Source organism: Chironomus tepperi, unplaced genomic scaffold, assembly GCF_022539635.2.
Source record: "Chironomus tepperi strain 1889 unplaced genomic scaffold, CSIRO-AGI_Ctep_v1 contig_359, whole genome shotgun sequence".
In the NCBI taxonomy this organism is placed as follows: Eukaryota; Metazoa; Arthropoda; class Insecta; order Diptera; family Chironomidae; genus Chironomus; species Chironomus tepperi.
Window position 1 is genome coordinate 1,687,426 of NW_027226481.1, and position 288,358 is coordinate 1,975,783.

Here is a 288,358-nt window from a genome sequence, read left to right on the forward strand (position 1 = left end):
GCCTCCAGAGTTTGATGCTGACACCAATTTTATATAGAATCGACTCCAATTTTCTGGTCAAAATCCAAGTCGACATCGAGAGATGCTTAGTAATCATTTAAAAGTCCATTGGAAGTCACTGTCAAGAGGACATTACTTGGTGTTGGCAATAATTCATGTTTCGCCGCTTTGTAGACAGCATATCAACTTGTCTCGATCAACGTGTCGAATTATAGCAATCATCAGACATTTGTATTAACCATAAAACCCCAGAACTCCCACAATGTCACATAACATCTAAATAACCCCACTCAAAATCACTGTAACGAAAATTGTTTTTATTTCCATCAATTTTGCTACTCAACAAGTTAGAAGTTGAAACAATAATGGAGACATTTTTTATCCCAGTGAATGGAATTAAACTTTTTTTTTTGGTAAAAAGTTTCAATCTTTTTTTCCATCCAATTTTGAGATGAAAGACACAGCGATAAGTTAAGAAAACAACGCATTTATTTTTCATGGTTTTATATTTGAACTACTTTACACTCAAATTGGTCTTTATTTGAAATAAATAGAACACATTAGGAATGATTCAAGCTGTTACACTTGATTCGTGTTTGAGATTGCTGTTGAAAATGTGAGTTGAATGAGACTAATTGAATCGTTTTATTGAACTTTTTTTTGAGAAGTTTCATGAATGTAAGCGATTTTCTGGAGAAATTGAATGGTAAATTGTAATATTATTGCTGCAAATATTTGTGACTTTGTACTTTGGGTGAGGATCAAGTTCGTGATTTTTATTTACTTTAGAAATGACTGTGGAGCATTTCTTTTGACAAAAACGTGTTTGATGAAGAGTTTTTGAGGTTAGAAACTATAATTTTGTGGCAGATGGGCTGATTTTAGATGTCTGTGATAGATTTTGGTCTAAATTGAAGGATGATCCTTTCTCATATGGAATAAAATGTCAAAAATACTACCACGCGTGCTAGGGATGGCATCTTCCCGACTTGATGTCAGATATAGGTTTAATCCGACTTTGTACGGGTTTGGAGCAAGCCTATTGTTATTGAAGTCTATGTTATCCTATATTAAGTATCAAACTTGCAATAATTGAGATTCTATGCTTCCAATCATCCCGAAATTCCAAATATTTCATCATAATTGACTCATTAAAATTAATTGAACTTTCAAATTTCGACAAGAAACTTTTGACATGATAACAACGGAAGGTATAACTAATAAATTTTAAAGCAACATGTTCCAGTTAAAACGAAGAACATTAGTCAATATTTTTGTATGCATAACAATATTTCCCTCATTCAAAGTTCACTGCCATCAACAAAAGTTTCCTTCATTCTTATTCCAAATGACAATTAATTCTCAAGCAACCAGTCTCAACATCATCATCACAAAAAACAATTAAAAAGACAAATTGTTATCGTTAAATCACAAAAATCACGCTAAGTTTTATGTAAGGGGTGGTCGGAAGAACTGGAAAGGAAAAAATTTTTTTTTGTTTAACGTGTCACAAGCAGAGAAATTTTTGCTACAATGAAATGGAGATTTCCTGCTTTACTTTAATTGAATGAAGGAAATTTATTTGCTCTTCCACTCAACGAGAAATTCACTCAAAAGAAAACACAATTTTTATATTTCGAGGAAAATTAAATGTTTGTTCTATGCTGGAACTTTCAGTAATGTTGGAGTCAGGGTTGAAATGTTTATAAAATATGAGTTTGTTCTGGTAAAATAAATAGACAAAGTTTATTGTTTGTGTCGTGGACTAATCATAAGGCATATAATTTTAACAAAGTACTAATTTATTGGATATACTAAAGCCATACTAGATATACTCTCATACTAAGCACTATGAACGTGCAAATTGATCCATTAAAATTGTTGCAAAATCAAAATTAGGCCATAATGCAATATTATTCCGTAACTGAGAGTTAGCACACACATGAACATTCGTCTTGTCTGTTCGTGATTAAAACAATTAAACCGTTACAATAAATTTTTGAAAAACTACTCTACAAAACTAAAGTTCAAAAATTGAACTTCAAAAAATGTAAACAAAAGTTGAAACATTGAATTAAGTGATTAATAGTGAATTTTTAGTTTAATTAGTAAGTGAGGCTGTTTCAAACTAATTTATATCTGATAAACCGACCTTAAGCAGCTACTAGTAAGTATTTACTTCAAATTCACAATAAAATTCAGATTTACATATATTTCTACACCATTTTGGCTATTTAAATTCAGATAACATCAAATTCGAGTAGATTAACATTATTTAGGACTTTAAAGTCCTTAACCGCTAAGCTACCTTGTCAACAACTCTGCGCCAGATTATTTACTTCCATTTTTATCTCCATTCTCGTGTCGATAGACAAGTATTTCTATTCTCGGAAAATGAGATATAAAAATCAACAACACGTTAAACACAGTCAAACCTCTTAGATTCTCCAATGCTCTGTGCTTATATGAAATGAAAGTAAAATGGGATTGTTTGAAGGGATGATGAGGAAAAAACAACACAGAGAAAAAAAGTAAAAAGTTTTTCAAGGACTTCCATCCATGAGATGCCCCTTGATAATGACTGATGAATGTACATAATACATGTACGCAAGTAGACATATACACTCATCCCCAAAAGTGATGTTCTTGATGTCAAAACCGACAACGTAGTCATCAACCCTCGTACAATCGACATCATCCACAGCTATAATGCCTCGTGAAAAAGGAAAAAGAAATTCTTTCTCTATTTTCACTCGCCAAATATTTGCACAGCGGAATGGAAACGAAAGAAAAAGGAACATTTTACCGTCTTTTATATTCTCTTTTCATGTTTATTGTAAATGAAATATATTGGATTTGACGGGATGAAGTTGAATGTTGATAAATAATGTCTCATGTATGATTTACATTAAGAAGGGAAGAATATGCCTTTTATATCGATATTAAAGACGAGTATTTGACAGAAAATTACACAAGATGAGCATGATCTGTTTTCTTTTTATTTTGCTGTAATTTTGTGGAAAATATTGAGTACATTTTAGTGATTTGTCTGTCGATTTGGATGAGATGTGGTTCAATGGCATGAGATTAGATGTTTTGAGGGATGTTTAGGGTGGAATTGATATTATGGATTGGAATCTTTACATTCTCTTGGGTTAGTTTGCAAGATTATGTCATGGATATTATCTAGAAGAGACAGAAGCCGGCTCATATTTAGAAATCTATATTGAAAAATAGACAGTTTATAAGGACAGTATTGATATCGGACAAGGGATGGGGAGCTTTTGAGCAGGTTACAGGCTTTGTCTAATGCAGATTATGGATCAAAAGTAATTTGTGAAGTCAGTGATGTACTCTAAATTCAGCAATTTCTTAATGATATTGTCATAAAATCAGCCATAAGCATCAAACTAACTCCAAGCAATGACCGCCTTAAGCAACACAACAATCAACCTAACATTTTGTCAATAACCTCCTGCTGCAACTCAATTGCATTGAGATACCGACAAATCTGTCAAAATTGAGGTACACTTGAAGGTAAAAATGCGTCATTTCAACCTCATCAACTTAAATTACTTCAAACTTCCTGCCATCTTCTTACAATAATCTCAGTAATATTGCAACAAAACGAACCACAAATTTATTTGCAAATATATCCAATCACGACTCAAGGAAGATTTGATATTTGTGCAAAAATAGTTAATTGATTTCATGTATACTTCCCAAATTCCGAGGGATGAGATTATTGAATATTTTATGAGTACGCAGTTCATCAATTGATACACGTGTCATATCCAAAATGTGCCTAATCATTACCTAAATAAATTTTTTTATTGAATATTTTATCCATGTCTGTACAGGAAAAAAAAGAATTCTTCAAGACGTCAATTAGCTTCACTTAAGATTCAATAATAAATAAATAAGAAAATGACTGAATGAAAATAATGGAAAATAAATAAATGCAATTAAATTCATCGTCGTTGATGAAGAATACCTTCCAAAAAAAATAAAGAAACATTCACGAAATGAGAATAAAAGTCATAAAATTTTTTGATGATTTTCATCTTCCAGTCATTTCATTGTACGTCAATTTTCATAAAGTGAAAAGAAAGAGAAATGAAATGAAATTGAGATTCGACAGTCAAAAAATAAATTTAGAACATCCCATGTACTTAGCCGTCCAGTGTTCAAATAATCTCTTTTTACTGAAAACGTTTTTTTTTTAATGTTAAAGAAAACGAAAATATTTGAATGAAGTTAAGATGAGCATGGGAAGTGAAAATGCAGTTATGATGAGGTATGGAGCGCATATTTTGTTCAAAATGCTAGTTATGCTGTTAGATTAGTGCTGTTCAAAGAATTCTTTGCGACATCTTAGCTATTTTATGTCATGCCACACCTTGATGGTAAGCCAAGACTGAAACCGGACACGAAATACGGTTCATGGTATTTTACAAACACTAGAGTACCGCGGCACACAGTTTGGACAATATTGTATAAGAGGTACCTGATCTTACATTTGTAGGCGAATCTGTCATTGTAAATGTCAGCATTCAGTGGTCAAATAGCTTAGTATCAATCATAAATCTGTATTTCTATCTCATTTAGAGATAGTGAGTTCGATTCCTATCAGACACTAATCACTCTACTTTTGCTTGTCCGGATGGAATAATGACTAATAATACTAACATGCCGCACAGCCATTTGACAATAAATCGGTTTATATGAAGGATTATTTGCATTATCAGAACAATGTGCTTTACAGGATTAGTTACTGTCAATATAATAAGATTTGTATGACGTATGAACACATTGTTAAAGTCTTCCTACAAACAAAATTATCCAAAAATGTACTAATGTCTCTAACTACCTAAAGAGAGAACATTAATCAACCCATAATGTCCATAACGCCATCAAAATAATATCCAAAAATTATTGCTAATAAATTTCTCTCTCAACGTACATCAACCGAATCAGTTATCTTTCTATCGACATAACGAACTTATGTTTGTGTCTACAAAAAATCATTCTCTTTTCTGTCTTTTCTATTCGATTGAAATAAAAAAGCTCATTTTAAACCATAAAAGATCTTTACGATTTTTCCCATCACATTGCCAATAATGTTTACCGCCTCTCCAAAAAAAGAAGAAACCACGAGTACGTTCAAAATATTAAAAAAATTGTATGTATTTATGAATGGCTAATTTTCGCTGAAAGATTTTTTTTTTTCATAAACTTGTCTTACTAACCCAAAAAAAAACTCTGCTGCTTTTTATTCTTTAAAGCACACACGATGTCGGTGCTTATTTTCTCATACAACATTTTTTTTATACTTCTTCTTTCCTTTCTTTCATCATCGGTAGAGATTATTTGATTGTACATAAGATTTGAAGCATATGCTATGTACTTTATGTGGTCTTAGATGAGAAAAGGTTTGTTTGTTACGATAATGCTTAGAAAAGTGAGCGTTTTTTGCTCCTTTCTATTTCAAAATATTCATCAGTTCTTACTCATGTTCATACTGTTAATCTCACCCGTCATAATATTTGACACATGAGTGATAACTCATGGTTAGATTCAAGCATTTGATTTATTTTCTGGAATAAAATTTAATATTCACGATTTTAATGCGAGCAAGTCAAATAATGTTAGTGAAATTCTGGATAATGTATGTTGAAATGAGCAATTCTTATGGTAGCTATAGTGGATGTGAGATCAGCAATTAGTTAGCTCTAGATAGATTGAGATGTCAGTTTAAGAGATATTTTGGGAATTTTCAGTTTAATGCTTACTTACTGATGTCGAGATGCGCTGGGTTTTTGCATGATATTTAGAGTATTCTTCAGGAAGTTCCAGCTGTGCTGATATGACAGAAATTATAAGTTTGAGTATGACTTATTTTTTATAAGTAGACAGTGAAATATGTAAGGTGCAGTTAAGTTTCTGGAATTTTGGTGTAAACATCTTAAATGAATAGTTACATTTCAGTCTGATGTCTAGTTCTGAGGACAATTTATGTCATCTAGATGCGATTTGTCGTCCCTAGAACTAGATATACAATCTGTGTCCTTTTCAAAAATGAAATGTCTTTTTCATTAATGCATGAGTTTAGGAATAATAATTTCTGGAAATTTTTAATATGGATTGCAAATACATTCATATTGTGAGTAGCTTCTATGCTGCTGTCTATTTCGATACCTTCGAAAGGCAGCGTTTGGTATATATGCAATCAAATTGAAGGCGCAAAATATGTGGCTTTTGACACATCTAGTTTAGCTCTATCAAGTACAAACTTCACCTCTTCGTGCTAGAGACCGTCAATCAAAGTCAAATATTGATGCGGAGTTCAACGTGGATCTGGTTATCACAGGTAACGTTGACCTTTTATAGCATGTCACTATAATTGAATTATAACTTTAAGCTAACAAAGCTAATGAAAGAGCCGGACTGGAAATATTTGATTGTCTTCATCAAAAGAGTTAGATCTTTGAGAATTTAAGCTCTGCCAGTTTACATTCTGGTGACATTCTCCTTCAGACTACATTCTCTGAGTATCCTGACATTCTCAACAATCTATCATTTATTCCCACAAAACTCATCACACAGGACAAATAGAATATCATCTTCAAACATTCAGCACAAACTTTGAGGTTAGAATTTTCAATATTGTAAGCATTCCAGTCATTTACTAAAGTATTCATTATCAGTACTCACCTCAAAACCTCATTACCATTCCCAACAATTCTCAAACATTTTTCCACCATCTCAGTACATTTTCAATAAAAATTCCAAATCAAGCTTGAATATAGAAAAGAAATATAAAAAAAAAATTGAGACTTCTGTGTGCACATAAAAGAAGAGATGAAGTCAAGAAGAGTAGAAAAAAAATGTAAAGTTTAAGATACTTACGAGATATGAATGTACGAACACTTATAAGCATTTAAGATCATTGTTACCAAGATGCTTCATAGCTCAATAGCATTTTTAAGTTTAACAAACAGCATTGGTAATAGCATTTTTAAGATATAAAGAGACGAAAAGAAGCTATGGAAGTAAGTAAGTAGAAGTAAAAAAAAGTGCAATAGAAGAGATAAAAAAAAACTCTTTTTTTTTCATGAATGAAACGATAATTGCTGAAACCCAATTTTCGAACAATATCAATTCAATTACGAAATGTGCGCGAATGAGGAACAGAACTAAAAATATTAAAAAAGAAGAAGAAAGGCCAAAAAGCAATAGATGAAGAATAAAAACATGTTCATAGTCAATTCCAATGGATTTTTATTCAACATTGAAGGAAGTGTATGAGAATGACAGCAGTGGAACACACAGCTAAAGTAGATTTAATCAATATCCGGAGAGATAATCGCTTGCAATGATTGTTAACATAACAATTGATTCATTCACAATCAGTTTTTTTTGTTGATTTCTGACTGTTTACTGCCACTGCTGCTTTATTCAATCACTTAAATTAAACATGATAGACATTACATATATTGAAATATGTAGGAAGAATGTCAAGCTGCAGTCGAAATAAGCTTAGAGAAAAAGATCGTAAAATTAATTACAGCACCAAACATAATGGACATATTCATTGAAAAAAAATTAATGAATGAACCGGTTCGAATTTGAATGGATTTAGAAGCGATGAAAAGAACTCTCACTTAAATAATCTCATACAGCTACTGATTATGGCCAAAGTCAATTGTATGTCGGACTTATTGGACGATTGTTTAAAGTCTTGTGGAACGAGATGAGGTTGAGGAAGAGATTACAGCGAATGGGGCGTGACAGTAATAAGAATAGAATCAGAAATTTTTTTTAGATTTAATTCTTTTCTCTTTTTTGGATATTTTTTACTGGAGGCGATGACGGTCACTTTGTCTTTATTTTTTTTTGTTCCTTTCTTTTGATATCGAATTTTTCTATTTGAATCTTAAATAGAATATTGTCGGCTATGGTCTTGTAAAATGGAAATCATTCATCTTTTGTAAATAGGAATTATTTTATATGAAAGGCTTGCGGGGTTAAGGCTAGTTTGCTGAACAGAATGAGCAGTTTATTGACTATGATTGGGAATGTTGAGAATTTTTGTAAGCATTTGGGATATGAATGGCTGGAAATGGCAGTAAGAGTTCTGGATTTGATTGGAATAAGGTCTAAACCGAGTGGTACAATAGAAACTAGTCATCACGATGTTATCAAGAGGTATTATGAAAATCAGGTGGAATTGGGGTATTTCCGGTTGCGATCCAGCTCAGTGGCGGGATATATACTTAAAGCAAAAGAATAGAAATAGACTGAACTACCAATAGCCCTAGCAAAATAATGTCCTTAACTACCATTCTATCTTACCAGACTCATCAACAGGTTCCACAGGACATTGATGATTTAGGGACGACACACTTCAATCCATGGTCCTGGATAAAATGCGCTCAATATCCATCCAATTCGCAAATACTCTCATAATTTCCCATTTCTATTCTCTCTTTTATTTTTCATTAGGCAACATCCGACTTAAAAAAATAAAGCTTTTAGGCATTCCTCCCGGTTCTCGACTGATATGCGACTTGATAATTATTTTTTTCGCGTATTAGTACTTTCATCATTTCACATCTAACGGTTTCTAATCACCTCGAAATAGAGAATAGTATATAATAATATTTTGCTTCACATTTTCATTATAATTTTCGTATGTAACATTAATTTACGGTCATCGGTCGGTCGCTTGAACATAAAAAGTCATTAATAATATTTTGCTCTCGCATGTTGGCAACTTGTCGCTCATTTTAAATAGCATATAGGATAGAAAAGAAAGAAACAAAAAAAAAATATTCTATGGTACGTAAGTAATGAACGTCAACAGTACAAATACATGATTTACTGCTCACTATAGTCTATGATGATGATGATGATGATGATGATATAAGAATGGATCGTTTTGAATCTTGGGAAATAAAATATCGTCATGTGAAAGCCAACATACAAATAAAAATTAAAAAATATTACGGATGCTGATGCGATCAATGCCAATGTGATAGAGCCTTCATTTTACCATTTGCTACACGTTCTCATATTAAGTATCGACTTAAAATAAAAACAACATATAAATACTTAAATTTAATACTTGTTGGAAGAAGAAATTGTATTGCAATAAGGTAGTTGGAAGTTTAAAGTGAATTTCCGGATGGAAATATGATATTAATGGCGCATTTTGAGGTTAGTTTTGGCAGTGAAACTGAAGATGATTGATATGGAATGCAGTTAACATCCTCTGCATATCTACCGCCCATCCAAGCTCTATATTTAACAGTTTCAATCCATAAACAAAGTTCCATAACCTCAAAAATCTAGATCAACCGAGCTATTTCGATTAATCCATTTCTATCGTCCACATTCTCATCAATCTCTCCAGTGACCGACAAAATGACAATATCACTTCATTACCCAAAGCCACAAAATGCACAAAAAAAGCAAAGCAAACACAAAGCAGTCATCAATGTGGATTAAATGAATCACAATCATTAGATCTAGATGCGAGACTCTCTCTTACCTCATCAAGCGATCAAATCGGTCAACCAGCCATCTAACCAATTGATGTTCAATCTTCAAAATGTGCGAATAGAATCATTTGGGGGTTGTGTATGAATGATGTGGATTGATGATGTTTTGTTGGGTTTTAGTGCATCTGTGAGAAGCATTGGATCTTGGCAAATGGCAGTCAGCGATAGAACCAGCTGCTGGTGCCATCTAGAGGAGGCTATGGATCTGAACTGATCTGTATGGCTCACTATTGATCCAATACTAATGTGGAACTGCATAAGAAACTCATCATCAAATTTAGAAGTCCCGTGACATTAACAACACTAAACAACACAAGACAGTAACATCACTTCCAAATCAATCCTTCATTTGAGCTTTTCACCTATTTTCCATCTCTATTCATTCATTTATTTATTTACGTTGAGTCTTAACGAGTCTCGAGTGCTAAAACAAATTACAAAGAGCAACAAAACTGCGAAAATGAGCGTCGCCATAAAGTCAATTGTTAAGCTAGCCTGAAGTATGTAAGATATAGATTGGAATTGTAGAAGAAACATAGAATCAGGAAAGGAAAGAAATGATCATATTTTTGTGATTAATAGGTGTCCCACATTTGCTTCTCTCTCACTCGCTTTTCATTTTTTTTTACTGGTTCTTTTTTTTCTCCTTCAATATATAGCAGCCCATGAATGTATATCCATTCGACCATTATTATTTTATTTTACATCGCCACGATGCTTGTGCCTTTTTTTACTTCTTCTTGTAGTTTTCTATATAGTAAAACATCAAGCTAGGGTCGTCATTTCGCAAAAAAGCATAAAGTAAAAGAACATTAATTGGACATAAAAAAGTGTGAAAAATTTGCCCGCAAATATTCTTATGCCTGAACATTACGATGATGCTGGCTGACTGGAATGACTAGCATCGCTGGCCAACTCAATGAATGTAAAGAACATAGAGTAAAATATTTTTTTGTGCCTTACTTTCTTATTCCCTTCTCATTCTAATGGACCAGAAAAATGTGGCATACTATGTGTGGTATTTTATGGAATGTGATTTTTATTATGACATTTCTTTTACTATCCATGCAGAGAGAAATTTTTTTGTTTTTTTATAAATTATGATAGTTATTCTTGGGGGGCTTTTGGAACTGCATTTTTTTTTCGGTGGTGAGATTATGTTGGTTAGCCAATGAATTTTTATATTTTGGGCTTCTCGTCTGGTATTTGATATTATATTTTTTGTGATATACGAGACTTAGCTTATGTTGAATGGACGATGTAATGTGCAAGTCTATGGGATGCAATAATTCTTATAGAGTGACAGATCGGCTAGAGAAATATGTTTGCTTTGCTTTATGATGTTATCATTCTTGATTTTGTAGACTTTTGGGTGTGAAATTTGAACTATTTTGTGTGGATTTCACAATGAAGATAGAAACATTCTTCATGTGGTAAACAAAAGAGAGAACAAAAGCAGATGATTCGAGTAAGCAACAAGCAAGAATATGCATCTACAGAGTACTTAGTCTAAAGACTCTCAAGTGGTTATTCGTCCTTAAAAATCGTATTAAATTTTGTGTTCAAATGAGCCACTGCACCTGGTAAGTCGCTCCGAAAAAATACGTTAGAACTACACATCAACAGAATATTAACTAGTCATTGACTAGTTATGACTCATTTTTTCCGAACGGGAAGTCCCTTAAATCACAAGATTTGAAGCTATTACTCACTTACTTATAGAGAAATCTACCATCCAAACTACAAACTCCATAGATACCCCACAAAGATTGCAGTTGAATCCATTAAAATAGAGTACCGAGACTAAGTATAACAGCAAACAGCGAATATTTTTAATACTGTTGTCAAACATCCAATAAGCCATGTCAAAATTCGTGCAAATACTCATTTAAAAATATTAAAATCATTAAATATCTCCCCGTCATCATTCGCAAAAAAGTCCAGCAATTCATCAATATTAAAATTACATTTATGTTATAATCATAGGATCAACAACCCATCAATTAAACAGTTTGACTCATGAGTAATTAAGTAGTTGAATGATGGAGCATAAATCCTATAAGAAATGACTCAATTTGAATACAAGAATTACCGTTAAAATTTCAAACTAAGTTCTAAAAAGCCTCTATTATCGATTAATCGATCTCGTCGAAATGTGTGTCAGTAATTTCCTCCTACAATAGATGCTATTTTTCATTTTATTTTCATAACAACCTCGAAATTCTAACAACATTTACTAACTGTGTATCATTCATTTCCTCTCCACATCTTGTTAGGATAGTTTATAATTGCTAAACAGCATGAATGAACCGCAATTTATTTTCATTTTGTAAGAAGATTTTCAATCTTTTCTTTATTTTTTTTTTTGATAAAAAGGATTGATAATCGGTAAGATATCAAAAATACATTAGAGATTATTATGCTGGAAGATAAATTCAGTAACATCATCGACAATATCGCCGAAAAACTCTCTCACAATCATTTCTTTCTTCTAGGAATAGAAATAAAAAAAACTAAAAGTGTTCCCATTCAGCAATAACATTTATTTCTTCTTTCTTTTCAATAAACTTTTTTTTAGCGAATCTTAGGGATTTTATTTGATAGAAGGTAGTATGGTTGTTATGTCTGGCTGTATGATTGAGTTATCTTGCAACTCATATTGTATGGAAGGTCTTTCTAACATTATTAAAGCAAAGTGATTTGGATCTTATCTAATCTCAACGACGATCGACTACAAATACGATGCCAAGTGACTGAGAGTTCCAATTGGAAATTGAGTTAATTTCGAGTAACTAAAAGCTTCATTTAGAATTGACATAAAGGAACAACATCTTTATGCCCATAAATTCAATAATGCGCTTTAGTAACACATCCACAAAAATTGACATCTCCAACTAGTAGTTTATTTTTGGCGGTTGTTGAAGAATAAAAATACATAAAAATATAATTTTATTTTGCAAAGTCATGAATGAAATGAAAAGAAAAAGAGTTTTGATACACGTACGGGTAATGAGAGGGAAGAGGAGAAGGAAGGTAAAAGAAAGTACGCATTTATCCCATTTATTACTTTCGGCATCGACAAAAATTCTATTTATAAACATTAAGAAAAAAAAATGATTGCGAAACATTACAATTAATTTTCTTTCATATTGTGATTTGAGGTCGCGAAGACCTCAAAATATTTTTAATTTTATTATTTTCGTTGCTCATGTTTTGCGCAACGTGCGGATCATCAGTTGAATGGTTGAATGGAACTATCGCATTAAAGAAATTTTCGCACTACTGATTGCTTTTTTTTATGAGCATATAAGTATGTGCCTCTTGCCTTTTTCAATAAACTAGATTCACTATGAATGCTATTTCTATTGTTATGGACGTATGATAGTTTTTGTTCAAAATTTTGCGTTGTTGATGCTCTGGGGATGTGGAGCAAAACATAATGAAACACTATAAAAAATTATCAATTGATGATGAATAAGAGAAACGACGGGGAGAATAAGAGGAATCATTTATTGGACTGAATTTGGTGTTGACTGCAAACTTTTTTTTTCATATTGAATATGCTTTGTATAGACTTTCAGTGTAACCATTGATTATTTCACCTTTGTGCATGTCATTTTTTTGAAAAAAATTTCATGGGAACATGGTGAAAATAAATTTGAACTTTACTTACTGACTGTTGTGCTAGTTTTAATGAGGTTTCATGGGTTGAGATTTGGATGTCAAATTCAAGGAGAGCTTTTTTTGGTTTCAAGTGCATGTGCTATTATCTGAGTTTGATTGTAATCAGGAGTGGGTATTGAAGTCTATTTTATTGTGATTTGACTAGATACTATAGTGTGAAATGTAATTAAGTCGTTTTGTTCTTAAATTGCATATTATTTCAAGGTGACACTCAAATTATCAGTTCTGATGCAGTAACGTGGTGATTTGGCTGGGTGTTGATGTGCTGTTGAGTCACTTGTAATCACAGGGGTTATCTACTACCTTTAAATGATTTATGTCGTTGTCATCATTGCCAAATTCCAAACAATGAGTATACTCACCTTAACGACTGTGTTCATGACTCATCTGAATGAGCGGGATTCTCATGATTCGGGATTTTTCATGATTGATTGGAATTTCAAGAGATAGAAGCAGTTGAAGGTTATAGAAGCTATGGAGAGTTGGAATAGTCTGTGGTGAAATACGATACTTTGGTGTCTAGCAAGCGTCTTGACAGTGGACTCGGTCATCATTCTCTGACCACAAAAGCTATTAAAAAATTGCGTATATTGAATTTCGAACTGTATGTAGAGGAAACGCGACTTACAGCTTCTTTTTGTACAGTTGTCTCCCTTTTTTGATGCAACTAGCTTTTTAACAAGAAGCTTAAATGAAGCTCCTATAGGGGCATCATTCGATACTTTTTCGACTTCCTCGACAAAATTGCAATATAGATTCATTACTTCCTTATACAAAAATAACTCAATTCCATCCAAAAATTCTCAAAGCATCTTCAACTTCCTCAAAAGTCTAAACTTTCTACCTAATAATAATAAATCCAAAATTAAATCAATCATCACATTTTGTATCATTTAAATAACATTTCTCATGTTGCGCCGATCATTTTATGTACAGAAAGAAATAGTCAGCATCTTAGAATAGAAATCACTGCTCTTCCCATTTCGCCACAAACTATTTTCCATCATCATCATCACCATAAATTTTTTTTTGGGTTTGGCAAATTAACATGAACAAGCAGCACTGAACGAGAAATAAAATTTATGATATTTGGACCTAAAAAAAAAGTCGGAATACAATTGTAATTTGGGGTCGATGACGATCAAATGGACTCGATAACGAGGAATGGAATTGAAAGACATTTCTAAGAAAAATATAAAAATGATCACATAATGAGATGCCATTTGTCGTTTGTTTGTTCTTCATTTTTGTGAACCGTATGATTCGTTATCGATATCGAGAATCAAATGAGAATTCCGAGGGGCACAAGTGAAGAAGTGGCCGCCATGGAACTGAAGAAGGCTCAGCAAAATTTCCTTTATTAACACCAAATGGAAGCCGACTCTTGTTTGGTGTCCATAAGACTGCCGCTTCCGTTTGGCGTCCATTTGACTGCTGCCTCCGTTTGGCGTCCATGTGACTGCCGCCTCCATATGACGTCAATACGGTTGCTACCTCGGTTTGGCGTTCATATGGTTGCCAAGAATCGCTGGCCGTACAGATCAAGTGCGATCCATGGGCTTCTTCAGTTGGCGCATGAAGCTGGCTCTATCGCTGACTATTGATGGCCAATAAGCAATACTAAGTGTGGTCCTACCTCTATCGACAGTTTCTTTCCTAGAACTGTTCCTATTTGTAAATAAGGCTTAGCGGAGTCTTCTTCATTTGTGTCACTCGGGCACTAGAATGTCTTGAGCCATAAGTGATTCAGAATAGAACAAGAAAGAAGAAGAATGAATATCGAGATAACAAAGTCAAGTTGTAATAAATTTACTTGCGATTGAGATGGACAGTGAAAGAAAAATAATAAAAAAAAAAATTAATAATATATGCCATCACATGGACACACTACTAGTAGAGACCGAACTCTAACGGCTCTTTTTTTCTCTTTTCTTTATACAAATTGTGTGTCACTCGTAACACGACTCATATATATGAGAACAAGCATGCATATATGCTATTTTATTTTTGTGCAATGAAGAAGAATGGTGCATTACTGCTATTGTGCCAAACATGCAGTTACACTAGCTACACAAAAAAATGTGAACATTCTCTTTTTGTGAGTGCCTTTTTTTCTATTCTATGGGATCTGCTGTAATTGTACTCACTTATTTACAATGGAATGTTTAAATGCATTTAAATAGCGCGCACATTACTCACTTCCTCATTGAATGGTCAAATTGATGTAGATATTCTTACTATTTCGTGTGATGCTGATGCCTTAAGAGATATCCATCAAAGTCATTGACTACCCCTCAGTGTCTGTAATTATTGAAGATTCACGATCATTTAAATAATAGAATGCGAAAAAAAAACAAAAGAGCAATATTGAATGTGTGTAGGAAAGGCACAGAAAGTAGGTGAATGAGGCGCATAGATACAGATAGAAATTGAAGGCGTGAAATTTTGTTGTAAGAAAAAATTCAGCTAGTCATTTGGAATTTTGTTAGTTAGAAGAAAGCAAAAATCATCGTTTAAAATCATCATGCTGCTCAATACATCACGTGTACTTCATGACGGAATTTTACTGGAATTTCCGATCGATTTTTTTCCTCACAAAATTGCATGAGATCAGATTGATTTTTGATGCTTAAAATTGCATGTTTCGAGTTGAATTTAAGATGTTTCCAAAGATTCTTTGACGCAGGGCTGTATTAAGGGCAGAGTAACTGGATCAGCATCTTTGAATGATGAGTGCTGCGTTACATACAAAGGAATCAGTCTGAAATTCGAGAACTCACTTAAACCCTACATCACCAAATTGAGCAAACATGATTTGCCACACTAAAAACAATCAAGCATACGCAGCAGCAGAACCCATTCGACAACACACAACGCACATTATCGTCTCATATTATGTGAATATCGTCTCTCATTAGAGATGATGTTGTACAATAATTATTATCGAATCACTCAACTCTCTTTCTACGTGTAGCTGTAAACATTTTTCTTTCAACCTCACGGGCACATTTGCGATTTTGATACACATTCCATCCGCATGGATGGATTCACTCGACACGTAATTTTTTTTATTTTGTTTTTTTCTTCTTATTTTTTTCGATTAAAGTAAAATTGATAGATGGAATGTGTAACAAAATGTCTTTACTGCCCATTGGCAATAATTTCTTTACTCATTCTCCCTTTTTTTTCCCAACTTGTCATCCGTCCATCCATCTACTTCATTCAATTTCGGATTATACTGGGGTCGTAACTTGAACACACTGCTGATATAAAAATTGAAACATGAGACATCGACATGAATGGGGATTTTTGTGCCTTTTTTTTACTACACTTTTTGTCTTATGCTCTGGCTTTTCTTGAGCCTTAAAAAAAAGCATCTGAGACAAGCATTTGACACACTTTTCTATATCCTCTTGATTTGAGTGAAAAAGTGAATGATGAGGGAGGTTAATCGATTGATTGTTCTGTGGATGTTTGTTAAGTACCGTAAAAAAAAGTGTCAAGAAGTTACTGATTTTCCCCCTTTTTTCACCGGTGCTTGATAGCTGAGGCATTTATCAAGTTTTTATTAAGAAAAGGACCTTTATGGTTTTGGTCTGAGTACTTTTTGTGTGGGTAGGGGATAGAGTGATGATGAAGACGTGTTGATTTGATATTTTTAAGCAGTTTTGAAGGATATTGGAAGCTTTTTTTAGAGATGAGAGGTAATAACTAAGCTTCAAATCATTAATGGATCAGTTGAAAAGATGATGAAGCATGATTTGAAATTTAGAGCTCTAAATTGAATCAAGTCGACTCAGAATTGAAGCAACTGTCACTACCACGTTGCTGTGAATTAAGCGAGACATGGTAATAACTTAGCATAGACATAATAAAAGTCTTGGTCTTAAGATCCTGAACCACATAATGCGGTAAAATTCATTTTTCACCATAAAAAGTGACCGAAATCTGCCGGCACGTAGCCATCACGACACCCTCACGTCTTACTGTCAACACGTCGACGTGCCGCTATCCTCCTGACTACATTGTATTGCTCCAGTAGCTCAATAGATGCAATAAGAACCAAAGAGACACAAACACAATAGAAAATACCAAAATGTAAATTTCAGTCCTCAATAGCACTACATAGTTTCAAGCATGCATCCACAAAAACATATTTTTAATTAACAACAAGTAAGTCATCCTCTAATTCCATCATTGTTTTGAACATAAATGTTACAATGCGCGTCCCATTTAGACATACATTGTAACCTTTTCAATTCCTAAATTGACTGATTGAATGAACTGTAAAGATTAAAATCTAAATTTACGTCAATACAGTATCGAGGAAATACTAATAGTTTGTACAATATGATCATTTTTCTACAGTAGGGCAAACATAGAACGTGTTTGAGTGCAAAAAAACAAAATCAGTTACAGAATCTCATGATGATGAATGAAGTGTGTGTATGTCGGAACGTAAAAAGAAGTCTGAAGAAGTAATAAAATGAAAGATTTTGTGCAACAATTTGGCAATAAAATAAAATAAAAAAATATTCAAAGTTTCACATACTTGAGTAATGAATAAGTAATCAGTTATTTCCCTTGACTACTGGCTGTAAAGTGCATGACGATATTGAATCACTCAAGGCATAAAGAGTGCCATTTGTCCATCATATAATATGAGAAATTGGGAAACGTGATAAGTTGGCTGTATTATCAAAAGATATTAATCATATAATTTAATACATACTATCTGTGAATGATTGTTGAGCTTGGCCTTGACTGCCACATCATACCATATATCTTCGTATGCCTCTGATGATTTCTTAATACAAAAAAATAAAATTCATCTCTTCTCCTTCATAAAAAAATTAAACTATAAAGTAAACGAGACTTGCTCATCTCTTTTTACAATCCATACGAAGCGATTATTGTGAGGCAATTGTATTTGATGATGATTCTGTCATAAAAAAAGGCTTTATGTATCATTAAAGTGAATAAACTTCTCGTTAAGACTTTGGATATGATTTGCAGCAGCTTTATTATTTGAAGGGAAATTGATGCTAGAATTTATGAGTATTTAGGTGATAAATGTTGTAAATGGATTTAATTTTTTTTAGTACTATGCTTTGTATCACACAGGTCGATGGATGGAAGATAAATAGAAGTTTTGTGTATATTGTGTACCATTTTTCAATTCATTTTGATGTAAAGCTTTTTAAAGGCAAACATTTTAGATAGGATTTGTCTTTCGCAGTGTTTAATTCTTCAGACTATTGGGCAGATGTTCTCAATCTGTTTTTTATGAAGCACTAGACCGGTGTTGTCCAAACTTGCTTGTTCTATCGTGTGTTACACTAGTTGCCGTGACGCACAGATTGGGTTAAACTGTAATAGACTCCCGACCAGACAAAAAGCATAATCATGATTATGCTCGTAAAATGGAGCATGTACAGTTGTATCGTTTGAATACATAAACTGCTTGAGTACGCTCATATACGTGAGTATGCTCATTGTCTGTTAGGGAAGGTAACATAATTATGTATCATATACTATAGATACTGTGGCAACTCCTTAAATTTTTGGGCATCAAGTAAACACAACTGGTAAAATCCAGTTAAAAGCTAGTTGTAGGGCATTCTTTATTAGTAGGATGGGTTCTTCAGATGGAGCTCGGATTGCTCATATTGGTTATATCAAATGCCATAAAACTGAGTAATTGCTTGAAAAAAGATTAAAATAGCGTTGGTAATCGGCAGCCCATTGATCTTCTGTCCTCTGTTTTCGGCTCTACAGCAACCATAACTCTAGGTCTGAGTACTAATGCTTGTAACTAATGACATGTAAACCTATAAAGCCAATAAAATTCCACATCCAAAAATGCGCTAAAAATCCAAAGCCATTCCTCCATTACTGATACCTCTTGAACTCACAATTCATCTTTTTCTATCCATCTTAAAAGAAACTGGATTTCGTGATTCTTAAAAACAGCAAACAAAACAAAGAATGGAAGAAAAAAAAAAATTGTTTCGTTCTGAGATGCTTTTTGAAGGAAGAGAGACACAATAGTAAAGAATTGTCTTTTTTTTAATACATTCGGTCGATGTTTCATTTCGTTTTCTTCGCTTTTAAGTCGCAAAAATACTAATCATTTTATTTCATTCTTGTATATACTTTTTTCCCTCATTTTCTTACATTTCGTAGCTAAATAGAAATAAGACCACAATTGCTGAAGACGATAGACACAAAAAAAAAATACTACACATATTAAAATAGAGAAGAAGGCACAAATAAAGCAGAAATAGCATCATGAATGTTTAATGTCTACAGACAAGATGAGTTCATTTATTGTTTGTCATTAAGCCAATTCATGAGACTATAAGGAGGGGTCGTAGAAGGTTAAAAATATTTATTTTAAAACTTACCTTTATATTTGCATAAAGATAAGCATTAAAATTGTATGCTGTTTGGCTTACCGAGATCAGGCTTGCGGAAAAATCGACATTTCCGAAAAGGATAAAATTTGCATTCCATGGGAAAGTTCTTTTTTGGAACCATTATTGTTAAGATGTCGCAAAATATATTTTTTGATAAAAATTTCATGCTACTCGAATTTAATAATTAAGGTATGGTAAATATTGTGTAATTAAACTTTTAATGGAAAGATTATCAATTTATCCAGAACAGTTAATTGAATAAACTCACGGTTTTTTAACGTTATGTTGCGGTTTGGTCCATAACAACGATAAGTGTTGGACCATGAGGATACATAGTATAGAGAAATGGATTTAAATGAGGATTGTGCCTTGCTCCCTAACAACCCAACTACCTTTGGTAGCTCAGAGGTTCCTCATAGGGTAAGAAGATATTTACATGTAATCTAAAAGATCTGGGTTCGAATCTCACTGGAGTTATTATTGTGAAGGAGTGTACTTTTCTCGTTTAGTGCCTTAGTCACAGCAGAGCTCGAATTCGATTCAGATTTGGTACGGAAAAGTCGACTTCGAGCTCTGGTACATAGGTTTGAGTCACTGACTAGTCACTGTCTTAAAGTCAGTCTACATTTCATATTAGAACCAAGGTTTGTGGCTCTTTAGAATTCCTCGATTCTGTTTTGACCACAGAACTCATGCTACAAGTTTAAAGCCAATTCCCAAACTTCATCTGATGTAAAACTTCACATATTAAAGCTATTCCTCAACATTCCTCCATACTATCCTCCGTCTAATCCATAGATTCAATTGATTAATATATCTCCATTTACAACAACAAAGCAGCCCTTTAATCAGAGAACTTAATAAATTGCTCTAAATATAAACCCACATCCGAAAACCATATAGACTTAGCTGCAAGCCATTTCCATCAAGTCTACATCTCTCATCATTCTTTCAATGTATTTTTAGTGTGGCTGAAGTACGTCGGCATGATATCGCAAATCGAAATAAAAAGTAGTCTATAATTTAGTCATAATATCGTCAAATTTCGTCAAGCCATTCCCGAATTTCGTCAAGGCTTCCTTGCCGAGTTACAGCATGTCCAATTTTGGACAAAAATACCGACGTACTTCAGCTTGCATATTTTTCAAAACGAATATTATGTAGCATGTTATACATCAAAACGCATCTACTAATTTCGTCAAATTTCGTCAACTAAAAATTTTAGGAATCGGAAGTGATCTACAGGACCTACAGCCTGTTTATGCTGTACCTGAAGGTACAGTCAAGTCAAAAAGTTTTTTTTATGACAATTTATATGTCAAATCATATCTAAATTTCATCAGGATTTCAAAAAAACTAAAAGTTTTTGAATTGGACCGTCCACAAGTAGCTTATGTCCATTAAAGTGTTGTAGACAGGCCTCAATTTAAAAAATTTCGTCTTTGACATGTTATATGTCTAAACACATCTAATTTCATCAAGAATTACGAATTTGATAAAATATTTTACTTTTAATCATTATAGAAATCACTTATGTCAGTTAAAAGCAATAAACAGGTCAATTAAAGTTTAATATACTTAATAGTTTAATATAATGAAATTTCAAATCATAAAAAACCACAAAACTTTGGAACTGATTCTAATATGAACTTAATTTTGTCATAAATAATTAGGTTGCAAATTTGTGTCAATAGAGTAATTAGATAAAAAAACTGCGGCATGTATTTTGGAGGTGCGAGTTCAACTCTTCACTTATGCACTATTTTTTTTCTCGGACGTTGACTTGGTTAACTTAATTAATTTTCCTTTTTTGAAATTGCAGTCTTATTAATGACGTTGAATTGAAAATTTTTTTATTAATTATACTATGGACAGTCAGACAAATTTTAGCTTTTGATTAATTTCCGAATGTTTTTGTCACATTAGCTTCATTTAAGGATGCTTCAGGAAAACATTCTCTAGATATCCGCATATCTTTATACTATTTATTGGAAAACAGATTGCGCTTTTAATGTAAGAGACAAATGCTACTCTTACTGTCGAAAAATTTGTTTATGTGGATCTCGAAGTGTATTTTTTAATTATTGTGATATTGCTATAGCTAACGCTTTTATTTTAGCGATTCTGTTTTAAAATTTAACGATTGTATATTAACTCTTGAATTGTGTATTGTAAAATTAATTATTATGTCGAGAAAAGTCGGAAGACCAGAATCTCTGTATACAAATTATTTAGTGGAGGTTGTAATAGATAACTTCAAGGATCAGTTCATTGAAAATGGAAACTTTAAACTAATTAATGATCGTCATGACTCGGTTTATCTTAATATGAAAAATATTTTGGAAAGTAAAGGTTATAAAGTGTCGTCAGTTGAATCAGTATATATGGCTATTAAACGTCACAAAATCAAAATATGTAATCGATGGTATGAACAAGTAAAATCTAGGTAAGTGAGAATCATACATGTGTATTATGAGTTTTTGCGAAACTGAGTTTTATTTGTTTGTCTAACTGAATTTAAAAATCTTTTTAAATCTATTATGCCATGCTAATAATTCATAATTTTATTTATGTTTGATTAAATTTTTAAATTTTTAGTGGTATTAAAATACTAGTTATGCCTTGTTTTTCATTTTTATCGGAATTTTTACGTTTATTATAAATAAAGAAAAATTAGATAAGCTTAAACTTTTCGTATATTAAATAATTGAATTTTTTTTTTGTACACTCTTCTTTCTTATTTTTCCAGTCAAAAAGAATCATGCGATAGAGAATCAAGTGTATGTACACTTAATAGCTCTTCAACAACATCTTCATCGAGATCATCCAGTGTCGCAAAGCAGAATGTGGATTATTTGAATATCGACAATAATTTATGGGATACAATAAAGCCCATAAAAGGTAAAAAAATGGTGGATGATATTTAAAATTTAGAAACTGTAGATTCATTTTTATGAAAGTAAGAAAAAGTAATAAATGCATAACTAATTAAATTATTTTATTTTAATTGTTTAGCAAACGGATGTCGATGGAAAATGAGGAATGATAACTGGACTAATGTTATTAATGATTTAGTTGATTCCCAATTAAAGATTGAGTGCTGCCTGCGATATGCATTTAAAAATAAGACCATCTTTGCTACTGCTAAATGCAGAGAATGCGACGGAACATTAAATTTTGAAATCCCAAACGAAAGCAACATAATTAAAGTAACTACAATAAATCCTATCGATAAATCACAACATAGACATAATTTCAAACGAAAAGTTGCGAACAAAAGAAGACTTGAAAAAAAATTGAACTAACTGGAACTACGCCATTACTTTCATATGAAAAATCTATTTTAACTAAAGGGTACAAAAGTTCAGAAGTGTCTAGTTTAAATACCTTACAGAAAATTAGGTCAGAGCTACGTTTAAGTAACAGAATAGATTTTGATGAACTAACAGCTCTTAGGAAATTAAATCACACAAAAAAATTTAATGGTGTGATTAAACATCTTTCAATATACCCAGATTTCATAATTATATTCCAAAGTCCAAATCAATCTTCTATTTTAGAAAATGCAAAAAATTATTCGATTACAATAGATGCGACAGGATCAATTTTTAAGGATCCGTTCAAAAATGAAAAGATACAATATGAAGTTGCAATTACAAATAAGAAGCCAATTTTTCTATATCTTTTAATGTTAACAGACCCTTTACACAATAAATCAATTCCAATTGGACAAAAAATTAGTCAAAATCATGGAAGCGAAGGCACAATTTTATGGCTGAAATGCCTTTTCAAAAAAGTGAAAAACAAGCCTTTAGAAATGCGATGTGATGCATCGTCGATGTTTATTCTTGCCAGCAATTTAGTATTTAACATGATCAACACACAACAATATTTGAAATTATGCATTCAGTCATTAGCAAAGAACAAGAAACTCATGAATACTGTAATACGAATTGATAAGTCTCATACAGTCAAAATTTTTACGAGAATGAAGGAACTAAATGACGGAAAAGTAGGAGGAACAGTAAAATATTTTTACATTAACGTTCTTAAAAAAATGATAGAAGAAAAAAGTTTTAAAAAATAAAGGAAATTGTTCGTTCGTTGTTCATCATAATGCATTCCGAATATGAAGGAAAACTTCAATCAGATAACATTTCCAAAATCTACCGTTACATTGGGAAAATGGAGGATATCGAAGAAGAAGTCAATGGAAACATCAAAATTGAAAAGGAGGATGATGTGATTTTTGAGGATGATATTGAATTACCATCGACGACATGGTTTTTTGAGATATTCAATGAGGTTTCGACTATTTTGAACAAAGAGAATAAACTGGAAGAGAAAAGGAATTGTTATTATTTGCCAAAATTTAAGGACAACTTGAATAGGATGTTAAAATTAGTTCCTTTATGGACTGCAATTATGGTCAATATAGATAAAAATTTAAATATTGTGTGCTCCACATCATGTGTCGAGAGTGAATTTAAAACTATCAAACATAACATTTTATACAATCAGAAGCCTCCATTGAGCATCCATATATTTATCCAACTTTACACTGATCATGTGAATGCACAGTCTGTTTTGTACAATGCAACTGCTAAAGATCCAGGTAATTGTTGTTATGAATCTAAATTTTGCATACCAAATAATATTTGGTTAAACAATGGTTTTTTAAAAATTTTTGAACTTTACCTTTAATCATTTTTTCAACATATGTATTAATCTTAAAATTTATGGTTTTTAGTTTGTGAAGAAGTCGTAATTATCGATGATAACAAAGAGTCATCAGAAGTTGGCACAAACATTAAGTGTAAGTATTAAATTTATGGAAATTTGAATATCACATGACATTATTATACGAATTTTTTTGCAGCATTAAGGAAAAGTACAATATTTTCATCTGATATAATCACACAAGAAAATTGGAAAGGCAAAAACAAAATATCTTTTGAAATTAATCATCATAGTGTCGATATTCCCATACGTCCAAATACTTTTATAGTTGAGCATCAAGGATCATTCTATGAAATGATAAACACATGTCCAATTAATTCAATTATGCATGGAGTACTGAAACTAAACAATGAAACAAGATTCTTTGATAATAATTTAATGAACATTTTTTCAAAATCCTTTACCAGTCTAGCAAAGATTATCTTGGAAGGTAATATTCATCAAACAAATATTGCATACTTAGTATTTGTGATCAACGAATTGAAACAAGTTGTCAACCAAAGAGGAATGATAATTGACTGTGAAACGTCAATTTATAGTATTGCCAACAAGATAATAGATCCGAATATTTCATTAAAATGTATCTCACATGGTGAAAAGAATTTGAAGTAACTATTGAAAAAATGTTTTATAACGCCAGCATATATTAATTTTATTTTTCATGACAGCATTATACCGGTGGATATTAAAAGCGAGTTAATTCAAAATTTAAATGTATTGATAATCCAAAGCATCCATTGGAAATGTTGCGGTAAAAAACAATGTTTGAAAAAAGTGATTACATTCAAAGATTTACTGGCTGTTGACATTTCTCATGATAAAAATAATGCAGAGCACAAAATCAATGAATTTCCTGATCTAAACATGTTTGATTCAAAATTCAAATTCTTGTTTGTTATTGCCTATAAGGAAGGACATTTCACAGTTATTTACAAGGACAAAAATGGAGAATACTTTGAGTATAACGATGTACCAAAATCCATGACGAAATGCCGAAAAACTGCCATGATTTCTCCTCAGTTAATTATATATCAAAAAATTTAAGATTTTCGTTAATCATGTTAATATTTTTAAAAGTCTAGTAAATACCTATTCAACATCAATCAACTGTATATCTTTTTATGATTTGAAATTTCATTATATTAAACTATTAAGTATATTAAACTTTAATTGACCTGTTTATTGCTTTTAACTGACATAAGTGATTTCTATAATGATTAAAAGTAAGATATTTTATAAAATTCTTAATTCTTGATAAAATTAGATGTGAATAGACATATAACATGTCATACCCGAAATTTTTCAAATTTAGGTCTTTTTACAGCACTTTAATGGACATAAGCTACTTGAGGACGGTCCAATCCAAAAACTTTTAGTTTATTTGAAATCCTTATGAAATTTAGATATGATTTGACATATAAATTGTCATAAAAAAAACTTTTTGACTTGACTGTACCTTCAGGTACAGCATAAACAGGCTGTAGGTCCTGTAGATCACTTCCGATTCCTAAAATTTTTAGTTGACGAAATTTGACGAAATTAGTAGATGCGTTTTGATGTATAACATGCTACATAATATTCGTTTTGAAAAATATGCAAGCTGAAGTACGTCGGTATTTTTGTCCAAAATTGGACATGCTGTAACTCGGCAAGGAAGCCTTGACGAAATTCGGGAATGGGTTGACGAAATTTGACGATATTATGACTAAATTATAGACTACTTTTTATTTCGATTTGCGATATCATGCCGACGTACTTCAGCCACACGTATTTTTATCATAAAGCTCAAAGTTCAAAAAATAAAATCAACCCTTTTTTTTATCTCACATCCATTCTCAGAAGAACATAATAAATCTAAACTAATCCACTATATATGTGTGTATGTAGGAAAAAGTAGAGAATGAAAAGGATATGCCTTACCCTAATAATAATGTTAACCATGTGTCCAATTTTCCACATTTATTCTCAATGAGGAAAAATTTAAACTTACATTATGACATTAATCCCCAGACATCTATATTCAAAAGTACAAATAAAAGTAGAAAAAGTAAAGTTGCTATTGCCTGTTTGCCTACACATTCCAGATACATAAATATTCACGTCCCTGTTGTATAGTTCGTAAGAGCAAACGAGAGCTATTCATGATTACTTTGCCATAAAATAGGACAAATGTCAAGTTATTTATCACAATTTCCTGACGATAACAGACAATAAAAATTCATGTATGGTATGTGTATAGATCAGTGGTGGGCAACCTGTGTGTTGCGGCATACTAGTTACCCTCCAAATATTCTTGGATATAACATGAACCATATGATGGTTGATATTTCGATCGAGGCTTACTAATTGGTGTACCGCGGCACATAGGTTGTCCACCACTGATATACACTGTGAACAGAATGAGGTACCGAAAAATATAAAATTTGTGGCATTTTATAAACAGAGAACTGATGCAGAATAGCACGAAATACCATAAAATATGTCAAGCGAATATAATGTTCCTCTCATGTGAGCGTGCAACATCATGATTGTGGCTTTTAATTAGTAAAAAAAAGAGAGAATATAGAAATAATTTTATAAAGATGTTGTGAATGTTGCGATAACTTCAGAACAATGATCTTGTTAAAGCGACTGCCATTGTGGGTGGATATATAAAGTGTATTTTGACATTATATAAAGTCTAGGAATTAATTCTGAAGTGTTGTGCAATTAATTTCATTTCTAAGACAACCCGACTGAACGTGAGCTGACGTCAAATTATCGATGCAATTGCTAGGAAGGTGTTTTGAATATAGTTTTGAGAATTTATGATTTTTACCACTATTATGCAAAGGAATAAGATGTTGTTGACAGTAGTTTGTGGATTATGACATCTGAGTTTGAGTTCTACCGTAAGCTACAGTGGCTATGGTAATGGCTTCCAATTCAAGTGATCGAAATTAAATTTTAAGGAAGAGAAATAGAATTTTAGTCCAGGGACAGGCAAGCCCTAGTTGTAAATCTTACTATCCGGATGCATGCAGACTGATTGTGGAGCTGCCATCATTCAGACGATCCTTTAACGTACTTATCCAAGTCCATAGAATGGACGCAGGCGGTGTGTTTAGCAAAATCACAGAATACCTCGACAAGGTATACACTTGACATTTGATCAGTCAGTCGGTATGCTTTGGATGGATTCGGTACCAGAGTCACGCCTGTCTGGTATCCAATTTTGGATTGATTAACCGACTTGCGCTACTCGGAACTCCAATTAAGCTCAAAATTACATCCCAACAATATTTCACTAATGATGCGCTAACGCATAATCACATCCAATACCTCACCACAGTCATTATGCCATATTGAATTCTGAATTACATGGTTTTTCAGTAATTTTTTATACGATCCACATAATGATATGTGAATCAGACAATTAGGCTTCAATTCGACAATAAATCCTGTAAAATATGGATGTAATTATGCATAATGCACATAAATTATTATCAATTAAAACTTTAAAGCTCTGCTGGATTTTTTATTTATTTTATTTTATTTCAATATTCTCCACAGTTCCATAAGCTGAAATAATAAACTCAAATTATATTGCATTTAATTTTAATTAATTGAAGAAATTTATTGATTTTTTATACACACAGATATATTTTTGTGGTTTTATGCTACAGCCAGATTAAGCCATCAGAATATTTTTTTCATGTTGTTTTGCGATAATTGCCATTGTTATTATCAATAAAAAAGAAGGAATCACAGCATAAATTTTTGTGTGGAAATGATTTTTTACGATTAAATTGTCATTTGGATCAAAAATTCATTGGATGTGATGAAATTTTATTCATTTTGGCAGATTGCTATGCACAGTAAATAAGATTCAGTAAGATTGTTGCATAATCATGTTAAATATGGATGTATCTTCAATATATATTTTTGCGAAATTCAATCTAGATAGCTCATCAACTCTTACATTCAATTTTCGTTCCATTTTTTTCGATCAGAAACAAAACAGCTCTAATGAACCATTTAATGCTACATTCTGACTGATACCACACACATGAGCAGATACGTGCAATTTGACATGTAAGAACATGCTTCAATCAGAATATTTTTTGTTTTCTTATTTTTTGACAGAAAATTGAATCAATTTTGGAAATAAATTGTCGTCATTAAGTACTCAAATGAGGTATCAACATCAGTTATTGGATATTTTGCGTAAAAATTAATAATTTTGATGAAAAAATCAGAAAATTATTGAAAATTTAATTTATTTGGAAGGATTCGTTTGAAAATGATGCACAAGCATCTCGAGTGGATAAAAATACGTTAGAACAAGTCATTAGCTCGACATTAACTTGCCATCAACTAGATATAGCGTATTTTGTTCACTCGGGAATAGAAATTGTAAGCTATGATGGGTTATTAGTGCAGTGGTTTGATGCATTGGTACCTGGAAATTGGAAGATGAACTCAGCAATTCTGTGTTCGAATCTCAAAAAGAAAATGCTGAAAATACAAACGTCAGCTTTATGTACGTTAATATGAAATTTAATGCAATATGGTGACAGATTCAAGTCCGCATATCCGAGCAATATGTTTGAAGATGGTGGCAAGAGATCTCGAAGAAGACCGAAAAATTAGATTGGATGGATGTGTTGAAAAGGAATGCTAGAGTCCTTAATATTCTGAAGTGGCAGAAGGTTTCGAAGGATAGAGCTGTCTTCTGATATTTTCAACGCGTGGCAATGGGACATCGTGCACCCCAGCCAAGGAAGTATGCTGTAAATATTCTTTGAACTGGGTCTAGCCTCAAGAGCCTTTTGAACTATAGTTTATAAAGTAGGATCTGATCCAATTTCAAGCTTCTGCACTCGCAAGACTCAAGCTTGAAAGTGAACTAAGCATACAACTGCAGAACACCAGAACTCAAACGATCCCAAATTTTAATGAATTCTTTTTGATAGCTCATCAAACTTAATAGCTTATAACTTTACAAATTAATTTAATTTACCATCAATTTTTTAAAATTATATTCATTAAATCCACCAAAAAAATGCGCTATTTTCGTTAACTGCATCAAATCATTTTCGATGTGTTTTTTATCCTTTCATTCGCACTGATTAAATTTTTTTTCGCTCATTCTCGACAGATTCGCTTAATATTCCCAACACATGAGACAGAATCGAATGAATTTATTTACTCAAAAAAAGATGGAAAAATTATGTTACTATTCAGCATGTTGAGCTATGCATCAGATTTTCATTTTCTGTGTAAGTTTGATGAACTTTCAATGTCGATGTCAAAGCTTTTTTTTTTGTGGATGATTAGTCATGGGAAACAAATCTGAAGCTGTGTGATAAGACTGATAAAATTTTGTCACATCCCTTTTTCGTCTGCGTGTTGAAAAATCAATTTGTTATCGATTTCTAAACCAAAATAAAAAAATAACATAAATTTGCATAAGCTGATTCTCTACAGCTTTTCGACATACATCCTCCAACCCTCGCAATTTTCATTTCCGAAAACCGAAATATATGACAATAAAAAAAAAATGTTTAATGCAAACATCTCTCGAGAGTCATGTTTGCTTGTTATTTAAAATTCATGTCATTTGATGAGCATTCTAATAACATTGCCAATAGGAATAACATTTATTTCCAACTCTTTTTTATCGCTATTATACATTGTATGATGATGTTGCTAGGTTTTATCGGATTTTTCTGGTTTTTGATATTTTGCTAGAATTTTTGTATGGCTAGTGCTGAAATCACATAAAAATTCATAAATTTGTTGATATTTTGAGGCTTAAGATGCGATTTTGCGATACACTGGTAACTATGCTGTGCTGATTTGAATTATTTTCACATAGCTCTCGGCTACTTACTTCCTGCTCTGACCATTCAGATCAATTGTGATTCTTGAACTCCGATAGATATCGCCTGAAGCTAGCTCTATTGCTTGTTATGATTGTGACAAGGATTGGATTGTCTTGTTTGAAGCTATGCACTTTTGCATGCAACTTTCGATTCTGGGGCTGAAAGCTTAGTTTACCCTTATATATGTTGGATTTGTGATGTGGTATAATGAAAATATAAAAGCTGTCTAATGGATGTCTCAACTGGATAGACAAGAAGGTTTAAGTGTGTTTCTTGCCAAGCTCGTTAATAATCTCAAGTAGCTTAGTACGTACACGACACTCGAGACTAGTCCGACTTGGGCTATGTTCTTGATACAAGTAGTTTTTCTCTAAAACATTAAAAGTAGTAAGGTTTCAGTACCAGTAGACTGTGCTATTTAATCAATGCTTTACAAGATACTTTTTCTCAATTTTTTGTATCATTGATATGTCTTGATGCGATCTAAGGGGCAGACCTAACAGATTTTCTGCTGATACCTGACTCAGTCATTGACTCTTTAATTCATTTTTCACTACAATTCTCAAAAAACGCTTCCAAACCTTTAATATAACAAAAATTCCTTAACTTCCATATGTACACATATGATGTATTTTTTACCAATCCATTCATGTATCACATCTTAAAATGTATTTCTACCAATAGTACCGGAAAAGTAGAAAATTATTTAAATTCAAATGTCACAGCAATTGACAGCCTTTATTTCTCTAAGAGATGTTTCCATGCAAAACAAAATCAAAATTTGCATTTCTGAGTATCAGGCTTAATGGCAAGGTAGAAATATTTGCTATGTCAATTGCCATTATCAGTGACTGGTGTCAACAGCAGGAAACACACATGATGTTGTATTTTTCTGTACAATTGAGATGTCAATATGCTGGAGATGGAATTTTTTGGTGCTCATACTTGCTTCTGCAGCTGAACCTGATTTTTAATGCTCAATAACAATATTTTCTTTAATTTTTTTAACGTTGATTTAAGAATTTTTTGTGATAATATATAAAATTTTATAAGCACTTAAAATGCTTCATGTTAAAGCTCTCGCACGAGATTTTAAGTCCTCTTTGTAAAAACCACAAACTTATCGTAAATTTTATGTAGCTTCATTTTATGTAATGTTGAAATAAAATTTATGGTTTCAAAAGTTTCTGTAAATTTTTAAGTTTTTCTTGCTTTTGAGCAGCAGTTTGAGTTTTTTAAAGTAGTAAAAAAGTTGAGTTTGAATATGATTAGGAAGGAGAAAGAGTTAAAGCTGGAATTGAAGGTGGTTTGAGAAAAATATTAAAAATAACTGGGTCAGAGGAAGTCTGGGTTGAGTCGATGCTGAGATCAAGACTTCCTGGTCTCGATAGACTTCGGGAACTCATAGAGGAAGCGGATAGGACTTTTTTGGGTTCGACTAATGCACTATGGTTTGTTTATGGACTGTGAATCTTATATAAGTCAGAGAGACACTGAAATTTTGTAACAAATCATACAAAAGATGGCAAGGAATCATGAAGATGGAGAGAGAACTCATACAATGCATGGACGTTTGAATGGCAATCCGTAGTCAACGATAGAGTTAACTTCAGGTCCCATTTGAACGAAAGAGCATATTCATAGTTATGCTTCCTAAATTGAGCATTTTCCATAAAAAAATTGCGAAAAAAGTTTAAAAGTTGAGAAAAATTGTAAAGAAAAGTTGACTCGACTCCATATGTGATACATTATGACAAAGTTACAATCACATTTCCAAATAGTATTTTTAAAACCATTCCCAAAAATCTCTAAAATACCCCAAGACTATTTATCACGTACTTTCTGATACAGATAACGTATCCATGTATTTTATTCCACAGCATCCTCACCATCCTGTTTGATATCTTCACCAAAATTCCCAACATCCTCCCAAGACACCTAAAAAAAGTTGTACTCCATTATATTTCAATAAAGCCACACTTTATGCTTCAATTGCTCGATATTTTCACTCCCTAACAGCGTCTATCAACGGAAAATATTGCTGAAAAACCTCATCAAGGTTATCTCTGTCTCTAAATCAGCATGAAAAGCGATTTCTCTTCTCGCACATTCAATTCTAAACTTTAGAATGGATTTACTTAACAATAATAAAAAAAAAATCATGAATGTCAACATCGACATGAGGTTGAAAGATTTAGAGACATTCATTCTCAGCACATTGAGTGCTTCTTCTAACCTATTTTCCATTATTATCATGTTAAAAACGCTCCAAATGATAATATACAGCTGTAGAAGAGGAAGCTGAAGTGAAAAGTTTATCTCAATTTTATTTGCAAAGGATTTCGCAAACATTTAAGAATGTAACGAGAGTATTTTAATAATTCTGATGGGAATTCGGAATGAAGGAAGGGAGTAAACATTAAAATGAATGAGTTTTCCACAAAGTTTAGTGAACAATTTGTTCAGAGTTAAATTTTCGTTCACGCTCAAATGCTTTTGAATAGTCTACAGTGATTTAAATTGGAGCTTCAGGCAGTGGAACAATGAGTGCAACTTTTGTCAATTAAGAAGTTGATGTGCTCGATTTAATTATTCATTTGAAAAGTTTTTGTTCGAGTTTTCAGTTTGTTCGGAGGTAAATACTCGATTTTCAGGGGAATTGAAAGGTATAAGCAATAAACTCATCGTTTTGGTACTTGAATCGTGATACTAGGTAGGCTAAGATCTAGGAATAAGTAAGTAAAATCCAGGTATCGTTAAAAAAGCTTGGAACAATCTTGTTGCTGTGGTGTATGAGCTCAGTGAAATCTTGGGTATCGAGTCAATCATTATAAGCGAATCTTCCAGTACAGTTGCATATTAATGAGTAAGGCATCTGTATCCGAGTTTTGGCTAGGCAATAGACTCGATCAAAGCATTCAGTATTCATTCCCTGTAATTGTGAGAACGTGAATTCGATTCCCACTAGAGTTAGATTTTTCGATCTTACACGTATGATTTTTACGTAACGAAGATATTTTCAAAAGGATTCCGTAAAATATGCTCACAACATTACAGTTGCATATTAATGATGAAATAGATGTTAGCATCCATAAGGACGTAGCCTGGAGTTTTGGCTTCTGGATTCAACTCAAGCCACAATGTTGCATTGCAGAAATGGGTGTCAAAGCATTACAAAGCCTAATTCTAAGTAATCTACACGTTGCTTGTAATTGAAGCATATCACATTCAAGGACGACATTTCCTTTCAACAATAACACAAAATATACAGCACAAGACTATTACATTCCATCTTCACCCTTACACTTACATCTCCATAATTCTCAATTTAAGGTAAAAAAACATCATCCATAATGACACAAGCCTGATGCAATCGAGATGTCTTTTTAAACAATAATTTATGCCTCAGCTGTTTTTCCAGTTTTTTTCCATCCTTTTTTGTGCTTATGCATTCATTTGTAAACTTTTTATTACATTTTCCTTCTGCTTTCATTCCATTCCATTCCTGTATTATGTATGTTGAGTGTCCTAAAAACATTTCATTTATTGCTCTTTCCTTTTTTTATTCATCCTCATTCATGAGTATTTTTTTTTGCGACTGCTTTTTACAATAACAACAAAAGTTTACTTTCTCTCTGTAATTTGTTCATTTCTCATTCTATTTTCCATTGTCCTCATCACAAAAGGATGTATACTTATATGTTTAGTAAACATGCCAAAAGGGATGTCAAATGGTTGTACCGAGGATGTATGAAAGAAGAGTGAATTTTCATCACCGCCAACGCTGAAAAACTTTTTTTTTCTCTCTCTTCCTTCTTTTACATCTCCTTCGTCTTTGTGTCAATATAACAAACAGAAAGAAAGCTTCGAGTGCTTTATCTAGAATGTAATATTACAAGCGAAAGTACAAGGTTACAATTGAGGGTTGTCATGTCAATTTCAACTTTTTTTTTACTTACTTACTTTCAATGATGAATCTTGTAATTTGGCGAGTTTCCTTGTTTTACAATTGCTGGGTTATTGCTCTGTTTTTAATGACTGTATTATGAGGATGAAAAGGTGTAAGAGAAACAGTTTTCATGTATGTATGATGTTAATTGCTATTCTGATTGTTCATTGATAATAATAAAGAGAAAGGAACTCTAAAATATGATTTACCGGCTAATATAATATTTGAATTTTCCGGTCTACAAGAACCGTTACTTTTTGAAATCTACAATATTTTAAAGTTCAAATTTTGAACTTCGTGAAAAGTAAACAATGAAATAAATTGAAAAGTGCTTAAAGTGATTAATTAATAAAAGTGAGATAATAATCAGGAATCAACTAGCCACGCTGCAATTTACTGATGCGGAATAGACATTTTAACTTGATTTTTATGATCCTAAACTGGTGAGTTGCATTATACTTGAAATCTGAAAAAATATCACATCTGAATTGTTTGTTCAAACATTAAAATCATAACAATCATGTACGTATTCATACAAATTCACATCTCTTGAACACATTTCCATTACAATTTCCAACTAAAAGCTTAAATCCGTAAATGCTATAAATGTCTACATACAACCTTAAATCCCAGAAAAAGCTAACGACAGAGAAACTTGCGAGAAACATTTCTAAACCAGATAAGGAATAAAACAAACAATAAATTACATTTCACGCTTGATCAGCCCAAACTTTCAATGTTGCTAATAGCAATTCACATGTGGGTGTATCTATGGCTTACACTCTAATAAAATTGCTATAACGAAGTAACGTGGAAAAGCATCCAATTTCATATAAAGGAATTCAGATAATTTAAAAATTTTACACCCTTTAAATTGTGGCAACCCTCATTATCATCATTGTTATTCGTGAATCCTTTAGATTACAATCACCCGAGTAATTATTTGTGTTGTTCAAGTTGAACTTGAAACTTTCTTTAAATTTATTTGGAAAAGGAACAATGTTAGTTTGAAAGTCTTTATCTTGTTGAACAAGTTTGAAGAATTAACGATTTTTGAAAATATTTACTCGAATAACAAGAAAATTCCTTTAATTCCAAATGATACAAATCGTATCTTAATACGGATTATGCCAGATTATGTTATAAAGTTTGTCTGAGTTGGTAGATATTTGAGTTTGAGTGTTGGTCTGCTTCGTTAACGAATTTAGTTTGAGTCCTGGATATGTCTAGTTGGATTCAATGTCTATTTCACTATTCCCAATGGACATAATGCTCTGTTTGATGTCCAATTAGAATCAAAAAATTGTAGAATAAGTCAAAAATCCGGCTTCAGGCTGATGTGAATTTTGCGTGACTCTAGCCTGACTGACGTGACTTTAACTTGAATGGCATGACTCTAGACTGAATGGCGTGACTCAAGCGTGACTGGCGTGACTTAGAAACGATTTTCATTGAATCCAGCCTACGTCCGTAGTGCCTAGGCTGTGTTGAATCTAGGCTTTCGAGCCATATGTAGTGGAATCTGCCTGTGGAATAGTAAAACCTCTGTTGCCGAGTGATTCTTAAGTGAGTATATGGATCCGACTCCCACCAGAGAACCCAACCTCTCAATCATTATATAAAGTGCTGTAGAAATGCCAAGGATTTACTCACAATGCTCACAACATTACACTCGTAAGACAAGATTTACGAGAAAATCTATTTTTGCTGCCAAACAAGTTATCCATTTACTGTAAGAAGTCCTCAAATCCGAGTACTCAGTTTCCAAGCTACAAGATTTACACACCAATAACAAAAAAAAGAAGTTTTTCCTTGAAAAGTAAAATGCCAAAGAAGTTTATTCTGAAAAATAAGATGAAAAATCCACTCTAGCTGAGAAAATCTCTCACTTGAAATTTTTTTCAAGCATTATCCATGTTTACCTAGTGATACCTAAATGTCTATTGAAGAAAAAATGTACAAAAAATTTGGTTTAAGTGCTTCCAAGTGACAGAGGCATGTTGAACCTTTTTTACAAGACGTAAATAAAAACAGCATAAAAATCGAATGATTATTCAACCGATATATCTGTCAAAAATGCTTATTGGGTTATCATCATCATCAATATATCTTTCGTGTTGTCATATTTTATGACATATCAGCATGAAATCTAATCCCAATCTTATTTTCCAAACTTTTGCACATTACACATAAAACAGTTGATTTTTGACATTTTTCGAGACTTAAAACGAAGTAAAAAACTTTTCTTAAAAGTTCTCAGTGCGATGAATTTGCATGTCAGGCATCAGAGAGAAACGAGGCTGCAGAGTGGAAAATATATAGCATTTCCTTCTTATTATTACTACTTTTTTATGCAAATAAGCCAAAAGGCGAGAAAATTTCTTTCACTCGAATTTTAGAGCCAATTTTGAGAATGAGAAATACTGCTTATGTCTGAGTTTTGTCTGTCTGTCAAATTTTTTGGAACGAATTTTAAATTTTTTGAATATTTTGAATTGGAAATTTTTGGATTTCAAATATTTTTTGACCGTTATTTTCAAAAATTTTTTGACCGTTATTTTTCAAATATTTCATGGTCGTTATTTTTTGAAAAAATTGTATTCTTAAATTTCAAATAATTCTTGGCCGTTATTTTTTGAAAATGCACTTCTGACCCTCAATCCCGTATCCATCTCTACTGATTCTTCATTCTTTTTAAATAAAAAAGAATCACATCGCGAAAATAAAGAAGAAGAAGAAGTAAGAAGGAAAACAGAAGAAAAAGATTTTCTGATTGGAAATGTTTACTGTAGCTGTATGAGTGGAAAAATAATATTCATATAAATTGAATTTAATGAGATGAAAGATTGCCGAAGGGCAATAAAGATAAGATTTCGTACCAGAAAAAAATATTTTTCCTTTTTTTTTCTCCTTCGAGGGGTTGAAGAACCAAAAAAAAAAATTTTATTTTTATTGGAAAGACTTTACGGAAGCTTTTTTCGGTGACAGAACAAAATTTTTGTTTGTATAAAAAATATTTTTATTTTTTTGGGGTTTAGTCTGACAAAATTTACATAATAAATTCGATTACATATTCACTTTGGCTGATTTTCTGGGCAGATGAGTCACATCCGGAAGGATAAATTCATTTTGGGTCATAAAATGCTTTGAAGCATGAAATCCTAATTTTCTTAAATTTAGCTACATTTTGATCGGTTTGAGACTGTTTTAATCACTTTATTGGAACCAGATTAGCATGGAAAATTGAAATTATGAAGCCAGTGTTTGGGAACCTTTGATTTTCGCAGAACAACTTGGGGATAAGCTTCGACTGAAACCGCACACGATATACGATTCATGACACTAGTGTGCCGCGTCACACATGTTGTCCACCACTGTCGTACGCCATTCCCAAAAGAAATTTCAATTAATTTTCATGTCATAAGACGAGGAATTTTTCAATCACATATGAACACATTCTATTGCTAAGTGATTTTAGTTTCAAAACTGCGGAACATGCAGTTGTCATACAAACTTTTGCATTAATTTAATTTTTAGATGAGAAAAGTTTCGTTCTACACATGTAGAACTATGAATATGGATTTTACATCTGTTGTCATGTGAATCTCTGACAAATATTAATTTTGAACATAGTTTCAGTTCATACAGTCTCAATTTGTTGGAATTTTACTGTAAAACTTTGTTACAAATGCATTATTTTATGCATACTTTATGTCCATCTGCTTGTTTTTACAACAATTGTAACTTTTATTGAATGTCCATCTGGAACGACAGTAGTATTTGTCCATTTGCTAACTTTATCTTGTAAATTTAACAAGTTTAATGATCTGAGTCTGGTAAATGTCAACGAAACGGAGTATTTAGCTTATTAAATATTTAATAAGGATGGACAGGATGATATTTTGTTGTATTACTGAGAATAAATAAGATGACTCTGGTTGGTTGTAATTTTAGAGAGTTTCAGCTAAAGGTTGATGTGGATTAGAGTCTGGATAATGAGAATTGATCGACCAAATGCGGGGATGACTCGATTTTAACCTTCAAAAGGTGAATCCAGCTAAAATTTACAATTTTTGTAATGAAAATCTCAAAATTAACTTAAGTAGCACAATACAATCGTTAAGATATCGCTAAGTAACCACAGTTGAGGCTAAGACATAGAAATGCATTGATGGCAGATTATGAATATGAAGTTGCACGTCCTGCGATCAGGACAACCATTAAAACACTTTATTGTACTACAAGGTACATTATTCAAAGTTAAATACTGCATATTTCATAACCACAAAAGGGTAATTTGACGCAAAAACTTATTATGTTAAGTCATTTCCATCCAGGATGATGAAAAGCTCACATAACATTCAACGAAAAGTTATTCCCCCTCGGTGTGCTACATAAGTATGTGAAAAGCTCATCAAAACTTTTCAGAACACAAAAAAGCGCTTTTAAAAAATCCATTAAACTTTCCATAATTTTCCATCTCCATCGAAAGGGAAACGACAACACAAAGTGAAAAGAAGAGTGAAATTGGTAAATTCAGAAACTACATGTTTGGCATTGAAAAATAAATCCGTAAAATATGTAGACATAGATCTATATCAGCATGAAGATATTTTAGGCTATATGCAAATATTTTCATACCCAAACCCTTCAACAGATTATCCCTCAGATCGATATCATATGTCTAAAACTATGAACCAAAAATTTTTACTTTTGTATGCTGTTTTTATTTCACAATGAAATAATCAGTCGTGTGCTGAGAACGGAAGAGGCAATTTTCACATTTATTTCTAGATTTATTTTCAAGGATATGGAAATTTCACACTCGAATTGTATTTTGATAGCTATTTTTTTGGGTCATCAATTCGATAAAACTTTCCAATCTTTTTCTTTTTCTGTATCAATATTCTAAATTGCACAAGTTAAGGAAAAATGATATTCAACCCTCATTTGGTTGTTTTGACTTTAAATTATACGAAAATATGGGCTAGAAGAATCCTGAGCAGCACAATGTATTCCATAGGATGTATCTAAATTATTGATTTAACGGCAAGCTATTAGGGTGGCTTGGAACTTGCGTGGCAACTGAATTTGGCACCTTCACAGCATCTTGCTGTTCGGATACCTTTTATTGATGCTTTCAGACATTACATGTAATCAATATTGGAACTGAGAAGCTATCAAATTTATTTAATTTTGTGTGGCTTCTAGACAAGATTGGTAAAGAGTGTGGAACTGCTAGACAATTCAATAACTCACTTGATTGTGTTGATGAATACCTTGCGGTATGTAATAAGATCATCTCTAGACACTTGCCATCTCCTCTGCTTGTTAAATGGAAATTTGATATTCTTTGTTGTGTGACAGAAAGTTTTCACCTTTGGCTTTTTGTATTGAAAATTTGAGATATTTGAGGTAATTTTGGATGTAATAAAATTAGTCATTTGAAAATTATGATAAGTCAGAATTGTAGAAGGTTGATGTTTGGGACGGACTAATTCCGCAGGTCATATAAGAATTAATTTCTTATTATCAGCAGATGTTGGAAAATTAAGCATCGGGATCTTAATTTTATCAGATTACTTGACTAACTCGTATGCCTGGGATTCGAACACACGTCCTACGAGTTGCAGTCGAACTGAAGCTCTCAACACTGAGCTATCGGAGGTTATTCGACTATATTGCAAAGTGCCAAATATATATTATACATCATCTGTATCTTCCATACTTCCATTTGTAAACCTTGAACAGAAATTCCATTCCAACTTAAGACACACTCAATATCCTCCATCATACAACTTAAGAACCCGTCTACGGTACTCCAATGTCTTTAAAACTCTTCCTAAGAGTAAAATCGATAAAATTTAATGCTCGCCCTTAAGAAAAATACCCAAGACAAAAATTGTAAGTGCTGTTTTATTTTCATCCATGTAAGGACTCCACAGTCTACTTACCAGTAAGAAAAAAAAATATGTCAATAAATTTTATTTATTGTCACGAGTAAAATTTTCCTTCATGCCATTAAATTCTGTTTTTTTTTCGTCTGTTCTTCCTACACAAATGAAGGAAATTTAAAATAAACAACATTGAAGTGAGAACTAAGCGAGAATGTATTGTGATGCCTTTAAAGATCCTATCCATAGCAAGTGCGAAAAAAAAATCATCACCACACTTTATGTCTCGTTGCGAAGTACACACAATTGCAGACATGCTGCAGACAATAAAATTCCGTTTTTCAAAACTGCATTGTATTTGAAATCCTTATAAAAATGAACTAAAAGAAGTGAGTAATTTTGCTATATGCTCTAGCACAACATGAACATGATGAAGAGAAAAAGAAGACATAAAATCATAATAAATCCACAGATGTGTGAAGAAAGTACGAATTGTTTGGCGAAGGTTATAAAAAAAAGTATTAAAAGCATATCAATAGAACCCTATTTTTATCACGTTAAGTAACAAAGAGCCTGTCTACATGTAAAGGATATGCTATTGACTCTTTTATTGTATGTAAGGAAGTCTATAAAAGAACTGCAAATGAAGTGTGCTTGTTGAAAATAAAAATCGATTTTCTCTCGTTCTTTTCTTTAGTTTCATTTTGCTTTTTTGCTATTGTTTTTCCGGTGGGATGTAAGGATGTTGGGAGATTAGCGGTTTGTCCGAGGTTTTGTAGATTTGTTTAAGGGGATGCATTATATTTGAGGAACATTTGTGGGATAAATTGGGGAAATTTGAGGGAATATAGCAATGAGCTTTGTAAACTTCAATTTATCGTCTATATATGGATGCAAACTCACTTAATTTGATAGTCTATTAGTTCAATTGTAGTTTAAGACCCTTTAAGACTTGCTTTATATGTTACTTAAAGCTATTTCAACATAGAAAGCTATTTTAACCATCTAATTTGGTTTCTATCGTGATTTGTTGAAATCTAAAAAGTACCTGCCCATTTCCACGCGGAAGTTAGATTTACAATCTTTATTTAGCGGAGCTAATACAGGCCTTTCGTCCTGAATGTTAATCCTTGCTAAATATAACATTGTACAAATTCAAAAGAATTCTCTATAAAGTGAGCACAATCCAACTCCTTTTCACCTTCCTCTCGTCCTTTACCGTCAAGCTTGAGTACTGTATTTATCCACCAACTCAAAAGATATTCATAATATCCTAAAAATTGCAATACCCACAAAAGCAATTAGCTTCCATTCTATCAAATTCATTCTCAGTAATTTCACCTTCATCCTAAATATACCAGACGGAAAAAGTATCCATGTACCACAAAATGCGCTTCCAGCAAATCATATCCCACGACATCTTTTGTTTCCGATTCAGTTCTTTCGTTTATAGCAACGCACATTTGTAGTTGTATACATAATTTCTGTCTTCACTTGATTCCACTTTTTTGTTCATCATGACGTTAGTTGGTTGTAACATGTAGGTGTATTACAGTTGTTAAAACAAGAAGATGAAGAGAAAGATGAAAGTGAAAATGAAATATTAATCGCATGGGAATTGCAAGGACATAACAATTCTTTTATGTTGTGTATTACATTATAATAATGTTTAATATGAAAATATAGATAAGAAATCAAAATTAATGTATTTATTAGTAGGACAGGAAGTGGTTCACTAGGAGGTAATGAGTGTGCTCTCAAGAGGGTACAAGCGTAGATTAAGTTGCAAGCAACGCTCAAGAGCATGCTCATCTAGTCCAAGTGGACGAAAATACGTCATAAATAGTTGATGGCAAGTTAATGTCCAGTTGATGTCTAGTTATAACATATTTTCGTCGAGTCAGGGAGTCACAACTCTTATTTAAGTCGAGCAGGCTCTCAAGAGTATGCTCTTTGCCTCTTAAGGCTTGATTCTTGCTGGATTTATTAATAGCCTAGAATATGAAGAAAAAAGCATTTCATTAAAACGAGATGCGGAAATTTGTCCAATTAAGTGCGACCTGAAAATTCATAAAAGCACCATTCAATTTACATTCAGAAGCCGTAACGCATAATTTTATGATTCTTTCGCGTTCCTGGAAGAGTCGAATATTTTATTTTTCATCAAAATGTATGAGAAAAATTTTTTCATTCACCGGAAAATCGCTTTTCTCATTTTCATCTTCGGCTTTTTCATCTCATGAGAGAAATTCTCACAAAATGTTAAGGAGCGAGAGAGGAAAAATTGAGAGAAAAAACATCCTTAAACTAAAACATTAACAGCATCCTTACGTGACATTCAGCTACGAATGTGACATTAAACATTGGGGATGGAACAAGGCGGATATAAAATTCAGGAAAAAGGAAATTGCATTAAAAATATGACTTTGTTATGCTTATTATTGACCTTAAGCGGTGATCGTGAATGATGGAAGAACCTCCTTCCATTCTATTCGAATCCTCCATAGTCATATTTATTATTATATTCTCATTTATCGTTTTGAATAATTGCCGGAAAGGCGAAACAATCAACACACTTTTTGCAGCATAAAATAATGTGCAGCTATTCTTTATGCATACATTTGCCTTTTAAATTTTTAAACAATTAATCACAAATACGTACATACATAAAAATTAAAATACAACCTTTTTCATTGCCTTTATTCTCTTTCACTCGCGCGCGTTTATAATCAATTTTTATTTGCCCATCGGACACTAAAGACAACAAGTAAAATGTATGGATTCATTATTATCATTTGACTATTAAATACACAATCATGCATGCTTAAAAGTCGATGAAGAATGCATTACTAGGAGGATGTAACGTTTAGTATGGCAGAATATATACATAACTTACGTAAGTGGCTCGGGGTGAATATTCAGATCATGCTGGGGCAAATAGTAAGCTGCATATCATAGATTCCAGAGCAACATGTTCACTAATGTTTGAAGTAGCCATGATGGCACAGTTGATTTTGACCAAATTTTACAGCGAAAAGTGCGATTCAGCATATTTTGCTGCTCTGGTTTAGGGTTCATGCAGTTTGCTGCGTAAGAAATCAAACCATTTGAATCTATTGTTCCTTCGTGGTAAATGATGTATGTTATTATACTCGATCATTGCTTATGGTCAGTAAGAATCATGATACTATCTGCCAATATGTATTTTGGTCTAATCTGTTTCCAAATATCGTCCCGGACACAATTTCAGTAAATATCTAGTGCCATTTGAGTAGTTTTTCGCCGTTTTAGCTTTTAAAATTCATTTTGTGACAATTTGGACATTTAGTTCAAATTGTGACTTGGTACATGGACTGCCATCAAAAATAGCTATACTTTACCCTAGATTCAACTTCATTACAATACCACATCTAAAGAAGTCATCATTTGATCAAATACAATTATCAACACCTGTATACAGCACCACAAGACTCAACAAACTTTCCTCAAGGTAGAATATCTCACAAAGTAGATCAAACACCTCAAATCTAATCAAAAAATCGTTTGATTATTCATTAAAAACGAAAAAAAATTACTCAATCGATGCAAATTCAACACTCCAGACAGAACAGATTAAAGGCAAAAATTATGTTATTAAGAACAATCATAGAAAATCAATTGCTTTACAAAAGCTTTGTTGCAACTCTATAATTGAATTTAACACACAAAAGCTACGAGGGAATCTTTTTTTTATTGTAATTCGATGCGGAATGGATACAAACTTGTAAAATTGAATATGAACATACATAAATTATTGCTAATCATCGCGTATACATCTATAGAAACTCCTTTTGAAAACAATTTTTTTTTCGTTGAATAATTATGAGCAATTATGAGATATGCATCTTTTAAATGAGACATGACAAAAAAAAATTGCAATTGACATTCATTGCCTTTTGCTATCATCGATACTTTTATGTAAAAGAAGATTCCTTTTTGAAGGCTAGACCTTCAACTCTAATGCACTTTCTAAATGTCAGGCTTTGTTTTTTTGTTTTAAAGCGTAACTGAGAACAATTTGAATTAATCAGGTCTGAGGCATTTTAGAGATGATAAAAAATAAGCTTTGTGTTGTTTGAGCTTTAATTGGTGGCTGATGGAGGTGGATTTGGGAGGCAGAATGTCTGTTGACTAGACATTGATATGGCAATAGAACTTATAACAGAAACATTGTAACAAACTACTGAAGATGAAGTCATATTTCAATTTTAGTAAGACGTAATTTGTGAATGGCCCTTAGACCCTACTTTTATTTTTAAGAATTGTGTCTTCTGATGAAAGGTTTGAGAACCACTGGCTATAATCATTAAAAAGAACAGGACTATATTAGGTTTTAAGAATTCGTGAGCATTAACTAGCGAAAAACCGATATGCAGGAACCAATAAAGGCAGAATTGGTATGAATTTGGGGAGTCCAGACTCTTGGAGATGCGCTTCTACATTAGAGGCCTGCTAACTTTGATTAAAGATAGACCATGAATCATAATTTATCTCGTAGTCAGGTAATCAACTGTATAATAGTAGGGTTGAGTAAGTACACTATAGGTATAGATTCAGGAGATTCTTTTGTTTAGGACAATCTTAAGTCTTGTTGTCAACGTGGTGTCGTAGCGATACTCAAGCGATATGATTGTGTCACCCGAGTTAGAATACAAAAGGAATACTGATTTGTTTTACTTCCTGAAGACTAGCTCTTGAACTTACTAGAAAAGCGCCTTTGACCTCACCCTTATCCTAACAATAACAAAAAGGTCTCAAACTTCCAACAGCTACAAACTCCACAGGCATATAAAATCGGCATTTTAGTTGCGCTCGTAAAAACATAGTTGCAGTTCTCAAAGTGGCAAACTATTATTGTTTTTCTCTCGCGCATATATATTCGCTACTCACTCATATCATTAAATTTATTAGCGGTAAAAAAAAAGTTGAATATAAAAATAGTATATGGATATGACCGTGAGGTAATAATTAAAACATATTAAAGAAGCATAATTGACATGATCTTAATATTTTTTTTATAGTCAATAAGTCGGCATCTTTAAGAGGAAATAATAATAATAATAAAGTATTGTCCCAAAAAGCAACTAATTCATTTAAGTCAATGAAAATGAAAATTTCTTTCACTTCCATGCCCAACAGGAATAGTTTTTTGTTGATCATCAATGCAAATGCAAAGAATTTGTTTTGTTCCAAATGAGTTTCTAACGGTTTATCAATGCACCTTTAAGCTTCACAAAATGAAATGTATAGAAATAAAATAAACCTGAGCATTTAAATTAAAATGAATCTTAAAGTATAATTTTACAGAAAGTAATATTCATATGCTGACAACGAAACGTGAAATGGCGCTAGAATGAAGTTCTTATGGTGAGAAAGATATTTCTAGTTCCCTAATAAAAAAAGAAGAAAATGAAATTCCTAAGAAGAAAAGTCTTTCTTGGAAGTAAGAAAGTCTTACAATGGTCATAAGGCGCATTCTTTGTATGGTTACGAGCCACAATTTCATAATAAGAACTTAGTTTGTAATTAAAGTATTTTTACAGTCAAAATAGTCGGAATTCTTATATCACTGACTTCCACTTGTCAATCCAACACTATCTCAATCACCAGCTTCCTTCCAAGTGTTCGTAGGCCGCTCACGAGATCTCGTGTCATCTAAAAAGTCAGATTTCAATACAGATTAATTGTGATTCATGACCCTCGATGGATGTCGGATAAAACTGGCTCTATCGCTGACTACCGCTTGCTAAATCCCGATTCCAAGTGCAACATATCGATCGAACTGACATATTTCATAAATACCAGGTTTCGAATCCTGTTATGCATCATTAGTAATGTTTACAACTGCAAAATATTAGACTAATATGCCATTGAAATGATTCTACCAAATCAAGTCAAACAGCTTCCACTAGACTCTAAAACATCAAATTCCAAAGCAACAGTCCCAAACCAAATGCACCAATAAATTAGAAATGTTAATGACCAGTGCATAAAATAGTTTACTGGTGCGAAGCATTCCAACTTGATGATTTTATTGCACAGTGAAAAGAAATGTTAATTCTAATTCAATTTCAGTAGCATTTTAAAAAGTAGAATTCATTAATATCGAAGATTGTATGTAATTTTATAATGGCAAAAAGAGCCTTAATATTGTTCTTAAGATGTTATTATCTGTGACTTTTAAAGACGATAAGAATGTGAAAATTTTATATTACACTATACTAATAAATGCCGAGCATACAATCATAACGGTGATGACTATTTTTTTGTATAAATTGAAGATTCTGATAGAGAATTAAAATATTTTATTGGAGTCTCACGTTTCAACTATCGGTCGGGTACTCAAAGCTGATAAGTATCTGAAGATTTTATGTTCCGATAACACTTTACGTATATATTTTTTGTCGTAAAATTGTGAAAATCATTAAATGAGAGAAATTCTAAGCATAGGAAAGGAACATAAAGTTCTGGCATAAATGATGCTATTTAGGGAAATAAAAACTGTCATAATAGATATATTTTCCGTTAGAATATTTTGCCTGAAAAGGTTTTATTAAAATCTTTTAATAGCCTTTCAATTTTCACAAAATACAACTTTAATAATCGTAAATTTAACGCTTTATTAGTGAGCATAAATGTTGGAAATTAATGGTAGCAAAATTATGGAATTTAGCTTCAGCTTTAATTGATATTTAATTTACATAAATTTTATGAACATTGAGTATTGAATGAGGTAATTGTTTGCTCTAGTTTGCAGTGATCCTATTCCAAATGGCATTATTGAGAGCATAGACAGACGTCATTTGAGGTGAAGTTTAACAATTTTTGTATGAGCCACCAAATTTATTGGAATTTTAGTCTCAACAAATCCTTGCAAATGAAGAATTTCGTCTGAAAATGCGGGAGGGTAAGGAAGGGTGGTTGGGAGCTCTTGGCACCAAGACGTGTAAGTTCCCTGAAGACATCATGACGGATGATGACCGACGATAAATATAATAGGCTGCTCAGTACACAGGGGTTTATTCAAGAAGGGGGAGATGGGGAGGGGGATCAGGGAATCAAAAACCAACCGGGACATACCTAGTCGTCAAGGCACTAGCACGTCCTGCAGTCAACGCAGCGACATATCGGTTCTTAGTGACGATAGTCTCAAAGCCTTTGTCATACGCAATCTTTTCTGCAACAATCAGTCGTATAGCCTTCAAATCTTACCCAAAAAATTCCAAACACAATGACTCTCTTATCTCCCATCCAATTCAACCAAAACAGAACATTCTTTCAAGCATGTCGACAAAAAGTCTCTCTGTGCATAAAAAAATAAAATTCTAAAGAAAATATTCATGTGAATGTAATTTGATCGCTTCTGTATGTAAAATGAATTTATGATTTCAACTTGGCCATAAAAATTCATTTTAAATCCAATAAATCAGATATGAAAGTTTAATGAAAAAGTTCTCTCTCTCTTTTTTTTCGTTTAATTTCAAAAGATTCTCACACAGAGTTTTTATTTGAAACGGAAGAACACACGCAATGACTTTGTGGATGGTGGAGGAGATTGAACCTTTTTTTTGGTGCCCGAGTAGTGCATTGGATTGAGGAGGTTTGGAGTTTATTGAGGTTTGGTTGATATGACATATGCAGGGGTGTCGCCTCAATTAAATTGCATTGGTCGGGAGTTCTTGAGAGTTTTTGAGGTTATGTCTCGAAAAATCTAGCAAATTGAAGAATTTGATGGATATGGAACCAGAGCTTTCAATTTACCAGAACTCGAAATTGGTTCGAATTTTATATGAAGTCAATTCGACTTTTTCGTGCAGAATCTGGGTCGAATGTGACCACTTAATTGCATCTAACATGGATTTATCTCCAGAATACAACTAGATCCAGTCTTAAGCATCATATTATCTAATGAAATTCGATGATTATACTCAAATACTTCTCAAACTTTCTTAAATAAATAATTTTAGAACTCTCATCTTTAACCTTCAATCTAAAAGGATCTAAAAATGGTTACATTGATATTTTCATTAAAATATCCTATTTCAACCCATAAAATTCACTCAAAGCTATTTCATACATTTTGAATTTGATCCCTTAACCCAAATTAAAGCAATCTTCTTTTGAAAGCAGAGTGTATTTTGTAAAATAAAAAATTAATGAAAGTTCAAGCTCAGGTGTAGGGTTTCCAAAAACGGGAATTTTCCCGGGAATTCCCGGGAACGGGAACAGGAATTCCCGTTCCCGATTCCCGAAATCTGACGGGAATATTCCCGAATTCCCGTTTCATATAAAAAACATTTTAACCAAACTTTTTTTGACTTAAAATTTTCAATTTTTAGAATTTTTTTCTGAAAAAATGTCTTTTAATTAATAATTTAAAACTAATGTGTTTATATACATTATTCATTGTATATTTATTCAAGTTTTATCAATTTTTCTCAAAAAAAATTTCAAAAATTTGGAGTAAAAATTACCCGGGAATATTCCCGTTCCCGAAGGCCATTCCCGTTCCCGAAGGCCATTCCCGTTCCCGTTCCCGATTCCCGAAATTTCACGGGAACGGGAATTCTGGAAACCCTAGCTCAGGTGCACAAGTCGCAACTCTAATAAAAATTTTAAACATACAACTTTGGTTCCCTCATGTTTAATAAAATCTCTGTCGAATTTCATAACAAAATGTTGAAGCAAGTTAGTCGCTGTGTGTTTTTGTGTACACAAGCTTATGCATAACAGGAATCATCATTTGATAGTGCAAGTTGTCACATAATTAAAAACTACATTTGAAAATATTATTTTTCACTTTTAATTAACTCGAAAAAAGAACAGTTTTGAATCGCCTGAGGTGCATAGCATAAAGTTCATATGAAGGGGTTAAGAAGTTCACATTAATTAACAAAACTTCCTGCTAGTAATCGTCAAAAAAATTAGTATAAATTCTAGAAATTTGTTCTTATAAAAATGAAGAAAGCAAGACTTTAACATAAACAATTCTCAGAACTTTTTCATTCCTGTGTATGTATGTTCTTCTTCTTTTATGTTCTGCACATCTTTCAGTTATAGATCAACAGTCGTAAAGAAGAATCATATTTAGTCAGTACAAGAGTAGGTAAGAAAAAGCAAAAAAATAAAAGCAACAGAGAGGAAAAAAAAAGAAGGAAAGAAAAGAATGAGATTTCATTCACCTTTTACAAAAAGCGCAGATAGCATAAACTAAAGCAACATAAAGTTAAGTTTGAAAAGCTGAGCGATGTGAGTGGGTTCGGTGCGTTCTTTGCTGATGATTCTTGTGTGGGTTATATAAATAATGGTAAATAAATAAATCCGGAAGTTATGAATATTGAATATTGGGAGGTTGAATCGTCTTTAGAACTAATGACTATCTATTGATGATTTTTGTAGTAAATTATGGATTTGAATGGATTGAGTTTTCAATCTTGGGCTTTATTTTATTCAATGGGGGCTACATATCATTCAATCCCGGGATTGTTAACCCTATAGCCAGATACCTCGTGACAATTCGTCATGGCTCATGAGTGGGAATCGAACATGCGTTTTAGCCGTTTTGGTTGCGTATTCTAGAATATTATGGTATTGTTGGCTTTTAGCTAGCTTTTTTTTAAGCTAATTTGGCTTCATTTATTTGATATTGGTAAATGGCAAAGGACAACCAGATAGAGTGTTAGCATCTGATGCCAACCAAGAGAGGCCATGGATCACAGTTGATCCGCACGGCCAACGAAGTAAGAAGGCTTTTAGGAAGTAGTGAAAAATGCCAAATTTAAGCTCAGTCAGTTCCAAAAACTTGGTTACAAGTGTCCGACCATGGACAAACCCCACCTAATCTTAGAACTCAGTACACCAGACATTCTGAAGTTACAGATGATTCAATGTAGAAGCTTTCCCAACTTGGAAGCCTAATGGCTACTAAACAAGGGTCAGACACTATTTTTAAAATTGTAGAAATTGCAATTTCTTAAAATTTGTATGAAGAAATTGTAAAAAATTTTATTTCTACAATTTTTACAATTTCTCTTAGAAAAAAAATTGTGAAATTGGATTTTTACAATTTCTACAATTTTTACAATTTTTTGTATGGAAAAAATTGTGAAAAATTGTAAAAATTGTAATTCTTTTTGATTTTAACTGAAAATTTTTTCAAGTCTTTAAAAAGTGAAAAATATTTTTTCAGATTGCTTTCTATAATTTTTGATGATATTAATGACTATAATGACAAAATATAATATTTTTCATTTAATTTATATATTTTTAATTATTCACACTTAGAAAGTGCTGTTAAAAACACTGAAATTCATAGTTATTCGTTTTGATTTTGGATCGATTTCCTTAAAACAAAGCGAGAACTCTGAAAAATTCTATTTTCTATTTATTTTTCTCTAAAAATTTGTTGCAAAGCAATGAAAAATGAATTGATTTTCTTATGGGATTAAAAACCACATCGGAAAAGCAAATTTTGGCCTCAGGTTTCTTATTAGAGGCGAAAAATCTCGCAGAAAAGCCGAATTTCGCCTCGGGTTTCTTGTTAAGATCGAAAAACCTCTTGCAGAATTTTAACATTCTTGTTAAGACCGAAAAACCTCTCAAAAAAGCAGAATTTTGCCTCGGGTTTCTTGTTAAGATCGAAAAACCTCTCAAAAAAGCAGAATTTTGCCTCGGGTTTCTTGTTAAGACCGAAAAACCTCTCAAAAAAGCCGAATTTTGCATCGGGTTTTTTAATAAGGGCGAAAAATTCCTCAAAAAAGCCAAATTTTACCTCGGGTTTCTCATTAAGGACGAAGAACTTCTCAGAGAAGCCAAATTTCGCCTCGGGTTTCTTACTCGAAGTGAAAAACCCATCGGAAAAATCAAATTTAGACTCAATTTTCTTTTACTAAGGTGAAAACCTCTAAAAAAAATGAATTTATACGCTTTAATCTCTATTAATTATAGAAAACACGTGTAGCATAATAATTCCATAAAAATTGTAAAAATAAAATTTTTCTCAATTATTGTATGAAAAGAAATCGTGAAATTTGATTTTTACAATTTTTACAATTTTTATATGGAGAAAAATTGTAAATTGCAATTTCTACAATTTTTACAATTTCTATATGGAAGAAATTGTAAAAATTGGATTTATAAAATTTTTCAATAGTGTCTGACCCTTGCTACTAAATGGACCATTTTCGTCTCCCGATTGCGTATAAAATCCACCAAGGCAGATTCTCATTCTGTTTGCAGTCATAAAATTCACCGGTCTGCATTCATTTAGCCACATTACTCATATAATTTAAGATTGTGCCGTCTCAAGCCAAAGTAAGCTTTGTTATACATCCGAAAAGCATTTCACCTCCACAATGCATCTCAAAAAGCCAAACCGACCAGCCTCATTCTTCACAAAACTTTTTTATTGCACATAAAATACATACACAAGAAAATTCTTCTACAAAAAAAAATCTATATAGACTTTTTGCGCTCAAGAGATAACGATAAAAGCAGAGTACAAAAAAAAAGCAGAGTATCCGAGAAGATGAACAACTTGGAAAGTCGTATAAAATGTAAAATAGTCAGGCTCAATGATGACGGACTTGTGTAACATAAAAGAAGCATAGATTGTAAATCTATGTACGACAATATAAACCAATCTAGAATATAGTGTATATGGCATTTTATGAGGGAACTACAATAAAAGGAGCAAAAGAACCAAGCAAGCAAGCAAGAATAAAGAAAAAAAAATTGCACCGAGACGATGCTATTAAGTTACACATTGGATCATTGCAGGAAATTTAATTATGATTTTTGTACTTGCGGGGAAGTTCGTCTACTGTCATTACCTGGAACATGTTCTGTTCTCGAGTTCTGTTTCTTATTCTTTATTATTCTTACTCTTTTTTTTCCTTCCCTCACTCACCTCCATTCTGTACCTTATATTCAATTCAATTTCAATCCAATCGGCCAATTCGACCGATCCATTTGCAACGGAAGGAAAGGAAAAAGATGAAATTAACAAATTAATGAGGGATGTGTTGGCATCGGACGAACTGAATGTATGCAAACTACAAATTGCACACAATTTCCATCCTTATAACTTGTGATTTTAAAATTGTACCTTCTTTCTTTTTTTTTATGCATTTTATATTTTTGTAGCATTCATTTACTGTATTGATTGGGTGATCTCATGCAGTTTGGACGAAAGTCGAATGTATTGACGTAGCTGTTGGGGCATTTCGATGGTGAATCATTGTAAAGAATTGTTGATATGACTGTTGGATTGAAATAATATTGATGGAGTAAGTTTATTAAGAATTTTATTCATTTGGGGATTGAGATCTAGCAGCTTAATTGACATAGTTTGCATGTCTTGATTTGGTTTTTCCATATTTTGAGCTGAAATTGCCTTGGCATTGAAATTGCGTCTAGTTTTGAAGACAATGATTTTGTTTTGATGAAGAAGAAGTTTTGCGTCTTTGAAGCTAAAAGTCTGCATCTTGAAGCAGAAGCTCTGTTCAGATGATTTGCGTCTTAGAAGCTTCGCATCTTTCAAGTTTTGTTTTAAATGTTCTGCGTCTTTAATACTGACAATTTTACATTTTTCGATGCGAAAGTTTTGATCTTAGAAGCAAAAATTTTGCATCACAGAAGCAGAAAACTTGGAATTTCATGCACAAATGCTTCAAAATCTTTAAACGACACAACCTCCCATCAAGTGCACTTAATCTACCGACCATTCACAAACATCCTTACTTATTTCACTTCTGTTGCATTTTGCTTTCAATTTCAACTTTATTTGTGCCTTCGAGTCGACAAGTCCCCATAGTATCGCATTTGCATTATCTATGCAAAACAGCAGTGAAGAGTATAGGCAGAAAGTATAGTACTTGTACTTGATCTTACCATTATTATTGTTATAAAAGTGCACAGAAAGGGAGTCATCAAAATGTCTATGTGGAATTTCTATTCTATATTCTTATATGTTCAGCATGCGAGACAGTTGATCAGTTTGTATTGAAACTTCAATAATTTTTTTTTGCGTTTTTGTTTTTGAAAAAACAAAACAAAATTATCCGCGTGTGTAATAAGAATGCTGCATTGAATTTTTTTTTTCTATTTCAATATATGTATGAGAACCTACCTGCTGCTTCTTATTATTACAATTTTTATATTTCACCTCATCTCAATGCGAAACTCGCATCTTAAATGTATGGTATGATTCTTATTCAATTTTATATTATAACATGCTATATACCTTAAAAAACAAAGAACATAAAGAAGTTAAATAAAAAGTCAAACATCTCTAAGAATCATCTCAAGAGAAATAAAGAAATGCTTCTATTTGCTGTTTGCTTATTGCTGATTCTCCAATGTTTTATGTCTTCAATGTTTTCTACATGTCCAGCTAAATTGAATGTTTTATTACTTTCAATTCCCCTCAATTTTTTTTAGCTCTATGCTTGCATCGCCCCACCATCATCATCATCATATGATCATAGCTTCAATACCGGCTTTTCTCTTTGCTTCTTACTATTGCATTTTGCTGTTCGTTTTAAGTGATGTTGATGAGATTATGAAGATTTTCGAATGTTTATTCTTTTTATTTCATTTTTTTTTTTATTTTCGTGAAGTTCAAGGGAAAGTTGGATAATATTTATGGGATCAATGTGATTTTATGAATGCATGCATGCCTTAGTTTTATAGACAAGTGCATTCTTTGCGGAAAATATTGATGTTTTTGATATGATTTCACTATGATAAAATATTTTAGCTGTCTAAATTCGATAGCTTGTCTTTGGATGGATGTTATTGGATCGGAAGCTTCTATTTGATTTGATGCATCTTATTGTATAAGTTCACTAGCCTCTTGGAGATCGGCTTGGTTGGAAAATATGCAGAAAAAACATTCTGATTTTAATCTATTGCATGAAGGTGGAGAATATGTAGCAATATGCTGTTTATATTGGATGTAGACTGTCTTTAGAGTTAGGGATGTCAACTTAAATTATGCTTAAAAATTACCCAAAATTCCTTAATGCTTTTTTAGAATAATTTGTGAAGAAGGAACATTTGCGAAGAAGGAACAGTTAAAATCTCCTAGATTGACTTCCTTCCCTCCAAATCATTAACACCAAATGGAAGTCGTCCCGGTAGGAATGCCAAATGACCGCCAAATAGAATAGATGCCGCTTTTGTGGAGACGCTAATTGAATATCAACTAAAATTGAAGTCATTTCTATTAGACGGTCGTTCGGTGTCTCTATGGAAGTCCCCATGGAAGTCGCCTCCTTTTTGGGATCAATTGGATTATCCACGAAGTCGGGCTTCTGTTCTATTTGGCGGTCAATTGGCTTTCTCTTCCGGGCAGCTTTGATATGATGTTGATAAATGAATCTGTGACGGAACGTTCTTCATTTATGTTGCTCGGGAGTGTAACCTAAGTAAACTAAGAGTTAGGAAGAATTGTCATAGGAAATTCTTAACTTCTTGTGTCTTTCAAATGGCTGCCACATGAATCATTGTGTCGCTTAGGTTCGTATCACACAGATTGAGCACCAACTAAACTGAACTAGAATCTTAAGCAAATATCAATCTCAGATTTAAATCTTCATGGACTATAAACTGATCTCTAAAAAAATTAAAAGATAAACATTCGAAACAATCATCGATTCTGCATTTTTCCAAGAACTATTCACTTCATGAAACTTCTGTGCATCGAAGTAGTTTGTGCATCATACAGTATAAAATGATGCAATATCTATACTTTATAAACTGTAATTTCTACAGTTCAATTTTACATCAAACGATAATTTTTTATGTAACAAGTACTGCAACACTCTTACACAGTGGCAAGTGCCAAGAAGAATTCTCAAAAAAAATTCTCTCAATGTAAATAAGAGAATTATTTTTTCTAGAAAAAAAATTCATGAACTGGACAGGTCCACATACAAAAAAAAAGAATTACATGCTAGACATCATTGAACTTCTCAAAAATATTTTATTGTTTGTATGGAAAAACATTGGAATTGAAAATTGAACTGAATTATCTGGAAAAATTCGAAAAATTTATGAAAAATTCTCAGCAAGCTTTGCGAAAAATTCACAAAAATTTTATCAAATAAAAAATCACAAAAAATATTCACAAATTTAAAGCAACACTGAAGCTCATCTCAATCGTCATTGTTGCACATGTATCGCAAAACATTCAGCATTCATTGTTGACTGAGAATGAAAAACATTGAAGCAACGTAAACCATTTGGGCTATATAAATACGGTGCAGAGATCAAAAATTTCCGAGTCTCTCGCACATTATATAGTTGTTAGGCCGATCCAAAATAATCACGGAAAATTTCTTTTTCTGATACGAATTGTTCTTACTAAAAAAAAATTTATAATATTTTTTGTGTTTTTTTTTCTATAAAAAATAATTTAAAGGAAAAAAAACTTTTTTTTTTTGATAATTGAGAAATAAAAAAAAAATTTCTCGGAAGTGAAAGAAAAAAGGATTCGAACAAGAAAGGGATTAGAGGACATCCTGTGTAGTGAAAAAAATATTTTTAAATGGATTAATAATATGGACTAATTGTGTATCTAGAAATAACTTGCACATTATAAGGATTATCTTATTTGGTGAACATAGAGGAAGTGACAAAAAAAGGATTTAAATTTGTGTGAAAATTAAAGAAATTTTCCTGAACTTTATATTTGATAAAAAAAATAAATATTTTGTGAACTTTTTCTGCTTCAGAAAAAAGAATTAAAGCAAAAATTAAATATTTTTTTGTGTCTCTCGTTTGTGAAGTGAAGGTGAGTTTATCTTCTATTATATTTATGCTGCATATAGAAAAAGGGTACAAAAAGAAATGAACAAGTTTAAAATCGAGAAATTTGCTAGTGGAATTAAATGTGCGATAAAAAAGAATCAAATCAATTTAAATTTGAAGAGTTTGAATTTAAAGATTTAAAATCTAAAAAAGAATCGAATTCGAAGAAATTTGAATTTTTATTGTTTGAGTAGCGCCTGATAAGTGGATAATCCTCATATAAAATTCAAAAAGTGATGAAATTACGAATTTAAAATCTCTTTCTTCTACTAAGAATTTCATATAAAAAATTCATGAAAATCCCACAAAAATGAATTTTCCAAAACAAATTTTTCATATTTATTTCACAATTTTTGTATTTATTTACTTCGTCGTGGGCTGAAGCTTCTTACGAATTTTTCATGTTTTTGTTTCTATGACTTGTAACGAGAAGAAAGCCTTTCGGCGAATGAATTTTCTATTCTTTGAAGGTAGATTGAATAAAATTATTAGAAAATTTTCAGTGATGCTTGCTCAGCTTCAGTGAAGCTTCAAAATAATTGCTTGACGAAACTCAATTAACCTTGGATTTTTTTTTTCATATTAAATTTGAGGAGTTACGAGCAACTGCAATCCTTTGATGAATAAAAAATCATCAAGGTAACAAACAAGCAAGTTGAAAGGTTTTTGTAGACTTTAAATGAACTTCCGATAAAAATCTCGGCAGCGAAAAATTAATAAAGTCTAATTCATTTCTCGAAAAAATTTGTAAGCATCGCCAAAGGAACGACTGAGATTCTTTCATAAAAAAATAAAACTTTATTCTTTAATTTTTGTTGAGCTTGAAAATATAATTATTATTACTAAGAATTGTGTGGGATGGCTGTAAATAATTTAGAGCTTCTGTATTTTGGTAAATGAATTTTTAACTTCAAAAGAGCTTCAGATTTAATGTCTTGAGAATTTACGTTTTATGGATGTAGTTTTTGTTGAATTTTACAATTTTCTAGAGATTTTGAGCTTGAAAATAGAAATTTTGAGATTTTAATTTAAATCTTAAAAATTTCATTTTATTGCTACACTTTGAGAGAATATTGTAAAATTTTGAGTTTTTTCAAATTTGAGTTTTTAAACTTGAATTTTTCAAATCTTTTCAAAAAGTTCAAATTTTTCAAAACTTGATTTCAAAATGATTCAATTTTTCAAAAAATTCTTTTAGACTGTCTGCGCTTTTATTTTTTCAACAAATTTTCTAAAACCTTCAAATTTATATATTTTTTGGAATTATTTCCAAAAATTGCTAAGTCAAAATTTAAGCCATCCACATCATTAAATTGATTTCGTAACCAAAAATCCCAACAATTGATTCCTCAAGGCTCAATTAAGGCAAATATCAAACAATATTTTGCACATCATATTTTATTTATAAATTTTTACACAAATTTCTATCGAAAAAGCCTCAACATTTTTATTTCACTTTAAAAGAAAGACATGCAAGAATTTCCTTTCATTTTACTGTTCTGTCTGCTGCACCCATTGAATAATTCTCACAGACATTTTTATGAAGCTTTTATTGCGATTATAATTTGGTCAATTTTTATCATATTTTATGGCTACAAATGAGAATCTTCATTAAAGTTTATTTCATCTCATATTTTGTCGATGCCCAACGCCGATGCTGCATGAATATTAAAAAGGTTTTTGATCTTTAAATTTGAAAATGACGAGATTAATCTTAAATAAATTAAACGCTTTAAAATTTAATGGGGTTAATAATTTAACCAGATTATTTTTTAATACGAAGACGAAATTTTTGGTGGAAACAAAAGAGCCAAATTTCGCTGATGCTAATTCTCAGCTCATACAGTCGCAAATAAAATTCTAATTTAATTTTTTTTTAATCTCGACACAAAAAAATCTACGAAAAATTCAATGCTAATAGATTGTGATTAAAAAGGAATTAAATGTGATTAATTTTTAACTCAATCTTAAAATTGCTATTTGAGTAACGAACCAACCGATGTAGATGACGATGATGTATTATGCTCATTAAATGGTACGACCATTGAAGTTTTTTTTATTATTTTATTTTGACGAGTGCGAGAAAAAATGCGGAAAACATCACAAAACAAAAATTTGAGGAAGAAATGAAATTGCTGTATTTTTTTGGGTAATTTCATTGATGATGCGCTGTATAAACTTGATAGAAATTTTTTGATGATTCCGGAGGTTGAATGCTAAATAAATTCACCAAGGTAATTTTTTCTATACAATAGCTTCAAGATTCCTATTGAATTTAAATATCAATGGAATTAGAATCAAATTAATCTAAAGCTATTCAAATTTTACTTAGAATTTCTTGAATTTAATATCTCTAAATTAGCATCTCATTTTAATTGAAATTATTACTCATCCAGCTGAGTCTCACGTACGTTCGTGTATAATTCATTTCCACAATTTTTGCATACTTCCGATAAATTCAGAGTGTTTTAAGGTGATGACTTAATTTACATCACACACAAAATTATTCGTTCTAAAAAAACAAACAAATACAGGATTTATGAATATTCATAAAGGAACCGCAGTCTAATTCTTTATGTGTTGCTTCCCTGCTCAACAAAAAGAATCTCACAAATCTGTTATTATGATTCACTCTTACCTAATATTAACTTGAGAGGATGAAATAATAAAAATAATTCTGATGTGGGGTTGTTGAGCTGTGGTGTAGCTTGATGTATTCTTATTCTGAGTTTATGGCTCTTTTGTCATGTAAAATCAGATTATTTCTAGACTCTAGAATCTATTCTAGGTAGTAAAGTGCTCCATACCACACTAGACACAGCTTGAACCAATCCTAGGTAGTTGAGTCCCCGCAAACCACACTAGACATGGCCAGACATCGAATAAAGCCACAATCCCTAGACATAACTCAAAAACAAACCCCAAAAAATATAAAAATAATTTTTCCATTCCACTCTCGACGTCTCTCTGTTTCTGCATTAAACTCAATCATCCCTCGCTTAGAAGAATTGGAAGTAAGAAGAAGAAATGAAATTCTTTTTTGTTGCGACCCTCGCCAAATAAATTCTCTCATCTTCTTTATATTCTGTTGTTCTTCGTCGCTAAAAAACATCCATGAACTTGTAATACTTTATACCAAAATTTCTCTTAATGCCCAATGATTTGTGTGGCAGATACGAAGCAGCGTTCTAATGCTAAAAGGATTTTCGCTCGTCTCGTTCAGGCGTGCAAAATGTTTTACACAACTTTACAAGCTGAGGTAGATTGTCAGGTGACTCTTTTTTTGTTGGGCAATCCTCTTAAGACCTGCGGGTATGAAAGACTTTAGAAAATACTGTAAACAATCTAATTTACTTTGGATATACCCTTTGATATGTCATAATCAAATAGGATACCATCCAAAAAATTGAGATTCTTTTTATGGCCTGAAGGATTTGTGTTCATCTGAACGATTTCCATCTTAAGTGTTTATGGAGTCATCCATAGTTGATGTTTAGTGACTCTAAAGCAATTTTACAGCCACTTAAGGGATGGACGTGACTGACAAATGTCCACAAATCCCCTAAACTTCATTTTTCGTCATCATTTCATCGGAAGAAGCTGAAATTTGAAGAATATAAAAATGAAGATGATGAATAAATTTGAATCTCAAATTGCTACTCAAATTGAATCCTTAAAAGAAGTCTTTTCCATCCCAAAAAATAACAAAATAAAGACACTTGATATTCTAGTCAATTTATAAATAAATAGATACACATACACAAATATAAATCCACAGAGTAAATTGCATTATAAATTTCATGCATTAATCTTCCTCGAAGTGATTTTTTCTCTCATCCATGTCTATTAAAAATAAGGGATGAAAACCAGTCGGCAAATGACTGAATGACTAATTTTTATCGAGAGACAAATACACATGCACGTACAACAATTCAATTTCCATCCATTTACGACAATTTAATTCTTTTTTTTTTCATCTCTCTCTGAAATATACAAGAATTTCCTCTGCGGGCGTCGTACGGGCTGAAAAGCAAGCAAAATTTTTGTAAAGAAGAGAGAGAAAAATTGAATTTCGTGTTTCTTTTATTGATGTTGGGAAAAAAAGCGAAGAAGCGACATAAAAGGTTTATCATGAAGAGAAACGAGAAGTCTAATAAGTCAAAAAAATTAGAAATTTCATTGTCGGCGCATTTTTTGGTTACTTTGAAGAGATTTTGAGTAGAAGTTGGGAATAATCTGGAATATAAAGTCATTTATAGGCAACTGTCCCGAGCGACACGAATGGAGTTAACTTTAAAGCCTCCGCTGAACCTCTTTTACTAACACCAAATGGATGCCGCTTAATTTGGCAGTCATTCGGGTCTAATAGCATGAGAGCAAGGTCTCTTTTGTCAATTGGTCAATCCTGACAGACAATGAACATTCTCATTTAAATGAGCACCTATAGAATTAAGCATACTCAATTTTGCGACCAAATTCATAAATATGCTTCTTGTCTGTTTGATTAATCAACTGACCGAACACTTAAAACCCAAATTTTCATAAAAACGTGGGTTCAATTCCCACAATTAACTGTGTCCAAACACCTAAATCCCCAACTTTCATAAAAACGTGGGTTCAATTCCCACTATAATCCAACCCAAACCGCACAGCATCTCTTAACAATAATCCAGCTACAATATAATCAAATGACGCGATATGGCGGTATGGAATGTGATGTATAGATAGATAAAAAAAGTGAATTAAGTACATAAAAGTACTCAAACTCTTTGAATTATGAAAAGAAAATTGAGGAAAAATAAAAGAAGAATTTTTTTTATTATAAATAGAATTAAAATTAACGAGTCGAAATTGAAAAGAAGAAAAATTGAACTTTTTTTTCTATCCCAAGTTCTTACTTCATTGTACTTAACAGCTTTAGTAGCAGTTCACAATAAATCGCCTTTTAATCCTTCAAAGCGATTGTTCTTGATTAAAATGAATGAAATTAAATACAAAAAAAAAGATTCTAGTTAATTCCTCGACTCTTTTTACGTCCAAAATAAAAAAGTAAAGAAATTCTTTTTTTTATGGACATCGAGAGAAACTTGTGTTTTTTAAATAATGGAACTGATAGAAGAGCAAACAAATGAATAACACATCGGTCCCTGAGTGCAACATCATATCCATCCATAGACTTTTTACTGCTTTAAAAGAAAACGAGAAGTAGATAGAAAAAAAAAGTATATAGAAATTGTATGTAATAAGTAAAAAACAAACAATTGGTCAATTCTGAGCATAATGAAACCTCAACTTGAGAAAACAGGAAAAAAAATTCCATCTTACTTGTTATTCCATTTCTTATGTCTCTTTTTTTCTATTTATTTCTTACATTTTTTCATAATTCTTATTACCTTTAATGATCATCGACACGTCAGTGTTTTATACTCTCAAAACCCAACATGTGACTTCCTTTGAATGGCTTTTTTCTTCTCTTCATCATCTTGGGTCAATCAAGTTCAATTGCATGAGGCTTGCTCTGGATTGAAGGGAGATGTAGCTAGGGGGTTTTGAGCTTTGGGGCTGAACTTATATGCTTCTGGTTTTCTAGGTTATGAATCATTACATAACCTCAAAGCATACATTGGTTGGGCATACTTTAATGCAGTGTTATCCAGCACTACGACACACAGTTCAGACAGCACTGCCCTAATACATGACTAACTACTGCCAAATGGACCCTAACATTCCCCAGACCCCCAATTACCACCCTGTACAAGACACAATTAGACATTCAATCATAAAAATCAGCAATCTGTAGATTAATGGAGCCATCAAGCCTCCACTCTTCTTACACAATCCACAAGCAATTCCATCCAAATCTCTCTTAACTATATTAATTAATTTCCAAATCAAAAACTATAACACAAGTTAACAAGACGAAGTTGAAATAAAAATTAGTGAATCGCTAAACAATGAGAAGGTCGAACAGCAGTAAATAGATTGCTCGTGCTGCGCTGTGTGCCACTTGTGAATAATTCTTTATCTCATAAAAAAATAGCGACTTTTTTTTTACTACATTTATTACAAAAACGAGGAAATTTTCATCGCTCATGTGCTGTTAATGTTCATTTAGGAAATTTAAAATTGAAATCATAAAAATATCACGTAGAATTTCAACTTGCTGAATTTTCAATTTCCTTTCTGCGATTCTCAAACTGTTTATTCTTTTCATCACACATATGTATGAGAGTATTTGCTTGCTGCGCTGTTCTGTATTGTTGACATGATGTCACGAAGAACTGTTAGGATCCATCGAATATTTCTTTTATTTTTCATGCATTATAAAAACTGCTAAAGATTAATGGGAATTTATGTCTTTATATCTTTTTACGCCGATTACTACAAAATGTAGATATTTATAAATAAATTAACTAGAGTTTGATGACACTGGACAGGTTAGCAAGTTGTTTATAGGTGAATGCAGACGACTGATTGAATTTTATACCGTTTTTTGCGTCTTCTTTTAATTTTTTAGAATGACAGACATTTCGTAACGCCTTGCTTGCGGTTTTTGGCAAGTTTTTAATACAGTTGTGTTAAGTTTTATAGCAGATTGTGAGAGATTTTGATTGTTGATGGTGAAATTTAAAGTAATTTGTGAATTTTTGATGGTAATTTAAAAGTTTTGAGAAATTGTTTAGCAATTTGCGTTAATTTGATTAATTTTAAGAGTTTTTGGTTCATTTTTTAGAATATTGTCTCAAATTTGACTAAATTATTTGATTTTTTTAATGCTTTGCTTCATTTTTGAAAGTTCTGCTTCAATTTTGACAGATCTGCTTCATTTTTGAATTCTTTTGTATCAAATTTCAAAAAGTTTTGCTTCATTTTTGAACATTTTGATTCATTTTTAAAAATTTCGCTTCAATTTTGAATAAATTGCTTCAAATTTGAATTAATTTTGCATCTTTTGTCAAAATATTTCATCAATTTTCACAAATCTACATCAAAATTCACAAACTTAAAAATAATTTCTCAATTTCAAAGACTTTCAGTAACAAAACTTAAGTTTCTAACCACAGGCATTAATGTAGACAATCTCAACATATGTCAATGACATTAACATCTAAATATGTATCTTAAATTTTGAAAATTATTTGACAACATTACGAATAAACAGTCAAAACAGTTCATAACTTCTGTTATTGATAAAAAGTAAAAGCGAAAAATTTTTGACGTAAATACAAAATAATGAGAAAAGCATGAGCAATTTATTAGAATATTTTGACAACAATGAGCCGAAATATTACCATAAAAATATATTAAACCTGTTTCTTCATTGTAGAAAAATAAAATAAAAATTCTTTCACTTCGTTTATCAATATTGTAAGCCAGTATAACGCTTCATTTATTATTAAGCCACATATATACATGTACACGATTCCGTTGAATGCATTAGCTTTAATTTTATGTAAAGAGATAAAAGAGTTTAAACAAAAAAAAAAAAAATATTTTTTGCACAAAAAATTCATAAATTTTTTTTGAAGTAAAAAATAAAGAAATTCAGAATTAAAATTGAATGATGTGAAAAATACTAATGAAGCTCAATTTTTTTTGGCGACCGACCGATCATTTCTGTTGCTGTATGGCTTTCACGGTCATTCGTTGGCTTAAAAAAAGGCATTTCTTGTAGATTGAAATAAAAGAAAATATTTCAGTCACACATGAGAAAGTGACGTAAGACTCACTATGAGGCTGTTGACCAAAAATGTCGTGCTGACGTGTTACATGATATATATAAAAATTTGGGAATGCAACGTAAAGTGCTAATTTGTTAATTTCATTAAAATTGTCAATTCCAACGTTAATTGTAATCTCATGATTGCTTACTCAATGTGACATTAATTCTCATTTTTAATCGTTTGTTGTACAAAAAACACTAAACTTTATGTAATAAAGATTCTTATTTCGCATCTCAATAATTCTATTCTTTACACATCCGTATATAAAATTCTAAGCCTCAAATACAATTGTCAATAAAAATTTTAGTTCTTTTTTTTTATGAATTACATCATGTGAAGACAGGCAAATAGATTCGTGCGACCGATTATCCCCAACTGTTCATATTCTTTTATTTTTTTTTTCATCATCAACATCAATCTATTCATTATTTCTATTGACTAAGAACGTTGTGAAGATGAAACATTCAGCAAGTCAAAAAGCACCTCATTAATTAAAATAAAATTCAAAAAAATGACGTCATAAACAATTATGAAAGAATTCTATTAAACGTCCTTGATTGGGGCACATCACTTGGTCAATGTTAGTGATGATGGGGGCAAACTCATCAACATCATAAATTTAACCAGCCGAGAACTTCATATCTCACATATTGAATCATTCAACAATATGATGAGCATTTATTCTAGTCATAGAATATATTTTATATACTTGCCTGATTAGCGTATAATTAAAAAAAAAACTATATAAATGAAATTATAGAGTCATTGGCGACTAAACTTATAAGCATAGCTACAATAGTCATGCTTTAGGCGATAGAAACTTTAAACTTTGAATTATTGACTTGAGTGTGTTTATCGAAATATTCGAACAAAAATTATTTAATTGATTTATGAGATTTTAATGATTTAATTGTCAATTGGACATGTCAAAAATAATATGTGATGAAGATTTGTGTTATTTTTGTTACGACAAGACATATGTGCGATTAATATGTTGTCTCAATCACGGTTTTATTTAATTAATAATTTTTGCTTTGTTTTGGCTCGCTCATCAATCATCTGAGACGAATTGAACTTACCATATTTAAAGAGCATATATTTGTATTGTAATGATTTGGCTTCCTGTATTCTGAGAGGATTGAATTTTGTGGTTGGTAAAATCCGAGATGACTTAATCATCTGAAAGACAAAATTGAAATTGAGTTTCAAAAAATTCTGTCATCTCGGAAATTTCCTTCAAAAAATTCAGTCACGTCGGAAATTATTCAAACTCAAAATAACCGTTAAATGATCAAGAACCTTCTAACATGTCAGCACATCTTTTTCCCAAGAACAGCATTTTCTCATCATTTGCACATCTCCAAACCTTGGCAACAGCACTAACAAGATGAAGTTGAATATCGTCACGATCTACTGCCATTTAAATGCTCAATTGAATAGGAAAAAAAAAACTTGATGGATTTTCAAAGTCAAGTTCAATTTAGAAAAATGCACAGCATCTTCTTACGCTGAATCTCATTAAAAAAAACTTCTTCTTTATTCCTTGTTAAAATGAAACTGCGGTTGACATCTTGAAGCATTAAGAAAATTAAGTCTTATGAATCGTTCAGATACACAAAAGAGAGAGAAATTTTGTGCTTATAAAAGTTATTAAGCTTGTAAGCATCAAGACGTGAAGATGAAAATAGGAATAAATAGTCTCCAAAAATTAAGTTGATTCCATACAGAATTAAAAGAGCAAAACGAGTGTGAATTAAGAAGAGATTAGGTTGATGAAATAATTTTTCGAGGTCATTCACTTGAGGATAATGTGATTATGAATGGCTTACAGCTTTGAGTTGTTGATGTTGGTCTAGGAAAATGCTTTGGGATGATTTGTTGGGTATATCCTATAGAATATACCAAAAAGTCCCTCTTAGATACCGACTGTTACCAACTGATCAGTCAAAGACGTAAAATCGTCAAAATCATCAAATTCCAATGCATCTTAACTCAACTTTTTGGCACTAAAAAGTCAACAATGATAAAAAAATCAATCCATCAGTCAGTCCACAAGTTGCTGCACAAATATTTACCGTATTTCTTTATCTTATTAACACCCGGCATTTAAAGACGTAATATTTTGAATGATTAACTCACATTTTGGCATCACTTATTTCCTTATAAGGAATAAGAACTCATTAAATATTCAATGTTAAAAAGAAATGTAAAGAAGAATTGACAGACTATAATCGCGTGAATAAGATATAAGATCCATAAAAAATTGGAGCAGCATGTCATTAAAAAAATAGTAATCTTTTATCGAATTTTTAATGTGGAAGTAGCTACTGCTGTGTTGGTCCACAAAAAGACCTCTTTTGGCTTCTTATTACTTTAAAATAAAGCTCTTTCACTACATTTAAGTCCCCATTTCCACTTCAATTTGTCATTAATGATAGACAAGTCAGAGAGGTCTCGAAAACAGAAATATCAAGTATAAACATCACTCTTATAAGCCATATTATAAATTGAAATAAAAGTAAAGAGTAAAGATGGATAAGAGAGATGGATATAGGAAGAAACATTAATTACCCTAAAATGGTTTTTAACTAGAAATAGACCTCACCTATCTATTTATAGAGAGAGTCTGTTAAGTTGGCATGAGAGAAGACAGGCGCAAAGCATACACATAACCTACATTTTGACAAGACTTAAAACAAGAATTTCTTTGCTTTTGGATATCAAGCATACATCAGGCATTCGCTTGCTAGCCGTCTATTACTTTTATAATAACACACATGTAATGCTTTTTTTTTTTTGAAATATAAGAATGAGGTGAAATGGGAAGTGTTAGAAACAAAAAAAAAAAAGAGAAGTAATCATGAAGAATAGAGGTGGAGAAGACATCAGAAACGATCACGATGATTATTATTTTGATGAGAAGGTGGTTTGTCTGTGTCTAATTTGACCACAATGAATGTCAAAATCTCATTCTCTAAATTTAATGCTAAATACCTGAACTCGTTGTGTGGCACAGATACTGTGTACAGTACATTACAGTATGTAGTAACAGAACTGTGAATATTGTTCCATGTTTCTGCAGTGCCATATTGAGTGATGAGTCTTAACATATTTTAATCTCATATCATGTCACATCCGTTATGTGTACACAAGAATCCCACAGAATACCATTCCAAGAGGAAAGGAAAGGGAAGAGCCACTTGTGTAAACATGCATATTTTATTGTAGGCACATATTTTTCTGACTATGACTTTATTGTTTTTTCCTCTTCTTAAAATATTTTTTTTTATCATTCCATTACAATGTCCAATACATTACGACGTGCTCAATACTATGTGCTTGTGTCCGTCACCCAACATCATGTGCACTTTTTTTTCTGTATGCTCCTCTCTCACTTATTCATTTTGATTACATTCAGAATGTAGTCTTTACTTCTTCTTTAGACTTCTTTTCTTCAACTTCACGAAGTGGATAACGGTTCTCAACTATGTGTGGCTTTCTTATATTTGTTCATACTCCAACATGATTCTCTATTTCTGCTACATTATTTATCTAATTTCTCCGCTTATTTTATATATTATATTACTGGATAAACCATGAAGAAGAATAATAAAAATGTTTCAAGTCACTTCTTTCTGTTATGTACTTCGAAAAAATAAAAAGAGAAATGGCTATGCAACTTACGTATATGACGATGAATTTTTTAGCGCATTATTTGTTGGAAGTAAATACGGGATTACATACATTTTATCTTCGCCTCAAAAGCTGATTAAAAGGCTTTATTATGAGCAAATAAAGCTGTTTGTCGACTTCTGGTTACTTGATTACAGTTCTTGCCACTTTTTTGTGTTAAAGTTCATTAAAACTTGCTTGAATTAATGCGTGAATTTAGAGAAAATTAAGAAAAACTTTTCGAGGTGAGAAAAAAAAATTCAAATTTCAAAAGTTCGTTAACATTTTAAAACCTGGAATTTCACTTTTTTCTGGAATGTAAGGCACATATGCTTTAGAAATTTGTCGGCTTTCAACACATAATTTTATTCCATTTGTAAATTATACATTAAGCCAAAAAGACGTTCCAATTATCCATAAATAGAAAAATAATTGAAAACAGTAAAGTTTCTTCAAAAAAAAATAACATCATTGATTATAAAGATGAGTTTGGTCGGTAAATTGATACATTCAATAATGTTCATTTCCTATTTATTGAAGAAAGTGCTTACAATTGTGAGTAAGCACACATGGGGAAGATGATGAGGAGGTTGGTCAATAGGTCAAGTGTTCTTTTTATTTTCTAATGTTCTTTCTTTTTCATATACCTTCTTCTGTTGCGTGAAATATTGCTTTGTAACAAGATCTAATGATATAAAAACCAGGCAAAATAAAAATGAGGGAGAATTTTATATTTTTTATAAGGCCATAGATGGACATCGAGATTTTGATGCCGTAGCATACTTCTCATCATGCTTTTGACACATTTATTTTGAATATTTTCTTCTCAGTTTTGCATCCAATGTGCTTGAGGGCTTCTTTCTCGACGAAAGCACAAACAATTTTATTGTTATTGTTATTATTTGTTATAAGCCATATGGCACACATGAACCTTTTGCCTAGTTTTCTCTTATGCTTCTTTGCAAGCTAATCAAGAATATGCCTTTTTCCCATCACATTCCAAACGATCGTCAGCACAAATTCTTCAATTTCATTGGAAGAAATTCTTTTTTTTTTTTGTTCAAGAAATGCACAGAAAGTTAATTACATTCTGAATTCCATCAAAATATTGACTCAGAATATCTTCTTCATTTTCTTTCATTTTGATATTCTTGACATGTTGCTTATTGCAAAATTTATACACTTTTTTTTCTTCTGTTCATTACTTATTTGAGTATTCCAATCAAAGAAATTGGTCAACGACGAAAAATGTAAATTACATTCACGAGCTTGTTTATCGTTTTTATTTCACTTCACTTGAATAGGTACACAAATGGACGGCTCGTAATAGAGGAGAAGTTTTTTTCATGACATTTTAATATGTGTAGACGAGTGAAATTGGAACTTAAGATGCAACGCTGTCATGACATGCAAAGCAATTTGTCTTTCAGTTTTGCACTGTGTTTGAGGCTTAGTTGAAATGTCATTCATGGATGACAGGTGGAACGCATTTATGGTGTTAATTGTGTAATTGGTTTTAACGGCTGGTTAACGGTTTTTAGAAATTTGAATTTTTTTCTCTCACTTCGAAAAGTTTTTTGTGATTTTTGGCGAATTTGTGAAGATTTTACTAACTTTCTGAACTAGAAACTATACAAAAAAGTGGCAAAAACTGATCAAACAAAGCCACAGCTTATATAGACCATTATTTCAATAAAAAAACAGTCAAACTGAATTGCCATGTGCATCTCACGTAAAACTGCAATAAAAATGATATAAATTCTCGCTAAGCCGTATTGCGCTAGATAACGAGAAATAAATGAATTACCTTTTTTTATATCCACAATTGAATAGAATAGTGTAAAAAACCGAGCGTATAATTACCAATTGTGAATAATAATTAAAGTATCACCCACTTTTATTCATTTAATTTAAATATAAATGAAGATGTTGGATTGTCCAAGTCGAATTCGATTCTCAACAATAATAAATTTAAAAAAAAATGCACAGATTTAAGACGATTGAAATACAAAAAAATTAACACCGTAATTGTTTAATTCAATTGTTGAGCCTTTACATGCTTCATTACTTGCTCACCACAGTTTCTTGTTCAATTAAATTCAAATTGACATAAATTTAGTGCAACAATATGTTATAACATATCCGAATAGATTGCTGTGTAATGCTATGAAGATGTGTATTTAATTATGGAAATTAAGCCAACCACTCAATTGCGTATTGATGGAATTAAGAGTAATGATTGTGATACAGTTAATTTGCTTTAGCAACTCAACCATAATTGACCTTGTATGCGAAGAATGTGTGTCTATTGATGGATACTTGAAATTGATCTACATTTATTGTTTTGATTGAGGCGATATTGGAAAAAAAGAGAGAAATAAGAAGAGAAAAAAAGCTCATTACGTTATTCTTTTCATACCATACCGTACCATACTGTACTGATCGTGCACATTCAGCATTGCTAATAATCAATTGCATTATGCATCATAAATGATTGATATAGAATATAGAAAAACGTGATTTGCCGTAATAATGAATAATAATGAAGACAATCCTTTCTTGGTATCAATATCCAACTCCATAGATGAGTGCACATGTGAATAAATTGCAGCCTTTCTGCACATCCTCATCACCATCATCAATGCTCCTCTTCATCTTTATCATCAATTGCCGCACATTGATTTTGTACGCTTGAAAGAAATAAAAAAGCTGACGATGAAAAAATTGAATAATTTCTCATTATGCTTACGCTTCATGTACATGAAGATGGTAATTGAGAGACACAGAGAGGATGTTCTAGGGTATTTTTCAAGACTAAAATTGTTATTATCTACATATGAGCGTACGTTGAAAATAACAATTTTTTAGCCTTTCCTCCTCTTTAATATTTTTTCATCATATTCAATGAATTTTTATTGAAAAATTGTCTTCGCTTAATGTTCATTCCTCTAAATTTAACACAAATGTTGTAGGTGTTTCACTGATGAAGAACGCACTGATGGAAAATATCATGCGAAATTTTGATGGAAAAATTAATTTTCATAATTGAATAATTCAATGAAGAGCGAGGAAGCAGTATAAAATGTCAGAATAAGCGAGAAGAATATCAATGAGGATGATTTATTAGAATATCGTTCTATTTTTGTGTAAATAGCTTTAGGTCATATGATGATGAGTTTGGTAATAAGTGCATTAGATGATATATTAATTAAAATTTCATTTTAACGCTTTAAATAAATTTAAAAATTTTAACGCTTAAAATTAATTCAAAATTTTAACGACTTTTAAAAATTCAAACTTAATTTACTCAAAAATTTCCTCCACCTCGAAAAGTTTTCATCAAATTTTGCTAAATTCACTTTAATTAAACCACAAAAACGCAATCTAAGCTATTCTAAAAAATGGCACAAACATAACAATCCACAATTCAGCTTCAACCGACAAATATGCAATAAAATTTATAGTTTTATTTACTTCATGAGCATTTATAGCAATTTAACAAGCAAATAAGTAAGCTATTCTTCGTAAAATCGCAAAAATTATGGACAGAATCAACATAAATAAATAAATTATCATCCCCAAAAAAAGACTCAAGCTGAATACAAAAATCTTCCGTAGTTCTAAAAATATAAAGTTCAATAGTCAATGTGTAAAATTTAAATTTTTTACGTTAATTAATGTACGTGCGATTTGGCAATATAAATTGAATAGATCAATAGATTCTTATGCCTTAGATCTACAATAGAACAATTTAATTAACTCATTTACGTTCTCTTGTTTTGCGATTTTTTTAATACTTAAAAGTAATTAACATTTTTTCACGTTCGTCGGTCGCTTCTGATGGATGCATTTAAATTTAATTTATTGAAAATATCTCACTATGTTGTCCTGCCTGATCAATTTTTGTCATAAAAATTAAATTCAAGTTTGTGTCTTGAGCAACAAGAAGAAGTACAAAGCTGCGCGTGTGACGCGAGGTGTCTAGAAGAGGCACAGTAAGAAAAAAAGACAATTTCGTGAGGACAAGTGTGTTATAATCAAGGGATGGATACCTCATTTGACTAATTTATTCATTTAACATTAAAGCATGATGTTCATAAATCTAATAAAAATGTCCATTCCTTGATTAAAAAATATACAAAGTATTTGTCGTACGAGCAGCTATGCACATTCATTTTGTGCTCATTTTTATCGCAAGCAAAATTCTTCATTAAAATTATCTTCATGAAATTTTGCTAAATACAAGACAATTTCCAGCCTGGCCCTCATATATATTTATTGCCAAAATAAAAAAAAATCAGGGGATATTTTCATTAAAATAAATTTATCACGGTTTTTGAAAATAAATTTTCGCTTCCATCGTACCATCCATGCCTTATAATTGCAAAAACATAACTCTTTTATATCGAAAAAAATTTTGGGGTGCTTCCAAAAAATTGAAATATAATCACTGCCTCCTTTCTTCTCATTCTCATGCATTCTCGACTCAAATCAAATTCAATATAGAACAAGCATGGCATGAAATACGATCACAAAAATTAATTATTGGCAATACATGAAACGTGGTGCTGAATATTAATATATTATAAGGAATATTTTTGTTATAATTTTTTTGCTGTTTTTTTCGGTAAAGAATTATGGACGTATAAGAACACTAATGGACAATACATAGGTTGAATGAAAGGGGATTCGAAGCGGCAGCAGTTGATAGCATAGCACTTAATGCTGTGATACAATGAAGTATAATGAAATTTATTTTGAATTAAGAAGAGTGATGAGTAAGTTTGGGATGGAATTAGATGTGAAAGATGCGAAGTTTTTTTTTCGGGCAGAACTTGAGTTATTTATGGGCAGTTTGTGTCTTTTTATCTGAATGTGATGTTCGTGGCTGTGTATTGTGTCTGGATGTTGAAATGCGAAATTAACTTCCGAGTGGAATGGGGTATGACTAGTTGACTGTACGGTTGGTTTTAGTCTTGATGTATCATGGCGACTGCCACTAATGTCAAGTTTATGGCTAGACATACGGTTGATGTCGATGATAAGCTGCAAGTTACATTATTTTTGAGTCTAGATTCCTCAATTTAAGCTTCAATGCAGCCTAAAATACCCGGAATTAAGCTTTATTTTGAAATATCAGCAATGCTGATTGATAACATCCAGCTCTTAGATACCAAACCTTCCTAGAATGCTTGATCACATCAAAATTGAGCCAAGTTCAAGCATCAAACCACCAAACCACCCAAAACTCCATCAACTGCTCCATAACAGCCAAAAAGGCCTCCCTCAAAAATCAAATCAGCATTATCAATGCTAAAACTTAATGAATTGAACTGATACTTTCCAACCATTCTTTTGTTGCCATCCTCCTATCTCATCAATTCATTGAAAAAACACTCTCGAAAAACGGTCGAGTCGCAATTTTTTCGCACTCTATTGAGCAAAAAAAGAATATTTTTTTTATCATTTTCTTCGCTTTCAGCATACGAAAGAGGAGCATCAACATGCCTTCTTTTTGCGCCGATAAGTAAGGAAAAAAAAGGAAAAATATCTTCATAAAATCTAATTTTTGAAAGGCATAAAATGTCAGTCTTCACATTTTATGGATCCTGTTCATGAAAACATTTTTTTTTCTTTCGTCTCAGCTTTTTTTCTTGGCTATGTAGATATACACAAAAAAAATTCTTCATTTTATGACAATTTGATAACAGAATTCGACATACTGTAAGAGAATAAAACAATTTTTTTTATGCCTGTACATAAAGAATTTTATATGCTTAGTCGTTTCTATTTTTTCATATTTTTCGTTTGAAGCTGATTTTATCAAATTTGTTAAGATTTGTAGATTCAAAAAACTGAGTTATGAATTCTCATTGAGATTAGGAATTGAATGGAAAATTGGAAAAGCCTTTTTATTGACGAGGATTTTCTAAGGATCTTTTTTGATGAATTTCTGAGAAAATCTTTTGATATGTTGAGTGTTAAAAATTGAATTTTGGGAAGAAAATGTGACTTTTGGAATTTTGATTTGTGATTTTTTTGAGTTTTGGCTCAAATTTAGCCACATATCTAGTATATCATTCAAATTGGAGGTGATTTTATTGAGTTGTTATGCTTTGAACCATAAATGGAACCAACAGTCAACCATTTATCAATAAAATCTTAGTTCAATCAACAATATAACCCAAAACCTACCCGTTGAGTTCAGGTGTCTCCTAGTGCCAACAGGTCAGCGTGACTTTAGTGTGGACCAGATTTGGCAATTTCCCACTCAAAACTAAAAGCAGGATGACCTGGGCACACTATTTCCCGACTTTTTCACTCCATGCACCTTTCAAGTTCAAGGAACTTCCAAAAAATTTCACTCCAAAAATTTCCAACAATCTAAAGCTTAAAAAAAATCCAAAATTCAAATCAGCCGACAATGCCATCATCATATTTTTTTTTGACAAAATGAAACTGTTTTTTCATCACTTAACTCGTCGTGAATATATTAAATAAATAGCAGTAAAAATGCGAAATATGAACTTCCTCGCACACACAATAAACTTGAGCGTATGCATGGGTAGAACATCATAATCATCATCAACATGCTTATATTATGGTCGAAATATTAAAAAAAAGGAAGTGAGAAAAGGGAAATAAATTTTATTACATAAAAATGGATCTTATAGACATTGACATTGAAAAAAAAAATTTCTCGCTCATTACGTATGCCTCATACAACAAAGAGCGTACATGGAGTCATTCAGTCGTATAAATACTTTTTTTTACATCGAAAGGAACTTTCACTTTTCGAATCATGAATAAAAGAAGCTGACTGTTGATGACATCGACTCCTAAAGCTCTGTTTCTTATGTCTTATGCAATTTCAAGTTCATTGTATGCCGATGAAGTAATTTCTCCTCTGTCTGTCGTTAACCGCTCTTTTTTGTGACTTTTTTTCGAGAACATCTTGGATATAACACAAGAATAAAAAAGAAAATTTTACACACCAGTGATTTTGAGTTATTAGAAATGCGAAAGATTCTATTGTTAATGTCTAAGAGACTATAAAGTATGCAAGAAGAGCGAGAGAAAAAAATATATATAAGATTGCGTAATAAAGTAGCTATATCTCAGAATTGTTAGATAATTTATAGCTGAAGAATTTTCTTACATAGAAATCTGCTTTATGTTAACAAACATGACAAGATGTGGGGTCGTGAGCATTCTCTTTTATTCGTCTATCCTCCCAGCTATTAAAAGCATCTCATAGCATCTCATGAAAAAGAAATGTTTGGTAATTGCTGCTGTGAAGTTGGCGTTAAAGTAGAATTTTTGGGGGTTGAGAGCGTTAGCTTGAAGGAGTGGAGGCATACTTGACTTAATCCTTAACCACCAGACTGGTATAGAGTTTGTGTCAAGCATGCTCTGAGCTAGTCTATGAAGAAGACTGTCAGAAATTACTGAGGGGACTTTTTGGTACTTTTGCCTCAAAATGCCCCAGTAAATTGACACCATTCATCTCCTGTCATGCATACATTCCTGATTTTCCATCAATTCAGTGTCTATGTCAGATTGCTAGACAACAAACCTTCCCAAAATTCACTCTAACTTCCCACAAGCATTTCCACACTTACACATCCCAAGCCACTAAATACAGAATCTGGCAAAAGGTAGAAAGCAATTTTCCTTACATTTAATTTTCATCTCTAAATCATCAGTTTACGGGGGGAGAGAATGAGAAGTGAAATAGAGAATAGAAAAAAAGAAGAAAAATTACGTTGATCATTCAAGAATTATGTAATGCTTTCCCATCGCATGTAGCATAATTTATTGCGTGAAATTTGTGAACGTAAAAATTGACTTTTTCTTTCAATGCCGCAAAACAGCGGTAGAAATGGCTGATCATGACATTGAGATAAAAATTACTGTATATGTCAAGAGCAGGGTGATGGAAGTTTCGTAAAAATTACTTAAAAATTGATTATTTTTTTAAAATTGAAAAATTCTTTTGTAAAGTTGTTACGTAAAGTGCAATTGAGTTTTGAGGTAAATTGTGGGATTAGTGGGTTAATGGATGGCAATTTGGCCTTATAGATTGGAGATTTGGGTTCAAATCTCAATTATTAGGGAATCATATACTAGATTCTATTGAAGAAGCTAAGTATGCAGCACATGTGAACTTTATAACCTCAAAAAATCAGCACAAGCCAACATAACCTCAAAAATTGCTCTTAACCTCAAATTTCTGACATTGCAGTCCACTTTCACACCAAAATCCCCCTCATTCCGTCACAAAAGTTACTTCCCAAACTACACAACCACACAAATTCACGTGAGAATTTTAACAAAACCGCCAAAAAAAAGAAAGCAAACCTAAGAAGATCAACAAAAGAAGATTTTTATCACTAATGATGCTAATTCAACACACGCATGCTGTCATGTGTGAGAGACACATACACAATTTACGTAGTGTTGTGTGAAATGCGATAAAAGGTAATCAATGGTAATCTCTATGGTCTTTTTTAAAGCTGTAATGAGAAATCAACTCACAATTTATGTCCCATTGTCTTTATTTTTGACTGCTACCGTTGTCACTTATGAAGGCTTTTAATTTTTTTTCTTCCATTACATCTCATCTTAATGCTTATTTGTCAGTGACAATTCTACGCCGCACATGACATTCTTGACCCCTGATATTCGTAAAGATTTTTCCTGACAATCTCAATGGTGACGACGATGATGATGATGAGAATGAGAAGGAAAAATAAAAGAGAGAAATGAAAAATGCGGTAATAAAAAAAATGCTTTTTCTCAAGCGAATATAAGAATGATGTACAGAATGTAAAATGTAGTGTAGGCTGTAAGCGACAATGATGATTCTATCTTATTATTTCCCATTCTATCCAAATCGCTGAAGATTTGAAGTTGAAAGAGGAGAAAGAATCATTATATAATAAATAATAAAGATGTGCATTTTTATTTTTGGGTCGAGTGGTGCCGACAATAACAATAGAATCATCAAACAGAAGCTGGTAAGACGTTAGAGAGATTATACAATTGTTGTGCACCGTAGATGTAGTAATTGGTTGTAATATATGAACAAGATGACGTCAATATGACGAGGCGTATTGTTGCTTTATTGATAAACATATCAATAAGATTATTAAAGCTATGCTTCCACATCAATAGAATTGAATCGGTTATAAGATATAGACACAAAATAAAGGCGTTCAGAGAGAATAAAAACAGTTAGAAATTTCATAGAGGAATAACTTTTCCTTCTTTATGTCTTATCGACAAGAATAACAAACAAGTAAAACTTCTAAAAGAGACTTAAGACTTATAGACTCAGGGAAAGACAGATACATTGAATTGACATACAAGAAGAAGTAAAAAGAGAGAATTGTTCTTTTTCTTTTCGACTTTCATGTGTCATATGAGTGAACGGAATGAAAAAGTTTATGTCAAAATCGATTGCTGAATGGGCATCATTTGGTGCCCTCCTTCACAAAAGTCATTGCAATGTGGCGTCAGACACAAAAAAAAAACTTATAAAAAGTAATAACTTGAGAATGTGGGTTATGGGAAATAAGATGAAATGAAGACGAAAACAAAGTAGACAACATAAAGTTAATTTGAGGAATTATTGATCTTTTTTAATGCGGGAAATCCTAACGGTTTGTTTGTAAAAGTTTTGAAATTTCTTCGTCCGCCATTTTGTCTTCACTTCGAAAAGTATTTTGTAAATTTCTCTAAATTAACAAAAGTAAAATATAAAGACGCAATAAATTTCTCATTCAAAGAATAGCAAAAGTCATTTACAGAACGCCGGAAGTCTTCAAATGTGTTTGTTCCTGAAATATAAGCAATGAAATTTTTCTCAAGATAAAATGTAAATAAAAGCACATGTTTTAATGGAAATTGTAGACATAAAAATTCATTTACAGATGAATGTGAATGGACTTAAAAAGCATCAATTATTTTGCATGCAAGTGCATTAAACTCTTATTTGTTATTCACAATGAGATGGCAATAAAAAATATGAAGATCTATTTTGAACTTCTTAAGTCGCTCATTCATGGGTGCAAATTAATTGTAATGTTAAGGCATGTTCTGCCTCTTTCCTATATACATTTAATGATCATCTTTTTGTTATAACATCCATGCAAAAAATGGAAATGAAGAAAATTATGACAACGAGTTGCAATTTCCATTCTTATTCCTCTAATTATAATTATGATGTGCAATTGTAATGGATATGCTCATTTTTATATGGAAAAGAATCGTTATAGAGATGAATTCAGCCTGATATGATGAAGAATAAAACCACAGAAATGCAGATGAATTTATGTTCTTTTTTTTTGTTGCTGCTGCTGCTATCTTGCTGTTGTACCAACATTTCATGTGGCAATAAATGTGCACGGAAAACCGGAGAGAGAGAGCAAAAAATGTTAAAAGAATAATGAGCATAGTAATGCAATTAAAACTTGTTCTAATATGCATGAGAGGAACAAGAATAATAAAATATAAAATTTAAATTCACTCAAAAAGACATAAAAAATATTCTGAAAAAGTTTTTTGTGTCCTAAATATGGTCATGCATCCTTGTAAATTATTTATGCAATTATAAACTTTTTTTTGTCCTAATTTTATCTTTTTTGGCCATAACTACATTTTTCAGCATCTCAAAAAATGCCAAAAACTTTGATGAATTTTTCATTACAAGATACCACAACAAAAAATGATGAAAGTTTGTGCGGCTGTCAAAAAAAACTCTTTTTATTTTTTTGACAATGCATGAATTTTTCAGCAGCATTTCTCATTCATCATTCTCAGCGACAATACCATAAATATGTATACATACATACAGAAAGAATTCGAACTTAGCAACCGAAGAGAAACTTCTTCCAATTCCTGAATAAGAAGTTCGACGACGAGTGAGAACACGAAAAAATGTTAAATGACTTAAGTGGCATTGCTAAAGTGAAATTCCACTCATGAAAATAGTTCAGTTCTTTTTTTTTGGTGAATGTTGCGTATATTGTTGCCAATTTCATTACTTACTGCAGATTCTCATATACTGCTCTATTTATGAGGCCGAAAACAAAAAAAAAGAGGTTTGAGAAATATGGGGAGCACATATGGAGAAAAGACTCGGCACCACACGACCAAAATAGCATTCTATTCACCTTACTATAGTCACAAATCATAAATTATTAAAATCACGTACCCAGTTACCGAACGAATAAGAATGAATTATGAAAAGAGATAAGTCTTAAAGGTAACAGCGAAACAAGTTACAGACGAAACCTATTGTACATGTATGTACGGGGAAGCGAAATGAATAGAATTTGAGAATAGAAAGGTAGCACTCAACTTGGCAATTTTCACGTTTCGCGCACAGCATGTATATATGGCAATCATGTATAAGAATGTGCAATAAATATTAGTTCTGAAAGGCTTCGCATGCTTCTTATACTGAGTAAACCCATTTCTCACTCAAGGAGGAATGAATCGACGGGCTTTTCTTCTCGGGAGGAAAACCATTGTTATAACTTCTTCTTCTTGACTATGTTGAGTGAGAAGAAAAATCTCATTAATTTTTTTTTCCTTTCTTTCCTCTGTTCTCCTTACCTTTCAAGTGTATCCCCAAGAATGCGGGCCGTTTTCTTATCTTACATAACTTTTATTTCCCAGCATTGATTTAAAGTAGGCATTTGTTGAAGAATTTCAGTTTGGCCACGTGGTAATTCTTGTATTTTAGTGATTTCCTCGTGGAAAACTTCCTTAACGCTGAAAACTTTTAGACAGTAGAGATTTGTGCCACTTTTTTCCTCAATTTAACATAAAGATTGTGTAAATTCATTGCGTTAAATGAAAGTAAATTGAGAATTACTTTTCGAAGTGAGAAAAAAATGTTGGTTAGAAATTTTGAATTTTCAAAAAGCCGTTGAATTTTTGAGAGAAATTCTTTCTTACTTGTTCATGAATAAATACCTTCTAAGTAAAAACACACAGAAAAGGAAAGATGAATAAAATAAAAATGTGCAAACAACGGAAGAATAAACAAGAATTTTCGATTAAAAATAAAAATTGTTTAATATCAGATTGAACTAACGTTATAGTAATGTAGGAGCATTTAGCATGGTAAAATTAACTATATAATTGATAATGAAAATAAATATCTCGATATTGTTGTAGCTGTAGGCAGCCTCCGTGTTAAACAATCCCATTAATAATTCAATATTCATAATCACTTTCGGCATTTTATTAATGGTATTACTTAAAATAATTAATAATCTCCGAACGATGTAAGAAAAAAATGTGATTATAATAAGAATAATTCCATTCTTAATTATTCATCGATTAAAAGAAGAAAAATCCTAAAAAAGGTTGGAATTTGTTTTTCTTTTATTAAAATGTTGAGTTTCCCGTGCTTGTAAAAGTCTTCTTCCATTCGGTAAGTCAATTGAACTCGAATGTGATGATTTATGGCTTTAAAAAATCTTTTACTTTGAGCATCTACACACCGAAATAAAAAAATGGGACAAAAAAGAAGTGGAAAAAAATTACAGCGTGAGAATAAAGCACAATAGAACTTAAAATATTTATAGTTTCAATCTCCATATCTTAATCTGTTCTATCAATGCTCATTATTTTAATAATGAACGCAAAATATGTTCATGAAAATACATAAAAAAAGACTTATTGAAATTCGATGCCGTACCTAATTAAGATTTTTTTTTGTATAATTAATTTTTCATTTAAAGAGAATCCAATTAATATCCATTATCTACCAAAAAAAGTGAAAGAAAATTTCAATGGCACTCGAGTGAAAGAATTTCTTTCTCATGAAACGTCTTCTTCTGCTTCCTTTTTTTCTTTTTACACTTCATTGTTTGAACTTAATTGATAATTATACTCAATATTTGACTCATACTCGAAATAATTTTCACTTCAACGAGATTAAAATTCGCTCTTCTTAATTGATTTTTAATTAAGTTCTGATGCACTTATCTTGTACTGCTTTGTGCACTTTCGAAATATCTCTTACAGTGAAAATGTAAATTTTTGTATTGCAAAACAGAAATAAACTGTTATTTTTGTGGATTTGGCTTAAAAATGAGGTCAGTGTTAAAAGATTAAATTAATTTATACCAAGAATGTGAGAGGAGGAACTGGTCTGAGATTTCTGGCTGGAGAATTGAGAATCTTTATATAAAAAGAAGAAAATTGAGACTTTTTATAGCATGGGTGGAGTGTCAATTTACTGTGATTTTTATCACGACAAAACGGTAACAAGAAATGCTGCTTTAGTGGCGTGGATATGTATCTTGGGAAGAGTTGGGTCATCTATTTGTTACAGTGACTAGATCCTTTAACTAATTGAGAGCTCAGAATCACTAGATTGAGTCAATTACTTCTTGTAACTCAAATTTAGGAGCAGTTTAGCTTTAGTCTATGACCTAAGATTCTAAAAGCACTAAATTGTGTTGCTGAGACTTGAACCCAGACTAGCTGGATCAGATTTCAATCTCTAAAGTTCAAAACCATACCATTGTGCCTCCAACCCTCTTCAACAGACAATCATAAACCCAGCACAATTCCCATAAACTCTTCAAGTCCATCACGTGTCAAATAAACTCATCTTGTCTTCTTCCATCATCCACCAGACTCAAAAATGCTTTCATACACAAGAAAGCTTCCAAATTATTCAAATTTACTCAGTAAATGAGAATTAATTATTCATCGAAAGCTTTCAATGCTTGTCTTTACTCTCTAATCAAATTAATTCATCTGAAGCTTCTCTATATTAAGCACAGCTTTTTCATTCACAATGAATAATTAATGGAAATTCATTTGTCTTATCATCAGGAAGAATATTTTTAAAAATATTCAATTTCATGATGGTCTTAAAATTAATTCTTAACAAATCCTTCCATGTTGCCACCACAAATCAATCATCAAGACAAAGAAGGTGATTTACTTTAATCGTTTTGTGGCTTTTTGGGCTTCTTCCACTGCCAGATAACTTGATATATTTAGATGAAAAATAACATCTCGTTAGAAACAGAAAGAGAATTGAAAATTTATTCATAACGCATCGTTAGCAATTCATACCACAAAAATAGAAACAAGTGAAAGAAGAAAATGAGAAAAAAAATTTTGTTTCTTTTGCGGCGTCTTAGTTACTGCCAACTATCAACTAATGGCGGATTTAAGTCATCAGTGATATTAACACGTCGTAAATTAAAACTATGCTATATGTCTCCTAACTAAGCCACACATTCGACACTAATCATACTTACTGGATGTAAGACAAATGACTGACTGACAATTTTCTATCATAGATGATGTGTAGTATAGGTCATAAAATGAGCAATTTGTAACGCATACACTAATTGCAGTAAAAACATTTATATATCAATTTGAGTAAGTCATGAAAGATTCTTAAAAAAAACATGCAACAATCTTTGTCTAGCTGCCACACACGACTGTACCAACTGCATAATGGTAAGGGATTTATTCTATTCAGTACGTAAAGCCATTCACATGCTTCTAATTTGATTTACGATCCAATCAACACGTAGGCTGAGTGTGTTAATATCTAAATAGGATTGTGCGATGTTAAACAATTGGATTCTTAATTACTTACTTTACTTTACTTCATACATTCAGACAGCATCAACAGCATCAGCAACAGAATGAAGAAGAAGAGAAAAAAAAGAATTGAATAAACAATCAGTGCGGATTGAAGACTTCGTCAATATGACCAACAATCGAGTAAATGTACATTCTTTCTATGTCTCTCTTTATCATTCTCTTATGGCCAAATGAAGTCACCATTTTTCCAATACCAGTTTTTGCTTTCTATTCTTTATGTTCTTTCACCTAATACATACCGATACATATTATAGTCAGAAGCAGTCGTGGAATTAAGAAAAGAGAAGAAAAACTGTAAAATCAGGTTGTTGCTGTTGTGCATCTCCACCAAGTTTTGCCATAAAATAAAAACTATGTATGTTCATTCTGTTGTATGAAGTAATACATTGATCGGTAATAATAATATTTATTGATCATTTCTCATGATAGCATAGCGATATTCAAACATTTTCATCAATTTTCCATTCATTTCGCAAAAAAATGCTGTATTAACGGTTATTAAAATTTAAATTTCACTATCATGTAAGTAACGGATATGTCTGCATAAGTAATTGAAGGCTTTTAATGCATTCCTGTTTGTTTTTATCGAAATAACGGATTATTATGTTTTGAATATTCAGATAACAACTACTTTTACATAGTTTAAAGCCCCTGAATTCTTTGGAGTTCAATTTTGCGTAGTTTAATACCCCGGAATTTCCAAATTTCGATTCTCAATTTCAAAAATAGCTTATAAATGAAGAACATTCGAGATATCAATTTCAAAACCACCAGCTGAATCATGAAATCAAAAGAAATTTACCGTCTATAAAGTGATTCATCCACTCAATTGTAAAGAACGCTAATAAAAAATCAAAAATTCAAATTTCACGATGAAAAATTGAAATAATTTCTTGTAAAAAACAGATCGTGTTTCTCATTTATGAATGATAATCAATTACGATAGCAAAAGAACATCCAAAAATGAAAGAATATGAATCAATAAACATTAAATGCTAATCAATTAATTTGTTAATGGGGAAAATATTGTTTAAAAAAATTTATTCAGAATAGAATTACAGAAAAAAACCTGAATATAAAAAAAAGATTGCCTAACGGTCGAAAAAGTAAGCTACACACAGAATAGAAAGAATGAGATCAATTTCAAATATTGATTTTTTTTTTTGCAATAATAATTTTGTAGCAGCTCGTTTCCTGATTGAAAATAATAATAATGAAAAAAAAAGTCTGTGGTTCATTTGTTTAGATATAGCTGAATATAGCTGCCTATATCATGATGCTGTAAATAGCCACAAAAGCCTCAGTCTCTCTAAAGTGTAATATATGCATAGAGAATCGGTAAAATCAATATTTACATTGAGATGTATTTATGCATAATTCTTTATGCCGCCTTTTTTTCCTTCTCTTATACATTCTTCTACTTACATCTCATCTCGTTTGGTCAACATTCTTATTCTTAACCTATTTTGAGGGTTATGGATTAGACAAAAAAACAAAAAAAAAGTCTGTTTTGACTTCATTGGAAAGTTTTTCAATCAAAAAAGTTTTATTTTGGCTTGCTCAAATTATTCAGAAATTGTTTAGGCTACTTTGTGCCATCGTGTAGAATCTGTCTAGCCTCATTTAGCTTGATTAATTGCTTTAATAAGAGGAAAATTTAAGAAAAACTTTTCGAGGTGAAAACACGTGCTTTGAATTCTGATGAAGGGAAATTTGAAATTCAAATGTTCGTTACGAATGTTTTCATCAAATGCGCTCAAAATAAAGTTTTTAAAACTACTTTCTCTAGTCAATAAACAAGAAAAGATGCAAAAAATAATAAAAATACGAAGTGAAATATGGTAAATTATTGATGTTAAAAGCACTTGAGGGCAATATGATATATTTCCTCGTCCATTCTTATTATTGACTTCACAGGAAAGAGTAAAAACTGGAATTTATTCATTTTTATGTGTGCACCAACTATTGCGGCGAAAATATTCATCTCAAAACTACAGTTACAATTTGTTTTACTTTTATTTCATTCTTATTTACTCTTTTTTACTCTTTCCATCTCATCGTATATATATGAAAATGTGACAATTTCCTCCTTTCATGTGAACATGTGAAATTCCCATTGTAATGGCTATAATATTTAATTGTCGTAAGAAATTCTTTCACTCGTGTTCATGAAAACAACAGAAAAGATAGGCATAGAAAATTCCTAAGGCAATTATAAAAGATGATTTTTTTAAACAATTCCTTTGTCTTACATGAGCCCACTAAAAATAAAAAAAATCTTCAGCATTCTTGTCGCTCTGCCTATTAACGGCATGCGTGTAAAAGTCATTCAAATAAGTGTCTTGAAATTATGTAATGGGAATTGTTCCTTTATAATGTGTGTACGCAATCTAAAAACAGTCACTTGTTGTGCTATCTAGCACAAGATCGTCCAGACATCACTAATGAACAATCTCAACTATATAATAACAACAAAAATAGAATTCTACAAGCAAATGAAGAATGATGATGACATTTTTTTATAATTCTTGTATATTTCATGGCTTTAAGGCATCTCGAGAGCAATCGCAAGTAGTACCGTCGTCAAGTGTTTAATTGCTCAACACGGAATTTGTTTGGATGATGGTTGACATTAATGCAGAATCAACGCCTTCATGACAAAAGCATTGTTGCTGTCGAGTTATTAAGATTATGATTTAGAATTTCTTCTTTTGTGACACTTTCCACACTGAGCTGCGCTTTATGTAATGTGGAAATGACTCATTATGAAATGTAATCAACATAATAATAAATAGAAATGTATATGCATACTATTTAATTTGAATTTTATTGCATATTATCTGCCGCTTTTTTATTCTACATCGACTCTAAGTTGGAAAGATGGAAAATTATTAGCATATAACGCGGAATTCATGAATTCATGTTTGAGCTATAAAAATAGTTGAAGAAATAAATTCTCATGAGAGACTGCAATGTAGCATTACATTAGATTTCAATGTCATGGAAACGATGATGATTATGATTCTTTATGCAATTGTACAGTTAACGAAACTATCCAGTTCTATGGAAATAAATATTGCATTATAAACTTGTTATTTTACATTTCTCTATATTGAGTAAAAGATGTTGAGAATGTTGATAAGCTAAATATTTTGTAAACGAATGGCTTAAGTCTGTTTGGTACATAAAGAGGATTTTACCACAGAAAAAGGATTATAAAATTCGTACTTTAAAACGATAAATTTACTTTTATGATAAGCATTGGTAAAAGGGATTAAAAAGAACTGTTCGGAAAATGCAGTTCTCGTTGAGCAACAGCACATTCTCGTTTAGAATGAAGTTTATATAACGGATGATTCTGTTAAGACTTGTTTTGCATCTTTAATTAAGAGATTGAATTGTATGTTGTATATTTAAATTAGAGATTGCATCATAGATTTGCATCTTTGTTGCAATTAGAGATTATGGCGTGATTTAGTGCTGCATTTACAGTTTGTGGCTTTTATAGAGCAATTCGCATTGCTCTTTGCATCTTTTGATAAATATCGCATCATTTGCAATTTTAATTGATTTATTGCATCATTATTTCGCATCTCTATCAAATTTTTGCTTCTTTTTCTCAAATGCATCAAATTTTCATTAACAAATCATGCAAACTCATTCATTTCTGGTTGATCAAAGCAACCTTACCTTCCAAAATTGCTCATTCCTTCCAAAATTCGAACATTCTATCAAAAAGTTTCTGCATCATTACACGACTTCAGTCAACAAATTAACCAAAAAACCACAGAATTCATCCGGAACTAACAAGCAAATATAGATTTTGCACACGAAAATCTGTTTTCTAGTTCCTCAATCACAACATCTGCCAAGCATCATCAAAAAAATATTCAACAACTCATCATTCTATTCCTACATGCAAAAATTCCCAAGTTTAACTTCAAAAAGTTCAAGGAATTGAAAGCAATTTACAGTCATGTACGATACCGCACATGATGACTTTTTCATACTAACAGCACTTATCTTAATGTACTCATAGTTTAGATAAAAAACTTCAAAAACTCCTTCATAAAGCAAATCGATGGAAAATTGTAAAACCTACAAAGTCACAGCAAATGCTGCCACACAACTCTAACCCCTCTTGTTTTGAGGTTATGCAATGTGAAAGAATTTATTCTACTCGAGTGACTAGCTTTACTTCTACTATGTCTGTATATAACTTTAATATTGATGCAAAGTACATCATTCACATATAATGTGGTATTCATTGAATAGTAGGTATAGTAGTATATATAAGGTCAATAGAGAGTGAGATAGAGAATATCAAGCATATCAATTTCCTTAATTGAACCATATACTATCAACTTTTTGCCTCATTTGTTGATAAAACTTACCAATCGATAATGGAATATATTTGTTACAAACAGCTGCTGCTACTGTTGCTTGCTGCTCTCGAATATTAATGTTTTGAGGATCTGTCGATAAAATATTCATCGAACATAAGCACTCGTTCACAGCATTCGTATGTTCCGAGATGCATTGGCTATTTTTAAAGGCATAGAATTAGAGAACGAGAATAAATGAACCTAATTTCCATAGAATGGATAGGAGATAAGGCTATTTGGTATTGGAATACTCATTTCGGTTTCTACTCATTAGGTTTTATTGCAAATTATTTATTTAAGTTAATGGGGACGTCCATAAGTTACGTCTAAGCATTTTTTGAGCTTTTTACTCGAAAAATCACATAAATTTCGCATGATAGCTTCCTATAACTGCAGTCCAAGCATCTTAACCCCCTTCAATCCACGGACATCATTTGCGAACGCCCCCTAAGCTCACCATAATGAAATTTCCTATTTCTATCAATTTATCCCAACTAAACCAATTTATTTGAGGACTATTTGCCATAATCTTGGCTCGATGCCACTATCTCATCAGCTATGCATCACACAATCACTTCTTTTGGCTCTAATCATCTAGTTCCTTTGACTACACCGTCATAAATGCGCTCAGATTTTCAATGCATTACATTGTCTCATTTCTCTTACAATTGTGTCCAAGTTCAAGTACACAAGACCATGAAAATCATGCGCTATGGTCTTTAACAATGAGCAAGAGGAGAAAAAAATGAATAAAAAAAACCAGTTGCTGTGTCGTGCATAATTATTATGAACATCTACATAGGATAGGGTATAAATATTTAAGCATAAGCATTCTTTTGTATGTTCTGTGCATAATCAGGCTTCTCACTGTTAGTATGAACATCTATATGAAAATAATAAGGTATGAAGAAATATGCTGATGCTGCTTCTGCTTGTTTTGGCACACATACATAACATATGCATGATTAATTGACCGTAATAAAATGTTATAATTAATCTTTTTTTTTCTTTTGCTTCATGAAAGATGAACTAATTGATTGCGCAAAATATAAGTTTTGTGCAGTTAATTCTTTGAAGACCCAGTTATTGATTCGGTTTTTTAGCTACTTCAGCAGTTTATTGATTAATTTGAGTGATCTATAATTAGATTTTGTATATGAAGATGTTATTGTTCCGTATTATTAATTAAATTCAGCTATTTTATTGAAGATTTGAGATTTTTTCATTGACATGACAGTTGTTGGGATTTGTTAAGGTTAATGGCTGCAGTTAAAATGCTTAATAAGGAAGTATATTGCAAGAAAGCTTAGAATTTTCCAAAAAAATACGTTAAAAATTTAAATTTTGAACTTCTTTAAAAATTCAAATCTTGAAAATTCGTTAAATTCTGAATCTCAAAATGTAAGCATGAATCTGAGCAATCTTCAACCTTTTCTTCCCCCAATTCATAAAATTCCTTTTCATTGACCTGAAAAATTATGTTCTTTAGCAACAACAAACAAAATTCTCTCTTCTTCTTCCCAAATCGCTTTATGCGTAGGCTGATTAGGCCAAACAATTTCAAAGAAACACAAGAAAATAAGTTCCAAAAACAGCAATAAGAAGACAAAATAAGCAGGCGAAAGTGTTTCAATGAAGAAAAGAAAAAAAGAACATTTTTTTTTTTACATAATAGCATTATAGGATCTCGTTGAAAGTACTTACTGTGATAAAGCATAAAAAATCAAAGAGCTGCGTCACATCCATTAGCAACAGGGTCTGTTGGATGGATTCTATTATGAAATTTTACTGATTGACGGAATAATTGTTAAATTGTTTTGTGGGGACTTTTTTTGGGGGTGAGATTGGGATGGATTTGAGATTTTTGGAGGTTATGTAAGAATTTCGGTACTTTAATGACTTATTTGGTAACAGAGAGTCACCTAGAGACTGTTATTTGGATGTAGCTTCATATAGCAGGAGCATGTCCCACAAATCGACGCCAAAACCAGCTTACTTACATTCCCTATCTAAACTAGATCAAATCCACTTCCTACCATCCCATACAGCTCCTCAAGCAAAACTCTCACATTCTACATGACGTAACACATGTTCTAGTTCAAATCCCACACAAAAGAAATAAATTCTTTAGAAAGTCTGGGCGACATCATATGTTAGAAAGTAACAACATTGTAAAACTTGAGCTACTTTTTCGTCTATAAACGAGTGCACCTAATGGCTAGAAGGGATTTAGACGAGACACAAAAAATATATGTTTATTAATCGGGTCAGTTCCATTTACATTTTAGCTAATGACATAAAAATATGTCATCTAAAGATAGATAATTGACCAATTCCTACCTATAATCTACCACATTATGTTTTCCGTCTATAATCATCCATGGAACCGAAATAAAATAGAATTGAGTCAAAGAAATGTCCAAAAAAAATATTCAGCACAGATTAAAATTGCGGCAACGGTAATATGTTACATGTATATATAATTTTTTGGACTTCATGCTGTTTCTCTTTCTATTGACATAAAAATCGGCCTTTCATTTTTAAATGAGTCACATAAATAGACTGTATAGCCATAAAATATAAAAACACAGGAGATGTGCGAATAAAAAATGTAAATAATTTAATGAGGTGGAAGCTTACGATTTTACGACAAATGATTATTCAAGCAAACAAGAAGGGACAAGAAGCGTCGACGCATCATTGCTGACGTTTCATTAATCATCCTCGCTTTATACGCTGAAATATTTAACCGTGACTATCAGCCGTTCGCGTCACTTGCAATTATAATTTCATGATGACAATACCTTTGGGGATTTAAAGGCTGCTTAAAAAAGGCTTATCAATTTTTTGATGAGCAGGGTTGATGCTTTGGGTTGTGGATGTGGTCGTCGCAAGGGAGAAGGTAGGATTACTGTCTGGTGCATCAGGAAGGCATTTTATGGTCCAATATGGTCCCTGCTTTGTCGATCAACTAAGACAGAGCTATAGCTACAATACTTAAAGCTTATGTTTGAGACAGTCGGTACCAATAAGGGATCGGTACCTATCCAGTCCACTTGCAATCCAATCTTTATCTCTTAATCCCCTTCTGAAAATGATTGAATTGAGATGAATCCCAACATTTTTCAGATTTATAAACATTCAACCAAATTGCAATGAAATTAATCATGCATGCCGTGCCTTTAATATTTTTGACACAATAAGTGTCCATCGCCCAAAGTACATTCACGTATCATTGCACGTCCAACAATGTATTTTAATCATGAAAGGTATCATCAGAAGAATTTACGATCCCACCTGAAAAAGACCTTTTTTTGGACGTGCGAGAGAAAATTTCGGCATGTCGATAAAGGCATTATTTTCTCGTCCACGTCAACTTCAATCTTTTCATGACATAATCGTTAATTTAAATAAATTCTATATAATATCATGTCAGGAAATTTCCATCGACAGTGAATGCCCGAAATGCAATGGAATTAAATATTATTCATGCACCGTTAACCAGTCCGCGTGCGAAATGATTGAAATATACTTTAAGGCATTTCATCTTGAGTTAATTAGAATTTATTTATGAATGTCAATAATATATGCTCTCATTGCTGTGCCTTTGACAGCCGTAAATTAATAACTTCTTTTTTTAAAAGAATATTTCCTCGAGTCTTGCATTATAATCAGGTACGAAATAAGAATGTATGTATATATGTATACATAAACATGATATTCTCTTTATCATATTAATTTTTATACTGCAATTTCATTTGAAGGCTGGCAAAAAGGAAGTTGTCGATTATTGAATGAATGATTGTTACGGTAAAAAGAAGAAGTGAATGTTGAATAGATACGATGTGCGTTTTATAAAAATAAAAAAGCAACTTAAAGAGGAGCCCGTAAAGAATTCTAAAATTATATAGCCAGATACATAGTCATGACGACTCAGCACAATGTGTTTCAATTTTCAAGCTTTATGATATTCACACAAAAATTTCATTGGCTATTTATGTAAATTTCTTAATTTTCGTTGATGCTTTTTTGTACGGATGGAATGAAAATTGCTGTGGATAGATGTGGACAGATGTTGGTAATTTGATGGGAAGATTTAGTTGAGATTTGAAAGCTTTTTAACGGTTAAATATTTTTTGAATTTTAACGGATTTGAATTCTTAAAAATTGAATTTTAAAAGCTTTTAACGGTTGAAAAATATTTGAAATTCAAAACCTTTCAACAGCTAATTTAAAATTTTCAAACTTTTTAACGATTTTTCTCAAATACTTGAACAAAAACTTCAGCAAATTCAATTAAAACTCAACCCAAAATAGCTCAAAACCCTAAAATATTCATCAATTTACTCATCTCAATTTTCAAAATTCTAAGAAAAATCCTCAAAACATTTAAAAACTTTCAATTTTTCTCTTGCCACAAAATTGATTATCACACAATCAACTTAGTTCCTCTAGAGGAAAATTCATCATGAATAATTGAGAAAAGGTCTATCGACATCGATGATTATTTTATGATTACATGAAAGATCACTTTTGTAAATTAATTTTGATGAATCGATACGACTCTGGCCTCAACTAACTTTATAATCTACCTAAATATCTTTTTCGTCTCAATTTTCATCTGTTTAAGCCCCATTAATTTCAAATAAAAGCTGATTTGATTTATATTGCAAGATTGTTGGCTGTAAAATTGGATTAAATAAATATCGTTCCTTATTAAATTATGAATGGTTTTTATAGAGGATTATGACTTGAATTATTTCAAGAGTAGACGCGATAATTCTTGTTTAATGACGCATAAATTAATTTGATAAAAATTCTTGTTAATTACTTCTTACAGTACATCTTTTTTTGAGATTTTTCTAGCTACAGGAAATTGTCGGGTACGAAAAAAAATTGTAATGGCGCTGCTTAATGACATGAATGAAAAAGGTTCACTTTTTCCTTCACAAGACAATCCATAAATCTTAAAGGAAAACTTTTTTCATGATTAATACTGTTTTGTGTATCGTTAGACCTCAAAAAAAGTATATTTCATCCCTTATCCCAAGAAAATCCCTTTTTCATTTGAAGCATAAATTATAAATAATTTAATTAATTCTATTTATCTAATCCAAATTTTTTCTTTAATTCATTCTAATTTCAGAATCAAAAAGACGTCAGCATGACTAGAAGGAATCCTTGCCTTCTAGGGCTCATAGATGGAGCACTGATAGTATTAGCATTAACATTAGCCGTAACAGCAGGTATGTCATTGATTTTATTTTACACCCATCAGGATTCGACATTTTTGTGAGCATTCATGACCATTTTGAATGCCATAATCGTATGAAATCGAATCAATAACATTATTTTTTTTCGTGAACAAGCAAAATCCATATGTGGACATTAATGTGCACAAGTGCTTCTCACTAATTGCATCATAAATCATTGATTTAATCACAACTTCACATTAATTTCATCTTTATGAACATTATCGATGGGCAATTTCACTAGTCCTTCGGTCTCCTACATTTTTTTATTAAATGATGATGACTTCATGCTGAAATTTCTTTTTGTTTTACATTGAGTAAGATGAAGGTTGATGCTTCGTCTTAATTTTATGACTAATAACTATTGATTTATTGATGGAATGAGTAAGGAATGTTGATACGATGACTAAATCAAATTTAACGACTTTTTCAAATTCAAATAAAATTTCATCCCCTCAGTCCACCTCAAAAAGTATTTTTACACAAATTATCTAACCATTGCGATTTACAAACCCAAAATATCAGAAACATCTTCAAAAAGTTGGCAAGCACAGCTAAACAAAACCCAAAACCTTCATAAAAGCATAAAAGTGAAAAATCAAAGCATTGATAAAGCACGTTGTGCTAAAACCACACCAAAAGATCCCACACGGAGCCCTGAAGATGATTAATTTAATACAGTTAGGTCATGGCCCCTTGAATGCTACACATACAATTAAATATCGAATTTTTGTATGACATAAAAGAAATTTAATTCGCGACTCCTTTGGTGGCAACCTCACACATGAATATGAATATGAATGATTCCGAAGAGTCATAAGTAGCGATTATGAATAATATCAGTATTAATATTGGCAATAAATGCGAATGAGAAGGTAGATACATAAAAAAAGATCGAATATTGAATGGCAATAGGAATTGTAAAGAATAGCGGTGTGAAATATATAAAAAATTTACAGTTTCATTAAAGTGATCTCGATTGGCATTGATTCAATTATCCAATTATAATCTATCCCTCTTCTTCTTAATTTTTCCCATTCTATCTGTTAGACTTCCAATCAATTTTTGTGCCTTTAAAATTGGCATTTTTAGTTCGATTCCACACAACCAGATGTAAGTGTGTGAAAATTAATTATTCATTTTGCTTTGATTTATTTGTCCATCATTTAGTAATGTAGATCATCGAAAGAGCAAGCATGTAGCAAAACATGCCAGACAATTTTTCATCGTATATATCAAAATATATCGCAAGTAAGGCCTAATTAGGTCGTTGATGGGCGTCTAAATGGAGAATAGATGTAAAAAGAGGAAAAAAAGAATATTTTTGGATTGGGAAGGAAGTGATCGACACATGATTAAGCAGTTTATCGTCTCAATCATTTTGAGTTATTCGCTGTTTGGTATTGATTGAATTGGGCAGACAATGAAAGCACTTTTCTGCTGCTTATGGAGATGATGAAGATGAAATTGGGTTGAAAATAATGAAAATTGAGTCATATGTTTCCTCATCATCGTCATGATTTGATGTTGAAGTCATAAAAAATGAGAACAAGAAAGACACGATATTTTAGTGATTTTTATTGAATTGCTGTGGTTACTGAATATGCAACGCATATTTTAAATGCTTAACGGTGTTTTAGAATTCAAACTTTCTAAAATTGTATCCCTTCAGGAAATTTTACCCTCTCAGTCCACTTCAAAAAGTATTTCTTAATTATTTTAGTAAATAATACGAATTTTCAATCAAAATAGCATGCAACATCTTCAAAAAAGTGGCAAGCATACACAAATTTCATTTTCTATATTCCAGTCAATCAAAAAGAGATCCACAACCTAAATTTCCAAAAAAACATGTACTAAAAAGTTTCAAAAAACTGATATTTCCCATCCCGCTTACTCATGCTTCATGTTTTATTCAATCTAAGAATGAAAATTTCTTCTTCTGCTTTCCCGCTGATTGTTGAAAAAGATGAGAATTTTTTATATTTTCTCTTACAAGCATTTTTTTTATATTTTTAAATTTTTTATTACCAATCTTCTTTATGACTTTAATTAAATTCATTTTAGGAGGTTATTTTATTTTGATGAGTGAATTGCAGCACATAAAATGAACATGAAATTGGAAAGTAAGATCGGGAGGTATTTGCAATCTTATCTTGCACAAGTAGAAGAATAAAAAACACAAACTCCATTAACTTTTTAATCACGCATGTTTGAAATTCGATGCCATTTGGCTTAATCTTCTATAAACCAATATTTAGATTGAATTTATTGTTTGATATTTCAAGTGAAATTATTAAATAAGGTTGAAAATGTACAGTGTCGACACCGTATGGGGTCTGTGTAAATTAATAATATTTATTTTCTCTTATTTCGTGTTATTTAGATAAACATGACATGATATGCTTGAACCTTGCAATGTCAATATTCTCTGACTTCACGTGTTCCATATATAAAATTTCTCTCGTAATTTATTAGTAAATTGACTACTCGTTTTGCATCAATTTCAACCTTCTCACATTTTTAACCCTTTTGTTAAACTTTCAAGTTCAAAGGCATCAACACACAAAAAATGTATGAAAGTTAAAAATGTCAACGAAATGATGATTGCGCAGTTTTTTTCTCTGTTTAACATTCAATTGGATATTTTGTTCATGTTATAACAAGATAATGTAGCTTGTTGAATATGAAATTATCTAAAATGAACAATTTGTAGACAATTTATTAAGACTTTTATTATACTTTATGTTTTCATTTACTTTCTTCGCAAGATTGTTTGCTTTTGAACGAGATTTCTTCTTGTGAAGCTTAAAATTTGCATGTTTATAGGACGGGTGTTCCAGTTAAGGATAGAATTGGAACAGTATTTGAATATTTAGACTTAGTAATGATGCGAGATTTAAATTTAATTGAATTTGTTTATTTTTGCATCATTAAAGTAATGATTTGAGAACATTGATGCTAAATCAGCTTGTTCTAATTTAGATTCAGCTTTATTGAAGCAAAAATTCGCTCAAATCATGCAAAACTTTGCGTCAGTGATGCAAAAAGCAATTTCAACGAACCGATCTTCTGGATCAATGATGCAAAATTGAATATGAGCAATCTTCTGCTTCAAAGAACATTTTGCATCTCCTGCTGCATCTTTTTTCAAATCCCTGCATCAAATCTCAGATATTCTTCTACATTCTCACTTCCTCAATCATTTATTCCAATCTTTTAGCATAATCTCTCTCAAAATATCCAAATCATTTACATTAAATCTTTTTTGTGAATCCCAAATCAATTAGTTTTTGCTTCAATTCATATTTCCTCAACAAGTAGCAGTTGAGAAAAAGCCTAACATAACAGTAAAGAAGTAAACTTCAAAAGAATCTTCCAATTTATGCATGAACAAATCTCAATCAAAATTTTTGCCTCTAATAAAACATCCAAAAAAAAAACGAAGAACACAACACGACTCTGCAAACAATCAGAAAACAAGTATTAAATCAAATTCGGATAAAAAAAACGATGAAAATTATAATGGAATTACCTTAAACGTCAATTATCTTCAGAACAATCACTTTTTATGAGCAATTATAATAAGAAGAACGCTAAGCTGATCTGTTGCTTCCTGTCGAATGAGAGAATTGAGAGAAGTTTACGGACAAAATGAAATAAAACATAATCTTCAATTAATGTAAAAAGCGTATGCGCGAATAAGAAGACATAAAAGTGAGAAAGCTTTTTTATCGAGTCACAAGTCTTAAAACTGATTGAAATTCGAATGATATTTGTTAAAAATCCGACGAGTGAGCAAAGAACGTAACTGTAATTGGGATAAGGATCTCATTGATGCATTAAAAAGGTTCAATATCCACATAAAATAAGGAATGTATCAATTCCCATAGGATATAAAAGTTTAAAAGTCAATCGAGCCTCGCATGAAATTAATTTATATTTATTTTTTTCAATCTCAATATATAAAGTTCAATTCCCTCTCGTTCAGCATTTTATTTGGCTGAGCCCATAAAGTTCATGAACCGAACTCCGCAAAAAAATTCTTAATTCTTTTCGGCTTACCTTCTCTACGGTCGAGAGGCGAAAAGAATTGAACAGAATAAACTTTTTTTTGCTTTGCTTTTGTCTGTTAATTACTCAATAGCGGCTTCATGCGAAATATTATTATTTTTTTGTTTATTGCAGTAATAATCACTGCTGTTATCGAAATATCGTTTCATGGGAAGCAAAATATTTTTTGGATATACCATCAAATGAACATTCATGTGATATTTGATGATGATGATGTGTAATTTATATGCATTGACATGTAATCTTATAAATTTGATGTGTACTTGAATTGTGCGTTTGATATGTAATTATGTGTACAATGTACATATATGATATGTAATCTCGTTTATTTGTTATACAATCACAAATTTTTAATGCCTATTGATCTATAATTATGCGTATCGACGAGAATATCAAACAAACCGTTCCATTCAATGATTCCCGTTTTAATTTTGCAAAATTACAGGCTCAATGACCAATTGTCCATACCTTGACAAAAGAGAGATGTTTATGCTTTCATAACTTAATTTTATCTAATTATAATAGCTCCCCTCCTTCTAATTTCTTTCCGTAATCGTATATTATTAGCGAAAAACATCATAATACCCTAATTGAGATGCCAAAAATATCTTTAGATTCTATTCTATTCTTGATCTCCTCCCTTTCTTTCCTGTATTCTCTGTGTGTGCCGCAAATGAGGTTTTTGACATTCAAAACCGTAGCAAACAAAAAGAAATGATTATTTTTTCAGCAAAGCACAAAAAAATAAACCGCTAAAGAAATAAAAACACATAAAAAGTGGTTAATTACACAGCCCGGAACCTTTTGTGTTTGGCTCTCACATGAGACGATCTTTTTAGGCGCGCGTAATTTTTTTTAGCTACTCGGTTCTTTCCTCTGAACATGATTTACATTAACTTTTTGTTACTACATTAAGCACTTCCGCGATTTTTGGGCTTGAGAGAAAGAAAGAAATTAAAAATTATTTTTCGATTATTTTTTGCAAAAAGAACGGTACTTTTGCTACCATTCCTTTTAGTGAATGAGTCGACAATTACTTTTTTTGACATGAACATTTCGTCTGCGGTACTGTAATAAGAGCAGCTATTTAGCATTCATATTAATTTGCATAAGATTTTTTTTTTCTTACGAATTTCTTGTAGACAGTTCTGTGTTCTTCTTGCTCTAAATGAGAGCTGTTTTATTACTTACTGTCGTTACAGTCTGTCACACTTTTTATTTATGAATTGCAAAATTATGCTCGAAGGTTGAGGAGAAAATTAATGAATTGTAGACAAAACATTAAATTTGTATACATAAAGTCCAGATGAATGGGAAATTTGTACAGCTCGTGCCTTTAATGTGCCTTAATTGAATTAATTTCAATAGAGATGACGATAAAATTGATTAATTAAATTGAAAATCACTGAAACTTTTCTATTCAGAATTTGTAAATAAACTAAGATGAATGAATTTTTCTGAGATGACCAAATTTTTAAATTGATAATTCAAATCTAAAATTACCGTTAAATTATTATATAAAAGATCGCGAACCACGCAAACTTTATTCAATTGTGACACTTTATTTACGCCTCAACAAAAAGCTGAATGGCATCACATCAAAACAAATATAGATTAATGTGTCGAATATATTACCAAAAAGAGCAAAAAAATCACGTTCCAAGGAAGTTCTAAGTGCGTTGATCTTGACATATATTAATGATTGATAACACAGCCACTTTAATGTTTAAAAGAGAAATTTTTTTTGCTTACTTTAATTTCATGATTTATGTTCGTCACAATTTAATTTTATATCTTCAATGATATAACAAATTTGATAGCTTGAAGATATGTGTTTCATATTCTCCATCCCACTGCCTTACTTTGTTGTTTGCGATGATATAATATCACAAATATTCTTCTTAATATTATTATCATATTAAAATCGTGTTAAACTAAAATGCATTCTGGATGTTATCATGTGAATCTTTTCGGATCATGAGGGACAAAAGAGAGAATTAAATTGATGACATCCTGAATAGAATTTTGAGAACTATCAATCATGTAGCATTTTTATTTCATTGTATCATAGAAAGACATGTAGTCGCAAATAATATATGGCAAATATCTTGATATATGCGCAATATAATAAGAATCTCCTCACTCGCACACTCAATGTTGGCTATTCTCAATTAAATTATTTGCTATGATGATTTTTTTTATTTCATATGTAGGTAATGTGGCTTATTATGAGGAAGGCATTAATCTCCGCATCTCACAAACAGTAACAATATCTCTTTCATTCTCGTGTCTATTTTATTCTTTTCGTTATCACACATCTCATATCTATGTATTGATGACTGACTAAAATTAAGTTTGACTTGGCTTTGGAGTTGTTCATTAATGATGTCTGACTTTTAGTGATGAGGGGTTAGTGTTAGGTTCTTGAGCAATAGACTTTGAGAATCGGTATTTGACTTGACTAGCTAGTGATCAGCTGGTATCGGTCCTAATCTAGTGAGTCACTAGATCAGATCCAGAGGTCAAGCACCCTTACTACGCCAAACCCACTTTAGATCATCAGAACTATAGGTTCATGTAAGCTTATTGCCAATAGACATCATTAATGAACGATCCCATACTTATCCACTAACTCACTTTACTTACTTTGTTGACTACTTACTAGTACGATCATACGTAATATGAAATAAAAAAAGAACTAGAGAAAGCGAGAGTTCTTGACATTGAGATTCATATTATGATCACACATCTACGGAGGAGATCTTTATTATTGAATTTTGCAAGAATAAGAATATAAATGAGCAAATTTTATTATGAATGAAGAAGAAGAAAAGAGATATGAAAATGCAAGTGCTTCATATTGTGTATGTAAAGTAAGATTATCGTCGTTTTTGCGGTGGCGGATGAGAGAAATCAATTTTCAATGTCAACGTGTTGGCGCTTTGTGCGTTTATATTAATCATAGCATGAATTATTTGCAGTTTCCGCTACACTCAATAATTGCGCGCCTGATTGTTCTCACAATCATTGAAACTGATGATTGCAAATTGCTTGTATTTTGTTTATTTTGAATTTTTTAATATTTCTCATTCGAAAACAAAGATGAAAGAGGCCGAAATTAAGCGATGAATGCCTTAATAATCAAACAATAAATCGATTTTATGGATTTAAATTTCATCAATAAACGATTATGATTGATAGGCTCCCCCATAATTATTTACACACCATAATTTACATAATTTGATCTCTCATTCACATAAAAAATGATATTATTAATGATGTCTGATTCATATATTATGCAAATTTCTTTTCCATTATCGTTTTACAAGCTAAAGCCATAACATTTATTATAATATCAACATATGTATGCGAATTATACAGAGAAAAACGTCAACAGTGATTTGATTTTCAATTATGGATGAGTTGGAAGGTTTTTTTTTGGTTATGAGTAAAGCGCTTATAGCTTGTGGCTGTAAATATTGAGTTTTTCTAATAATTTTATGACTAAATGTTTATTAATAATTCTAACGGATTTTTAAAATTCAAATACAAATTTCATCAAAAAATTCTCCCACTTCAAAAAGTTTTTCAACAAATTCTCATCTTTTAAGCCTTTAATTCCAATAAATCAACTAAATCATGTAAATACACGATGGCACAATTCAAACAAGACAGTACTTAGCGACAGGAATGATTCATTTGTTTTAAAAATTTCACAATTTATTCTACAGTGTCAATAAAATAAATATGGTACTTTATACAATCTCATATTTCAAAAAATCCAGCTAAAAAATGATTCATTAAAGAAGTAGCAAAAACCAATTTTTCATTTCACGGAATATGACGAATGGATACAAAAAGTGTGAGAAAGAGAAGTAAAAAAAAGAGTTATTTACATCTGAGACTAGCTGCACAACGGCCAGCGCCACGTCAATTTTCAAGAGTCAATGTCAAGGATAATAATTAGCTTTGACTTCGAACGGACTGTTTACCGTACAATATCATGGATAAATATTTTTTTTCTCTACAAAAAAGAGTTGAGAGGAAAAAAACAAGTTTTTTTGTTGTATATTTTCGAACGCTGCATTGACTGAGATTCTTTACAACTCTCGCATTGCATTGTGTAAATATTTATAAATACTGAGCTCAATTTCTCGTGCGTAAAGACTGAGGTTGTGACTCTATAAATGTTATATTGCATCACATCACATAATTTGTTTTGAAAGAAGGTAAAAAAAAAAAGAGAAAGAAATCCCTTAAGCACCTCTTTACCTTTTTTTTATATACCTTTTTCGTCTGCATATGGATGAAGATATTTGTGAATGATAAACCAGTATGAATATCGATGTCGCTTTTGTATTTTTAACGGTTTCACATTTCCTTTAGCATATAGTATAATATTTATACATACCAAAGATTACGAAGTAAATCGAAAGAACAGTTTTAGAAGTCAGGACGTGAATGAGTTCGCGCATCATGTTCAATAGCTAAATAACCAGTTTTAGTCTATGCAATGAAGAAATTATATAGGAGGAATGATTAATAAGAAGTGTTGTAATAAGATAAGCAAAAAAAAGGATAAAATATTGACGGTCGTTAATTTAAAATATAAACGAGGCCTTTCAATATTGCATAATACGTATATTGATACATGTACGTGGGATTTGTTGGAATCTCTACCTTAAAGCTATACGAGAATTTTTCGCATAGAAATGCTAAATAAAAATGAGATTTCGTTAAGGTCAATGACATGCTTCCTCTATTGCTAATCATAATCGAAAAATTTGTACGAACAGATGAAAAAGCATAATCGAACCATAAAATTTTATTTCATTTCTACTTTTCTCTGATTCTATTCTAAATCGATGTTCTTTTCTATCTCTTTTAATAGAGCAATTGAACCTTTTTTTTGGGCAGAAAATTTTTTAGCAGAATTTTTCATAAAGGTTGGGAATGGGAAGATGTTTTTGGCCGGTCATTTGTCAAATTAATTGGTTTGATTGCTGTTTGGGGATGTTTATATGCAATGTCACGTTTATGCTGATCTGTCAGATAATGTTGAGTTCTAGATCCATACAAATTATACGTAATTAATAAAGCGACCTCATTTATTGAGGAAATCATTTTATAGACCATAACTCAAGAGATTTGTAGCAAATTGATCCTAAACTTGGCGACATTGAGCTTCTAGTCATTCGACATAAAAAGTTTTTGGATAATTTGAGTTCATTATCGCAAATTTTAAAGGATCAAATAAGATTTCCTCAATATTTCCATCTAATCTTCCCAGAATGCGCCTTCTTACAATCCAAGTTGTAATTTTCAACCCAAAAATTCTCATCTACTCTCTTTTCTCGTACTGAAAAATTCATAATCTCATTTTCGATTTTGAAATTGATGGGAATTGGAAGAAAAAATAACAAAATTGGATGAACGCGTTGAGATTCTCGAATGTGCGTCAATTAAAGGAATCAAATTTGAGATTCCTTGTAAATGTAATCAAGACGAGAAAATGAAATCATTTATTATTGAATCTGCTGCTTATTGAATGATAAAAATTTATTTTAATGATCATATCACGAAATGAATTTTGTCGAAATTGGAATTAAGAGAAATAATGTTTATGTTCTTGATGAAAATTTTCACGTCTGGTGAGAATTTCAATTTGATTTTTTGAGTGTAAAAAGTATTCTAAAGATCTTTTATTATTTCACACAGAATCGTCTAATCCAACAGAACCGCAAAATTATTGACTTAATCAAATTATAGTGGAATTTAAAATTAACATTAAAATCAAAGGCCGATTCACCGGCATTTTTTTAATACATAATTTGCATAATACATGAAAGAAAATAAAGAAATTGTTGTATCATTCTGAGAATCTGCTGTTAGAACTGCATAACTGGATTTTTATGTGGGAAATAGTGGATGGAATTATGTGAGAAAAACTCTAGAAGCTGAAAATTCTATCTTCTTGGGAAAGAAATTCCATTCAAATTCTGAAAATGTTATCTTCTCAGTAAAAATTTCATCCTCTCAGAACATTCTATCCCATTGATTATCAAAATTATATCCCTTCAAAAAAATTAAGTCATTTCAGAAAATTCCATCCTTTCAAACGAAATTCCATCCTCTCAGCTCACATGTAATTTTGTTTCCCAATTATTCTGCAATTTAAGCATCAATTTACAAAATTTATCAGCATTTCTTCCAAGAAAAAGTGGCGAGAACTTAAATTCACAAAACCGGAAGACATACAATCCCTTTGTTCTTAAGTTATGACTGATTCAATTTACAAACAACTCCGATAGCAGACAAAACGAATAATTCGATCCATAAATTTGAGCAAAAAGCGTGCAAATAAGAACAAGAAAGAAGCAGATCGTCATCAGTTGATAACGAGGGGAAGCGAGAGTCAGAAAGAACTTTGCTAGATTGCCTTGTAATTTACGTTTATGAAAACTCGAAAGTAATGTTTATAGATTTTTCGCTGGAACCGCTTGAGAATGGCGAATGGAATAAATTCATTATTTCGAAACCCAAAAATTACACTTTGCGTCTCAATTTATTTCTGTGGTTTTTATACGAATTATTGATTTTAATCATTTCGTTGTATGTGAATTTATGTGTTGTTTACGAGTATCACAGTGAAGTTAAATTAATTGCCACCTGAGGGAAATGACTGCGACTTCTCTGGAATCGTGGGATGAATTCGAATTCCCCTTTTTTATTTTTATTCAATTCCAGGCCTTTCTCTTTAATTTAAAAGTCATTATCTTCGTACAATGTATTGCACAGTGTTGTCTTTGTGTCTTTTGCTTCATTTCATTCCACTCTCTTGTTAAGTATGTGAATGACCCAAATTTGCGATGTTTCGTTTTGACATAATTAAACACAAAAAAAAAGCCAAAAAAGAGTTTTTTTTTGCAAATTCACCGTTTATAGCCGCTATTAAGAACAATAAATTTATTTTAATTCTTATGTCAATAATTTCCCGTAATAATTCACATATCTTTCTAAATTTAACAGTTTTTATGCTAACAATTTGGATGTAAAGAAGAAAATATTTTGCTGTCCATGAATCATAGCATTGATGACATGTCTCAAATATTTTTAAGATGCAAGCAAAAACAGCAAGATGAAGAAGAGATGGAAAAAAAAAGAAAAAAAAAAAACGTACAATAGGCAATATAAAGCATATACATAGCGAATGTTTATGAGACGTTGTAGAGCGTTTGGGTCATTAAACTTTATTTATGGGCTCTCGCGCGAGGCACGAAATGGTTTCTATCTAACGAATAGCAACATAAACCTGCTGTAGCTTTTTACATTTTTTTTTTCTTTATTCTATGCTTAAGTCTCATATACAAGGCGAAGGGCTTATCTTATGTTATTGAAAGTATTATGTTTTCTATTGGAAGTAAAGTTGATGATATTGTGGTCAGTGGATGGATGGAGAGCATTTTAAGACTGTTTGAGTTTTTGAGGTTTTTTGATGGAATAAAATTTAACGAATTTAATATTTTTGAAAATTTATAAAATTGCGTCATCTCGGCTCACTTCAAAAAGTTTTTCTTGATTATTTTGCAAGAAATTAATGCTTTTGCTGATTTTTCTGCTTCATGTTCTTGAAAAAAGTTGCAAGAATTATCCAACTTTTATAAAATTCTCAGTAAAGCTAGACAAAATGAATTTGTAAACAATTTTCTCAGCATAGAAAATCGCTACAAAATAAAAACAACGTGCAGAAAATCCAAGGGCATTACCTATAGTACAGATTAAAGGAGAGAAGAAGATGGAAAGATATTGAAGATGAAGGAACATTAAAACTAAAAAAAGCGACAACAAAACTACTGTTCTGGATTATTTTTTTTCTGTACATTTTATGTCTGCTATTCTATTCCTCCTCTTTTGTCTCTACATCTCATGTGCAAAATTCAATTAGTGAACGTTTTAGTATCATTATTTTTTTGTTCCATCTCCCCTATCCTCCCATCACATCACATTTAATGTTTGCCTTTTCGCTGGCGCGCGTAATAATATTTTTTTTTTGTTACTTCTATCTCTCACCATTTCTTATTGTTCCCAATTGTTACCATTATCATAGGCATTGGCATGGAGATGCGGAATGACGAGTGTAAATTGAAAATTTTTCAGAACGATTATGATCTTTTTGCTAATGATAGCTTTTCGCTCGTCTCCATTTAATCGATTTGTTATTAGCGAAATTCTTTCATATTTAGATTCTTTAAAGTGCTTTTAACACTTAACTAATCTTTACTAATTCGCTAATTAGAAAATTACGATTTGAAGAGATGAGACAAAGGAACAAGAAGAGAAATTGAGGCTGTTGGGGCTAATGAATGGATTATCCAAAAAGCATCAAGCCAAGTGCCAAAAATAAAATATTTTGTAACATTCTTTCCATTAATTGAATTGGATTGTTGCCTCATTTTTTCAAAAAGTACAATCAATGCACAGCTATACCTCAATTTTATTGTATGCACAATTGCTTCTTTAATTTTCTTTTTATTGTTGATGAAACACTTCAGAAAGAAAAAAGTGCATTAAAAGCATAAAATCTTCTTAGCTTAGCTTATACAAAGCATCAATCAATTGCTATATAGTGCAATAATCCATTAGCTAAAGGCGCATAAAATTCCGATTAAATTCCATATGCTGTCTATCTGTTGGCTAATTAGAGATAATTGCGACAATAAAAAAATATACGAAGAGTAAAGAAATAGAACCGAAGATAAATATGTTGGAACTGAGATTCTCAAACGTTTGAAGGCACAGATTCTCAAACATTTTGAGAGAAAATGAATTTAATGACCAAAATTGCAGTGAGTCTAGTTGGTTACCTCATGTGCCTTTATATGGGGACACTCCATGTACAGTAATGCAGAATAAATTCAACTTTTGAAGATGTGAATTTAAAAATTCAAAAAACCAAAATATTCTTAAGATGCATTCACAAGACTTCATCCTGTGAATCTTAAATACTCAAATTGCAAACTTTATAAAGTCACATCCATCAAGAATCTCATTCACATAAGTACTTATTCTTCTTAATGTGCTCCATCCTCACCCTCTTACCTCCTCAAACATTCTCTTACATCCTCATTACATCATCACTCTTGTCATATTTTATCAATGACTCAATTTCTATTTCTGGTTGTTTCGATTCATTGATTTAAATTGAAATTTCATGTACGTCTTGCTTGATTGTTACGTAATTTTGATGAATATAAAATTTTATCTGCTTCGTCATTTTACTACGATAAAATGAGAATCCTGCGTTATCATTCTGTGCTCAATAAAAAAAAGTTTTAAGTTTTCATTACAAATTCCTATGGTTAAGATATATAATTTTTGTGGATCTTTCCCATTTCTGTGTGTTCAATAATTTTACGATTAAAATACAAAGTTTTGGTTTTGTGGGGGGAGTTGTATGTTAGTTATGGGGAACTATTTAAGGCACAGGATGGGTATTGAGGATGTGTCTGCTTCGAAGGATATGTTAAAAGGCGAATAGTCCAGCCTGGAGTTAGAGTTGGGCTGAGTTAGCACCAAACTCGAACTGAACTTAGCCTAACATTAATTTAGCTATTGAGTTGCGACTCTAGACATTAGGTTAGGCAGATAGAACGCGAGTCTAACCTACATCAATCTTGCACAACAAACAATCATATTCAGCTTCACCAATCTAGCTCGTACTTAAATTTGGAGCATTATGATGGATGGTCTAATCCAGTTCCAGTCCATATCTAATACCGGACATCATTTTTAAATAGCCCCCCTTCAAAAGAGAAAGGAGAAACTTTATTTTCCCCAAAAATTGTTTCATTTTTCTTCTCCTTCCAGCAATTCCTTTTTTGCTTTTTCTATGAAACTATTTTATTGTATTTTCTTATAACTAATATAAAAGAACTTGAGTTTATTCCCTCCGAGACATTGCTAGCTCATTGCTTTATAAAAAATTTATCTTTTCATATTTTTTTTAAGTTCGAATCTTGAACAGAAAGGAATTCTTTTGCTTCTTCTATTATTTTACAAGATTTATGTGCATAATTTTATTTTATGTATGCAAATTTTACTATATATATTTTTAGAATATTCTATGTGCAGCTACTGATGCTGATGCTGTTAAAAAGCAGTCCCTTAAATAGAATAGATTCCATTCTTTATTCCTCAATTGCACTTTTGTTTTGACGATAATACTTATTAAAAAGTCATACACAAATGTGTGCATGCTCAACAACCCACTTAATGTTTTTTCTACTGCCGATTACTGTACGTAAAATGCAAAAACGAAAGGGAAAAGAGGAGGAAAATCAGTGATAAAAAAAAATTTCATTTTTGCATATCGAATGCAAAAGTTTTATTCATGCCCGTATGTAGTCAACCTCCTTTACATATAGAAAATGCAACGACTGAATATGTCCCTTTGCAATTTGCACAGAATTTTTTTTTTAATTTGTTTTGTGGATTTTGCTGCTGTAAAATTTACTGCACAAAATTTAAATATATTTCCCCTTTGATGTTCAGATTAAGTGGAAGGTTCAGATGCTTAAATTGGATATTTTATTTTTTTGTCGAGTGGACAGAAAATTATGGAAATTTTTCTGTTTGTTTTGTTGCTCGCTGGAATGAATTTTAGTGGTTTGGTAAATATTTGAAGCTGAGGGTATTGCTTTACATTTCTTATGGCGATAATGGGATTTAATGTGAATTAAGTGGAGAGTTTTCGTTGGGTTTAAGGACTGAGATGTTGTGGGATTGTTTGTTGAAATGGAAAGTTATTCGGAAATGCTTGGAAATTCTCAATTTTTGATGGAATTTGTATCCCAAAAAATGTTCAAAAATTCAAATATTTCAAAGCCGTTACAAATGGGCCGACAATTTTATCTACTTTTATCCAATAAATCACACCATCTCCCCTCCAGCCAATTCACATTAATCCCTTCCAAAATCAATTCACCCCCAAAAAAAACATCCAGCAATCATCATAGATGAGAATTTAATTAACTTTGCATTTATCTGCCAGAACTGCACTCACATATTATTTTCCACTCAATAAACTGCCTTATCGCTTTACTCCATAAATTGCGTAATTAATTTTTATCTTTTATACAAAACTCACTTATTATAATTCACAACGAGACTCCACCGTTAAATGAGTATGCCAAAAAGAAAATGGCAAAAAAAAGAGGGATAAAGGAAGGATTTGCTCATTGTTGTTTGAATCCTTTTCAATTTTAATTTTACCATGATTTCCGTTCATGTCTTAGAGATTGAAATAAGGCGGATGAAGTTAGTCAGCAAACAATAAGAAAAAAAAAATCATTGTTCCTTACCTCATCGTCTATTCAATAGAAGTAGTTTCTTTAGTAACAATAAGCATTTCTTTAGTTATTTTATAGCAAAGTTGCTTCCTTAACTGATTAAAACAGATTCACTCACAGAAGCTTATGGATGAATTGTAAGATAAACACACAAGGCAGGCAAGCAGGAAGGCAAGCAAGTTGGCATGAAAAAATATAAAAAATAAAAGTTTAGCGAAACAGAAAATAAAGCGAGCAGAAAATTCACTGACGAGAATAAGAAGAGCATGTAATTTTTGTTATTGTAGCATAAACAGAAGCAAAAATGTGAGATTTAGCAGCATTGGCATTTTTATTGAAAACGATTTTCTCGTCGATTAAGCTATAGAAACAAAGAAAAAAAGTTTCGTAAAACGATAAAGTCTAGCTTTTAATAACACACACATGTACAATTACATGTGAATGGGTTGAAAAAGGAAAGGCATGAAGCATGCGGCAGAGCATGTAAAGGGATATTTCAGGGATGTTGTCTGTAGCGAAATGATCGTTCAGGTACTGAAGTCCCGAAATCATTTGTAGTTTAGTAAACTATCTGTTTTGCATACCTAGTGTGCCTCCCATTGATGACCTCACAATATGAGAATATACCTAAGACAGAGCCTTGGCAAAGCCATTCTGAATGCTGAATTAATCACAAGCAGATCCCAAAACATGTAGATAGCCCTCAGCAGACTCAACACCAACTCTGCAGCACGCAAAACTTTATTAACTTTCCTCTTTCTCTTCTGCTAAGTTTACTTCCTTTCTCACACCCACAGAATGACTTGGTAGATTTTCATTAGGTTGGTGCTGCCTCACTTCTCACACATTTACCACGAAAGTTACAATTTATAATACTCATTTTGATATTGCGTGCGAAAAAATCCTTCTTATTATGCTCATATATACTTTCCATTCATCTACATATCTACTATATTTCAGTATCAGCACAAAATTCCATAAGACGCATTAAGGATGAAAGAAGGGATTTTCATCTCATCGCATCAGTATTTTCTGCCTTCTTTTTTTTTCTTTGTTTTCTCTATACTCTTATGAACTTTATTAAAACACCATGGGAGTTGAAGCTGCAGATAAGGCAAAGAAGAGCTTTTAATTTTCTTCGTTTTTTTATTTTCTTCTTATTTGTTTTGTATCTCATATTACGAAGGGTAGCAGATGTACCAGATGATACTTATTGTTGAATTGAATGAATTTATATAAATAAATACAGTTGAATCTATTAGGCCCGGCTATGTTAGAGGATGAAACCTCTTCGAATAAATTGAATTAGAAAACATTGTTTGTTTTCAAAACAGACAGATTTGATGAGATTTATAGAATATTTAACTTGAGGCGAATGTTTTTAGAATCTAAATTTGAGTCTGTTTTGATTGTTATTACAGCAATTTACGGTGGTACTTACCAGATTTGGAAATTATATCCAACATTAGAAATTTTCATGTGCTTTATGAAATTTTCAAAGAAATTTGACACAAATGCAGCGTAACTTCGACTTTACCTATGATATTAAGTTGCTTTTGGTCAGATCCAACACTTTTTCACTAGAACTTCACACAAATATCAATATAATTTAATTAAAAACTAAATTTAGATTTTTTCACCACAATTTTAAATATTTACATTTGATATGTAAAATTCAAGTTCAATTACACATAAAATTCAAATCATCTTATACCGTTAAATTCAAAAATAAATCCTTAATCCCTAAAATGCTTCCAACAATCCGATTAACTGTTTAGTCAAAACAAAACCCTCAAAAAGGCATCCCTCACTGTATACATTATCTCCATACAGCACATACGGAGAAAATTGAAACAATATTATTATCTCATACATATAGTGCGTGCTATGTGAAGCTTTCACATATTCTTGATGAATGACTTTTCCAATAAGGTACACAGAACACATGCTGTGTAATAATATTAGCCACAAAATTGTAAATCACATAACTCACATATACATGCATACATCCAGCCCACGTTTTACGGTCAAAGTTTGGATGATATTAATTCAGCTCAGGTTTATTAAGTTTCATTTTATTCAATTACATTCGAATCTCTAACTAATAATAATAACAACAAAAATGAAGAATTATTTCGAGTAATTTGAGTAATATATAACGAAGAATCGATTCACCTTCAAACTGACAAATCAAGGAGGAATATGAAGATGGTTAAAAAGTTTCTGAAGCTTATAAAAAGCTTCACAACAAAGATTAACTTTGTATCCACAGAGATATCTTCCGTGAAAAATTGGTTTACTCTCTTTTATGATGATTGAGAAATTAAATGGTACGTGGGATGAATTATCAGTTGGAATTGCTATAACCGCAGGTGTGTAATCAGGTTAGATGCTTAGACAGCTCCTAATATTCTCTGATTAAGTCTCTGACAAGCACGATGAATCCTATCAGAAATAATTGATTGCATTTCAATTGAACACCTTCCAATTCATCATCATCAAATAATCATTTTTTCAGCATTCAAAAATATGCTTCTGAAAGCTCATCACATCTCACAGATATTTTTACTGTCGATTATAATTTACCCATTTTCACGTTTTTTTTATTCTTGCTACATCGAAAATTTATTTTACGTGCTCGTAATATCTAAAAAGGTATTTTAAAGTTAATTTGAAAAGTTTCGAACAAAACAATTCTCAGACCCACAAAAAATTAACCCTAAAACAATTTTGGGGGATGGTGGAAAATTCAAATGATTTTTTTGGGTCTCGTATACCTTTCAACTTGATTTATAACATGCGTAGAGTTTAAACGTGTATCATAAATCAGAGGAAAAAATAACATATAAACTCGGCAAAATTTGTTTACGAATTGACTCTACTGATGTGCGAATGGGCAATGAATAAAAAAATTGATTTGAATAATAATGCGAAATTTATAATGTGATTAAAATTTATAGGGCTATAAAATTAAACCACTGTTATTGTCCGTCAATCCTTTATTATTGCTTTTACGTAAAAAGGTTAGATTGATTTTTTACATCAATAACGGTTTTTTAATGTTTGAATATTTTCCACGTGTTTTTGTCCACTTCGAAAAGTTTTTTTCATTTTTATCAAATGTTACGCATGATTTGAACTTTAAAATAAGTCAATTTGTTAGAACAAAGTAGCAAAAGTTGAATTCTCAAAGCTAAATATTGATAAATTCTACCTTTTTCTGGTTTTACCCAAAAAATGGCAACAATATGTAAATTTTCTATCAATTCAAATGAGAAAATTTTAATCATAGACCTAAAAAAGGATGATAATGCAATAAATAACAGTATTTAAATTCAAAACTAATAAAAACATCTCCATGAACCACCATTAAATTGATATTCATTACCTCTGAACAGCGTTTTACATAAAACATCATAATTACCATATACCAGCATTCGGAATGAGAATTTTTATTTTTGTTCATACCACCGCAGCTACTGCTGTTAATGATGAAATTTTTGTTTACATATTCAACGTGTAGCGATGATGTCGGGACTATAATTGTGTTTATTTGATGCCTATAATGATGAATAGCATAATAGCATGCTTCAACAGCTAGACTGTCTCTCTTCTTAATCTTATGATTATAAGATTTATTTTCATCGAGCTATCTCAAAAATTCTTAGAAAATTCTTTATCTTGCATGCAATATAAATTTATGTTGGTGTTGTCATGAGAAGCTATAGTGTCGATAAATTGAAACATGCAAATCCTACATAGCAATTTCACAACAATCTCTTTTTTTCCATCACATTCATATGATTGATTATAAAATATTTTCTTTTATTCGCTCCTTAAGGATGCTGCTTACTACACAATATTTATGGAAGGAATGTGAAGAAAATGAATTTGTCATTCTGAAAATTTCTACCTTATTTATATGAGTGTAAGAATTTGTGTCTATTGTTGCAGAAGGAATGTATGAAAAAGGATGTGATGTGATTCATCATCCTACACAATGAAATATTTCTCACTTACTTTAATATCTATCTGTGCTTTCATTATCATGTATGCAACATATGAGGATGAAATTTTTATTTATTATCTGCATTTTTCTTCGTAAAATTTGAATTTCCACGTGATTTTAGGGTTAGAATATTAAAATTTGATTCCTCAGTACATAAAAACTTCTGTTGCTTTCCTATTTTGTCAATGTTTGTGCTCACTATAACACTAACAAAACAAACAACAAGTTCCACAAAAGTCTTTAAAACCACAGAGAAATCAAAATGTAAAAATACGATGTGGGACATCCGTAAAAAAAGAAAATCTAATCCATTGTCAATCATGTCAAATTCAAGCTCCAAAAAGCACATTGCTAACAAATTTAACTTCCTGCATCCCTTCCGTTTATTCAGAATACACAAAAAAGGCAAAAAAAAGCACAGAGACAGTAAAAGCCCCGAGGTTATTGACACTCTAGTCCCTTAAGTCAATATTTTATTCATGAATAACCATCAACATCATCGTGATGATCAATCTGATTCAACATATAGTCACATATACGTTAATATGTGTGGACATACGATTGTCAATCACAATTGAATGTAGATTCTCGGTACTTAAGAGACATAAGAATAAACCGCTAAAAAATATTTGCAAATTTAATTATCTACGGATCTATCTCACTATAGTGATGCTATTAAAGGTGTCAGCACGCATGATGCCTGATAGTTTGCTGCTGTGAATTTTAAAATTATTATAAAAACGTAAATAGATGTGAGCAGCAAACTGGCGCGACGAAAGATAATGATAGAATAAAAAAAGAGCATCCAGTTGAGGCAAGGTTCTATAAAATAATTACGATGAGCATTCAGAATATGCCAAGAATGGAGAATGTAACACACAGACATGGTACAGTTAGATTATAATCTCAAGACCAGAATGTTTCACAGATCCATCACCGACCGTCAATGTACGGCAAGCTTCTATCTCATTCAATTTACTTTCCTCTACCTCGCATCAAAAGACGCATTTAAGAACAAAAAAAATGATTCGTTAAAAAAAATTCTTAATTGAATCTTTTATGATGGATTCTCATTTTTCGAGAATTAATTATATCGTAATTGAAGAAGCACTTCAAATAAAATGTTAAACGGAATGCGTTGTTGCTCAGCGAATGATGATGAAGAAGAAAAAACATTCACTTACTAGCTCACTTACGCTTAACATGAATAATTTTTTTCTTCTCTTCTCTTACTTTCTTCTTCTTCCACTTCGTCTCTATTCAATGATATTTGCACCTGTGTGTGGTAAAGAAAAGAAAATTTTTTTTTTACTTTTATTGGCATTTTGTAAGAGATAAAATGTTATGAAATTTCATTTTTTTGAGTTCAAGGTTGGAGTATTAAAAATAAGCGCAATTTTCGCTTGAAGGCATTTTTCTACAATCTTTTTTTATATTGAAAATTGAGACTTGATTAGTGGAAAATTGGAGATATTTATTCATTTTTATGTAGAATTGGTTGTTTGTTTCTGACGGGAATTTCATCAATTTAGAGAGATTTATTTTCAATCCAATTAAGGAATTCGGCAGAATTGATGTAAAAGTATTGGATTATCTAGATTTATTTATTTATTTTACTGACAGATTCAATAAGGAATTGTTTAAAAATGATGGTAACTAGAATAGACTGGAATAGACTTCCCTAAACAAAATCTGAGTCGACATCGAGCTTTGATGTCAACTGAACTCCTTTCTGATCATTAGAACATGTCCTAGAGAACATCTTTAGTCTCTCAATTCGCACAGAGCAACAAAGCTCCTTGATATACCATTTAGCATCTATTATATCCCAATGCTCAACCTGCTATTTACTGTTAAAACTTGAAATCTACTAAAAACCATAAAATTGTCAATAACAATCTTCCAAGTTCAAAGAACCCAAAATTCCATCAAAAAATCACGACAAAATTAATCACAATCTAAATTCACTTAGCCGGCGCCACTTAATGTATTTCCATAATTTTTTGCACGTCTAATTTTCGTCAGAAAAAAAAGAATATAATCTCACTTTAATTAACAAGTTTTGATTTTAATGTGGAAAATTAATCCATCAAAAAAATCATCTTTTAATTCCATGTAATATTCACAGCAATCAGACCATGTTGTGCAAATGAATCAGAGAATTGCTGAAAGTGCCGACGAGAGAATTTTGGATGTAAATGAAAAGTGTCAATAACCAAAAATCCAATTTACGTCTATTTTTTGATATTATTCTAAGAGATCGGTTTCCTGTGTGACATTTGAAGATTAATAGAGCATTCGTGCGTTTTGTGCTATTTGATATTGGTTGCTATACACTTCAAAATGTAATAAAATAAATCTTGTTCCTGGAGTACAACAGGATGAAATTTTTAATATCAATAGTATTATAATCCTCAGATACATAAGGATTTCCATGTAAGGTTGTTGTACCTTTTTTGCTTCTTCTTTCTTTCTTTCTCCCTCTTAGTAACTTTTCCAATTAAACTTTATTTTTTTACAAGAGCGTAAAGAAGTTTTATTTATGGCATTCTTGATGCTTTTGTTATTTGATTAAACAACATTTTTTCTCGCTTTTGAGACTTTTTTTTTTCTTGTTTGTGAATCAAATTGAAACAATTGTTTTGGGATATAAATAGACAAATATACTTCTTTTTGCTGCTTAATAAAACTTTTTGTGAGGTTTTTGCTGTAATGCTGGCAAGCTTTTAAAGAACTAGTGAAGTTGTCAAGAAATATTTGAATAGATTTACCATAAAAACTAAAGAAAATGTGAATATAAACAAATTTTTTTCTGAAAGGAAGCAATTTTTAAGTTTCTGAGAGGACTTCATTTTTAAAAGATTCGTTGAGATTCCTGAGAAGATCAAATTTAAATGCACTTGAAGTATCTGAGAAGAAATAATTTTTCCTAATTATCAAATTTCAGAGGTGAACAAGTTTTTACCAAGATGACTAAATTTTTAGTGCATTAAATTCCGAAGTGAACTAATTTTGACATTATTAACTTCCAAGTTGACTAATTAAGATTTCCAAGATGACTCAATTTTAATATAATATTCTCTACCGAGATGACTCAATTCATACCAATAAACAAGCCTTCTGAGATACCAAAAAATTTAAAGTATTTCCCAAAATAATCATCAAATTGAGAAAAATCACTTCAACCCAACCACTTCTCAAAGCTTTTAATAAAGCTCATAAAATTAAAAATAAACCTTTTCTGCTTTCTTGAATAATTACAACGATTAAACTTTACCTTACCCAATTTTTAAAAAGCTGAATTACTCTAAAGGGAAAAATTACAATTTTTTTGGTGTAAACGATAAGCTGAGATATTCATTCTTTTTGGCATAACAGTTTATTATCAAGCATGCGAAAATTGTGTCGAAAATAAGAATGATAAGGCACATAGAAGCAGTTGTAAATTGAATTTTACCTTTTAGCCATAAAAAATTTAAAATCTTTTCGCTTCTTTTAAAAAAAATAAAAAGTTTTTCCAATTCTTTCTTGAGTCTTTTTTAAGTACCGAGAAGAATTGTCGTTCAATTACTAGAAGATGGAAAAAGCTCGTATTCCACGTTCATCGCATTACTGTTGTGGATCTTGGAAATTGATATTTCCTTCCTTTGTCGACGACCACAAAAAAAGGTTTTTTTTTTTTCTCATGATGACTTTTTTTTTAATGCGTTGTTGATGTGATTTGGAGCAAGTAATGAAGTTTGTAATAAAAAATTCAACGTTCTTTTAAAATTCAAATTTTTAACGACTTTTGAAAATTTAAATTTTTTAACGACTTTTGAAAATTCAAAATTTCGTTTGTTGTTTAAAAATTTCAAAAAATCATAGAAATCTTTGAAATTTAAAAAAATCATAATTTTAAAGTCATCGCAGTTTGGTATGATAAAGTCATGTAAATCCAATAAAGTCACGTAACATCTTCATACTTAGATCAACCAGTCAACCAAAATGAACAATTTTTTACACATGTTCCGTGCCAAAGAACAATATTCTCAAAAAAATATTATTTTTATTACATTTTTCCTTCTTATTTCCTCTTCTTTATATTCGTGCACGATCGATCACCATGGTGACATTATAACAATTGATATGATGTACCGAATATGAAAGCTATTGACTCACAGTAACATGAGATTGGGAATAAAAAAGTGAAGAAGAATCGTTCTACCTTTACATAAAAGCATTTTATTATCATGCTCATGAAAATTCTTTTTGATACTGTCGAGTGTGCCTTGAGTATGGAAATTGAAAAAGCAATAATTGTGGGTGGCAAAAAGAAATAAAAAAAATGTGAAAATTCTTTAACACAAGCAGCTGTTACCAAATTGTATTTCCTTAGTGTTACAATCAAGCTATTGTATTAAGGGATGATACTATGCAACAATTTATTTCCTTTTATGGATTTCATCTTTTGGTCCCAACAGATTCTCACAATGCCTACTGTTGTTCATTTTGTAAATTGTATCTTTACATGAATTGAGGATTTTTTATTATTGTGTGCTTGTATGCATGCCATTTCTCTATATTCTTGGAATATATGTTGAGCAGTTGGATGATAGATAGATTCTTTACAACTGAGACAGTGAATCAAATTAAAATTTCCATGTGCTTTGCATAGAAATTGACTAGGAGAAAAATGCTTTGATGTTGTGCAATGAATAAGAATGACAACAAAGAGGCAAATGATACAGCGTCTTTGAGTTTATTGATGCAGAATGAATGTTTGCTTCTTTTGACGCAAAAGATTTTGCATCATTTGATGCAATATTTTTGTGTTCTTTAAAGTGATGCAAAATACTGCATCTTTGAAGTGATGCAAAAAAGTTTGAAATGAAGTTAGCTTCATTGAAAAGATGCAAATTCAAGTCAAAATAGATACACAAAAGTAATTTCCGCCAATTTTCCTTAAATTCAAAAGCCTATTAACCTAAAATTCATCATCACTGATAAACAGGCATCAACATTTCGCATCAACTTCCACTTCTTCCTGCAAAAAACAGACAAAATAAGAAAACAATACAACAAATAATTTCATTTAAAAAATTTTCCTTCCTAACATTTTTCCTCATCTTCAATGCTCGTGTTGTTGATGCTTGTCAGATGAAGATGAATTGAGATTGAAAATTGTAAACAGAAGAGTAAGCACAAGACAATTCAAATTGAATGAAAAAATGAAAGTCTTTTTTATTGTTCACGAAAAGAAAAAAAAAAATTGGAAACAAAAACAAATTGAATAAATTTATTAATTTTCATATTTTTTCCTTCTCTTTACAGCACCCGTTTATGATGAACAAACCGCATTAGAAGTTTATGACAGTGGTGAGTATAAACATGGCGCGCGACAACAGAATGTGCAAAAATTTTATTTATTTGATTACATTTACCAACGTCGTAAAAAAATGTGAAAATTTTCATCCTTAACGCATTTTCCTTCTTTTCTGTTTATTTTCTCACATTTACACAATCATGGTCGGTAATGCAGAGAGTGGGTGTTATTATAATTATCATCATTATGGTGAAGGAGATAGAATAATTACAAATGAGCCATGTCTAAATTGTACTTGCCATAATCGTATGCTCATGTGCTACCTTAGAGTGTGTCCCTTCACAAAGCCAATCGGACAAGACTGTATTGTAGAGAAGCGAGAGGATCAATGTTGTCCTGTCATTACATGTCCACAAGGTATAATTAAATATATTCATAGAAAATTTTACCATTTATTCATGAATTAATTTTATATGTTTAGTGCCAGTCGAGCTTGTGGATGGAACAACAGCCTCACCATCGAATGAATTAGCCATTCCAGACAGTTACGGATGTACAATAGGTGATAAGTACTACCCAGAGGGTGTTCAAGTTCCATCAAATTTCAATAAACCTTGCGAGGTCTGTTATTGTATTAGAAATAAGACAGCTTGTGTGATGCAAGAATGTACGCTTCATATTGACGGATGTCAGCCAATTTATAATAAGGGAGTCTGTTGTCCTGTTCGATACTCATGCGGTAAGTTCATCACTCATATTTTTAATCCATATATCAAACTCATTAATGAATTTTATCCTCACATAGATCATGAACAAGATACTCCACTTGAGTTGGAAGATCATTCAACGACAATTAGACCAACAGAAGGATTTGTCATTACAACACCAAAAACAATATCAGAGGAATGTGTTTATAACGGAAAGACTTATGCTGATGGTGCAAATATTGAGACTGGAGATCCATGCAAACATTGTTATTGTATGTATGGTGATATTGTATGTGCTATTCCAGAATGTGGACGACCACATGGACAAGAAGGTAAAAATTGTAAAGCTGTGCCACCCAAAGAAGGACAATGCTGTTCTGATACATTCATCTGTGGTGATGAGACTGTCACAATTCCACCAGAAAGTTTCGATGATGAATTGCAACAACACATTATTCCAGCAAAGGGTACAGTTACAGGTGTAAAGGACAGAAAACGACCACCACAAGTTGCACCATCAACAATGAAACCAAAGGTTGAAAAAGCAGACAAGTCATCTGAAGAAGATTTGGATGAAGGTTACCCAACAGTATTACACTTAACAACAACAGAATCTGCCATCAAGGAGAAACCATCATTGACTGATAGAATAGATGAAAATGTTGATGAGACAGAGGTAACAGAAAAATCCCATGAAGCAACAGAAAAACCACATGAAGATTCAGAAGTCACTGAAAAATCACATGAAGAACCATCAGTTTCACACGAAGAACCAGAGGTCACAGAGATACCACATGAAGAACCAGAGGTAACAGAAAAGGCACATGAAGAACCATCAGTTTCACACGAAGAGCCAGAGGTCACTGAGATACCACATGAAGAACCAGAGGTAACAGAAAAGGCACAAGAAGAACCAGAGGTAACAGAAAAATCACATGAAGAACCATCAGTCTCACACGAAGAGCCAGAAGCCACAGAGAAACCACATGAAGAATCAGAGGTAACAGAAAAGGCACATGAAGAACCAGAGGTAACCGAAAAATCAGTTGAAGAGCCATCAGTCTCAGATGAACAACCAGAGGCTACAGAGAAACCACATGAAGAGCCAGAAGTAACAGAAAAGGCACATGAAGAACCATCAGTTTCACATGAAGAACCAGAGGCAACAGAGAAACCACATGAAGAGTCAGAGGTAACAGAAAAGGCACATGAAGAACCATCAGTTGCACATGAAGAACCAGAAGCCACAGAGAAACCACATGTAGAGTCAGAGGCCACAGAGAAACCACATGAAGAACCAGAGGTTACAGAAAAAGCACATGAAGAGCCTGAACAAGTCCCAGTTGAATCAGACGTTACTGAGAAACCAGTTGAAACTGAAAAACAACCTGAAGTTAAAGGAGAAGGCATTCCAGAAGAAGAGACAACAGTTGCCTCAGCTCACATTCCAGAAGAAAAAGACGAACAAACAACACATAAGACTATTTTAATGACAGAGGAGAGAGAAGAACCAGAAGTTTCTGATCAAAAGACTGAAAAACCAAAGGATGAAGTTCCAGAGACAACATTGAAAACAATTGCTGAAGAAGAAGAGGAAGAAGCATCTGGCGAACAAGCAATGAAACCAATTAGTACACAAGAAAAGGATGTTCCAGCTCCAGAAACAACAGTTAAATCAATTACTGATGAGGAAGAAGAAGAAGCATCTGGAGAGCCAGAAAAGAAACCAGAAGAAATTCCTTCAAGAGTTGGCGATGAACAAACAGAAGCACCAATTAGCGAAGAAACTGAGAAACCATTTGAAATTTCAAGTGTTAAAGCAATTGAGCCAGAAGAAGAGGAAGACAAGGTCACTGAAACACCAGAACACATTCCAATTGATTCAGAAGTTACAGAAAAACCACATGAAGAGACTGAAGAATCACACGATGAGACAGAAACTACAGGTAAACCAGAAGTGTCACACGAAGAACCAAAGGCAACAGAAAAACCAGAAGAAGAGTCAGATGAGTCACATGAAGAAGCAGACGCAACTGAAAAACCAGCAGTCTCACATGAAGAACCAAAGGCAACAGAAAAACCAGAAGAAGAATCAGATGAATCACATGAAGAAGCAGAGGCAACTGAAAAACCAACAGTCTCACATGAAGAGCCAGAAGCCACAGAAAAACCACATGAAGAACCAGCAATTTCACATGAAGAGCCAGAAGCTACAGAGAAACCACATGAAGAACCAGAAACACCAGAAGAAGCAACAACAAAGAAAGTACACACAGATTATGAAGAGCTTCTTCCAAAAGAAATTGCCACAGAATTACCTTCAATGCCATCAGAAGATGAGGTGCCAGAGTCAGTCACAATGCAACAAATGCCAATTGAATCAGATTCACATGTTAAGGATGAAGTCACATCAAGAAAACCAGATGTATCAGAAGAAACAACAATTGGACACGAAGAAGAATCAGACGATTTCAATACAATTATTCCTGAAAAACATGAACCAGTCACAGAACCAGTTACATATCTACCTCCAACAACACCAAAAGCAATTGAAACTGAACAAGAAATGTTCCCACAAAGCATTCCTGGTGAAGGAGCATGCTTATTCAAGGGTGTTACATACCAAAATAATGAACAAATTCCAGATGCCAATGAAGAATGTCTTAAGGATTGTCATTGCATTAATAGTATTGTTAGATGTCAAGCTGCATGTGATCTTGATGAAGAAGTAGGCGATAAATCTGCTGATGAAGATAAACCAGCTGTTGTTGAAGAAATTACCACACAAACTCCAGAATATCCAGCAGTAGTGAAAGAAGTTGTTGCAACAACATTACAACCACCAAAGGAAAGTGACATGACTGAAGAAAACGAAATTGATTCATCCGAAAGAGAAACCACAAGACCAATTCTTAAAGCTCCAATCCCACCAGAAAGTGCTGAAGTTGAAACTGAAGAACAAGCCACAGAGAAACAAATTCCTGAAGTAAGCACTGAAGAAAATCTTATTGAAAGTGAAGAAAAGACAACTGTTAAGGTTCAAATTCCTGAGGAACACATCCCAGTTGAAGCAGAAGCTACAGAAAAACCACATGAAGAGCCAGAGGTAACAGAAAAGGCACATGAAGAGCCATCAGTTTCACATGAAGAACCAGAGGCTACAGAAAAACCACATGAAGAATCAGAAGTCACCGAAAAATCAGTCGAAGAGCCATCGGTCTCAGATGAACAACCAGAGGCTACAGAAAAACCACATGAAGAATCAGAGGTCACAGAGAAACCACATGAAGAACCATCAGTTGCACATGAAGAACCAGAAGTCACTGAAAAATCAGTTGAAGAGCCTTCAGTCTCAGATGAACAACCAGAGGCTACAGAGAAACCACATGAAGAATCAGAGGTCACAGAGAAACCACATGAAGAACCATCAGTTGCACATGAAGAATCAGAAGTCACAGAAAAATCAGTTGAAGAGCCATCAGTCTCACATGAAGAACCAGAGGCTACAGAAAAACCACATGAAGAATCAGAGGCCACAGAGAAACCACATGAAGAATCAGAAGTAACAGAAAAATCAGTTGAAGAGCCATCAGTCTCAGATGAACAACCAGAGGCCACAGAGAAACCACATGAAGAATCAGAAGTCACAGAGAAATCACATGAAGAGCCATCAATTGCACATGAAGAACCAGAGGCCACAGAAAAACCACATGAAGAATCAGAAGTAACAGAAAAATCAGTTGAAGAGCCATCAGTCTCAGATGAACAACCAGAGGCCACAGAAAAACCACATGAAGAATCAGAAGTAACAGAAAAATCAGTTGAAGAGCCATCAGTCTCAGATGAACAACCAGAGGCCACAGAAAAACCACATGAAGAGCCAGAGGTAACAGAAAAGGCACATGAAGAGCCATCAGTTTCACATGAAGAACCAGAGGCTACAGAAAAACCACATGAAGAATCAGAGGTAACAGAAAAATCAGTTGAAGAGCCTTCAGTCTCAGATGAACAACCAGAGGCCACAGAAAAACCACACGAAGAGCCAGAAGTAACAGAAAAGGCACATGAAGAGCCATCAGTTGCACATGAAGAACCAGAGGCTACAGAAAAACCACATGAAGAATCAGAGGTAACAGAGAAATCACATGTAGAGCCATCAGTCTCAGATGAACAGCCAGAAGCTACAGAGAAACCACATGAAGAACCAGAAGTCACAGAAAAATCACATGAAGAGCCATCGGTTGCACATGAAGAACCAGAGGCCACAGAGAAACCACATGAAGAACCAGAAGTAACAGAAAAATCACACGAAGAACAATCAATTGCACATGAAGAACCAGAAGTAACAGAAAAATCACACGAAGAACAATCAACAGAAGTAGCAAAGGAATTGCCAGAAGACATAACAATGACTCCAGGAACAATTGAAATTGATTCACATATGAAACCAGAAGAAGAAGAAGATCAAAAAACTGAGAAACCTATTGAGAAACCACATGGAATTGACGATAGAATATCAGAAGATGGCAGTGAACAAGAAACAGAAAAACCAATGATCCATGAGGAACCTGCAGTATCAACTGAAGAAACCGTACATGAAGAAAAGGAACCAGCAACTGAAAAACCATCTGTAAGTGAAGATGCACCAGGAGCAACACCTAAATCACCAATTCAACCAGAAGATTCATCAGAACAAGTTACCGAGAAAGAAGAACCTGTTGTTGCAGCCGAACACACTACCGAAAAGGCCGAAGAAGTGACAGAACATGTTGAAAAAGTATGCTCTGGAGCAGAATGTAAATTCAGACCAACAATTAAGGAAGAAAAACCAGTATGTGATAGACCTGACTGTGAAGCACCACCATCTGAAGTCGAACCAGAAACTGAAGCTCCAACTGTTGAAGACAAGCAAGCAGATTGTGAAGGAGATGCCTGTGATGTCGAAGCTCCACACACCACTGAAAAGGCTGAAAAACCATCTGAGGATAAACCAACATGTGAAGGTGATGCTTGTGAAGAAGAAATCCCACATACAACTGGACACGTTTTCATTGAAGAAACCACACGTGGCAAGGTAGAAATTCCATCGGCAGAACAAATGACTGAAGCTCCAGTAGTTTCTCATGAGGAACCAGAGGCAACAGAAAAACCACATGAAGAGCCAGAAGTCACAGAAAAATCACATGTCGAGCCATCAGTCTCAGATGAACAACCAGAGGCTACAGAGAAACCACATGAAGAATCAGAAGTCACAGAGAAATCACATGAAGAGCCATCAGTTGCACATGAAGAACCAGAGGCCACAGAGAAACCACATGAAGAATCAGAAGTCACAGAGAAATCACATGAAGAGCCATCAGTCTCAGATGAACAGCCAGAAGCCACAGAGAAACCACATGAAGAATCAGAAGTCACAGAGAAATCACCTGAAGAACCATCAGTTTCACATGAAGAACCAGAGGCCACAGAGAAACCACATGAAGAATCAGAAGTAACAGAGAAATCACATGAAGAGCCATCAGTTGCAGATGAACAACCAGAAGCCACAGAGAAACCACATGAAGAATCGGAAGTCACAGAGAAATCACATGAAGAACCAGCAGTTTCACATGAAGAACCAGAGGCCACAGAGAAACCACATGAAGAATCAGAAGCCACAGAGAAACCACATGAAGAACCAGAAGTAACAGAGAAATCACATGAAGAACCATCAGTTTCACATGAAGAACCAGAGGCCACAGAGAAACCACATGAAGAACCAGAAGTCACAGAGAAATCACATGAAGAGCCATCAGTTGCACATGAAGAACCAGAGGCCACAGAGAAACCACATGAAGAACCAGAAGTCACAGAGAAATCACATGAAGAACCATCAGTTGCACATGAAGAACCAGAGGCCACAGAGAAACCACATGAAGAATCAGAAGCCACAGAGAAACCACATGAAGAACCAGAAGTAACAGAGAAATCACATGAAGAACCATCAGTTTCACATGAAGAACCAGAGGCCACAGAGAAACCACATGAAGAACCAGAGGCCACAGAGAAACCACATGAAGAATCAGAAGTAACAGAGAAATCACATGAAGAGCCATCAGTTGCACATGAAGAACCAGAGGCCACAGAGAAACCACATGAAGAATCAGAAGCCACAGAGAAACCACATGAAGAATCGGAAGTCACAGAAAAATCACATGAAGAACCATCAGTTGCACATGAAGAACCAGAGGCCACAGAGAAACCACATGAAGAATCAGAAGTCACAGAGAAATCACATGAAGAACCATCAGTTGCACATGAAGAACCAGAGGCCACAGAGAAACCACATGAAGAATCAGAAGCCACAGAGAAACCACATGAAGAATCAGAAGTTACAGAGAAGTCACATGATGAACCAGAAGCCACAGAGAAACCACATGAAGAACCTGCACATATTCCAGTTGAATCAGATGTCACAGAGAAACCACATGAAGAGCCTACATCTACTGAAAAAACTGAAGAAGAGAAACCAGTTCATGTGCCAGAGGAAACAACACACAAAATTGAACAACCTGCATCTGATGAAGTTACAGAATCAGTTCCTCTTGAAAAAGAAACGAAAAAACCTGTTGAAGCCGTTGAAGCCGAAGAAGAACCAATTGTATCTGTTACTGGATTACCTGAGGAGCCAACACACAAACCAGAAGAAGAAGATAGTAAGACAACTGTCAAACCAGCTGTTGAAGATAGAGTTAGCACTGATGAAGAATCAACAAGCAAACCAGAATCAACAACAGTCCATATTGTTAAACCAGTTGACTCAGCAGAAGATAGCGAAGAACAAAAAACACAGAAACCAGAAGTTGAACATGAATTACAAGCAACACAACGTCCAGAAATTGATCTCCAAAAACCAGTCGACCATGATGCTCAAGTACCCGAGAAACCAGTTGAAGAAGAATATTCAACAACGACACACAGGCCAGTCAAACAACCACAACCAGGTTACCCACAACAACCACAATCACCTCAACCATCAATTCCAACATACGATGAAGATTATCTTGAAGAAGATGAAGATCCAGCACAATTTGGTCCAGGAACATGTAGATATGGTGGAAAACTTTACGTATCAGCTCAACAAATTCCACGTGATGATCCATGTGATTTCTGCTTCTGCTTTAGAAGTGATATTATCTGCTTACAACAGTCATGTCCGCCACCAATTGGAGGCTGTCACGAGGAGCCAATTCCTGGCTTCTGTTGTCCTCGTTACGAGTGTCATGTACAAATGGCAACGACACTAAATATTACAACAAGTACAACAACCACAACAACAACACTTCCGCCACATTTCCTTCAGTCAGCATATAAGGGTGCAGCCAAACGTGGTGGTTGTCAAATTCAGGGTAAATCATACTCAGTAGGTGAAGAGGTTCTCCAGTCAAGTGGACCATGCATGCGTTGCATGTGTGGTGCTGATGGACAAATGCAGTGCGATCCAAGACCGTGCAGTCCCGAGCCAATGCTTCAGCAAATGATTGCGATAGCAGAACAACGAAGAAGAAGATGAACAGGTGATAATGTAAGTGTGTAAATGGCAATCGTATTGAATTAAGGGGAATTTCTTTTTTCACATTGTGGAAAAAAGTAAAAGTCCATGTTTTATTTTTGTTGTATAAAAAAAAAGAATTAATAATGAGAAAAAATTAATTTAAAAAAATGAAAAAGTGGAAACAATATCTATTAGTAACGAAAGAACCTGAAATAATCTTTGAAGTAATTATAACGAATCTGTTTTTTTCGAATAATTAACGGATTTTTAAAATTTGAAATTTGAATCTTTTGAAGGTGATGAAATTTGAATTTTAAAAAACCGTTAAATGAGAAAGTATGTTTTTTAACGGATTTTTAAAATTTGAATTTGATAATCTTGAAAAGACGATAAAATTTGAATTTCAAAAAGCCGTTAACAATAAACTAAATTGAAATTTTTAAATTTTTGCAAATATTTTTCGATAAAAATTATAGATGAACAAATTTTTTCTCTTCCTCTACGTAACGATAATAGTATTTTTAATAATTAAGGAATTAGAAAAGCCACACAGCACAATTAATTTTGATGATAAAATTTTGTGATGAAACTGAAAATTGTAAAATTTTATCCTCAAAAGTCAACTCGTAAATAACTTTTTTTTTCTCTCCGCTTTTTCCAAGAAGTGCGTGTGGCACACCGTCAATTGTGAAAGAAAATATAAAAAAAAATTGGGAATTGCGAGTGTTTTTTTAGGCACAGCGCGGAAACTGCCAATAAATTAATAACTTATTAAATTAAAATTAATTTATTTGAATTAAATTTTTTTTTAAAGAATCAAGAAAAACTTTCTCCTTCTTGCTTAATATTTTTTTATATATTTTGAAAATCTAAAAAAAGGAAATTTTTGTCAAAAAGAGAAAAGAAAAACGAGAAACAAAAAAGAAGAAAAACGAGCGTTTTGTGGAAAATTAAATGAAAAAAAAAACTTTAATTTTTTTTTATATAGAAAATTATTTTATCGATTTTGCATCTAGTCTCCCTTATTAAAAAAATTAATAAATAAAGAATAACAAATGTGTAAAATTGAAATTGCAGTAATAAGCCGATCTTGTCGACTGGAAACTTTTTTTTTTATTAAAAAAACTTGAATGAAAATTTTTGTTTTTTTTCTATCGAACTGAAAAAAAAATTAAAATAAATTTTTAAAAGCATTTATTTTTCTTATGCCTCAAAACAATGAAAAAAAGTATTTCACAAAACCTTTAACTCATTCTTACCTTACCTACCTAAATACTATATGCTGATTATTATTATGATTATTATACGTACATATAAATATATTTAATTTATAAAATATTATTATTTTTTAACTTTCGAGTTAAAAGATGACAAAAAAATTTAAAACTTAAAGTCTGACTGTTTGATACTGTTGATAAACATTCGATGTCTTGAACTTTCAGATTTTTAACCTTTTTTTTTAATTTTTATTATTTTTTTTATAATTTTTTAAAAAATTATTTAACAATTAAATTCAATTTTTTTCTATGTTGCAATTTTTATTTTCAATCTCGTCTACTGTAATTCAAATATGAATATCGTAAGGTAAACAATTATTTTTTAAATACAAAACCGAAAAAATAAGTAATGAAATTCCAGTCAGGAGTTGAAATTGATTGGGTAATTTTTAATGGAAAATTTAAATTCAAAAACATATTTTAAATTGCTGTTAAATTTCAAAATTTTCGTTAAAATTTAAAATTTCAGTTAAATATTAAAATTTGAAAATTTTTGTTAAAATTTCCGTTAAAATTCAAAAAAAATTTAAATCTGAAATTTCCGTTAAAATTTCAAATTTCCCAATCAACTTCACCTCCTGACAAATTAAAAAAAAATTGTAATGCCATAATCAAAATATTGATTTTGTTTTTAAAAAATAATAAAAGCATGAATAATTTTTAAGTCTATCAGTGCAGTAGAGATGATTAAAAACTGGAAGGAAAAGGAACGACAATTTTGCATCACAAAATGTTCGTCCCTTTTCAAAACTTGGAAACGATAAAGATATTTTGAAAGAGAAAATTTGAGAAATTTTTCAAGAAAAAAAAATATAAAAAATAAAAAAAAAATGATTAGATGATGCATGAAGTGGAAGAAGATGATGAATAATTGCGAACGTAAAAAGTAATTGTTAAGTATTAAGTGATCATAGGTTATTTAATAGTTATTATATCCCCTTTGATAAAAAAAACTAACGTGTATGAAAAGAAAAATTGAGGAAAAACATTTTTTAATTTACAACTTTTTTAAAATTTCCAATAAAATTTTGCATAAATTACTCAAAAAAAAAATTACACACTTATACACGAATTAACACTTTCAGAGGATTTTTATATAAAATCTTTAAACTTTCTATTAGTTTCCAACTTCCGTGCCCATATCCGCGTGGAAGTTTTAGTGCGGATAACCTATATCCGCGCGGAAGTATTTTCATATCCTCTGAAAAGTGAAAAAATAAAATAAAATTTTTTTGTATTCTCTCGTTAGAAAAAAAAAAAATCAAGAAAAATATCAATTTATACATTATATACATTTTTTTCTTTTTTTTCAAACGTCTTTGACGATTTATCAAAAAAATTGGGCAATGAATTTATTTTGAGAATTGTAATTTCGAGAATATTGATTGTACATTATTAAAAAATTCTAACAACATGTGCGAAACTGAAAAATAACTTTAAAGAGAGAGACAATTTTAAAAAATATGAATGAAATTTTTGATTTGTACTATTAAAATATTTAAAAATTGCATGCATCAAAGTAGAATTTATTACCAATTTTAAATTGTATGGAGACTTTATTTGTACTTTAACCTGTAATTCGAAGAGGATATTTTTGGTTAAGTGTCCTTTTATACGAAAAATTTAAAAGAAAGAAAAAATAAAGAAAATAGACAAAAAAAAAATATTGAAAGCTTTTTTATTTTCCTTCTCATCGGTTAAGTAGAGCGTGAAAAGCTTCATGTTCTGCATTATCGACTTTTCAGGATTGTGATGGTAATTTTTATAGGAAGTTGTCTTGCATTGTGGAATTGTCTTGTTGCGTGAAAATGTCGAAAAATCTTTCGATAGGGTATTGTGACTCTAGGTCAGAATCATGGGCAACAAGACTGACTCTGGATCTGTATTCGATCAAATTCGACTTCAGGTCAGAGTTAAATTGACTTGGTGCTGGATTTTTGACTATTTCTACGTCGTGTGCTTATCTAGTTGTTCATGAGAATATTATTCTTTTCTTACAGATCAAATTTTCAGCCTTTGTTCCTTTAATTATTTTACAGAAAAGTTTGCAGAGTTGTGAATGAAGGATAAGGCATTGACACACGTTTTATCGTTTGTTCTTGCCAAAGTCTCATCGGCCTAAAGTCTGTTTTTTGTTCGATTAACCGATCCTTGTGATTCGTAGGGTTCGAGACCAATAACCGCAGGTCAGCATTTTCTGTATATTAGATGCACAATGTTGGAGTTTTTGGCTGTAAATTAAAGTTCGTCCAAGGCTATAGAGGCCTGCATTGTTTGTATTCAGGCATGCAATTTTGGAAAGAATCGAACTTACGCCTTTTAATTGAAGTCAAATGATGTCGCGACTTAGCAATTAAACCTTGTTGAGATGGTTGACAGAATATAAACTTAAGTTATGAACCTGGATTAAACAATTAACTTGATTTATCCTCGAAAGCGACTATATTTAGGAATCTATTACATAGTGTGACTTCCAAGTACACGACAAGCGGTTCATGACATTTCAGTGTGTCACGGTTTACAGTTTTGACAGCACTGCTTCAAAATATTCAAAATTCTGTCACTTTTTATTTAAAAATTCTCAATAAGACTTCAGATCATAAAAACATTTGACTTACTTTACTTTTCAAATTATACCTTCGGGAAAAATCACAGCCCACATGTAGAAAAACTCATAAAAAGTCGCATAAATTTTTCCTCAAATAAATCACTGCCTACACTGCATCAATTCATTTCGAAATCAAGATGATGACAAATACCTCTCATAAATTATCTGTTTTTTTTTTTTGTACACATAATGAATTTTATTTTATTTCATTTTTCTTCATTTCATAAATTTTTTATCACAGTACAAATTATACAATCTCTTCATATCTTTTTTGTTTGACTTCATCTTATTTTTATTCTATCATATCATTCGTCATAATAAAAAGCTTCAATTTTTTTATTTTGTTTAGCTCCACACAGGAAAAATTCATGAACTTATCAAGGATGTACTTGATACTTTTTTATAAACATTTTTTTAATGGAATTATTATCGACTTCATCAATAAATTGAAAAATTTTGTTTTGTCAAATTCATGTAGGAACATGTCGGAAAATTTCTATTTTTGTGATCCCGAGTGACACAAATGAAGAAGGCTCTGCCGCGGAGCCAACAGCTCAGTTAAACCTCTTTAATTAACACCAAATGGAAGTTGCTTGTTTTTGGCAGCCATAGGGACACCAATTAACAATCAGAAGATAGCGATAGAATCAGCTTCAGACGTCAACTGAAAGAGGCCATGGATCAACTTGATCTGCACGGCCAGCGGTAGCCAGTACGATAGAGCTTTAAAAGCTCCTTCATAGGCGTCAACTCGGGGAGGAGACCATGAATCAGAATTTTCTTTGATCTGTACGACATAAGACCCGAGTGACACAAATGAAGAAGGAAGTAAGTATAAAGACGCCAAACGGAGGTTTATCGGAGCTTTTAAAACCCGTGGTGGAGCCTTCTTCATTTGCATCGCTCGAGAGACTCTGCTTAAATCAGACGATACTGAATGAAACTCTTAAATCTGAACAATTTCAAGGTCGTTTCTGTTTACAATTTAATTCAAATCATTCAATTCAACCTTGAAACTTTGAAAATCATTGTGCATGATAAAGTAGTCAATTCACAAAAATACCAACTGAATTACAGAGTCTGGCAGAAAATAAATAAATTTAAACAACAGAAAATATTTTAAAATAAATTATTTGAGGACTCACAGTATTGTTCTTAACTAATAAACATTTTATGTCTTACAAAATAGGAATAAAGTTGACCAGAAATTGACATAAGCTAGATTTTGACTTTATAAAGTGTTATTTGTGAGCATGGCGATAGATTGAAGGATTATAGGATTTATTGAATTTTTGAATATTATGGATGACAGTATGGAGTGGAACATGATGCAATTAGTTGACCTAGATATACCTTGTTATAGAGTTGACATTTTAGGAACTTACTATATAATGTTAAGATTATGACTAAACATAAAGTCGACTATTCGCACCCTGTTCCACCTGGAAGTAGCCGACAGAAGAGAATTTTAGATTTCATAATACCAAAATCTGCATTTGGACCTTAATGAGCGAATTGCTTTCAATTTTCTTTGAATTTAGTCGATTCACCCAATTGATGTCACTTAGTCCTTAGTATTCAGCCATTTCCCATTCCTACGCCGTGATTTCAACAATTAGATGTGCACCGAGATCTTAAAATTACCCAAAACATCAACGTCCTTGAAAATCACTTCCGAATTCCTTAAATTCAATCTTCTAGATAAATCGTAGTCATTCAAGCCATTCTATTCTGATAATTACGCGGTAAATTTGCCATTCAATGAGATATTTCCTCAAAGATTAACAAAAATGCTCGAACCTTCTTCCACCCACTAATACAAATTATTCACAGTTCACTGCTTGAGTAGATCTCCGATTTATTTCGATATAAAATCTCATCAGGCAAATTTAATGTGAGGCATTAGAAGTGTCTTGCTGCTTATCTCATTCTGAGTAATGCAAATTACCAAAAATATTTTATTTTTAGCATCATTACATAAGAATTCCATCTTGTCTTAAAATTAAGATTCATTCACACGACTTATGAGATCATAAATCTTTATTTCCTCGTTTTTAAAGCGTCAGAAGACATCATTACGAGTTATTATGTTGCAATCTGTATAAAAATAATACAGAATGATGAAATTCGATAATGATGTATGGACTTTATTGGAATTGTGTCCTGTGGATGCTTCGAGATTCATTGTACGGAATATTGAGCATGCTCAATTGTTTGGATGTTAATAATAATAAAGTGTCAATTTGATGACTGCAATTTCGTGAGACATGTTGAAGGACATTTTATTTTACATATCCAGGGAACTCAAGACTTCTTCTCCTGTCTTCAATTTATTGCTGCTACAGGATATAGCAGTGGTAGGCAATCTGTGTGCAGCGTAAAATTCTTAGAAATGCTCTGAACCGTGTGTGGTTTCATTCAGAGTTGGTACGACTCTAAAGTGGAGTCGACTCCAATAAAGTCCGGACTTCACTCCAGTGGAACTCAAAAAAAGTGAATTCAGACTCCATAGAGTCTGGTTCTCTGGATTCGGTCCATTTTTACCACTAAGGTTGCGTACCACTGGACAAAAGCATTCCAAACCAATGACGACATTTTGTGCCACAGTCAGTGCATCCTAGTCTTTTTGTGAATGTAGTCACTTGGAAACCACACTGATGGCAAGGCATACAGGAACTAATGACTACACGTTGACTAAACTCAACCCAAATATGATATTTATAATAAATTACTCCTGATGTCACTTGACTGTCAGTTCCAAAATTAAGACATACAATAAAAGTTGTTCATATAATTCCAAATTCACTTCCACCTTCAATCTTACCCCAAAAATACAACAAAGCATAAGACATAAAACCTGTGAGCTTATTTATAGTTACTTATACGTATTCCCATTCTTATCAAAAAACTTTGTTTTTTTAAATTGTACTTCCAAATGCTCACATAAGGATATGAAAAAAAAATACTTGATAAACACCGTACATTTAAGAAATTCGCTTCTTCTTGTTGCTCGTCTTTCATCTTAAAAAAATTAATTCTTTTTTTTTGTGTTCTGATAACATTTTGTTTAGGCTCATTTGGCATCCAGTATTAATTGAGTCTTATTTCTTGGAAATTGTCCTCTTTTTTGTATAAATTGAATTGTTTTTGTTCCTTTTTGATTTACCACACCTCGCATTTTTGTGATGGATTCATCGGTGATCCTAGAATGAGACAAAAATTCAGAAAATTAAGAACTTTATTTAACATAAAAGCCGCAACTCAATTGCCCTTAAATGAGTACTAACTCGAAATGTTACGGTAAAAATGAAAAGAAGTATTTCTCGGTAATTAATTCATAATGGAATCATAAAAAAAACTTTTGAATTGCTTGTCTGTAATAAATTCTAAGAAGCATACGATTTAATCTTTTAAACAGCTTTTAGAACGGCTGTTTTATTTACCAACAAATAAATAAATTAAATAAAGATTTTTATGAACATTCGTGTCGAGAGGATGTGCTTTAATCATTCCGCATAATCATCGGTTTTATTTAATCGTTAATTCCCTAAGGTGGGTTGCAGTTTATGGAAAGAGAAGGGTTCTGAGAATTGTTTTTAATGTGAAACCCTTTGGCTGTGATTTGTGGCTGTTTATTAAGAATTTAAGTTTCCAAATTCAAAGTGAAAGATTTCCATAATATTATGATATGCGGTTAGCAACTTGAAGTTCATATGATTCATGCCCTACTTTTAGTTTGAATAAGAACTATTCAAATTGCTAGAGATCTAATTGTTCATGTTTATCTAAATATACTCAACCCAAGAGAATCTGACTTTGCTCGACCCGAGAGGAACTAACTTTCCTCAACCCAAGATGATCTAACTTTGCTTGACCCGAGAAGCCCTAACTTTGTTCGATTCAAGAGAATCTAATTTTGCTTGACTCGAGAGAACCTTACTTTACTTGAACCGAGAGGATCTAACTTCGCTAGACCCGAGAGGACTTAACTCTACTCGACCCGAGAGGATCTAACTTTACTGCAATCAGAGAGAAGCTTACTTTACTTAACCCGATAGGATCTAATTTTTCTCAACTCGAGAGGATCAAATTCTGCTTCATCCAAGAGGATCTAACTTAACTCAACCCGTCAAGTAACTTAGTATGAGCTAGCTTTATTTGAACCAAGAACATGTCCAAAAACTATATTCGATATCCAAAATTCTTCTAAAAATTCAAATTTCTCAAAAATAATTCCTAACAAATAAAAGAATCACGTGCAACTAATTTAAGTCCAAATCTCTATAAAACTCAAGTGTCTATGAGATTCATCTCATAGAGCCATTAGCAAAAGCACTTCACTCGATTCATAACCTTAGCTAATTATAGCTCTTCTTTCATCTAACAAACATTTTATGACTCAATAACTCACCTATCGGACAATTGAATGTTTCTGAGAACTCTGGAAGATTTGAGAGCGATCCAACGACTCGGAAATTTGGCGGACTATGTGGATCCTTTTCAATTTGTAAACTGATTGTTTCATCTGTAATTGCTGAACACCAGACCTACAAAATACATCATTAAAATCTGTTGCTAATTAAAAAACTGCTTATTATACTTGTGCAAATGAGATGAAAAATAATTGTTCATGGGTCATATTCAATCCCGGCAATGGATGTAGATCGGATGGCCTTAAATTCTTTTTAGAATTCAAAAATGCATGATAAGCTGATTTTAATCCACTGTAGAAAAAATTAAATTAGAAAAAATCATTGAACTATGAAAATTTCAATAATCTACCCATTATCCGCAATGTTTTCTCCAAGGGTTTGCTTTCCATTGAGATTCTTGTCATTAATTTTGTAGTTGCCATACTGTTTGACCTAGAAATGAAAAATACATATGAAAATTAGATTCAGTTCAAATTGAAATAGAAATGCATACAAAGCAATCTGTTCGGTCTTTAAACTTTTTAATAGTTTTGTCGTTCCACCATTGATGCAAATTTCCATATTTGTCGTATTCTCTTCCTTGGTCATCAAATGCATGTGTGATCTGCAAGCAAATTTTTAATTAAAAAACAAGAATTAATTAGGAAGCATATGAACCTTCACCTCATGTCCAACAACGACGCCAATTGCTCCATAATTTAAAGATTTTGGATTTGCTGCGTCGTAAAATGGCGTTTGTAAAATGCCAGCTGGAAAGACAACTTGATTTTTTGTTGGCGTATAATAAGCATTAACTGTCGGCGGTGACATCGACCATCGTGTTTTGTTGACAGGCTGATCTAATCTCTCTAAATTCTTCTTCAAATTGTATGTATTTATCTTTAAATTATTATCAAAATACTGCTTTGGATCAATTTCTAAATCCTTATATTTCTCATCTAATTGCTTTGGATCAAGAATATAATCCGGAAATCCAATCATATCAGATATAGCATCTGCTTTCTCCTCAGCAAGTGTTCGTGTTTCTGGATCCATCCAATTAAGCCTCTTCAAATTTTCTTTAAATGCTGTCCTTATTTCATCAATCATCTCTTCAGCTTGAGGTTTTGAATCACCATGGAATACCTCTCTGACAAACATAGCGCCAATAGCAAATCCGAGGACATTATTTGTATCTGTAACACAATATCTCCATGGCTCTTCCCCACCATCTGAGCCTATTAAAGCTTTACGGAGATTTTTGTAAGCATCACGGAAAGCTTTCGATAAACATGCGGCAAAATTTCTCACCGTTTGCCAAACAAGGTAGTTGTGTAGAGTGCTGAAAAAGCGATGATAAGAAGAATTTTAATGAATAATTAATAATTACATTAGGAATTAATTAACTAAATTTAATTAAAAATCTTGTAAAACAATTGGAAAATGAGCTAAAGTAGGCGAAACTTTTAATTATTTCAATTGGTTTTGTTTAAATTGAATAATTGACGTAATTTTACGACTGAATTAAATTTAAATTGAATTATTCCGCCATTTTGGTTTTTTTCTCTCACTTCGAATCTTTAAATTTAATTTTATTGATTCTTAGAGTGATTTGCTGACTAAATTATTCAAATATCTTTAGTAAAAAGTGGCAAGAACTCAATAAACTTCAAAAATCAATGATATTCTGATTATAATCCTATTTATTCTTTAAAATGTGAAAGGCGTGCAACTACGCTATAAAATTATCCAAATTGTTGCATACCCTTAATTTTAATTACTCAAAAGCATAAATCCCTAATTAAAATGGATTGAGAACATTGTAAATAAATAATCCAGATTACTCACGTTTTTCCCTCATCTGTTTTCGTGTAATTCTCAATAAGTGGTGTGAGATCTTTCAAAAATTTCGGAGCGTACACGACGACCTTCTCCTTTTCTGAAATCTTTCTATTAACTAAGCGAAAAGCATCTTCAAAGTGATTTTGCCAATTGATGAAAGGTGCCGTTTCCTGCAATTCGGTTAATGTCATCAAATTATACAGCGACTCCTCGTCACGCCTCTCTTCGTTTGGAACTGTTATTTCAGCAATTCTGGTCTCTAAATCGATAATGTCCTGCATTTGTTTTTTTGCCGTTGTCTCGTTTTTGGCTCCAAGCAGCATGCTGATTTTTGTCATGTAATCAAGATATGCTACCAATATCTTTTCATGCTGTGCTGTTCGATTAATATAATTATCTCTTGTTGGAAGTGTGAGACCGCCCTGATCAATTTGTATAATATGACGGGATGAGTTCCTATCATCCTCACCAACTGCCCATCCAAACAGTCCGCCCATATTGTATGTATTATGAAGTTTCTGAAGAACCTTTTGTAATGTCCATTTCTTAACACTAAAATTTGGATCCGTTACACTCCATCCACCAATGTCTTTAAGCAATGTTAGCATAGGCTTTGCACCCAATTTCTCCATCGTTTCATCTGTATCAAGACAACTCTCAAAATACTTTTTTGCCTTCTTTTCAGCTGTTGACTTGAAATACGATTCATTTTTCTCGAGGACATTTTTTACGACTAGCTGATTTTGTTGTTCCAATTTTCCAAATGTACCCCACATGGATTTTCCATCTAGTTAGTTTTATAGACACACAAAATTTAATAATTCATTCACAATAAGACATTCCATTCATTCTCACCTGGGATTGGATTATTGCGGATCCATTGATTACACGCATATGCGTAAAAGTCATCACAACTATAACATGAATAGGATGATAATGATTTATGCTTTATTTTGAGTAATTTTCTTCTTGACTTACGGATCAACTTTCTCATCAATTGACTTCAATATATCGTTAGCTGCAAACACACACTGCTTCTCTAAACATGGCATTTCTGTGAAATTGGAAATACGAGAAAAATGTAGGTATTGTATTTTTTATTGTTTGATATTACTGAGAAATCAGCTATTGAATATCATTTCCTGTATACGGAAGGAAAAAGAGGAAAATTGATATTTTCAATATCAACAGCTCTTAAAGCTCTTCCATATTATTCTTTTTTTGTTTTGTTTATGCTCTTGAAAATAGGATTTTGATGTACAAACATTGTCTACGACTTTATAAATTTCAAGAATATTTTGAGTGCTCTTAACTAGAACCAACAATGAAAATTTGATTAAATCAAGGAAAATTGGAATTTTATTTGGAATTCTGCGTCGTAATCAAGTCGTAGTTGAGTGATTTTTAGGAAAGATTCTTTAAATTTTGGTGTATTTTGAAAGCTCAATGTGGTCATATAATTAGGATATAAAGTATATCCTCTAAATCAGTGGTACCAAGGCACACTAATGCACCACCAGAAATGTTTAAAAATCACATGAACCGTCAACCGTGTTCGGATTCGGTCAAGGCTTATCACTAAGGTGTGGCGCAGAAAATAAAGGGCTGTCCACTTCTGCTTTATATATTCAAATATTCTCTTCCATAAGGAATAAGAGTAAGCAAGCCGAGAATTCACTGTTGGAATACTACATACTTAGTAATTTGAACAGCATGGTGTGGCACACTTCAAGATTCTTCATATAAATGGGTCAAAAGCAGTCACTAGCTTAGCTTCAGAACACCTTCATGTCTTGTCGTCAACGTGTTGACATACGAAGGTGCCCTGGTGACTTAATTGTAGTGTTTGGGTAAGGATCTAAAATAGCGATAAGATTTTATACTAAATAAACCTTCAAAATGACCTTCCTACATATTGAATCGAGCAAACTAGTCAATAACATAAATATTTGTAGCTGGAATGAAATCAAGGCCCTGCTTTATTCAAATTCCTTCATAATGCCCAATTATAAGTTGAATGTCATTTAAAACATTAACAACATCAACACTCCAATTCTAATTATCATCTATGCAGGCATACGAGTATTTTGACATAATTTACTGTCAGCAACATCATAATATGTAAGTCATACTAATTTAAATATGTCAGCAAAGACTCTCCCAATATCATTGCCCAAAAGTTTATAGCATTTCAAAAAGCAATTTAAACACAAACGTGTGTAGTCACACGAGCCATTCAAAATGACCCGCATTGAACTTATCATAACACAAAAAGGAAGCATCTGCGTATTATTTACATAGTTATCTTGACGACACATCATTCTGTCCACAAGTTATATTTTATGCTGTAATATTTGATCTTTTGGACTTCCGAAGCAGAGCACAAGAAGCTTTTTGTTAGTTCCTCTTCATGATTCGTTGAATTTATGGAAATTTGAATTTCTCGGAATCATAAAAGCTCTCAAAACCCATAACCCCCATCCTCTCAGCACTAATACATGTACGAATCAAGGATTCAAGGTCAAACATCATCTACTTACCCATATAAGGATGTTGCTTTACATGCAATATTCTGGTCTTTGTTTCTGCTTCTTTTAATGAGACAATAACTAACATGGCACATAATATGGATAATACTAAAGCTATTATTAAAAGATATTTCTCTAATCTACTGCGTCGATGCCATAACGATGCGAATGAGCCCTGCAATTGACACTTTTAGCATACTTGATATTGGCATAATAATAAGGTTTTTAAGTCTTACCCGATTCGCAAATCGTATATGCATATTTGGACTAGTTCGTACATTTAAATGAATTGACCCAATACTACTGGCATCTTCATCTGGAAAGTCAGTTTGTTGTTTATATCGCGTCATCTGCAAATAAAAAATGTGAAAAAATTATGTAGACAATCGGTGCTGATAACGTTCGTTCGACCACTTTAAGGACAGAATGGAGATAAAACAGTGTATTTTTATTGAATATCAATGCCAGAATGACGTAACGGCAAAGTTTTTATAGCACAGTAAAAACTTAATAGCTAAACTTTCTTATTCTTTTGAGAAATGTTAATTAAAATAAAGTGGATATCTATGTATTCAGTCTTATTTCCAGTGAGTAACTTTTCAAACTTAGAAGATTGCATAAAGGATATTTAAATATTTAATGACATTCATCCATTACAACATGATGAATTATTCAAGAAAATTACTAAAGTCTTGAGGCACAAATGTTTTTAAATTTGTTCTTGCATGTTAATGCATTGCTTACTGGAGATTTTATAGATCATTTTGAAAATGGTCACTTGAGAGTACTTTGTCTGGATCAGTGTTGTTCAAACTGTGTGCTGTGGCATTCTAGAGCTGTGGTGGGCCACCATTGTGCCGCGAGACACAACTCTATCTAATCGGTTTCAATCGAAGCTTACCAAAGTGTGCCGCAAAAATAAAAGATTGGTCACCACTGCACTATTGATTTTCGGAAATGCCATGCACTGTTTTGGTCAATATTAGCACCAGGATGTGCTATTGGGAAAAAAAGTTTGAACAACACTGGTATAGTTATACAAGCAGTATGATATACAGAGGAGCCATTAGAGGTCTGCCTCCAGCGGAGACCGGCCTTCAAAAGACTGGTCATTTTCTAGTGGCCTCCATGGAAGCCTGCCAACTCTAATCGCATTGAAAGAATTAATTGGCAGAGTCTAACATGAAGCTGGTCCATATTTATGCGTACATAATAAATAAAATAGCGTTCTAAAGCCGGCATGGAGTCGGATTCGATAAAATCAGGCTCCTAGTCAGAGTCACGCTGGCTGAATGCAACAGTATTTCTGGTTATTGTAGCTGATTTTGTGAAGGGAAATATGTCACAAGTAAAATCAAAAAATTTATGAAAATAACACTAAAGTCCACAATATTCCGAACGGGAAGAAGAATTTTTAGTCCGGATTTGACTTAAGACGTTTCCTATGCATGCAAACAAGGATAGTGTCCAGTTTTACATACCATAATGGTATTTCTGTATCATAAAAGCATCCTCTTTGCTTGCCACGGAAATGAGCTCCAAACACAATGAGTCAAGAAACAGAACTGAATTTATTGCTTATTATTTTTATGATCCACATCCTACATGACCGAATTTACTCACATGCATTATCTAGCAAAATTCCACATAAAAAAGACCGCATTTATACAGAACAGAAATGATTCAATACTTTTTTAAGGCACGCACAATATATCCATGAGAATTGTCTCAGTCACTGTCATAGATCACTCATTCAGAAGTGATTTTACGCTGTATTAAAGTATCAGCAACGCTAATTTGCATAATTGACCAATTTTCATTCTTTCATGCAAGTTTATTGCTCGATTATGATAATAAATGTGATGTAGAAGAGTTATACAGTCAATCAGCTTACATTAAAAGATGAATAGCGCAAATCAACGTCTATTTCATTACAATGACTCTTTCTAACTAAGTATTTAATGCAATTTACACTCTTTTACATTACAAATAAATGCGCACGCGATTCCATTTTTGAGAAATAGAATTTACATATTAATTTAAATAAATACAGAACAATATGTAGACACGAATGAAGGTAATGTGAATACATGATGACGATAAGGAACTGTGAATGTCGGTTGTTTTTTTCTGTTATCAGAGGTTGCCGTTGGGGGAGACAATATTGACTGAACATGAGTAGTATTGCGATATTGGCACTGTAATGTCATGAAACATTTGTTATACATACGTAAAATGTGTTGCAGATTTATAAATAGAAGCAATAATAAAAGGGATCCAAATGGCTTTTAATATTACACATTTTGTGAATTTCTTAGGCTTTGAACCTTTTTTTCTATACTTGAGGATTGTTGAAATTTTACTTCAAGTGGGGAAAGTATTTACGTTGAGGGGGAGGAACAAGAGTTTGGACGTACTGGAATCAATCGAAAAGTTTTGGCATTTGATGGATTATATTTAGAACTGCTTCCTACTATTCTACGCACTGTTCTCTAAAATTAGAATTGACATACTGGCTTAAAAACAAGCAATTGGACATTTGACTCTTGAAATTCGGATCCATGCCATAACTGAATGTCATCCCTCCTAGCAGCAGTGGCGGAGAGACAAGAGTGTCAGCCTACCGATCCTAAACACTTGGGTTCGATCCTAGACAGAGTCTAGTTGAATTTAGTTGCTTTTTCGCTGTTCCAGCCATGTCATTTGTCAAATTGTGGTTAGGTTCATCGTATTTATAATACCCTGAGCCATAAAATGTGCAGAGTTGGGAATCTATCGTCTCTGACTGTCCACCCCTCCTCCTACTCTCAAAACCAACAATAATAAGTGAACAACCCCAAACCCATCTCCATAAAGAACTTAAAGTTTTCAAAAACCATTTACACACAAAACGATACCTGTAAAGTGCTTCTCGCGGCATTCAACATTCAACCATAAAATTCAATTACACAACTTCTTCTCAGAAAATCTTTCTTCTGCCTTGCTAAACATGAAACCAAAGTACAAGGCTGCATGAAGCGATAAACAAATTTTACAACCTTGACAAACATCCATCCAAAGAACTTTTCAACATCAGACGCAAGACACAACAAAAAAAAAGTCATTACATAAAATGTAAAGATTCTAATCAATCAAATTCAAAATTAATTATATGGCTTATCAGCTATGCAATCTACCTAAATCATCTTCAACCTCTGATGAAGTTTTTGATTGTATCGCCTACAGTTACTTCTAAATTTATGATAAAGATAGCCCGAGTGACACAATGTAGGAGTATAGGGTGACTTTCTGTTACTGACACATTCTGTCTTTGTGTCACATTATGTCTCTATGTCACATTCTTTGTATCTTTCACATTCTGTCTTTGTGTCACATTCTGTTTCTGTATCACATTATGTCGCTTTGTCACATTTTGTGTCTCTGTCACATTTTGTCTCTGTGTCACATTCTGTCTCTATGTCACATTCTGTTTCTGTGACATTTTCTTTGTCTGTGTCACATACTGTATCTGTGTTCTTATGGTGACATGGAAGGGTTTGAACAACCAAAAATTGACATTTAAAGCAGTATGCTGCTCGGGTATCGCCTCATTCACTAATGATGTTCAATATTTTGCTAGATAACTCGGATCTAAAGTTGTTTGGTGATCAAGACTTAAATTTGAAAACTACTCTACTTTGTGACAAAGAGAAGACTTTTGATCCATAAAATCTTAACAAAACCCAAATTCTGACAAACGTCATTTTTGAATAAACCCCAAAAAAAGTGAATTAGCATGAAAGAAAATAAATTTTAGGTATTTGAGAGCGAAGTAAGAAGAGAGATAAATGTATAAATATTTACGCATGAAATAGCGGTTAGCTTTGGGAACTTTTAATCTTTAATGCATACATGCGAGCATGAGCGTAAATATATGTAAATAAATAGGTTGATAATGTGAGCACATTCATCGCAAGTATAGAGCAATTTCTTTATTTGTATGATACTAAATTCATTTTTATCATTACTTCCACGGGAGAGCAATTTCACGGCGCCATTAAAATTGAATTGTGTCTCAAGTTTGCATGCACAAAATCACTATTATCAATTTACTTACTGTCAATTTTTGATACACTTTATCCATTATTTAAAGAAAATTTACGTCACTTAAATTAAAATTAATTAAAATATTATTTTTTTCTCCATGCACAACTGCTCGCTAATGTACTACTCAAATGACTAGACGCAAAACTGAATGACACACTGGAGTTGTGTCTCAACAAATGACGCATTTCAATTAAGTCATTTGCAAAATGAAATTGAATTACACACGAGTGAAAACAGTCATTGTGGAGGCAGGGGTGGGGAACTTGTGTGTTGTGGGACACTAGTGCACATTGCTGTGTATGGATTTGGTCGAGGGTTATCTATAAGATGTGCCGCGGGACACAGGTTGCCCTTCATTGTCATGAAATAATGAATAACAAGCAATTTTACATTATCAGGGCTTAAAGCCGACTTGAAATTGATATGAAGTCGACTCAGCTCCTGTTGTCATTTTCATGCAAAATCCAAGTCGACTTAGAACTCTGTAGACTATGACTCCCCATGAACAAAAGTGATTTGTCGTCTAAATCATGATTAATGTTACACAGATAATTGTTTTGTTTTGGTTTTTCTGAATGATTATTTGTTTACATATGAATTGAATAAGTAAGTCAAAGGTTAAAGCAGTTTGAAGTGCTTTAATTCCCATTTGATAATGACATAATTTTTCCATTTAAATTATAAACAAAGTCTTTCGGGGTCAATTAAAAATAGAATATTAATTTATAATAACAGCTTGTAAAATCCCAGTTGAGTTTTTTGTGGATTTTATTTGTTACAGACATTTTTGGAAGTGAGTTTCGAGCCCAACAATTTGCGAGTTTCGAACCCATGTTTGCATGTCATTATGCTTAACCTGACATCATCACTGTTACCCTTAGCACAAAAATTCACACAAAACTTGGAATGTTACTCAATTGTACTCACTTGTTCCTTCATTCCGACCAAATTTTAATCTCAGAATTGCCAAAAAAACCTCAATCAATGTTGACTCCACAAAATCAACTAAAAAAATTCAATTTCTCATTTGTCACATATCAGCCACACATATAGGAACGAATTTTGCACACACTTTTTTATGACATTTTGATACAGTTCAAGAATTATCATCAATGCTAATGATAAGGGCATATTTACAATGTAAATTAAACAGAGAATCGAGAGAGAGAGCTATGAATTTTCAATGTGAATGCCATAAAACTGTTGATTCAATTCCAACTCGCCATAAGCACATTTACCGCCATCTTTTTACATTGTTGAAAATGCAATTATGGAAAATTTATGATTTTGCATTATGGAAAATGAAGAAGAAGTGAAATGGAATAATTGTGTGCCTTTCTCGACTTTAGTCCTGTTATTGAAGCAAGCTGTTAAAGGAAACGACAAATATCCTCTTTAATGATAAACTTCCTGAGTGACTTTCTCATTTATTTATTTTAAGAAAAAAAGTTTGTTAGACTTGCAAATCAGTGAATAAAGCTTTTGAGCAAACTTTATGAAGAGCGAGGCTTTCTGGATCTTCGTAATTGTATACTTTGTGACAAATATTTGCATAGAAGTTGTAATATTGTCAAGATGGTATTTTATAAGCAAATAATGACCTCAGGCGGTGAAATGACATCAGTGGTCGAAATGATAGAGCGTTGGCCTTACGTGCCAAAGGTCCTTGGTTCAATCCCAGGTCATGACTAATTTTTAAAGCTGTTTTTTTCATTTCACTGTTCTAGTTGCGAGCATGGTTTGTGTGTTGGGGGCAGTTTTGAAGTCTTTGGCACTTAATGTTTCTCCACTGTCCGGTAACTAGGTATGCAGAATATACAAGTATCTGGATGATTGTAACTAAGAGCTTTGCAGGATGCATTAGGTCATATGATGTACTCGTGTCCGTGCAACTTGCAGAGCTTGCAAGTGGTTCGAATCCCACTATAAAGTGTAGCTCTAAAGGGTGTGGCACAACAGATTTCTCCAAAAACAAGGCTTTTGACCTTCAAATTCTCCCTTCCTCCCTGCATACACCTCTGCATAAGGACATACTCTATTAAATCACCATAATATTCTCATTAACTTCAAATAATGCCAAAGAATTCTATCAAAAGAGAACATTATGCATCCTTATTGGAATTGGCATTCATTTCTTCGAATATACCTTCATCTTCTTCCTTTCTCTTTAAATTAGAAGCCATTTAAAAATTTGCTTTCCTTATAAACTGATAGCCGTATGTCATTTTAACGACCATAAAGTGGATGTCTCATAAAACAAGAAGGTGATAAAATGACAAATGCAAATTATATTGTTCAAGGTCATTCGTCCTACTAGGAAAGCTATATCTTCTCTCTTTTATATGTTTTAATGAAAATTTAATGAGAGGAATTGGATAGGAATCATTTAATTTATTTCATTTTACTTTGAAAATTACATTAATCGTAAAAAACCCAAAAAGGTACATAAACTTTTTTTTTGTGTTAGACTAACCGAAAGGATGGTTGGATATCAAGCATGAATAATGATTATTTACGTAGGTATAATCAGAAAAGAAATAATTTAAAGCATGATTTATTTCTGTTCATGTTTCATGATTCAATTATGGGGTTATGAAGGTTTGACATTTATCTGGAAGTGACATGTGTTGGAAATGGGGAAAGTTAAGGAGTCAAACTGGAGTGACTCAAGTTTGGACTCAAATTCTATCAAATATAACCTCAGGCTAGACTTAAACCAGCTAGGGACTATATTTTTCATCATCTCTACGGCATGTTGCTGGAGGAATTAATAGACCTTGATGTAGTCCTTCATCAATGACCCGAGTTCGATCCAGGAGAGTGTCTATTCAAAGTCAGACGCTTTTTCACTGTTACAACCATGCAAAGTGTAGTTTAGTGCATTACATTGGAACATCCTGGATCATGAAACTGTGCAGAGTTAAGAATCAATCTACCTCAACACCAAAATTCCAATCATACCAACAAGATGTTCCAATTCAAATCATACTCATCCTTTCCTTGAAAATCACAAGCTAGACATCACTTACAAACAATCCCCAAATTACTTGCCATCCCCTTTTTAAATACAAATTAATTCAGCATTTGTTTAAATTGGCCATAAAAGTTTCTCAATCATCTCAAGTATTCAAAAACATTATGACAAGTCATTCACAACATTGCACAGTCATTATTTAATCGAAATCCAATAACAATAACCAATAATAATACCGTAAACGAATTTATATCCATCAATTAATTAGCTTATCGAACTATGAATTACAAGCACATGAAGATTAAAGGAGATGTGCTTGACGTCGTACTCGAGTGGAAAAAATGAGATGTGAACGGATGATGCCTTTTATCGTCTCTTATTTTTCCATTTTCACACACAATTTTCATTCCTTTGTTTCGCTTTTTTTTACTCTCGATATAACCAAAGTTGTTGTGTTTGGTGTTTGATGACACTTGAGTATTAAAATATGAATAAAGAAATTAGTACTTGTGAAAAAGTTTTCAATAAGCTGAGATTTTTATGGCAGAAAAAGTTTTAAGAATTGAATTTTCATCCAATTTAAGTTGTGCATTAAGAATTTGATGCTGGTGGAGGTTGTAGATAACAACGTGGGTTGGGATACATTAAAAATAAAAGCTTTATTTAAGGTTTTTCAAAGAATTTAGGCTATACATAGAATTTTGATTGAATTGTTACGTTTATACGAGCTGCTACACATTAAAATCCAGTGAATAATTAAAATATGAATTTTTAATGAATGTTTTGGGGATCTTAAAGAAGTACCCACATGCAAACTTTGAAGAGATGTTGACAGCAATTTGCATGTTAGGTAATAGTATTACTGTAAAACATACGCATTAAATTCAATCAGTGAAAGATGAAGGTCCATGTAATTGAGATATCAAGTTCCTTTTGTAAATTGAAATATTCAAAACTAGAGCTCGGAGTCAACTTGGCTCTATATAAATTCAAGAAGTGCTCTCTGCTTAAAACCATTTAGAATTGTCATAGCAAAATGAAATTTAAGACATTGAACCAATTTAAAAATATAACCATCCAATTTTGCCTATGGAATTTAAAGATCTATGCAGGTATTTGTACGTTTTTAAGCTGATTCGACAAGTTTCTTAAAGTAAACGCTTTCGACGATCAATTGCACCATCGCAAAATATTCATAAAATGCGTAAGTAACAACAAAATATCTAACAATAACATCCTTATCAAAATATGTACCTCATAATTCGACACATAATTTCAACATTCAATTGCCTTAATGGTGAAATAGGTAAGATTCTTGGCTCAAATATAGTATGGTAACTCAAAGATTGTCGGTTCAGATCCCAGCCATTTTTCAAATTGATCTTTTTCGGAAGTCTGAATACTTTGACTGTTTAATGCGCGGAGGATGCAACAATCCTTTATATCCCGAACCTAGCAGAAGGTTTTTAAGGAAAGAGCTGTCTTCAGAGATTCCCTACGCGCGGCAATAGTGCCCTCGTGCACCCCAACCAAGGTAGTAAGTAGTAATGCATGGAGATCAAGTCTAATTTAAAGCTCTTGTCAATTTCAGATTAAGAAACAGGTCAGAAACTTTGAAGTGAAGCAGAGAGAACAAAGGGAGAGCTACTAGAATATTCAGTGATTTGGAATATATTGATATAGTTAGTTGACCTGAATTCTTGAAATTTTCAACATTAAAGTTCTACTTTAAAGCAAGTAGTGATGAGCAACCTTTTTCATGCTACAGCACACCTTGGTTGGAAGCCACAATCTGAAACCTGCATGGCATATGGCAGGCAGCTCTTCGTATTTCCAAACTAATTTAATGACACACTAGTGCTTTAGATCTAGGTTGCCCACAACTGCTTTAAAGGCACATTAAAGCTACACCAAAAATACATAAATGTTAATCCTCTTATCATCTTCTATTTCTGAGAAGAAGGACGTAAAATTGAAAAGACAAATATCTCCGATTAACCGTCATCAACTCCCTGACCCAAAAAGCCCAAAAATTACTTTTCTCTTTAAAATGTAATCAAGCTCAAAGGTTCTTTCTTTATTTCCAATTCCTCCTTGTTCACCGATGAATAGTAAAGGAAAAATTGAACATAATGTGATGCCGATTGAGTAATAAAAAATGCTTCTACTATGAAGATGTGGAAAAAAATCGATAAAATTGTAGCAAAAAGGAAGGAAAAAAAATCTTCTTATTCTCATTTTCATTTCACATCCCCAAAAAGGAGCGCAACAAAAAAGGAAGTAAATTCTCCCATCCATATTGTAAGTTAGAATGAAATAAAAAGTGACAATTTGTGATATTAACCTCGAATGTCATGATGATGATATGCACTAAAATTCACAAGTTTTTCAATATCTCTTTTTTATTCGGTGCTGCTTGTTCCTTGTTTGTTTGGCAAAAGAGAGGGAAATTTTTCAAATTTTCAGCTTTTTTCCAGTTTTTTTGTTCACTTAACTACATTTTTATATGCTCAATAAAATCACAATAATTCACTACATGATATGTCCATTAAACGAAATTAAATCCAACAAGTCTTCATTTTGGCAAGCATTTCAGCTTTTCTGTCACAAATTTTTATCATGGATCTTGTATTTTTTTTTTCATGAGAGAATCACGCAAAATGTTTCGTTTTTCACCCTCCGCAGACGAAAATTTGATACATACTGAAAAATGAGATGAGGAGGAAAAAGTCGTGAGATGTAGGAACGGAAGATTTTCCTCTCAGTTAATGTTTTTGTTTTCCTTATTTTTTTTGCTCATCTCGCTCACTAACGATACGCATTAAGAGGGGAAGTCTGTAATCAGTATAGGCAATTTGAGAAGATGTTTCGTATTTTTTGGTAAATGCATTGCGTAATGCTTTGCATTTGTTGTCTCGTTTAATAAATGAAATTATTTGTATACGCAAAATGCATGAGAAATGAGAACATGTCTCTCATCTTCTCTAGCTCTCACGGTTGTCAGAAAGGTAGGATGAGAGAGAATTGTCGTTTGTACGATGTGTCTATCATTATTATTACATACAATTACATAGTATCTTCATTCTATCGTCATTTATCATGAAGAAATATACTTTTTTTTATCACTGCTCGAGGCTGGAATTTTGTAGGAGGAAAATTGACACACTTGGTTCATGATCTGTCAGTCTGTCTAGTTAATAGGCAAAAAGACTGCTTTTAGGTACTATGGTACCATGAATTTTAGGTGCCGTACCATGAAAGAATACTCTTTGTCTCTCAGGGTCTTTTTGTATGTTACCTAACGAGTCATTCGATTTATGAGCAGCTTTAACAGCACAACATAGTCACTTGAACACTGTTATGTCGCCGTGTTAATAATGAACCATTTAAATGTCTCTAGAATGCCCTGTCAGTGTCATGGTAACTATTTTAGAGCTTTATGTCACTTCTCCTTCATCATTGATTGGGTTTCAGACCACTATCCATGTTAGTGTCAAGAGTTCGAATCCTGTCAAGATACATTTGTATTGGAAACCAATTTTAGAATAGTTGGAAGCAGAGCTCGATGTTGACTCGGATTTTGTATGAAAAAGTCAACTTCATACAAAATTTGAGTCTAATTCAAGTTCTGGTTCCAAAAATTCAAACTGACAAGTCGCTGATCATCTGACTCTACAACATGAAAACTGCGCCTACAACTCACACACTCATTAACATCATTACTCATTAATATCTCCGCTCGAGGCAGGATTTTATTTTTTTTTCATGTGTACGACTTTCAATTCGGAAAATTCAATCACGTTCCTGTACTGGATGTCGATATTGCCATAAACATATCTTACTCTCGCGTTCTTATCGTCTCGCTTGCTTCCATATGTTGCGATGTAGAAAATTACAAACATTTTTCATACTTTTTTTCCCCTGCTCATAAGTTAGCGTTACTCAACATCGCTGCGATTTATATGGATTTATGTGAATAACAAGAAAATTATTGATTAAATTGGAAAAGTACATACACTTGAAATTACAAGTCGATTGCAAATTGATGTTTGTGGTTTTAATTATTTTGAAGTGCGCATTGCGATTGGAATTTAGGCAACTAAATTAAAATTGATGCCTTCAAATTGAGTAAGCGGTAAAGATGCGGTGTGTGTGCATCGATAAATTGAAATTTTAGGAAGCTTATCTCAATTCACGAATGTCAATTTTACCAATATCAATTGAACATAACCTCAACTGTTGTAATTATTCGATGAATAGCTGGGGATGGGATTTGAGGTGGTAGGAGGATGAGGATAAGTACGAGAATTTGATGCATTTGCCTTTAGACGTTGCTAGAATATAGAATATTTAAGTTTGCAGCAGTTTTTAGAAATAAAGAATCCAACACAAGGTCATACGATTTACGATCGCATACTCTTACCAATGAGCTATCGGGGGTTGCCTAAAAGCTTGGCAGAAAGTAAATTTTAAGTAGATCAGGCTTCAATTTGTCTGCCGAACTTTATAAACATGAAACTTGTGCAGCAACTTGACATGAAATATCGACTAGACTAGTACGAAGTCACAGCTTGTTCTACTCAAATTTGGAATTATTCTTCATGCAACTCTACTTCTGTTCCTCCAAGAAAAGTTATTAATTATTTCTATCTCTTCCTTTTTCCATACCTTTAGTCTATTCCGGAGCTTGGTCACACAAAACTTCCGGTTAGTGATAAAAACTTTTGCATTTCCTCAGAGATCCTCTCTCTTTAAAAAAGTTCATGCTTCCAATATTCTAAATAATTCAATCTCATTTCTACCTATTTCCGTCCAAAAGTAAACAATATTTTATTTTCCAAGAAAATTTTTCCATTTCCACAACAAAATTCAATAAATTTCACTTCATAGTTTACGCTTAGTTCATTAGAGCTGTGCCACAAGTATTGGATCGTAAATTTTCTTTATCTTAATTTATGGAAAGAAAAAAGTTTTTTTTTGAACAAACAAATTAGAGATGGAATTTAAAGAAAAGAATTGGATGTAATGCTCAGAAACAATAAAATTAAGCATAGATAACAAATAAAGGATTTTAAAGAAAGAATTCTCAACTTTTTGCTGTGATTAATTGCAGTGCAATGAAGCTTTAAGCATTAAATGGAGTAATGGAATTGCATTATGTGATTTAATACAAATTATTATGATTGCTTTACTTAGTCAATATAATAAATAAAAAGCGTGCAATATTTCACAATTGCAGACGATTAATTGGAAATGGGTGTTGGCAGAGTGTAGCTGTACTGAAGTTGAAGCAGAATGAGATTTAGTTTATCGAATCATATGTAGAAGAATCTGGCGGTTAATAAGGAATGTGTTTGTGATAGCTGAACAGATCAATGACTTGTGTCCAAAGAACTCACTCTAAATCTGCATTCCAATCGTGTATCTTTCCAAAAATTAAATTTCCTCTAATTAATAAAGAGATTTTTCAGAAAAAGTATAAATCACGCCACTTAATTAGCTTTGAAGAATCTTTAATCAAACGAATGTTCACATCCAGTCATAAATATTTGAATATTCTTTAGTCAGACCATTAATAAAATTAAATTAACTTCTACACAGCAGGCAAATGAGCTTGAATGCTTTTCTTGCAGCAAAATTTCATTAAAAAATTTCTCTCGTTTGCCTTAAAAATAAAACTAGAAAAGAGTTGATTGAATCTTGCTGCCATAATTCAATTACTCCATAATTTTGTTTATTTCCCTTCTATATCCCCTCTCATGGCATAAGACTTGAGGATGAAATAAAGAAGACAAAAAAAAGTTGTGCATGCATAAATTTTTCTTCTCCTTTTCTTGTGCTTAAAAAAGTTTCAGAAATCCGTAATCATGAGTTACTCAATTTTTCATCTCCGTAAGACTTCTCTTCCTATTATTCTCATCATGATAAATTTATAATACTGCACTTGATGTTTGACTTTTCATAAAATGTTAAGAATGAAGAATTGCTTTAATTTGAAATGTTTTCAAATTGCTTTTTAATACCTTAAATGTTAAGAGTTTGAATTAACATAAGGTAATTATGATGAAATTAAGATTTGTGAATCATAAAAATTTAAGGATTTGCTTTAAATTGGTGGGAAAATCGTTAAAGTTTTAAATTTTAAAATTCAAAAAATTTATTTGATTTTGAATTTTAAAATCAAAAATTCTTAAAATCTTAAATTTAAGAAATGCTTAAATTTTTGAATTTGAAAAATGATAAACTTTTGAAATTCAAAAAATTGCTTAATTCAAAAATGTTTTTAAATCTAATAAATTTTAAATAATTCGCTTAGTTTTAAATTTGATTTTTTTTTTTATAATTTTGAATTTTTCTTTAAAGTTTAAATTTGAAATTTCATTAACTTTAATTTTTCAACTTAGAATTTTAAGATTCTGTTGAATTTTAAATTTGAATCTTGAAATTCTCTTGAATTTTGAACTTGTAAATTCATAAACATTTGAAATTCAAAATTTAAAATTAAATTTGAAAAATTGATTCAATTTTGAATTTTATGAATCTGGAATTCAATAAATTAATTAATTTTAAATTTGAGAAATTCGTCAGTTTTTAAATGTTATTCAATTTTGAATTTCGAGACTTCGTTGAATCTTAAATTTGAAAAGTCATAATTTTAAATTCTTAGAAAATCATTAAATTGTGAATTTAAAAATTAATTAAATTTCAAATTTGTTCAATTCCAAATCAAATCAGTCCAAATTGAATGTTTCCAATACATTATTAAATATCTCAATTTCCCAAATGTCTGACAATCACAAATTAAACCAAAAAATGTTATTCATAAATATTAGAAATGTATATTTATCTCCTCACAGCTAATTTATTCATAAATATTAAGCCATTCTCATTTTGCCAATATCTCCATTAAGTTTATTATGCTTTAATATAATTATTCACATAATTCAATAACATTTTGTGGGGTAATAAAGAAACAGTGTAGGCAGATGTATTTATTTACCAACAATATCGCCATGTCAATGGGAAATTTGACACGAAAATTGAGAGATATGAATTTAATCATAATTTGTTATGTGCTTTATTGTTATTCACTTCATAGAGCTACAATGAAAATTATTCAAGAAATTTTCTACAGCATTTCTGTTGCTTAAAAATCTTTAGAAATTTTTCAAATGGAAATTATTTTTCATATTTATTCATAATAAAAGTGATTTAGAGACAGGCACGAGCAAAAAAATTCGTAATTAAAAATAGCCTGTGGTTACGTGCCTTGAATATTTGTTGCATTTGATGTTTTTAATCGAGTATTGGGCTAGACACTAACGAGATCAATAAACATTTCAGAAATGTGACGTGCATTAATTCTTGGAATGGATTGTTTATGATAGCTTGAAGTGCTAATTTTGAGTTTTGACAGAGCAGGTTGAAGTTTTTCATTAGTGGTTATTTATTTATATTGCATTCAATTGAGCAGAGCTCCTTGTTTACTCAGTTTTTGTATGAAAAAGTCAATCCAAGTTTGACTTCATGCGAAATTTGAGTCGCCCTTTAATCAAGTATGGAGTTTTCCCGACTAGCATAATATATTCAGTAGAGCACCGCTACGTGGTCGTGTTGCTCTAGAGCTCAAGTTGCCCAAGACAGCAACATATTGGCTGATTTCGATCAATATCTTCTGCGCGTGCAAGAATGCGGTTCGACGCATCGTGCTGCTCGGGTTCTTTATCTTAGTTGATAATAATATTGATTTACTGCCAGATGTATATTGGTGACATGATTTTGACGAATGTAAAAATGTGTCAAATTATTTGGTAAATGTAATATTACTGGAAGTATTTTTTCAACAATTAGAACTTAAGTATCAATTCCTGGATATATTGCTATCGCAGACATTTTTTCAAATTTATCAAAGATTTATCTAGGTCAATGTTGTCCAAACTGTAAGCCGCGGCACTCTGAAGTGTCATAAAACAAGCCCAGGGTCTAATTTATCTGGTGTTGTTTATCGGTATGGTACGGTTTAGGTGAATCACTGGTACGGTATAGGTAAACCATTTGACACTGATGAAAGTGTACCATTGTACCGTACTGGTACCAATACTTTACAGCATCATACCATCACAGGAGAAATCTTCCATAGGTTTGCCGTAAAATATTTCAACAACCAAAATATGTTATGTGTCACAAAAGTTTGGACAACACTGATCTAGATACCCAAACTCTAACAAGCAAAGAGCATGCTTTCATGATACAGAAATACCATTATGGAACCTAAAAGCAGTCTCTTTGTCTATTAAGGAAAACGAACAACAAGATGACAAAATATTCATGAACCATCATCATTCTTCCTAATTGTAAAGCAGCAACAAAGAATGTCGCTGTAAAAATTCCCACAAAAAATTCAATCAAAATTCAAAGAATTTCCATTAATATTTGATCAAAGAGAGAGAACGGCACGAAGAAATAATATTATTATCTTAAATGACGTCTTACATGCTGTTTCTTTAATTATGAGATGCACGAGACTCAATAGCAAATTATTAACAAAAAGAATTGCTTGTTTATATTAAAAAATTCAAAAAATTTCATTTCACAAAAATATTGTGCTTAGCTTTTCAACAGCTCGCATCACTTTTTCTTGCTCAGCGTCTCTGTAATTTTCTTCATTCTCATGTATCTTTCCCTCATAATTTTGCTGTCTTGTGTGACTTACGATGTGAATTTTTCTTCTCTTTTTTTCTCCATCACAATTTATTTTCATAATCGATTTTACGACGCTGAAAATTTGTTACTGCTTAATATTTCCTTAACGCCTTGTGTCGATAATATTAAATTATCGTGGAGAGTAAGGCACACACATGTGATTTACATGATTCCCATCATAAAAAGTTGAGATTATTTTTTCCGACATGGGATTAAAGTGAGGAGTGGAAAATTTTTATAAAATGTTGTGGAAAAATCGATAAATGAATGATGTTGGATATGACCATAAAGGCTCTCTGTCTCTACTCACCCTTGACAAGTTCAATCTCACTTTAAATTCACTTTAAAGTTCACTTTTTGTGCTACACAAAAGAATCTTTTTTTTATTTTTTTGGGAAAATTTTACGGATGAAAATTTTTGTGACTTTATGAAAGGATTGATGCTACACGAATGAGAAAAATGAAAAATTTTCTTGTACAATTTTCCTCTCTCGCTCAATTTTTTCTTTTTTCGAGGTTTTTGTTTACTCATAAAATGAGTAAATAGAAGGAAAGTGTGTCGAATCTGCGCAGTGAGAAGAACTCACAAATATCATTTATAATTTGAGTCTGGACTGCTTTTCGTGATGATTTGAATTTAATTTTCCACCGTGGACAGGAAGAATTAATGCGTAAATCATTATCCGCTTGTTGCTTTGATTTCGCTTATCGATGCATTTCATCTGTTATAATAAAAATGGCGAAATTTATTTTTTTATAGCTTCAAAAGAACTTTTAAAATTGTTGGAAATAATTTGATATGGCGAGCAACTGTCTTAAAGAGAATTTTTTATGTGGCACGCAACAGTTGCAAGGTGACGACGCTACTGTTATATGGATGATAGTTTTATACGGCATTAAAGTTGTAGGCTAGTAATTATTTTGTATGACGGACAACAGTTGCAAGGACAATAATTTACAGATGTGCAGTTAATTTTTTGTCTTTCAACTGTTGTAAAAAAAAATTATATGGCACTCAACCTTTTGTCTTAGAATCGTTCTTGTGGCGCGCAACAATTGCAAAAATATCATTGTAATACAACGCGCAACAGTTGAATCAATCATATTTATGTTGCATGAAACTGTTGCGCATAGGATATTATTTTTAAGCAGTAATGCGTTACAGATAACATTTCTTAGTTTATTTTCAATGTCCTTTTGTTTTTCAAAGTCGAAACTAGAACTGTTGGCTATTAATATTTCAAAATTCTGCAATTTTTGCGGTTTTCATGAATCTAATTCCAACAAAATTCTCTAAAAAATTCAGAATTAAAACCGCATTGATGTCACAACATCATTTCGAAGTGAAATGCAATAAACCAAATCCTCATACGGTAAGTAACTTTAAATCTAGTCGGACACAAAAAGTGAAGAACAATCCAGGATGGCAAACCCATTTGAAAGATATTTGGGTAGCAATTCCATATTATTTCCTTAACTTTAAACTTAATTGTCAATTTTTCAGCACTTAATCATTTGATCGAGAGATTGTCGCATTATTCGGGATTTAACCCTTTTGCCCCTACATGGAAGTTTGACAGACATCGAAGCTTTCATCTTTTCAACGTCACAATGGGATTTTTTACAACTTTCGTCTGTATGTATGAAGGTGAATCAGGCACTGATATTGTCATACGCTCTATGGGACTCGGAATATTCACTCAAACGTTTCTTAAATGCTTTTTGATAATTATTGGAGCTGATTCTTATCAGGAACTCATTGCTCAAATTGAAATGCTTTATCGTTCGAAGGATAAGAAGACCCAGGAAGTTATGATTAAAAAAATTCATCTTTGCGAACAAATCTACAATATAATATCTGTTGTCAATTCGTCTGCTGTTCTCATCTTTATCGCATATCCATGGCTCTCAATTTTCCTCATGGATGAACCGACTTTGATGTTTCCTTTTTACATTCCATTTCTTGATCCACATCACTATCTTGGATTTACAGCAACTAGTCTTTTTCATTCGGTTCTGATCATCTACACTTTGTTGTTCCACAATGCCTTTGACATTGCCTTCATCAACTTTACTGTCCATGCCATTGCAATCGTTGACTTGATTAAGATCGATTATGATGAACTTACAGAGTTTGCTGAAAATTCTAGGGCTGATAATGAACATGACATGATGATAATCAGACAGAAATTGAAAGGAATTGTACAGGCTCAAAAGGAATTTGATTCCTACATCGATAAACTTAATAATGTTTACGAATGGCCGTGTTTTGTGACATCATCGACAAGCATTTACTCGATTTGTATTGCATTAATTTTGATTATGATTATTAAGCTGCCAGTTGCCTATGGATTGTGTTGGGCTTTGTTTGGTCAGTTGTTTTGTAGTTACATGAATGGTGAAGTCATCAATCATCAGGTAAGTGTGAGGGATAGGTACTAAAGACATATTGAAAGTGTAAGTCTTCATTTGGAAGCATCCAGCTTTAACAGGGCTTCTTAAACTATGTTCCATGTTACATTATGTCGGGTCATGCTCAAATGTTTGAGTAACACAATTTATAATAATTTATTTTAGTATGCACGCCTTAGTCGCTATCTTTATGAGCTGCCATGGCACAAGTTTAGACTTGCTGAACAAAAGATGTTGGTGTTGATGATACAGAAGGCGGCAAGACCGAACTTGATGAATATATTATTCACTGGATTGCTAAATTTGGAGACATTTTCGACGGTAAGTAGGAACGGAATTATTTTATCCTGGCAGCACAGCATGATTGCTAGGGCATCGCTATTTTGTCATTTAGACAGTAGGATGCGAAGTTGCCTTAATGTCACTGTGACAGTAATCCGGATTGTGTTGTTTGTAGCAAGTATGTAATGAAATCTTCTTAAAATGTTCTTCAATTCTTAAATTTTAGATCTGCAACGCGATCTATTCATACTACAACATATGTGAAACTTTAATAAAGAAGTAATTGCATTATTGTTTGAAATGAGCAATATGACCATCAATATATAGTCGAACTAGAGAAGCAAACTACTTTATAGACTAGAAACCACAAGCAGGATAAGCAATAACTTCAATGTTGGAATATTTAATGTGTACCTACAGCAATACTAAAAGCAGTAAAATGTATTAAAAATCTAATGAAATGTAGTATGAACTGCTTTATCGATGTGATAATGAGAATAATAAAGAAGTTTTGCGATCATACATGCTTGAACTTTTATTGTTTTCTTTTTCATGTTATGTCTTAATTTCTGAAAGTTGACCATAAATGACATTTTTCAGCATTTATATTTATAGATGTAATTTATATATGGCACTTTATCATATAGTTGGATAACCCCTAATAGCTAAGAAGTAAGATCATGTAGCCCAAAATCCTAGAACGAGGATTCGAATCCCACTAGGGATCTATTATTCGGAATTAGTATTCTTCTTTTTTAGATTCAAGAAGAATCAAAGTCTTAATTAAACAAAATATTGCACTTAACTCAAATATGAATCCCCGATGTCAGACTTTTATTAAGTTATCGTCATGAAGACCAACAGAAACTAACTGAGTTGCATTGGCATACGGAACCATGATACTAACATTTTCAGACAAATTTCCCCGAAACTTTGCATTTAATTAATGTACTGTTGTAAAACTCTTGGTTAAACCATATGATTAAGGAAAATCAACTAGTTAGTCAATATTTTATGAAATTCCTTCCTAATTTGCGGTTATATACGCAATTTTCTTGTTAGGTACCATTAAAAATTCAATTTTAAATACGCATACATGGGAAATTCACTGCATTTCCTTCAATGTAGGAAAATGCAGCAAGTTTATTCAGTAAGTAGCTTTCAAAAGAGTCAGACCTTAAAAAAGAGAAATACCCAGGATGGCAGATTCACTTGAAAGATATAGGGGTAGGCCTTCCATTTTATTTCCCTAAACTTAATCTTTTTTTCCAATTTTTAATCTAGCAATCAATGGTTTGATCGAGAGATTGTCATTTTATGCTGGTTTCAATCCTTTCGCTCCAACATGGAAGTTTGACAGACATCGAATCAGTCATCTGTTCAATATCGCAATGGGATTCTTTACAACTTTCAGCTGCATGTACATTGCGGACGAAGGAATTGAGAAAGTCAAGATATCCTTTTCACTCGGAATATTCTGCCAAACACTGTCAAAATCCTTTCTGTTGATCAAAGGAGCCAATACTTATCAACATCTAATCGGTCAAATTGAGATGCTTTATCGTTCGAAGAACAGGAAGACACAAGAAGTCATGGCAAGGAAAGTCGATCTGACCGAGAAAATCTATAAAGTAGTTACATTCATCAACTCATCTGCTGTTGTCATCTTCATTATATATCCTTGGTTCATGATCATCTTTTTCCAAAAAATGAGTTTAATGTTTCCATTCTACATTCCCTTTTTTGATCCTCAATCCTACATCGGTTTTGGTTCTACTTACATATTTCACTCTGTGCTGCTCATTTATACACTGATTTTTCACAATGCTTTTGATATTGCATTCATTATCTTTACTGTCCATGCGATTGCAATGGTTGACTTGATTAAGATCGAGTATGATGAACTTACTGAATTTACTGAAAACTGCAATCCTGATAGTGAGGCAGACATGAAGGTTATAAAGCAGAAATTAAAAGGAATTATTGAAGCTCAAAGGGAATTTGATTCCTATGTCGATAATATCAATGGCCATTATACTTGGGCATGCTTTGTGACTTCATCGACAAGCATATTCTCGATGTGTATTGCGTTGGTTCTGATTTTGATCGTTAAATGGCCAGTCGCTTATGGATTGTGTTGGGCATTGTTTGGACAATTATTTTGCTGCTACCTGAATGGCGAAGTGATTAATCATCAGGTTAGTTGCTGTGCATTTAATGTAAACACTGATTCTATGTAATTTTTTGCTTTACAGTATGATCGTTTAAGTAACTACATGTATGACTTACCTTGGTACAAGTTCAACGTTTCTGAGAAGAAAATGATGATTTTGATGATCCAGAAGGCATCAAGGCCTAACCTGATGAGTATTTTATTCACTGGATCTCTGAATTTGAATACATTTTCGACGGTAAGCTATGGATGGTTGGATTTGAAGTCCTGTCAGTGAATGGCTGGTTTTTAGGGACAAATTCTAAATTTCAAAGCCTTCTAAGATTCCTACAAGACGAGTCTTGAATTTTCTATGCCTACTTACCAATTATTCCTCAAACTTCCAGATCTGCAACGCGATCTACTCATACTACAACATCTGTGAATCATTTTTGAAGACATAAAGTTTGTGATTAAAAATTCATAGTCGAAATAGAGAGAAATTGCTTTATGCTAACATACTACAAACCTATTAGCAATAATCTGTTTTACATATTCATTGTGTTGATCATGTTGTAACAAGCACTTAACTTATTCATGTTGTAAACGATTTTAAAAATTCAATAAATGAAGATATGGATATTTAATGTGAATTAGGATGTGAATAAACTGCTTTAACGATTCTATAGTATTGAAAATAGTAACTATATAGTCTAAAGTTAGTCAAAGAGACCTTTCTTGCTTCCGTCGATGGACGAACAGATGTGATTTAGGGCTTCTTTTAGATTATGTTTGATGCTGGATCTATCGATGCCTACTGCTTCAACATGTTCTCATCAATTTTCAATACTCAGAGCTATACCGTCTGTATCAAAAGCTGCTAATCAAGAGTTCTTAAGGCACTTACGCGAGAAAGTAGCTAAATTGATCATTAAATGTGCGCAATTTAATGTCGTGGATATTGTGCGGAAGTCTAGGAAGATCAAGTTTGACAACCAAAATCCCTGAAAATCAAAATTAAAAGTCACAATTTTTGATTCCTAAAATATTTTATCATTTTATTTTCAATTTTTCAACAGTAAGAGTTACAAGAATCTAAAATTTATTTAAATAGAATAGCTACAGATTTATTCATTATCGAACGTCGTCTACGATTGATTATAAATCTATAGAATTTATAAAAGTTCTTTCTGTCCACTAATTAGTAAGAAAAGATTCATAAAGAGTCAAAAGTGTTGCATGATGCCTACACATATGATTAAATTGGAGTTTCCATTATATAAATTCATCATTTTTTATGATTTTTTCTAATTAATTAATTAATGATATTACAAAACATCACATATTCCTATACTTTTGTCTCATAAATAGCGTTCCTTATCGTTCCTTTCTGGATGAAATATATATTTATGGTGTGACTTGTGTGTATATGCTGGATTATTTAATAAAAAGCATTTAAATAGGATATTTAATTTGAGATGAGGATTGACTGGACTTTGAGGATATTGGAACTAGCAATTTGGTCAGTGGTGGGCAACCTGGATGCCGCGGCACCAAAAGCTTTTGGATAAGCCATGAATCGTATGCTTCGACCGAGAATTGCCAATGAGCTGTAAGGTTGTCCACCACTGAATCAGCCACATCAAGTCACAATCAATCCCCACCCTACCAAAGTCATTAACTTCTTCCTGCCAATAAAATTCGTGTTGATTGAAAAATTCACTTGTATTACAATATTCTGTTTTTTTGGCTATGTTGGTAAGACACTAATGAAGCATTTTATTTAATGTCGCATGGTCCTGAATAAAGTTCTGTTTGTCTTTACTTTGTAAAGTAAATAAATACCTACGACTCTATGGATATTAATGATTATATAATAATTCTATGATCAACAATAATTTTATAGATTTTTTTGATGGTGCCTAACAACTTGTTTTTGTATGTTTTGTATGTTTATAGGAGATTGTATTAATCTTAAGTGTCCATGTCCCATTCATCATCCGCTTTAAACCCCTCATTCTCGTAGCCCTATGTACTTTCATTCGCAACTTTAAAGATATTTGCCAATTCGTCCAACAAAGCTTCATAACGGAAAGCAACGCGAATGTCTGGAACATTTGTGCGTGTAATGTCATTGCCAGCAACTCCTTCCTTTGTATAATTTGGACCTAACCAATGTTGTTTGACACTGTGTCCAAATCCAGACATAATGACACTATTTCTTGCTAATTCACACATATCACATGATGATAACTTCCATACTTGTGCTGCAATTGAATATTCTTCCATCAGCGGTTCCTTTGTGAAATGGAATTGTAATGGATCATCAGTTGATAATGACACGATAAGACCACGTGCAAGATATTCTGGTAGTGGATTACGATGATAATTTAAAAACAATGAGTTGTTGCTCAATGGACTCATGGCAATTCCAATTTGAGCTAAATAATACAAATATTGAAGAACTGGAACTTTTCTCAATAATAATCCATGAGATATATTTTCAGCCATTAAATATCCACAAACAAGATGTTGAACAGCACCAGCTTCACCACAATGTGGACGTAAGACGAAAGTATTAAGTCCACGTTCTCTACGGAAGTTATTCAGTACAGTTAAATTTGAGTACATATAGAAAATATAATAAGAATATGGTGGATTCTCATCATCAGTCCAATCCTCTGGTTTTGGCATATCCGCATCAATGAGAGGATTTTCAGGCTTACTCTCATCATCAACCGAATCTAATCCAATAACATATTGTAAAAATTTATACAATTCTGGATGTTTACTTGGATATGCAGTCGCTTCAAACAATGGCAAAAAGATGTTGTCAATTATCTCCTGGAATGATTTCAACATTTTGTTCGTCTTGAAAATATCATACAATCGTGGCACTTGAATCAGCCAACGGATATTATCCGAATAAACATTATGTTCAATGCCCCATTTTGCTAATTTTTCCCATTCATCACGCGACTTTCCATAAATTGATAAACGCAATTCAGCATTTTGATATTTTGATTCCTCGAAATCTGACGCAACCTCTTTTATGATATGCGCAAAATATTTTCCATTTAGATAATTGTCAGTTTTGAGGAACACTTCACGTAAACGTGACTCGCCAATCGGATTATATTTCGCATTGAATTTGTCGAAACGATGAAATGTGTTGCGGTCCTACGGAAAATGGAAAGGATTAATTAGTTAATTTGTAAATCACTTTTGAAAAATTTAACGGACAATCAGAATTTAAATCAACCGAGAAGACCAAATTTGTAAGAAAAATTTGAAAAGTATCCGTAGCCTTAAATAAGCTTCAGAGTCGTTATACTTACAGCATGAACATCCAACATATCAACAGTGAGATCATAAGTTGTGAGATTCATGGATTTAAAAACTTCTTGCAATGTCATTTGCTGTCCAGCTCTTGTTACCGTGACTACTTCATCAGCATTAGTCTTTAATGTCTTCTTAATAAATCGCAACAAATGCTTTTGATTCATGCAACTAGCAGCGTGAATGTGAGTATCAACCTTTCTAATGTTGTAAAAATCACGATGCGGAACTGCCTTTTGTGATGCCAATTCACGAAGTTCATTAAGTAAGACATGAAGTTGATATTTTGAGTACAAGTAGCTCAATCGTCGGAAACAGAATGACTTCAATGGTCCATCAGCAATCATTGTGCACATTGTCTGCATATCCTGAATAAATTCATCTACTTTTGGTGTTGGATAGTCGTACTTGTCTGTACATGCAGCATCACGATAAACTTGAATTGTTCCATCGACTGCCTTAAGTGTGCAGTCTAAATCGTCTAAGAATTCAATATTCCATGGAGCATCACGTGGTGGTGGATTTACAGGATGTTCTGGTTTGTAAAAAATAAGAATTTAGTGCGGAAAAACATTAAAAATAATTTAGTTACAGAGCAGCTTAGAGACGAAAAATACAAATGAAAAATCGAAAATTTTGATAGGATTGAAAAATATTTTTTGTTTGTGCCACAACTCTTAAAATTTGCTTGAATTTTGCTATCAGTTACTTAGTATTACTCGTTAAAATACAAAACAAATAACGAATTTATGAGATTTGAATTTTAACGGACAAAAAGATTTTAAATCAACCAAGATGACAAAATTTAATTTGAATTAGAAAACTTCGTTAAATTTTTTGAAACACAAAATAATGAAACAATTATTTAAAAAAGTTTAAATCCACAATAATCAACCCTCAATGCAACAGCTAATATCCATAAGGATATAAATAGTAAGTTCAACATAATCAATCAATAAAAAACAGAGTGTAGAAAAAAAATCATTTTTCAATCCACTTAATGAAAAACATAAACTCAGCACCACATTTATTACCTCAATGTGACATTGAGGATCAAGTTCAGTCTACAAAAAAAAAATATATGCTTATAAAATAATGCTGATATTTATTTTGAAATACAATACATAACAAAAGTTCATCACATGAGTCGATGTCATGTCATTTGGATGTCTATAAATATAATTTTTTTTGATATCGGGGTCATTTGAAAATGATGTCTAAATGATTTTGGAAGGGGGAGTTAGAGTGGGGCTCAAGAGGGAATCAATGAGTATCGCGGCACACTTGTGTGAGCTAAAAAACAAGGTGTGCCGTGAGAAACATGAAGCTACGCAGCCCTGGGTTTGAGTGAGGCTTAATAGAGGAGCAACAGTTGTCTACTCAAGACAGTTAGACATTCAAAATTATCCCTAAAATTTAATTTGTAGTTTAATAATTTGGTGTATTTGAAACAGTTAAAGCAGTGATAGACAACCTATGTGCTGCGGCACACTTGTGTGTGCTTAGTGTCACACCAGCGTCACACCACTGTCGTAAAACCACAAATTGATGATGAGTCAATAATTCAATAGACATCATTTGTTAACGACCCCAAATATTCAGAAAGACAATAACTGAATGTAATCTATATCCTGTCTAATATCATGATTTCATGTATGTTTGTAATAAATAAACAGCAAATTAGTCACAAATCAAACAAAGGCAACAGTAAAAATTTCATTTTTTATCACATTTTTTTGTTTATCGATTACCTCGTCGTTCTTAAATTAGTTTTGAGTAAATTCAGTTTTGAAAATTTTCATATTTTTCATGTAAAATTAAAGAAAAGTTAAATTAAATAAAAAGAGGAAGAGATGTAAGGCTAAATATCGGGCACTTACCAGCAATTGTCTTCTTATCGTCATGATGATAAACATTTGCATCCTTTTCTTGACGTTTACGTACAAATCTGCCAGTCGTATGAGGAAATGATTGATGGGAAATTGTCATATAACGTTCACGTAGTTCCAATGCCTGAATTAATAAATGTGATGCCTTTTCCAAATCTTCTAATGGTACGCCTGATGTATCTTCGCCTGAAATTGACACACGTTGGAAATGTGGCACGAAGTCGTGCTCATCAAGCGATATAGCATCATCAGCCTGATGGACCTCCGGCGCAAGTGAATGACGATCGATTTCCATTACTCTGTAAAATATTAAGAAAATTTTTTGATTTTAGTAAACTTTGCAAATTTTTTTCTCAATTTAATTTTCAAATTTCAAGTGAAAAGTTGGTCAATTTCTTGTTCCTCAATTTAAATTCAAAATTTCAAGTATGGACTGCTGCAACTGCCTTATTAAGGATTCTCCATGCACAACTATCTGCCAAACATATCAAAATATTCTGTTTGTGCCACCACCAAGCTTGTACATCGAACCTTGTGATAATTCAATTTTTGAAAGTCCAATGTGCAACACTAATTTGATTTGTAATGGTGCTTCGAGTTACGATAAGCTGTTTTGCAAGAATGGAAGTGAGTATTGCAATATATTTGGAGTATTTGCGAATTTCTAGATTTTTAGAATCCTTTATTATGTTAATTTTACCTAATCTAACAAGATCTAGATCTGAGGATTATGATTATTCAAATTTCTAGCATAAATCCAACTTTTTGGGTTTAGAACCATTCAAACACCATAAACTAATTCCAAAATTTTCAGGAAAATTGAAGATGTACATTACTGAATGTTAATTTTCAAGAAACAATCAAGATTTTTTGAGAAACTTGGAGCATTACAAGATTTTAAAGCTTACAATTTTGCAAACATCATCTTAATACGGAAAATTTCAATGTGTCGATATAAAAAAAGTTCAATTTTTGTCTTTAAAAGTTTTTCAAAAATAAAATACAAAAAAACCAAAGCTTACTGGCATTTTGATTCAATTATTTAGAAAATTTTCCATTTTTTCAGGTAATTTTTTTCAGGAATAAAATCTAACTCAGATCCAATTATATATGCTCTTTGTCCAAAATTTGGATCATATTTGCTACCGACAAGGATCGGTAACGAGTAACGTTTTACCTACTCTAGATCGACATTCTTGAAAAATGACATATTCTCTCCTATCAACATTCATTCTTGAGATCAAAAAACATTTAAAATCTCAGCAACCTTTGAAAAAATTTCATCCAATATTTCAGTTTAAAAATTTCCATTGTCAAAAAAACTTCAAAATTTTCAGTAAATTCCAAAAATTCTCAGTTCCTCAATTTCTACAACATCTACAAGTCCAAAATGCCTTGCAATCAATCCAACAACTGCAATAAGTGCTGCTACATTCGACGTGAAACTGCACTTCCATGCAGTCCTTGCTACATCGTAAAATGTCAAGAAAATTCGCCGTGCAGAGTACAGCATAAAATAAGGAGTGGAGAACCACCTTGCGGATGTGTTTATGGATGTCCATGCAAAGCTGCTTGTTATGACTGGAATCCAGCCGTTCGAACATTCACATTTTAAATGGTGAGAAAAAATTTTTTTTTCAATCTCAGTGAACTTGAAATTCTAGTGAAAATTTGTTTTTCAATCTCAGTAAACTTTGAAATTGACGTGAAAAAAATTTTCCTCATTTTCATTTCGACCTTCAACGAAGAAAGACCTAAATTTTCAAGTTCCAAAAAAAAATAAATCAGCATTCAAGATGGACCCATGTTGCAACTACGTTTCAGTACCAAGAAAAGGCTGCAATCCATACGCAATCTGTGTTCCTTTATATCCATGCGATTTCAAGTGCGTTCCAGTCAACATTTGTGGATCATCATGTCAACCATTTCCAACACCTGGCAGCAAACATTGTCCAAGATGTGACTACGATTGTGAACCACAACAATATCCTGAAGATTGTTTACCTCAATGCTGTCCTCGATGCTGAATAAAATTTTATGTTTTTCAATAAAAAAAATGGACATTTTTACAAAATGAAAAACTTTTCTTTGTTCTTTTCTAATTTGCAGCCAATTCCGATTGATCAATCACTTATGAAACGCTTAAAAGCTTCTTCAATTATTCAATGACTCAATGGCACTTGAAGTGCAAAAAAAAACTTTGAATTTTTAACGTCGATTAATTTTTCATGACCCATTGACTGCACTTGAGTAAAGAATGTGACAATTATGACTTGCAAGTGCTGGCTGCTTGACTTAAGAGGTGATTATGTGTTTTTATAAGAATAGAAGAGCTGCTTTTAAGGATGTGGTGTGAATGTTCTCTTGCAGCTTTTGTTATTAAGGGTTTTTAAGAGATTAAAGCTGGATGCAAGCAAGCAAACTGAGGATTAATTCGGAAAATCTTTAAGAATCTTCAGAAATCTTGGTTCTATGCTTAGGAATCGTTTCTAGGAAATTTAGGAAGCTTTGGCTTAGATGTAATTATTTATGACATCTCAGTAAGCCTTTATCATCTTCCCTAAATGAAATAGCCTGCGTATTGTCGACCGTATGTCTAGTTATACACATGACATTCGTGTAGCTTGCCATCAAATGACCAGAAACTCAATATTCCCACTTATTAAATCCCTTTAATTGCAAAATTATACCAATTGAAATCGATCAAATGACAATAAATAGCCAGTGTGAAGATTATGATCTTTACATGTCGTATAATTCATTTAATTCCATGTCAATTGACTTGATTCCATTATAGCGATTTGTTCTGCTTTGTTACAATGTAACAATTTAAGCTTTTATTGACTTTGTTGACAACAAAGTTGGCAATTGTCATAGCAGACAGAGAAAATCGAAGAAGGATTGAGAGTAAGAGGAAGGATTGTGGATATATGGTTTGATTGCTCAATCAGGAGTAGAACTATCAATTAATCAATGTCAGCAGTATTGAGTAATCCATTCCTAGAATTGACTCTGGTCTTATCGAATCTATTCGATCATAGGGAATACAACGTTGGTAATCAAGGCACAATGCATGAATTAAGTAAACTGTTAGGTAAATAATTCAGTCAGAACTTGCAAAAAGTTGAGAAAAGTCATCAACAACAATTTTAATCAAAGTAACGAATTAGATTCATGAAATAAAATCAATTTTTTTCATCTCAGTAGCCTTGAAATTTGCGAAAAATTCTCAAACTTTTCATTCAACTTTCAACCGTCAAACAGTTCAGCCGGCCAAATTTTCTGTTCTTCAAAACAATCAATCATCAAAAGCAGCTTAATTAAATTTTGGAATTGCATAGGCTTCTCATTTGACTCAAACACGTGAGTACATAATAAATTTTCCACAAATAAAATTGGAATTTTAATTGATTTTTTATTTTCTTTTATTCCACAAATAGAAAAATGTGCAAAACTCCGTGTGGTGACCTTCGTTGTGCTTTATATGGCGGACCTGTGATGCATGAAGGTGTTTGCAATCCAACGATAATTGGAACTGAAGTAAAATATATGGAATGTTGCAATACTGATGTAGTTCGTCGGGCCAACAATGTCATACCAGGACCAATGCATATTCGTGTCTTGAATTTCTGTCCACCATCAATGACCGAATGTCAAGCTGGATATTTTGATCCACCACAATGTCCTATCACTTTTTAGTTTAATAAATTGGAAATAAATTTTAAGTGCCATAAATTTTCTCATTTTCATTTATGCTGATTCCTTACAGCACAACTTATCAAATCTATTTCTATATTTCGTGCTGCACGCAATTGAATTATTGAACTACATTTTTTTGTAGCTCATTTTATGTCAATTCTAATGAGTTGATCATTTATGTCTGACTTGGTGACTAAATGGCCTTCGGATAGATAATTTTGAATTAGATGTGCTCACTTTTGGGATTATTATGGATTATTATTAGATGGTGTGCATTACATCGATGAATTCTGAGAATTTTCGTTGGTTTTGGAATGTCGAATTTTCCATAACTTTCTATGGTGTAATTTGATGATTCTTAGTCTTATGTTCTTGAATTTTCGAAGCTTATGGTTGCATATATCTGGATTCAATAAGCTTAATACAAGCTTTTGCACGGTCTGGTTACTGAGGTGCACGGTTAATTAAATCCCGAATAGCCCATATCGATTAATCGTACAAAAATGCAGTCTTAGGCCAATATAATTCTGACTTGGTTACAGATGTGGTTTAAAGCCCTCACCATGCCAAGTCTCGAGCCCATTATTGCCGGATCGGTGACGCAATAATCGGGTTCCGATGTACTAAGCCATTCCACCATCGAGTCACACAATCTATACTGGAATGACCGCAGCAAAATTCTAAACATCACATTTGCAACATTTTTAATTCATTAAGCGTCACTTTATTATATTCCAAATCCAACAACACTTTAACAATTCCTCAACAGCACTCAATTCATCCTAAAACCCATAAATTTCCAACTTATTATAGTTCAGTCTTCATGAAAATTCAATTGAGTTAGAAACGTGACTATTTTACATCACATCGATAAATAAAAAGAGTTTAGGACAGTGGTTGGCAATCTGCGTTCCGCGGAACATTAATATTCAGCCAAATAATTTTTGGAATTGCCATGAACTATATGCCGTGTTTGGTTTCAGTTTAGGTTAAACACTAAAATGTGTCGCAAAAATATAAGGTTGCTCATCACTGATTTAAGGTATGGAAGAACTTTAAGGCACAGAATTGAATAATTAACTCCAATAAATAGCTATTAAGGATGCAATAACTCAAAACACATTTGTTTACCCATTAGACATCAGAAGTGATCTTTCCATCAATAATCTCTTCACATCTGACGCGAGTCCAAACATCCTGTCCCTTAAATTAATTATATCACTTAAATAATTGAACACAAGCAACTTTGCTAAATGAAGACACAAAACTAAATGAAATTAAATTTCAATTCCTTTAAGCCTGCACGCTGTCGCTTATAAATTGGCTTTCATATATAGGAATATTGGTAAGAAATAAAGGAAAGATATAGAAATGGAATCGGAAAAATAAAAAAAAAGAGGCAGTAATGCGATGACGATGAAAAATATGTAATATAAAATTACATTTGACGATGGAAATGAAATAAATTATTGTGTGATGAATATCATGCATACATTGGCAGGCACAATTATTATGCAATCGTGTCTTTGTGGAGAAGTAAGTAAATAAAGGATTAAGTGCTCGGCCGCTCTTCTGAGAATCTTTATGTTTTATATTTTGGATATAAATTATGATTAAGTTTATGATGATTATTTTCTTAGGAAAAGGATTTCCTTCTGTTTTGACTGAGTCAATACTTCTTTGAAGTGCTGCTGTTTATGCTAATGAGTCAATATTTGCTGATATTTTATGATACAAAAATAGAAATTTGTTTATGGCTTTCAAAATTGGAGCAATCTTGTTTGCTAGAAGTCGGTGAATTATGAATTTTCAAGGTGGACATACCACGATGTCCAAGTAATGAGGTAGAAGCAAGGACGAGGAAGGGTTAAGATCTAAATCCCTAGCTGGCAGAGAACATGCTTTCATAGTACAGAAAGACCACCATGGTACTTAAAAGCGGTCCCTTTGACTGTTCTAGCTCTTTCAAGCTCTTCTTAAATATGTTGATCTCGAAAGGCACAAGTATTAGAAATTCAACACCAGGCAGGCATGACTCTGGCATGTTGCCGGATTTAAACCAAAATCGAATCAAACAGCAGATCAGAGTCACACCGGCTTGTAGCTGGATCTTAGATCGATCAACCGTTTTGAGGTATTCCTGTCTACTTGTAGATTATGGACAAGGATTGGTCAATTATTACCACAGCAGGTTGGTGCAACTAAGAATTCTAAGAATATCTCCATATTATTTAAATCACATCTCCTTTCCTGTGCATAATAAGTGAACAACCCTTAACAAGGAATCAAATTTCAAAACATTATCAATTTATGTCCAACAATTTCACATCCATTATCACACAAATCATGCGTCACATGTCATTGGCATTATCACATGCGACACATTACTAATCACTCTTCTATTTAAATCATTTTGTTCATGCGATCATCAAATAATCATTACTAATGTCACACTGGAAGCTTCATATTTCTAATCTACTGGGCATTCATGAATATCGAGTACGTTCACTTTATAAGCATGACTAAAAAATAACAGCAAATGTGTGAAGGGAACAAAATAGAATTAAAAATAGAAAATCCAGCATCGCATAGAGAATTATCAGACTAAACTCATAAATGTGCTTTATCAGTTCGAAAATTTTTGTAATAACAACTTCAATACAGCAAAGCAACTCACAGCTTTTGACACAGAAACAAAATACACAGTAAAAGGCACAAATCGATCGATGTGGATTATTGCACTTGAAATTTACACGAAAACGTTCACTCGAGAACTAAAATTCAGTTTCAATGTCGGGCAGTTAGCGAAAATAACAAACTATTAATTGAGCTATGCGCAGTCACGGGAGGAAAATGTTATTTTCTTTTCTTTCACATTTCATCGATAAATGCAATTAATTTGACTGGCTTTGAGCATACAGCTCAAAATGACGATCAATTACTTAGTGACAATTTTTTATAAACGAATTTATTAATTGGATATGACAAATTTGGTCATTTGGGAAATTGAAGAAAAGGTTAATTAAAAAATTGCTTTGGATTGCTTAGTGATGGATATTTCACTTTAATTTCGATGAAGTTTGATGAAAGGCTTGTTTGATGGAAATGCTTATTGAGTTTCTGAATATACATAGATGTATGTGGATTCGTGTGTAAGTGGATTTGACAATTTGATATTCAATCTTGGTGAATATGAGTATATCAGTTCGATTATAAAGTGATTTGTGGTACAAGGATTGAAAATTGAGGACCAGAACATTATGATTCCTAGAATTTCTATTCCATTTAATATCATTTTAGATTCAAATCTAATTCGAACTTGAGTATTAGACGGTGATTCCAACAATAATCCTGGGCGGTATAATTAGTTTGTAATCAAGAAAATAGATCTAAATCAGTTGCCACAGTACCAATAGAGCAACTTCCCGGCTTACCACAAATACAGAGACATAGCGGTGCCCTAGCGAACACGTTGTGCTGTTCGAGATAGGACTCCACGTGGATCATTTATGCCGGCCGATCGGGTAAAGGATATCGACTTTCGTTTGACTTCCAAATGGCTATCAAAAGGTATTTAACTTCCAAATGGCTGTCAAACAAAGCCTTGTATCGGTTATGTACTAAATTCAGTTTGATCTTTCCCCGAGCGGACCAAAACACGTTAAGACTCATAGGCAATTTAATGACTAGCTGCTTAAGTTTTTTGTTCACTCGAAGTTGTTCAGTGCACATACATATGACAGTCTCTTACTAGTAGAAATCAGTCGAATTATATACAATAAATCACTAGCAGTAGCATATAGCAGTGATTTCACTACTTCAATTACATGAACTTATTATAATGACAAATAGAACTAATTTTAACAACTACCACTAAAATTCCATCTAAATCAACCATAAAAGAATTAACAAATCAACAAATGTCTACTTACTTAGCCGTCAAATGACGCTGCAACAGCAACTTCTTCTCAATTTGTTCAATTGGAAATTGTGGAACTTCATATGCAGCCGATATTTGATTAGACAATTGATCAGGTTCTTCTAATTCCGGGCTCTTTGGCATCTGAGAGCTTGAAGCTCCGGTTAACGACATTGCCGGTGATTCACTATCTATTTTATGTATATCGTAATTGATAAACAGCATAACAAAAATAAATGTCAAGCAGAACATGAAAATAAATGAAAGTGGAAGAAATAAAATTAAAAATAATTAATAAATCTAGTCTAAAAAGTATTTGAACTTAAAATTACTTTTAAAAATTTCCCGTACGGCACTTGGCCGTCTTGCCATTTCCCATTGTCTTAAAAATGTCAAAAACTTTGGATCATTCAGAACTTCCGTAAATTTTAAAGAATCTGAACGATTAAAATTCATTTTTTATTCAATTTCTAGTTTCGTCTACTTCCAGCAAATGCTTAATCTCAACTGAATTGAAGTAGAAAATTATGAAATTGCTTACAAGACATAAAGTGCTATTTTGCATGATACACTGCATCGATACAGCAGAGCGACATTACTATCACTATTAATCATTCAATAATAAATAAATATTCAGATAGGCAAAAAATAAAGCAACAACAAAATGAAAGACAAAACCAAGTAAATAGAACATAACGGATGACAAAAAGTAAACAGAAATGAAAAGGAGTTTATGTACAAACAAGTTTCTAGCAGTTGATTATTTGAGTTGTGTTGTGGCTGGGGTGGGATTTTGGGGTTTGGGGTTTTGGTGGAAAGAGAGAATGTCAAGCAGTACAATAAGTCCATGCACCCAGTCCGATTACAAGACTTAAGGGCAAGACGTGAGGGAACCTTGACGACAAGACGTGAAGGAGCCTTGACGGTTACATGACTAAGTAGCAGTTCTCTTATAACCTGACCATTTGTGTACGCAATAAATGAACAGTCCTAAAGCAGGTCATCTAATTCATCACAAAACCCATCAAATCCCCATTCAATGCAAATCCCATTCACAAATCAAGTTCTTACCCAGCGTCTACCCCTGTCCTTATCTTTTGTATATGTTGTGTAGTGAATAAAACTATTTACACAGTAAATACATCGATTATCTTATGATCATTTAAGTTTATTTCAAATATAAACAAATTATTGAGTTGAATTAAAGGATTGAAGTGAGTGTTTATTGTGTACACAAGAACATCATAGATTTACGTCAGCACAACTGAGTCACAACAATAGAAAATTAATTAGAAATGAACAAATACAAGCATGAAGTTTTGTGGGAAGATTTACATAAATGTAAAAGGAGCTGTGTTGTATTGTTTTTGTTACTATCTTATGGAAGTCTCTAAGGCATGATGCCTTTTTGAATCATTTCAATTCGGAAATGCCACATTAAATGACCTAAGCATTCTGAAATTTAGCTAAGGATAAGTGAATGCTTCAAATGCATCCGGCACAATGCGGTTGTATGTACTAAATATAAGAAGGAATGATTGTCCTCAACTTCCCTTGACGATGCCCTTGAGCTTCAAACAATATTATTGGATGTCATAATTGTACGACGTCATAACCATTAAGGCTTTGATAAGACAACAATGTAAACACAAATGACCTTCAATGCAACATTATCGTCTCTCCGAAATTCATTTCGGGGTTTCCTCACTTAAATAAGCTCTTTTGTTGACTTTCATGTAGCCAGAGCTCGAAATCGACTTGAATTTTATATGAAATCAAGTCGACTTGAGTCGACTCATCCGTACAAAATCCAAGTCGAATTAAAGCTTCTGTGCAGCATACATGAATTTTCCAACCTTCTAGAAATTTCTGTGTAAAATTTCAGTAAACAGACTCATATCCAAGCGCCTATCTATTAATAATCATGCTAATGAGTGTGAATAACAACTCATCTTCAGCACTTTCATGTTATTGGGTCGTCGCTGTCTACAAAATTTTCTGATCGCGTAATTTTCAATCACTTTTAAAATGTCAAAGTAGAACGACATCCTTTGAGTCGAGAATATTTATGGCTATTTATGGGATTCATGAAATATTATTTCGGTCCGTAAATAATAAAATGAGATCGAAAAAGGATGATAAATTGAGGTCTTTATTCTACTTAAAAGTATGTCATGAATAGTCTGAATTTTATTAAGACATTTAAATTAATTAACAGCCTTTGATGCTGCATTAAATTTTAATCTAAATCTGGCAGTTAAATTTCTCCTTAATTGCCATCCTTGAATCTATTAAATGATGTGCTTACGATTTCTATTATACATAGTAGATAAACAGAAAATAAATCTTAAATGACGTCAAATGTATTCACTGACAGATGCAATAAGGAATCGCGATCAGATGAGTTATTGACCCAGTATTGTGTCTTTTTAAATAAACAGCTATAAATAAGCATTTTAATTAAGTCCCGTCAAAATGTAATGAGAATTACTTTGTGGTTTAATTTTGGGAAAATTTAAGCAGAGTTGGGGATCTTATTATTTGAACTGACAAAGAACAATGACATGGATATGCTCAATCATATCGATTAATCTGGATTAATTTTCCAATAATCGGTAGTCTGAATCAATCAAAAGCTTTAGTGAGAACCGAGCCACTTGCAAGCTCTCCAAATTGCAGGGATGTCATTCAAGACCTGAAGTATCCTGCAATGCACCTAGCTTCAACTCGTATGAGTAAAAGTTCGAAAAGAAAATCATCCAGATACTAGTAATATTCTAACAGTGGACTTGATGCCATTTCTCCGCTATTAAGAATCTAATCCAGACTCTAATGTTAAGTTAAAATTATAACGTTTAGCCAGAGCAGCACAATGCGGTGAGCCGAAAGTGTCGAAATTAACCATCACGATGGCATCAGGGTAACTTCGAGTCATACCGTAAATACGGCGATATAGCGGTGCTCTAGTGAACACGTTGTGCTGCTCGAATAGGAAATTAAATTGCCAGAAAATACTTAAAAATTAGATTCAACAAGATGAAAAGGCTGGTTTAGCTTTGTAAATTCAACTGAGCATTAAGCTTTAAAATATAATTTGATCCCATTAATAATGCACTTTACCAGACTCAATTCTATTTTCATTTCAAACTTCAATCCCCAGACAATCATCACTTAATGACGTAAATGACTGCAACAATATGATCACAAAATTTAACAAAAGTTTACCTCCATCCTGAGCGTCAAAAAAGTCTGATCTTGAGACTATAATGTTTGGACTTAACGGACGACGATCAGGCTGATCGTATAAGTCATCATCAGGCATTCTCAATAAGAATCCTCTTGAACTCATCTTTTTATTTTTGAAATTCTTTGAAAAGTCAACAAATTAATGCACGGCACACACGCAAATAACTGAGTTGTGTAGTCAATTTCTCGTTTCAAAATTTGGCGTGTTTTCTAAGTCTATAAATAAAACACTTTTTTTAAAGCATACACAAAAAGTCTCTTCCTGATCACGTGACTTTAGTTCTGAGTAATTCCTTTACTGATTTTTGGGATATTCTTTGTAAATTTTGATGAATTTTTTTGCACTTTTTAAAAATAAACACAGAAAAAAATAATAAATAAGGTTTTTCGGTCAATCTTTTGTCACTTTTCTTTGTTCCTTATAAAAATGTCTTTTCTTTGTTCTTAGTGCATTAAAACTTTTTATATCTTTTTAAATAATAGAAAATTCCACAAAAATTTGTGAAATTTTCATCCGATATGATTCGATTAAATGCTAAAATACAACTGAAAAAAGCCGACAGTGAAAGAAGTCGCGAAGCGTACTGTCTATTTAGGGCACGAAATCAAATAAACTTTCGTTATCTTTACCGTAGTGCCCGTTATTTATTGATAAAACTTTTATCGTCTGGCACAATGACTTGATTTTTTTCTCTTTATTTTTATGGATTTTGATGCAATATTTTGAGTGATTGAGTCACACACAGAACAAATTAGACGCACGATAATTGATTTATCACAATTTTATCCGGACAGAAAACGTTTCTTGATCTTTTCATCTAGCTTCTCAGCAGACAACTAACCTACAAGAGTATATAGATGTGAGATTTTTCCCCGATCATTCTCTTTGTTATGTATTTTTCTTCTTAAAATACACGATATTGTGTTTATTGTGAAAAAAATACTAAGGAAAATCTCTTTTCAGGGATTGACGTTGAATGGATTAACCGAAAAATTTGAATTTTTGATGTAGAACCTTACAAATGTTGATTTAGAGCCATTCAATTTCTTAAACATTTGTAGGGTTTTCAGGCAATATTTAAGATTCAAATTGTATCTTCAAATCCATACAATTGTTTCAATTCTCAAAACCAACAGTTTCAGAATTTGTACAGTTTTCAAATTTAATAAAATTCAAATCTTTGCATAACGAACTTTTTCATCCTCTGAATATTTTTTGACAATCGGCTTATTTTGAGATATTTATTTACTGCAGGTGCGACATGCAACATCCAAACAAATCCAACACATGTTCTGATAAGTTTGACGACCAACGTCGGCGTGTAAAGTTAAAATGTAAACATTTCTTTTTTCCTCAATACGCAAGCTACAATTTATAGGTATTAATTAATATGATAAATTTATTCGCTAGAATCGCGGCTTGTTTTTCGGCTTTTTCATGATCAATGTCACAAATAATAATTTTTTGTTGCTTGCTATTTTCATAAAAATATTCATCTATGTCTGCAGGCAATGACGTTATTGATTTTCCTTGTTTTAGTTTAAAAATATTCGCTATTTTTATAAATTCTATTCGGTACCTAAATTTATAATGATCAATAAACTGAGACATGTCAATAAACTTCTTCATTTGTTTTCATTAGAATGTCAAGGTGAATTATTTAGGCTGACAGCACGTGACGTAAATAATAATGTGAAAAGTTCTGATTTTTTTATTGTTCGAGACTTGATATTTTCACGGTATTATGTCAAGTAAGTGTGCTGTTATTTTCTTTTTTGAGTAGTTTTATGGATGTTAAGTTGGTTCTTATTTGTGCTTTTTTGGGAATTGAGCTTTTGATGACTTTTTGATTTGTTGCTTGAAAATTTAGAAAACCGTTAAAAATTTGAGTTTTAAAAAATCATTAAAAAATTTGAATTTCAAAATTTCGTTAAAAATTCAAACTTCAAATAGCCGTTATATTTTTGAATTTTCAAAAAATTGCTGAAAAATTATTTCAATGCATTTTTCAACTTTCATATTGGGGAATTTTTAAGGCAACATCAAAATAAAATAATTAGCATATATGCCTAAGAATAGAAGATGAAGAATTTTCTCAATTGGCACTGTACATGACACAGTAAAGATAAATGTCACAAAAAATATTTCTTATGTGTCATGTACTTGTTCTCTTAGTTGAATAATTTAATTAATTAACGTAACAATAAATGCTCTTTTTACAATTTCATTATTATCTTATCAAACATCTCAAATTCTGTCGACCACAAGTAAAATAATTCATTTACACGTCCGCAATTCCTACATTATTTATTGCAATTTCTTCACAGCATGGCAGACGGTCGACTTAATTTTTTATAGAAAGAACAAACTGAAAGAAATATTAATTGTATGTCTTCATACTAATTAGTATTAAGTGTGTCAGGTAACTTTATTAAAAATATTCATAAATCCTATTTTTGGCACTGATATTATGTGAAAAATAGAATTTATTTAGCTATGATTGGATGAGCGAAATTAAATTTTGCAAGTAGAGAATAGCTAATTTATTGTGATGAATTGGTTACGGGTTGTAAATTATTTTAATGATGCATAAAGAATTTAGTTTTCAAAAACGGTTTTCAAAATTTGAAAAATTATGGATTAGAATTCAAAATCAAAATGTCCATTATGTTTAAAAATTCTAAAAATTCAAGGGTTTTTTAAAGCGATGCCTCAATTACACTAAAAAAAACCTTTTTTAATAGAAAAGACGCGTAAATTCGAAAATTAAATGTCTGTTAAATTATATAAATTTATTTTTTGAAGCTTAGTTGGTAAAAGGCTCTTAAAATAACAAAATAGTCCATTTGTATGAAATTAATCAAACTTTAAACACTTTATAGTCAATAAATATTAATATTTGGACACGATTCAGAGATCTTTGCTCTCTTCCAATGTCGCACTTCGTTTATAACTCACGAAAATGTGAAGATATAAAGAAAATTTATATATTTACAATAAAAAATAGTCTTCCATGACATACAGAACAGTGAAATGAAATTTTCCATCCACACACTTGTTAATAATCTCAGATTTTTTCATTCAAGGCTCACGAAAAACGCAAAATAAAAGAAGATTTTTTATATTTTTCTCCAATTGCACACCGAAATTAAATAAAAGTTTATTGAGAACACGAGAAATGTCGTTGATCGAGTTTTAAAAGATGGAAAGAAAGGAAAAACTTTGTTTTTGACCAGCATGCGTGTTTTCGTGAAAATTGTAATAAATTTAAATGTATTCATTATTCAAATGACGTTCTGGAGATGAAGCATTGAAGATGTGAGGTTAAAGGCTTGAGTTTCTCAACTCACAATCTGTTTATCGTAAAAAAACTACTACAAACAGCTGTTTATTGGGTGCTATAAACTGTAGAATGTATGTCAATGGAGAATTTGACATTGAAAGTTTTGAAGTTGAAGTTTTTTGCTTTTTGTTGTTTTATTTTTTATGGGAAAATTTGAAATTTAGAGCAGTCTACGACATATGAGTTGGTTCTGTTGCTGGATTTGTAATAAAAAGTGTCAATACGCATATTAATTTGAATATATTGATTTAACGGACAATTGATTTTTGAAATTTTGCATCACCTTTCGCATCTTTTCGTTTTCAAAAAATAAATGACCGTTATTTATTCAAATAAGATTTTGTCGTTCATCTGTTTAAATTTTTTTTGAACGTTAATTATGGTTCAAATTTAAATAATTTATTTTACAATTTCGCTATAGCAGTTCAATCCACAAAGCTAACCAAATTACTTCGCTACACCAATTAACATATATTCGATAAATAATCAATAACATGCTTTGTTTGAGCGCCAAATCGAATTGTTTATTCATGACTTAAAATCCATTATTACCCAACTAATGTTTAATCAAATTCATGATAACAAAGTGTTTAATTTTTTTGTTTTATCAAATTAACACCTCGACTCATTATCAGCATTTAATATTTGATGACTGAAATGATACCGTGATAAAGTTCTACATCCATGTCTCAGTAATTGCTTGAATTGACTCGCTTTATTGTTTGACACACAAACTAGAATTTTGCATTATAATAAAAATTAAAATTTTCAAATGTGCTGCCGACAGCTTGACAATAGCTTGTTATTCAGCTCTTAAGGCGTACACATATTTTAATACATTGTATGCAGTTTATGTTATTGCCATACTTATACTCATTTGCATTTAAATATAGAACGAATTTGGATATAATAGAAAATGTCATAGTTGTTTTGGATTTAACTATGATACATCCGGATTCCGGATCGAATTTAATAAGAGACGAATAATACAAGAGGTGAAAATTAGAAACATTTGAAGAGTTTTGAATCAAACATTTGAATAGTTTTGAATCGAACGTTCGCAAATTTTTGAGGTGAATTTGGTAAAACTGTATAAATTCTTACAAATGTCTGAAAACCATACAAATTCATTTTTTAAATTCAAATTATTCAAAACCGTTAAAAATTATAGTTCATATTTTTATCAAGAAATCCAGCATTCAATTCGACAATACTGCAACCTTAATTAAAATCTACAATTGAATCATTATCGATTGAACAAAAATATTTCATTACATTTGTATTCACATGAAGTGGCTTAATTACTTTCATAAGTTTGCCATATTCGATTCAATTTCAATTGCACATTTCGACTACTGTATATCCAGCAAAATTTGTTGGTAGTATTACATTTCCAAAATTAAATTAAAATCATTATTCGCTTATCACGCTGTGCAAGCAAACACAAATAATGAATGTAGACAATTTAATTTAGCAAATGTTTGTACCATAACAGAAGCGAGAATTCTTTCTTGAAACTTGAATAACTCAATTACATTTTTAATGATGTTGACTTGATTGTGATACTTCTAGCAAAGAATCTCATCAGTACTGCACTTAAAAAGTCGTTTACGATGTTTTCATTATCATAACAGGTGAATTTTATGGTTTAAATAAATGATTTTGATCTTTTTAATTAATTTGCTTTAGTGACTTTTCTAGAAAACATGGCCTAACTTACTAGATTCTCATTTATTAGACGTTCTGGATGTTTTTCTTCACTGGATCTTTATCTTGTAACAAAAAATGAATTTAGCAGCTTAATTTATTGCTTTTACACTTCACTTGACCTTTGATACATAACTTTTGATATTAATATGTGTTAATTAGACTGTAATTAACAAAATTTGATTGTTTTCAATTTTTACTAAGAACACACTTGAAGTTGGCTTCTTCTTTCGTTAAACTTAACGAATATTGTAAAATTTTGAAATATTTTTTACCGTTGGAAATTTTATCTTCTCAAGAACAGAAAATACAGTTCATTATAGCAGCATTTTGCAGATAGAGGATAGAACAAGTTTGCAATAAACGGAAGTATGTGCCATTACTTTTAATCACCAAGCCTCCAGTTCAAAATTAATTAAAATTCCTAACTTTATTAATTAAATTCCAGAACCACATCCAGTTTTAAACATACAGGCAGTAAATCATTACGATCGATTTGCAGTAGATACGAAAAGTTCATGCCTCATGAATATGCATGCTGATATTTATGTATAATAATCACAGCATTCGCTTAATAAAATCTAAAAATATCAAATTTGCTTCCAATTAATTCACATTGACCAAAACATTTTGTAACTGACATACGGAAGAGATATATCATCCTTAAAAACTGTATGCATGCTGACTTGTGGATGTGTAAATGTAAAATCGCATGCAAATGAATTTAATTAAAGGAACATATTTCAACATATTCACAGCGAATTCATCAAAACAGTCTCATTGTTAGGAGACAGATTTTTGGCAAATTACAGACGAGATGCTCGTGTCTTTATTTTTCAACTTCCCATGAACTTCTCTGTGCTGTTTATTATTATGGATGTACGAAATGTGAAAATCAAGTGAAAATTTTGGGGGTCCTCGGTTTGAATAATCATTTAATACCAAAAAATTAATCAATTTAATCGAAAAATCCGTTGAGATTTTCAAAATTTCAGTTAGGTATTTCCCGTAAAAATCAAATTATTCATACCGAAGACCCCTCAAAATAATTTTAATAATTTGTAAAAATTTGTGCTGAATTGCGCTTCATGTGGATGGACATTAATGAGTTTATTGAGTTTTTGATGATGTATGGAAGTAATAAACTATGAATTTCATTTTTTTGTGTAAATATTGGGGAAGCGTGCATGGATATTACAAATTTTTGTGTCTATTAAAATTGCTGGAATTTCTTGGCAAACTGACATGAAATTAAATAGACCAAGACATGATGGAAATGTAAAATTTTGCAATAAGGAACTTCGATTCATTTCATTACATGGAAAAACAAAAAATATCATTTTAATTCCTTCCAAGTAGTCTCAAAGCCTTTACAGAATGCAAAATTGAAACAATTAAGAAGCTTTTGTAATCAGAACAACATTTCTGTTTTGAGACATCTCCCACACTCAGCATTAGCATTCTCTGCTACTCAATTCTCTGTCGACGTCAAATGTAGCTTTAACTGCCAATTATCGAACTGTATGCTAACCGACTAGACAAATTTACAGTTAAAAATTGCTTGAGTCAATAGTTGGAAATTGAGTGGATTGCAATATTTATCAAGTAGGTTGAAAAGTAGACAGATTGGCAAAAATATGTATTATTTTGGAATTTTGCTTTTTGGTTTAAATGGATGGAATAAAAAACATTTGTAGGGTTTTCGGAATTGTGGAATGAGATTTAAAATTTTGCCGGTTCTTAGCAAACTGTGGAGAACTCAAATTGGCTTTTTTCCTCTAAAAAAAACATTCAGAGACTTCATAATGTTAATAATTTAGTTCTAAAACCCTACAACGGCAATATTTTTAAGTCTTTTCAAAAACGATAAAAATGTTTAAAACCCAGCAACAGCAATAAAATGTCTGTAAACCCTACAAATCCAACAATTTGGTGAATTTTTGAGCTTTCCGAATAGCTTAATAAGAGCAAGAATAGCCTTTCTTTAAACGACCTTTAAGCTCGGTCACTAAACTTCATGTAACTCGTTCAACATTTCATGTCTCAACATAAAAAGAAATGAGTCCAACACTCAACATTAAAGCAACATAAAACCTGCTTTTTGCATCCACAACATTCTTCATTTAGGCAATTAAATTCAGCTTTTATCGTGACGTCACGTAAGAAACTATTAAACAACACATACAGCAAAATAAAAATGCTACGTTTCACTAAATTTTTATAATATTTTGCATGTAAATTGACATGAAGCACTCCCTATCGGCAACAACTTCCTATGCGATATCTCGATGAGAAGAATAAAATTCTTTCCAGTATTTCATATTATTGAGTAAGGCAAAGTATGAAGTAAAAACATGTCTGTACGGTACACAATAAGATACAAAATCTTTTTTTTTTCGTATGGGGGAAAAATGGCCGATCGATAAAATTTTCCTTTTTGCTGCCTGTTTTCCTCTCCTTTTTCTCAAATCCATAATGAGTGAGAAAAAATAAGTTATGAAATTGCGTAGCACTTACCTCGTTTCTTTGAATGCTCAATCAAGTCCATATCCATATCAATATCAAATCCAAAGTTTCTGCCTGATTGATAACTTGTCATATCTTTTTGGTTCACAATAAAAGTTTATTTGACTTTCTCTTTTTGTTTTTGTCTTTAAATCACTTTTAAGTCACAAAACAGCTTTAATCACACAATTATGAATTGTTTTATTACTTCTGACACGAACTTCTTCTTCCTTTAATTTTTGACTTATTTATTTTAATGATTTTAAAACTTTATTTTGTTACGGCTAGCCTTTCCACTTCGAGTGACTAATAACTACTAACAAAGAGAACTTTTTTGAACGATTTCACACAGTCGCGCATATGAAACTCAATCTCTGTGAGGAAAACGAATGACTGTAAAGAAGAATCATCAAGTGCAGTTTTTTTGTATGTTTTTTGGATTCTCAAAAAATCTCTCTGCCTTACTCTTCTCGATGAGAGACGTAAATGCTTAAACATATGATTGCTGTGCTGTATTAGAATAATAAGAATATCAAGCTATTACTGAGTGTGTTCACATGTGTCCGAAAAGAGAGCAGTGAGAGGCAGTCGCACACACACAAATAAACTGAATTATAAGTTTGTAAATAATCAGTAGCAGCGGCTTTTTCATGATGAAAAATGAACCTTTATATTGTAAGGCAAACAAAAGTTTAAGTGGAAAAAATAAGAAGCAATTCACGGCAGTGCCTTGGGTAACAATAAAATAGAACACTTTTCTTGTGCTGTTACTTTATTTAATTGTTCGCGCATGGTAATTTTGTGGCGTAGAGAGGATGAAAAAGGAGGAAAAACTTTTTCCATGTTTCTTTTTATTTTTAAATTTCATCAAGTCACGCTATCCTTTTGATTTTATTGACAATGTTGCTTTTAACAGCTTTTGAGCACTTCCTGTCTTTTTCTGAGTAATCATTTATGTTTAGACTATTAATTCATGATTGTTATGGTGCATTTGACCTCGATATTTGTTACAACATCGATTAAATTGTTGATTTATTGTTGCTTGTTGATTTTTGAAATTTAACGGTGTTTGAGAATTTGAATTCTTTTGAGTTTCATTGAGAACCTTTCAAATGTTTTTAATTTGAATTTTTAGAATCCGTTAAATTTTTATTTTATGATTTTAATGCAAAATTAAGATTTATTTTGGAAAAATTCTATTTTCTGATCAAAAATAAAGCTTCTACTGTATTTAATTTAAGACTATTCTAATTTGTCGTTCAAATTTCAAAACAATTTGCATTTGTATGGTTTTCAAGCATTGTCGTTAAAAATCTTTTGAAATGCTTTGCAAAAATCTGTTGAAGTGCTTTACCGTAAAATTTGTAAGGTTCTGATTTTTGAATATTTTTTGACAGTTCTAGTCGACTATTTTTTATTACCTATAATATTCAGCCATTAAATCGACTTCAAGCTGTTTCAGAAACATTAATTCCACTAAAATTACACCCATTAGTCATATTTACACAGAGCAAATATGAGGAAAGTTCTTCTTTGTAAAAATAATCGATTTTATGAAGCTATAAACAAACATTTTCTTGGAATTTTCCTGTAAATTAATAACAAAAATAGTCGGAAAAACTCGAAAACAATTCAAATTTCAAAGAGGAAGAAAAAATAAAGTTGTCTTCATTTATTGACATTCTTTAAGCTTTTTAAATTACAAAAATAGCGTAATTTGATTTTGTAGCGTAATTAATTAAATATTTTTTTTTATCTCATCTCATACTATCATTTTGGATGGTATTGCATAATTTAAGGTCACTTTACTTTAATACTGCCGTCCAACTCCAAAATCTTCTAGCTCGTTTTCTTAAACGTCAGTAACGACTTAAACGATTTCTTAAAATTTCATCATCACAGAATCCTGCATTGAAGCAAAATGGAATTAAATTTAAATTTAATATTTTTATGTGATATCCAAAAGCTTATTACTTGTATATCCACTAGTTGTTGGGATATGCTCAAAATCTAGTCTCAAATTACGTACTAAATTATTTTCATATTTCCAATCGTCATCAGCGAATCCATCAATTGGCATTTCCGGTTCAGAAACGCGATCATCTTCATAATGTAGATTCATTGATAAACTTTTTCCCTGTGCTAACCGACTGATATTTCCCAATAAAAATTCCTTATCTTTTGCCTCCAAATACAGCATTTCCTTTAATAATTTTACTTTTGCGATTTGTCCATGTGCTTTGGCTCGAAGATAATAAACACTCACGCACATTGTCAACAATATTCCACCAACAAATGCTGGCTTGGTGAATGATGTAAAGATTTTCCAGAAAAATTGTCCTTCCTTTAGCTTAAGTATTCCGTCCATGAAGATTTCTGATATATCTGTGTAGTTACGAAACGGACCACAAGTCTTACTAACAGGAATTCTAAAAAAATAAATGAAAATAGAAAATGAGTACTTACGCATTTTTAGTCAAAAGTAATTAAAAGGAACGAGAGATATGGTGAAATTCGAAGGTATTTTTGAGTGTTTTTAAGTATATGGTCAACCATATTATAAAGTATATAAAACATATGTTGTTATAGTATATAGTGTATAAGTGTATTTAGTATATTTCAACCAGTATGAGGAAATTGCGAAGAAAATTATATTTTGACCGTTATTTTTCAAATAATTTAACCGTTAAAATTCAAATATTTCTTAGTAGTCATAATTCAAATATTTCTTAACCGTTATTATTCAAATATTTTTGGACCGTTATATTTCACAAAAATAATAATTCAACCACAAAAATTCAGTCTATATTCTCAAGACACGATCTAAACTGACCTAAGTTATTAATAATACTAAATTGTCTACCTTCTCTCCTTCACACAACACACAATTTCCTTTGAAAAACATTCAATTCTCTCCTATATACGCAGAAATAAGGGTGTGTACTGACAACATGACATTTATCAAAACAACAATAGGATATAAAATATGAAAAGGAAAACAAATGTTTGAAAAGACACAAACTATTGTGTATATGCGCGCAAAAAAAAAAGTTACAATTTTTTTTTTTATCGACACAAAGTCACAAGGAAATTGAACGACACAAGAGAACGAGAGGGTTGCTTGATAATCGTCACTATGAATAAAAAGGTAAAATTATATATGCTTACTTCGTTACAACTAATCCATGCACGACAAAAACGATAACCAATGTGGTGAATATTCCAACAAGAAAGAATGTCTGAATTTGTTTGCTTTTCCATAATTTCATTGGCGCCTTACAGCACTTGATTAACGTGACTTTCATGATATAAAACATTAAAATAAATTTCATAACAGCTATTAATGATAGGAAGGGACTAAATGGAAGACCAACCCAGAAGATAAATTGATTGAACACAAGTCCAAGGCTTGAATGTGTTATGTCAAATTCTGGAAGATCAAATTCATCTGGATCAGACCTGAAATGAATGAAAATAAGATAATTAATACAGTGGATTTAAAGGAGGCATCATTATCAGAGTTATAAACAATCTTAAGGCACAACTCTGACCAGGAAGCCAATAAAGAATATGCAAATGAACTTGAACTTACTTATGAATTAAATAACGAATGAAGTAATAGAAACATGTTCCAATTGTATGCATAAAAAAGTCAATAATCATTATTCTATAAACTTCGCCACCGATTATTGATTCCCAACAATCAACCAGTTGATCATTCTTTGATATCCAAAATACTAACAATGCTGACACAATTGAAATTTCCAAAAAGAAATTCCTCATCAAACGGATGTGAATTGTCGTCCTTGGAAATTTATATTCTTCAGCTTTTGATATCCACGTAAATATAATTGAACATATTAAAATAGCAGAATTTATCACAACCGGAATATATAAAAATTTCCATTGATCTTCTTGGCTTGAATTTCTTTCATATATACTAAATAGTCCCCATAGCACCACTCCAATAAATATTATAATAGCAAGGACTGTGATATGAGCAATTATTTGTATCATTATATTCCATACTTTTCTAAATTGACTTAATCGTTCATCTTCAATCTTTTTATGCTCTGATAAAAGTAAATCTTTAAGCTCGCGATATATATTTTTATGTTTTGTCTCAGCTGCTTTCAAATGTTGTAATCCAAAATCCCATGCACAAAATATTTTGTGACAATAGAAATTTGGCGTATTGTCAATAGCTTCTATAAATGATGCACGATAACAACGCAATAAACTAATTGATATTACGATAAAAATCACAGTGTAAAGAATCGTCATTGTTAAAAAATATGCATATGGTAAACTATAACTATATTCTCCATTCGCTCCTATACTGATTGTTTCATTTGTATATGCACCATAAAACATTATTGAATTTCTCAAGTACCCCTAAAATGAAAGAAATAGAGAAAAAAAACAGATTTTCATTAATATGAATCATTTTATCATAAGGTCGAATATTTTCTGAGAATTGAAGATGATTGAGATTAATTGAAATTAATTAACATTGATGGATTACACAATTTTGTATGTGATGCATAATCTACTGATAAACAAGGGTTGCTAAACGGTTTTTGATTTTTTGAAATTTTCAAAACAGTATTATTTCCGAATTTGTTAGGTTTTGAAGTTTGAAATTTGAAACAAACCCTTTCAAATGTTTCTTTATGTTTAATTAATTTGTATGGTTTTAGAAAATGAATTGACATATGAAAACTGTACAAATGTTTTCAAGGTTTGAATTTGTAAGGTTCCAAAATTTGAATTTTTAAAATCCGTTTAAAATTTCAAATTTCTTCAAAAAACCAAAACCCCAACAAAATGCATCACAACCAGTTATCAATCACCTTCAGCCCTTTCACCATAAAAATTTCACATAGTGTAAATTTAAAACAAACAGAAATAAAAAAAAGCCAAAAAAAAAGAAAAACATCAAAAAGTCCATAATTTGTGTATGTGTACATAAAAAAATGATATTTCATAAAAAAGCATAAATGTCATCTAATTCACATTCATTTTCTTCTCACATGTTATGATAATAAAACTAAGCGTTTACCTGAGCGTCTCATTTCTAGCAATTATTATAATGAGCAAGCGAAAAATAAATGAAAGAAAAGAAAAAAAATGTTTTTCTTCCTCAATGTATTATTGCCAATAAAAAAAACAAGATAATTCACTTTTTTTAAACTAGTATTTGCGCGCATTTTATGATTTATGAAAAAATAAAAAAAAAATAATTACTAACCTCAGCCGTTAAAATATCTACAAATTCGAAGCTGGGAAGACTTATGTTATTGCTATCGATTGCAGTGTGATTGCTTGAATTAGCTTGGAAGTTATCATGGAGTATTTGTGGAAGTATAATAAAGCTGCAATTGAAAAGGGAAGAGGAAAAATATGAAATATAGGTCATGGATGTGAAAACTGCATTATGTAATGCACGAAATCATATTTATGAATATGCATATAGGATACATACCTAAAAACTAGAATTGCCACAAAGATATTGAGCATAACAAGATATTTTAAAATTTTAAAATACACTCCTATTTTACTTCCGAAACGTCCCTCAATCTCCTTCATTGATCCATACCAAAAATCAAAGCTTTTAAACGCCTGTCGATACCAACTTCGTGCCTTCTTTACGAATAAGTTTGGAAAGAATTTAACATTTTTTAAACCAGAATGATTTGATAAGTGTGAACGACGATTGATGGAACGTAGTAGACGAGCACGTATTATACGTTTAGCAGCAAGCGATTGTGGCATTAATTTAATTGTATCGATTCGTGCCTGCTCAGATTTATAATTTGCTTCCATTAAGTGGTCATGTTGTTCAATTTCCTGCGTAATCTGCTCGATTTGATCCATCTCGCTGAGAAGGGTTCCATCGTGAGAAACGGCTATAAATAGATAAATTTTGAGATGAAAATTCGACGAGATTTTTCCACCATGAAAATAAATTTTTTTACTCACTTTTATGCAACTTTGCAGGCATAAATTGATAGAATGGCTTTCTATTATTATGTCTTCCGTTGGAAATATTTAAAGACCATCTTCGAATATTCTACAGCACAGAATAAAATAATGCAGGAATACAGAAAAGAAAAATATATATTGAAAAAAAATCGATAGAGGAGAAAAAGCTTTACAGCGTACTAAGTGAAAAATCTACTAATTGAGTAAGAGAGGAGAAAAATGGCGCTCAATTAGTGGGCAAAGATTCAAAAAGAGAAGAAAACTTGATGTGATGATTTTCCTGAGTTTACTCGTGTGACTTACCATTGCAAGATATGAATCATCAAACATGCTACTGTCTGCATTTTTTTTGCCATTCAGAAGGAAATTACAGTCATTATTTCCGTTGTTACTTGAACTTAAATGTAAGTCATCTTCTGAATTTGAATTGCTTTGTGCAATTCTTTCCAATTTTTTTTGATTTGTCATTTTGTGCAAGTTGTATTCGTTGTCACATTCACCGTATTCGAGGAATATAAGAGATTATTTAAGTAATGCACATAACTTTATAGCACTTTAGATTGCATAACTGTGAGAATTAATAAAAAACAAATTAACTTTTAAAATAATAAAATTTCAGATGTCAATTTTCTTTACATTTCATCGATTTTGTGACTATCGTATACTTTAATACTATAGTTTAGTGCGAGTATCAGTTGTTAACACGATATTAAATACTATTTAAAGGCTTAATTAACGATAATTTAAATAAAACTTATTTCTATAAGGAAGTTTAAAGGAAAAATTATTACTTTGTTTATTCGAAAATTCGAACTGATAACCGAATCAAAAGTTTGAATTTCAACAAACCGTTAATTTTGTGGTGAGTTTAAATTTGAAATGCAAGTGCTTTTTTCTCGCACAATTCTTAATATAATTAACTAATATTTGTACAGCATAAACATTTTTAGATTCCAAGCTGCAACAAGCTATTCCTTAATAATTTGGGCTTAATATTTTTCAATCATCAATGGGCAATATAATTTCAAAATTGGTTTATATAGGAAATGTATAGGTAGGCCAATAACCCGAATAAGCAGTCAAATTAGTCACATTGTATAAACTGAGTTATCATGCTTGACATAGTAATCTTTGCTATTAACGAATCTTAAAATTTCATTTTGTTTGTTGTGATTAAGATTTGTTTATTGAATTTGTGTTAAGTTAATAAAATATTAAATTGTATAGCTATATAAAGGAACAAAAGGATCAATATACTATTTTTAAGGAAGTAAGGTACGTGGTAAGTGGATTATTGTGAAAGCAAGTTATGTTATATACTGGAATTCCATAAATTTCAAGAATTCTAAAATAAAAAAAAAAATGATCAGATTATTTAGATCACTTGAAACAGTGTCTAGACGATTCTAAGTGTTTTGTGAGTTATAAAAGCATATTTAAATAAATGTTGATGCTTAATTCATCAGAAAGAAATCTGATCTATAAAATTAGAAACCAGAATAACAAAGCCATGACTATTCAAACTAATTCAAGTTCAAAATCAAACATTTTCACACAGAAGACCTTAATTTATGTCCAATACAATTTATTTTCCTTTTTATCTACGTGAATTTACATTATAATAAATAGCAATAAATAAAATTATCCTAATAGCATACAAATTATCGTTTTGAAATGATAATTAGGACATGCATAAATGCCGCACATAGCTAAAAATAAGTTTTCCTTTATGCTGATCGTGAAACTCACTGAAAGTTCATTTTTAAAAACACTATCCTTTTTCCATACGCTCGCACGCAAAGCAATTATCTCTTTTACAAAGTTTATTATCAATTTTACAAACAAGGGCGGTTAAAGTTTGACTTTTATACACTCTGAAACGCGATTTTTAAATTTATTAATGTGAAAGTTTACACAAAAAGCTCAATTAAATGTGTAACTTCTCTATTATCTTGATAACTTTGTTGTGTCGTTTATGTAAGTTTAAATGGAACTCCTGAGTATTTTGGTCGTTCCGTGCTCTTTTCGGCAGCAATTTTCTCTCCAACTCTTGTTATGTCACCACTAATCCGTGGATGATTCATCAGCTCATAATCCCGGGCATCGTAGTTTATAAAAGGCTTAATCCATCCATAAACATGACTTTCGACAATCGGTTCACTATATTTATCCTTTGGTGTCTCCGTTATGGATTTTTCGATTTTTTGCAAATAATCTTGATGCTTTTTCTCATCCAAAATTTCCACTTTTGATTCATATTTACTCCAAAATTTATTTGTGATTGGCACACGTTTTATGTTCGTACGGAATGTCTCAAAATGTAAAAAATTACTTTTACGATTTTGTTTTTCAATTTCTTCTTTTAAGAATGCATATGGTAAATTTTGGCTTTGCATAATCAATAAACTCTATAGCTCATAAAATGAAAGCTTTTTTTATTTTTAATAAAAATAGAATCAGAACGAGATTTTCGTTTATGCTGTGTATGCAAAAGCTTAGAACAGACTGATCCTTTTTATTGCAAAATAACATAGTGAACTATATAAAATAGTCGAGTTTTTCGCTTTGGCTAATTTTAACATCATGCAAGCTCATCGTGAGTTTGTTTCTTTTTTTCGGGAGCTATTTGAGGCTCAATTCGTCATTCATATAGATTTGATTTGTCAATAGTTTACGTCATTTGCAGAACGGAATTAGGTAAATTTATTTGTAGACCATATGAAATTGACTCAATTTATATCGTATTGTGCTAGTTTCAAGCATATGTTATTTTATAAACGCATGAACTACATAACATATAAAATTAGAATAATTTTCATATTCAATTCGATGCCAAAATACACAAATTCAAATTTGAGGGTGCATAAAAGTCATGATACCCAAAACAGTAAATCGATTTACAATTTCCACAAATTATGTCATGTTTAATGAACAAAAATCACGAATAATGTATAATGAACACAATCAGAAATTAAGTTAAGCATAATTTTACGGTTCCTTGTTTTCTGTTCCATATCCACTTTGCATCATGAACTTGAAAACATATTTAAATTGTTTTTTTTTTATTGACAATTGCTGTTTTGCACGAGTTGAACTTGAAGAGGAACGAAAATTAATAATTTTTTTATGCTATCGATAAAACATTTTATAGCAAAATACAAAGCATCATGCAACAAGTTGCGATTATAATAAAACGATTGTAGTTAACAAAGTTTTATGATACGGGAAGACAACATAATCGGAAAATTATTGAGCATAGGGAAATTAGTTTGGCTAGGGGTGAGGTTTTTGAGGATTTGGTTTATAGCAAGACGGAAAAACGTAGTTGAAGTTTGTCAACGAAGACAGCAATCATATAACTGACGAAAATATAGTTTCAGCTTCGACTGATTTAACTGATTGTATTAACGTTCATTAGTTATTCAAATTATATAAATAATTTACATAGTTGAAAACCCCTTTGTTACAAATTGTTACTTTGTATTTGAACTCCGAAGAATAAACATCATTGTGAATTTATAAATCCGTAAGGAAGTCATTTTAATTAAACTACAAGATGGTCAGAGTTATGCAAGATAATCCGTAATCAAATTTCATTTAAAATCATTAATTTATGTCATTTTATTCAAAATTTTAACTTTTAAGGTCAGCGTTCCTAACCTCAAGTTCATTTACATTTAAGAGAAACTGACAGAAATGTAACATGTTTTAAAGGATAAAAAATTGGGAAATCATCACTCCTAAACCTTTCTCTCTTCAGACTCTCTGTTTACATCCATTTATCGTATCTCTCTTTTCAAGGTCAGTAATTAAAATCAGCTGTATTATTAAAATAATTAAAGTCTGTGTTTATTAAACATTCTCTGTATCCAACAGATGACAACTTTTTGTTATTGTAAATAAAATCTTTAAAAAACACCGCCTCTTATCAACAAAAAACACATGTTCTACTAAGCAGTGCCATCTCTCTAAAATTTGGAAAGAATGAAACTCTCAATGGAGTTTTGGGAGCATATAATTTACCTACATTATTATTTTGCACTCAGTCGCTGACTGATCGTCGTCGAAGTCACTTGTTTAATTTGTCACGATCGCTTTTAATAGTTTTGAGGTTAAAACGTGGTTTTAAAATTATCAAAAATTAAGGTTGGTAGAAGACAAAAATTTGTTTTAATTCTAATCTTTACATGATTTTTAAACTTCATTGATGTATTTCCAATAATTATCAAATTAATTAACATGATTATAGACATGTGGATTGTGTTAGAACGTCATTGTGCTTACGTAGTCATAAAAATTTGTTAAGCCTTTCAATTTACGCGATTTATGACTTCAATGTAAGACGATATTGTTGTTTTAATGACAGACTTATCTTACATTAGCAATATTAAACATATTTTTGTTTTAATATATTGTATTTCATTATGGTTTGCCTGAAATGCAATTGTTGTCACGTTAAATGACGCCGCATAAACATTACACTTTACTTCTTCTTCTTTTTTTTTCATTTTATTAATCTGTTCTCTTCTCTCTTTTTCTTTACTCTCATTTTTCTCACACTTCAAGGTCAATATCTCACACTTGATTACTAACAATCAGCTGTTGATATTGTTTATTTACACTGGAGTCTCGTGTTCAACACGACGCATGAAAAAAAAGATTGACTTGACAACAATAAATTAAGAAATATTAAAGACTGAAAACCTGTTAAAAGAATTCTTAACATGGCAAATAACGTATGCTTAGTACTAGAAGATGGAACAATCTTATCCGGTCAAAAATTTGGTGCGAATATTGACATTGATGGTGAAGTGGTTTTTCAAACTGGAATGGTTGGATATGTTGAGTCAATGACAGATCCTTCATATCATGGACAAATATTAGTACTTACTTATCCACTTATTGGTAATTATGGTGTGCCAACTGAAGAGGAATTTGACGAAAATGAAATTATCAGGAATTTTGAATCAAACAATAAAATTTGGGTATCTGGATTGATTGTTGGTGAACTTTGTGACGTTCCATCGCATTGGCGTTTAAAATACAAACTCTCTGAATGGATGGAAAAGCACAACATTCCAGGTATAAGTGGAATCGATACAAGAGCACTTACAAAGAATATTCGAGAAAATGGAACCATTTTGGGTAAAATTATTCAACAACCTTCTGGTCCATTCCTTGGACTTGAATTTAACGATCAAAATGAAAGGAATTTAGTTGCTGAAGTTTCAACGAAAAAAATTGTAACATACAACCCAAGTGGAAGTCCAAGAATTTGTGCTGTTGATTGTGGATTGAAATTGAATCAAATTCGTTGCTTTATCAATCGTGGAGCTCGTGTAGATGTTGTGCCATGGGATTATGAATTGGATCCTAAGAACTTTGACGGCTTATTCTTGAGTAACGGACCAGGTAAGAAAAGATTTTTAATAATTTTGCAACACATTTTTATACCTTGTAAATTTTATCACTTAAATAGGTGACCCTGCTACATGCCATAAGACAGTCAAGAACATTCAGCAGGTACTTGTGTCAGACAAAGAAAGGCCAATTTTTGGTATTTGTTTAGGACATCAATTATTGGCAACTGCAGTTGGCTGTAAAACTTACAAGCTAAAATATGGCAACAGAGGACATAACTTACCTGCACTTCATCATGGTTCAAGCCGATGTTTTATGACCTCACAAAATCATGGATTTGCAGTTGATGTTTCATTGATTGATCAAACAAATTATGAGCCACTATTTACTAATTTGAATGACGATTCAAATGAAGGAATTGTTCATAAAGACAAGCCATACTTCAGTGTACAGTTCCATCCAGAACATACTGCCGGTCCCGAGGATCTTGAATGTTTGTTTGACATATTTTTAGATGCAGTTAAAGACAACATGAAAGGAGTCACTGGATTATCTGTTAAAAATCGATTGATGAAGAGATTAGTTTACGTCCCAAAAGTACCAGTTGATACCACTCGTCCAAAGAAGGTTTTGATCCTTGGTTCAGGTGGATTATCAATTGGACAAGCTGGTGAATTTGATTACTCTGGTTCACAAGCTATTAAGGCTATGCAAGAAGAAAAGATCCAAACTGTTTTGATCAATCCGAATATCGCTACTGTTCAAACATCAAAAGGTCTTGCTGATAAGGTTTACTTCCTCCCAATCACACCTTCATATGTTGAGCAAGTTATAAAAGCTGAACGTCCATCAGGAATTTTGCTAACATTCGGTGGACAAACTGCCTTGAATTGTGGTGTTGAGTTGGAAAAGAATGGAGTTTTAAAGAAGTACAAGATAAATGTGCTTGGTACGCAAATAAGCTCAATTGTTGAAACAGAAGACAGAAAAATATTTGCTGAACGTGTTAATGAAATTGGTAAGACAAGACATAATTTTATACTGTATCAAATTTATTTATTTACTATCAATTACAAAATATTTTAGGCGAAAAAGTTGCACCATCAGCAGCAGTTTATTCAGTCGAAGAAGCAATTCGTGCTGCTGAAAAAATTGGATACCCTGTTATGGCTCGAGCTGCATTTTCTCTCGGTGGTCTTGGCTCAGGTTTTGCAAGTAATCAAGAAGAACTTAAAATACTTGCAACACAAGCTTTGTCATACTCCAATCAATTGATCATTGACAAATCGTTGAAAGGATGGAAGGAAGTTGAATATGAAGTTGTACGCGATGCTTATGATAATTGCATTACTGTTTGTAATATGGAGAATGTTGATCCACTTGGAATTCATACAGGAGAATCAATTGTTGTTGCACCATCTCAAACTTTATCTAATCGTGAATATAACATGTTGCGTACAACAGCTATTAAAGTTATTCGTCATTTTGGTATTGTCGGTGAATGTAACATTCAATATGCATTGAATCCAAATTCAGAAGAATATTTCATTATTGAAGTAAATGCAAGATTATCAAGAAGTTCTGCATTGGCAAGTAAAGCCACTGGATATCCATTAGCTTACGTTGCTGCTAAATTATCATTAGGCATTCCATTACCTGAGATTAGAAATTCAGTAACAGGTGTGACAACAGCATGCTTTGAACCCTCTCTGGATTATTGTGTTGTAAAGATTCCCAGATGGGATTTAGCTAAGTTCGTTCGAGTCAGTAAGAATATTGGCAGCTCAATGAAGAGTGTTGGTGAAGTTATGGCAATTGGTAGAAAATTTGAAGAAGCTTTCCAGAAAGCATTGCGTATGGTCGATGAAAGTGTCAATGGATTTGATCCAAATTTGAAGCCAGTTAGTGAAGAGGAACTGAAGACTCCAACTGATAAGCGTATGTTTGTATTGGCAGCTGCATTAAAGGCAGGATATACCGTTGAAAAATTGTATGATTTAACAAGAATTGACAGATGGTTCTTAGAAAAAATGAAGAACATTATTGACATAACTATGGAACTTGAGAAGCTCAACTGTGATCTTCCTGAAAATTTGCTTCGTCATGCAAAGAATTACGGATTCTCAGATAAACAAATTGCTAAATATATCAAAGCTTCTGAATTAGCCGTTCGTAAGCAACGTCGTGAATGCAACATTGTACCATTCGTAAAGCAAATTGATACTGTTGCCGGTGAATGGCCTGCCACAACAAATTATTTGTATTTGACATATAATGCCATAGAACATGATGTCGAATTTAACGAACAAATGATGATGGTAATTGGATCTGGTGTTTATAGAATTGGAAGTTCAGTTGAATTTGATTGGTGTGCTGTTGGATGTTTACGTGAATTGAGAAACTTAGGAAAGAGAACAATCATGGTCAACTATAATCCTGAAACTGTGTCAACTGATTATGACATGTGCGATCGTTTGTACTTTGAGGAAATTTCCTTTGAAACTGTTATGGATATTTATTCACTTGAAGATCCTGAAGGTATAATTTTAAGTATGGGCGGTCAATTGCCAAACAATATTGCTATGGATTTGCACAGACAACATGCTAGAATTTTAGGAACTTCCTCTGAATCTGTTGATTCTGCTGAGAATCGTTTCAAATTTTCACGTTTGCTTGACCGAAAAGGAATTTTGCAGCCAAGATGGAAAGAACTAACAAATTTAGAATCAGCAATTGATTTCTGTGAAGAAGTTGGCTATCCATGCTTAGTTCGTCCATCATATGTTCTCTCTGGAGCTGCTATGAATGTCGCATATTCAAATACAGACCTTGAAACTTATCTTCATGCTGCTTCTGTTGTCAGCAAAGATCATCCAGTTGTTATTTCAAAATTCTTAACAGAAGCTAAGGAAATTGATGTTGATGCTGTTGCGGCTGATGGTGAGATTTTATGTATGGCCGTATCTGAACATGTTGAAAATGCAGGAGTTCATAGCGGTGATGCTACATTAGGTAAATATAAAATCATATCTCATCTGGAATAGTTCTAAAATAAATCTTTTACAGTTACACCACCACAAGATATCAACAAGGAAACACTTGAAAAAATCAAAGGAATTGCAAAAGACATTGCAATGCTTCTTGATATAACTGGTCCATTCAACATGCAATTGATTGCCAAGAATAACGAACTGAAAGTTATCGAATGTAATGTTCGTGTATCACGTTCATTCCCATTCGTATCTAAAACGTTGAATCATGATTTTGTTGCGATGGCAACACGTGTAATTATTGGCGAACCTGTTGAGCCTGTTGATGTTCTCTTTGGAGATGGCTCTAAAGTTGGTGTCAAAGTACCTCAATTCAGTTTCTCGAGATTGGCAGGTGCTGAAGTTACACTTGGTGTTGAAATGTCATCAACTGGTGAAGTAGCATGCTTTGGAGATAATCGTTATGAAGCTTATTTGAAAGGCATGATGTCAACAGGATTCCAAATGCCTAAAAAATCTATTTTGATTAGTATTGGAAGTATTCGTGTAAGTTGATTTAAATATCAAGCTTTATGTAGCAATAATTAATCAAATTAATTTTACAGCACAAAAATGAATTATTGCAATCAATGCGCGATTTAACTCGTATGGGATACAAACTGTATGCATCATTGGGAACAGCTGATTTCTACACAGAACATGGTATTAAAGTAAGTACTGAATATTTTGTTTTTGATTACTTTATTGCAAAATTTAAGGAGAGGAAGGAAATAATTACAAAAATAGTCTAAAATTCTTAATTTAAAACTGCATCATAAATTTGATCCTTAATAATATCAAAAGCGAATTCTGGTGGATGGTCACTTAAAAACCTAAGCATGCAATTAATTCTACTTAAAATTTATCAGAGAGTGAAAAAATCCAAAATAAGAACTTTCATAATGCTGTTACATCATCCAAGTTTTCATTACTTCTGTTAAGATTAAATCTTTCAATTGTTTGTGTAACACCGTCAATTTCATCATCACATTCGTCTGTGTGCTGAAAACGTGCTAAATTTTCAGAAGTAGTAGCGTGTATTTGAGCCACAACTGATTTATGATAACTATAAATTTCATCGTTATCATCATCGGATGGAATTCCCTCACTATTATAATTTGTATCAATATGATCTTCATAAATTGGTCCATTACCAATTATTGCTTCATCTGCCAGACTCTTTCGACGAGGTAGTTCTGGTCCATGTAAATTTTCCATTTTTAATGATTGAATGCTGTCACGCAATGACTCAATTGTTTCCATATATACTTGTGCATCTTGATAGAACTTGTCATCTGCTAATAAATAACAAAGTCTTTCAGCTTGTTTGAGCAATGTCATTGCTTGGTGATATGCTTGATATTTTGTCAATGATAATTTTGACATATCAATGAATTGTTCTATAAACAATTTGTAAATTAATTTTCGTCTCAATATTTCCATGTGTTTAAGAAATACAACCTAAAAGTATGGATATTAATTAAGTTTTCAATCTTTAAATGCTGAAGAAATTACCTTTACCTTTGTATCAATTGATTCAATCGATACTTTCCTTCCATTTGCTTCAATTTCTTTCTTTTTTGAATAAGCAGCAACATATTGATCGTCAAGAGCAAATCTGACACATCTTGCACGTTTTCGTCTAGATCTTCTCTCTTTTTGATCAAAATAAGGAATTGTAGCTAAAGAAACTCCATCATCTTCCTCATCAGAATGTTGATCTGGTATATGATCATTTATAATCGGTTCTTGTCTTGGATATAACATTTTTGATGGATCGTCAATCAAAAGTCTCGAATAAAGTCGCTTGCATTTCAATTTCGGATAGAAGTTGCGTTGCCATCTTAAGTTTCTAACAGCAATAAGCACATGTGGAACTGGATTCTCTATGATTCTATAAATCTTTTTGTGAAGATCCACAAGTATTTTCTCGGGAATATTCTCGAGCAGATTCCTCTTCGGAATGAAATAATCAGGAAGTCGATGTGTCTTAATGCATTGAAGAAGTGAAGCTAGGAACTTCAAAAGTCCTTCTCCCAAAAGATCGTCACTCCAAGCAGTAAAATTATGCTCGCATTGCCAAAATAAATGACTTCGTATGTGCTCAGCTGTAAACATATTAACGCCACGCTCAATGCTAGGTTCAATGAATGCTTTGATTAAAGCTTTTGTTATCATGTAAATTTTAATTTGAGCAAATGTCAAACGACTTTCTAAAAACTTTTCAGCTTCAGGAAATACAATTTTCCATTCCAATTCACGTTGTGGATTAGATCCAACTTTTGGTGCAAAACCTTGTGGGATGACATAACATCCAAAATTTGTAATTTTTTCAATCATTTCTAAGGATGGCCATTGATATGGAAGATTAGTAACTGGATCAATTCTAATTTCGCGTTTTCGATAAATCCACTCATTTGCCTCGCGTGGCCATGGAGATGAAATAGCAGGAATAATTTCCCATGGATCACAATATATTGAGGATCCTTTCCATGTTGCATTCTTTAGGACTTCTTCAGTAATTCCTAGTTCTTTTGCTAATGTCTGTCTAAAAAGATGAATAAAATGTGATAGGAAGCCTCGAGAATTTAAGTATTGCTTGTCTTCGTAGTAAAATGATTCTTTAGGATGTTCATTAGCATCAGGCTTTCTTTCTTGATGTAACTTTTCGTCAGAACTTTGAATATCCTCATCTTCAGTTGAATATCTGTAAAACTGATCCTGTTGTCTACTATGAATCATAAACCGACTGACTGTTGTAACGCATGTATCTGGCAGCATAACTGTAGATAGTGGCCTAACATTTGATTCATGTGATGGAACAATATTCAAGGGTTTTGGGGTATTAAGGGCTTTAATGTATATGTAATCATATTCACTGCTGCTTGGCGTTAAGGAGTTCATTGATGCTGTATAATATCCCATTTTTTGTTCAAAAATATTGTTCACATTTCGAGCATAAGTTAAACTATCACGCATTTTGCCACGTTCAAGTTTTTGATCCTCATCAAATTCGTCTTCCTCATTGTCACCATATGTCCCGTCATCTTCTGTTTCATTTTTCATTGATCCACTAACATATTGGCTATCTGATGATGAATTGTAAATAATGAAATCATTTTTTGTGATCTTATCAGAACTTTTAAGCTTAATATAGCCAGCATGATGAATGACCTTCTTCCTTCTTGCACTTTCGTATGGATTATCAATTTGAAATTTATAAATCGGTGCATCATCAGCTATTGCATACATTGTTGTATCACCAGGATTAAGAATTTCAATATTATCATGTATTATATAAAGTGCCTGCGTGTGCAATGGTTGAAGTATATTTTTCATTTTACCGTGCCTTAAACAAAAATATTTCTCATGATTATTATAGAATTTCCTGTTAACTGATATCAATGCAGCTTGTAGCGAGCAAAAAAAAATATATCAATGAAAATAATTTGTCAAAATAATTCAATGAACAATTTTCAACAAACAGCAATTGATAAGATTTTTGCTCGCATGATGTTACGCGGCTTCCTTCAAAAAATTCTTTAGATACTCACTTTTCCACATATTTTACTCGTCGATCAACTGCCTCTGCCAATCTGTCGGGTAACATGACGGTCTTACAATGCTTTGTTAGACATTTTGTCTTTTGATTCTCCTTACGACTGTTTAGTTCTATTGCCTCCCAAAGGTCTCTAAAAAAATACAATATTGACATGTAATTGAAAAATCAATTAAAATTATTGAATTGTTAGAAAATTAGATAATAATAGAAGTCAGAAGTCGGCCTACTTGTGATTGTATAATAATAGTTTTGTCAGCAACATAATCAGCTTGTCAATATTAATTATGGATTTTCGATAGTTTGGAAGTAAACAGAACTTAGGATGTTGTTTACATTGAGATAGGAATGTGGAGATAATTTATGTTTTAGGGCATCTTTGTTAAGATTCTAATGTGTACAGACAGTGAGACTCAGACATATTTTATATGAATGTTAAGGTTTGGAGACATATTAAGAATCACACAAACTTGACTTCAGAGCTCAAAGACGACTTGAATCTCATATGGAGTTGAGTCGACTCAAGTTGACTTTATCATACAATTTCCGAGTCAACTTCGAGTTCTGCTTGATTAAGATTTCAAAGTTCTATAATTCCGAATAATGAATCCCAAGTAGGACTCGAACCCACATTCTACGATCTCCTGTCGCATGCTTCTACCACTGAGCTATCTAAGGTTATTCGATTGTATGGCAAAGTGTCATTAATAAATCATGCATTTTCTCTTTAACTCTTACTTCTGCACTCCTACTACATGTACCATTGAAAGACTATTACTTGAATCTAATTCCAACAATACCCCATCATTAGAAATTCCTTGAATCTGTATTCAATTTAGCAAAACATACCGACAAAAGACTCTAAATTCACATTCAAAGAAACTACGAGAAAAAATATAGTTTGCCAATTCCTTATCAAAGTACAACTTTAACACGTGTAAATTCTTCAATTTCTCAATTTTCTGATAAAAATTTCCTCAAGTTCAGTTCTTTTATTTCACTCTTGACTGTGACTTACCGTTCAAAATTTCCAAAAAATTGTACACTCATCATCATTTGATTTAACACGAATATATCACTATCGAATGCTAGCTGATCCTGCATTTTCCGTCGTGCATCAATATCATCAATATTGTCAAATGAAAATTCATTTTTTGGTGAAAAATTTGAAGTTTTATTGTTGAAACTTGGCGACTTTTTGACTTTTCCCTTCTTTTTAGCTTTTGGCTTTTTCGTTAGTTTTGATGGCAAATGACCCATTTTTTGCAATAATTAATAAGCGGTGAAGATGAAAGAAATTAAAAATGGCGACGCGGCACTAAAAATTTCTTTGCTCTAATTTTGTAAAGTTCCCATTTCTTAAAACACAAAATCTTGTCATATAAATACGTTTTTCATATTAAATATCACAAAACTATACAGAAATTTTAAGATTATTCACTAACTATCATGAGGTTCAATCAATAATTCCTATTCGAGTGTTGTCTACTTGTCTCACGAAGAGAACTGAATGAACTAACTTAAAAAACAATTAATTGAAGATGTTTGTAAGCAATTGAAAGACCAATCAAGAGACAATTCCTGTTGTTAATTAGAACATCCTCAAGTAATGTAAAAATACCGGAAAAATTTCATCAAAATATCAATTCATGTACAGATGTGACCTAACTTTTATATCAATCCATGTGCTGAATCTTATCACAAAACACATGTACCACTGATATCGGCATGTTCTTTGTATCTATTAATAAGCAATTGAAATACCTAAGAGGAAAAAAATACTCAAAGCTAAAAAATTAGAAAACATTTTCTCAAAAATTCATTCCTATCTAACTTTCTATGACACATTATAGCATGTACAAGACTAATTCAATCAACTTTTTTCTCGATAGGTTGAGGCTGTTCAATGGACATTTGATAATATCGATAGTGAAAACAGTGAATTACATCATTTGGCTGAATTTTTAGCTGACAAGAAAATCGACATGGTCATCAATCTACCAATGCGTGGTGGAGGTGCTCGAAGGTAAGATTCCTTGTAAATATGAATCAAGAATTTTATCACTAATTCCAATGTCAATTTCTCCTTGAATAGAGTTTCGTCATTCATGACTCATGGTTATCGTACACGTCGTTTGGCAGTTGACTATTCCATTCCATTGGTTACTGACGTCAAATGTACAAAATTACTTGTCGAAGCAATGCGACTATCTGGACGTGCGCCACCAATGAAAACTCATACTGATTGCATGACAAGTCGTACAATGATAAAATTACCTGGATTTATTGACGTTCATGTTCATTTAAGAGAACCTGGTGCAACACATAAGGAAGATTTTGCATCTGGAACAGCAGCTGCTTTGGCCGGTGGAATAACATTAGTTTGTGCTATGCCAAACACAAATCCAGCAATTGTCAATCAACAGAATTTTACACTTTTCAAAGATCTTGCTAAGAATGGAGCACGTTGCGATTATGCATTGTTTGTCGGTGCATCATCTGATAATTACAATCAAATATTTGAACTGGCACCTGAAGCAGCAGCATTGAAAATGTATTTAAATGAGACATTCACAACATTAAAGCTCAATGACATGACAGTTTGGGAAAAACACTTGTCTAATTGGCCAAAAAATGCTCCATTGTGTGTACATGCTGAAAAACAAGCAACGGCTGCTATTATACTTTTGGCAAATTTAATTGATCGTCCAATTCATGTTTGTCACGTTGCGCGAAAAGAAGAAATTTCAATTATTAAGACAGCAAAAGAACGTGGAATGAAGGTAACATGTGAAGTATGTCCTCATCATTTATTCTTGTCGACAAAAGACTTGAATCGTATTGGTGGTGGTCGTGGTGAAGTTCGTCCAGTCTTGTGCTCACCTGAAGATCAACAAGCTTTGTGGGATAATTTGGATATCATTGATTGCTTTGCAACTGATCATGCTCCACACACAACTGAAGAAAAAGATTCAGAGAAGCCACCACCGGGTTTTCCAGGTTTGGAAACTATTTTGCCATTATTATTGACAGCAGTTAATGATGGACGCTTGACAATGGATGACTTGATTAAAAAGTTCTATAAAAATCCAAGAAAAATTTTCAACTTGCCTGAGCAGCAAAACACTTATGTTGAAGTTGATATGGATGAAGAATGGACAATTCCTACTGAGCTCAAGCACTCCAAGGCTCGTTGGACACCATTTGCTGGAATGAAAGTTAAAGGTTGCGTTTCTCGAGTAGTTTTACGTGGTGAAGTTGCTTTCGTAGATGGCGAGGTACTTGCTGAACCAGGATTTGGACAAAATGTCCGTCAATGGAGTCGTCGAATGCAAATGGATGACATGGAAAAGACTTCAAATGGATCTATGGAAAAGATTAATACATCTGTGGACTTAGATGAAGAATTGAATGTTAAAATTCCAGAATCGAATATGATTAAGATGCCTAACTTCTATTCGGCATTGTCACCACTTCCAAGAACACGTCTTGACTCAGCAGGCAGTCAATTTTATCGAGAAAACTATGCAGAGCCTCAAATTGCAGGTCGTGGATTTTCAAAGAACTTGGCAGGAAAGCATATCCTGAGTGTTGAAATGTTTACTGAAAAGGATCAATTGAGAGACATTTTTGATTTAGCTAAGCAGTTTAAGGCTACCATTCAAAAGAAATCAGTTCTTGATGAAGTTTTGCGTGGAAAAGTAATGGCTTCATGCTTTTATGAAGTATCAACAAGAACATGCTGTAGTTTTGCCGCTGCAATGCAGAGATTAGGTGGAAGAGTCATTTATATGGACGAAACAAGCTCCTCAGTTAAGAAAGGTGAATCTTTAGAAGATTCAATTGCTGTCATGTCTGGTTATTCTGATGTTGTCGTTCTTCGTCATCCAGAAGTTGGTGCAATGGCACGTGCAGCTGATGTCTCTCAAAAACCAGTTATTAATGCTGGTGATGGAATTGGTGAACATCCAACTCAAGCATTACTTGACGTATTCACAATTCGTGAGGAATTTGGTACCGTTAAAGGATTGACAATCACAATGGTTGGTGACTTAAAACATGGACGCACAGTACACTCACTTGCTCGTTTATTAACATTGTATGATGTCACAATTAACTATGTCAGTCCAGCATCATTAGCAATGCCTGAAAAAGTAATCAAATATGTTGCCAAGAAAGGAATCGCTCAGCATTATTATAATTCAATCGAAGAAATCCTCCCGGAAACAGACGTTCTATACATGACAAGAATTCAAAAAGAACGCTTTACTAGTATCGAGGAATACAATAGCATTTGCGGCTCATATGTAGTCACGCCAAAGTTGATGGCACGTGCAAAAACAAAAATGATTGTCATGCATCCATTACCTAGAAATGATGAAATTGATAAGGCTTTCGACAATGACAAACGTGCTGCATATTTCAGACAAGCTGAATATGGAATGTATGTCAGAATGAGTATTCTTGCCATGGTTCTTGGATTTGAAGGATTCTACAGTAAAATTGTTAAGAAGTAAATTGGAATCGAATATATATTTGGATTTAAATCTTTTTTTAATTGCAATATTTTAAGTTTAAGATTGAATTTTTTTTGACTTTTTTATACTTAACATTTAAGAAATATTTTTAACTATTTTCCATTCCTATCAATTTGATTTTGAGACGAAAAGACTAAAAGAGATGCCATTTTAGACATAGAATTGGATACTTTACCTTTAACAAGACATTTTCCCATTCCAGGTTTTTATACACAATTTTTTTACCGATTTTGATTTGATTTACATTTGAATTTAAGGTTAAGATGAATAAAGTTTATTTGAAATCTTTAATAAAATTTGGTTCTACTTAAAATATTTGAAGTTTTATTTAATATTGTTGCAGGTTTAAACCTGTCGTACTTTATTTTCATACAGAGCTAGAGTTCGACACGGATTTTATATGAAAATGTCAACTCAACTCCATACAAAATTCGAGTCGACTTCGAGCTTTGTTTTCACATTTTCTCACTTAACTGCGCATTCTTTACTACAAAACATCAACGCTTATCAAACTTCCCTAGTTTTTCACGTTATGCAATCTAATTACGCTGTAAAATTTCAATTACGAAAATTTAAGTCATGAAAGTTATTAGAGGAAATAAATTCATGTAATTGCTGAAAAGTAAATCAATTAAACTCATTTTATCGCTACATTGTAACATTATTAGTAAATGACTTTATAATTTGAGCTTTAATTTGTATTTCCATGAGATGTTAATCACGTAAACTTGGCATAAACATCAATGAAGATGAGAAAAACTTTTAGTGAGAAAATTCTCGGAAGTAATAATCATCATCATCTGTGTTTTACTGAAAACAGATGATTGACGTACAGAGAGCTATCAAACAGGAACAATTATATTGTGTATTTGACACCATTTTATCTGAAACAGATCAATATGAATAGTTTAATGATCAGATGAGCTCACTTTTGATGACAAAAATATTTTTGTTTTATTAAATCATGATAATTTGTATTAAAATTGTCTGTATGAATTGAAATTCATGATCAATCAACTTATTTAAGTATGATTGTTATTTGCATTTAATTCTAACGAGTTTTGACAAGCTAAAAAAAGAATTTTTCTGTCCCGATACAAAAAGATATTCAGTACTGTGATTTGATTGTGGATTCGAATTGATAATTTGAATTGGTGCTGAAAAAAGTAATTATTTGCTGGAATTGATGACTAGGTTAATCTAAAGTCAACTTTACTTGCTTACTTTCTAACATCGGTGACCGAACAGATCAGTTGATATCCATGGATTCAATAGTTGGCTGCCCTTTACCAATTACCAATCGTGCTCTTACCTTTTACAAAATTAGACTTGAAGACTTTGTTGATGAGACTAGGTTACTTAACCTCAAGTTACTCCCAATATCCCAAATACTCAATACTCAAGCTACTCAATATTGAGTGGAAGAGCGATTAGTTGACCTAATGTCTAATAACAAACTTTATATTGCCGGAATCTTATTATCTTACTAAAACAAATAAAAAACTGATCTTGTTTGCGTCAACTAAACATTCAGTCTAAGCCACTGACATCAGTCATAGAACTACATAGAATAAGCATACATCAATTACACGACAATTAAATTCAAATTCCCTACTTAATTTTATCAACATTATCGTTATAGATCGATTACTTAATTGATTTCCTTGCTCAACACATTTCCGCATGCTTTAAACTAATTCAAAATATTCATCATATTCAATTTTATCAAATTAAAGCCTATGTTTGCGTGCAAAGTTTAAATAAACATATTACGAGAAATTTATTTCACTTTTTTTTTGCGTGGGAAACGTCAGAACCCGACATTGAACTTGATATTATGCATTAAATCTCATTTGTCATGATGATGACTGACAGTTTTTTTTGTGTTGAAGATTTTTTCGAAACTGATATTGTTGCCGGCTCCCCCAATTTCGCGTACATACACTCAATTAAAGAACTGATCTAGCTAAATGCATTCACGTTTGTCGAAAAAAATTTTGTCGTCGTGCCGGCATGCGAGGAAGAAATTATAAACAAAACGAACAGAATACGATCGGTGGCGACGACTTGCCTTTATGTGTTTTGATAATTTTTTCTCTACTTTACTCTTAGAAAAAATTTTTACATGACGATATTTTGCTTATTTTTATTTTTCCTTTCTCATTCGATGTTGATCAGTCGCAAGAGACAATTGTGAATTTATTCTAAATATAATAGAATTTTTCAAGTGACAAAAGACATTTTATTGTGGATAAAGACTTAAAAATTGAAGGAAAATTCAATTAAAATGTGGAAAAATTAATGAAAAACCTTAAAAATAATCAAGTGAAAAAAGAAAAGAAGATTAAAATTCTCTATTACGTCTGTTCATCTTTTACTTTACAAACATTTGTTTTCTATAGTTCAATCTGTTTAGCTCGTGCTCTTGTTTACACACGAAAAATTTCATCTTGAAAATTTGCCAAAAAAAAACACAGAAAAAATCGAAAGTTTTGTTTGTTGTCGTGTGAAAACTGCAATAATTTTTCATTGAGTTTCATTGTCAAAATACAAACAAAAAAAATAACATTTTGTGATCAGTTTCACTGGCAAATTACAAGCAATTACTGGAAAAATCTTACAAGAAGTAAAGCTTTTTTGGAACAATTAAAACATTATTTATTTAAAACAACCTGCAAAGCATGGAGAATCAACAGAAAGTAACAGAAAATTACTTGTATCACACGGGTGAGTCTCGTTTCATAAACATTAAGATCATTGATTTTTTTTTTGCGTAGACTTGAGGTAGACGTAAGTGAGAAAAAGGTGTGTAGGCAATAAATATGCAATGACTATTAAACGATTTCTCTGAATTAGGAAGTGATCGTTTGTCAATTTTATGTCAGGAACTACTTAATTTATTATTGGTTGATATTCAAGGACGTTGAAGAAAGTTATTGACTTGGTGATATTTATGTAAATTTTGACAAATTGAAAGTAGTGCATGGATGAAATTTAAATAAGTCAATATTTGGATTTGTGGCTGAAATTTTGAATAAGTGCGTGTTTGAATATTAACCTTTTATCTGAACAGACAAAGAGCATCCTCATGACAATGCTCACTAAATTAAGCATGCTTAATTGTATTGAATTCGATTAAGTATACAATTCGAATTCGAAGAGTTCGATTGAACACGGTTATTTAGGTTGGAATGTTCACTGACTGCTAGGGTTATTTGCCTTTTGAATAGTAATCCAGACTTGACTTACATTTTCGATCACATGACATAAACCAGGATTAGAATCTTAGTCGATAATTGGCAGTTTAACATACTACAAACTGCAATAATTGCGCCAAATCTTGCCAAATTTACTAATCTGTAATGATATATCACTTACAGGTTTCACAGCCTGATCCATTACCTCTTTTAAATAACAAATAAGCTTTCTAAAATAATACGAAATATTGAACAGATAACAAGCACATTTTCTCAAAATATTTCACACTTCACTTGAGGTCGTCAACCTCTGTGCTTTAAAAACTAAAAGTTAAATTTTCATTTTCAATTCAAATTTAACAGCTTGACATTGACCGAGATTTTTAAATTTCAATTAGATATTTATGTCCGTATTATGATTTATTGATCTCTCACCGTTGTTTTAACTATTTTTATTGAGTTGATCTCCTGACATTACTTTATGCCAGTTGAATTGATGTTAAGAGAGTTTATTCCTATCAATATGAACGGAAATGTTTATTAAACAAAAATCGTGTATTTTAAAAAAATATTAATCAAAAATCCCGAGCGACACAAATGATTAAGGCTCCGCTAATCCTCTTTTATTAACATCAAATGGAAGTCGCCTATTTTTGGCAGTCATATGAATACCAAACGTAGACAGCTTCCATTCGGTATTAATAAAAGGATTTATTGGAGCCTTTAATGCTCCGTGACGGAAACTTTATCATTTGTGTCGCTCGGGTTTTGAAATGCTTTCAGGCGAATATTATTCATTTACCTACTATTGAAAGCTATTGAAAGGTGATGATGAATTCGTCATGTATTTTACACTGAATAATTAAGTCTTGAAATTGTAATTATAATGAGAGTTTTCTGGAAGTTTACTGAAAACTTCATAATAAAGTTGTTCTTAATCCGTTATTACGTAGGTGAGAGAAATGTTCTTTAAGTAATATGTATCATAAAACTTCCTGATTGTTATATTACTGGTTTTGTTGGTTTGAGCTATAGCTTTACTTACTTACTTCGCTGGCCGATCATCTGTGATTCATGGCTTCTCTTAGTTGACAACTAAAACTGGCTCTATTGATGGCTGCTTTTTGACAATTCCCAATACCAAATTCATCTCTGTAGCTTTAAGATTAATTACTGTATCAGCCCGAATGGACAAAAATACGGTATAACTAGTTGATGTCTAGTTCTAACGTATGTTTGCCAACTCGGACAGATTAGATAATCCAAACAAAGTTAAGTAATAACTAGAAGATGCACAATATGCATCACATTATGCAATACTTGACAATAACATGTTCAATCACGTTTAATTATTCAATTGCTATTGTTGATATTAAGTACGTATTATTTATCCAGAGGTGAATAACCAGCTTCAGTCTAACAACTTTTAAAATTCTAAATAATTGTCAGCATAAAGCACTTAGTTTCAATTACAACAACAACAACCTAAAGATTCATGTTTTCGATTTCAATTTCTAACAGCATGACAACAATTCACAGAACTCAGAGCAATTGACAACAACGACACACTTTCCACTGAGTACAGAATAAGGTTCTTTTAACAGTTTTCATGGGACGGTAGGCATGACGATCGTGATCATGCACGACACAATAATAACAATAGGGATAAAAAAAAGTTTAATTGCTGTAATTTCAATTATGATGAATTATTATTAGCTAATAAATAAGCTTTTTATAGTCGGGAATATGGGAAGTTAATTGTGAGACCTTTCTGGAATATCAAGTGAATATTTTAAGTATTCGTATTAGCGACACGGGAAAGATAAAGCATCTCCACGCTATAAATGTGATTTAAATTAATAAATTTTAAAGCTTCTAGAATAGAACAAAAAAAAGTTTAAGCTTATTACGTGCTTGGGACTTTTCCAGATTTATAAATTTTGACGATTTAGAATTTTCACTGGGAAATTTAATTACTAGTGCTAAATTGCATTTCGTGATGTTGTAGCATTACCGAATTTCAGTTTATCTTATTTCTTAATTTTATCACTTCACGCTCAACGGACATTCAAGTCTAGTTCGATAACAAACCTTACATCACAACAAGTAAATTTTGTAAACAAAATTGCGATGCATTTTGACTGTCATTCAAACAGAATTTAGATGTGCGAAAACAATCAATATGCATACAGACTGCATAAACATCTTCTTTTCTTTCTCTACATTCTGCCTCGTAATTTACGTTTGTTTTAATTAAATTTTAAATCACGGAATAGTTGCTAATTAGCTTATAATTCTAATTTCAGTTTCTATAGATGGAAGATCACATGGTGATATGCTTCTTGTGGCTATTGGAAGTGGAGCAACATTAGCAGTGATAATTCTTATAATTTTAATATCGTTGATAAAGCATAAGAAGAAGTTTAGTGATGATGATAAGAAAATAATTGAATCAGCAAGTGGAGATATCATATTTACAACATCTGCATCCAATTTACATTCGCCAGCTTTACAGAAATCAAATTTAATGTTTAAGTATTTCGGGAGATCACTTTCATCATTTGATGTTGATAAATCATACACAAAATCTGATTCTGTTGCGATAAATATTGAACTGGATCATGATAAACTTCAAATTTATCGAAAGCATGTGCTGACTCCATCAGATGTCTTTGATGCGGACTCACTGAAGAACAAATACATCCAAACAATTGCTGTATGAATTAAGGAGACAGGAAGATTTGACATTTTTATAAAAATGGAAAGACTGAATTGAAATTTGATATATTTTACGAAAAAAATTAATGACAAAGGCTTTAAAATTTTTTTCATTATTCCTATGGATCTTATATGTAGATAGATTTAATTACATGAGATATTCTTTATTGATGTATAAAGAAATTTGCAAATTATTCTGTATAGATGAGATATTACTAAATGATCTGAAATATTTAAATGAATTTATATTTAGAGATAATTATTATTATGTATTATTTAATTAATTCAGAATGTATGTATTTGAGATGAAATAAAAGTTTTTAGATAGAAAAATTATTTGATGAGTTGCTGTTTTGATTGGTCTGCAAATTCTACATTTTATGAGATTCCTGATGACGTATTTAAAATTCAAAAAACAATAAATTCAAGGTAAGGCACAAAAATATCTCTCAAGTTCAAATTTTATTTGACTTTTTGTATGTCTAGTATTGAGTTCGACTACGAATGGACAAAAAACAGTTAGAATTGGTCATTAACTAGACATTAACTCAGTGATGAGCAACCTAATTTGGAAATTTCCGCAAAAAAGTGTTTGGGTGGATTTCTGAGTTGCAAACTTTCGAAACTCTTCAAAAGTCATGAATTTAGTTACAAAATCTTCAAACCGTTTGACCAGAAGCTACCGAAAACTCGACTGAACAGTCAGAAAATTATATAAACATTGAAGTTTTTTTAGAAAATTCAAAAATTTTCATTTCGATCAGGAATGAAAAGTCTGACTTAAATACACCGGCGACCTTGACATATTTCACACAATAATCCATACCCACAGGCATTTCCATCAACAATCATTTCACATTCAAACTCCTTTCTTTCCAGTGTCTGCCAATAGATGGCGCTAAAGTCACAAAGAAGTACCTCCCAAAAGTCAGTTCCTTATATTCATGAATCACAATGCATTTTACACATTTCATATAGCATGCACAGTTAATGAAACGGAAACCGCGAATGCAATCATCAAAAATCTGTTAAACATGAGATGAGAACTACCAAAAAAAAGAGTGAATGCAAAGTCAGCAGAACAACGGAACATGTAGAAAACCACAGAATGAGTATTTTTTCTTAATATTCCCATTTTTACACAGAATATAAAATAATGCAATATACAGGAAATTTATAATCGCATCGAGATTTGAATGAAATGAGAAAATGTGAAAAAATATTCTCGTCATTTGTTAGGCCAGACGAAGCCACAAGCCACAGAATGTTTTTTTGTTTCGTTTTTGATGTATCGAAAAGAAGAAATTGCTTATTTTATAACAAAATAAGGTTTGGAAAGAGAAATTTTTCTGTGCTGTTTTGGAACTGAAAATTTGTAGTGAATTTATCTTTATTTGAGCTGCTGAGTGACTTGAAATACTAGCAAAATTGAATTATTTAAGTTGACATTTATATGAAAATTCTTAATTTTATGACTAAATGTAGTTAATTTACTGTCTATTGTTGCATTTCAGCATTTCAAACTTTAGAACTTCTACAGAGTTGTTGTAACGGTCATTCGAGATTTGAATAATATTTATTGCACATAGTTGGAACCCCCTTTTCATGCAAAAGTTCAGTTTTGTTTTGAACTCCAAAGAATAAACATTATTGTAAATAAATTAAAACCTTAAAGAGTCGTAAATATTACTAGATACTCAATGAAGTTCGCGATGAACATAAGAACAGTAAATTCTGTGATCTACCTATGTATCAGGCAACGAATTTGAGGCAAATTTGAAATCTAGAGAGTAATTCAGAGTAATATTCTACCTAATTACAGCTCTTTCAACTCTGCTTCTCAGTTCTCAACACTTTCATACAGAACTGCCCTATAAAGACTCTGTAAAAAACCACAAAAAACTGAAATTCCTTGTAACTCATTGCGAAATAAAATTACAACAAATTTCCATCATATGCTGCACACTTCGATGTAACAACTGAATTAAATAATTTGATTTGATTGCTTCTGAATGCTGGATTCTGGTAAATTGTTATTTAATATCTTAGCAGTAGCCTCCAAAATATCCATTCAAAAGGAAAAAAGAAGAAATGCAGCAGCTTCTATTTTTCTACATCTCTAAAATGTTTGTAAGATGAGAAGATTTTAAAGAGCTATTGCCGCTGTTTGTAACAATTTTTATGTCTTTTAGTCATCTATACTAAATATTTACTATGAAGATGTTGTGATGTGAAAAATGAGACATAACTCTTGTTGTTATTGTTTATTTGTAACATAAAAGAAGTTTAATTTTTCAAGAAAGGCACAAAATATTTTTTTTTTTCTGATGCTGGCCTTTCAGTTTATTTTATTGTTAAACATGCCGTTGCCGTCAGGCATCACATGAAGTCTTAGAAATGCCAAACAATTGAAATAGAAAGAAATTTATTTATAAAATAAAATGTCATTAAGTTGAATTGGATTGTCTACATCATAATCATGACTTTTAAGGTACACAAAGACTATTTCTATTGAAATTTTTGAAGCACAGTGACAATTCAGGCTGGATTTAATTAATAATCTGATTTTACAGCTCGTAAAAAAATTGAGAATTTTGCCAATACTTTCTGAACCTTGTGACTTGTCTGTGACATACTAAATAACTAAGTTGAACCATGAAATTGTCCAATTGCTGGTAATTCCCAGAAACAAGGCCAATAAATATTTAACTGGATCGAATTTTATGGAACATCCAAAATTGATTTTTGTTCACATTGATTACTGATGTAATTTCAGTGATTAAATCCTTTTCTTAATGTCCCAAACGTGTTCCGGATTATCATGCTGGAAAATTTATTGCCATCTAACCCTTTCCATAAAAAATCACTGCTGTTCGATTCTCTACGCTTCTAGTCGATCAGTTATGGTGAATTTTATGCAAATAGTTAAATAGGTGCGAGCAAATCAGGAAGTTGTGTCATGTTAAGTAACGACATTCATAATTTAATCGTTCATTAAATTGAGACATCAAATGATCAGCACAGCAACCCTTTCATACTGAAACTATTCGAATAAATTTGTTTGCACATCGACTTATGCAAGACATTTTTCATGTCCTGAAATTACATGCATGACATTTTTTTTTATTCATGCTGAATATTTTATTTAAATAGTTTGTGGATGAAAATTTAAATTTTTTAATTCGATGTGCAAACATGAAAGACAAATCGGAACCTGGAACAAGAATTGCTCATTTTAGGGCTTGCCAAAAAATATCAAATAACTGTCAAATCATCTTGCATGACCTTCATCAATTTATTTATAGACGAGATGTTCACACATTAAGGAGATGATTGAAATATCAAAATATCAGCATAAGCCTGCCTTCATATCACAAATAATGACAAATCCGATCAAAATGATCAGCAAAAAGGCAAAAGAAATGAAACTTTTGTTCCCATTGCATGTCATTTCTACTTCCTTAATCCTTCTTAATTGAAATTTATACTTTATGACTGGATATAGAATCAAAGTATGTCTATGGACTGATTCTATTAATTCCATTTGCAAACATTTCACAGTAAGGAACTGAAAGGGTTGAAATGACACATTTTAAAGCTTAATTAATGAAAAATTTTAAAATTCTGATTTTGCAGCATATTGCTGAGTAGAACTATGCAATCTATGACTTAATGTCTGTAATTCCATCCACAAATTTTTAATTAAATTTCAATCACAAAAAATTGACAAGAAAATACCGGAAATGAAATCTTTTTCATCAGCACTGCTTGTTTATTTGATGATTAATTGGCATCTCGTATTATTTTATTGATATTGAACCTGCCTCAAGCTGCTGCTGCCTTCTAATAATCATGTTGAATGAAATAATTTCATGCAATGTTAAAAATAAACAGAAATGAATGGACAATGAGGAAGAATAGAAAGAATTTTCATGTTTATAGACACGGCACACAATAAACTGAAATGCAATTCAGTTCCTCTACAGAACAAAAAGTAGTAAAAAGAACACATTTTGTATTGAAAAATTGGAAATAAATCAGAGGGTAAATGCTGAAATGATTTTGTGAGTGTCAATGCTACCTTTTTGAACCCCTGTACTAAGTTAAGTATTCTACATTAACAATAACAGCTTTGACTATTGCAATGATGATTATTACTAACGTTCATTAAAGCAGAAAGGAACGAAAAAATTGCACAATCGTTTGCCTGCTTGTTTTTCCTTATTTGTGAATCATTAAAACGAGAAATTCATTGTTTGTCACTTTTTGTATTTAAACAATTTACTTGAATGCCTTGCAAAATATTCATGAGCATCTCATCTACTAGACTGAGAGGAAATGAGACAGCTCTAGGGGTAGTTGTTTGTATTCACATGATGCAAATCATGATCGAGTGGATTTTTGGGTCAAAATTCGTTTTCAATAATCGTATTGATGTCAAATTTGAATATTCATCGACTCTTCAATGGATGTTCTTGATACTTGTGATTTAATATTGAAGGAAGTGGAATTTTTCTGTTGAGTATAATGCAGAATGAGGAATTTTCTGTTCTTCAGCTCACGTGATGATTCCCATTAATTTAGATTTTAATACTTAATTCCCGACTTAATTTGATCGACGGCAAGTACGTACACAGTTCCATAAAACACTGAATCTTAAAAAGTCTGTTAGCAACATTCCCTATATCGACCTCTAAAATACATTATAGCTTCATGAGCTAATTTAAAACCCGCCTACAAAATTCCAATCAATATCACTTCACGTGTTGATTGCCTATCTATATACTAAATCTTACTCTATGTAGTGTGATACTCACATGGAACACGAGAGACTTAAATCTTTTTTTATACCAAAAATATCAATTAACGTCTGAATTTTTATCAAAAAATTGTACTTAATTATAATTAAAAAAATCACAAGTAGTTGTTATCAGCAGTCACATGCATTTCACGTTTCAAGTAATAACCAGAAGTAGTGGCATAACTGTTAATCAAGGTACTTTAAGATAAGTTTTGGACTATAAAAGTTAAATTTTCTGCAAACGGACTTCAGTACAGTTCAAACTATACAGTGGAAATGAATAGCTTATTGATTGCTTTCTTCCTTGGATGTGCAGCTCTCTGCGCTGCTCAATCAGCCCACGATCCAAATTACTGTTATGCATTTGATGCTATCAGACCACAACAGTCAAGATGGGCCGACAGAACATCCAATAATGCCGCTCGTGCTAGTTCAATCAATCCAAATGTTTCACAATGTACACCATCAAGATTCTGGCTTTACATGAGACATGGAGACAGATTGCCAAGTACAAATGATATCAATAGAATGGTTCCATTCTCAAATACTGTAAGTACTCTAAGATAATCATAAGATTCATAAGATTAATCAATAAATTTTTTAACAGCAATTCCCCAACATCATTAACGCATACAATCAAGGAAGAAGTAACCTTTGTCATCCAGATTTTGTTGCTACAAATACATGGTCATGGGATCCAAATATTACAGTCTCACAAGAACAATTCTTGACTGTTTCTGGATGGAACATTGTTAGAAATATCGCAAGCCGATACCAAGCAGCATTCCCAACAGTTTTAACAAGAACTTATGACAGAAGTCGCTTCTTCTTCCGTCACACAGATCGTCAAAGAACACAAGCCACAGTTCGTGCCTTTTCAGATGGACTTTTCGGTGAAGGTGCTTACAGAAACGTCATTTTCACAGAACCACCATTCCCAGATAATCTTTTGAGACCTCATGACAACTGTCCATTGTATGATCAAGCCAGTAACACACAAGCTGAACGTGATAGATGGCAAAACTCTGCTGAATTCCAAACAACATTGACCCAAATTAACGATAAATTGGGATTGACTGGAGGTCAACGATTGACAGCTCGTCAAGCACGTACAATGTGGGAACTTTGTCAATTCCATCAACTTTGGGAACCTCATATTGATGCTCCATTCTGTGGTGCCATTTCACCATTCAACAACTTGAGACTTGAATATTTTGAAGATATTGATGAATACTACACAACAGGATATGGTTTGAATCCAGTCAGATTAGCTGAAAATATGGGTTGTGGAATCATGCAAGACTTGTTGAACTTCTTGACATCAACCAATCCAAATGAGGAAACAGTCAAAATCTTCAGTACACATCAAACATCTTTCCAATTGTTCTTAGTCACACTTGGAGTCTTCAGAGATGCAGCTCCACTTACAGCAGCAAACTTTGCTCAACAAGCTAACAGATTATGGGTAACATCAAGAATTGCACCAATGGCTACAAATATTGCTGCAATTAGATACAACTGTGCTACAGGTGGAGATGATGTCTTATTCCTAATGAATGAACATCCATTGGTCCTTCCAGGATGTCAATCAACAGGTTTATGCAAAGTTAGTCATGTTGTTACATTGTACAACAGATTCTTAACTGCCAATTGTGATGCTTTGTTCTGTTCAGTTGGTTAAAAAGGATGGTGAAGTGCCATAAGGCCACTGATTCTCGCAGCAGTATTTAAAATGTTTACTAAGACTGTCTAATTGAAAAAATAAAAGAATTATTTAACTATTTATAAGTACAATCAAGGTTTTTTTGTAATGATCGACCATAAATGGATTGAATTGATTAATGCATGCTTGACGACTATTCACTTTTTCAGTGATGGTTTCAAGGAACAGAGATGGAATCTCAAGGTGAACTGAGATTTTGTGACAAACGGCGATATGAAGATCCAAAAACTCACTTAAAACTAGATAAAGGCAAGACTATGACTAATTCTAACGTCCATTCAGGATTACATAATTCAGCGGCTACTATGTGAACTGCCTCTTATCGATGCAGGGAAATAACCACAATACAAGTATTTTCAAAGAAATATTTTAGATAAGATGGCTATGATTTATCGAAAAGAGTCGAATAAACAACTTCAAAAAGTATGGTCAAATCTTAAATAAATAAGGAATGCGAAATAGATTAGAAGTACATAAACGGTCTAAGTATAAAAGCTTTAACTTCACCTTGTGAATTTCAGTTTTGATCAAATTATTTGAGTGAAAAATGAAATTTCTGTACATTGCCTTTATTCTTGGACTAACAGCACTTTCTGGTGCTCAAAATGCACCTGATCCAAATTATTGTTATGCATTTGACTCAATTAGACCGCAGCAGCCAAGATGGTCGGACAGAACATCAAATGAAAACATTAGAGGAAGTTTAGCAGGCGCTCAAGTTTCGTCATGCACACCAGCAAGATTTTGGTTCTACATGCGACATGGCGATAGATTGCCAAGTACAAATGACATCAATAGAATGAGACCATTTTCAATTGAAGTTAGTAAGTCCTTAAAGCAAGAAGATAATCCATTAAAGTTGTTCCTTTTTTAGCAAACTCAAAATATTATCAATGCATACATTCAAGGCAGAAGCAATCTGTGTCATTTAGATTTCAACAGCATCAATCATTGGACATTCGATCCAAACATAACAGTTGAGCATGAACAATTCCTGACTGTGTCTGGATGGAATATTGTAAAAAATATCGCAAGACGTTATCAAGCAGCATTTCCAACACTTTTACCAACAACTTATAACAGAAATCAATTTTTGTTTAGATACACGGATCGGCAGAGAACTCAAGCTACTCTCAAAGCATTTGCGGATGGTCTTTTTGGTGAAGGTGGATACAGGGACGTTTTCTTTCCAGTTCCTCCATTTCCAGATAATTTATTAAGGCCACATGACAATTGCTCCTTATATGACGAGGCGAGTAACACAGAAGTAGAACGTACTAGATGGCAAAACTCTGTTGAGTTTCAAGACATGCTGACAAGAATTAACGATAAATTAGGATTAGTCAGTCCACAACGATTGACTGCTCGTCAAACTCGCACTATGTGGGAACTGTGTCAGTTCCATCAACTTTGGGAACCAAGCATTGATGCTCCGTTCTGTGGTGCCATTTCTCCATTTGATAATTTAAGACTTGAATATTTTGAGGATATTGATGCATATTATACAGCTGGATATGGCTTATATCCACCAAGACTTGCTGAAAATATGAATTGTCCACTCATGCAGGACTTATTGACTTTCCTGACATCGACCAATCCAAATGAAGAAACTGTGAAAATTTACAGCACACATCAAACAGCTTTTCAACTATTCTTAGTATCTCTTGGAGTTTTTAAAGATGCAGTTCCATTAACAGCTGACAATTTTGCTCAACAAACCAATCGAATGTGGGTGACATCGAGAATGGCACCAATGGCAACAAATATTGCAGTCATTCGGTACAATTGTGCATCAGGTGGTGACGATGTTCAATTCATCATGAATGAGAGTCCACTTGTTATTCCTGGATGTCAAATGAATGGTTTGTGTAAAGTTAGTCACATAGTTGAACGATACAGTAGATTTTATAACGCAAATTGTGATACTTTATCGTGCAGTGCTAACTAAGATAAAAATGGACGTAAATATGCCAATCATATTGCTGATAAGGAACATAATATTGTAAATAAAGTGAATTGTCCATAGAAACCATATAAGAAATGTCATTCAATCCAGATAACTAACAAATTATGCTGAAAGTGATAGCAATTATACAATAACGTCATTTTATACTTGGGTGGCATTTTAATTTCCATTTCAATGATGCAGAAATAATTTAATTAGTTGAGAATATGAGACCAAAGTCAGGTAGATGGATAATTAATATTGGAACTGCATTTTATTCTGTTTTGTAACGACTTTTTAGTTCTGCATTGCATTTAATTCCAATCCTTTTGTAATTTTAAATTTGAAATCCAGTTCCACCTTCACATGAAAATAAATTTAAGATAATCCTGGGATTAAAGCCTTTATTAATCCTACTGAAAGTTTTATATTGCGCAATTCATTCCCTCCTTTCCAATTACCTGCTGAATTATGTTGTGTATTCGAGCTTAGGATCAACATGAATGCATAGCTCATTCTTCTATTTTTTAATAATTTTGGATTATCCTTCGATGACATAGTTACTGCATCAGCAGCTCACCTTAAATTCAGCTTGAATGGATGAGAAAAAAAGAAGATCAAAGAAATAATTGCAAATGCGGAACCAATTTGCAGCTGATGAATGTTTTGTTCCATTAATGCAGGTTGACAAGTTGTGAATTGTGTAATAAAAATCATAAAAAATGACATCAATGAGGGTGTACATGTACATGAACAAACTAAATAACTAATAATGAGAATATGGAAATAGTGAGGAAGTTAACAAGCCAAAGGGGTGCTGGATTTCAATAAATTTCAAATTTTTCACGCCAAAATTAATTAAAAAATTCACTTTGCGTTTTTATTTAAAAACTTTTTATTCATAATTCAGTTCCAACATCTGTTTAAGTCATTTTTCATCTCAGTTATTCACCAAATTCAAATCCATCCATGCAATCATCTTCATCAGCTCCATTTGTGCAGTCTTGATGTCCATCACAAATCAGTTCCTTGCTTATGAATTTGTTGTCATTGCAGTCGAAGAAAATTTCAATTTCATTGATTGGATTTGGAAATTCAAGATGTAATGGAAGTGCTTCTGGATTTATTTCATATGGTTTTGCCTCAATTCCATGACTCAGAATCAAAATTAATGTAGCAGCAGTGAGAATTAGAATTTTCATGATGCTTAACTGTTGAAGGCTCATCACCAACTGAGACGAAAGATTTCTTTTTTAATTTTCAGGTATAAAAAATTGAGTAACTGCTTTTGATTAAGGAACAAACAATTTTCTACACTTTCATGGTCTTTTAAATTGAATTAACTGGATATGGATATGCGGATAGGGTTGCAATAAGTTGCATCATCATGCTTGTTATCATGTCTAGTTATGAGGAAATTTGAAAGAGTTGCTGAACATCCATGTGTTGCATTATTAATGATATTTAATTCAAGTTGTGCTAAAATTCTCATGAAGTGGCTTTTCATTGATGGATTATCACATTGAACTTCTGTGGATTATCGACTTTTAATGTGACTCAATCAACACCCTCGAAAAGGATTTTTTTAGCAATTTCCAAAAATCTGTGACTTTTTTTCCATCCCAAAAAAATATTTTCGGATATAATAAAAAAGTTAATACGACATAATCGAATATTGATCGACAAAATTATGTCATCAAGTCACCAGTCGATTCTGATGGGAAAATTTTAGTGTAAAAGGGTGTAAGAGGCTTGACTGGTGCCAAATGCTGATGACAAAGTACAAAAAATAAAATTTATGGACTTGAACATCTGAAACAGCAATTTCAATTTATATTTCTCATCTGAATGATTTGCAGCAACGGCAGTAACTGAATTGAGACAATGTGCAATGTTTTAACCCTTTCAAGGGCGTGGTACCAAACAAAATTATATTAAATGGACATATTTCCTTTTGTTTGAATTTCTAAATTTATGCAAGATGACATAAAACAAGTTTTGTGCTGACTCATTAATCCTTTAACAAATTATGAGCTGTTAATAGCTGAACATTTAGTCTAACGCATTTCTCTTATCACTTTTGGCACATTTAAAATCATTTCAAGTGAAATTTTCGGCACTGAAAAGTTTCAAGTTGCAATTTGAGACAAACTGTGTATCTGTTAAGTATGAGCAGGTAAATGATACTCATTTTATGTTAAATGTTCAAGAAAAAATCATTAAAAGAAGGATCAGAGGAAGGAATTACAACAATTGAAAATTACCTGCAAATTGAAACAGAATTGAGAACTGGGAAAAGCAAACAAACAAGCCTTATTGTGCCGAAAATCATAAATAACATAAATATCATCAACTGACAGTCAGTACACATTAGGGATTCTTCTTGTTCTTTAGAAAAAATCTATAGATTAAGTTGTAAAAAATTGTCATGCTCGATAATTTAAAATTTTGATAAAATGAGGAACAAAATCTCTTAAAATTGAGTCAATAAATTTTCTGATGATTAGAAAGGGGATGGAAATGTTTTTCTTTTGATCAGAAGTGGATGCGACACACACGGCACATGCAAAAATTGTTGATTCAATGAAATATCACGAATTTTGGATTTTATTCTGATTTAAAAATAATAATGACACAATTTGTGGATTTTTGGTTGTTTTTCTTTAAATTTCTACTTACATTTCAAGTTGTCACATCATTAGAATCTGCATTACATATCCCGAATAGTAAATCGTGTTTGCTAGAGCATAGCTTTGTCGCCGTATTACTGGTAACACACAAATCTGAGCTGACAACACATTGGCAGCTTACTTAATGTAACTAGGCTCCGATGTGGAGCCTTGGCTATTACAAAAGGCTTTCTATCTGACTCTATTGCTGGCCTTACCACAAAGTATTTACAAATTATCCATTTTTGGATCTAATTGTCATTCTCTAAGAACCGTCCTATGTCAAGTTGCTTTTGAAGCTCCAAAATGACCTTGACATCTAATTTCGACTAATTTTACGACGAAAATCGAAATTCATCACAATGGATCACTCGGGACAGCTATGATCCATATCAACACATAATCATTCCTATTCATGTCAAGCCTAATCACAAAAGAAAGCAAAAATTTGTCAAATGAAACAGAAAATTAATTAATTGAATTTAAAAAAGTATATTCAAAGGGTTAAATGCACAAATAGTTCTAAATCTCCGGGACTATTTAATTGTTTTAAATACACTTTTTTTTTAAACTCATTTTAAATTCAATTTCACATTGCTTCATCACCCCTCTATAAAAATATTGAATGTAATGCTGCTGTTGTATGTTATTTGAAACTGGATTTAAAAATTTATTTAAAAGGATCAAAACATATTTAAATTCCTATTTTGAAATAGCGAGAAGGGAACGAACATAAAAGGATGAAAAAGAAGGCAGAAGGGATGTTAAGAGTCAGAATTAGAGTAATAAACAGATTTTTGTACACCTACGATGATGTAAGGATGGAAATTTTGACGATTGGAATTTATTCATTAAATTGAGAATTTTATCAAAAAATTTAAGGAATTGGACATGAAGTGCAGCTACAAATACTCAAAATCATCAAAATATTCAAGCATATTCGCAACTTTAGTGCCTTAAAAATTCAATTAATCGCCGTGCCTCAACCCCTTACTGTTTCTGTGTACTGTTTATTGATTAAAATACATCAGCAAGGGGTTCAAAAGCAGCAGCATCACAAGAATAGTTGCATTTTTCAGTTCAGAGACTTTCAACAAGATGTTCATGCTGGCCTTTTTAAACGCGCTCTTTTTTTTCAATTCCAATTGTAATTTGATCAAGCAGAAAATTCAATTGCGCAAAATGAATTCAATTTAACTGTAAATATTTTTACTACTTGATCAGTATGGATCTGCTCAGTTCCATTAGGGTGTGATAATTAATGTTGTATCACCGGTTGATGGAAGGCCTGGCAGGATGAGGCACCCCCAACAGATAGTTCATGTGAACATTAATCCATCAAATTACGTTGTCATGAATGTCGTGCTGTTTCCATTGGCATTTTTGGAATTTTTTCTTGCCATTTCTATAGAACAGACAACATGTGTAGTGCAAACAAGAGAGATGGCTTAGAAAGGAATAAAGACAAAGAAGAAGTTTGAACAAATTTAGCAGTAATTGCCCGTCCAATTATGTAGGCACAAACGAAACAGCAAAAAGGATCGGAAACAGCAATTTTATGTAACTCAATATTTTTTTGTTCTGTTCCTCTCTACTGTTTGCTGTTAAGGTCAATTGGTAAATTGCGCCTACGATGTGAGCATCGTAATCATATGGATACCTTTTGAATGCATTTTCATGGTACTTGACTTCCATGTCTCGATTTCACTTAAACAACAGAAAATATAAGCATGCACGACTCTGATGAGTGTAGCAATTTAAGGCACGCGATTGCACTTGAACGTGTCTCGTAGAACATTTTTACGCTCCACACATGTTGTACAGTTCAACGTTTATTGACCTAATAAATGCGCATGATCCTCAACATGTTTTGAGAGTAAATGAGCAATTTTCACTTGCGATAAAAGATGGCTGAGCTTGAATGTTGTCAGGATCGAAAAAATCAATAATCCTCAATGCGAGTCGAATTTAAACTTTTTCGCAATGTGGAACTACTTTAAAAAAAATTCTAAAATTTCACGGTTGGTGATGCAAAAAAAGTTTCCGTTTGGCTTGTCTCATGCTCAATTGTAGCTGTCAATCAATATCAATTTCAGTGCCTACCTTTCCATGTTCTTTGTCAAAGTCCAGTTCCCTCTCGAAATTCATCAGATGATGATGATGGTGATGATGATGATGATACATCATTGGATTTGGATTAAACATGAGTTGGATGTTGATTCCAGTTGAGAAAAATGAAATTTCTGTGTGACCTTCACGACATCCGTTTTGGAAGCGAATTTTTCGTTCTTCTTGTGGTCGATCACGGAATCCTGTGAATCTCACCTATTGGAAATAGACATTTTTGGATGTGATTAACAATTCAGGTAACGAAATTAAATTTTTATTGAACAGAAACGCACAATTTTATTGGCAAATCAGGCAATTAAAAGTCAGTCACATAAAGTGAATTAGAACTTAAAATTGGATATAAAGAATTATCAACAAGAGTCACGTTAAAGTCTTTAAATTCTCTTTTATCTTTTATTCACTTGAAAAATAAATGCTGAGCATTTAAATGTGGGAACTTTGATAATTTATGAGCACAATAGCTTGCATAGAATATAAAACTATCGACATGTGATAAAAATAAACAATTTGTTGCTATGCTTTTTATTTTGATTATTGGATTATTGGAATTCCATTGCATTTCAAGTCTATGTGCGGTTTTGAACATATCTTGCCCGAGCGACACATATGAAGAAGGTTCTGATACGGAACCTTTAGGGCTCCGGTAAAACGTATGTATCATGGATGCAGCTTCCATTTGGCAGCCATATGGCTTCCAAAAATAGGTTCCATGGCGGAGCCTTCTTCATTTGTGTCGCTCGGACACAAGTATTTCAATTAGTCCGAAGTATTTTTAGAAATCTATAGTTCCTATCGGTTTAGTCTAATATTATGTCCATCAAACTTACTCAAGTTCCACAAAATATCCAACAGTGTCTTGAAAACCCAAAAAATCCTTGAACAGACAACATCCAAAATCTATATTAAGGTTATTTTATTGCAGCACAATCCATGGTTATTAAAATATTGAAAACATGCTGCAATAAAACTAATTTTTTGAGTACAAAAAAGCTCGCAGCAAGCTCCGCCCATAAATTTATTTGTCAGAGAGAATAAAAATTTTGTACATAACGTGAGATGTGGACATAGAAAAGAAGAGAAATGAATACATAAAATAAAATAAATGCTATTTTTGTCTCCCTAAATATTTTTTCTGCCTTTATGCATCAGTGGATGCCGTTAGTAAAATAAAATAACAAATACAAGCTTTAAAAATGCCTGCGACAACGAAAATAAAAGATGAAAGTGACACAAAAGACAGAAATCGATATTTCACTTGAAAATGTAAATCCAAACGCGACTTTAATGGGAATTCGCTTGCTACATTCAGTTCAACGCCTCTTTCAATGGCCAAATTTCATCAAAATCTACTCCAATATTAATCCAAGTCAAGCATAAAAGTGAATTACTTAATAACTTAATTGTACCACCCTCGACGAGAACATTCTGGATATGAGAAAAATATTCAATTAATTGCCGATGCATTCGATCCCTAAAAGGGTCGAAAAGAGGTAAACAAAAGGAGGCAATTCAGTTTAATGACACAATTAAGCATGAAAATTTCATAAATTAAATTCCGTTACTCGATATGTATTTAAGTTCAGTACTTAATTGCTTCCATAAACATAAAATCGACAAAATATAAAAGGATGAACAGCCATAACAAAGTAGGATGATGATATTGGTGCTAATTTTCGTTTCGGGCTATTTGTAAAGACTAATTGCATGCAGTTATAATTTAAAGTCAACACATATCAAACATATGTTTTCATGTTGCACTTCCAATCGGCAATTAAAGAATTTTTAGAGCAGCATAAAATATATTTTGAACTTCCGGTCACGCAGGAGGTCTCTCAAAACTTCCAATTGCTTTTTAATTCCTAGCAAAATCTTCTAAAATATCCTTCGGATGAAATATGAAGCATGTTCAACACATGTAAAGGCAACAAGATCAAGCAGCATAAAGAAATCATAAATTATGTGAGCCACCCTCACTCGTGTCATTTTAAACTATTTAAAGGAACTAAAACCCTTCACATGACAATTTTAAAAAGTCGCGTGTAGCTTATCATCATTTTGACATCAATTGAACGATGTCACGTGGACTATTCAATCCAATGAATACGAAATGAGAGAAGGTGCTTTTCATTACCTTTTGTTTTACTTCTTGTCATGCCGTGACTCTCTGATTTCCATTCCGAAAACAAAAACAAGAATTTTTAATAAACAAACAAAGATTTTTGACTTCGTGAGAATTCTGGTCTTCCTTAATTCATCAATCTCTTGTTCTTTGATGATATGCCGAATTTATGATCATCATTAACTGCCGATTACAATCAAGGCGCACTTATGAGACGATGCATTCAGCTGCTGATAAATTCTAATTTTCGTTATATCCTCAAAAATAAAATTTAATGATTTTCGTGTTCCGACTAAATTGAAAAATTGGAAGCAATAAAGGATGAATAAGAACAACATGAAAAGGTGCTCTGTTCTGGTGCAATATCGAATTATAATGATCGATTTAATGGCCAATAATCCTCAGCATGAATTGGTCAAGAGAATTAGCACAACTCAATATCCAGGTTGACGACCAGATCCAAGTCTGAAAGATTTTGAAGGCGGATTTGTCATTTGAAATTCAGTTCAAGCCCAGTTGCCAGTTATAAAAATGTTGCAACTTTTAATTCCTTGTTTCCATAAAATAATTCAAACTGCGCATAACAAAAGGAACTAAAATCATAAATTTTGATGGGCGATTCATTCATTCAACAATCAACAGTAGTTTATAGAATCAAAGTGAAATAATTTCCAGCTGAGCATTCATGTCAAACAGTTGGAAGTTAAAGACTGATGCAAAATGTGTTGACTGCCTCGTCGTGTTGACACATAATTAAAACATTTTTATTTCCATTAGAATTTCAAATTTATTTAATTCCTCATTTCCTTTCTCAGGTTCACATTAAGTCACATTTTATCATGAATGGTGTCTGTGTAAGGTTCCGTGGATGGCTCGATTTGGAACGATTGGATGGAATTGGTCGATTAGAATATGATGAGAGACGTGGAGCACATGAAGATGTGATTCTTAAGGAACAACTTGAACGTTATAGTCAACGATTAAAAGATTTTGAAGACACAAAACGAGGAATTTATCCAAGAACAGAAGACATTAAACGTGATGGACAGAATCAACAGATGAATGGATGGAGACGCTAAGCAAAAACTTCATTTTTAATTAAATTAATTTAAGGAACTTAAAGAAATTGTGCAATTTTAAAGGATATCCATTTTTGTGAGACATTTTCAATCAAATTTTTATGTTAGTTTTTTGCCAAAAAATAAAGGATTAAGAATTTCAAGGAAAAAGTCTTTTCAGTCGGAACATCTCAAAGGAATCGACAACTACAAGAAAGTGAAGTAACAATAGAAAGTCATTTAAAGCGCTTTTACAGGCTTCATTAACTCTCGATGAATGCTCATGTTGTTAAATTTGTTATTCTTTCAAAAAATGAGTAATAAGGAATAAGAATAAGAAGAGAAACAGATGAAAATCTCATCTCACTTAATTCCTGCATGGATTTTGAGCAACAACAATTGGATCAGAATCACATGTGAATAGAAAAAAAGAGAATTTATGCTTTTTTATGTTGAAGAATGAAGATGGATTGGATAATTTATATTTATGTGCCATTCACTGAGCTAAGACTACTTTTTCACTTTTGTTATGAAAATTTTTCAATCTAATTCTTTACAAAAACTCAATTTAAGTCTCTCCATCTCCTTTCTTCTTAAATTATTCAAAATATTTTTAACAATTTTGTTGAGAAATTGATCTCTCGCTTTTGTTTGTTGAAGTAATCTATCAGGTCATTATGTGATGTGTGTATTTGAATGGAATATGGACTGTTCGTGAGTAAGAAGCCCAACAATAATCGACAGACATCAATTTAAATTGACTGCAAATTCGACAATTTGAATTTCGTTTTCTGATTTTTTCTGAATCAAAGCAATTTTCAACAACTGGAGCTGCTAATTTGGCAATTCTTAAGGCATTGGCATCAGATATGGAAACACGATCCTCGTTATGTTATTGTTTGTTTGCAATTGTACAATAAACATCTCAAATTGTTCCTTTACATTTATGTTTGCATCATTCAACATAATCATCATGCGAATTGAGTTTCGTACTCAAATATCCATCATGTTCAGATCTTTACATCATGTGAAATGGACAAAATCTTGCATGATCGGCTTCTTCTTCATCTTCTTGCTATTATTATCTTTTAATACCATCAGCTCGAACAAATAAACACTTCTTGTTGATGCTGCTACTTCTTCATGATCTTTGATGTTCATCTTCTATTTTCCTTCTTATTCTTATGCTTCTCTTTTGTGTAATATTTAGAGTAGAATTACTTCATAAAAATCTATCATTAAAAATTATCTTCAACATCACTTCTCGATTGTTTGGGAGGAGGAGGATCTATGAACAGAAATGAAATTCTATAGAATTTTCATGTCCATTTGTGAAGCATAAAATTGAAGAATCCAAAACATTGAAATTGATAGGAAATTGATCATTCAAATTGAATTCATTTTATACTCAATATAAAATTGGAGGCGCCAAGAGTTTAATAAAATGAGCATTTAGATGTTCTTATTTGTATCTTTGAGCATGACTCAAATATTTACATCAAGAATCATTTTATGATCCAGTAAAGTCTCATTAAATTTCGACAAATAAACAACAGAATTGCTGAATAAAAGAATTTTTAATGATTCAGTGTGGAACTGTTGCAGTACATGATACATATTCAGTAAATAAGGGCGAGTGATGGATTAAAGTTTCACTTAATCGTAAACAAATTGTAAACATTCACACTCGAATTGAAATGGAACTGAACATTTTTATTGTTATCAAATGGAAATGATCAACAAAAAGTGTTTAAAGTAGCAAATTTGAATGACTGCAAAGTGCAAATGAATGTTGGGATTTTAATCTGATATGTAAATATATTAGGAGATGGATTGGGAAGTATTGTGAAATATTGCACATGATTTTATACTGTATAGTAAGTTTGTAGTGTGATAATAATAAGAACAATAAGGAATTCAACACGGAAATGATTCCAATTCAAATTTTACATTATTTTCCTCAATTCTTTCAAATTTCACAGCATTAGTATTGATCATCACCGACAGTCTATCATAATTAGCACGATAGACACTAAAGCAGCACAAAAATATCTCAGAACCTACAAATTAAATTCAATTTAATTAAGGTGGAGACGTGTTATTTGTCAGATATCACCCATGAAACTATTCATTATTTCATTATTTGTGCATTTCATTCATACTCACGAAAGAGCATTGTTGTTGGGTGTTGCTGTCATGCAATATGATTCTCACAATAATTTTCGTATCAAATTTTGACATGTTTTGTCAACAATCGAAATTTAAGAATCCGACACCTTTTGAAATGATTTTTTGATTCTCATAAAAAATTGAGGCACGATGAGAAGCATAAAAAAATTCATGAATGCAGCACAACATTGTAAAAAGGCATAAAAAATGAAGCAGAATTAGAAAAAAACAAAATTGCAACAATTTAACACATTTTAAAGACGCGCATCGATCATCAAAAGAATCTGTTGCCGCACATCATTTAAAATTGGCAGGCGATTCTCTTTTGCCTTCATAATCCATAAATCTCTTGCACAGGTTCGATACAAAAGGTCAAACTGAAGCCGAAACATGCAATCACGGCTCATCATATTTATTATTAGTATAAAATTCATGATTTATTTAAAGACGGCGATCAATCGGACATGAAATTTGGCGGATCCATTCAATTCAATATTGCGATCATCAACACCATATGTGCTGCGCACTAATAAACCAATTTAATTTGAAGATGAAAATAAATTGCAGAAGTTTTATGGATGGATGTAATGAAAAGGAGTAATGAGATTACTGTGGATACTTTAATGCTTCTGTTAGGTGAGCTGCAACTTATTGGGATCCGATGAATTTGCTCTGAATTAAATTTGAAAATGTAAGTGATGTAATTATGTAATAAATTTGGTCATAATATTTAAGATGAGATTTAAAAGTGATGAAGATTGCTGGGTATGCATCAAAATCTTAATATTGAGGATTTATGATTAAAATGTTGCAAATTGAAGTGCTTTTGGTGAACTTTATGATTTTTGAAAATTGGTAAAAATTTTGGAGTTTTTTTTTCGAAAAGTTTGAGGATGAAAGGAACGAGTTAATGAATCTTGCAGTAATCTGCTGAATTGATTAAGTGAAAGTGTAAGTTGGTAAGTCATATGAAGCCAAATCTCACACTAGCGAGATTAAGTCTTGTGACGGATTGTTAGGGCAATAGGCCAGAAATCTATAACATACTTTTTTTGTGAGAACCTGGGTTCGACTATCATCAGAGATCAATCCATTAATCATTTGATTAAGTGTCCGAGTGACACAATGAGGCGAACCACATGGTTTGCCTTAAAACTGGCGTCTTACCGTTAATACGGCAACGTAACGGTGTCCTAACGAACCTATTGTGTTTTTCGGGGTGGATCCGATTAGACAAGAATTTGTCGCAATGCTTACGACATTTCATAGCTATTTATAAAAATGAGTCCCAAAATTAGCTTAAATACAGTCCAAGGAGAGTATGAGTCTCATATATAGATATCAAACATAATCCATACCTAATAAATTATTGAATAAACACTTCAAACAATTTCCATAAATTTCCAAAAAAAAAACATATTTCAAATAAATATTGAAAAAAAAAACCTTTCAGCTACTTATGTCTTAATCCACTTAAGTATCGAAACATATTTGTTGAACAACAGCAAACATTTCAACTCACGTATCTCATCATTTTTCCCCCTTTTTATATAAGTACATAATACATATAATACACTCTATATGCAATTCTCTATTCATTCATTCATTCACTCTTTTAGATACATGCTTATGTATCAAAAGGCGGAGTTTATCGAAAGCTCTTTTTGATTCTCACTAGAGCATTTATTCCCTTATTCTTTTCTGACTTTGTTGTGCATATACATTTGGAACGTTGCGTGAATCACATCGTTTTTATCGCGAGAGAGAAAATAAAATACTTAAAAAATAAGCAGGAAGATTATGGAATAAAAGTTTAAAATAAGAAATTAAAGTGAAGTGATAAGCATAAAAAAATATTAAGAATAGATCTGTGATTAAGCAACAAAATTATAAACATGAATATGATAAATGAAGCTGTTTCCTTTCCTGGAATGTTACCGTTTGATACAATGGGATTATATGAGCCACCAAGACCACGGTACATTTTAAAAATGCCAAGAGTTGTTCCTGATCAGAAGGAAAAGTTTGAAAGTGATGATATTTTTAAGAAATTGAGCCGTGATGGTGAAGTGAGTTGAAAAATTATTTATGGATTTATAGTTGTTGGATGTTTTATGGAATTGTGAATTTTTTTGGCAAATTCCTGGGCAAATCTGAAGTTTTTGTCAATTTAAGTTAAGTTAGGCTGCCTTAAGTTAGGCACACGGTGTAGAAAAAGCTGAAAATCCAGCTCCAGACTGACTTAACTCTAGCTTGAAGCCGGATTTAATCGAATCTGGGCAGTTTTGCTGACTTGGGATCTGAATTTCCGTCTTTTCTAAGTCATGTGCCTTTTGGGTAATATCTCAGTAAGGAACTCGGTTTTAAACAATGAATCTAGAATCTACTAGACCATAATCCAGTGGTGGGCAACCTTTTACTTTTCAAGGCACACCTTGATGATAAGCCCTGACCAAAATCGAACAAGGCATGCAGTTCATGGCATTCTAAAACATTTCTCGGGACACACTGGTGTTTCGCATCATACAGGTTGCTATAATCTACAAATCCCATTATTTGTGAATAACCTTATCCTGTTTACAACATTTGTTCTAAAAATAACAATCTAATTGAAAAAACCCCAGTGCTCCCGGATAAAAAAAGCCACAAAACTTACTCATGTCGATAACAACAAGTTACTTAAATGCTACAAATTTCTAATGAATAATTTCCATTCACAAAAATTGTTATACAACTTATTGACTCATTTTGTTTGGAATTTCCTGACTGTTATACTGCCCGAAATAGAGTTATGAATATTTAAGCACTGTTTACACAATGATAATCGATAGATTCTCAAAATGTGATTTGAATTTTTAATGAGCCATCGATAAAGGTGCCGCGTTTTATGAGAAATAAAAAAGGAACGAAAATTTTATGCAAATTACTTAATAAAAAGATTAATTCTTGGTAAATCGTCAGCTGATGATTGCCGAGATTCTGTGAGGTCGCTTACTGGTTCCTTGAATATTCAAATTGGATTCAAATTAATGTAAATATTTTGAATAGAATTCCATAAAATTCGAAACATTTTTTTGCCAACTTAATATATTCAGCATATGTAGCTGTTACTTAACCATGCTGATAAAGCATTATTTTTAATACGAAACAAATGTTTTTTATCAATGCGATATGAGAAATATGGGCTAAATATTGAAACATTGTTGCTTATCAATTTGAATATTCTATGTTAAGCTATTGTGCTCATAAATTATCAAAGTTCCCACATTTAAATGCTCAGCATTTATATTTTAAGTGAATTAGCGATAAAAGAGAATTTAAAGACTTTAACGTGACTCTTGTTGATAATTCTTTATATTATTTTAAATTCCAATTTACTTTTTGTGACTGACTTTTAATTGCTTGATTTGCCAATAAAATATTGTGCGTTTCTGTTCAATAAAAATTTAATTTCGTTACCTGAATTGTTAATCACATCCAAAAATGTCTATTTCCAATAGGTGAGATTCACAGGATTTCGTGACCGACCACAAGAGGAACGAAAAATTCGCTTCCAAAACGGATGTCGTGAAGGTCACACAGAAATTTCATTTTTCTCAACTGGAATCAACATCCAACTCATGTTTAATCCAAATCCAATGATGTATCATCATCATCACCATCATCATCATCATCTGATGAATTTCGAGAGGGAACTGGACTTTGACAAAGAACATGGAAAGGTAGGCACTGAAATTGATATTGATTGACAGCTACAATTGAGCATGAGACAAGCCAAACGGAAACTTTTTTTGCATCACCAACCGTGAAATTTTGTGAAATTTTTTTAAAGTAGTTCCACATTGCGAAAAAGTTTAAATTCGACTCGCATTGAGGATTATTGATTTTTGCAACAGAAACAGACGAGACGCTCTGCCATTTTACATTTTCATTCAAAAATAGACAATTAGGAAGAAAATGTTCACGTACATGCGCAATTGTTGTTGAATTGAATAATACGCAAAAGTCCCCAAGTAACATCTTGGTGATTTTATTGATTTTTGTTGCTCTAAATGTAACCTTCTGTGTATTTTTATACTGTATATTTAGAACTCATGCTATGACATGCGATTCCATTATTTAATCTTTTATTTTCATGTCCATTCTCAGGTGCACATAAAGTCACATTTCATCATGAATGGTGTCTGCGTAAGATTCCGTGGATGGATTGATTTGGAGCGATTGGATGGAATCGGTAAATTAGAATTTGACGAGAGACGTGCAGCACATGAAGATGCAATTCTTAAGGAACAACTTGAACGTTATAGTCAACGATTGAAAGATTTTGAAGACACAAAGCCAAGAAACACAAATTTGAATGATAATAGAAATGGAAATTGGCGACAGTAGAAAGTATTTTAAGTTTTTGGACATAAACTTTGTTAAACTAGTGAATTAAGTAAATTTTTATGTGAATAAGATATAATCAGTTTTATTGATTGATTCAATAATAAAAAGATGTAGAAAGAACTAACAATTTTATCATAAATCCACAACTTCTGCTTTTATTATTTTTAAATAATCAGAATAAAATCCAGAATTCGTGATTTTTCATTGAATCAACATGAATTTTCGCATGTGCCGTGTGTGTCGCATCCACTTCTGATCAAAAGAAAAACATTTCCATCCCCTTTCTATTCATGGAAAATTTATTGACTCAATTTTAAGAGATTTTGTTCCTCATTTTATCAAAATTTTAAATTATCGAGCATGACAATTTTTTACAACATAATCTAAGGATTTTTTCTAAAGAACAAGAAGAATCCCTAATGTCTACTGACTGTCAGTTGATGATATTTATGTTATTTATGATTTTCGGCACAATAAGGCTTGTTTGTTTGCTTTTCCCAGTTCTCAATTCTGTTTCAATTTGCAGGTAATTTTCAATTGTTGTAATTCCTTCCTCTGATCCTTCTTTTAATGATTTTTTCTTGAACATTTAACATAAAATGAGTATCATTTACCTGCTGTAAACATAACAGATACACATTTTGTCTCAAATTGCAACATGAAACTTTTCAGTGCCGAAAATTTCACTTGAAATGATTTTAAATGTGCCAAAAGTGATAAGAGAAATGCGTTAGACTAAATGTTCAGCTATTAACAGCTCATAATTTGTTAAAGGATTAATGAGTCAGCACAAAACTTGTTTTACGTCATCTTGCATAAATTTAGAAATTCAAACAAAAGGAAATATGTCCATTTAATATAATTTTGTTTGGTACCACGCCCTTGAAAGGGTTAAAACATTGCACATTGTCTCAATTCAGTTACTGCCGTTGCTGCAAATCATTCAGATGAGAAATATAAATTGAAATTGCTGTTTCAGATGTTCAAGTCCATAAATTTTATTTTTTTGTAGTTTGTCATCAGCATTTGGCACCAGTCAAACCCCTTTTGCACTAAAATTTTCCCATCAGAATCGACTGGTGACTTGATGACATAATTTTGTCGATCAATATTCGATTATGTCGTATTAACTTTTTTATTATATCCGAAAATATTTTTTTGGGATGGAAAAAAAGTCACAGATTTTTGGAAATTGCTAAAAAAATCTCATTCGAGGGTGTTGATTGAGTCACATTAAAAGTCGATAATCCACAGAAGTTCAATGTGATAGATAATCCATCAATGAAAAGTCACTTCATGAGAATTTCAGCACAACTTGAAGCTAAATATCATTAATAATGCAACACATGGATGATCTGCAACTCTTTTAAACTTCCTCATAACTAGACATGATAACAAGCATGATGATGCAACTTATTGCAACCCTATCCGCATATCCATATCCAGTTAATTCAATTTAAAAGACCATGAAAGTGTAGAAAATTGTTTGTTCCTTAATCAAAAGCAGTTACTCAATTTTTTATACCTGAAAATTAAAAAAGAAATCTTTCGTCTCAGTTGGTGATGAGCCTTCAACAGTTAAGCATCATGAAAATTCTTCTTCTCACTGCTGTTACATTAATTTTGATTCTGAGTCATGGAATTCAAGCAAAACCATATGAAATAAATCCAGAAGCACTTCCATTACATCTTGAATTTCCAAATCCAATCAATGAAATTGAAATTTTCTTCGACTGCAATGACAACAAATTCATAAGCAAGGAACTGATTTGTGATGGACATCAAGACTGCACAAATGGAGCTGATGAAGATGATTGCATGGATGGATTTGAATTTGGTGAATAAATGAGATGAAAAATGACTTAAACAGATGTTGGAACTGAATTATGAATAAAAAGTTTTTAAATAAAAACGCAAAGTGAATTTTTTAATTAATTTTGGCGTGAAAAATTTGAAATTTATTGAAATCCAGCACCCCTTTGGCTTGTTAACTTCCTCACTATTTCCATATTCTCATTATTAGTTATTTAGTGTGTTCATGTTCATGTACACCCTCATTGATGTCACTTTTTATGATTTTTATTACACAATTCACAACTTGTCAACCTGCATTAATGGAACAAAACATTCATCAGCTGCAAATTGGTTTCGCATTTGCAATCATTTCTTCCATCTTCTTCTTTTCTCATCCATTGAAGCTGAATTTAAGGTGAGCTGCTGTTGCAGTAACTATGTCATCGAAGGATAATCCAAAATTATTAAAAAATAGAAGAATGAGCTGTGCATTCATGTTGATCCTAAGCTCGAATACACAATATGAAAATAATTCAGCAGGTAATTGGAACGAAGGGATGAGTATTGAATGAATTGCGCAATATAAAACTTTCAGTAGGATTAATAAAGGCTTTAATCCCAGGATTATCCCAAATATATTCTCATGTGAAGGTGGAACTGGATTTCAAATTTAAAATTACAAAAGGATTGGAATTAAATTCAATGCATAGCTTGAAAATTCGTTACAAAACAGAATAAAATGCAGTTCCAATATTAATTATCCATCTACCTGACTTTGGTCTCATATTCTCAACTAATTAAATTATTTCTGCATCATTGAAATGGAAATTAAAATGCCACCCAAGTATAAAATGACGTTTTTGTGCATAAAGTGTGTTTTATGCACAATATTGATACTTTAGTCTCAATGTTAATGATACCTTCTTCTGTTTTAAATTTTATTAACGAATTTCTAAGGTTTCGGTTAGAATTGTTTATTTCTCGGAATTTAATTATTTATGTAGGAGCCTCATGCTGCATATTTATCATTAAATTACTATAGGTCGAGTACCTATAAAAATGTTTAATTTAATAAATATTTTAAAAATGTATTAAAAAGGGGAATCAACACTTAAATCAAGAATGTACACTTGAAAATCTCTTCTTCCTTGAATATTCAATCTAAATCTACAGAACATCTGATTTGAATCTCATTGAAGGGTCGATGAATATTCAAATTTGACATCAATACGATTATTGAAAACGAATTTTGACCCAAAAATCCACTCGATCATGATTTGCATCATGTGAATACAAACAACTACCCCTAGAGCTGTCTCATTTCCTCTCAGTCTAGTGGAAGTGAGATGCTCATGAATATTTTGCAAGGCATTCAAGTAAATTGTTTAAATACAAAAAGTGACAAACAATGAATTTCTCGTTTTAATGATTCACAAATAAGGAAAAACAAGCAGGCAAACGATTGTGCAATTTTTTCGTTCCTTTCTGCTTTAATGAACGTTAGTAATAATCATCATTGCAATAGTCAAAGCTGTTATTGTTAATGTAGAATACTTAACTTAGCACAGGGGTTCAAAAAGGTAGCATTGACACTCACAAAATCATTTCAGCATTTACCCTCTGATTTATTTCCAATTTTTCAATACAAAATGTGTTCTTTTTACTTTTTTTTTGTTCTGTAGAGGAACTGAATTGCATTTCAGTTTATTGTGTGCCGTGTCTATAAACATGAAAATTCTCTCTATTCTTCCTCATTGTCCATTCATTTCTGTTTATTTTTAACATTGCATGAAATTTTTTCATTCAACATGATTATTAGAAGGCAGCAGCAGCTTGAGGCAGGTTCAATATCAATAAAATAATACGAGATGCCAATTAATCATCAAATAAACAAGCAGTGCTGATGAAAATATTTTCATTTCCGGTATTTTCTTGTCAATTTTTTGTGATTGAAATTTAATTAAAAATTTGTGGATGGAATTACAGACATTAAGTCATAGATTGCATAGTTCTACTCAGCAATATGCTGTAAAATCAGAATTTTAAAACTTTTCATTAATTAAGCTTTAAAATGACTCATTTTTAACCCTTTCAGTTCCTTCTTACTGTGAAATGTTTGCAAATGGAATTAACAGAATCAGTCCATAGACATACTTTGATTCTATATCCAGTCATAAAGTATAAATTTCAATTAAGAAGGATTAAGGAAGTAGAAATGACATGCAATGGGAACAAAAGTTTCATTTCTTTTGCCTTTTTGCTGATCATTTTGATCGGATTTGTCATTATTTGTGATATGAAGGCTGGCTTATGCTGATATGTTGATATTTTGATATTTCAATCATCTCCTTAATGTGTGAACTTCTCGTCTGCAAATAAATTGATGAAGGTCATGCAAGATGATTTGACAGTTATTTGATATTTTTTGGCAAGCCCTAAAATGAGCAATTCTTGTTCCAGGTTCCGATTTGTCTTTGTTGTTTGCACATCGAATTAAAAAATTTAAATTTTCATCCTCAAACTATTTAAATAAAATATTCAGCATGAATAAAAAAAGTGTCATGCATGTAATTTCAGGACATGAAAAATGTCTTGCATAAGTCGATGTGCAAACAAATTTATTCGAATAGTTTCAGTATGAAAGGGTTGCTGTGCTGATCATTTGATGTCTCAATTTAATGAACGATGAAATTATGAATGTCGTTGCTTAACATGACACAAATTCCTCATTTGCTCGCACCTATTTAACTATTTGCATAAAATTCACCATAACTGATCGAACTAGAAGCATGGAGAATCGAACAGCAGTGATTTTTTATAGAAAGGGTTAGATGGCAATAAATTTTCCAGCATGATAATCCGTAACACGTTTGGGACATTAAGAAAAGGATTTAATCACTGAAATTACATCAGTAATCAATGTGAACAAAAATCAATTTTGGATGTTCCATAAAATTCGATCCAGTTACATATTTATTGGCCTTGTTTCTGAGATTTTTTTAAAGATTTGAAACAGAAGTTTCATGGTTAATTCCTTAAATTTATTGCTTTTGGAAAAAATCAACAAATATATCCTGGGAAAAAGTGCAGCACATACAAAATAATTATATCCTAATATATTTACATATCGGATTAAAAATCCTGACATTCATTTGCACTTTGCAGTCATTCAATTCGCTACTTTAAACACTTTTTGTTGATCATTTCCATTTGATAACAATAAAAATGTTCAGTTCCATTTCAATTCGAGTGTGAATGTTTACAATTTGTTTACGATTAAGTGAAACTTTAATCCATCACTCGCCCTTATTTACTGAATATGTATCATGTGCTGCAACAGTCCCACACTGAATCATTAAACATTCTTTCATTCATCAAATTCTTTTGTTTATTTGTCGAGTTTAATGAGACTTTACTGGATCATAACATGATTCTTGATGTAAATATTTAAGTCATGCTTAAAGATACAAATAAGAACATCTAAATGCTCATTTTATTAAACTCTTGGCGCCTCTAATTTTATATTGAGTAAAAAATGAATTTAATTTGAATGATCAATTTCCTATCAATTTCAATGTTTTGGATTCTTCAATTTTATGCTTCACAAATGGACTTGAAAATTCTATAGAATTTCATTTCTGTTCATAGATCCTCCTCCTCCTAAACAATCGAGAAGTGATGTTGAAGATAATTTTTAATGATAGATTTTTATGAAGTAATTCTACTCTATTTATTACACAAAAGAGAAGCATAGAAATAAGAAGGAAAATAGAAGATGAACATCAAAGATCATGAAGAAGTAGCAGCATCAACAAGAAGTGTTTATTTGTTCGAGCTGATGGTATTAAAAGATAATAATAGCAAGAAGATGAAGAAGAAGCCGATCATGCAAGATTTTGTCCATTTCACATGATGTAAAGATCTGAACATGATGGATATTTGAGTACGAAACTCAATTCACATGATGATTATGTTGAATGATGCAAACATAAATGTAAAGGAACAATTTGAGATGTTTATTGTACAATTGCAAACAAACAATAACATAACGAGGATCGTGTTTCCATATCTGATGCCAATGCCTTAAGAATTGCCAAATTAGCAGCTCCAGTTGTTGAAAATTGCTTTGATTCAGAAAACGAAATTCAAATTGTCGAATTTGCAGTCAATTTAAATTGATGTCTGTCGATTATAGTTGGGCTTCTTACTCACGAACAGTCCATATTCCATTCAAATATACACATCACATAATGACCTGATAGATTACTTCAACAAACAAAAGCGAGAGATCAATTTCTCAACAAAATTGTTAAAAATATTTTGAATAATTTAAGAAGAAAGGAGATGGAGAGACTTAAATTGAGTTTTTGTAAAGGAATAGATTGAAAAATTTTCATAACAAAAGTGAAAAAGTAGTCTTAGCTCAGTGAATGGCACATAAATATAAATTATCCAATCCATCTTCATTCTTCAACATAAAAAAGCATAAATTCTCTTTTTTCTATTCACATGTGATTCTGATCCAATTGTTGTTGCTCAAAATCCATGCAGAAATTAAGTGAGATGAGATTTTCATCTGTTTCTCTTCTTATTCTTATTCCTTATTACTCATTTTTTGAAAGAATAACAAATTTAACAACATGAGCATTCATCGAGAGTTAATGTAGCCTGTAAAAGCGCTTTAAATGACTTTCTATTGTTACTTCACTTTCTTGTAGTTGTCGATTCCTTTGAGATGTTCCGACTGAAAAGACTTTTTCCTTGAAATTCTTAATCCTTTATTTTTTGGCAAAAAACTAACATAAAATTTTGATTGAAAATGTCTCACAAAATGGATATCCTTTAAAATTGCACAATTTCTTTAAGTTCCTTAAATTAATTTAATTAAAAATGAAGTTTTGCTTAGCGTCTCCATCCATTCATCTGTTGATTCTGTCCATCACGTTTAATGTCTTCTGTTCTTGGATAAATTCCTCGTTTTGTGTCTTCAAAATCTTTTAATCGTTGACTATAACGTTCAAGTTGTTCCTTAAGAATCACATCTTCATGTGCTCCACGTCTTTCATCATATTCTAATCGACCAATTCCATCCAATCGTTCCAAATCGAGCCATCCACGGAACCTTACACAGACACCATTCATGATAAAATGTGACTTAATGTGAACCTGAGAAAGGAAATGAGGAATTAAATAAATTTGAATTCTAATGGATCTAAAAATGTTTTAATTATGTGTCAACACGACGAGGCAGTCAACACATTTTGCATCAGTCTTTAACTTCCAACTGTTTGACATGAATGCTCAGCTGGATATTTTTTCACTTTGATTCTATAAACTACTGTTGATTGTTGAATGAATGAATCGCCCATCAAATTTTTATGATTTTAGTTCCTTTTGTTATGCGCAGTTTGAATTTATTTTATGGAAACAAGGAATTAAAAGTTGCAACATTTTTAAACTGGCAACTGGGCTTGAACTGAATTTCAAATGACAAATCCGCCTTCAAAATCTTTCAGACTTGGATCTGGTCGTCAACCTGGATATTGAGTTGTGCTAATTCTCTTGACCAATTCATGCTGAGGATTATTGGCCATTAAATCGATCATTATAATTCGATATTGCACCAGAACAGAGCACCTTTTCATGTTGTTCTTATTCATCCTTTATTGCTTCCAATTTTTCAATTTAGTCGGAACACGAAAATCATTAAATTTTATTTTTGAGGATATAACGAAAATTAGAATTTATCAGCAGCTGAATGCATCGTCTCATAAGTGCGCCTTGATTGTAATCGGCAGTTAATGATGATCATAAATTCGGCATATCATCAAAGAACAAGAGATTGATGAATTAAGGAAGACCAGAATTCTCACGAAGTCAAAAATCTTTGTTTGTTTATTAAAAATTCTTGTTTTTGTTTTCGGAATGGAAATCAGAGAGTCACGGCATGACAAGAAGTAAAACAAAAGGTAATGAAAAGCACCTTCTCTCATTTCGTATTCATTGGATTGAATAGTCCACGTGACATCGTTCAATTGATGTCAAAATGATGATAAGCTACACGCGACTTTTTAAAATTGTCATGTGAAGGGTTTTAGTTCCTTTAAATAGTTTAAAATGACACGAGTGAGGGTGGCTCACATAATTTATGATTTTTTTATGCTGCTTGATCTTGTTGCCTTTACATGTGTTGAACATGCTTCAAATTTCATCCGAAGGATATTTTAGAAGATTTTGCTAGGAATTAAAAAGCAATTGGAAGTTTTGAGAGACCTCCTGCGTGACCGGAAGTTCAAAATATATTTTATGCTGCTCTAAAAATTCTTTAATTGCCGATTGGAAGTGCAACATGAAAACATATGTTTGATATGTGTTGACTTTAAATTATAACTGCATGCAATTAGTCTTTACAAATAGCCCGAAACGAAAATTAGCACCAATATCATCATCCTACTTTGTTATGGCTGTTCATCCTTTTATATTTTGTCGATTTTATGTTTATGGAAGCAATTAAGTGCTGAACTTAGATACAAATCGAGTAACGGAATTTAATTTATGAAATTTTCATTCTTAATTGTGTCATTAAACTGAATTGCCTCTTTTCATCCCTTTTAGGGATCGAATGCATCGGCAATTAATTGAATATTTTTCTCATATCCAGAATGTTCTCGTCGAGGGTGGTACAATTAAGTTATTAAGTAATTCACTTTTACGCTCAATTAAATTTAATATTGGAGATATTAATCTACTTACTTTTCCTATTTCTTTATCAAAATCACATTCTCGTTCCATAATATATGCAGGATGATGATGGTGATGAAATCCAGGATTAAATATCAATTGAACATTAGTGCCTGAAGCTACAAATGAAATCTCTGTGTGTCCCTCACGGCATCCAGTTTGAAATCTCAACTGTCTTTCTTCTTGTGGTCTATCACGGAATCCAGTATAGCGTACTTCTCCATCTCGATGAAGCCGTTTAAATAAATCATCAGTTTCAAATTTCTCTTTTTGATTTGGAACGACTCGTGGCATTTTAAAGATATATCTTGGCTTTGGTGGTTCATAGAATTGCATTGGATCGAATGGAATCATACCAGCTAGTGATGGATCATTCATCATATTCATGTTCATCATTTTGTATGCCTTTCTTATTAATCAATTTACACGGACTTAATTTTTTGATTGATTTTTATTTTTTTCACTTTTTCTTTTTTTTGGCACAAGCTAAAAATTTCACGCCACTTGAAATGAATTCGTTTCGAATTGTAACTAACAACTGAGTAGAAAGCAGCAAAAAAATCTGTGAAAATGGCAAAATTATGAGCTACATAAGCAAAAGCTTTTTTAGCTCCGCCCATTATGTTATATACTTGTTAAATATTTGAGAGAAGTGAGAAGAAGAATGTTGGGATCGTTCAGAAAATTACGTCAAGTTTTGTTTTTGTGTTCATAAACCCTTTATGTCAGCAAAATCATTGTATCATGTTGAGATTGTGTGAGGATTTTACGTTTCCATGACAACTTAAATATTTAATTCCCTATTTTACTTCGAACTTAGTAACTAAAAAAATATAAATACAAATGTTTACATTCAACAATAAAATTAAAGATGGATATTATAAAAATGAAGTGACAATATGAAAAGCATTTGCTGCCTTTTCAGAACCATCGAACCTTCTATAAAATATATATTCTCTATTCTCTCTGTTGACACTTTTTGTTTGCTTTAAAGAAAAGATTTTTAAGGAATTTTCCTAACATGTTAATAAAGAATTAAAAGGCGCAGTTAGACATAGTTTTTTGTACCTAAACAACATATCTATTACGATTTTTTTATGACTTCTATTTCTTTGTCCTTTAATGGAATGGAGAGATGGAGAACAGGGGGATGTTATATATAGATGATAGCCTAAGGCTGATTGTTTGTTGATGAATATGGTGGATTAAAAAAACGGTTAAAAATACATATCCTCGGTAGTATAGTGGTGAGTATCTGATTGCTGAACACAGCCATAACTGAATATTGAATAGAATTTACTCGGTAGTATAATGGTGAGTATCTACATGCGCAGAATACACATCCTCGGTAGTATAGTGGTGAGCATATAAGTGCTCAATTTAGCAATGCTCTTGAAAAAGTTTTACTCGGTAGTCTAGTGGTGAGTATCTAAATGCTTAATTTAGCAATACTCTTGATTAAGGTTTACTCGGTAGTATAGTGGTGAGTATCTACATATGTAGACTAACGTTGAGACCAATTAAGACATTTAGCCAAACTTACCAATCCCCTCCAAGACATGTTATTACTAGTTACATAAAAGGAATCACAATTTATCATTTTATGTTCTTTTATCTCCTTTTTGTCGACGCAAATCTACCTGAAAGGCTGTAAATAAAAATATTTGTAGCTTTTAAGATGAAATTAAATAAAAATATTACAAAGATACTTACTTGCTGCTTTTATTTCGATATGAAATATTTCTGCTGTAAATATCTCCATTCTTTTATTTCTTTACAGGAAGCACTTCCAATAATAAGTATTAACAATATCATTGATCATCAATCCTCTTTTCCTATATTTCATTACAAAACAATCCTCTCGTAGATAAATTTGCTCTCAACATTAATTTGCTTTTTGACTCAACAATGTAGTTTTGAGCCTATTGAAATTGATGTTGATAAATATCCGGAAGGTAAGTATCAATAGTATTTAAGAGATTTATGTAATAAAAGAGCTTATGTTTGTTTATTTTTTTAATTTTTATTAATTCATTATAAAATTCATTGATTTTTTTTCTCTTTTTTTATCTCGACTTTTTTAAAAAAAGAAGAAAAAATTAGTTAATTAAATTAATAATAAAGAAAAAACAAAATTTACATGTGTAATCCTTAAAAAATATTAGGGTGAGCTTACTCATAGGAATTTTATGCTGAATATTATAAATCAATGAAAATTAAGACTTGCTTTTTATTTTACTTTTTTTTTATTTTTAATTTGTTTTAGTCTCAGTTATTAAAATTTACATAGTACATGATTACAATTTAAATTAAGGATAAATCTTTTTTTTTTCTTCTTTATCAGTGAATCTAATTGCTAGTTGCAATGACGATTAAAGAATATCTCTAGTTAGGTTTTGTTATGAACAAAAATTGTGTTTAAAAGATAAATTTGATATTTTTGTGTCAATTTCTATTAATCGAGCACTTCTTTATCATTTTTTGTATGCTCAGTGTAAATAAATTAACTAAAATTGAGTTGTTTTAGAGCCGATTAGAGTTTTTAGTTCTTTCTAAATTCTAGGCAATCTGAGGACAACTTGTCCTCAATTTTTCTATATATTTTCGTGTTATGGAGTTGATTGCTTTGAGGATGAACTGAGATTTCTTAGATATACCGCAGATTAGCATAGAAATCTAAGGTTTTCAGTCATTACAAAGGAACAACTCCAAATCCGAGCTACATAATGCCATAAAATTGTCTTTTTCGAGCTAATTATGCTTTATCGAAATTCCAGTCTCAAAGATTATCAGATTTCTCGAAATTTTCGGAGATATCCTGGTCTCGATCCCTTAGGTCAGGAAGCATAGAGCTGATTCATTCAATAATCAAGGCTATTTTACTCAAAAATACCTTAAAAATTGTCAATTTTCCACATTTTCGAATAAAATTTGCAAAAAATCCATGTGGACAAAAATACGTCAGAACAAGTCATCAACTGGACATTACCTTGCCATCAACTAATTATAACGAATTTTTGTCCACTCAGTATGGATTATTGACAATTTTATGACAACATGCTGCTCAGAAAACATCCATTCGATTTACTAATATTTTTCTTTATTAGAATTTCTAGTCACATTAATTTAGTCCTTCAATATAAATCCAGAAATCATACATTTTATATTTTCATATACAAAAATCATTCATTCTTATCATTTTCCTGTTTTAAAATTTTTCATTGATTTTTCTTTATTTTTCAAGGCAATTTTCATTTTTTATTATTCCTTTAAATATGCTAGTCAAAGCCAATTAGTTTTAATGTTATACATTATTCGGTATGATATGCAAGGAAATCATGCTTTTGTTATCATAAAAACTAGGATGAAGTTGTGTAATGAGATGAAAGTATAAGTCATGTGATGGAAGTGATGTTAATAAATTTAATTTATTGTTGTGAATTATGTTAAATGAATTAAGGAGGAATGGCTTATTGCGAGTCTTAATTATTCTTTCAAAATACTTTCATATCATTTTTTAAGGAAGCTACTAGTGTGTTATTGTATGGTAGGATGAATATAGAGTTTTAAAATGTAGGAAGTTGTGTTCAAATTGGATCACATTCATGGATTTACTCATTTCTTCGGGGGGTTATATTTTTTATGATCTCATAAAGGCACTTAACAAATGAATAAGATTTGATTGAATTGTTAAGTTCAAGAGGAAAGTAATTGGAGTACATTCAAATTAAATGTCGATTTAGCGAAATGTGTGGAATGAACAAAATTACTGGTTAGTCAATATACATTGAAAAAGAAAATCAAGTAATTGTGTGAGCGGTAATTGCTCAACTAAGTGCTTTGAAAATTACTATTTTTATGGTCAGACGCAGTCAGATGTTGGGATTTTGGAGATGAATCGAGTCAGATGTTGAAGATTTGGAGATGGATTGATTTTAGGCTGGTTGATTAAGACTCAGGTGGAATCTGGGACTCTGTTAGGTACGGTACGATATACTGCGATAAACATTGGGTAACTTTTGCAATTTTGTGGAAGATCTTATGTCATTAATTAGGCAAGAATGTCTTACTATGAATTAATGTGGCTGAGCACTAAGCTTTACGCACTGTAATTTTACATAATAGGATCAAAATGCCGCTAGGTCGTCTAATTGTTGAAACCCATACTGCATTATCTACAGAGTGTAGCAATCATCCCGAGCGGCACAATTGCATTTTTTGGCATTTAAATAAATTGAAATCAGCCGTCTAGGTGCCACAAGGGCAATTTTGCGTTTAACCATTGGTATGACAACATACATGTACCCTAGCTAACAGCTCTAGGTTGTGACCGAGTTCGGACATGTCCACAGTACTTTAAATGCCTCATTGACTACGAGCTTGCCTCGTTTACTCCAAGCGCAAACAACTGAATCAACTTCAACGTCTGCAAGCTTAATTTTTCATTCCAAAATTAACAAGCACTCATCAATTTAATTCAAATTAACATCTATTTAATGCGAATATTATTTATTCCGTTATTCAAAAAGCTAATCAAATGAAAATTATGAATTTACTTCCAATTACTTCACTTTTGAAGACAATATCGATTGTATTTGTTATGCCCAATTTGAACATCAACAGTACTAAACTTAATTTGTTAAAATTAAAAAAATTTGCATTAATTAATTTTAAATCACTAATCTTGTTGCTTATGTAATTCTTTTTCTGTCTTTTTTTGTATGGTTGAGTTAAGTGAGATTTTTCTTTTATTTTTCAACGGGAAATTGTACACCTCTGAATACCTTTTAGTTCTATTTAAAATCAGAATTTTTTTTATCTTGTCTTTTTTATGGCATTTTTCAATTATAATTTGTGTCTGTCTATTATATGTTCATGGTGAATGGAAATCAAATTCTGTTGGATATAAAATTAGTGATTGAAACTTTTTTTTTGGTTAATATTCTTTGTTTTATTTCACCGCATAGGAATTAATTGTTTCTCATATTTCTTTCCATATATCTCGTGTACTTTCTTACTACCTAATTTAAAGTGAGTCAAATGTTATATACATCATCATTTTTTTATGTATATAAATTGCGTCTGTGAAGTTAAAAAGAATGAAGACAGAGAGAAGTTTGTGAAGAAATTTAACAAAATTTAATCTATGGATATAAAACAAGAAACATGTTCTCATTACCATCTGAGAACCTTTTTTCAATATAAAAAAAAGAAAGTGCAGACATAACTGAACTTGTATAGAAAAGGAGAAATTGTCATGCACAGTTCCTATATTGAGCAAATTATTGCTTCACGACATATTTTTCGTAGATCCATTTTTGCAATATAAAGGCGTTCAATTTGAATGACTTGAAGCTATTAGCGCATTGTCTTAAATATTTTTAAACGGTTTGTCATTTTTCAAAATGACTTTTTTTCACTGTTGAAATTTCAAATATTTTTTGACCGTTAAATTTTCAAATATTTTTATACCGTTAAATTCACATATTTCAATTTAATGAAAAGAAAATGCGCTACAATCACTCAAGCATGACCACTGAGCTCTACATTTTTGGTACGCGACACTTTTCAATCGCCAAAATTGTTCATTGGCTCATTAATTTGTCGTGACACATAGTTTGAAGTAGATTTATGAATACCATTTATCATTCATTAGTGGCGCTTTCATAATTGTAAATTTCAAATTGATTTACAGATCAGTCATTGCAAAAAATGTCCACAATCGATGACTATTCCTTTATTCTTGCAAACCGTGTATTATCATCATGAGTCAGATGATTTACATTGTGTGAGGCTAGACATGACTTTATTTTCTTTATTTGAGCAAAATTATTGAAACTGTGCCTCATGTCTTTGTCTCATATGGACGGTTCTCATATGCATTTCCCTATGTATTCCAATTAAGTTAATGTTAGGCATTTTTGTAGTACAAAAAAAAATTGTTATTTTGATTATTTTTTTTCACTTTTTTTCAATTAATCATTTGTTAATTTATCAGTCTTAATTGCATCAATTATTCAATTTGTGATAAGAAGTATTATTCACTATAAGGAAGTCAAGCATGCCACATAAAATTATTGTGTGAAATAAAAAAAAAGGTTAATGAAAAAGGTTTTTAAACTTAAAATGGCATTTTTACAACAAAAAAAAAAGACACAGTTTTTTCAACGGTTACAGTCATTGAAGAGAGAATTAAGTTTCCCGCTTAGTAATTAAAAAATACACGAATAAGAAAAAATTAAAAAATATAAGAATGAGCTGCAAGAATTATGTCTAAGATGCCTATTGTGACATAGAGAAAAATTATTTCAAATATCCACAATCATTTTTTGTAGCGGTAGCAACGAACTTCCGACTTTATCATTTTCTGGTAGACAACGAATTTTTAATAACCAACCTCGACATTCGACACATTTTTGTGCTCTCTCCTCACGGGCGATGTCAGCTCCAAGTCCTCTCGTCCATGGATCAATATTCGATTGAATAACTGGCAGGAATTCTTTAATTATTACTCTTAGTGTGTCACATGCTCGTTGGTAATGGCTGTTGAAGAAATTATTGTTAGAATCATTATTTAGTCCGCCATTTTTTGAAGTTTTGCAAATGAAAAATATTGAATTTCCAGTTCTACCAACCCCTAATTATATACATATATAACATATCTCATCCCTCTCAACAGTCATGCATACTTGAAATTAATACATGAATGATACAATAGACAAAAAATAAATACCCTGCTCAATGCAATGATAAAAATCAAAAATAGGGAATATATGTGTGTACATAAAATACAAGGGATTAAATTATGCATAACTGTTGAGGATTTGTACGGATATTACGTCAAACTTACAATTTAAAATCGCTCTGTAGAAGATCATAAATTAATGGAAGAATAACAACGCACATGTCTAACGTCCACATCGCACTGTGAATGACACAAATAAAAATTCATTTTTATTATTATTGTCTTTATTGCATAAATTAAAGACTCAAACCTTTTCTCGAGAATTGCTCCTAATAAATCTACTATGACTGAGTCATCTTTTATTCGGGCTAACGCTCTGATTGCTGCGCTAAGATCTTGTGTTCTGTGAATTGAAAATTTCGTTAAAAAATGCACATAAAATGAATTTTAAACACTTTTTGAACTGGAAACTATACAACAGTTTGAATAACTTTGCATTTGAATTGTTTTTAACTAACGGTTTCTTGAAATTTGAATTTTATGGGATTTGTATGGTTTTGGAATAACTGTTTTTGGAAATTCAAATTTTCAGGGATTAAATTTTGAATGTTTGAAAACCATACAACAGTTTTCTAGGAATTTGCATGGATTTTATCTAATATTCTGCGTTATCTCCAAAATTAATTAAGCTTTAATCAAAAAAATAGAGTCTAATCTCTTAAAGCAATGCAGCGATAAAAGTCGAAAGCTTCAAAGAAAATTATTAAAGCCAAACAAGTCACGATGAACCGGCCTTCAATTTCAAGTTCAAATGCAATGACGAAGTCAATCAAGTTTATATTTTTTTTTTCTTCAGTTCATAGACATAGACATGCCCAGATGTAAATAAACTTTCACCTTACCTCATATGATTTCTTATCATATCTAAACTAGTTATCCGATTACACAAAGTATTAAACATAATGTCATGACCAGATTGAATAACTTGTATATCATGTGCTTCACTCGACGTCTCATAATTACTAAAATTGGTTGTTGTGGCCGATGTCGTCGTTATGGTCGTCTCAAGAGAATGTGACGATAAATTACTAAGATGAGGTGCTGTTATTGAATGCGGAATTGATGTAGGATGTATAAGATTTTGATGAGAATTAATCGCATGAATTTGTTGTTGTTGTTGCTGTTGTAAATGTTGAATTGTAGGTGATTGAACACTTCGAGGAATTGAACTACGACCATTAGATTTAATGTCAATTGCGGTCTTTGATCGTTGTGGTTTCGTAAAAAATTGAACAGTGAGGTTTTTTTGGTTCTGGTTTTTCACTTGATATGATGATTCACTTTTTCGTATCTTTGAATTATTGGCTGTATTATTATGATTTCTTATTGGCGACGATCCACGACTTTTAGGCTTTCTTGAAGACGACGTTGTAATATTGGAAAATTGTTCATCAATTTTATGCAGATCAACTGTACTCACACTCGTACTTGATTTCCTTAAATTTGTTGGACGAATTGAATTTGGAGGTGATGATCTCCGTTTATCATGATTTTCCATTATTTTTTGCTGCTTTGTTGTGACTGGTTTTGAGATAGTTGTTTGTGGCAATTTTGGGGCATAATCTGGCTGTTGAGCACTATTAACAGTAAATTCCTCATGCGTTGAGACATTACGGAGAATAAAGCGATTTGGTGAATAATATCCTGTATCTATATCGCTACTATATCCAGTAATCTCAATATTTGTAGGCTTTTCATAATTAAAATCGTCATTTTCGGCCAATGGAAATCCATGTACGATTGTCGTAGTCTCTTGCTGGTCATCACTAATTATTTTACTTAATTGATATTTCTCTTCACCATTTGTTGTCGTTAGATTATTGCTATAATCGATTGCATTTTTATACTTGTTGATCGCATAAAATTCAAATTGTTGATCAGGTGTTGAGACGGTCAAGGATTCAGGCTCAAAATCTTCCTCAATCATTTCAATTGATAAATTAGGTGATGATAAATTTCCCGCATCAATATGCGATATAGGATCATTAATTTTTACACTACCATTAGATGTTTTCTTATCTATTGATATTCGTAGTTTACCATTTCCTCTATTAAAAGATTTCCTAGAGCTTTGCTGATGATTAAATACAACACTAGCGGGATTATAAAATGGAATCACATAATCGAGGTTCATAGCATGTATTGTAACATTCCTATTCTCATATCCACCACAGATAAGTTTACGATTAATTATTTTCATATCGCCTAAATGACTCCAATTTGATTCTATTCTATCAAATTCACGATCTGGTTCCCAACCAATTACCGATATATTTTGTGTTGTACCAACAAAAAGACATTCGCCATTATCACTAAATGTAATGCATTTAACAGAATTTCCTCCCGCTTCACGTCGCTCAATACGTGAAATCATTTGTTTACTTTCTAGATCATACAAATCAACAGATCCGTCATTTCGACCAGCCGCCATAAGAAATTCAAACGGATGAAATTGTAGGCATGTCACAGGCGAGCCATTCTCTATAAATTCTAGTAGTTTATTGCTCATTCGTATGTCCCATATAATCACGCAACCTAAAATTAGAACAAATTTTTAGTTTTTCGGGATTTTATTTTTGGATTTTACTTTAATTTTCTTTTCATTAATTCTTTTGTTATTTTTATAATGTAAGTGAAGAGCTTATTCTACGTGTATTTTTTTATATGCTCTCTTTTTTTTGCTTTTGCTTTCTCATGTTATTATGCAATTGTAAAGGGCCACTCACCTTCTGTTCCTGCTGAAGCAATCCACGAACCATCGGGACTAAATTTAACAGAATTTACATTCGCTATGTGTCCTCGATATTTCTTTATACATTCATTATTTCTTATATCCCACAATCGTACACTCGTATCATGACTTCCCGACACCAAATAATCACCGTATGGATGAAAATCAAGACTACGGACACTTTTCATATGTCCATAAAATGTTGAATTACTCTCGCATTGATTAAGATCCCATTTCTTAATAATTCCATTCTCATCAGCTGAATAAACGAGATCGTCTGAGCATGTGAATCGAACACATTCAATTCTCGAATGGTGACCATCGAGTGACTAGTTTTGGTAGCGATAGATAAAATAAAGAAATTACGCAAAAAAAAATGAATTTATTAATATGTGATTTAGGTGGATCAACAAGCCAATCAGATGATTATTTGTAAATTAGTGGCAAAACGGAAAGAAACACTTCCCACGCTCGATTTTGAAGTACGAAATGGAAAAAAAACTTCTTCTCTTGTCAATTTTTCTTTCTTTTGTTAAACTTCTCACTGGATCTTAATTCATTCACATATATATGTACGTTTTTTTTTGTTCACTAACTGACTTTTTTACAACTATATTATTCATACCTGTATAGATTTTTCATTTCCAATAGCAAAAAGATTCACTAATCTGTCGTTGCCTCCAGTCACTAAAACACGACCTGTTTCACCGATATCAAGACATGATACTTTCTGTGAATGTGCTGTTATTTCATCTAGAAATGTTGTGAAATATCGCAAAACATTAGTTAAATTTAATTTTTTTTTTATTCGCAACACAGAAAAAAAATTATTAGCCTTGGAAATCTTAATTTTTTCACTATTTTGGTATTTCCAGACGTGACACTCACATAATTTCGTAGGCAATTTTCTTTGCACGGCCATATGTTGATTAATTAAATAGAATATCACAATTTAATCACGCGAAATCATGCGTTTTTTAATTTAATTCTTTAATTTTTTGAACTGTAGAAAAAAAGTAAGTAAAGTTTCTTTGTGTATGTGCGTGACTTATAGGGGACTAACAACTTCTTTGTTTGTGTTCATTTACCCTACCAACTGTCAAACTTTGAAAACTTTGTTTTTGTTTAATTCGCCTAATTTATTGAATTTTCAAGGGTCTGGTTGATTTGATCGACTGATTGTTATTGATAGTTGGCTATTAATTAGTTTAACATTGACGGAATTTCTATTTTTCTACAAAAATGCGAAACTTCTTAAGGATGAAATTAACGGTTTTTCTGAATTCAAAAACTTTCTAGCAGTTTACTGCAATGCTTACTGATATAATTTTCAAAATATGTCTGTCTTTGTTGTTTTTTGCATAACATTTAGCTAAACATTTTTGTCTTTATAAATATTTAAGAGAAGCTTCTTATAGTTAGCAATTATTTCCATACCTAACATATCGCAAATCACTCTCAATCATCATTCTAGGAACAATCACTTAATCTCGGCAATCATACACGACGACGCTCAATTCTAGTTTACAAGAAAACAAAAATAGTTTTGCAAATTTTGATTAAAATTGTTTATCTAATTAACTAGAAGTTATTCAATTAAAAGAGATAGAATGTCTGGAGGATACGATAGAGCTGTAACTGTTTTCTCACCTGATGGACATCTCCTTCAAGTAGAATATGCTCAGGAAGCTGTTCACAAAGGATCGACTGCGGTAAATAATGACAAATCAAATTTTTGTTTGTGAAATTTCTAAAAATAGTGAATTATGCTATATTCTATTGAATTATCATTGATTATTAAGATGCTCTGTCTTAGAATCAATGATAATAAGGACGATTAATCAGCTATTTCAAGTAAAAATCATTAAGTTAACCTCAATGAATTTTTTTGCTTGTCATTCAAGAGACAAAATGTAAATTAACTAACTTTATCTCATTTTTAGGTCGGTGTAAGAGGCAAAAATGCAGTTGTATTATGCGTTGAGAAGAAATCTGTCGCAAAATTGCAGGAAGATAGAACTGTCCGTAAGATTTGTTTACTTGATAATCATGTAGTTATGGCATTTGCCGGATTAACAGCAGACGCTCGAATTCTCATCAATCGAGCACAGATTGAATGTCAAAGTCATAAATTGAATGTTGAAGATCCAGTTACAATTGAGTACATTACTCGTTATATCGCTCAATTGAAACAAAAATATACTCAATCAAACGGTCGTCGTCCATTTGGATTGTCTTGTTTAATCGGTGGATTTGATTTAGATGGAACTCCTCATTTATTCCAAACAGAACCATCTGGTATTTATTATGAATGGAAAGCAAATGCGACTGGAAAGTCGGCAAAGACTGTTCGTGAATTTTTAGAAAAGTTTTATACGCCAGAAGCAGTCGAAACAGAGGAAGGTGCTGTAAAATTAGCAATTAAAGCTCTCCTCGAAGTCGTACAGTCCGGACAAAAGAATCTTGAAGTAGCTATTATGCGTAACGATAAGCCAATGCAAATGCTTGATGCTGAAAGTATCGAAAAGTATGTTACAGTTATTGAAGAGGAGAATGCAAAGGAAAAGGCTGCAAAACAAGGACAACAGCAACAATAAGCTATTACGTCTGTGGTATTGGTAAATAACAACTTTTATTGCTTATTATCAATTCATTTTCATTTGATGGAATGTCATCATAACAATTATAATTACATGTAATAAAAATTTCCTTTTTAATTAACTTATAATGTAATTTTATTCTAGTAAATCAGGTACATAAATACTTATCACTCAGTGTATAAATTAAATTGTATATACTACAATCCAAAAGGATCAAAACAAATGTCTCAAACATAACAAATCAAAGTAAACATTCCAAAAAGTTTTAAATTTCACTGGAAATTGCGCCAAATTCTTTCTGCAGGAACGTCAAGGCATCAGCAGTTTCTTTAACTGAGATTTTTCCAGGCCTAGTTTTACACTTCCGACGCTTCTTTGATGGTGGCTGATTTTCCTTATTTTCGTCATCAAAAACTTCTGCTTGCTTTTGTTCCTTATTATTGTTAATTTCTGGAATTGTACAGACATCAGTTATAATCTCTTGACTTACTGGATCTTGTACATTAGGCACTTCATTATCAACAGGTTGCTCTTCAACTTGATGAACGACTTCCATTTGTTCCTCAGCATTATTTTGATAAATTGGGAAATAATTGCGAAAAACTTTCTTTAATGTGCCGATCTCAACATCTCCATAATAGCCGGCGATATCGCTGTTCTTACTATACTCAGGTTCTTCAATATTGTGATCAATCACATCCAGTTCTCGTTTAAGCAGGTCAATTTTCCTTTGGAGAATATATTGAAGATTTAAACGAGCAAATTCAAGTCTTGAAATCTTAACTTTATTCTTGTTATGCATGCGAATTAATCGATCAAACAGCTCAATGTGATGCATTGGACTCATGCGCTTAGTACTTTTCAATTCCTTGCAGTTCATGTCTATTGATTGCTTATAGAAATCATCAGAGATTGCTTTGTTTTTGCCGAATTTTGGATGAACGAAAGAATATGAAATTTTATTCTTTGTACTGCAGATTTTACTGAATTGTAGGACATCGAGAGTCTCGAAGAAGTCCATAGCTGTCTTAATTGGAAATATGGATTCTTTAGATGCTAAATAGTCGTTAAATTCATCTATATCGATAATTTCAATTCCATTTTCACAAAGTTTAACGACTTTTCCCTGGAAAATTTTATTTTATTTACTTAATTATACTATAAATGGACGATAATTCATACCTCGATGGCAAGTTGTTTCAGTTTCTTTGGAAATTCAGTGAAATATGCTTTTAAGCAGGCAACTTTCTCGATTAATTTAATAAAATCCATCTTGGACGAAACTTACACAAAAACGGTTTGAAAATTTTAAAGGCCAAGGTGATGAAATTCTAACCGTTTTTTAAAATTCAAATTACCAAGATGATAGAATTTACAGAATGGCATTTTGAACCCTTCAGAAGGGTTGAATTGGGGATGCATTGATTCAGCTTGCTGGACATAGTAGTCTTTGACATTAAAAATATAAAAATCTCATTAATTATTGTGATTGTGATTTGATTACTGTAATTCTACCTAAAGATTAATAATTGGGATTAATATACCTGTGAAGATTTGAGTTGTTTATATGATCGCGAATCATCATCCCAATCAACTTGCTACCTATTTAAAATATTCACACATACAAACAAAGAAGTTAAATTTCTCTAACGGAAAAAATAAATTTGAATTTAAATCAAGAAATCAGTTAAAGGGCATCCAAAACAAAAACAAATTTTAACTGTTGACATCAAGTTTATTAATTCAAAATGTCTGGATTCTTCTCAGGCTATAAGCCTAATATTAAGAAGGTTCAAAAGCCATGTAAGTACATTAATTAATTAAATTAAAGAACCCCTAAAAATTCCTGTATTTAATTATATTTCTAGACGGAAATTTGAAACTGAGAAAAAAATTAGAGATTAATGAATGCACTGACAATCCTCCATTAAGAAGGTCCTCGTTCTTAACAGACGACGAAAGTGAAAAAGACTTCCAGCATCTGGATTACTCGACAAATATTGATAACAAAAAAATGACTGAACAGAATTTTGACCAAGAAAACAAGGAAAATGATCGACAAATAGCAGATACAGTCATTGATTCGATGTATACGCGAATGAGTGGCATAAATGTCGGATTATCTAAAGAACGTATATCTGAGAACAAGGAAAATAATCGACAAATAGCAGATACAGTCATTGACTCGATGTGTACGCGAGTGAGTGGCATAAATGTTGGATTATCTAAAGAACGAATATCTGAGAACAAGGAAAATAATCGACAAATAGCAGATACAGTGATTGACACGATGTGTACGAGAGTAAGTGGCATAAATGTTGGCATATCCGAGAGCCTAGAATTTGAATCGGAGAAAAAGACACCAGCAGATACTGTTATAGATTCACAAAACAGCAGCAGAGCATTACAAGAGATTGATGTTCCTCTACCATCAAGGAGGTCACTTTTTCGGACACGAAAGGATTCATTATCCTCAGATGAGCTAATGGGTGTCAAAAATGTGAGATCACCTAAACCACAAGTTATGGATAGCTCAGAAGACGAAGTCATTCATGTATTGGATACGGATGACGAGCAGGAAATCAGTATACTGGAACCAGCAGAGATAAATTCACAAGATTCATATGTCAATTGTTCGTCTGCTGCAGGAACGCTAAATGATTTCTTCAACAATCCACCACTTTTGCCTTCAAATGTTGGTGTGACACATGCTATGGTTAAGCCACATCATGTTGAACAGGATCGTTCAATCTCCAAATCAATTCCCGTTGAAGTTGGTTACAAATCTTCAAATGAGACCTCCAGACAATCTCAAGGAATAAGTGATAGCAGCAAATCATCATCTTTCTTGGACAATGATGTTGAAATTGGCCCAACTGATGAATCTGATATAGAAAACGATGATATTGTCGATCTAACTCTTGACGACAGTGGTCCGAAGCCGAAAGCCAAACAAAACTACGATAAATTAACAGCGACAAAATCAAATCCAATCTCAGTGAATGTAGAGACACAAACACCTGAAAGTTCAAAACGAAAACACAGAAATATTGCAAATATTAACATCAAATTCGATCTGAAGATAAGCATAAGAGATGGAAGTGCTTCAGAAGACAGTGATGACGAGGCCAGTCAAAGCAATTCTTCAGAAAATTGCTCTGTAAAAGGAGATTATTTAAAAGCTATTTCAGCAGCTCCAAACATTGAGCCCAAATCACCAGACGAAGATAAAGAAAACAGCATGCAGGAAGTTTATAACACTCCAAAACACATTAATGAAGACATGCCAGTAATTGATAAAGAATTGCAATCAATGTTACATGATCTTTATGGAAATGACTGGAAAACGCCACAAGTTATGAGCGGTTTTAAGATTAAGAAATTTAGAGACGAATTAAGAAAATCTCTAGCTGCAAATAACTTTGAATCATTTGTCGGAAACTTAGCAGATGATTTAGAATCAACCAGGATCTCGCCCCCAAAGCCAAAAAGTAAGATCATTGAAAATAAGCCATTATCGTACAGCAATAAAAAGGATGAAAATGTGAAGAAAACACCCAGTTCAAAGCCTAAAACTCCAAGTCGTCCATTAATAAAAGACAATGAAAGCAGCAAGAAGAAAATTGGAAGTGCAATTAAAGCAACAGAAAGTGCCATAAAAAGTGTTCCTAAAACGCCACTTCATCTGTTATGTGATCCAGACACTGAATCAGAAGAAGAAGAATCTTCCAGCAACAATAACACTGACGACGATTACAATCCAGACGACACATGGAATGCCAGTTCTGATGAAGAATATCAAAGTGAAAAGGATCGCATTAAGAAGCGACAGAGTATCAAACAGAGCGACTTGATTTTCACACTTGACAACTCTTTAGACGAAATACTGAAAAAGTATGAATTTAAGCCACAACCACAAATCGAATCAGTTGAAAAACCAATCAGACGAAAGCTCTTTACTCATTCGCATTTTGATGAAGACGTAGAAAACGTGACACCGAAAAAAGGCACGCCAAAAACACCTATTAAGTCACAAACTGATCTTAACATTCCAAAAACGAAAGAATCTGATAAGAAAAAAGTCACAGTAAAAGATCCCAAAAAGACACCAACGACAGCAGGTAAAGGACTTAAAGTTTTTGGAAGTACACCGAAAAATATTGGAAGTTCACCAAAAGTTCCTAATTTATTGACCAAAACGCCTTCACTGATCGATAATCTGACCAAAAAAGAAGCACTCAAAAGATTCTCAAAGTTCAGTTTCCTTAAAAGCCTCGACGCAGAAGCTAATAAGGTACTGTGTGATCCTGATGCTCTCTATTATCGGGAAAATTACAAGACTAAGAAGCATGAATTAGCCGACAAGCTCTTCAAGCTTTACAATGAGAAAGTATTCAATTCTCAACTTACGGACGTTCCAATTAAATGGAATAAAAAACTACAGACAACTGGTGGACGTTGTAACAATTCTCGTCGTGCTGGCATTAGAAATTCACTTGTAGAGTTAAGTGACAAAGTTTTGACATCGGCTGATCGTCTAAGATGTACACTAATTCACGAAATGTGTCATGCTGCAGCATGGATTTTAAATGGTGAAAATGGACATGGAGCGACGTGGAAGAAATGGACAGCAAAGGCTAATTCAATATTTCCAGAACTTCCAAAGATTACTGTATGTCACAGTTATGTCATCGAGTACAAATATACATACTTGTGCATGAATTGTAAGGCACGATCTCAAGCGCATTCAAAGACAAAGAAGGTTGAAGAAATTCGTTGCTCGCTGTGTAAAGGAAGCATTCAATTGTTTGAGAACAAGAAGAATAAGGATGGTGTTTTGGAGTTAGTTCCATTTCAACGAAAAGAGCCAACAGCTTTTGCTAAATTCGTTAAATTAAAGTTTAAGGAAGTTAAGAAGCCACATTTAAGTCACAAGGAAGTCATGCAACTGTTGTCAGCACAATTTGCAAGTCTGGATGTCCAAGAAAAAGCTCAACTTTAAAATTAACAGATTTTTTATATTTTATTGTACAAAAAAAGTGAAAATAAAGTAAAATATATTTTTAATATTGAAAAAAGTAAACATTTTATTGTTTTACATCCTTAAAATTAGGTACAAGTTCTTACAGACTAATTTGTAACTAACTTAATACTTAATAAGTCTTATCATCGCGTATCACTGTTTACTGTCTTTTTATTTTGTTGTCGGATGGCTCTTTTGATTTACTTTTATCCAAGACCATCTCGTCGCGCTTCATATTCTTAACATGAGCTACGTTAATTAAAGTAAAATTCGATATAAAAAAAAGATTATTCAGAGAAAATTCTCAAATAAAATTAATCAGGAATTAATTTTTGGATGTTAGGCCTCAAATGTTGATGTGATTATCTTAGTTAAAGCTATTTTCATGAATAAGAGTTTTTGGAGCAACGTAATACTGCCCGGTGTATAAGATGGTCCATTTCCATCCTCATCTACTACTATCGATGTTTGGATAGCCGCTATTTAATGAAATAGAATTTGAATGAAAAACTATAAGTGATGGGGATAATCGAGGCTGATCCATTTATGGATGATACACAGAAGAAGATGATGTTAAGGGTTTTTAGTTTAATGTAGCACTAATGAGGAGAAATTACAAACTAAATTTAGATAAATTAACTTACTCTCGCCATTTGTTCATGATTTTAGCGATCATAATAATTGATTGATTGTAGTAATCAGTAATAAGGAATTTAAGAAATTGATGTATTTATGGCATTGGAAGTTGATAAAACATTGACAAAATCTCAATTTTTCAAGACTTAAAACAGTGTTACTCAAGCTTTGTCGCGTGACATGGTGTGTCACATAAGCTTTGCTGTGTGACATTGTGTCACATAACGTGTGACGTGATTTAGGGTAGTGTCACATAAAGCTTTGCGACATATTACTGTGTTGTGACGTGATTTAAAGTGGTATGACAGAAAATTTGCGACACATTACTGTATCGTGACGTAAAGTGGTGTCGCATAAAGCTTAGTGACACACTAAACACGTCACAATTGAAATTTGAATGGTTCTGTACTATGCAAATAGTTTTCCAGCAAAATCAAAACATTTGTGAGGTTTTGTTGTAAATTGTAAATAATTTGTAACGTTTTGTAGCACATAAATAGTTTCATAGATACATTTGGACATTGTGAGGTTTTGTAGTACACAATTTAAAGATCTACGGAAACTTTTCCGTCAAAACCATTCAATTCCTTTTGTAAGGTTCTTATATGATGCCCCTACAAGTTTCCTCATATTACACATATTGACCTATTTTTGAAGAGCTATTCTAAACTGAACTGATGATCAGTATAAAAATATAAACAAATCACATCTCTATATGAAAATGTGCTTTGATGTCATCAAAAATAAAAGCACACGTGAAATTCATTATTAAATAAATGCCATAAATAAACATCATACTTTCTTGTGACGCTTGAGTTCAGTTAGAAGCTAAAAGCTCAAAGTGAATCATATAAAGCGCATTGTGTCAAATTAAATTAATTTTTTTAAATAAAAAGGTAAAACTTACATAAATGATAAAAATGAAAAGTTCAATCCTTACCTAAATATATCGTCCATAATAATGAAAAGCATGATGTAAAGAAAACGCGATTTCGTTCGGGAATAAATGCAAAATTGATTGTGCCAATAAGAGGCCATATTGTTATGGCTGTAAAATATGTTGATGGAAATTTGGCTTTAACTTCCTCAAATGCTTCAGCTGCATTGAATGTCTCAAGCCAGCACATACTAAAGAAGAATGTTGACATGGCAAGTGGTGTATACGAAATTTGTTCAATCAATGCCTGTCAATGATAAGCAACAAGAGTTCACTTGATATGATTAAATTTAAAGGGTTTACCGTACCTTACCTTAGCCATAGCTAATCTCAAGTTGTTATTTGGATACATAAATGTGGCTAACTTAACCCATGCATAAAGTGATGGGGCTGTGATAAAACATCCATAAAGTCCAAATCTTAAAACTTTCATCCAATCATATTTATCCTCTCGATCTTTGCACAATGTCTGTTGTATAATATTCCCTGTTGGCCAAATTACTAAATATGCAGCCATTCCACGTGTTACTGGATGTTTCCTAAACACTTTCCAGAGTGGCTCACTACGATTTTTGCCAAACATTTTTGTCTTGTGTACTGCATTCATTGCTTTAAGGAATGACATTTTTGCATTTCCTGAATTCACAGCTGCTCTCACTGATGATGTGATTACCGCCATGATTTTATTGAAATTATTTTTCCTTTAATTTTTTGTAAATTTTCCTTTAATATTTTCCTTTTTTTGCACTTTGAACTTCCTTTAAATTTTCACTTTCTAAAGAAATTTTCACGCAAACTTAAAAAAAAATTAATTAACTATTTTTTTTAATTTTTGCGTTTAGTTTGATTGCTTTGTGGACGATGACTGAATTTTTCGGCAGATCGCAAAAGCTTTTAAAACTAAATAATTTTCACTTGCTCGCGCCAAAATCATCGTCAAGTTCACGATTGTTTTTCCTAATTCTAGTTCTAATTTTAGTGCCGAATGTGCAAAATTAGTTTGTAAAGGAAGAGTATTGGGGAAATGTGATGCACTTTACGGATCGTATTAATAGAAAATAAGTATAGAAATCGAATCGGAAGAGAGAAAATTTGAGGATGACGGAAGTTGAGATACGTTCAACTCGATACAGCTGATTGTTGCATGCTTGATTTGTTAGCGTGATTAATTGAGAAAAATGTAGGGAAAAAACATTTGTATGGTTTTGAATTTGTAACGATTTAATTTGAATGAAGAAAAGTCATAAAGTCATACAACAGCAAATCAGCATTTTTCAAAGCTAAAGCTATACAACAGCGTTAATTTCAAAACATTTGTACGGCTTCATTGCAATTGACTTCAAATAACATCAAAAATGCACTTTAGTCAATTTATTCCCTACATTGTGAATGAACTTCTAGTTTCATCTCTTGACTCTAAATCACATGCGACCTTGCAATTTTAAAAAAGAATCTCAGTCTTACTCATTCATAGCTTCTCGTCTACACATTGTGCAAAGCGGAAAGGAAAATTACACTTAGTCTTCCGTTGTTCATTAATTTGATTAAATAGTCAACCACTTTTTATTTATCTAACATAAATAATTTTACAAGCACATTAAAAAATTAAATTTTAGTCCTAATTTACTAGTACGATTGGTTTAACCATCACAGGTGATTCTTTGGGGAACATCATCTGCTCACTTTTGAATCTGTAAATCCATTTTTAAGCGTTCAACAAACTTGTGTGGATGTGTCTCTTCTTCAACGTGAATTTCGTGCAGTTTCTCGGTGTCAAGTTGCTTCATGTAGGCTAAGAAAATTGTCCAGACAAAAGATCCCAATGCCACAAATGGAACTCGATTCCGTTCTTTGATAAATGTGAAATTAATGATTTGAACGAATGGCCAGAAACAAACAGCAACTTCGAATGTCTGTGGAAATTTCTCAACAACTTCCATCCTGGATTCTTTGAATGTCTTTCCTTCCATCAAGCTCATAATTGTAAAGAAGCAAACACCCGTCATTGGACCGTAACTAAACTGCTCGACTACTGCCTTTACTATTCCATTTTTGAGTGTCATATCGGGCCACATGTGACTCGATAGTCTAACCCATCCATATAGAGTCGGTGCTACAAAGAATGTACCAAATAGGAAGAATCTCAATGTCTTTTTCCAGTCCAGCTTTTCTTTGGCTATCATTTGTTGAACTATTGAGCTTGTCGGCCAGATCACGCTGTAAACTGCCATTCCCTTCAACAGTGGATGGGCACGGAAGAACTTTGACACTGTGGATATCATTGTTGCCTAAAATAGAATAATAGTGAATATGTGGATATTAGAAGTGATTTATTAGGAATATTGATGATGAATGGAACTAACGTTAGTGGTTATTGAGGAAAAGTGAATGATATACAGTACGTCAAGTGGTCGATATTGATTGCTTTGTGATGTAATTCACGTGCAATTTTGTTTCTAGAACGTCAATTGACTGTATTGAAATATTTGTAATTATCTTAACATGTTGGCAGTGACAAAACCATCTCATTTACAGTTGGTAAATCCTCAATTAAAATTAATTAAAGTCCATTGAACTTGGAATCTTTTTCTTCTAAATTATTCATGTCCTTGACCTACACTAACAGCATTGTTTTTGCAAAATCATATGAACTGCTACGTATGTCATTTGTCACGATAAAAATAATAGATTGCACACAGATTATATGCAGTTCCCTAAGCTATCTCTATGCGATTTATCAATAAAATTATCAAGTAACCTTGGAAATTAATTGAAAAAATATCGAAAATTACCTTAAATTTGTCCTAATTTGATGTTGTCAGTTCTTTTAAAATATTATTTGATATATTCACGATCAATATCCTTCTATAAATGCATAGTTCACAGCTATATGCTGTATCTTTTAAATACAATTCACTTTTTTGCTAAAAATTCATTTTCTTTGAGAAAATTATTGTATTGGATAGACAGCCGTCGCTAATATATTCACACCGTACCATAGTCATAATGAAATGGTATGCTGTACATCATAAAATCAATGATGCTGATTATGACAAGCAGATGTTTACTGTTTGACGATTGAATACAGCTTGACTTCCCAATAGCAATCGATGGTCATTTGTATGAGTAATTGACAGGCTTCACGCTTCATGTAAGGGGTGCTTTTGATCACAATTGTTCTGCACGGCCAGTTAAGTAAGGGCAAATTGTCGAATCCAGTCAAATCCATCAATATTTCACAAGTCTCGCGACATCATGACACAATTTATTATCTAGATGCTTCTTTTTAGCTTAATCATCAGTAACAAAACCTGTAGACAGACAATAAGGCAAGCAATTCTAGTGTGAATATGAAAATCTCGTGACGTCACGAAGATAGTTGCGTACCCATGCTTTAGAAAGCGATCGCGCCAAATTTAATTTTTTCATTTTTTTCCTCGATTTTGCATCAATTTTTATAATTAATTAATTAAATCATTACTTAAAAAATGTCTTAATTTAATTAAATCATCCTAACGGATGTTGGACATTTGAAAACATGAAGATTTCAGAAAGTATTAAAAGGGGTACGCAGGTCATGGCGGGAGAAAAACTACGCAAAAGTTTCGCAGGGTTGGGAATCGTGGAAAAATCGTATAAAAACAGTGTAAATCCATTGGATTGATTCAGTACCCTCACAACAACTCTGCATTTCATTGTAGACCTTCGAATTGATCAAGACGAAAGAGCTTTTTATAAGTAAATAAATTTAATCAAATATTCATTTTTAACAGGTAAATATACTATAAAAACATTAATTAGTGCTTAAATATGATGGATAATATCAAGTTTTCCGGAAATTTCAAAGATTTTCATGTGAATTTACACTTTGAAAATTTTGCGCTTGAGAAAATTTTCATTTCCATTAATCCGCCATTAAAGTTTCTTTCTTCTCAACTGTAACTGCTGTAAAGTGCATCATATGCATTAATTTCATGAAATTAGTAAATTCTAGTTAGAAATATCAAGTTTTTGAGCGCAAAAAGTGTAAAAAAAATATTCGTCTGTAAACAAGCATCATTAGGGAAATTCCGGGAATAACGTCACATATACACACACAATAACGGTACTTAATCGCGCATGATCAAATATTTCCAGAAATTACGAAATAGAACAAATCTGTTTAGGGACAAAAAATATTTTTTTGGGATATAATTAATTCCATCTGTCCGTAACTTTCAAATGGTTCCCACGATTGTAACTTTAATTCCTACGTATCAATGTAGTTGAGAGGGAGATATTATAGAATAAGAGAGGACAGATGTGTGTTGTATGTACTTTCATTTTCTTTTCATCATACTTAATTTTTGTGTATTTGTTGCCTCTCTTTTTAGACAAAAGGAAGAAAACAAGCATAAACTAAGATGGCACGTACAAAGCAGACAGCCCGTAAATCAACTGGAGGTAAAGCTCCTCGTAAACAATTGGCCACAAAAGCAGCCCGTAAATCAGCACCATCAACTGGTGGAGTTAAGAAGCCACATCGTTACCGTCCAGGTACAGTCGCTCTTCGTGAAATTCGTCGTTATCAAAAATCAACAGAATTGTTGATCCGTAAATTGCCATTCCAACGGTTGGTTCGTGAAATTGCACAGGATTTCAAGACAGATTTACGTTTCCAGTCCGCAGCTATTGGTGCATTGCAAGAAGCCTCTGAAGCCTACCTTGTCGGCTTATTCGAAGACACCAACTTGTGCGCTATTCATGCAAAACGTGTCACAATTATGCCGAAAGATATTCAACTTGCCCGTCGTATTCGTGGTGAACGTGCTTAAACAGGATGCATAAATGATCAGGAAATTAATGCAAAATCTCCTAATTTACTTTTCATACTTTTCATCAAAACTGCGTGTTTAAGTAAAACAATTTAATTAATTTACAAGATTGATAAAAACAATGGAAGGATTAAAAACTTTCGTCTAGATGTTAAGGGTATTCATATAATAATCAGTATAGGTCATAATTCTTTTACCTGTGGATTTAACTTTTTCTTATTTCTTTAATTTTTTATTGTCTCAAAAAAAAAACATCCACAAAAACTTCAGATTTGTCTTTCAAATTTTAGTTAATAATTTTCTTTTTCTTATTTCTGGATAGTTCAACATGATAAATATGATAATATAATTCATATAGACATTAAGGAAATTTTGTTTTATTAATTTCTTCAGTTCCGACACATATTATTGATTTTTTTTATATATTTCAAAGTTCATCCCTTTAATTTTTCTCGGAATAAATTAAATTTAATTAATTTAATAATTATTAGTGGACATAAAACAACAGATGATAATAAAAATTTGATAAAAATGGGTAATTCCTCATTCAGCAACAGCCGGCAATTTTATTCGTTTGTTCCCGAACAGATAATTCAAGATCCAGCAATAGAATATATCCAGCAGTGTCTGTAATTGCAAAACAATTTTTTGTAATAAAATTAAATTATTTTAAATAAATGAAAATAGTAAAGAAATAAAATGAGTTAAGGAAGCACCCAACAAAAAAAGTAATGTCTAAGACGTTTTATTGCATGAACTTTATTTTCAGTGTATTTTTACTTAGGCAAGCACATGTGCTGTGACGTCACGGCTTGTTTTTGTTTTGAAGTCTACGGAGTTTTTTGATAGTGATTCATTTTACGAGTTTTTATAAAGTTATGGACGAATTAAGCATTTTAGAGCTGTTTTCTGGAATTGGTGGCATGCATTATGCTCTTAAAGGTGAATATTATTAATATTAATTTGAATTATTATGGGATCTTCTGGATCTTTAAAAATAATTCATAACAAAACATCCAGAAACTTTTTTAATAACATTTTCATTATTTTTTTAGAAAGTCAAGTACCTGGACAAGTTTTAGCAGCTATAGACATCAATACGAATGCAAATGAAGTCTACAGACACAACTTTAAGGATTCAAAGTGCATAAATGGGAATATTGTTGGATTAGACAGTTCACCGTACCAAAAAGTCAACACCATCCTTTGTTCTCCGTCTTGTCAGCCATTTACAAGAAATGGGAAGCAAAAGGATGTTGAGGATAAGAGGAATGATGCATTTATGTCCTTGTGCACGCTAATTAAAAGTGGAAGTTTTAAGAATTTAAAATATTTGCTCATGGAGAATGTTGTTGGATTCGAAACATCCCAAATGCATGATATATTCATAGATGCACTTAAGTCCAGTGGATTTTATCATAGGGAATTCATTATATCTCCTCATCAGCTTGATATTCCTAATACTAGACATCGATATTATTGTGTTGCTAGAAAGGAACACGATTTTTCGTTTGATAGTGGATGTATTGTGAGTAATCCTGTATGATTCATAGTTCCTCTTATTTCGTCATATGATGAAATAATTGTTCTAGTTGATTATGCTGCTTGGCATGGTCTGCTTGGTCAAATGTTACAGATCTTTACAATTCCTTTTGAATATTCAGGATTTGTATGGTTTTCTTTAAAATTTGAATTTATAAAAACCGTTATAATTTTATTTTATTTTTTTCTGTATCATTTTAGCATAAAACGATCCCCAACTATGATCATCTTCTACAAAAGCCTCAATTACTGTTAGACTATGTCAATTCAGATGACTCAGAGGATCTTACTCCTTACTTTCTTTCAAAGGAGCTTTTAGAGAAGAGATTCAACATATTAGACATTCAAACCAATGATTCTCGCAACACAATGTGCTTCACAAAGTCATATTCAAATTACATTGAAGGAACTGGATCCGTTTATTGTAATATGACAAGACAAGAACTTGATGATAAAATTGCTGAAATTGAAAGGAATGACATGAATTTGGAAATGAAGGAAAAACTAAAGCTTAGATTCTTTACACCAATGGAAGTAGCTAGACTGATGAGATTTCCAAAAGATTTTACATTTCCAGCAACAATTAGTCGAAAAAGTCAATACAAATTATTAGGAAATAGCATAAATGTGACTGTTGTTAGTGAGCTTATTAAAGTTCTGCACAGAAGATGATGAGTGGAAATAAATGGCTATGACTAAAATGTTTCTGTATTTTAATGGATGAATAGCCTTACAAATGTTTGAGATCCTTACAAATGTTTATGAATAATTTGTAAGGTTCTCAAATTTAAATCATCAATGACCGTTATTTTTGAATTATTCATTTAAAGGATTATTTCCTTATTTATTCAAATGCTGTAAATATCCACTTTTAAGGCAACAAAATCAATAAATTTGAACCACTTTCATTTCACCCACCTGAAGCACATAAGCATATTAACAACAACAAAAAACTCTGAAATCCCTTGAAAGAAAAATTGCGGGTGCCTGTAACATATTGTACATCCAAAAAAAAAAAAGTTCTGTGCCTCGAAATAAAAAGCAACCCTAAAAACCACACAGAATAAAAAAATCATTTACACCATAAAATTTAATATTGCGCTGCCTGATTATAAAAAAATTGCTGCATGACACCTTGAGGAATAAAAAAATTTTTAACGACTAAAGGGAGGAACTTGCATGCACAGAAGAACTATAACTTCATTAAGCTTAATTAAATTTTTGTCTCTAATAGTTCTATTAAACTTTTAATTAGCAAAAGGATGAAAGGGGAATGGAAAAGAGTGCCTGAAGATATGTAAATGCTGCAAACTTCCGTCCAGCATTCAACAGGAAGAGTTTTTCTGTATCCTCTCGATTTTCTCTCTCTTTTTTTCAAATTTCCTGTATTTGACACAGAAAATGTCTCACAGTATCATTAATTAAAGGTCAATTCTGTTCGACATGAAGATGATGAATTATTCAAATTGTCGACTGCTTGTTTATTGTCTTTTTACATGTTAGAAATGGACGAATGATGGATGAATTTTATTTCCATTCAGCATCTGTTTTAGTGCTGTATAAATTCATTTAAGTCTTTTTGTGGAAACTTTTTAGTTTTGGTTCTTTGGAGCAATTTTCACTGAATAAATTTCTAGAGAGCTCAGTTTGTCCACATGCTTACCATTCAACTTCTGAAACATATAAAAAAATCTAACGATTTTTAAATATTCCAAAATTTAACGGTTTTTTAAATTTTGAATATTGTTCGAAATTTGAATTCAAATTATACTAAATCGTTAAAATTTAAATTTTGAATAACTGTTAAAAAATTATATTTTAAATTCGCTAAATAATTCAACTTAATGAACGCGAATCTCCAAAACTTGAAACCCGAATTCTCTCCTGTGACTCCACAAATAAAAATCTACTCAATCGACAAACTAAAACAATAGACGGATAGATAGACAAACCATTTTATCATTGCTGCGATTTGTGATCACATATCCTTACATTTAAATGTAAAAGTGGACATTTTTTTTATCGTTCTTCCTGGTGAGCCATAGTTTGGATGGATTTTTTTAACTATTCGTTGATTTATTGTCATTGTTCAGTTCCATCGTGTGTGAAAATCATGACGAGCATGTATGTCTCACATACCTATTCATTAACATTCTCAATTTCGCTTGTTACATTGCAATAAATTTGATATTCTTTTGTTTTTTGAAACTTTTATTTTTAACGATGGTGGGTCAACAAGGAAGTGAATATTTGCGACTGAATTCATTATTGAAATTTAAAACATTTATATGGTTTTAAAAAAAATCATGAAAACAGTTCAACAGTTTTAAAATTGAAACCATACAAATTTAAAAAAATTTCTATTAATGAAACCATTCAAATGTTTTCTAAAATACCAAGAATTCTTTAAAGGTGAAAACATCTCAACAGCTACAAAAACAATTGAAAACACTACAAATGATTATTAATTGCCGTTTCAAATATGATTTCTCTTGGGTAGATGCTTTAAATTCTATAGCTAAAATCCTCAAAAAAAAAAATATATTAAATTAAGTTCTCAAGCCAAAGATCTGCTTCATTTGTTTACAAAAATACTCAAATCATATTAAATAAAGGATTCTGACAAAATATAATAATCAAGATTAAACTCAACTCAATGAAAATGGCTTGAAGGTGCACATTGCCATAACTGTAAATATTTGATGCAATATTTATTAAATTTCATTGTTAAATGTATCATATTTTTAAATTTTTGTGTGCTGTTGAACCCGGAAGAAAGGATTTTGTTTAAAAAATTTATTTTGTGTGCAATCGATATGGGGTTAAACTCAAAAGGAGAACTCTTTATGGTTTTATATTGAGAATGCCTACCTACTACAAAATCGTGGTAAAGGATTATCATTTTCAAATTAAAAGAACAAAATGGTTAAAGAAAATTGAGGAAGTGAATGATCAAGATAATTTGAATCTGATACTTAATTGTACATTACTTCCCCTAAACATGTTTTTATGATGGCGAGTACACAAAGAAAGAAAAAAAAATATTTTTGATCCATTCATTCATCATATTAATCACATAACATGGCAATATACATGAAAATTGATGCTGCACGTATGTTTTTTTTTCTACATTATAGGTTCATTTTTTAGAGATTAACTTTTATCGGAGGTAATGGATCTACATGTGGAATATATTGCAGGCATTATTTGAAAATATGAAATGTGAGTTTATTTATTTTTAAAATATGGAATTTACTTTTATTTTAGATTTAGGATTTATTTAACAGGAATCGATTTTAATCAAAGGTAATGGAATAGATTTAGCGATTTTTTTTTCAAACCGAATTTTTGCTTTAAAGTTTCTTCTTGCCTAAATGTGCAATCTTAATTATGGAAAATAGTGCTTCCGTCTTAACAGTAAACGTATTATCTGCCGGTTTAAAAAGATTCAAAAAAAGGAACAAAATGAATATCGCTAAAGCAATGGCTGTCACTCCAATAGCCATTTGACTGCCACTTGTATCATTTTCCTTCTCTTCTTTTTCTAATGTGTCCGCTATTGTATCGAAAAATCTGCGCGACGTAATAATTTTAACATCAGGATCATTTGGATCAAAAAGGAGGTCGTCTTCCAATTCCTCCTCTTCTTTTTCTAATGAGTCCGCTATTGTTTCGTAACTGCGCGAAGTAATAATTTCAACATCAGGATCATTTGGATCAAAAGCGTCGTCTTTTGGTAATATCGAACGCAACTTAACCTGAATCATTTCAGATCCAGGTAATGAAACCTCTCCAGGCAATAGAGTCTGTACAGGAGTTCTAAATCGCATTGTTATATTTCTTGAACTCGGGCCAGCTTGGTCATTATTTTCTTCGTTCTCTTGATCAGCTGAATTCTGTTGGGCGAATGGTTTGAGATTTTTTCCAATGCCAATTAGAAATGCTTGGAGATCCAGGTAATGAAACCTCTCCAGGCAATAGAGTCTGTACAGGAGTTCTAAATCGCATTGTTATATTTCTTGAACTCGGGCCAGCTTGGTCTTTATTTTCTTCTTTCTCTTGATCAGCTAAATCCTGTTGGGCTCCTGGTGTAGCAGAAGTTTTTTTCACATCGCATTTAAAAATCGTTTGAGATTCAGGTAATGGAACCTCTCCAGGCAATTGAATCTGTTCAGAAGATTCAATTTCTATTATATTTCTTGAACTCGGGCCAGCTTGGTCATTATTTTCCAGTAATCTCAGATTGTCCAGCTTCTTATTAGATTCCTTTGTTGGTCCATCGGATGCCATTGTTAATTCTTTCCATTATTAACCTGAAAATTTTTGAAACATTACTTTTTGTCCTTAACTCACGACTTACTGCTTCAAATTCAAGGATTACTATGTCTTATCGTTATGATTTTCAACTTACAATTCACTAAAGTTTTTATTAAGTATAGATTGCTATTGGAAGTGATTTAAGCCCAAATAAATTTTACATTTAGCGTTTATTTTAGAATTTTACAAGTTACATCTCCCCCTTTAAAAGCGAACGTAATAAGTGAACGGCCCCTTCTCAACTCAGCAAAAAAATTAATTCGAGTATAAATCGTGTAATAACAAGGATAATAACACAGCAAAGTACTAGATAATAACGATAATACATAGTAATCATTGAATTTAAAGCCAAAAGTCGCGAGTTAAGGACAAAAAGTAATGTTTTAAAAATTTACAGGTTAATAAAGAAAATAATTAACAATGGCACCCGTTGGACCGGACAAGAAGAAGGATGACCCAGCTCCTGAACAGATTCAATCGCCTGGACGTCAACCGATTCAACACATGCCTGTAAAGCGTAAAAAAAGTGCTTCCATTATTCCAGTCCCCGAAGAAGCTCCTGAACAGAATCAATTGCCTGGACGTCAACCGATTCAACACATGCCTGTAATGCGTAAAAAAAGTGCTTCCGTTATTCCAGTCCCCGAAGAAGCTCCTGAACAGAATCAATTGCCTGGACGTCAACCGATTCAACACATGCCTGTAATGCGTAAAAAAAGTGCTTCCGTTATTCCAGTCCCCGAAGAAACTCAGCCTTTAGCTCAGCCTTTAGAAAGAGTGGATAATCTAAGTCAAAGAACATATGACAGACTAATTATTGGTTTTGTACTCTTTTGTTTTGGTGTTGGGTTTTTTAAGTATTGGATCACGAGCGGCTATTCAAAAAAATAATGCAATTAGCAATTTTTATGTATGATTGAAAATTAAAAAGGATCAGTTGTTGGTGAAATTCATTGAATTTATCATTAATTGCTAATATTTTAAGAGAGTTTCTAAATGGATATTTTTGAGTAATTGATACTTTGCTTATTTTCTGTTCATACCTTTTTGTGCAAAGTGAGTATTGTGATGGAAGTTGATCTTTAAGGAATGATTAGGAAGAATTTCAATGCTGGTGTGTGATTATTGAACGCTCGAATGAGAAAAATGTTTAAGTTAGAATGTAAAGAATGAAAATACTGTATTTTTAACGAGTTTTTCAAAATTTTGCATCCCTTCTTTTGCTTCATTTCTACAACATACTTGAAGCTAGTTTCAGTCTCAATCAGATGCATTTTTCGTTCATTTTGACGAAACAAATTCAAAATTTTTCTAACCGTTAATTTTCAATTATTCTTTTGCCTGCAGGCAAAAAAGTGCTATAAAATCCAAAATTAAATTAAATCAGTTCCTGACCGGAAGTGCCTTCCTTTTCCTTTTATTTAATTTCAAAAATTCATCAGAAGCTTGATTTACTGAAAATAGAATCTTTGATATAAATTGTTCAACCTTCCAATTAGGGATTATTGAGCATTGCTTTCATTTATACAATGAAATAAAAAATTTTGCAATAAAAATGTTTCTACTGGACATAATCTTCTTTTATGGAGTCATTCACAAATGACGATGATTGTTAAAGTTTCGTTGGCTGCTTGGAAATGTATGAATCCTCAAATAATCTACAAACGATCATAGCTAATATTGGTGCAATCACTGAAGATAGGCAGATGGACACACATTGTAACACAGATCAGGAGTGGCTGTAAAGGGTCTAGCATAATTAAAATCTAGCAGTATTCAATTGACAGTTGCTAGTTCAAGCAACATAATGAATTATGATAAGGCATAACAGGGCTATGTTGCAGTGCTGACGACAAGACTTGAGGGTGCCCTGATGGCAACATGACGGTTGTAATCGGTCCATTTAAACAGTTCACTCGATAGCGATAGCTGGAGAGGTAGATATAATTTGTAAACATCCCCAACCTATGCGGATTTCGCTGATCCGATTTCAATTGGCACAAAAAATAAACATTTTTTACACAGTTACCATAAATAATTACCCAACTCGTGTGTGTGGATTTTCAGTACTTAACAACAATTTTTTTATATATATATGAATAGCGGACAGACAGAAGGATTTTAAGGCATAATCGGATTAATCGCGAGAGAAAAAGAGAATCAGTGGAAGTAAAGGCAGCAATAAAAAATTCTCATGTATAAAATGTGAAAAAGGAATCATAAAAAAAAGAAACTTCTGGACATGTGAAGGAAGTAAGGTCACAAAAGAGAGAAAATTTGTTGAAATATCTATTGAATTTAATCCTACGACGATATCAGCAAATTGCAATCTTTATTGCAACTCAAGTCCTTTTTTTTATAAAATCTCTCGTCGTCTCCACTATCAAGTAATGACATCGCATTCGATGATTTTTTTTTTGAAATATAATTCCACTTTTTATTGTTTTTTAAGGGTTGGTCTGATGGAATTAAATTGCCTTTGGTATTGAATTTGAGATTTTTTTTTATTATTGCACAACCAATTTCAACGATAAGGATCTTTGTGACCAACGCATGAGAAAAAATAATATGGTATTAAAGGAAGTACAGTGGAGAATTTTTAGATTGAGGAACATTTTTTGATATTTTGAACGGAAATGTGATGTAAGTTTAGGATAAATCAGATTTTGGATGCAATTTCGACATTTTTTTCTTTATTGAGCTCCTTTGTGTTGCTGGATGTGTGGAATACATAAGTATAGTTTTATAGGACTAGAATTTAAATTTTATTCTTCTTTATTTATAGTTCCTTACGAATAAGATTGTTCAAAAACAAAACAGCATTAATCCAGAAGCAACAACATGCACAATCGCAATTTTGAGGGTATCTCATCCAATCCACCTCATTTTCAATTCAAGACATTTTATCATAGCTACACATATAAAATGAAAATTCATGAATATATTTTAAGGTCAATAAAGTTCTCAATAAGCGTAAAGACAAGAATAATAAAAAAAATCTCATGCAAAATGGTTGATTTGAGACATTTACAAGTCACGACCCTCGAAAAAAAATAACAAAAAAATAGGGAAAGGAAGGAGTATGATTGTTGTCAGGGATGTAGCTCTGGAGTTCCCAATTCTCATTGACAGAAGAGCTGGAAGTTGGCCTGATCTCATTTCCGATAGAAACATCCAGTGAAGTTTGCCTAATTTCAAATTTTTCAAAGATTGCACAGCACAAGCCCGACATCAATGCTTTGTCTAGCTACACTCCTGCATTAACTGTTGATATTTTCAAAAAAGACACTCATAAAGTGCAAGCAAAACGTAAAATTATGCAAATTTATTTACATGAAAATTTATTAGATGGAATAATGTCTTGTTTGTTGACATGACTCGACAGATGAGATGAAGGGACGGAGATGAAAGGCAAGTTATTTAATGTACATGATGATGATCATATTTAATGGTATTATAATGGAAAGAGGAAATATGTAAAAGCTGAACCAACCAGTAAATGAACTTGTTACTGTTTCATGTTCATAGACATTGCCCGACTTCTAAGAATTATCATTTACAGCATGTTTGTCCTCATTGTTATTTTACATCACATGCCCCAGTATGGTGCAAAATTTGTTCTGTTTCTTTTTCCTACTTCTCATGTCTCTATAGTTCTCTGTTGAGAATGTTCATGGTCATACAGAGACAATTGTGGAACCACATTATAGGCATGTTGTGCATCTTTTTGTATCAAATCACATTCGGCATTTACTGCTAAAAATGAATTTTAAGTCAGGGACGAATTTCTACATATTAACAAGTTGTTGTTGCAGGAGCAAGTTTGACTCTGGATAGAAAATAATTTACAACCACAAAAAAAGACTCATGTTATACCCAGAAATTCTATTATTTTAAAATACAGCATGATACTTCTTGTGTTCATTAATGAGCATGATAAAGAATTTGTTAAAATGTCAATTATGGGTAACTAAAAGTTAATTTTCAGTATGTACTGTTGTGTAATTTTTATGGCTAACGTGTGGCAAACTAGTCAATCTTCCTGGTTATTTTGGGGTTGTTGACGAATGAAGTAGTTCATTAAATTAGAAGCAATAATTCTCGTTGATGTCAACTGCCGAAAAAAATTTGAATTTAGTTAGTATGATCAAGTGTGCTTTGTATAAGAACATCTATGTCCACATCTTGTTTTGAACGTCACCTTTTATAACCATTAGCACTTTTGTCACATGAAAATTTATGTCCAAAATCTTAATAAATTTAGCTCCCGAAACAGAAATATAAAAAGTTATAGTCTGGTCAGACGAGAGGCACATGGCGACACAACACACAGAGCACAATTTCATTGGTAAAATCGGAAGAAGCTGAACAAAAAGGCACAGAAAGGAACAAAATTTATGATGCTTTGAGGTTTATAAAAATGCTTGCGATTTGTTGATTTATTTACACTTGTTGTCGCTGACCGTCTGCTGCTGTTGTCTCATTTAATAAAGTTGTCCTTAAAACACTTGAGATAGGTCCAAAATGACATGTTTTCGTGGCGACAACATTGGCGTACCGAAAATGCAGGTCAAAAAAGAAGTTCATCTATGTAATATAAGAATCCCTTACGGTTGCTAATTTGATGCAATCCTCCCACTGATTTACTGAAATTGGATACACTTATTTAATTCTCTTATCAATTGATCCCAATCATGACTATAACAATGCATTCGGAACTTCAATGAACTTGAGGATATTTCTCAATGAAACTATATTTTTTTTTGGATGTATAAAAAAATGTGGGATGTGCTCAATATAAAGATGTTGTCAAATAACATAAATTCGATAAGGAAAAAAGGGACTTCTGAAAAAATGCAATGTGCACAATCGAATTCGGTATCACTTACAGTCTCCTTTCTTCTTCAATTGTTCTTCTCGTCTCCTTCTTCTCATGCTTTTTATGTCTTATTTATTGGATATTTGTAACAAGTTAGAGAAAAACTTCTGTTTTATGTCCTTAAGTTGTTATGTATTTTAAATTAAGTCATTCTTAAAGTTTGAAGATTTAGAACCTTACAAATGCATTGAGAACATTACAAATTATCAAAAATATGAGGAATCGTAAGGTTTTCGAACATTCTTAACTTCAAATTCTAACAGAAAATTTGAAACCACACAAATGTTTGCTGGAATTTGCAAGATTTTCAAATTCAAATCTTTAATTTAACGGTTTTTCAGATTCTTGCATTTAAATTTCTAACTGAAAAATCAAAACCGCACAAATGTTTATTGGAATTTGTACAGTTTTCAAATTCAAATCTTTAAATTAACGGTTTTTTCAAAATTCTTAAGCGAATTCTGTAACAAAATTCTAACCAGACAAACTGCATTTTCACCAAATTGCCAACAGAAAATGAGCATCATTTAAGCTAATTTGTCATTCTTAGAAAACCAACAACCCGATACTTTGTGTGTATCGCAAAAATAGAGAAGCACACAAAAAAATGAGTGTAAGATGGTAAATCGGGTTTTGCATAAATCCGATAGAGATAAGCTAGACTACATGTTTAAGCTGGAAACAGAAAATATACGACAGTATTGAATAAATTATGCTATTTTATGTAAAGAATAAAGAACTAAAGCAGTTGTTCCTTATCTGATTCTTAATTCTCGATCACTTTCCATTCTTAGAATGAATAAAGGAACAGATTATCTTGAGACTTCATTTGATGCTCATTTGTGTTTCAATTAAAACGAGAATTTTCCTTTATTATTTAAAATATCAAACTTAAAAATATGAATAATGGAGATGATGACATGAACTCACATTTGCGTATGTATATCCAGTGAGTTTCTTTGTCTTGTCTGAATAAAGAATAAAAAAAATTGAAAACCCGCTGATTGCTGCCGCGAGTTGGTTGTGAGAGAGGCGAACATTTGTGTCTTACCTTCGAATTATTTATGTCGCATTATTATTAATGATCACGTATCATACATTAATTGTGTCATCATCAGTATTGTCATCAACAGCCGGTATATACAATTTGTTGTTATATTATAAAAATGGGGAAGTATAACAGAAAAGGGACATCTGAGGGATAAATATAAAAACGAGTCTGAACAAAACTATAAATCTGTTGTGATGTATCAATTTCAGTGTCGATTTCATTTAATTTTTTTGTTTTCTTTCCTCCATTGTAACCGACACGATGCCATCTCTCTGCCGTACTAAAAATGGTGAATGAGAAATGGAAATAAATTGGTTCGTTGTAGTTTAAAATAAAAAACTTTTTATTTCAGATCCGCTTGTGTATCGTCATTGTTTAGAATTGCCCGTAACAAATCTCTTCTCTTGTATCAATAACTTTGTGCAACTTAATGGCATCGAAATGGACATTCATTGTTAAAAATTTACTCCTTTTTAGCATGATTTTGTGGGTGACTGGATCTTTGTGTTTACTTTGACTGGATGTTTGGAATGATCTTGGAATATACACTGATTTGATGAGTCTGATGTATTGGATGTTGATATTGATGCCATTTGAATGATAATGAACAGTTTTATGCATCAATGTATTGCTTAATTGGCTTTAAATTTGAGAAAATCAGCTACAATTCTGCTTCGAAACTGCACTCTATCCTGTCAAATCGAGTGCCTGTCCTACTCCCTTTAAACTCATCTGTGTGCCATGAATTTTGCCAATTTTTTCGTTCTTTCTGTTCTCTCGTTTTTTCATTGTTACTTTTTTTTGTAGTCAATTCCTATTGTTTCGCATTTCACACACTGTGGATGCGAATGTATTTTAAAGGAGACAAAGACACATAGGAGGAGGATTGATACCGATACTGATTTCACAGTCGATGAGTGTAAATAATTGCGGAAGCCTTTGAGTCATCAATATCACGTGATGATGATTATCATTGATAAGAAAAGCTTCATTTTGATGATAAAAATCTTGCGACATTTCCTCCTGTATTCCTTCCTCTGTGTACCCGTGTATTGTTATGTCCTGAAAGGAAAACAAAGGAATGTGCCGAAAGACATGAGGCGACTTTAAACAATGCTTTTGAGAGGAAATAAAGGAAGTATTGCATATGCCGTTTTTTTGAAATACGATTCAAGTAATGCAAACAGACGCAATTCATAATGTCACAAAGTGGAATATGCAATGTACATACACAGATTCCACTGACTGTCAGAGAAGAAAACATTAAAAAAGCTGCAGGTCATCTCTTCCGACTAGACCAAATAAATGGTTTCTCTGTTGATTCATTTTTATGCAACATATGTGCGGTTTTTTCTTCGTCTACAAGCAAAAAACTATTGTTCAACATGACTCATTAATGCATTTTTACATTTACTATATGAATATAAAAGACTAGAGACTGACTATCAAATAAAAGTTTGTTGTTTCCCATGTAACCAAAATATTCCATATATTTTCCTTCGACATTAAAGGAAAATAATATGTACTATCCATTTAAATATCAAATTTTTTTGTTGTCCTTGTATGTTCTAAAAGTATTCCATTGATGGATTACCGCAACTCGCGAAAGTTCGAATCTCAGTTTTTCACCATAGAAAATTTTTTTTGGCAAGAAAAATAAATTTTGTTCTAAATTTTGAATTCTATATACTTCACAAGAGCAAACAGAAATCACTTTTATAAGTCCGACCCAAATTTATATGGAACTTATAAATATTTATGAATGTGTTCGAGACTTAACAGTCTGCAGCTTAATTAAATTAAGCATCTTTTGTCATTTTTTCATGGTGTTAGTGTACTATAATTAAGTGCACACTAATACTTTAACAATAAAAATACATAAATATTCATGGAAAAAATACAAAGAAAACATGTGAATATTTATATGCATTTTATTGTCCATCAATGTAATACTTTTGTATTACATTGGTTTTCCCTTTATGTTCTACATTGATGTCATATTGCATCTTCCCTATTATCTTCCTTTTCCTAACGACAAGGAACGTACATGGAATGTACAAAAGTATTATCCATGGAAGATTCTTAAGTAATACACAATTCTTCCTTTTGGTTACATGGGTTGACATCATGAACATTGGAAATACGAGAGAGATTGGACAGGGCACATGATAAATGACTTTATGGCTGGTTGGTTAGTTAGTTGATGTTTAGAATCAGTCGTTTAGTAACAATGTATTGAGTGCATGATGCATGCATACTGATGCTGATTTAATTGCTTTTAAAGTTTCGTTAAAAAATAACGATCAATTTACATTTGAAAAAAATTTCAAATTTTTGAGAAAAAAACACGATTTTTCTAAAAAGTTAAATTAACTAATTTCTAAGTGAACTAAGTGAATAATCATGACACAAGCCTCTGCAGACTGCCAATTAGACATAACACTCATCGAGTGTAATGATGAGGTAAGCAAAATCATCAATTAATTACTGTTTTTCATCAAAAAGGTAAAACATTGCAGATCCAGTTACAAAATGTATTATTAGAACAATTATTAAATGCTGTTTTTGAAGTTTCTGATAATATTGGCGAAATGACTGCCAGAGATTTAGAGTATGAAGACTGCCAATCTGAATACGACATGCTTTTGGAGTTGATTCGGAAAGAAATAAATACTCAAGAAAATTTAAAGACTGAAATTGCCGAAATTAAGAAGGAACTAGCTGATTCATCGTATGTTGAGGAATTAAAGGCTCATGCTTTGCTTGAAAGGTGAGATTTAGTCAAGCTTTTTATTGAAGTTTATTATAATTATTCAACTTTTAGTCTTGTTGATCAAAAGTCTCGTAAACTGTCCAATAAATTCGATAAAAAATTGACTAAGGAACAAATTGCTGATTTCCAAGAAAGACGTGTACAATTGGAACAAGAGAGGAATAACGGATTTCGCTTACAGAAGCTTAATGAAGAATTAGAAAGTGTCAATCTTGAATATCGCGAACTTATTGCTATTAAGGAACAAAAGATGTAAGTTGCTAATAAGTTTAATATAATTAAGGTAGATTCTATCACATTTATCTAAATCCAGGAAACGATATGACAATCTTAAGAGTACTTACGACGATGTTATGTCACGACGAGCAGAATTGTTGCATAAAAAGACTGAATTGGAACAGGAATTAGAGGAGCTTGAAAGAGAAGACACGACATCATGTGACGAATCATCTGATGATGAATTCAGTATAATTTAGTGACTTAAGAAATACGAAATTCTAAGAAATATATTTTGAAATCAAGAAAAATTCTCAAAATTTATGTGAGTACACAATTATGGATAGAATCTAGGATAAAAATGAATTAAATATCTTATTACACAATTTTAAGACATGTACTAAAATTCACTTGATATAATTTAATAGCTTTTGAACAGTCCAAAAGCATCCTTTACGTTTAAACTTCCAATAACTTTAACGTCCGATGAATCTTGTCATAAAATCCTCTCAATCAATTCCTTCTTTCATGCGATGCGATAACGAATGATTATGGTTATTATGATTTGAAGTCACATATGCGATTTTATGGACGTAACAGTGCGCTATATAGACTATATTGCTGATTCATCAGACGACTTTTTATTGCCATCCTTTTTATCTTTAAATCTTCATTCACTTTTGGAGCCGGAATGAGGCAAATTTCGACCAAATTTTATTGGTTTTCTTCAGGTTCTTATCGTCGATTCAGCCGTAAATTGTCCTTATTTTTTTTTTGCTGTTGCTTCTTTTTCGTATCCCTTTTTAATTTATTGCGCTCCTGATTTCATTGATCTTTTTCTCTCCTTCTTTTGTTCTTTCTGTGCTTCGGCAAAAAAATATAATTTTAGAAATTTACGATTTTAAGATGGACAAGTGATAATGAGAAAAATTTGTTACAGTGCTGCCGGCAAAGTCCATAAAATATCTCAATAATATTATTTTCGTGTCAAAACCAATTAATCTTGCTAATTAAGACGCCAACAAGTCAGAGACAAGATAGATTGTAAATTTACAGTTTTTTGTAGCATTTTTGAGGTATGTTTTATTTTTAGTGGCCGATATTTTAATGGTTTGATATCATTTTGTGGACTTTAAGGCTTTACAAAGGCAATGATTGTTAAACTGTCATTTTACATTTGAAATTTAAAAATACCGTTAATATTCAAACTTTAAAATGTCGTTAAATTTGATACTTTTTAATAAAAAATAATTTCAACCATAATGAGCACATTAAATGTCAATTGATGGTCAGTGATTGCTCTAAAAATAATTTCCGCCACATTATTTACCTCTCTCGATAATTATTGATTGAATTTGTGGTTGACATATGATTCGTAGCTTTTTGAACTGCACATAATCATAAATTATTCATCGATAATCACATCATTATGGTAACAGGCATATCATTAAAAAAGTTTTTTTTATCTCGATCATTTTCATTATGTTCCTGATAATTTTTCAATTGTTTTCCACTTCATCATTGACCAACAAATGTGGCGACACCAAAAATTGGTGTTTGGGGGATGATTTTAATTAAAAATTTAAAAAATAATCAACCAGAAATTCACATTTGTTTGTTATTATTAGTACCAAATGTGTGTTAGTGAAATTGTAATTACTCTCGTGCCTCACACTCCGGTCGATATGAACGGCTAAAATTAAAAAGCAATTTACAATTTGTTTGGTGCCAGTCGCTTTTTTTTTCCTCTTGTTGTTAACGGTTGCTGTTGAAGCTACTGTTATTTTTTATGTTGGTGACACACAGAGTCGTGGCCAAAGTGTGAGTGGAGAGGAAAAAAAGCCAGAGCGTGGATGGAAAAAAACAAATAATCGCATCAAGATTTTCATTTTCACAATTCCACCCTCTTAAGTATAAAAAAATACTTGCTATTATTCTTCTTTCTTTTCGTAGACATAATAGTCCTTAATTTAAATAACATTCGAGTATGCTTGATGCCAAACATCTTTAATGAGACTTTTCTTTGCTGTTTTGGGTGAGGTATTTAAGGAATAAAGGAGGGATTATTGGTGGATTGTCGTAATGTCTTGAAAATAGTGAATTTCGACATTATGATTGATTTTAAAAATTCCCTTTTTTCACGGACGTTCCACTTCAAAATTTATTTTCAATATTTCATTTAAATGGCATTACCTCTTTGTTTGATTTTAGTGTAATTAGCTTGAAAAAAGTGGCAAAAGTAGTATTGCATTAATTTTGATGTCTAAAATTAGTAAATTTTATGACAATTTGTTCATTTTCCGATAAAATTTAAGGTTAGGTACCCAAAAGCGCTTGAAAATCCTTTAAAATCGCATGTTTCCACATCCATACTTCCTCTATTTTCACAACAATCATTCTACTTCTTGTTCCCTTCATGAAAAAGCACACAAATGCGGGTGAAAAATAAAAATTTAAATTGAATATTTTTTAATTCGATATTTAAGAAATAATAAATCTTAAACCATCCTGCTGTTGCTATTTTTTTTAAAGCATGATTTTGAGAAGGCACATTGTTGTGAAATGTAAAGAAAGTCACACTCGCGTGATTTGAAAATCATTACTTTCTAATCATTCTTATTTTTTCCTTCACTTCTAAAATTACGTTTTACTTCTTTTTTCCGCCGTCTATTGTTACAGCCACTTGACATATAAAATGTTTAATCACGATTTAAGGAGGAAAACACAGTCAGGAGACGCACAGTGTCGAGATGATGAGAGATTGGATTGGGTGGAAAGAAAACATGTTAAATTGGGGATGAAATCGAATTATGTTTACTCTCATTGAGCAGAAGCTATTGTGACTGAATTGGAAATTTTCTCTACATTGTTGATCAGAATTAGAAATTATACGGTTGATGGGGGGAATGAATGAGTTTTGATGCTTGATGTTTACGCAAAAAATTGGTGAAAATTTCTTCAAGTGGTATCTTTTTTATGAGCAGATAGGTTTTTTGAGTGAATTTGTCAACAAGATATAGATTTAAATTTAGAATTGAGGTCAAAATCCTCTAAAAAGGTCAAAGCTGCTCGTTTTTATACGACTTTTGATGAATTTTTTTGGCAAATAATTTCCTAACCTTAAAATTTAATCATTTTCATTCTAAACAAACTTCATAAAGTTTTTGAAATATTTTTGATTTATAATCCTTAAAACCACCGTTCAAAGTGGTCGTGACGCAATAAAAAATATCAAAAGTCATGAAAAATTCCATCCGTTGTGCCTTAAAATTTCTTTTGTCAGCACATTTAGAAAAATAGTTTCAATTAAGACATCAAAATGTCATGAAAGCTTCACAAAAGGTTGAAAATATAATTCAGACATCATTCTTCCTTAAACCATTTCAAATTTTTTTGTCTTCTTTTGTAGAATAAATTACGCAAACTTTAGCAGCACCAACAAAAGAGTCAAGAATAAAAACAGAAAACAAACATTGCAAACGCACTGAAAATGTTTCTGTTTCTCTCCTATTTTTTAGAAGTTTTCACACGAAACTGAAAAAAATCTTTCTCCTTTATTTTCCTGCAACTATAACTGAGTGAATGAATGAATGAGTTATAACAATAATGAAGAATTTTTTTTCAAAACTATTAATAAAAATGTTTGTTTGTTCCACATGCAATTCATCATCAATTATTGCTGTGACATAGATGGAAACAAACATAAGGTTTGGGTTTGGGGCATGTTAGATGACTTCATTCTTTTATGTATCATTAGCACTGAATAGAGATGTTTTCGTATAAAAAATTATTATTATCACAATCATTAAGAATGAGAAACTGTAAATTTTGATGTTAGCTGTAGGGTTGGAAGTGTAGTCACTGTTGGTAAGGTTTTTGTCCTGATGTCCTGCTTGTGAATCTTGTCTTTGTAGGGAATTTGGTCACGTTTCATGATTCAAACATTAATTGTAATCAAATACCTTAATTTAATTATTAGAACTACTTTATCGATGCCTAAAGAATCTTAAATAGACTTAGGCATGTGAGCATGTAAACCAAGTATAATCTATCGTTTTACTGTCTAGCCTTATAGTCAATTTCCACAGAAATGCGTCATTTTCCACAATTTCTCACCAAATCCATTTTCAATTCCCTTTAATTTCACAGAAGTAAAGAAGTTTCTTTCACTGTCTAAATAAACAAGACAAAAAAAAAAAGATTTTGAAAAAGTTAAAAAAGTGTTTTGAAAAATGAGGTAAAAATAGTGAAAAAGAAGTAAAAAAAAAAATATTGAAAAGTTTTTATTTATTTTTATTTTTATGATGCGGACTTCTCCGCCCATAATATTCATTGCATTGCAATGAAAGATGAAAAGGAATTTTTATAATCATACAAAGCATAAAAAGACAGTTTTGGAAAAATATTATTGCAGTTCTCGTCGGGATTTCAGCTATAAAAATATCTTTTTCTGGTTTTATTATTACATCCTTTTATGATCGTTGCTTCTATTGTTCATACCAATGTGGTTCTTGAAAGAAACAGATTTTTTTTACATCTCCTTTACTGTTCATTTTACGAATGTTTCATTATCGTCTTATGTAAATATTTAGTCTTGTCGGTTTCTATATGGTTTCATGGATTATACAAATGGTGTGTTAATAGCAGAGGTTCTGGCTTGATTGGTAATGTTAAATGGAAAATAATATTTAATTACGTTTGCTCATAGAGTGTTGAGAATTTTGGGATTTATTTGTTTGTTTTGGAAATGATTCTGAACTAATTAATAAGTTTCTTGGGGCGATAGCTATAAATTGTTGAATTTGAATGTCCATAATCAATTATAACTAGGAATCTGCTTGCTTACTTCACTGGTCATACATATTAATTGGGATATGTCACCCGTTACTTAGTACCTAAAACTGGCTCTTTCGCTTGCTACCACTTGCCAATTTCCAATACTTAATACATTATTGTCTTTTAACTACTCAGGATTCACTGCTCACAAGGATTCCTGCAAACCCAAATTCAACTCCAAAACTACAAATCCACTTAATTTAAACCTCATTAAAATTTCATTTCAAGAAAAGTTGCTTTTAAATCCTAATCACTTCCCTTTCCATTTTCATCAATTAATTAACTCTAGACGCTTCCATATAAATTGATTAAAATACTTCTCTTTTCAATTAAGTCTACACGCCAACACGAAAAGGTATCACAATAAATCTCTTCCCCTCAATTTATAAAAACCTCCTAAATCATCAACTAATGAACACACAAAAATACCTCCCCAAAAAAACACAGCACACAACATTCATTTATTTCACATTTTCTGGTTGGCTAATATGATTTAGCAGAGCTAATGGTTGTGGAAGCCTGATATCTAAATTTTCTATAAAAGTAAAATATATGTATGCAAATTAAAAAAAAAGGTATTATAAGCATGAAAACACAAAATTGAAATTTAATTCGATTAAAGCACGCGAAGCGGTATAGCTCCAGTAGACAGTAAAAGCACTGTTGATAATTTAAATTGAACATTCACGATTAGCGCTACCGAACCGATAATTTTAATTATTACTGAAACTGTGTATTCATGCCAATTTTACGGAAAGATTGTTAGGTGAATAATTTCAAACCGACACATATCCTTGAAGTTCAATGTCTCTATTATGCATTTCTCGTCTACCTAAGAAAGTTTTGCAAAAAAAAAAGTGCAATAAACGATCTTTCTGTCTTCCTTTAACTTTCCTATCCTTTGTTGGATGGGTTTTGAGTAAAGGCATGTTTAAAGGATTCCTTTCTACTCATTTTTATTACTTTATGAATGTTTTACTGTGGACGGGGTTATAAAAGAGGTAAAATTCTCTTTTGAAGGCTAAAATCATAGAATATTTTTGCAGTTTTTTTGCAGCACGCCATAAAAAAGAGATGTTTGCAAAATTATTTGCAAATGTCTTTATATGCCTTTTTTTACTATTTCAGTTACTTTTTTTTACTCTTGAGAAGAAAAGTGCAATAATATATTGCTTTATTGACAATGACAAAAGACATTAAGGTCTAAATTGCGGGAATGCAGTTTTATTATGATATTCATATCTGTACACAAAAAAACTGTCAACGCCTATAAAAACGAAGCGGTTTAACAAAAAAAACCGTAAAAAAGGTTTTTGTATACAATTTTTCATAGAAATTGGCAATAAGCATATACAGTAATTGCTGTATTTTGCATAGAGTTATGTCGGGGTTATTGTAAAATGTGCACATTTTGTATGTGACATAAAGTACAGTTTTCTAAGAAATTGAGATGTCTTACCTATCGGAAGCAATAATTCAAGGATTTTTGAGCACTCGTGGTGGCATTTGTTGATCCTTACTATTTATAAATTGAATATTATGATATTAAAAGACAGTTGACAGTAAAATTGTTAGTTTTTGGGATTAATTGAAGTTTGTTATATAGTTTTTATGGCTGAGATTGAGTCTGTCTGGTTAAATTAGAACATAACCTGCAAATGCCACTCATTACATGACCTTGCTCTGATTATATGAATTATCATCAATTTTAAGAATTAAAAACACAGTAAATCCATATAACATTCACTTTAGTCGCAATATAACCATAAAACAATATCACAAGACATAACGAGTACAATTTCTAGTCCAATCTATCTCAATGTCCACACAACAAAAGTTGACATTGGTATACCATAAGAAATTTATTACATTCTAACAATAGGAAGCCTCATCTATTTGTCCTTCATGAAAATCTTCAATCAGGTTAAATATTTTGATGTACGGACATCTTCCACGCAACCGGAAATTCATTATTGTCGATCTCTGCATCGTTTGTGTTTTGGGACAGTTTACAATTGAAAGTGGATCAATAAATTATCAAATTAGGATAAAGGAGACAATGTAGAAGAATTGAAAAAGTTTTTGAGATTTTTAAAAGAAAATTACTTCCCATTTCCTTGTGATATAAATCTTGCTTTAGTTAAGACGTCCAATTGATGACACAACACAAAATAAAATAAAAAAAATCCCCAAAAATAGCAGAAAAAAGTTTAAAAGAGAATAAAAAATTATTGTCCACAAAATTACCATAAAATTTGCGTGAATGTGAAAGCAATTCGTGGATATGGTGGTGTGGGTAGAGGCTAACGGCTGTAGGACCAATTTCAATTTAAATTTATCGAGACATTTTTATTGTTATTTGTCAAGCAGTCGTGAATGCTATGTATATCCCATTGTGCAAGGGGTTGTCGACGTCCAACGATTTAACATTTTTTTTCCACCCTTTTCGGATATGAGGGGATTTAAGATTCGCTTGTACATACGTGTGGATGGGAGATACATAAAATATACATAACAAGTTGAAAGCAAATTTTTTTTTGTTAAACATTCGAAATGAAAATAAATCGATTACGACTTTATGCTGAACATTTTTTTTTACTCTCATTCTCGACATTCTTCTCAATTTGAATTTTTTTAACCCAACTTTCAACAATCAAAAGGATAAAAATTGTTGTTAAATCCCAGCACACAATACATTTTATTCCTGTGTATGCACAAATATTTTTTATTGGTAAATAAACAAACCATTGTAGAGGAATTTTTATTGGAAAATTTAAAGGAAGTTACAAAGAAAATGATGAGATGAGGTCAATCTTGGTAGGGAAATGTGAATGCAAATTTGTATTCAGTCATGGAAGGGAAATTGCTTTAAAAGATTCTGGAGATAGTTTTTAAGACATTGATCTGGACAATACAGATTTTAGGGTGCAGATTGAAGTCGACTCGTACAAAATCCGAATCGGCTTCGATCTGAGACATTGGACTTTGGTGGAAATCGAGTTGGGTCGAGCCCACGTGCTTATCAAAGATGGCGTTAATGATTTCTGATCTGTTGTCTAGCTACTCGGTCGCATGTCTTACTGTTGCATTGACAGATTTGTTTACACATGTTCCGATCCTCCAGAGTCTCCGACACGACATTGAGTAACATATATTTAAGGTTAGAGACTTCTAAAGCTAAATTACTGTTCACTAACTTTATTGCTTCATTGACTCTTTGTCACTAAGAAAACTATTCTAAAAATCAACATTTTTTCCATCACACTGTTCAAAATAATAGTAAAGTCTTTGAATTTCATCATGAAAAAGATTGTGGATTCAGCACAAAATTATACACCCGATAACATTACTCAGTATAGCTCCCTTAATCCATTCAAACCTCTGCATCAATCTGCACGTCTTTCATTCAATATTCAACATTTTTTTGTTTCATTTTTCATTTCTCACTCCTTTAACAACCGTAATCATCATCAACTTCTTCCTTTTTATCACCTTCAGTACTGCTTTATGTTTTTCCATTCTCCATCTTCAACTCAATACAAAACAGAATAAAATAAAAAATACCATTGAAAAGTAAATAAATAAAAATGCGAAAAAGAAATATTAAATCACGTCCGATTTAAATGTGTGTCCCTTTTTGCGCATTCAACCATTTCACTTTCTCTCATGTATGTGCTTTTTTCTCATGCATACTCGTCCAGGGGACGGAAAAAAAAATCAACTCTTTCACATTTATTTTTTATATTTATTTTATGCTTTCATGTTTACTTCTTAAGCTC

The 288,358-nt window shown here is 32.0% G+C and overlaps 22 protein-coding genes and 1 long non-coding RNA gene across 39 annotated transcripts; 12 read left to right on the plus strand and 11 right to left on the minus strand.

Annotated features, from left to right (window-relative positions):
* The first annotated feature begins 55,454 nt into the window (after positions 1-55,454).
* tnc (tenectin) lies at positions 55,455-127,513 on the plus strand. 10 transcript variants are annotated; one of them, XM_070646231.1, is made up of 7 exons: positions 55,455-55,951; positions 91,548-91,647; positions 116,398-116,442; positions 116,606-116,806; positions 116,871-117,128; positions 117,195-123,406; positions 123,437-127,513. In XM_070646231.1, exons 2-7 carry the CDS (start codon positions 91,566-91,568, stop codon positions 124,646-124,648), a joined length of 8,010 nt encoding a protein of 2,669 aa, XP_070502332.1. In that variant the 5' UTR covers positions 55,455-55,951; positions 91,548-91,565; the 3' UTR covers positions 124,649-127,513. The 10 variants fall into 10 exon arrangements, with proteins under 10 accessions (XP_070502332.1, XP_070502334.1, XP_070502337.1 ...); XM_070646233.1 differs by having other exon boundaries at positions 117,195-123,325; XM_070646236.1 differs by having other exon boundaries at positions 117,195-122,992; positions 123,134-127,513.
* Positions 127,514-129,343: 1,830 nt separating this feature from the next.
* Positions 129,344-153,505, minus strand: Nep3 (Neprilysin 3). 6 transcript variants are annotated; one of them, XM_070646114.1, is made up of 12 exons: positions 153,371-153,505; positions 137,534-137,647; positions 137,310-137,472; positions 135,748-135,823; positions 135,625-135,683; positions 134,776-135,556; positions 133,612-134,269; positions 133,442-133,552; positions 133,298-133,380; positions 133,116-133,239; positions 132,927-133,062; positions 129,344-131,718 (listed from the first exon to the last, which is right to left on the minus strand). In XM_070646114.1, exons 2-12 carry the CDS (start codon positions 137,645-137,647, stop codon positions 131,678-131,680), a joined length of 2,346 nt encoding a protein of 781 aa, XP_070502215.1. In that variant the 5' UTR covers positions 153,371-153,505; the 3' UTR covers positions 129,344-131,677. The 6 variants fall into 6 exon arrangements, with proteins under 6 accessions (XP_070502215.1, XP_070502211.1, XP_070502212.1 ...); XM_070646110.1 differs by lacking the exon at positions 153,371-153,505 and adding an exon at positions 146,702-147,037; XM_070646111.1 differs by lacking the exon at positions 153,371-153,505 and adding an exon at positions 142,311-142,393.
* A 1,166-nt stretch (positions 153,506-154,671) lies between these two features.
* LOC139095059 (odorant receptor 30a-like) lies at positions 154,672-156,037 on the plus strand. Its single transcript, XM_070646307.1, has 3 exons — positions 154,672-155,478; positions 155,638-155,793; positions 155,981-156,037. The coding sequence occupies exons 1-3, from the start codon at positions 154,672-154,674 to the stop codon at positions 156,035-156,037; spliced, it is 1,020 nt and encodes a 339-aa protein (XP_070502408.1).
* A 2,920-nt stretch (positions 156,038-158,957) lies between these two features.
* Positions 158,958-181,916, minus strand: AMPdeam (AMP deaminase). 2 transcript variants are annotated; one of them, XM_070646403.1, is made up of 5 exons: positions 181,567-181,916; positions 170,766-170,943; positions 163,126-163,433; positions 161,245-161,780; positions 158,958-161,086 (listed from the first exon to the last, which is right to left on the minus strand). In XM_070646403.1, the coding sequence occupies exons 1-5, from the start codon at positions 181,646-181,648 to the stop codon at positions 159,935-159,937; spliced, it is 2,256 nt and encodes a 751-aa protein (XP_070502504.1). In that variant the 5' UTR covers positions 181,649-181,916; the 3' UTR covers positions 158,958-159,934. The 2 variants fall into 2 exon arrangements, with proteins under 2 accessions (XP_070502504.1, XP_070502503.1); XM_070646402.1 differs by lacking the exon at positions 181,567-181,916 and adding an exon at positions 173,978-174,847.
* A 1,275-nt stretch (positions 181,917-183,191) lies between these two features.
* Positions 183,192-188,329, minus strand: LOC139094977 (transmembrane channel-like protein 7). Its single transcript, XM_070646214.1, has 9 exons — positions 188,176-188,329; positions 187,843-188,107; positions 187,537-187,627; positions 187,040-187,463; positions 186,806-186,929; positions 185,147-185,949; positions 184,723-185,013; positions 183,529-183,983; positions 183,192-183,460 (listed from the first exon to the last, which is right to left on the minus strand). The coding sequence occupies exons 2-9, from the start codon at positions 188,005-188,007 to the stop codon at positions 183,414-183,416; spliced, it is 2,400 nt and encodes a 799-aa protein (XP_070502315.1). The 5' UTR covers positions 188,008-188,107; positions 188,176-188,329; the 3' UTR covers positions 183,192-183,413.
* Positions 188,330-189,512: 1,183 nt separating this feature from the next.
* On the minus strand, positions 189,513-189,935 carry LOC139095060 (uncharacterized). Its single transcript, XM_070646308.1, has one exon. The coding sequence runs from the start codon at positions 189,933-189,935 to the stop codon at positions 189,513-189,515; it is 423 nt and encodes a 140-aa protein (XP_070502409.1).
* A 1,655-nt stretch (positions 189,936-191,590) lies between these two features.
* r (carbamoyl-phosphate synthetase 2, aspartate transcarbamylase, and dihydroorotase rudimentary) lies at positions 191,591-204,288 on the plus strand. Its single transcript, XM_070646023.1, has 8 exons — positions 191,591-191,685; positions 192,106-192,951; positions 193,019-193,918; positions 193,987-195,912; positions 195,967-196,436; positions 196,496-196,600; positions 201,381-201,514; positions 201,584-204,288. The coding sequence occupies exons 2-8, from the start codon at positions 192,264-192,266 to the stop codon at positions 204,003-204,005; spliced, it is 6,645 nt and encodes a 2,214-aa protein (XP_070502124.1). The 5' UTR covers positions 191,591-191,685; positions 192,106-192,263; the 3' UTR covers positions 204,006-204,288.
* On the minus strand, positions 196,659-201,015 carry LOC139094976 (uncharacterized). Of its 2 annotated transcripts, none has more exons than XM_070646213.1 (4): positions 200,507-201,015; positions 199,484-199,621; positions 197,451-199,278; positions 196,659-197,390 (listed from the first exon to the last, which is right to left on the minus strand). In XM_070646213.1, exons 1-4 carry the CDS (start codon positions 200,746-200,748, stop codon positions 196,827-196,829), a joined length of 2,772 nt encoding a protein of 923 aa, XP_070502314.1. In that variant the 5' UTR covers positions 200,749-201,015; the 3' UTR covers positions 196,659-196,826. The 2 variants fall into 2 exon arrangements, with proteins under 2 accessions (XP_070502314.1, XP_070502313.1); XM_070646212.1 differs by having other exon boundaries at positions 196,660-197,390; positions 197,445-199,278.
* A 1,922-nt stretch (positions 204,289-206,210) lies between the features above and the next one.
* On the plus strand, positions 206,211-210,092 carry LOC139094993 (uncharacterized). The gene is made up of 2 exons (XM_070646226.1): positions 206,211-206,753; positions 209,530-210,092. The coding sequence occupies exons 1-2, from the start codon at positions 206,708-206,710 to the stop codon at positions 209,943-209,945; spliced, it is 462 nt and encodes a 153-aa protein (XP_070502327.1). The 5' UTR covers positions 206,211-206,707; the 3' UTR covers positions 209,946-210,092.
* A 4,926-nt stretch (positions 210,093-215,018) lies between these two features.
* On the plus strand, positions 215,019-216,486 carry LOC139095021 (multiple inositol polyphosphate phosphatase 1-like). Its single transcript, XM_070646268.1, has 2 exons — positions 215,019-215,291; positions 215,350-216,486. The coding sequence occupies exons 1-2, from the start codon at positions 215,019-215,021 to the stop codon at positions 216,421-216,423; spliced, it is 1,347 nt and encodes a 448-aa protein (XP_070502369.1). The 3' UTR covers positions 216,424-216,486.
* Positions 216,487-217,001: 515 nt separating this feature from the next.
* On the plus strand, positions 217,002-218,494 carry LOC139094891 (multiple inositol polyphosphate phosphatase 1-like). The gene is made up of 2 exons (XM_070646115.1): positions 217,002-217,285; positions 217,340-218,494. The coding sequence occupies exons 1-2, from the start codon at positions 217,013-217,015 to the stop codon at positions 218,411-218,413; spliced, it is 1,347 nt and encodes a 448-aa protein (XP_070502216.1). The 5' UTR covers positions 217,002-217,012; the 3' UTR covers positions 218,414-218,494.
* Positions 218,495-221,314: 2,820 nt separating this feature from the next.
* On the minus strand, positions 221,315-224,142 carry LOC139095032 (uncharacterized). Its single transcript, XR_011544828.1, has 3 exons — positions 224,037-224,142; positions 223,183-223,404; positions 221,315-221,503 (listed from the first exon to the last, which is right to left on the minus strand). It is a non-coding gene; the product is annotated as an uncharacterized lncRNA (long non-coding RNA).
* Positions 224,143-230,287: 6,145 nt separating this feature from the next.
* On the plus strand, positions 230,288-233,052 carry LOC139094959 (protein big brother-like). Its single transcript, XM_070646191.1, has 3 exons — positions 230,288-230,624; positions 232,056-232,277; positions 232,705-233,052. The coding sequence occupies exons 1-3, from the start codon at positions 230,451-230,453 to the stop codon at positions 232,942-232,944; spliced, it is 636 nt and encodes a 211-aa protein (XP_070502292.1). The 5' UTR covers positions 230,288-230,450; the 3' UTR covers positions 232,945-233,052.
* Positions 233,053-239,511: 6,459 nt separating this feature from the next.
* On the minus strand, positions 239,512-242,000 carry LOC139094950 (protein big brother-like). The gene is made up of 2 exons (XM_070646183.1): positions 241,492-242,000; positions 239,512-239,904 (listed from the first exon to the last, which is right to left on the minus strand). The coding sequence occupies exons 1-2, from the start codon at positions 241,873-241,875 to the stop codon at positions 239,641-239,643; spliced, it is 648 nt and encodes a 215-aa protein (XP_070502284.1). The 5' UTR covers positions 241,876-242,000; the 3' UTR covers positions 239,512-239,640.
* Positions 242,001-246,978: 4,978 nt separating this feature from the next.
* On the minus strand, positions 246,979-251,991 carry kat80 (katanin 80). Its single transcript, XM_070646257.1, has 7 exons — positions 251,844-251,991; positions 251,581-251,708; positions 250,951-251,284; positions 249,067-250,759; positions 248,475-248,567; positions 248,330-248,404; positions 246,979-248,022 (listed from the first exon to the last, which is right to left on the minus strand). The coding sequence occupies exons 1-7, from the start codon at positions 251,875-251,877 to the stop codon at positions 247,788-247,790; spliced, it is 2,592 nt and encodes an 863-aa protein (XP_070502358.1). The 5' UTR covers positions 251,878-251,991; the 3' UTR covers positions 246,979-247,787.
* Positions 251,992-252,468: 477 nt separating this feature from the next.
* On the plus strand, positions 252,469-253,676 carry Prosalpha4 (proteasome alpha4 subunit). Its single transcript, XM_070646086.1, has 2 exons — positions 252,469-252,667; positions 252,899-253,676. Exons 1-2 carry the CDS (start codon positions 252,566-252,568, stop codon positions 253,550-253,552), a joined length of 756 nt encoding a protein of 251 aa, XP_070502187.1. The 5' UTR covers positions 252,469-252,565; the 3' UTR covers positions 253,553-253,676.
* A 55-nt stretch (positions 253,677-253,731) lies between these two features.
* On the minus strand, positions 253,732-255,013 carry LOC139094874 (uncharacterized). The gene is made up of 2 exons (XM_070646085.1): positions 254,738-255,013; positions 253,732-254,681 (listed from the first exon to the last, which is right to left on the minus strand). Exons 1-2 carry the CDS (start codon positions 254,825-254,827, stop codon positions 253,821-253,823), a joined length of 951 nt encoding a protein of 316 aa, XP_070502186.1. The 5' UTR covers positions 254,828-255,013; the 3' UTR covers positions 253,732-253,820.
* Positions 255,014-255,248: 235 nt separating this feature from the next.
* On the plus strand, positions 255,249-258,600 carry LOC139094929 (germ cell nuclear acidic protein-like). Its single transcript, XM_070646165.1, has 2 exons — positions 255,249-255,358; positions 255,424-258,600. Exons 1-2 carry the CDS (start codon positions 255,304-255,306, stop codon positions 258,555-258,557), a joined length of 3,189 nt encoding a protein of 1,062 aa, XP_070502266.1. The 5' UTR covers positions 255,249-255,303; the 3' UTR covers positions 258,558-258,600.
* A 317-nt stretch (positions 258,601-258,917) lies between these two features.
* LOC139095061 (PXMP2/4 family protein 4-like) lies at positions 258,918-260,830 on the minus strand. Its single transcript, XM_070646309.1, has 3 exons — positions 260,465-260,830; positions 260,155-260,398; positions 258,918-259,057 (listed from the first exon to the last, which is right to left on the minus strand). The coding sequence occupies exons 1-3, from the start codon at positions 260,828-260,830 to the stop codon at positions 258,918-258,920; spliced, it is 750 nt and encodes a 249-aa protein (XP_070502410.1).
* Positions 260,831-261,686: 856 nt separating this feature from the next.
* On the minus strand, positions 261,687-263,116 carry LOC139094968 (mpv17-like protein). Its single transcript, XM_070646203.1, has 2 exons — positions 262,944-263,116; positions 261,687-262,439 (listed from the first exon to the last, which is right to left on the minus strand). The coding sequence occupies exon 2, from the start codon at positions 262,431-262,433 to the stop codon at positions 261,831-261,833; it is 603 nt and encodes a 200-aa protein (XP_070502304.1). The 5' UTR covers positions 262,434-262,439; positions 262,944-263,116; the 3' UTR covers positions 261,687-261,830.
* Positions 263,117-263,769: 653 nt separating this feature from the next.
* LOC139094846 (histone H3.3A) lies at positions 263,770-265,697 on the plus strand. Its single transcript, XM_070646034.1, has 2 exons — positions 263,770-263,924; positions 264,525-265,697. The coding sequence occupies exon 2, from the start codon at positions 264,555-264,557 to the stop codon at positions 264,963-264,965; it is 411 nt and encodes a 136-aa protein (XP_070502135.1). The 5' UTR covers positions 263,770-263,924; positions 264,525-264,554; the 3' UTR covers positions 264,966-265,697.
* A 61-nt stretch (positions 265,698-265,758) lies between these two features.
* Mt2 (methyltransferase 2) lies at positions 265,759-267,210 on the plus strand. Its single transcript, XM_070646160.1, has 3 exons — positions 265,759-265,907; positions 266,021-266,493; positions 266,709-267,210. The coding sequence occupies exons 1-3, from the start codon at positions 265,844-265,846 to the stop codon at positions 267,177-267,179; spliced, it is 1,008 nt and encodes a 335-aa protein (XP_070502261.1). The 5' UTR covers positions 265,759-265,843; the 3' UTR covers positions 267,180-267,210.
* Positions 267,211-279,086: 11,876 nt separating this feature from the next.
* On the plus strand, positions 279,087-280,091 carry LOC139095122 (myosin heavy chain, cardiac muscle isoform-like). Its single transcript, XM_070646375.1, has 4 exons — positions 279,087-279,217; positions 279,274-279,524; positions 279,579-279,779; positions 279,841-280,091. The coding sequence occupies exons 1-4, from the start codon at positions 279,158-279,160 to the stop codon at positions 280,001-280,003; spliced, it is 675 nt and encodes a 224-aa protein (XP_070502476.1). The 5' UTR covers positions 279,087-279,157; the 3' UTR covers positions 280,004-280,091.
* Positions 280,092-288,358: the final 8,267 nt, after the last annotated feature.

Bases quoted from the DNA above. Each gene is read 5' to 3' on its own strand.
- LOC139094968 (XM_070646203.1), bottom strand. From the start codon at position 262,433: ATGATATCCACAGTGTCAAAGTTCTTCCGTGCCCATCCACTGTTGAAG.
- tnc (XM_070646228.1), top strand. From the start codon at position 91,566: ATGACTAGAAGGAATCCTTGCCTTCTAGGGCTCATAGATGGAGCACTG. The intron at 91,648-116,397 runs GTATGTCATTGA...TTCTCTTTACAG, and splicing joins AACATTAGCCGTAACAGCAG to CACCCGTTTATGATGAACAA. The intron at 116,807-116,870 runs GTATAATTAAAT...TTATATGTTTAG, and splicing joins TGTCATTACATGTCCACAAG to TGCCAGTCGAGCTTGTGGAT.
- Mt2 (XM_070646160.1), top strand. From the start codon at position 265,844: ATGGACGAATTAAGCATTTTAGAGCTGTTTTCTGGAATTGGTGGCATG. The intron at 265,908-266,020 runs GTGAATATTATT...TTATTTTTTTAG, and splicing joins CATGCATTATGCTCTTAAAG to AAAGTCAAGTACCTGGACAA. The intron at 266,494-266,708 runs GTGAGTAATCCT...GTATCATTTTAG, and splicing joins CGTTTGATAGTGGATGTATT to CATAAAACGATCCCCAACTA.
- LOC139094976 (XM_070646212.1), bottom strand. From the start codon at position 200,748: ATGGGTCATTTGCCATCAAAACTAACGAAAAAGCCAAAAGCTAAAAAG. The intron at 199,622-200,506 runs GTAAGTCACAGT...GTATTTTTTTAG, and splicing joins TTTTTTGGAAATTTTGAACG to AGACCTTTGGGAGGCAATAG. The intron at 199,279-199,483 runs GTGAGTATCTAA...TTTTTGTTTAAG, and splicing joins CGAGTAAAATATGTGGAAAA to GCACGGTAAAATGAAAAATA.
- LOC139094977 (XM_070646214.1), bottom strand. From the start codon at position 188,007: ATGACAAATCAAAAAAAATTGGAAAGAATTGCACAAAGCAATTCAAAT. The intron at 187,628-187,842 runs GTAAGTCACACG...TCTGTGCTGTAG, and splicing joins ATGATTCATATCTTGCAATG to AATATTCGAAGATGGTCTTT. The intron at 185,014-185,146 runs GTAAGTTCAAGT...CATTCATTTCAG, and splicing joins ATTCGTTATTTAATTCATAA to GTCTGATCCAGATGAATTTG.
- LOC139094891 (XM_070646115.1), top strand. From the start codon at position 217,013: ATGAAATTTCTGTACATTGCCTTTATTCTTGGACTAACAGCACTTTCT. The intron at 217,286-217,339 runs GTTAGTAAGTCC...TTCCTTTTTTAG, and splicing joins TGAGACCATTTTCAATTGAA to CAAACTCAAAATATTATCAA.
- LOC139094959 (XM_070646191.1), top strand. From the start codon at position 230,451: ATGAATATGATAAATGAAGCTGTTTCCTTTCCTGGAATGTTACCGTTT. The intron at 230,625-232,055 runs GTGAGTTGAAAA...TATTTCCAATAG, and splicing joins AATTGAGCCGTGATGGTGAA to GTGAGATTCACAGGATTTCG. The intron at 232,278-232,704 runs GTAGGCACTGAA...GTCCATTCTCAG, and splicing joins TTGACAAAGAACATGGAAAG to GTGCACATAAAGTCACATTT.
- LOC139094993 (XM_070646226.1), top strand. From the start codon at position 206,708: ATGGAGAATCAACAGAAAGTAACAGAAAATTACTTGTATCACACGG. The intron at 206,754-209,529 runs GTGAGTCTCGTT...TTCTAATTTCAG, and splicing joins AAATTACTTGTATCACACGG to TTTCTATAGATGGAAGATCA.
- r (XM_070646023.1), top strand. From the start codon at position 192,264: ATGGCAAATAACGTATGCTTAGTACTAGAAGATGGAACAATCTTATCC. The intron at 192,952-193,018 runs GTAAGAAAAGAT...TCACTTAAATAG, and splicing joins ATTCTTGAGTAACGGACCAG to GTGACCCTGCTACATGCCAT. The intron at 201,515-201,583 runs GTAAGATTCCTT...CTCCTTGAATAG, and splicing joins CGTGGTGGAGGTGCTCGAAG to AGTTTCGTCATTCATGACTC.
- LOC139094874 (XM_070646085.1), bottom strand. From the start codon at position 254,827: ATGGATTTTATTAAATTAATCGAGAAAGTTGCCTGCTTAAAAGCATAT. The intron at 254,682-254,737 runs GTATGAATTATC...AAAATTTTCCAG, and splicing joins TGAAACAACTTGCCATCGAG to GGAAAAGTCGTTAAACTTTG.
- LOC139095021 (XM_070646268.1), top strand. From the start codon at position 215,019: ATGAATAGCTTATTGATTGCTTTCTTCCTTGGATGTGCAGCTCTCTGC. The intron at 215,292-215,349 runs GTAAGTACTCTA...ATTTTTTAACAG, and splicing joins TGGTTCCATTCTCAAATACT to CAATTCCCCAACATCATTAA.
- LOC139095060 (XM_070646308.1), bottom strand. From the start codon at position 189,935: ATGCAAAGCCAAAATTTACCATATGCATTCTTAAAAGAAGAAATTGAA.
- LOC139094846 (XM_070646034.1), top strand. From the start codon at position 264,555: ATGGCACGTACAAAGCAGACAGCCCGTAAATCAACTGGAGGTAAAGCT.
- Nep3 (XM_070646109.1), bottom strand. From the start codon at position 141,420: ATGGATAAAGTGTATCAAAAATTGACA. The intron at 135,684-135,747 runs GTAAGTCAAGAA...TTCATGTTATAG, and splicing joins ATTGATGAGAAAGTTGATCC to TTGTGATGACTTTTACGCAT. The intron at 133,553-133,611 runs GTGAAGGTTCAT...ATTTGCTTGCAG, and splicing joins GCGTCGTTGTTGGACATGAG to ATCACACATGCATTTGATGA.
- kat80 (XM_070646257.1), bottom strand. From the start codon at position 251,877: ATGGCCGTGCAAAGAAAATTGCCTACGAAATTAT. The intron at 250,760-250,950 runs GTGAGTGGCCCT...TTCTAATTTTAG, and splicing joins TGCTTCAGCAGGAACAGAAG to GTTGCGTGATTATATGGGAC. The intron at 248,568-249,066 runs GTAAGGTGAAAG...TTCAATTCACAG, and splicing joins ATGATAAGAAATCATATGAG to AACACAAGATCTTAGCGCAG.
- AMPdeam (XM_070646402.1), bottom strand. From the start codon at position 174,101: ATGAGTTCAAGAGGATTCTTATTGAGAATGCCTGATGATGACTTATAC. The intron at 170,944-173,977 runs GTAAACTTTTGT...TACATAAAATAG, and splicing joins TTTTGACGCTCAGGATGGAG to ATAGTGAATCACCGGCAATG. The intron at 161,087-161,244 runs GTAAGTATAACG...CATTTTCCGTAG, and splicing joins ATATGTTGGATGTTCATGCT to GACCGCAACACATTTCATCG.
- LOC139095061 (XM_070646309.1), bottom strand. From the start codon at position 260,830: ATGGCGGTAATCACATCATCAGTGAGAGCAGCTGTGAATTCAGGAAAT. The intron at 260,399-260,464 runs GTAAGGTACGGT...TATCATTGACAG, and splicing joins TGAGATTAGCTATGGCTAAG to GCATTGATTGAACAAATTTC. The intron at 259,058-260,154 runs GTAAGGATTGAA...TTCATTAAATAG, and splicing joins ATTATGGACGATATATTTAG to CGGCTATCCAAACATCGATA.
- LOC139094950 (XM_070646183.1), bottom strand. From the start codon at position 241,875: ATGATGAACATGAATATGATGAATGATCCATCACTAGCTGGTATGATT. The intron at 239,905-241,491 runs GTAAGTAGATTA...TTCCTTTCTCAG, and splicing joins TTGATAAAGAAATAGGAAAA to GTTCACATTAAGTCACATTT.
- LOC139094929 (XM_070646165.1), top strand. From the start codon at position 255,304: ATGTCTGGATTCTTCTCAGGCTATAAGCCTAATATTAAGAAGGTTCAA. The intron at 255,359-255,423 runs GTAAGTACATTA...TTATATTTCTAG, and splicing joins TAAGAAGGTTCAAAAGCCAT to ACGGAAATTTGAAACTGAGA.
- LOC139095122 (XM_070646375.1), top strand. From the start codon at position 279,158: ATGACACAAGCCTCTGCAGACTGCCAATTAGACATAACACTCATCGAG. The intron at 279,218-279,273 runs GTAAGCAAAATC...AAAACATTGCAG, and splicing joins TCATCGAGTGTAATGATGAG to ATCCAGTTACAAAATGTATT. The intron at 279,780-279,840 runs GTAAGTTGCTAA...ATCTAAATCCAG, and splicing joins GCTATTAAGGAACAAAAGAT to GAAACGATATGACAATCTTA.
- LOC139095059 (XM_070646307.1), top strand. From the start codon at position 154,672: ATGGGATTTTTTACAACTTTCGTCTGTATGTATGAAGGTGAATCAGGC. The intron at 155,479-155,637 runs GTAAGTGTGAGG...AATTTATTTTAG, and splicing joins GTGAAGTCATCAATCATCAG to TATGCACGCCTTAGTCGCTA. The intron at 155,794-155,980 runs GTAAGTAGGAAC...CTTAAATTTTAG, and splicing joins ATTTGGAGACATTTTCGACG to ATCTGCAACGCGATCTATTC.
- Prosalpha4 (XM_070646086.1), top strand. From the start codon at position 252,566: ATGTCTGGAGGATACGATAGAGCTGTAACTGTTTTCTCACCTGATGGA. The intron at 252,668-252,898 runs GTAAATAATGAC...TCTCATTTTTAG, and splicing joins TTCACAAAGGATCGACTGCG to GTCGGTGTAAGAGGCAAAAA.